Genomic DNA, 261,501 nt, shown 5'->3' with positions numbered 1-261,501 from the left:
TACTCACAAAGAACTACTATTAATTATAGTGCCACAGATATTCATAGTGCTAATGTATGTGACAAAGACAGGCTCTGAGTGCGGACTGTGGCCAAGGTGAGCTTAGCATAGGCTGAAAATGCAAAGGACAGTTTACTCATCTGTTAAGCAGTCACTCACCTTTAAAATGGATGTTTACCTACCTCCAAGGAGCATGGAGAAACGTAATTAAGTAATGTCTTAAAGGGCTTTGAGCAAAAACGCTGTATTTTCCCCTCTCTGTTAGAAGGCTCCTTTGGAGTATGTCTACACTGTAGCTGGGAGCCAGCATCGATAGACTCCCGTTAGCGGGGCTCAAGCCAGCACGCTAAAAATAGCAGTGTGGATGTTGCAGCTCAGACTCTCAAGCCTCGGGAATCAGACTAGACAAAGTGGTTTTATCATTCCTTCTAACCAAGGCAGTTCAGGGCCTACCTGCCCATAAGCCAAAGTCACCATTTTCTGATACCTTCCATCTACATTCCCCATCTTACTGTACTTCGGCTGCCTCATAAGTGACATCTGTCTTTGATTCCTGTGCATGAATTTGAAAGTGGCCAAACCGCCTCCTTCTGCGAAAGATACACACAAGTCAGACTGTCATCCTATCAGTTATCTGGAGTATATGCCATGGCAGATTTCCTTATACTGTCTCTTCCTCCTACATATGGGTTTCACATTTCCATTCTGATTCTCCACAGGGAATATTACTTCAAACACCTGCTAGAATGCATTGGCTTAGCTAAATAAGACCAAAGTCTCTCTATTCACTCATTCCAGCTTTGGTACCTGCCTTTCTTGAAAGAGAGCCATCAACTCTCCCATAGATCAGTCCCCACGCCACATCTCCATCATATCCATCCACTGGCTCCCTCTTCTCGATTATACCAAACATAAGCCACTTGTGTTCACTTCACAGCCCTTCACGACCTATCTCCACTGTACCCGCCATCCCTCATTTGCTAACAAAGTGTCAACTCCCACCTCTGATCAACCCATGATGCCAGTCTCCATCGCCCACTTGTTACATTTTCAAACAGGCACCTCCATGCTTTCTCCTGTGCTTTCCCTCACACTTGGCAGAAGCTCCCCATAAACATCCATAAAACTAATTCACTATCTTCCTGCAAAACTCTCATCTGTTGTTTAACCTACAAAAAACGTAATGGTTAGGCTGGTGGTACACTGAGACCACAATCAATCAAGCTGACCAATATTATCTCATTGCTTCCCTGTACTCCCCCATTGGTCTGTCTGTCTTAATCTGTTGTCTTATATTTAGATTGTAAGCTTTTTGGTGCACGGACTCTCTTTTCGTTCTGTGTTTACACAACTCCTAGAACAATGGAGTGCTGGTGCACTGGTAACACAAATAATAAACAAACAGTAACCAGGATCATTCAAAGGAGCCAGTTCCAAGCAAGACACATGGTAAACACCCTCTGGTCTGACAACAAGATTTGTTTTTCAGTATGCTCATTTTAGAATCCTCAAGATGCACCAGAGTTTTGTGCACATAATGACCTTGTGATTACTGGCTTCAGGTAACAATTCTCTCTCTTATTCAAGCAAGCCACTCACAGTATTTTAGACTGCCAGTTGGAGGACAATATTGCAAGGAGTCTGTAGCTGAAACAATGAATCTCGTGCTTGAGATTCTCTTGCTTTTTGTCACCATAATCTACTCCTTCATGGAGGTTTCTGTGAAGCTTTTTATTCCGGTGAAAAGAAAATTTGTCAGCAGAGAAATTGTTCCAATTACTGGAGCTGTGCATGGAATCAGGAGACTCAGCCTATGTATTTGCCAAGCATCAAAGCAGATTATTGTGTTCGTGTCCCATCCCACAGAACCAATAAGGCAACCTGCATATCTACCTTTACTACCCTTCTGCCCGCAGGCTGGAATCTTCTAAAGGAATCAGAATTACAGCTGGATGATATTTTTAGGATGAACAGTTTAAATGGAAAAAAAAATGCAGTCTCAATAGACCCAAAACGATGTGTGAAGTTGCCAAATAGCACTACTTGGAACAGAGTCTTCCCATATTGCCTAGCTTAGTTCATGCAGTCTGCATGAAAAACTGGAGAGTCATAACCAACCTCTTCCTCTTCTCTCAGCTTCTCTCAAAAGGTGTAAATAACTAGTTCTCTGCAGGATGAAGTGTGGAAGCAGAAATGCACCTTCTTCTTATGCTGCATATTTCATTAATGTACCCAACCCCAACCAAGTCTGATCCTCTTATTTCCTCTGTTTCCTCCTCTCTTTTATTATCAAAGCTAGTAAAAGTTGCATTTACGTAGTCATAAAATGGAACCTGCATTAGCTTGTGGCTAGAGCAACATACACTGAAATGAATGGGAGTCCATGACAGGGCCAGCTGGAGAGAAAATTTTTGATAGGAAGCCCATGTCAATTGCAAAAAAACCTTTGGGGTTTCAGGTTTATTTTTCAAAGGGTTTTGTGCAATCACAACACCGTTCCCACAAAACAAACAAACAAACAAACCTTTCTAGTTACATTCCTTGCCCATGGCTTAAACATCGCCATTTATAAACACAAAACAGCATAAGCAGCACAGCAGAGCTTTCTGTCCAGGCTTCTAGAGACCAATAAATGGTGGAGACTTAAAAGGGCAGTAGCTAAGCTTGACAAGAGTCAGGGTGACCTGAATCACCATGGAGGGAACTTATGAATATGAGAGAATTTGGGGCGTTACCAGAGAGGTTGTTGGGTGTTAGACTGACCGCCTGGAGGTAAGAGATTGTTCAGGGTGGGTTAGGAAACAAGGGAGAGTTGTTTAGGCTGGGTAAGATTGCTGGGCTATCACATCCCTGCTCCCCATTAGCCTCTTTCAGCTCAGCTACTTATGTGCTTGTGCCCACACAATTCAACTCCATCTCAGTCATGTCCCACCATACAACCCTTGTCCCCTCTGTTAGTTTCTGTTCTCATTCCATTCCCCACATTGGGCCCTCACTGCCCCAGCCACCCTTGTAGAACAAAACCAGGGTGTGGTTACAGAGATCAAAGGTCATTCCCCCCCTAGAAGCTGGGGCGCTCAGGCCAGCAGACAGATCAGGGAATGGCAGAATGCTGCGGACAGCAGGGCTCTGGCTACGGCATTATACCATGCGTAATTAAAAGTAGTGCAGTTGTTCAGGACAAGCACTCAGTGCCTGGACAGGAAAAACACAGCCATCTGCTCCGTTGTTGCATCCTCCTAGCTGCCTGCAAACTGGCTTGGGGAACAGAGAGCAATCTGAGCGGGGTAGAGCAGCTACCTTCAAGTTTGGCACCAGAGCAGCGCTGATGGTTGGGAGGACTTTCTGCAGAGGAAACCCTGCTCAATGACTGCTGGACACCGGAGACACCGGCAAGGCCTCAGGAGTGCATATGGGTTGCGGTAGGCTGCAGATATGAGTGTCATGCCCAATGCATGACACTTGCATGGCTAGAAGCTCCATAGTGGTTCAAAATTCAAAGGTTTGCATCTAAAGCATTCCTTGCTTTGTTGTGAACACTTTTTGTAGGAAACAGATGATGTCTGATTAGTTTAAGGTTTTGTTACAAGGTTGAAACCTCAGATAGGGTTCACCTAAAGATTTGCTAAGGGACAATTTATAGTTCAAGTGAGCCTGGACTAGCATCATTTTGCATTAAAAAACCACAGAAACCATCAGTGCCCCTTTCTCCTGGGTACCAAGCATTGTCCCAGCATATCCAAGGGTTGGCTCAATTAAGTTTACACTGCTGTAAGCAAGAAGAGAATCATGTCCCTCATCCTTTTCGTACATTGAACAGCTAAATATTGAACTATATGGTGCCATCAACATACTTTTCTGTTTAGAGTACAAGCAATTTTGTAACCTATAAGAGACCAATAGGAAAGCAGGATTTCAATTTCCATAATAGGTGTGTAATGCTCCCTTGCTCTCCAGTGGGGAGGTAGGCCACTCTCCCTCATTGTATTGGGTGGTCGTCCTTGGGCTCAGGTCGCACTGGCCGGGATGAGCTGGAGGCAGTCTATGGTTCTGGGCCTGTCTAACAGAGGCAAACAAACAATAGTCTGGGCCCTTGTCCCCACCTTTGGGCAGGGCAGCGCCCTGCGTAGTCTCTAGCTCACAGCCCCTTAACTGGGGCTGACAGCAATTAATAGTCTGGGGCCCTAGCCTTTGGGGCAGGGCCGAGCTGATAGCAGCCTATTGCCTTAGCCTCCAGGCCAAGGCAGCCAGCAAACATGCAGTCTCGTGGGTCAGATACGGATGAGCCCCCACACAGTCTAGGGGCTCGAGAAGGGTTGAGCAAGGATTAGAACGCCTAGTTCCAGCGTGGTCTGGACTTACTGCTCAACAATGGCCTTGTGGTCTCTTGCACGACTTCTCCTGGGTTCGTCAATATGCTATGCTGGACGAGTGTGGTCTGTCCTACCTGCGCCGTGAAGATTTTAGGGAATGCCTTCAACAGACTCTAGGCTTGCCTCAGTTGTGCCTCACTCTGGGGGTCCCCCAGCTGTGGTCCTTCCGAGTCGGTTGGGTCTGGGAGCTCGGGTCCGAGGCCTGGCTCCGGGTGGTATGGGGCAGTTAACAGTCCCTCACGCTCCCACCAGGCCTTTAACAAATTGACAAGGTAGACCGGTCGTTTTTTCTTCTGGTCAGGTTGGGGCCTTAGCCCTCGGGGCAGGGCCAAGCTGAGAGCAGGCTGTAGCCAAAGCCTCTGGGCCAAGGCAGCCAGCAAACACACAGAGTCTTTAGCTCTAGCCCTTGGGGCGGGTGTGACTTTCCCCTCTGGTGTTACCTGGATCGGTGATCTGCTCGGCCTCTCCAGTCCTTGACTCTGGGAGCCAGCCTTACCCTGCACTGCTGTGAGAACCCCCACTCCTGGGCTGTTGACACACAGCTAGGGTGACCAGATGTTGCGATTTTATAGGGACCGTCCCGATTTTTGGGTCTTTTTCTTATATAGGCTCCTATTACCCCCCACGCCCTGTCCTGATTTTTCACATTTTCTGTCTGGTCACCCTATGCACAGCCTCTGGCATATAAGCTGCTCCCAGCTACTTGCAAGTGAAGGACACTAGCCAATATCTCTGGTCCCAGAAACAGCCCTAAGAACCTCTGTCTTGCAGTGTACAGTTATGCCCACTGGACGCTGCAAGCTTATATAAGTTCGTCAATTTAACAAAGAAATTGATATGTATCAGGCTTGATATCCCAAGGGGAGCCTCTCACACACTGCAAACCAAATGCACTGCTTCAGGTAGAATAAACAAACAGATTTATTAGCTTTAAAGACAGATTTTAAGTGATTATAAGTCAAATCATAACAAGTCAGTTTTGGTCAAATGAAATAAAAGCAAAACACATTCTAAGCTGATCTTAACACTTTCAATGTCCTTAAAAACTTAGATGCTTCTCACCACAGGCTGGCTGGTTACTTTTCAGTCAGGCTCTCCCCTTTGATCAGAGTTTCAGTTGCTTGGTGGTGGTGGTGTCTGTAGATGTAGGTGGAATAGAGAGAGCATGGCAAAATGTCTCTCCCTTTTATCATGTCCTTTCTTTCCTCTTACCTTTGCCCCAACCCTCCGCCCTCCTGTATAGTCAGGTGAGCATTACCTCATCGCAGTCCCAAACTGCCCAAAGGAAGGGTGGTGACTCCCACAAGGGTCTAACGGATTCTTTTGTTGCTGCCTGAGCCAGTGTCCATTGTTCCTGTGAGGCTGGGCTGCGTTTGTCCCATCCATACCCTGATGAGGTATGAACTGCCTCTCTGCTCTTGGAGAGTTCTTGCATGGGCTTGCTTTAAGCCATGAGGATACATTTGCAGCCTCATAACTGTACACATGAAATTATAACCTTTAACCTTACTATAACATTACTGTAACAATAACATCACTATAACAACCATGCCCAGTGCATTATGAGCCTTCCGAAGACACCCAACATGACAAACTTTGCATTGGATACCACACAATCATTTTATAAAGATGAACATGGAGGTGTAGGGTGTTCCCCTGAGGTACAGAGCATCATAGCGGGGCAGAGCAGGGAGCAGGCTTTAGCCTCAGCTTGTAGGCTAAGGCGGCCAGCAAACATGCACAGTCTATAGCTCTAGCCCTTGGGGTGGGGCAGAGCAAGGAACAGGCTCTAGTCTTGGCTTGCAGGCTAAGGCGGCCAGCAAACATGCACAGTCAATAGCCCTAGCCCTTTGGCTCTGGGGGGTACGAGGCAATTAACAGCCCCTCATGCTCCCACCATGCCTTTAACAAGTTGACAAGCTAGACCGGTCATTTTTTCTTCTGGTTGGGTTGGGACACTTCATAGGTGACAGGCCTGACCTGGCGAATAATTTCATAAGGCCTCTGCCAGCGTGCGAGGAGCTACAATTCCTCGGAGGGTAGTAGAAGCAACACCCTTTTGCTGGGATCAAAGGTCCTTCCGCGGATACCCTTGTTATATGTTCACTCTTGGGCTTTCTAAGTACTCTGCAGGTTCGCTCTCTCCAGGTTTCCCACCATGGTTAACCGCTCTTGAAGCTGCAGGACATATTGGAGGAGGCACTGTGATGGCGATGGTGCCCATTCCCAATTTTCCCACATAAGGTCTAGCAGCCCCCTCGGCTACTGACCATGTAACAACTCAAATGGGGAGAATCTGGTTGATGACAGAGGGACCTTCCTGGATGGCCAGTAACATGGATGGGATAAGTTGGTCCTCCTGGCGAAGATTTTTTGGAGGGAACTTTTGCAACATTTCCTTCAGTGTCCAGTTAAAATGCTCCACAAGCCCGTCCACCAGGGGGGTGATACACAGAGGGGGTCTTCAGTTTTTTTATTCCCAAGAGGCTACAGATTTGGCAAAGGAGCTTCGCTGTAAAGTTAGTCCCTTGATCTGTCAGAACCTCCCAGGGAAGGCCCACCTGGGCAAAGATTTTCAAGAGTTCCGTAGCGATTGTTCAGGCTGTGATGTTTCGGAGGGGGGAACGCTTCTTGAAATCATATGGCATAATCTAGGATCACCAGGATGTACTGAAATCCCATGACACTCTTTGGGAGGGGCCCCACGAGGTCCACAGCGATCCTCTCAAATGGAGTGCCAACTGCTGGCAACGGAATGAGGGGCGCCCTTGGTACTCCCTTCGGGGCTGCTCATTGGCACTAAGGACAGGAGTCACAAAAGTCTTTCACCTCCCTGTGCACTCCGGGCCAGAAGAATTGGGCCAGAACTTGTGCTAGGGTTTTCTCATGGCCCAGGTGTCCAGCTGCTGGGTTGTCGGGGCAAGCCACAATACTGCACATCAGGGGCACCGGGGTACCACAAGCTAGGCTCGGGCTTCGTGTGTCCGAGGCTCACAGATGATCCAGTAAAGGCGGTCACCGGTGAATTCTGATGATGATGATGATGGGCGATCACTCATTATCAAGTATGATCATCTTCCATGGGAGTTATGGATCCTCAGGTGGCTAATAAGGCCAATCCTTGAACCACAAGTTCTATTACAATGAGGGCAGATGTTTTTAGGCTCAGCAGGAGGCTGTTGACCATGACTGGAAGCCAGTCTTTCCTTCCTCCTGCGCCTCTTGTGCTCTTTGGCTTGTCGAGAGCAAGTTCAAAATGCAGGGGACCATCACATAGGACTTCACTCCATTTTAAGCGATCCTGGGCAAGTGTCTCCCAAGTGTTATGGTCAATATTACACTTTTTTAGGTTGTCTTTCAGCAAGTCCCTTTAACCCTTCCATTGTCCACCCATGTTATGGTGCCCTTCTTTCAACTGAGAGAACATGACCTGTTCTGGGAGGCGATGGTCTGGCATCTGGACAATGTGACCAGTCCAGCAGAATTGCTGACGGATGATCATTGTCTCGATACTGGTGGTCTTTGCCTCTTCCAGAACACTAATATTGGTACACCTGTCTTCCCATTTGATCTTCAGAATCTTACGAAGGCAGCACTGATGGTGCCTCTCAAGGACTTTCAAGTGGTGTCTATATGTTGTCCAAGTTTTGGACCCACACAACAGTGTTGGGAGAATAACAGCTTGATAAACAAGAAGCTTGGTGTCTGTTCGAATGTCGTGATCTTGAAAAACACTGTGCTGCAAACAAGCAAAAGCTACACTGGCACAGCTCAGGCGATGTTGAATTTCTGCATCAATATCTGCCGTGGATGGAAGATGACTTCCAAGGTAGAGGAAATGATCGACATTCTCCAGTGCCACTCCATTGATTTTGATAGATGGGCATGTAATACCTCATTTGGAGAGGGCTGATAGAGCACTTTAGTCTTTTTGATATTAAGAGTGAAACCAAGACATGTGTAAGCATTGGCAAACACATTCAAGATAGTTTGAAGATCTTTCTCAGAGTGGGCAAAGATTGAGTTGTCATCAGCATACTGAAATTCCACAATAAATGTTGTGGAGATCTTACTCTTGGCTTTAAGTCTGCTAAGTCTGAACAGCTTTCCATTTATTCTGTAAATGATTTCAAGGCCAACTGTAAACTTCCTAGCAATTAGGTAAAGAATGACGGCAATAAAAACCGCAAACATGGTTGAAGCGATGATACAGCCCTGTTTGACTCCTGTTTGTACTTTGAAAGGTTCATTCTGGGAGGCAGTGCTGCTCAGAACAGTCGCTTTCATGTTATCATGAAGCAATTTTAGGACATTGATGTATTTATCAGGACATCCAATCTTAGAAAGTATAGTCCAGAGGGCACAGCGATTCACTGAATCAAAGCGTTTAATTAGTACAATAAAAGCCTTGTATAGTGGTCGGTTGTTGCTCCCGAAACTTTTGTTACAGCTGCCACGCAGTAAAGTTCATATCCACAGTTCCACAACAGGCTCAGAAATCATTCTGTGACCCCAGTAAAATTTCTTCTGACGGGGCAAAAGGCAGGTTGCAACGATCCGCGCCAGAACTTTGCCTGCAATGGCTAGGAGGGAGATACCGTGATAATTTCCACAATCCATTTTATCCCCTTTCTTGAAGAGGGTGACAATCAGGGCATCCCTCATTTCACTGGGTATCTCCTCCTTTATCCAGAATGTAAGGCTAAGCTGCCAAATTAGCTCCGGTCCACCGTCTTTAAAGGTTTCAGCAGGGATCCCATCTAGACCTGCTGCCTTGTTGTTCTTCATCTGCTTGGTGGCAGTGTACCTCATACAAATTGGGACGGTCTCCGAGCTCATCCCTAAATGGTCGTTGAGGGATTTGCTCAAAGACTTCATCTGCACCATAGAATTACAGTTAAGGAGATCTTCAAAATGTTCTTTCCATATCAAAAAGAGAATTGATGGCTTTGTTGTCCTTCAGAAGTGTGGTTCTGTCCTTAGAGCGAAGAGGATTCATACCATGGCAAATTGGCTGATAAACAGCCTTGGTGGCACTAAAGAAACCACATGTATTGTGGATCTCCACGAGATGTTGGAGTTCTTGTGCTTTCTCAGTCCACCATTTGTTCTCAAGTTCTCTGGTTTTATGTTGGCCTTCCGCCCTCGCCTTAGCATGAGCTTCTCTCTTTATATTATAATTTATGTCATTCAGCCAAGCACAAAATGCCATCCTCTTGTCATGGATGAGTTGCTCAATTTCAGCATCATTCTCATCAAACCAGTCCTGATGTTTTATGTTTTGGTAGCCTATGGTTTCCTCACAGGCATTGATGATTACTGCTTTCAACTGGCTCCAATGTTCCTCAATTTCTTCTGGAAACTCTGATGGGAGCTTTTCATCTAAGACTCCTTGGAACTGGTCATGCTTAATCGGATCCTTCAAAACTTGAACTTTCAACTTGCTCCTGACCTGCTTCTTTTGCAGCCTCCATTTGGGAGCGATCTTAATTTTCATCGTGGATCGAATAAGGCGATGATCAGTCCAACTGTCATCAGCACTTGTCATTGCTCTTGTGAGAAGTCTCACTATGATCTCAGGCATGAACTATGACGTAGTCGAGGAGATGCCAGTGCTTTGACTGTGGGCGTTTCCAAGATGTTTTGAACTTTTCCTTTTGTCGGAAAAGAGTGTTCGTAATAATAAGTTCATGTTCAGCACACTTGGTCAGGAGCAGAATTCCATTTGAATTGCTTTTGCCAACTCCGTCTTTCCCGATTGTTCCTTTCCACAGGTCCAAGTCTCGTCCAACACATGCATTGAAATCCCCCAGAAGGATGATCTTGTCTTCTGTAGGGGTCTCCGATAAAATGGTTTCCAACTGAGAATAAAAATCTTGCTTTACTTTCTCATCGGTATTCAGTGTTCGTGCATAGGCGCTCACAATAGTTGCCTGTTGATTTTTGGTGAGCCTCAATCAGAGTGTCATAAACCGCTCATTAATGCCAATGGTACCTCAGAGAGGCACCTTATGAGCTTGTTCTTTAGAGCAAAGCCCACTCCATGCAATCGGGGTTCATCTATAGATTTTCCCTTCCAGAAATAGGTGTATCCTCCTTTCTCCTCCCTCACCTGTCCTTCATCAGCTCTTCTAGTTTTGGACAAAGCAGAAATATCGATATTAAACCGACTCAATTCACAAGCAATAATGGCTGTACGTCACTCTGGTTGGTCGCTGTTTGAGTTGTCCATCAGAGTACATACGTTCCAAGTTCCAAAGCTGAAAAGTTTCTTACAATTTCGACCGCTGTGGTGGTGATCTTGCTGGACGCAGCTATTCAGCCAGGAAGAACAGAGGCAAGACTATTTTTAGGGTACCTTTTCTAACCCCATCCCCATGTGGGGTGAGCAGAGTAAATCCTATTAAGGACCACTCAGTCGTGGGTGCATCTGCCGAGATGCCCGACCCGCCTCAATCCTCGAGCAAGATGACTGTATCACACACTCGCTGCCTGTGTGTCGGTCTGTGACTAGGAACTTACGGATTTCACTGTCCTGTTCCTGTCGCCACTCGCCAATCACCACCGGACTTTTGACTTGTGCAAACGTTATTTTCCCAAAAACTGGAAGATGCCTGTATGGGACTTCTTTTAAAGTGGGGAGACTGGTGCACAACAGTCACCACACTATCCTTGACAGATAGAGGACCAATGGCACGGACACCATGACGATTGGAGATCCTCTATCTGCTGCAGCCTTCATCCACCTTCACAGCTGTTGTAACATTACACAACAGTTTCACCTCCATTGTGCAGTTATCCTCTGTCTGCTCTGCCATTAGGGACTACTTGGATCACACATTTGAATTCTAAATGCGGGTTCACTATTGCCCGGTGGGGTTCCATGATGGTCCCATTAATGCAAGCCAGCTGTTTGTAGGTCCGACTAAGTGAGGGATTCTTCCATTGGTCCCGGATGAAGTCAGCCTCCAAATTTGGGGTTTCTTCCTGAGTGGGTTGCCGGCGGTCAATCTCTTCCGCTGTGGGGTCAGGGTCGCTAGCCCTTCGGCCCTCAGAGATTCCATCAGCTTCCTCGACAGGTTCCCCCTTGAGGACTACTTCAGGTGGTGGGGCCCCTGCAGTTGTCACGCACAGGACCTCCACGAACCCCTTCCAATCACGGCCCACGATGATGGGGTATGCCAGCCTTAGTGCCAGGCCAGTCATCATGGTCCACATCTCCCCTCTCACAGTCAAGGCAACCTGGGCCTTGGGGTAGGGCTTCACATCCCCGTGGATGCACTGTAGTGGAATGACACCCAGCAGCAGGTCGGGAGACGGGGCAAGATTCTGGTGGACGAGAGTCTCCCCGCACTCCGAATCAATGAGAGTGGAGAGTTGGACTCTGTTCACATCAAGGGGGATTGTCAGTTTACCCGAGGGCTGATTACAGGCCCGAGCCTCCCTGGAACAGACCTGGCCAAAACTGCAGTCCGTCAAGGGACACTCACACTGAAGGTGCCCGAATTGGCCACAAGGTGTAACAAGGGCTGATTTCGGGATGTCGGGGATGATCTGTAGAGTTGGGCAGGGGTACTAGCACACCTGCCACCCGGGGCTTCCCCACACTGGCTACATCCTTAGGTAGTCCCCGCACTGTAGAGGGCGGCCATCGGGGCCTGCCAACCTCCCGTCCATCAGGGTGTTTTGGGCCGGTTCGGGGTTTGCTCCCTTGGCTCCAGGACTTCTCTTCCTGGGGTTGGACCATTATTGGGGTCATGGGCCGAGCCCCTGCCTCTGCCACCAAAAATGAGGGTGGGGCCACACCCTGCATAGTCTTTTACTCCCAGCCCCTCGGCTGGGGCTGACAGCTATTAACAGTCTGGGGCCCTAGCCAAAGCAACCAGCAAACACACAGAGTCTATAGCTCTAGCCCTTTGGGTGGGGCAGAGCAGGGATCAGGCTTTAGTCTTGGCTTGCAGACTAAGGCGGCCAGCAAACATGCACAGTCAGTAGCTCTAGCCCTGGGGGTGGGGCAGAGCAGGGAACAGGCTTTAGTCTCAGCTTGCAGGCTAAGCAAACATGCACAGTCAATAGCTCTTGCCCTTTGGCTCCAGGGTGTATGAGGCAATGAACAGCCCCTCACGCTCCCGCCATGCCTTTAACAAGGTGCCCAAATCGGCCGCAGGTGAAACAAGGGCCAATTTCAATGCGTCGGGGAGGGTCTGTAGAGCTGCGTAGGGGTACTGGCACACCTGTAACCTGGGGCTTCCCCACGACTCCTACATCCCCAGGTAGTCCCCATGCTCTAGGGGGCGGTCATTGGCGCTGCCAACCTCCCATCCACCAGGGTGTTTTGGGCCGGGTCGGGGTTCTTTCCTTTGGCTCTGGGTCTTCTCTTCCTGGGGTTGGACCATTATCGAGGTCACGGGCTGAGCCCCAGGCCCTACGATAGCCCCTGCCCCCAAAAAGTCCTCCAAAGGGCCACAGCTGTGCTCAGGATCACTGGCCTGTGGTGAAAGAACCAAGTTCTTCCTCACGCTGGAAGGATATGTATGAACTGCTCGAACACAACTTGTTTGACAACTTCGGTCCCCATACGCCATTTGAGCTGTAACCAGCACCAGCATGCATCCTTCAGCTGCTGGGCTACCGCCCTCAGTTGAGCCCCGGGAGGGCAGCTCTTCTCCTGGAGTCACTGCCCGAATGTCTCTGGTGTGATCTCAAGTGCATTGAGGATTGTGGCCTTCAACTGCCCATAGTCCTGGGCTTCCCTTACCGGGAGCCCCCCCATCAAGTACAGAGCCAATAGGGTGGCCCATTGCTCCAGGGGCCACTTAGCTGTGGAGGCGACCCTCTCAAATGTGATAAGGAGGGCTTCGGGCTCATCCTCGGGGCCCATTTTTCCCAAGCATACTGGCACCATGGGGTCAGCCAGGGCCGCTGCAACCCTGGGGTTGGAGCCCCTTGGGGTCAGCAGAAGTGCCACAAGCTGCTGCAAGCACTGTTGTTGCTGCTCACGGTTTTGGGCCCCCAGTTCTCAAATCAGTTACTGTTGCTGGTTCCTGAGCTGTTTCAGCAGTGGCTGCTGCTGTTGGCTCTCAGCGAGCCACTTAATCAATTTCTCGACCTCCATCCTTCCTAAACTGGAGGAGGGTGACGGGAGTCCATCTAACGCTGTCGTTGGCTCGTCCCCTTATCTCAGGGGAGGGGACGATATCCATGTTCTCCACCAACTGTAGTGCTCCCTCGCTCCCCAGTGGGGAGGGAGGCCACTCTGCCTCATTATATTGGGTGGTAGTCCTCGGCCTTGGGTTGCTAACTGCAGAGCCCTCCCTTCCTGCCCCATCCTGGTACTTACGGCAAGGGGGGTGGAGCAGGTTTGGCTCTGCCCACCAGGGGGCATGTAGAGCTCTCTTGCTCTCCAGTCCGGTGGGAGGGCACTCTGCCTGACTACCAGGTGTCATTGTAAATCTTCATAGAATATCAGGATTGGAAGGGACCTCAGGAGATCATCTCGTCCAACCCCCCTGCTCAAAGCAAGACCAATCCCCAATTTTTGCCCCAGATCCCTAAATGGCCCCCTCAAGGATTGAACTCACAACCCTGGGTTTAGCAGGCCAATGCTCAAACCACTGAGCTATCCCTCCCTCGAGTATTGTAAAATGCTGAGTATGTTTATGACTATTTCAAGTGCATCCAAGTTTTAAAATTGGTGTGTCAAAACTTCACAGAGTATTATTAATCAGTTGTATTAAAGTAATGCATAGAGACCACAACACAAACTGTGGTCCTATTGCACTAGGCTTTCTACATGGAGTAGGACAACCCTTTCCCAAAAGAACTAACAATTTAAATTGATGAGACAAAGTATGTAACATTAAACGAGGTAGGCAGCAGACTAGAAGACAGGAACTCTTGGCTTCACCAGTGACTTTCAGGAAATCACGGGTTAACCTCTTTGCGTCTCAGACTCCACCATCTGTAAAATGGGGATACAGCAGAAGCCTCCGATGAAGGCATTTCACTATATAATAGGGCAGGACCAACCTAACACGAGATCCCATTATTCTCACACCAGAAGTGGTGGCAGGGCATCAGAGCCAGCCTTTCGGATGGCCCTTGGAAACTATTTTTGCTGCCTTCACAGACGAAAGAGACTTCTGTCAACCATGATTGCGGAGCTGGCCTGTGAATTTGTAAGATGATTGTTTGAATACACCACAAATGTAACTGATTCGTAAATACAGTGCTTTGAGATGTTTAGGCCAACTCCAGTCTCCTCCAGCCAAAGTAGAGTCCAGCAGCTTTTTTCTTTGACCCTAGTCATTCACCTATACCAGTTTACTACTGTAATAGGTGAGGAAATGTGACTGAGTTGAGATGAGGACATTTGGGACTTTCAGTTCCCTTTACTACAGAGCAAATCCTCTCTCTACGACGCTGCCCAGGGACCTGGACATTGGGGAAAGGGAAAGAGCAGGGGTTTTGTGGGTTGCAGTGCTGCCTAAAACCAGGACTGGTGTACCTAAAGCCAGGGTGTAGGTGCCTAAGTCCCACTGGATCTGGCCCTAAGAGGCTTCCTTACGTGAATGCTTGGGGCCAGTTCTCCACATTCTGACCTGTTTGCATTCTGTACCCACCTAGCACCGGGGTAGATGACTGTACTAGTTGCAAAGTAGTGGAAAAATTAGGTTCTAAGCCAGGGGTGGCCAACCTGAACCTGAGAAGGAGCCAGAATTTACCAACATACATTGCCAAAGAGCCTCAGTAATACGTCAGCAGCCCCCCATCCATTCCCCAGCCCCCACCAATCAGCACCTATTCCCCCCTCACCCCGCAATCAGCTGTTTCATGTGTGCAGGAGGCTATGGGGGGGAGGAGCAAGGGCATGGCAGGCTCAGAGGAAAGGGTTTGGGGGAACGGGCTTGGGGGAAGGGGTGGAGTGGGGGCAGGGCTTGGGGCACAGCAGGGGGTTGAGCAGTGAGCACCCCCCAGCACATTGGAAAGTTAGCATCTGTAGCTCCAGCCCCATAATCAGTGCCTAGGTAAGGAGCTGCATATTAAGGTCTGAAGAGCCGCACGTGGCTCTGGAGCCACAGGTTGGCCACCCCTGTTTTAAGCTATTTGAAAAGAGCAAGAAGGAGCAGCTGCACCCTCACAAAGCAGAAAACATGCATCTCCTGGAGTTCTAAGCCACCTTCTTTATATCTATTGACCAACCAAACTCGTCTAAAACTCCTCAGGTAATAAGAGCAGATGAGATGAGACATGTTTAAGTTTGTATTGACATAAGAGGGCACTGCTGCTTCTTTTTCACGTGAGACTGGGTCTTAGATTAACATTTTTAAGCCCTCCAAATTCTTTGGCTTTATTTGACTGTACTTTATTTTTTCCTGTTTGTGTTTTCCCCCCTCCCATGCCTTAACTCTTAAGCCACTGTTTGTTTTTTTTTTAATTTAAGATGAATTCAATGTAGAAATGTTTCTAGCTTTTGTCATACACAGCCAATGTCTTTCGCTACTCTGCAAGTGCAACCTCTGGAGGCATCAGCACCGATGTCTTCGAACCTAAACATTGTTTTAAGTTCATAGGTTGGATTCACAGCAATGAACAAGAGACTCCATCCACCAACCACACCCACCTGGTCCAGTCAGTCATCCCACATCTCCCCTAAATTGGCGTGACTTTGTGTCCAGAGTGGAGAGACTGGGATTTATCATTAAATTCCAATCCAAAGTTAATTGAATTAGCACTTTCATGAGCCCAGTGCATCTCAAGGTGCTTTAAAATCAATACACAAAATACAAAGTGCAAGAAGGGCTCAGTAGCATGAGATTTACAGGGAACGTTTTTATCTTTTTATCCAGTTTATGTTACATTTAAGACTATTAACTCAGAATCAATAAATCTGGTGGGCAAAGATTTCCAGATTCAGGAAGCCCAAAAAGCAAAGGAATATGATTTTTAAGGTGTTTATCCTAATTTTTGAAACATCCAGTAAACGGATATTGGATGATCTCACGTAACAACTAAATGTTTCCTTGATAACAACTCAGATGAATTCACCAAAGTCCTTGTGTGTACCTCCCACAAGTCTTCAAAGCAGTTTTACTGTATACATTTAAAAAAAAATCAATGAAGTATTTCACTGAAAACCTGTCCTAGAAATGCATGTGGCTATAAAAGTTAATAAATAATTACTCCCTCATGACAACAGCACCATGGAGAGTTTGTGGCTTCCAGTTCTAATTCCACCAGCAACATTTGACACAAGTTGGAATAGAGAATGTGGCTTACTTCCCAGGAATACAATGAGGTTTGGGCTTCTAAGTCACTTAGATGCTTTTGAAATATTTACCCTCAGTATCGTAATGTAAATAATTAACTTATGTGTGGTCATGCCTTGGCTTCAAAGAGGTTTATCTACAGAAGAGGTACCATCCCTTGCGCAAGATATCTACTACAGTAAACATACAGGTTTCAGAGTAACAGCCGTGTTAGTCTGTATTTGCAAAGAGAAAAGGAGGACTTGTAGCACCTTAGAGACTAACCAGTTTATTTGAGCATGAGCTTTCGTGAGCTACAGCCCACTGAGCTGTAACTCATGAAAGCTTATGCTCAAATAAATTGGTTAGTCTCGGTGCTACAAGTCCTCCTTTTCTTTTTAGTAAACATGCAGTAAAACCTCGGAGTTACAAACACCTTGGGAATGGCGGTTGTCTGTAACTCTGAAATGTTCAGACCTCTGAACAAAACATTCTGGTTGTTCTTTCAAAAGTCTATAACTAAACATTGACTTAATACAGCCTTGAAACTTTACTATGCAGAAGAAAAAAATACTGCATCAGCAACTACATTGTTTCATGCCTCTAGCTTCCATCTTCCCAACGCCCTTTTCCCCAGATGGTGTTTGTCTTCTTCCTCCAAGCATCTCAACATTATATTGTAATCACCTCAGGGCAGGAACACTGCTATCTTTAATTTGTCACACATGTAGGTGGAGCAACAGAAATAGCTGTTGATAATGGCATAGGTGCAGCTAAAGGAGCATTATTTTTATGAGCTTTGACGTAGGCCTATCCTCCTCAGTGCTATTTTCACAAGCTAACACAGGTTTATCTACATGAGCTGCAAATCACACCCCTGCCTGTAGTGTTGACATACCTACCCCTCCCAGGTACACAATGTCCAAAGACAGAGGAACAACAACTCTTCCACCCTACCTGGACTTAGTTCCCTGCAGACTCATTACCCTACTCTCAGGCTCTGCAGAGTTCTGTCTCCCTATCTTACTGAGCCCTGTAGCTGTCTCCTTGAATGCCTAGCTTTGCCTGAGCTGCTGACTAACAGGGCTTCTTTCTTCCCTACCTGCTTTAGGAGTCTCTTTTTTGCACCAGCTATCCAGATACTTCAGGGACAGTCCCACACTACAAACTCCTTCCTACAGGCCTCACCACAGTTCCTTTTCCAGCAGGTAAATCTAAACCCACCCCAACCTTTCTTCTTCTTCTACATCTCCTTCCCCCTATTACCCTGCAATCCTTCCCTTATAGGAAGCCTGGCCTGGCTCTCCCCAGCTGGCTCTAATCCTTCATTGCCTCTCCACTCCAGGTGCCACAGAATGTGCTAACTGAGCTCTCTGGCTCCCCCTCCCGCTGTCACTGCCACTGTGGTGTTTATATACCCATCCCAGGTCCCCACTTGACTGAGGCTTCTAGGCACTACCCCAAACAGTAATCAATGTGCTCCGGCAGCAGCAGACCCCACGGTTCTACAAATTTGTTCTGCAAAATCAGGATCTCTTGAAAAATGGAGACCCCACGTCAGAGAAGTCCCAGAAACAGTGTCTAGATGCAATCAGTATCAGTGGCAATTTGTATTGCTGGAGACAGGCCAGTCCTCGCCTACAGACAGCCCCGCAACCTGAAGCAAATACTCACCAACAACCACATACCACACAACAGAACCACTAACCCAGGAACTTATCCTTGCAACAAAGCCCGTTGCCAACTGTGTCCACATATCTATTCAGGGGACACAATCACAGGGCCTAATAACATCAGCCACACTATCAGAGGCTCGTTCACCTGCACATCCACCAATGTGATATATGCCATCATGTGCCAGCAGTGCCCCTCTGCCATGTACATTGGTCAAACTGGACAGTCTCTACGTAAAAGAATAAATGGACACAAATCAGATGTCAAGAATTATAACATTCATAAACCAGTCGGAGAACACTTCAATCTCTCTGGTCACGCAATCACAGATATGAAGGTCGCTATCTTAAAACAAAAAAACTTCAAATCCAGACTCCAGCGAGAAACTGCTGAATTGGAATTCATTTGCAAATTGGATACTATTAATTTAGGCTTAAATAGAGACTGGGAGTGGCTAAGTCATTATGCAAGGTAGCCTGTGTCCTCTTGTTTTTTCCTACCTCCCCCCCCAGATGTTCTGGTTTAACTTGGATTTAAACTTGGAGAGTGGTCAGTTTGGATGAGCTATTACCAGCAGGAGAGTGAGTTTGTGTGTGTATGGGGGTGGGGGTGTGTGTGAGAAAACCTGGATTTGTGCAGGAAATAGCCCAACTTGATTGTCATGCACATTGTGTAAAGAGTTGTCACTTTGGATGGGCTATCACCAGCAGGAGAGTGAATTTGTGTGGGGGGGTGGAGGGTGAGAAAACCTGGATTTGTGCTGGAAATGGCCCACCTGATGATCACTTTAGATAAGCTATTACCAGCAGGACAGTGGGGTGGGAGGAGGTATTGTTTCATATTCTCTGTGTATATATAAAGTCTGCTGCAGTTTCCACGGTATGCATCTGATGAAGTGAGCTGTAGCTCACGAAAGCTTATGCTCAAATAAATTGGTTAGTCTCTAAGGTGCCACAAGTACTCCTTTTCTTTTTGCGAATACAGACTAACAGGGCTGTTACTCTGAAGCCTAGCTAATGTGGTTGATGGGTTTCATTCCACCTTGCATAACTTGTGTGTAACAAGACACTGGAGGCGTGGCAACATCCCAGCACTGCAGGCTCGCTGCCTGTGACTTTCTGCTGCGTTAGCAGGATTGTTCATGTTGTAATAGATAGAAGGGAATGGGGCTGGACTGTGGGAAATTAGTGATAAGCCTCAAAATGCGTAAAAAACAAACCAAAAGTAATGAAGACATTATTTTTAGGCAAGTAAAACAAACAGGGAGGCAGAGCCTGTAGGAGGTAGGAAGAGGAGGGGTCAATACATACATGCTCAGAGGATTTTGTGTGGAGAACTTAGTGTGAACATGACAGAAAAGGAAACCTGAATCCAGTTCCGGCCTCCCATACACAAATGCAGTAAGACTCTCTGGAGAGTTTGGTGCAGAGCTACTTCTAGCTACTGCTCTAACCAAGGGGCATAGCCATCTCCCATCACTCGACTCCAACAAGTGATTTTGGTAAGTATTTGTTTTAGTTTGTATTCAAGAATGGGCTGGGGAAAAGTCACTTCTCAGCAACAAGGAGACAGATAAGAGCATAGAAGTGGTGCTGGGTGGGGCAAGGAGAACTTGGCCTGTTTAAATTCCTACTGAATAGTCTTATGGAATATCCTGGACTGATTATATGATACAGTAAATAAGCAAAAAGAAAAGGAGGACTTGTGGCACCTTAGCGACTAACCAATTTATTTGAGCATAAGCTTTCATGAGCTACAGCTCACTTCATCGGAGTGAGCTGTAGCTCACGAAAGCTAATACTCAAATAAATTGGTTAGTCTCTAAGGTGCCACAAGTCCTCCTGTTCTTTTTGTGAATACAGACTAACACGGCTGCTACTCTGAAACCAGTAAATAAGCAGCCCTCTCTTTCTCACTGATCCCTTGCCCCACTGCTGCTGCTATTCGATGTGACACCTAAGGAGTGTATAGAACAAATGGGTAGTGGCAGGGGATGGACTAGGTGATCTAATAGTCTTTTCTCATTGCAGTATCTCTGAATGTAATGTATGTGGTGATAGGGGAAAGAGGGAGTTTCTGGTGGGGGGAGCATGAAGCAGATGGGGAATAGCTGTTCCAAACAATCCCCAGAAGGGAACAGGGCAGCACAGGGGTGAACTCCAGAGAGAGCCCTGCAAAGAAATAAGATAAATAGTATATGCAGGTACACTCACAAGCACAGAATTTAGTCTCAATCTGAAAATATAGCAATGGCAGCTAGCAGAAATCCCTGGCTCCAGAGGATGATTCTGCATTCTGGAATGATACAAGCAGCTGTCTGGTCCTTGATCACTCAGCAGGCCTGATATCTAGGAAACAGCACAGGACGGAGAGGCACTGGGCGAATGAGGTGTGGTTCCTCGCATCACAGAAGAAGTGGCTACAATCTCCTGCTCCACCTCTTCCTTAGAAAAAAGACTCACCCTCCTGCTGAGCAGGTACAAAAGGAAAGGAATTTAAATCATCAAAAACACAAATCTGAGCCAATTGAGTTGCTGAAAACTATGTACCTCAAAGTTACAGTTTGTCAGGCTGGTTTATAGGGCACTGTACTAAGAGTCAGGAGGCCTGGGTTCTATTCCCAGTTTGTTCTGTGGGTTTGAGTGGATCACCCCATCTCTCAATGCCTCATCTTTCCAATCTGTAAAATGAACCACCCTTATAAAATACATTGAGACCAAAAATGCAAAGTATATAGGAGCTAAGTATTCCTTAAGCATTCTTATGTTGATCTCATATCCAGGATCAGGGACCCATTGTGCTAGGCACTATGTGGCCATGCAGGAAGACAGTCCTAGACTGAAGAGCTTACAATTTAATAAAAGACAAGACCAAAGCAGGGAATGGGGGTGGGAGAACTCGGGTAACTGGGATAGGAACATGTGGTTGTGTAGAATAGTTATGTGCACCTCTGGATGGCCTTGGGTCTTTTTTAATTATAAGGTAAATGTAAGTAAATACATTGATACTGTAGCAGCAATCTGCCCAATATGCCCCGAAGTATGAGGCACCACACTAACAATGGCAATGGGGAGCAAAGTCTGGGAGGAGCTAGAAAGAATGATGAGCAGCAGCAGTTGTTCTAGGACAGATTCCCACCTGCCCCTTGATCCTGCTGGAAACGTACAGTGTGCGTAAATATTTCTACACACTTTACCCATCATAACTTCCATGACAGATAGTTGCCTCAAAACAAAACAAATGAATAGCCATGTTAACTAGAAATGCTTCTGATGCCTAGAGAGGGGAGTGGGCTTCAGAGTCCGAGCTCCAGCCCTATCTGCAACTTCAAAGGGCTGTCTAGACAGCTATTTATTTAGAGTGATAGCACAAGCCCCACTGGACCAAGTCTGTCAACCTAGGTTCTCGCTCACTCTGGAATGCCAATGTCTGCTGTGTAGACATACTCTTGGAGGTTGATTGTCCCTCGCCTTTGAACAGGTGATGGTGAGGGAATCAGATGAGAGTGAGTCACACCAAGAAGCTTTTCTGCATCCTGTACAAGAGCAGGGACAATTGCAGTCCGTGCCTTTGGTGGACTACAGTGACTGATTCCTTCATGTCCTGCCGCAGCATCCTTACTAGCCTACAGAACTTGCCAGCAGTGAAGATGGGAGCAGGCTGAATAGTGCTAAAACATAGTACAGGCTGTTCATTCCCATCACTTGCACCGGGGAGTGGGTGAAGGGCTGTACTTCCCAAGGAGCAGTCTCTCCTAGAGCTTTCCCTGCAGTCATGTGACTCCATACCGCAACATTGTAACATATACATTCTGGTCCCTAGAGAGCTCCTGTGCCAAAATCAAAGTTAAACAAGATACTTCAGTTGGACCTTAAAAGTTACTGTCTTCCTAAACATCTAGAGACCTTTTTTTTTTCCTTTTAAATGTAAATACCAGGCAGCTATTCACAACCAAAACCATTCTCAACCTTGCCCTTTCTTTGCAGATAAGTTATGAAGCTGTTGGTTCTTGGTGCAACAGGTCAATCTGGTCAGTTTCTGGTCTCACAAGCGCTACAGCAAGGCCATGAAGTGACAGCACTTGTGCGGAATGTCACCAAACTGACTATTCAACATAAAAATCTGAAGGTATTTCATTTTTTAAATACTAAGCAGATAATAGTTTTCTATATGAGGTCGTTTGCTGAAGTGACTAGTGATTCTGGGTACCTCAACGTGACACTTTAGAGGGGCCTGATTTTCAGAGGGTGGGCGCTCAGCACTTTCTAAAAATTGTGGTCATTTTAATGTGTCTCAAGTCAGGCAACCAATAATACAAGCAATGAGGACCACTATTTTTTTTTTTTTAATCTTGGCCTAAATATATTCTATATTTATCTACTGGTACTTATACTGCCTATGGATCCGATCCAAAGCCTGCTGAATTCAATTGAAGTCTCTCGATTGGACTCTGTAGGCTTTGGATCAGCTTTCTAGATAGCTATTGTAACTCAGGTTGAGCAAATGATTCTACAAAAACATGTCAGCCTGCCCAATGACATCTAAATTATTTGTGTGGCATGTGATCTCCGAAAACCAGATACAGCACCTGCAGGTTCCTGCCCTATTAGAAATTCCCACCTTACTTTCTGAACCAATATCTCTACAATCCCAGGAGATTTTATGTTATACCACGTTTCCTGCTCTTTTCTTCTTTAATTTTAACGATGAGCGCTCCAGCAGCAGTTTGGGTCTGGGAATTGAAAGGGTGGAATTGTCAAAGGCTCTGTTCCTGCAGAATGCTGATTTCAGTGGGATTTGAGAGCAGTCAGCAGTTCTCAAGAGATGCTTGCAGGAATGGGGTCTAACTGCCTCAGAGAACAGCTTCACCAGACACCTTGACTGGACTTCTTGTGACCTTGGAGAAGAGAGCATTGACTTTGGACCAGGCAAACAAAGAAGTGAACACGCCCTTGAAGACTGGGTCCTCTCTAGAGCCTGATCCTCTAGGTCAGTATCATTAGTCTGTCGAGCTGGAAGGCACTGAACTCCAGTGCCGTCCAGTGTATTAGGCAGTGGGCCAGGAGTTAGGGTCTCTCAATTCTATTCTCAGCTCTGCCACTGAGGTTCTGAGTAAACCTGGGCAAGTCCCTTCATCACGCTGTGCCTCAGGTGAAGGAAATGTTGATGGATATGGTGGGGAGAGAAGTATTGACAAGATTATGATATTATTACATCTTTTTAGGTGGTGGAAGCAAACATCTTTTCAGCAGAACTGTTGTCGGGACATTTTCAAGGTCAAGATGCTGTCATTTCCTGCTTGGGCTTCCCCTACAAGATCTTCTCAGCAATTTCAGGATACACAGATTCAATGGAAGCTATAGTGGCTGCCATGCGGCTAGCCACAGTGAACCATGTAATAACCATGACATCATGGTACACTTCCCGTGAGTACAGTAACCAGTGGATTGTTCAAGTGCATCTTTCTAGGCATTGCCTCCAGAGAGAATAAGGAAGCAGAGGGGGTTACTATTGTCTACCGGGTAAAGGGGATTTTAGTGTCTGAGATTCCTGAGAACCTTGAACTGAAAATTAAGAGTCTCAGTACTGAAGGAAAGAAGAGGCCCTGGAGGTTTTTCATCTTCCTCTGTAGCATGGGGCACAGGTCACTTACTGGAGGATTCTCTGCTACTTGAAGTCTTTAAATCACGATTTGAGGACTTCAATAGCTCAGACATAGGTGAGAGGTTTTTCGCAGGAGTGGGTGGGTGAAATTCTGTGGCCTGCGTTGTGCAGGAGGTCAGACTAGATGATCATAATGGTCCCTTCTGACCTTAGTATCTATGAACAAGCAGTTCTGTTGTTGTTGACCAGGGATAAAATTTTCAGAAGCCGTAATTGACCTAACCTTCTACATTGTCTTACAAGTCAATAGGACTGAGGCTCTTAAGTCACTTTATTATTTGTATTACTGTACTGCTTAGGAGCCCTAGTCACAGACCAGGAGTACATTGTGTTAAGTATTGTACACGCACAGATCAAAAAGACAGTCCCTTTCTCAAGGGGCTTACAATCTAAGTAAGGTGCCTTTGAAAATTGTTCCCCATATCCCTTCTTGTTGGATTTCTAAGCAGAACCCACTAAAATTCCCCAAAGTCCTGCATACCGCCTGGGATAGCTCCTTTAGAAGCTGTCTTGGCTTCATTTTTCCCAAAAACCTCATAGCCTATCCAGAATATTACAAGGATCATGATAAATTACATTGTATTTCGTGTGACTGGACGATATATCCTGTCTGGTGCATTTACAAATAGAGCTGAAAATTTGGTGAACCACTTTTACAGTATTACAGACCAGCCTCATTTGATAGAAGATGCTGATACAGTAGGTGTTATAGTGCCTAGGCCCAAGGTGTTTATCATGCTTATCTAGAATTCCTTCTTTTATTGGCTAGCTAAACACTGGAAAACACCCTTCTTTTGACTTTCATTAAAAAAGTGTTTTTTAAATCTGTAGGACAACAGACTGAGGTCTGCTGGAAATTCTCTCTAAGCTTCCTGGTTCCCTCCTGCAGTCTCTTTCTTTACAGACTTCCCTCACCTTATTAATGCGTACCTCTGCCCTTACTATAGTGAATCAAACTCCCAAAGATGGTAAAGGGGCCCTCTCTCAACTTTCCTATGCTTCACAAGGAACTCCTCTGGGTTTACCTTCCCTGTCTGGATCCGTTCTGTCCCAATACCTAGACTGATGCCATATCTCTTGAGGATGCATGAGGGCTGTGATAGCCAATATAGCCAAACTCATATTCAAGAATTCTGTGAAAAGAGTGAAAAGAATGTCTCTTTCCTTACAGCTGAGTCTGGACAGAATGCTCCACTCATGGTGCGTTTTCTCCTCCTGCCACTCATCAGAAGTGTGCTTACCAACATGAAACAAATGGAAGACTACTTAGAGAAGGAGTGCAGTGACCTCAGCTGGACTGTAGTGAGGCCACCAGGACTTCAAAATGTTCCAGCCCCAGGTAAAGGAACTATGGTAGCAGCATCAACTATGGGAAAGCTTTGATGACAGTATAACCAGTGAGTAATATTGATGGCCTTATGGGTGATGAAGATATCCACTCATTGCCTACTGTCCTTATTTTGAATAGATGTTAAGTACCTCCTGCAGCAGGTGCTGATTGGCCTTAATTTTGACTATGTTTTTATTTGTATTATGGTAGCACTTCAGAGCCCCAGTCATGGCCAAGACCCTATTGTGCAAGGTGCTGTTCAAACGCAGAACAAAAAGACACTCCCTGCCCCAAAGAGCTTTCCTTTGGAGTTGAGGCCACTCAGTATTTTGCAAGTTCTGTTAGTTAGGCTTGAGGAGCATTGGTAGAGCTATCTGGAAAAGAGTGCAGAGCGACATCTAGCTAGTACCGTTAATTACTTTCGGGTGGCCCGAAATATTTTAAACTGAAAGAGGGAAAAGAAAGTATTAAATGGATTTGAGAATAAATGTTTCCAGTGTAGGGGTATCAATTATATGTTACCTACATCATTTAGCCTATGTTTCCAGGGACTGCTATATCAAAGCTTTACTAACCAAGGACCTGATCCAGTGCCCATTGAAGTCAGTGGAAAAACTTCAAGGAGCATTGGACCAGGGTCAAGGATAATAAGTGGAAAAACACTGAATTGAAGGAACAGTATCAAAGAATAGACAGGCCCCAAATTTATCTTACCTGTTACTTACTTCATGCCATGCATGCAGGAAAATCAAGCCCTGTTGTGTTCAGTTTTCCATTCTAGTGTGAAGGTAGAGCTCTTGTTAATTTCATTTTGCCATGACTGCGGCAGATAAAGCACTAGACTAGAGCTGTGTGAAACCCAGGGTGTTCAGCAGAGTTCAGACAAATCTCTTTTAGACTTCATTTCATGTAAGGTAGTAGTAGTACCCTCTCTGTGTTTGTCTGAATTTGTGAACCCAACATTCCAAAGCAAAGCTCACCTCTAATTAACAATTTGGGGCTGATTTGACTCAGGCTTTGGCTACTCTTGCAAGTTAGAGCACATTAAATCAGCCCCGGGTGCCCTAATTCTTGAGGTGTCCACACTGGCAAGGCACTTAGAGCGCCTGGACTTTGCAGCTGGAGTGCTCCTGGTAATCCACCACCATGAAAAGCATAGAGCTTGCTGTGCCCCATCTGAAAACACCAGGGTTTCAGTGTGGATGACGTGTTGCATTACTGCATTGTGATTGGCCTCCGGAAACATTCCATAATCCCTTGACGTCAAGTGGCCACTCTGATCATTGTTTTGAATTCAGCTGCAGGCATGCAGATATCCCCTTTCAAAGCTCCCTTTCCTGCCAGCCAGCTGAGGAGGGGTGTGTGTGTGTGTGTGTGCGCGTGCGTGTGCTGACATCCGGGTTTCCCCCTGCCGCTGTCTGAACTTACAAGACAGCATGTGACACACTCTCTGCCCTCCCCCAACACATTGTCTCTCCCCCCACATACACCCTCCACCCCGCCATTTGAAAAGCATGCTGCAGTCACGTGCACACTGGGATAGCTACCAATACACTGCTCTCTGTGGCATTGCAAGAGCTGCTAATGTGGCCATGCCACTGCTTGCAGCTGACGGTGTGAACACACGGCAGCGCTTTCCCTGCTGCGGTCTCCAAGGGCTGGTTTAACTCCCAGCGCTCTACCTCTGCAAGTGTAGCCATGCCCTCATATGATCACTTTTCCCAGGGCTTTTCCCTATGCCCAGGTTTGTCCATACTCAAACCAGGGACCCAGGAAGATTGACAAACCTCAGTGAATGTTTTAGTCATTCTCACCTGAGTTTGTAAGTAACAGTTTTGCCTTGATTCATTTTTTGGTAAGAATGTGTTTGCACTGCTGTGTAAATCACATTTGTAAATTGTACTCACACATAAAAATCACACTCAGCCAGTCAGAATCATACAAGTGATAATGTTGTGTGTATAGTCACACTAGTGTCCATATATGTCACAATCACACTGAGGTATCTGAACACACAGTCTATCACTTACATGTCTAACTGCTCTGGTGTGTACTGTAGGCTTACGATTGTTTATGAATTTTTGCACACATAACTGGGCTTTAAAAAAAAACAAAAAACGGTCCTAAACGTCTTTCAGTATAGCAGTATAGCTCCTCAGGGCCCTACATTCTTCAGATCCTGTGAAGGATACAGACCCCAGATTAGCAAACCTTTGTGTTTTTAATTGAAAACCCTATTTATCATATTAATAAAACACCTGTAAACCCCAACCTTCAACACTTTTACACATTTTACACCCATGAGTAATCCTATTGCAGTCACTAGGATTAATCCCATGAGTAAAGTTCCACATGTACTTAAGTGTTTGCAGGATCAAGGGCTTAGATCCCAATCCTGTGGGTTACTGAGCTACTCCTAGGAGATGCTGAGCACCCTGGAGAGTGCTCAGCACCTTGTGGGAGTAGTTACCACCTTACAGGATCAGGCCTCCAGTTATTAACAGAACACATGTGGTTAATTTTATAAGACTAGCAGCAGCAGTTAATGCATAGAGAAAAACAGGATATTCGAGGACTGATAGCATATCAACAAGCAAAGCTGTTTTGCTGGGGATAATCCCAGTGGTTTATTTGATCATGGAGCAGTTTAATCTTTGTAAAGTGTACCTTCCAGAAATTCATGGAATTAACTGTTTTCCTGTGATCATTGTAAATGAGTTAGAAAAATAATGTCAGCCTTATTGGTGAGGCTTCATAGTAGCTTAATAAACTAACAAAAAGACCTTTGTTGCAAATGAGGGGCGGGAGGAAATAGATCTCACTGCGTTCTTGCAGTATAGTAAAATCCACAGCAAACTGTTATTAAGAATGAGTTATTTTAATTAAGTCCTCCCCACTGGTCCCCAGAGCTGGAGCTTGTCAACAGCTTGTTGATAAAAGTCACTAATAAACTGGTTAGTCTCTAAGGTGCCACCAGTACTCCTTTTCTTTTTGCGAATACAGACTAACACGGCTGCTACTCAGAAACCTATACACGGTAGTTCTATACAGGCCTTTTTGAGCACAATGGGAAACAAGAGGGGGATACAGCAAGGTATCTCACCATGTGGACTTTATTGCTGGGGTGCACCCACATTTTAAGTAAAGATTGTTATCAAAACAATGGAGTTTACTCTACCTAAACGTAAAATCTAATTTCACTTGAACCTGTCACAGAGCTGGGATCTTGGGCTAATCAGCACTAAAGGCAAAAGCTCTTGACCCTCTAGCTCAGGTCTGGGCAAACTACAGCCTGGGAGCTGCATCTGGCCCTTTAGACATTTTAATCTGGGCCTTGAGCTCCTGCTGGGGAGCGGAGTCTGGGGCTTGCCCCACTCCATGCGTGCTGTGGCTCCGTGCAGCTCCTGGAAACAGGAGCATGTCCCCACTTCTATGTGTAGGGGCAGCCAGGTGGCTCCACACACTGCCCCAGCCCCAAGCGCTGCCCCTGCAACTCCCATTGGCTGACAACCATGGCCAATGGGAGCTGCAGGGGCGGTGCCTGCGGACAGAGCAGCGTGCTGAGCCGCCTGGCCGCCACTCCGCTTAGGAGCTGGAGGAGGGACATGCTGCTGCTTCCGGGAGCTTCTACTTGGATCTGAGCTCATTTCTCCCAGGACCTCAGCCTCAACTTAAATTCCCCATTTAAAAATGAACATGTTTATGTTTATCCATCAAGCCAAATGCTATCAGGAAACAAATTTCCCTTGAGGAGAAGCTCTTTGTCCTGTCATAGCTATGACTCTCTCGGTCTGGGAGAGATGGAAAAACCAGATGGTAACTTTTTACACCATATCAGTTTATAAACCTGCTACAATTGATGCATCCAGAGAATGTCAACTGGCTTCAGTGTTGTGACTCTGGATTTACATTGGCATAGCTGTGAGCAGAATTTGGCTTCCATTTTTACAATAAAAACGAGACTGAAAAATAAATGAGTTGGAGTCTTAACCAAAACTCCCTTGCAGGATAGACACTTGTCAAAAACACTGTTTACCTGCTGTACGCTGTTTCTTAGCCAAAACCAGCTAATGCAGTCTCTCCGCAATGTTGAACAACGTTTTATAACTGGGAAATGTTGCCACTTCAACCTTCCTCGCTCCACCATAAAACAGTAACAGGACCCATTTTAAACATTTGTCTAACTTCCAAAGAGATTTTAATAGGCTTTTCTGGAGGGAGGTTAGGTAATGATGTGCTGCAGGCAAATGTGTGGAATAGTCTTTGATCCAAGGGTAAGGTGAGGCAGATCCTGCTTCAGGGTGGCTAATTACTTTATAAATAATATAGACTAGTTGTTATAGAATAGACCTCCAGACAAATAAATAAGATAGTGATATAGAGACTACTACTAATGTGGCAAATACTAAGGTAATGTTATTTAGAAGTTGTTGTTTTTCAGACTTTATTTTAAGAAATTTAAATGAGTACAAGTGCAGTAAGGAAGTAAACTGAAAATGAGCAAAATTCCCTCTTAATGTACTACAAGGATAAAAATGCTGTGTAGAAGCAAAAAATAGCTTGATAGTAACACACTAGACCAGGTGATTACTTACCACACTTGGTGCGTTCATTATTGCTATGTAATAGATCTCTTCAGCTGGTGGAAGTTGGTAGTGCTCCTGTGACTTCAATCAATGTTCACTAGCTGAGGATCTGTCCTCTTAGGTGGCTACCTGAAGGTTAAGCAGGAGTTGTAATAGGAAGAAAAGGAGAGCAAGAAGATAGAAAGGAAGACATAAATCGAGTGATGGAAGTCTTCGGGTGGAGGGAGGGAGGTGATGTCGCTAGACTTAGCCTATCACACATCTTGCAGAAGTCCTTGAAGTTATTTAGTTACCTAAAGCAGGGGATCTCAACCTTTTTCTTTCTGAGACCCCCTCAACAGGCTATAAAAACTCCACTGTCCATCTGGGCCACAACCAACTATTTTTCTGCATATAAAAGGCAGGGCCAGCATAAAGGGGTGGCAGGCAGGAAATTGCCTGGGGTCCCACGCCACTGGGGGCCTTGTGAAGCTAAGTTGCTCAAGCTTCGGCTTCAGCCCTGGATGGCAGGGATTGGAACCCCAGGCTTCAGCCCCATGTGGTGGGGCTTCGGCCTTCTGCCCTGGGCCACAGCATCTCTAATGTTGGCCCTGCTTGGTGGGCCTCCTGAAACCTGCTTGGGAGCCCCGAGCCTCTGGTTGAGAACCACTGACCTAAAGCAACTGGCAATACTTAAGAGTGGCCACTGTATTTCCTGATTTGTCAATGATACAGACTAGTAGTACCTTTCTATAGCTGTTGCTTAAAATTAACTTGATATTTCGTACTTACATTGGGGTTGGGCAGGTGAGAATCAATTGAAATGTAATGTTTTGACTCTGCAAGTCTGTTTTTTCCACCTACAGTTCATATCCATTTATATTTTTCTCCTACAGACAAAGAAATCCTGACTCATGAAGGCTATTTCGTTCCTGATCCAAATGGTTACCCGGTAACCAACTCAGTGGCAAGAGGGGATGTAGCTCGCTTCATGCTGTCTCTCCTCAACAGTAACGAATGGATAAAAAAAGGAGTGGCAATGTGTACCAACTAGAGGTTGTATTTTTCTTTGGCAGGATAACATAAGTACCAACCCCAGAGCAGCGGCAAAGAACGATCAAGCACTTATGACACAAGATAGACTTTTTGAAAAGAAAATTTTATTAAGGCAAAATTTCAATAAAATATTAAAATACGATATCATACATTACGTATTCAGGATCAAGTTAATATCCAAAGAACCTGGCTAAAGAAGTTACAGTTTGTTTGAATCTTCGCTTGTCTTGTCACAAAAGAATAATTTTCACTCAGTCCTCAGAGGTGATAAGCACCAGTAATTGCCTCGGAAGTCAGTGAGAGCTTTGGGTGTTCCACATCTCCATTAAATTCAGCCCTAAATGTTCTCTATAGTTATCAAATGCCTCAGCTTTACTTTACCATATAACTACTCACAAAAGACATTTACTGCTTCAGATACTCCATCACCACAAATGTTAGACCTGATTCTCTTCTCACTGTGGCTTGACAGCAGTGTAACTGCACTGGAATTGCTCGTGATTTACACTAGTGTAAGTGAGAGGAGAATCCAGCCCATAGTCACTTTTTGTACCTAGACTGTTAGCCTCCTAACTATGTTGTTTATTCTACTCTTCAGCTAAAAGACAGTGTCCTAGAATTTAGGAAATCTAAATATATGAACTGTATGCTACAAACTTCCTGTAGATTTAGGAGTTGAAGGTCATGTCAGTGATTCACATTAGCACACAACCATTTGTCAGGTCTGGTTAAATTGCTGCTTGGCGGTCTCCCTCAGCTCTTTTTAAGGGAAGCCATTCTAGGATATATATAATCAAGGCAGCATTGTATCTTCAAATATGGGGCAACAGATTTGATAAGTTCATACTGAAGCTTACAGGGTTTTTAAACCAGTTAATTGTACTTAATGACACTCTGTGCCTTGCTGTATTGTTTTTTTAAAGTTGAAAGTCTTTTTATATTATTACTTAAAATGTTGCAAATTTTACTAGTTGTCATCCTCCTATCTTTGATATTGTTAGAACCAGCACTGTCTTCAATGTCAAAATACCAGTGACTGGACTATGGATAAGAATTGCTATTCACAACTGAGTATACCCTGCCACCAGGGCAGATGTGCTTGATAACAATATGCCCAAACAACCGAGCATGGACGTGCTGCTGCCTCCTCAGCGCAGGTTCCGTAAACCTTTCTGTCCAGATTCCCAACCACCTTCTTTCTGAGTGCAAGCTCCCTTTTCCACCCTTCTCTCTGCAAGTTTCCCCCAATACCACCACCCAAACCTCCAGCCTTCATCCTCCTTCCACACCCAGTGCAAGTTGATAATTATCCTCATTACCTCCAATCACACTGGCCGTTATTGCTGGGAACCTTTGTCAACGGTAGACTCATCCTCAACTCTCTGGTCTATACTGCTGGCAGCTGTTCACTTCCTCTTTAAAGACCTGATCTTCTGGGTGCTTTGGAGTTGATGGTACTCAGTTTTTCTTTTCCCAGGAGCTGCACAGTATCTCAAAGGATCAAATCCTTAACAGGGCATCAGAGAATTTATACCTTTTTATAGGTTTCAGAGTAACAGCCGTGTTAGTCTGTCTTCGCAAAAAGAAAAGGAGTACTTGTGGCACCTTAGAGACTAACCAATTTATTTGAGCATGAGCTTTTGTGAGCTACAGCTCACTTCATCGGATGCATACTGTGGAAACTGCAGAAGACATTATATACACAGAGACCATAAAACAATACCTCCTCCCACCCCACTCTCCTGCTGGTAATAGCTTATCTAAAGTGATCATCAAGTTGGGCCATGAGCTGTAGCTCACGAAAGCTCATGCTCAAATACATTGGTTAGTCTCTAAGGTGCCACAAGTACTCCTTACCTTTTTATAGTCACTTTGGGTAACTGCACCTTCTGTGACAGTGTAAGGACAGCCATAAATGCTGTGAAAACCAAAAGAACATGAAGTCTATCTTACAAAAAAACATATGAGGTCATTCAAAGGAAAGTGTTTGGTTTACTTCAGTTTTTATCCAGATGTCTGGTTTTGAATTATTTCTGGTGCCTACTTTCCATGTAGTATTGTGAATATCAGTGTTTTTTCTTATTCCTATTTCAGTTAGCTATACATGGTCTCAAAGCACCCCAGCCAGCCTGGGCACAATTAAAAACAGCTTTGCAACATTCATCACTGATACAAATAGGTTTTTAAAGATGCACATTACAAAGATAAATGATGATAAATCCTATTTTAAAGTATAATAAGCTAATTATTTCTCTTACCAATAAAATACATCTCATTTATTTTGATGTCTCACTTCATTTTGAAATAGTTCACCTTCACAGGACAGAAATGTGGAAAAAGAAATAATCCATAGCTGTCTGGAAAAATTTAGGAATCATAGCTTTAATCTTGTGTTCCAGGCTCACCCTGGGAATTGGATCAAGGCCATACATACATAACATGCAGTATTACCGATGCTCTAATAACTAGAATTAAGAACACAAAGGCATTACTTTATTATCTGAGATAGTAGACTGCCAACTGCTTCCTGCCTGCTCCTTCTAGAACAGGGCAAGCAGCTGGCACTAACCACCGTCTCATTAGGGCATTGTGCGGAAAGGGTACTTAAATCGGAATCTATTAAACCACCACCATCTAATTGCAACCTCTAGTACAGAACCAAGCCGTTGCAATTCAATGATGATGATTCATGTGGGGTTCTGCTCCATTATCCTGCACGGGATCAATGTCAGCTTAACAAGCCTATAATTACCCAGGTTATCCCATTTATCCTTTTTAAAAATTGGCACAACATTAGCTTTCTTCCAGTTTTCTGGAACTTCCCCTGAGCTCCAAGACTTATTGAATACCAAACTTAACAGTCTGGGTCTTAAGTCTGCAGCATGTAACTGGAATAGAACATACAAATATTGAGCCAGGGTTTTTTTGGCTTGTTGGTAAATATGGGATTTTATTATTGTTTACTATTTTGCAATAAGTAATTATCATTATGATTCCAAAACCAGGAACTTGTATCAGGGTAGTTACCAAAGTAGATTTCTCTTTAGAAATGTCAGAGAACTTTTGCTCTGTTTGAGCCAGTCTGTAACTTCCTTCCCCTTCACATGCCATCTCAGCTAACAATTCAGATTTGCAAGTCAAGTCTGAATCAAGAGTTATCAAATCCTTGCCATGCCACTCCAGAGGCATAGAGTCTGACTACAGCTCAGAGGTCTGGACACACTCTAAATCCAGACAGACAAACAAACCCTGAAGAAGGAGGAACCTATGAGCAACAGCCTCTTCAAAATTCTAAAACCAAACCTGTGAATACTAGTATGATCACAGTGGACAGAAGTCAGGCACATTTGGGATGGGATAGGACAGACCTAAAAAAATATTTTGCAAGCCCACCCAAAACTGCTAAGGCTGTCTCCGCTTCCAACTAGAGTGAGGAAGAAAAAACTCTTTACAACTTTGGGAGAAAGGAAACATACTACAATATGTGCCAGCCTACCACTATAAGAAATGGCCAGTAAAGCCAAGACTTCTGTATTACTACTGTGAAATTGTCCTTTACACAGATACTTAACATGTATATCTGGACACTGCTGTCATGCCAATGAAGTTACTGAAATTGAACAAAAAGAAAAGGAGTACTTGTGGCACCTTAGAAAGCTTATGCTCAAATAAATTGGTTAGTCTCTAAGGTGCCACAAGTACTCCTTTTCTTTTTGCGAATACAGACTAACACGGCTGTTACTCTGAAATTGAACAATATTTTTGCATAAGAATCAGGAGACTGGTCTGTTCCTAGTGGAAAGACAATCTTTGAACTAATATAGACTAATTACAACAACCTTCCTCACGTGGTGCTTGACAAAAAAAACTGGAACTGGAGGAAAGGATTAGTCTCTTTCATGTAGAACTGTCAGTCCTTACCAACTCCTGTTTTTCTCCTCTGTCTGGCAAGACAAAGCAAACTACAGCCAGAGCAGCTGATGTCAGCAATGTTACGTGAGAGCCCCCAGTTTCCAGCAGCAGCAGCAGCAGCATACAACACACATGCTTTTGTATAGTCATCTTAAAACTGGGAGAGCAAAAATAATCTGTTTGCCTATTGTTTAATGGCAACAGAGTAAAGTGCACATTTCTGCTTTTCCTGTAAAGCATAAATTCTCAAACTTTTTAATTCAGCAGATTATTTCATACAAGGAAAAACCTGAGGGGCAACCACTTCCCCTCCTGACATTTCATTCTTCTACTGCTTGGTTCTCAAAGTGTTTTATTATCTGGACCATCCCCCAGACCACAATAAGAACCACTGCAATAAAGTAGCATGATCATTTTCTGTCCTTTACGATTTCCAAATAACCTCTAAAAGAGAAAAAAAAGAGGCAAAAACAGTCCTTCTACTGTGCTATTCTGTAACATAAAATATAAAGTCTGAATTAAATGAAGAAAAGCAAGGAAATCCAAAGGTAAGGCTAATGCTTTGTTACAAACTAATTTTTTTTTTTTTTTTTTTAACATTTAACTTTCAAAAACCTGGTGCCATATTTTTATAGGATCATAGCAACCAGGGAGGGAAAAGACTTTTGCTGTATAATCAAGTCTATTCACCTGCAATAGTTAGATACAGTATGAAGACTGAGAAGGTTATCCGATATTAAATGTATCATGGACATAATCGTCATTGAGGATTAGTGCCTTTAATGTAGATGATGAAATGTGGTTTCAAAAGAACCAGGCTGACTGTTTTAAAAACCTGGTCTATAAAAATGTACCCAGGTATGACTTAGGGTATGCACAGTACACTATTTTCCATTAAGTTTTGAATAATGTACTGAGGTATGGAATTCATATATATTGATGTGCAAGTGTGCATATACTTGGTGTGAGGCACATCATAGCACATCATAGTTAATTTCAATGATTATGTATTCAAACAGAGATGTCATGTAGTTATTTGAGTGAGCTATAAATCAAATTTCCTGTATTGGGAATTTCCTGTATTGCTTATGTGGCCTTCCTCTCCTCTGCTTTAGTAATATCATCTTTCTGACTCTCACTGGCTTCCTGTTTTTTCCCCTACATAAAATCAGAGCTTGGGGTTTTCACCATTAAGACCCTACATAATTTTTGCCCCATCTACATTTCTAGTCTCCTTTCCTCTCTCTCTTACCCCCATGTTCATGTCAATCCTTTTTTCTTACTGTTCCCTAAATCTTTCCTTGCCTCATGCCTTTTTTGTGCTGCCCCATTTGTTTCTTGTCCAGCAAGCACTTTCTTTTTCCTCCTTCGAATCCTGTTTTAAAATCCATTTCTTCCCTCAATTCTTCCTGTATTGGCCTCACCAGCAATGACTCCATTCATACCTGCAACTGATCTGTTGTCCTATGTCTATTTTGTCTATGACAGTTATAAACTGTTTTGGGGAGAGACCATGTCTTCTGTTTCTTGACAGAAGACACGACTTACATATATGTACAGTTTACATAAATATAAATAAAACAACAACAGTAGGAAAGATTCCTGTGGACTTTAATGGAAGTTGAATCAGGCCTTAGCAGCAATGAAGCCAAAATTTATACCCTCCTTCATCCCTTTCACATGCAAATATTTTGCACTGCATGTGGCTGCAGTTGTAAAGCTGCCTTGATGGCAAAGCACAATATTTTATTTTTAATTTAGAGTAATATTTTCTCAAGCTTTTCTGGGATTCATCGATCTAGATTCCTTGAAGATGGCTAAAAAATGAGGCAGGTGAACAGACTTTCGACAGATTGTTCCAGACACAGACATCTTGGAGCAATGAGTAATACCCTATTCCCATCCCCAACTTTGTTCCCAGAGCAAAGACAGAACAGCCATTCACAACTGCCGTGAGGGACAAAGGAGAGGCAGTTTCTTAAGTACCCCACGCCTGGATTATTAACATTACATGCATTATGAAATAATTTTAACAATGTTAATAATGAGGTTTGCAATGTAGATGATAGCATCAAATGAATATCTAATTATCAACTACACCTATAAGAAAGAGGTGTTTCAATCACACTTTTAACAGAGGATATGCACACTGGATATAGTTCACATTGCCTTTATTGTTAACTTATCCAACAATCAAACATATCAGCTTAAGCTTTCATCCCCATATTAGCTGTCCCTAAGGTTTCTCCCTGCAGGGCTGCTTCTGTCCCATCCTCTAATTCCCTCTGCACCAAAGACAAATACTCAAACCCCTATTGTACTCCTAAAGTGGAACTATTTGAACATGCCTGATCCAACTTCATAGTAACCCATCAAAACTATTAGAATGACCCCACAGAAGAGTTCACAGTCCCCATAGTGCAGGGGTGAGCAAAGGTTTTGGCCCCAGGGCCACATCGGGGTGCGAAACTGTATGGAGGGCCAGGTAGGGAAGGCTGTGCCCCCCAAACAGCCTGGCCCTGCTCCCTATCCACCCCCTCCCACTTCCCACCCCCCTCAAAACCTCCCACCCATCCAACCCCCCCTGCTCCTTGTCTCCTGACCACCCCCTCCCGGGACCCCCACCCCCATCCAACCCCCCCACCCCCTGTCCCCTGACTGCCCCGCCCCCTATCCACACCCCCGCCCCCTATCCAATTCCCCCTGTTCCCCATCCCCTGCCCCCCCCTCCAACCTCTGCCCTATCCAACCGCCCCCTGCTCCTTGTCCCCTGACTACCCCCCGCCCCATATCCAACCCCCTGGCCCAGGCCCCCTTACCATGCCGCTCAGAGCAGCATGTCTGGAGCCACGCCGCCCAGCCAGAGCCAGACATGCTGCCCTGCGTGAGCGCGCAGCCCTGCCACCCAGAGTGTGGCCCGCGTGGTGGCATCGCTGTGGGGGAGGTGGAACAGTGGGGGAGGGGCCAGGGGCTAGCCTCCCTGGCCAGGAGCTCAGAGGCCTGGCAGGACGGTCCCCCAGGCCAGATGTGGCCCTTGGGCCATAGTTTGCCCACCTCTGCCATAGTGGGTCCTAAACATCCACCATCCTACTACAATAGCAAAATAGGAAATCTGAGAAGTCCATTACCAGACATCATAAAGACTAAAGAACATCCAGGAGGAAGTTGTCACATGCACCCTGGAAAGACACCACAAAGTTTTCTTCGAAAGCATTGTTGTTTCAGAGGCTTAAACTAAATAGCCATAACAGAAAACTTATGCTCAAATAAATTGGTTAGTCTCTAAGGTGCCACAAGTACTCCTTTTCTTTTTGAGAAATTCAGTAGAATACGTTACAGTCTTCATCTGGTCTTTATGATTGCCACTGACCTTTGTTGGTTCCTACTGCAGTTCCAGTAGGTGTTCAGATACCTGAGTGATGAGAAAGGTGGAAATGTCTAGAGAGAAAGAGAGAAATAAACACAGGAATCAGTAACCCTTTAGTGGGGTATACTGGCCCTTTAAGCCCAGAAGGGGCAAGGTGACCCTGTGCCAGAAATACGGGCACAAATGAAAGCCGAGGACATGGCCAAAGCCAGAGCAAGAAGAGTGGAAGTAGCCCCAGGGAATTAGTGGTTGGCGGGTAAAACTCAGCCCACTGTCTTTTTAAGGGTTCAGGACCAGGAACCCTGTGGTGTAGGATAGGGCAAGGCTTCCCTCTTCCTCAATCAACCAGAACAAGCCCTCAGAAGGAGGGCAATATACACGCTGCCCCTTCCTTCTCCTTCAGGATGGGGAGATGCGAGGAGGAGGAGGAGGAGGAGGAAATCTATTTGTGTGGAGGAGGAGGAAATCTTTCTCCAAGGGAAAGGGGCTGAGTGTGAAATAGGGACCAGCTGGAAAGAAACTGGTTGAGGCCTGTCGCTGGTCGGAATGGCAACCCAGAGCCAGGAGAAAGGCTACGAACTCCCGGAAGAGGGAGAGAGGCTGTTTGTCTTCTAGTCTGTCTCTAGGAGGAGTGCTTGTGAATTCCTGAGCCAAGGGAGGAAACGGCTTTTATCCTGCTCCTGGGAGAGTCCTGCGGCCCGCTGACGCAAAGGGGGAAAGGCTGTGCAGGTGAGGGCAGGCAGAAGAACAGCGCTTCGCCGAGCTGGCCCGTGAGGACCTTTGAAGAGACGGAAAACCCCTGCCCGCCCCCCCCGTCGCCGGACCCCCGTCAGCGGTCAGGAGGAGCCCTACCCCGACGTTTCCCGGGGGCCCCGCAAAAAGCAAATTTTCCCCCGCCCCCGCCATGACGGCGGGTCGGCGCATGTGCAGGAGTCCCTGCCGCGTGCGTTTTGCGGCCCCCCCTCAACCATCCTGGCGCCTGGGAGGAACTGCACATGCGTAGCAGCCACCCCGCTCACGGTCCTGTACGCGCCAGAGAGCTTCCCGCACCCCGCCGCACGTCCCGGAGCTGGGATGCGCGCGCACAATCTTGCCCTCCCTCCCCCCCGCCCCTCCTTCTAGGGTGGTGGGGCGCGTGAGTCCGTGGCTGCCGGCTCTGGGCTGAGAGGGCGGCGGCGGGTAGCGCAGCGCAGCGCGCGAGAGGTAACGGCCGGGCGCAAACGCCCCATGTAGGTGCGCCCCTGGGCTCGCGAGCGGCGGGATACGGGGGCGGGGTGTTTTTTTGAGGGGGGGGGTCGTCTGCCGAGGGGACAAGGTGGGGGCGGGGGAGGTTAGGGAGGAACCTGCGGGGAGGCCGGCTGGGAGAGGCGGGTGGCTGGGGAGCGAGGCGGAGGGCAGGAGATGGGTGGCTGGGGGGATGCATCTTTGTAAAATTATTATTTCCTTATGCGGCTGCAGGTTATGCATTTGCGTACCGTGACCTAGCACCTTTGTGACATGGCAGACCCCCACATTTTGGCAGCAAGGGGGTACACACGTTATTTTCATGCATAACAACATTGGGCACTTTACAAGACGTCACATTTTTCACTTATCACTCAATTTGAATGTGCAAAGTATTGAACTAGTCAACTCATTTTTCATAAACATGAAACTTCCTCTTCCTCGAAAGCATCTAGCGATAATGCAAATACTCCAGTAATGTAACATGTTATGAATGCTCTAATTAGAGCTGTACTGCTGGCCTCAAATTGCTGCTGCCTCTTGGTTACAGGGCTAAATACTGTATTACCCCTGCTAGCACCCAACCAAGATCCAGGGTACAATTTTTTTAAGTACGGTAAAGGCACACACAGTCTGCCTTGAAGAGTTTACAATCCAATTAGGGTCTCAAGTATTAAACAAAAAATGGTCTCCTTTCCTCTCTCACTTGTGGGAATAAACAATAAGTTGTAGAAGCATTTTACTTGGTGGGTGTGGGGGGTATATTGTATATATGGGGGTGAGTATGTGTGTAATTTAGCGAGGAAAAGCTAAATCAGAAATAGTACAAACTTTTCTTTCTACATGCTGAAGTTAGTAGTCATTTTTATATGTTTGAGTATTGAATTCCACAGTCCCGGTCTGGTTCCTGTGAACACTGTCTACTGCTGTCCTGGTCAACGGTTTTTAATACAGTATAGCAGTTGTGACAGGTCATGGTTATGAAGAGAGACACAGTCTCATGTAGCTAGGGCCAATTGCATGATGGTCTTGGAATACGAAGACAAAGTTCTAATTGGATTCTGGATTTAACGTGGAGACAGTGCAGAGCATGCAGCATAGAGGTGACGTACCTATAGTGATTTGTATTAGTCAGCATTCTGTATTGGCAAAAGCTTTCTTGGAGGTATGTTGCATTCTTAGATCTGAATTGTAGTAACTGAGCATTAGTCATGATTGCATGGATCATCATGTCTAAATCTAACAGGATGGTGTGCAGTTTTCTAGCTCACTGAAGATTTAGAACAGGTCTAATCACTCAGAAGCATAACAGAATCCCTACGTTCCAAAACTAATGTATCCAGCCAGTCATTCAAATCACTACAAAATACCCCATCACATCAAAAATCTCAGCTCCCCCCAAAAGCCCAACTAATTTGAGGGTTATTTGTAATAATTCTTCACAGCAAGAAATAGGTCTGGAGTTGAATGGAACACTTCATTCTATGTTATCTCACTACCTCCCTTATTGACTTTATGTAGGTGTTTGAATATGGTAGAAAACATGATTGTTCATCTTCTTCCAGAATCCAAAAAGGTTCAAACATGAGTCTGTGGATTCAGTCTGAGAGGAAGAACTTAAGTTGTTTTAGATTATTTCCATTCACCACTGCAACCTCTTTGAGAGGCAAGATAATTTGATGATTGTTGGTATCAAATGCAGAGAGGTCCAAGAGGATGAGAATGGATGGCCTTATCTTGACAGTGGACTGGAAGAGGTTGTTGGATAGAGCAAAGAGTGCTCCTTCTGCACCATGCCTTGACAGAGAGATCCAGGAGGCATTGGTGAATCAGTTTTTGTTTTCTCAATTAGCTGGTGTGTGAAGGGAAGTTTAATACTGGATGCTCACCATTGTCAAGTGACAGTTTCTTTATTAATGGTCCAGCTATTGTGAATGTGTTTGTGTGTGCCATAGGTAGGGCCCTACCAAATTCACAGCCGTGAAAAATATATCATGGACTGTGAAATCTGGTCTTTTGTGTGCTTTTACTCTATACTATACAGATTTCATGTGGGAGACCAGCGTTTCTCAAATTGGGAGTCCTGCCCCAAAAGGGAGTTGCAGGGTGGGGTCACAAAGTTACTGTAGGGGGGGTTGTGGTATTGCCACCCTTACTTCGGCTGTCCAGTTCTGAAGGCAACACAGGAGAGTGGGGGCTGTTGGCCAGGCGTCCAGCTCTGAAGGCAGCACCCCGCCTGCAGCAGTGCAGAAGTAAGGGTGGCTGGCCAACAGGCTCCACTCTCCGGCCGCCCATCTCTCAAGGCACTGCAGAAGTAAGGGTGGCAATACCACAACCCCCCCTACAATAACCTTACGAACCCCTCCCCCCCCCGCCTCCTGTTAGGGGGCTTATTCCTTCACCCACTCACTTCCCTGGTCCTTCTCACATGAACAGAGCAACAATACCCGAAGTCCAAAGGTGCAAACAATTCGATGTTTATTGGGGTGAACTTCCAGCAAGCATGATTCCAGTTTCCTTCCTTAGTATCCTCCTTCCCAGCTCTGACACCACAGAGCCTTACACCTGTGTCCCTGTTCCCATTCCTGCCCTTAGCCAAACATGATTCCAATTTCCCCAGCCCCATTCCCTGTTCCCATTTCCCCCACCTGCATGCCCAACCTCCTACTTCCTGATTGACTGCAGACTATATAGTAAAACTTGAGTTCTGCTTAGCTATACCTTAACCAATCATTTTCCTGAAATTGAACTAACCAATCCTAACATTGTAACATGATTATGTAACCAATTATATCCCACCACCTTAATTAGTTTACACCCAGCAAAATTAATTATACAGCAGACAGAAACAATCACAGAACCAGACAGAGATTATACAGACAAACAATAGCAAAGTGGGAACTATAATGACAAAATAATACAGAAGTGAGGATTTCACATCCCAGCTATTGATAAGTGAGTTCTTGCCAGACAGGATGCTATCAAACTAAGTTTCCTTTTATATTTTCCAGGCACTTCCCTTTCTCTGGAGGTGACAGGCACTATCAGGACAGGATTGTATTCCTAACAGCCCAATAGCACCTTATTTCAATGTGACTAGTTTGGAATGTGAGGATGTGACCGTTCACTTCCCAGCTTATGGCTGCCTCTGTTGCTTAGCCAAATACCCCTACAATAACCTTACGAACTCCACCCCACCCCCCGCCTCTCAACTCCTTATTAGATCAGGATCCCTGCAATTACAACACAGTATGCATCCGATGAAGTGAGCTACAGCTCACGAAAGCTTATGCTCAAATAAATTGGTTAGTCTCTAAGGTGCCACAAGTACTCCTTTTCTTTTTGCGAATACAGACTAACACGGCTGTTACTCTGAAACCTGTAATTAAAACACTGTGAAGTTTCAGATTTAAATAGCTGAAATCATGAAATTTAAGATTTTAAAAATCCTATGACCATGAAATTGACCAAAATGGACCGTGAATCTGGTAGGGCCCTAGCTATAGGGTGGGAGGCAGGATTCCCTGAAAGAAGGCATTGTCAGCTCTCCTCCCCCTTTTGTAGGGACCTTAGATTATCTGAACCTTTACCAGACAGGAAAGCAGATGCTGGCAGCAGCCCCAATTGCTGTTTGTCCTTGGATTGCTATTTTGTGAATGGCTTGGATTTTTGGAAGGTGGGATTTTCTGAATCTGTGCTCAGTTTGACTTTCCTGGTGTCCATGAGACTGTCCTCAATATTTGTGATCTTTGAAGTACATGATTTATTTCAATCTATAGATATGAAAGACATGTCCACAGCTGTAGGGGCTCCGATTATGTATAATAAAAATCCAAACAGAATTAGCTACCCAGAAGCTTAGGTGAATACCAGTGCACTGTGGATTCTTACCGACTTCTTAGCTAATGAAATACTCTATCACAATCATACCCTCAGTTCTTCTCCAAAGCCCTAGCAAATAGAGGATAGAAGTAATTCCTCACAGCAAGAAAGATTCTGAGGTTGGGTGGAAGTTGTCTGTGTTTATGAAGAGGTTTTATGGCTGAAAGAGTTTTGCAGGTATGTCTTTGTAGCTCCTAGGCCAGGCTAAAGAAGCAGGTTCCTTTTTGTGCCTTCACAGTTGTGGCATAGGATTGTAAAAATTCCTTGTGGAAAAACAAGTCTGTCTGATCATGCTTTTCACCACAGATGTCCAGTTTTTCTTTCTTCCGTTCTTGCTTTTTCTGCCAGCAGTTGTCCAAGAACCAAGATATTTGTGTGTGCAATGGCCTGAGAGAAGGTGTTTGTCTGCAGCAGTCATCTGGGTTTCATTGTATAAAGAGATTAAATGTCCTTGGGTTGTGCCAAATATATGGAGACCTTTTTCTTTTACATTGTCTCATTAACCATAAGGCACAAAACAGTATTTCACGAATTGTTATAAACACAGCTTCCTTTGTATTGATTGAATCCTAGCTTGTTTTCATGTTGAGGAGTCTTAATCTGTACTGTGCAAGAAAGTAAAGTGCTTCTCTTCTGTATATTTATTGTTAAAAGATTTAGTTGATTAATTCAGTGAGACGCTGAATTATTTTTGTTTAACTGTATGGGTTTCTTTGTATAAATCCAGCCACAAAATTAAATGCTTCTGGGGCTGGTAGAATGACACTTCTTTTCTCATGATTAATTCACTTATTTCAAGCCCAGTATCAAGCAAAAAATAATTAAAATATACATTTCATGTTTTCTTTACGTATAAATACTCTGTCACTTGCTCTGTCCCCCTTCACACTCCCAATTAGCATGGTAATCCTAAGCAGTTTTGCGTGGGGCTTGTGTAAATCGGTTAACTGTTAATCTGATTTAGTAAAGAAGAGTTTTGAGGTTTACATTAACTTATTTTTGTATAAGGTATACTTCTGCTTCCTGACCTAGCTGTAATCAGAGGATGAATAGTGAACAGCTGCTTCTGCAGCCGATGCCAAGGCTGCTTCTTGGTTGCAGTCTGGACTAGAGAGCTGCATTCCCCTCCTCTTCCTTAATTTTCTCAGGGCATATCTACAGTACAAACTAAAATCGACCTGTGTTATGTTGACTTAGAGTCACCACAATAATTACTGCAGTAGTTCATGTCCATGCTGACCTCCTTCTGTCATTGGTGCGTGTCCTCACCAGGAGTGCTTCCACCAACTTAAGAGGGGCAGTATAAAAAGGTTGAGAGCCCATGCTCTCAGCTCTGCGCAATTCCCCTCCGGGAGCCCAGGCAGCAGCCCAGCTGGGGACCAGGAGCCCCAGTGACAGCTGGGCTCCAGCTGGAGCCTCTGCACCCTCCCCAGAGCAACAGCAGGAGCTGTGAGCAGTTTTCTTGTCAATTTCATGGCTCCATGCTGGAACCTTGACATTAGCTAGAATCATAGAATATCAGGGTTGGAAGGGACCTCAGGAGGTCATCTAGTCCAACCCCCTGCTCAAAGCAGGACCAATTCCCAATTTTTGCCCCAAATCCCTAAATGGCCCCCTCAAGGATTGAACTCACAACCCTGGGTTTAACAGGCCAGTGCTCAAACCACTGAGCTATCCCTCCCCCCCAAACAACAGCCTGTGTACTCAGTTTCTTTCAGCCCATGTTTGTAACCCACAGGGTCTACAGGGACACTACTTCACCCTATCTACACAGATATAAGCCCTACGCCTCTTGTGGAAGTTGAGTTATGTCAGTGTAGTAGGGCACTTACATCCGGGGGGTGGGAGGAGAGAAGCAAGGCTGTAGTGTGTACACTGACATAATTAGGTCTTATGCCTTATGTTGACCTAACTTTGTAGCATAGATCCAATACCAGTCTCTGTCCATCCTTTGGTTCAGCATACAATCCAAGCCATGTCTCCTTTTATTTTAAGTTTTCTTGCTAGATCAAGGGACAATAGTTGAATTGTTTATAATTAGTTAGCGCTGTTAATATTTACACTACGAAACTGTCCCGGGTGTGTGTTCCTACCTTTCCTGAGCATAATTTTTTGTCAGGCTGATTAATTTAAAGCTTATTAAGTGTTCCTGTTTAATTAAATGTGAAGTGGTTTGACTAGAATGGCTAGTTCAGTACCTGCTGAATACTGACTTTGAGGTATCTTTATTCTCTGAATTGGTGCAATTCTAAATGTAGGATAGTTGTTCTAAGACTGTACAGAGGTGAGTTTGGAGGAGGGGCAAGGTGGTGCACCTGAGGAGATCTGGCCATTATCCTGAATGTATTTATAAGCCTGATGTCACAAGGAAATAAGACAAAATTTCTTCTTGATAAGTATATTGGTGGGGATGGGGTAACTTTCTTTACTTGTCTTTGTCAGTTTGTTTTTTATTTGATTTTTCCACCCAGTCTAATGTTATGAATATATTGAGATAGGGTTAGAAAACTTTTAATGACGGAGATCTGAAAGTTCATTGCTATTTCTGTACTGTTAAAATGGCTCTCTCTTCTGTGAGGATTTTGAATGTCTCATGAGCAGACAGGTCCTCAATAGTTGTGCTGTAGCGAGGTGGTGCACATACTGGAATACTTGGTGTGTATTATGTTGACTTGACCACTTTTAAAGATGATTGAGTTGGTTTTGACTTTATCTGTAAAACACTTTGCATCTCCTCTTATGTGTCATTTTGCATGTAGTATATAATGCACAGCACATTCCATCTGCCAACCTAAACACTTGAGCTGACCCACTTAGTAAATGAAATGTGGAAACCAATATATTAATAAACGTGAATAACTTTAAAAAAAAATCTAATCTGTGCCTGAGACACTATACACCAGAGACGAATCTTGTCTGCGAAGACTATATACAATTTATTATAATATAATTAATTTGTAGACATAATTCTACTTCTAACTTCAAAATTAAGAAGCATAGAATCATTTTGCAGTTTAGAAAATTATACTGATTAAAATAGGCAAGCCCATTATGTCTTCAATGCCAAATATTTTGTGACTAGAATTTTGTTAAAATTCAATTCCATTCCATTCAGTATCCAATATCTATAAAATGAACACTTAGAGTTTGCAGTCAAACCCTTAAAGTCAGAAAATACTAGGTTAAGGTTTCACCTGGAACCTTAATTCTGTTCCTCTGTGCCTTATGCATTACAATCTAACTACATATTTCTAACACACCAAATCATAATTCTTTTTTCCCCTGGCACATGTAGCACTTTAGATTTCTTTTCCTCTTGTTTAGTTTTGCTAATTTCATTGTTTTAGTGGTCCAGCATCTCTCTATTGGCACTTTTTTTTTTAAAATATAACAGTTGCACTTTAAGTTTCTTCTCCTTTAGAAACTTCCAAAACTGTCTGCTTGTGGGAGATTCCCTCAGACATTTAGAATAGAAAATACAATTGAAGCCAGTGTTGTTTCTCAGAACAGAAGAAACTTGATAGTCTCTAATTAGCAAAAGACACATACACGTGTACAGTACCTAGATCTCTTTTAATGGTAACTTAATAAAGAAAAGTGTGTGTGTTGTGGTTTTAGCTTGTAATTTACCCCAGTAGATAATTTTTTTCTTTTTAAAGAAATTCTACATAGCAGGTACAAAACCAGGGCTTCTGTAACTAGAAGATAGTTGACTTTGTTACATTTGACTGAATTATTTCACTCAGGGAAAAGGAGAAGCTGTAGGGAAACAAGTCACTCTATAGTTAACTCATGCTATTAGATCAGTTTCTGATATCCACAGTGAAGCCTTGACAGAATCCCTTGACCTATCCTCCATTAAGTTATCTAGTTCTTTTTTGAACCCTGTTATAGTCTCGGCCTTCACAACATCCTCTGGCAAAGAGTTCCACAGGTTGACTGTGCAATGTGAAGAAATACTTCCTTTTGTTTATTTTAAACCTGCTACCTATTAATTTCATTTGGTGACCCCTAGTTCTTGTGTTATGAAAAGGAGTAAATAACATTTCCTTATTTACTTTTTCAACAGCAGTCTTGTGTTCATTGATACTCTGCGTCCAAACTGAAATGCTTCTGAACTGACAGTAAGCATTTTTTTTCAAGAACTAAATACATTCAGAAACAGAACTAGCAAGACCATTTTCAAGAGTACCAACTGATAACTCCCTATATTACAACTTCTACTGCACCACAAAGAGGAGAAATTCTAGGACACATCACTTATTTGCAAAAGCCTCAGCCATTTCAGAAGTGCCAGAACTGTCAGGTGCTCCCTATCAAGATTCCAAATTTTTCAGCTTTCCTGTGACAACTAAAACGCAGTAAGACTGTAACGGGCGCACTCACCTCTCGCGAGCGCTCCCCTTGGCTGAGTGCATGTGCCTGTACTCACTCACTCTCCCTGTGGTGTGTCTTTGGTGACTGAGCCCTCTGGCTGAGTCACATGCAGTCCATCTATGTGATGAAAGCAAAGCAAAACCCCTTTTAGGGTATAGGTCCAACAGGGGTCTCTCTCCGTAACATCTCCCACAAGTTGTCCTTGCTCTGGGATAGAGTTCCCAGGGTTTCCTCCCTGGTGACAAAGTCTTTGCCCTCTTAGGGCCTTTCTGGCCAGAGCTCTCCAGCTCGGTTGCTGTAGTTTAGTGCCCCCCTCTGAGGTGCCTCAATGTCCAGGCCACTTCCCCCAGAGGCTGATGGGAGTGGGGGTTGGGGGGACCCCGGCCCGCTCACTACTCTGGGTCCCAGTGCAGGGACCCCGTAGATAATAGCTTTCTGCTGTGTCCCTTTATCTAAGTCGCACTGCTGCTCTAATTCCCTGGGCTACTTCCCCAGGGTCCAGGGCTGTCTTCACACTTACCTCAGAGCCTTGTCCTGATGGAGTCCCCACAACCAGCTCAGGGCTCCTCCTCACTCTCCCCAGTTTCTGGCAGTACTACCTCGTCTGAGGTCCTGCAGCTCCCTCAGCCAGCCACACACCATCCATGCTCCTCCAGCTCTAGCAAGGAACTGGAACTTAAGCCCTGCAGCTCTTCTTATACTGACCTGCTGGGCCCTGATTGGTTGTGTCCCACACAACCACTCTAGGCAGCTTGGAGTACCCTCTTCACTGCCCTTTTGTGGGGCAGGGTGTGGCAGGGCCACAAGGCCTCCAGCAGGGGGCCTCAGAGTTTCTGATATTCCCCGTCACAAAGACTATCTGTGCTATGTAGGCAATCGTAATTTGGGGTGTATCATAACACGCTGATTTTTTTTTAATGCAAATTCTATCAGTATATATTTAATACTATTCAGTTTATTTAATTCAGTAAAAACTTCCATTTTCCATAAGAACCTCAACTTCAGTTTACCTGAAACAGCTGCAGAATTTTACTTGCTGCAGAATTCGGTGCTGTAATGTGGGCTTTATTGGTGCATGGGTTTCAGCCTTTCTTGTGGACAAGACAGAGCTAATCCTTGTAGTTCCAAAAATGGACGTTATTGTTTCAGATGGAGACTGAAAAGAGAGGAAGTTCCTAGTGGAATAATGCTGCATGTAGGGTGGATAGTTGTCCCTTAGGCTGTCATGGACAAAATTTGTTTCAGCTTTTGAAAAGATTTTGGAAAACCCTGGAGCATGAGTCCAGCCTGGATTTTTGAGTTGGAGCCAGGCAGATGACAAAAAAGGCTGACATAGCCAAGTTCTTCCCTCTTTAGGCTTAGCGACTTCTGTTTAAGTTGACATGTACGATGTAGCTGGAATACCAAAAAGAAGCTTGGTGAACATTGTAGTTCCAAACATTAACTGACCATGCCAACTGCCTCTAATTGTTCAAAAGATTTAATATATTAAAAAAAACTTAGCAAAATTGTACCATTTTAACAAACATTACTTATTGGTTCTCCATCTATTAGGTTAACCATAGGGGAATCACATAGTATCTGTGATGTCACAGTTAACTTAGAGCAAGTCAGACATTCTGAAATGTGAGTAGGTAGTTTTGTAAATAGTCATCTTAGGTTGTAAGACTAGCTGTTTATGTAAATAGTATGCACCAATACTAGCTTAGATCAAATCAGGGTTATAAATGGTGCTTCAGGCAGGGTGGAATGATTTAAAACAAGAAGATGTAAATCACAGATTTGCATCAATAGGAAAGACTTGACTAAGTCACTGACTTGACTTTTTTTGTTTTCCTCCCCAAAACAGTTCTCATTAGTAGCAGGGTCAAAACCTACTTTGTTCAAGCAAGGAGATGACTTAATTTAACATAGTACATCTATTTTTATGTCACGATAAAGTGTTTTGTAGACACAGTTTATCAATATATCTAAACTTTATTGCTATAGAATTAATTTGAGTATTGCTAGAAGAATCCTGTTAGAATCTATTTGTATTACATCAAAATAACACTAACATTACATACATGTCTGGGTGAACTAAATACTGTTTCCCGTAACAACTCTCTAACCTTCTTGGTATCATCTTAAACCATGAACACTCATCCTACTACTTGTGTCTACAGATCTGCCTGTCACCACTTCTGCAATATTGTCTATGTATGCCCAGGTGCTATTGCCTCAGTTTAATCTATGCTGAATTCTCATCCATGTTTTGGTCCTTTTGGTTATTGCAGTGTATCCTTTCAAATAACCTCCCTAAGTCCAAACGCTCAAAATTCCAGCATATGTAGAATGCTGCTGCCTGAAGCCTTCCATGGTTCAAAACATAACCACGTATTGCCCTATCATGAAGCAACTTTACTACCTCACCAGTCAACTTACAATCCATTTCAAATTCATTCTACACTTTTTTAATGCTTTCATGTTGTTCCATTGGCTGACGCCAGCTGACCTCCTGAACGTTATCTATTTTCCACCTAGTGGAAGTATAGTACTGCCTACTTGTAGTCTTGCCAATGTTGGTGGAAGAGTCTTCTCCTCTGTTCTAAACAAGGATATATCAGACTGTAGCTCATGCCAATCTCCTTTCACATTTCAGTTGAAAATAACCTTTATTCTTGTCTGTCTCAAAAGAATACCAGCTAGATTAAATCTAGTCAATTGTTAAAAAGCTTCAGTTATTTTAGATACCCAAGTTGCCCTGCCATATATGGCTTTACAGATTTATCCCTCTCATAGCTTCCCTGTTGCTGTGCCAGACCCACACAAACATGGGAAACTACCTATGCAGTGGAAATTGGGAAGGTGCCTAGAGCACTGGGTGGGTACCTATAGGTGTAATTTATTTTATTCTGATTTATTTAGTTTTTTAAACTGACTAGACACAATTGTTTCAAATGCACAAAGTAGAATATTTTACTTACTGGTATATATTTAAAATTACTGTAATTGGAGGGAAAAAAGTAGGTAAAAATTTCAGTCAGATTGACAAGTTTACTGTCCTATTAATTTTTCTGTCTCTCTAGATCTGTGGGTCAGATTGCTTCCACTAGTGGCAAGATTATGATTCCATGTTCCAGCTATTTTGTCCTCATATTTAGAAATTAAGATATTAACATATTGAAAGTTTTCTTGTTATTCCTGGTATAAAGCATGTTGTGCCCTTTCCTATTTGTTGGATATTTGTACTGTATACACTAGAAATTAGGGATGTTTGCCAACTTGTTTCCCGTATTCCATCAAGTTTTAAATTGCTCCAAGAATTAAGAGAGTAAACGTAGCTATCAGAGAGGAACATTGTAATAGCAAGATTCAGCATAGAAGTGAAAAGTGCTTTCAGTACCACTGAAATACACACTGGATAGCCTTATTACTGATGGCTACAGAAACAATTTTATATTTGTCTTCCTGTATGGTTACTCCCTTTTTAACTGTTACTTAAAAATACTACTTCCTTATTTCTTTTAATTTTGAGGATCTTTGACTCCCAGTGATTGTAGACGGTAGTAGCCTAACATTAACAATTCAACTGTCACATTGTTTAATAAATTCTGTGTACTCCCACAAATTTTATAAAAAGAAAACTCAAAGGAAGGCATCAATACTGTTATACACAGGAGCGTGCAGTTCCTATACAATATTTGGATGCTTAAGCAACTCTGCAGTAAAAAAGGGCAAACCACTGCAAAATGCTCTAAGGAAGTTCCCATTCCATTAAGTCATTTCTTCACAAATATTACACTCTGTACATCTAAATTCTTGATCTTTCAGAATGCTATAAGTAGAAGAGAAAAATTACTGATATCCTAAATATCCTGTGTGAATGTTGTTACTGTGCTGCATACTGTGTATTACCTGACATGCAGCAAAAAACTGGATTAAATTCCACCCCCCTCCACCCTCCCAGCAAGCCCAGACAAGCCCCAACTTCAAAGGGAACAGCATTTATGTATAAACCTGGATCATCTTGCTAGAGCCTATTAATGTGTTTTCTAAGTTAGCTCTGAGGTACAGTGGCAGCTGGTAATGAGGGACTTCACTCCAACGATAATATCCCTTCTCCTTTTTTTAAACAAAGCTGTGACAGATACCTTTCTTTTCCCCTTTCTCTGCAGCCCTGTAAGCCTGTGGGGGGAAAAGGTATATTAACTTGAGCTAAAATCTTAAGGGGCTTATTTACACACAAGTGCTGCAGCAGTGCCGCTGTAGGGCTTCAATGAAGACGCTACCCCATTGGGAGTGGTTCTCCCATTGGCACAGATAATCAACTTCCCTGAGAGGCGGCTGATGGGAAAATTCTCCTGTCAACCTAGTGCAGTCTACACTGGGGTTTAGGTCGGTTTAACATGGTGGATTTTTCACGCCCCTGAGCAATGTAGTTATACCAACCTAATTTCCTAGTGTAGACCAGGCTTTAATGTTTCATAGCAGACATGACAAGAACTTTGATTTTTGGACAGAATTTTCAAAACGTTTAAATGACTTGGGAGCCCAGCCCCACGTCCCTTCCGTAAATGGAACTTAGGAACCTAAGTCAAGTAGATGCTTCCGAAAATTTTAGCCCTCATCATTTCCCTTAACTGAGTTTTCATTCACAAATTGAAGTTGGCGCCTAATATTGCTGTTATATATTTTTTTAAAAAGTCAATTATTATCCTCATGTACATACTTGAGAATGACACAGAAGTTCAAAACACACACCTTCCCCCTACTCTAAACAAGCATTTTTTCATGATCCTGGATGAGATGTATTGACATCACATCTAAAATTTCTTTAGTTGTAGAGAACTACATAAACAATATTGGGCACCCTCTCTACTTAGAAGGTTTCAGTGTAGGTCTGAATGAAAAGGCAGTCATTCTTGATGAAGCAGGAACAAAGTTTTGTACAGCATTTTCATTTTAATGCCTCAAAGATCAAGAAAAATAATTTGGTACGCTGAGGTTGCTAGATAAGAGCATTAAAAATTACTTCTTTCCTTTTATTTTCCACTTCACAGCTTCTAGGTACAAACAAATTTCTAAAATACTTTCAAATTACAATTCTTTTTATTTATGAAAAATTGTTAAATACAGAATGTCTTTGATATTTTCATTACACTTAATTTTGACTAAACATACAAAACACATTTTCAGATTGAAATATCTTACTAGGTTTAAATAAAGTCAAATCAATTTTCCCTAGAGAAGAAATCCTACATTTTTTAAAGATACTATCTGCACAGGATTCTGACTTGTGGGTCTGGTGCTTCCTGTGTGATGGTATCTTGAAAGGAACAGAATTACTGGTAAGAACTCTGAAAGTGCACATTGGATATTAGACATGATGTACATTTGGAGAAGACTATCAAAAGAAAATGTCTAATCTGTTTTTGTTTTATCATTGCAAATAGGAAGATGGCGATTCTACCTGACTTTGGACGTTTGGCCTGAGTTCTGATGGAGCTGGATTTTTCTTGGTTTTTTTATGGGAAATGTTTGAATATTCATGCTGTGAAAGAAGAAAACATCCAATGGCTTCAGAATCTATGACCCCAGAATCAGCAAAACACTATCAAATAAAAGGGAAAAGGCAGCAGCAGCAACAGCAGCAGCAGGATAGATCTCTGAACAGTGATGGCGAAGAAATCTTCGTATTTGAAGCAAATGAAGCTTGGAAGGATTTTCATAGCTCTCTTCTTCACTTCTATGAAGCTGGGGAACTCTGTGATGTTACATTGAAGGTGACGGATAAAACGATTCACTCTCTTTTCCCATTACCCACATCTGTTATGTTAATAGTTTGTGAAGCATGCTCTAAAATGTGCTGCAGTTTTAATCATCTCTTGCAAATTATTACAATCCCCTGATTTTGGGGTATGGTTAAAGGCTGCTTGTGATTCTGTGAACACTACTGGCAGCTCAGGAAGTTCAGGCTGAGGTGCTGAAAATTAAAAAAAATCTTTTTCCAAGAATCCTAATATTCCTAATTCTCTGCTAAAGAACAAAACAAAACAAATGACTGGGGGGAGAAGTGGGAATTTACTATGCGGGTGTTAAGCAACATTATTTATTCACTAGCTGTTGTTGCATTGCATCCCTTATTCTTCATCTGTACATTATAGTGTAAGTTTTGTGATAAGGACCCCTTTTTATATAGCACCAAAACAGCATTAAGTGCTTTAGATAAATATTAAGCATGGAAGATTAAAAGAGATGGTGGGGTAGTTCCACTCCCCAGATAAGAGTCAATGCCCTAGTGAGAAGCTCATCCCCTATGCCACCCTCAGGTGCTCAGTTTTCTATCAGAATGGTGTTCCTGGATCCTATTTGGGGACTCCACATTTTCCATAAGCCTCTGCCTAATGGATATCTGATAGATTTTGAAACTCTCTCCTCCTATCCACTTAACTGATGGAAAAGAGAAGGTATAATTCATCCCCATCCAGAGCCTACTATGAAGAGATGCAGAGGAAAGACATTTCTGCTACTCTGTTCTACTCCCACACTCCATTTTGGGGGGAAAAGGGATCTGAGGCAGTCCTCTTCTTAATTAATATATTCATTGTCTATTGCCACTACTGGTAGGAAAGTTAAGCACAGCAGCAGAACAAAGAGACACAATTCTTGACAGTACTTGTGTTGAGCTCTCCAAAGAGTTTACAATCTAAGACATTCTCCTATCCTGAGGATGCTGCCATATGAACAAGTCATTGTTGGAAGGCAGGATATTGGCAGATACATACCAACCCTAACTCTCTCCCCATTTTTTATTCTGCTATCTGAACATCTCCTTCTGGAATAATCTCATTGTTCGTTTCCAGTTACCCATCCTCATGTCTCTCCCTCCTTTCCCCCTTTCTCCTTCTCTCTTCCCCACCCCCCTTAATCTGCATACTGTAAATGTTATTTTAAATGTCTTATGCTTACCTCATTATATGTTTGTTATCCAATTTTTTTGATAGCTTACACATCTACAAAAATGTGATTTGAATTATATTTTATTGCAGTGGATTGAGTCAATTAAAAAAAATCCAAACAATTAGCCTGTATCATTTAAGTGGGAGTTTCTTTTTTATCACAAGCTAGCTCACTTTAACTGATCTGCAGTGAAGTCATAATCATGTTGAATATCGGTCTGTTATGAAAATGATTTTGATATCACAAATTGAGCCATCTAGCTTCACTGCAGATTCAAGAAGGACTAAGGCTGTGAGGAAGTCTTGTTGAAATGCAAATAATTAGCCAACTTTGCTAGAACAGGTATTTAAAACAATCATACTACAAGTAATTGAAATCTGAAATACTGAATTTGGAAGCTTTTTTTGCCCCAAGATAAACTCCTTAAAAATATCATTTCTGTCAGAAAATTTTGTAGCTATTAAGGTTACAATTTTGTAGCTATTAAGGTCACTAACTGACCAAGGATTAAAGAAAAAGCTCTTAAATTTGTTTATTTTATGCATTTGGTAGCACTTCCTGTATAATGTTTCCCTCTGAATGGTGAAGGGGCCTGGCTTTTTCAGGCTCTTTAAGACGGTGTTACAATTAAGACCTGCAGCTGCAGTTACCCACCACTAGGCAGATGTGTGCACAGAGATGGAGGGGAAAGAAAGGCTGGGCCGTTATATTTAATGTTGTTTTCAGGCCTGCCCAAAAGACGAGCTGGAGGGAAGAAAAAAGCCTTTTTTCCTCCAAATTTAAGTTGCCAATGGCCCTTTAATGACATATACTCTGAGAGAATTATCTCACTTTAATCTTACAGTTCCACATATGTTTCTTCCATAATGAGATATTTCAAGAACAGAGGTAGACTTTTTCCTTTAAGGAAAATGTCCTTCGATTTCTCTTTAGCAGAAGGCCTGGGACAACATTGGGCAGAGGACCACTTACGATGTTTTTGAAGTTTGTGTTGTGCTGTGACTCACTGGTGCATGGTTCTTGCACTGATCATAAATGTATAACCCAGGAGTGACAGACTGAGTCAAAGAAATAAGGGAATAGAGGCTTTTATGTTTAGTACTATAGATTCTAACAAAATAAACAATTTCAATTGATGTGGCCATTCAGTAGAATCTGTAAATATGTAAATCCTGAATCCTCTGTTCAAGTCAGTGCATAATACTGAGAGAAATCAAATGTCAAATCTGCTAAAACAGTAACAATGCATTATTTCAGCTAATGAAATACTATACCAGCTGATCAAATATCACACTGGGCCATAGTTCAGAGGAGCAATTTCTTGACATCATAAATGGTCACTTCTGGAAACAGCTAGACACTCATTACAGCGATGGGAGGGATTCCCCCATTGTTGTAGTTAATCCATCACCCCAGTAGGTAATAGCTAGGTTGATGGACTTAGCACCATTGACTTAGCACTGTCTAAAGTGGGGGTTAGTTTGACATAGCTGTGTATCTCCGGGTATGTCTACACTGTAGTTAGACACCCGTGGCTGGCCTGTGCTAGCTGACTTGCGTTCCCAGGGCTCAGGGTGTGGGGCTGTTTAAGTGCAGTGTAGATGTCCAGGCTCTAGGACCCTGCAAAGTGGGAGGTAGAACATCTACACCACAGTTAAACAGCCCTGTGGGCACTGGCCAGCCATGAGTGTCTAATTGCAGTGGAGACATACTCTTAAGGGGTTGATTTTTCACATCCCTGAAGACATAGCTATGCCGATGTAAGTTCCTGATGTAGACCAGCCCTAATACAAAATCCCAGAAGGTATCCTTATCCATGGTTTGAAATCAGTTCAGCACCAAGTAGCCCAACTGTCCAGGGTAAAAAAATACCTATGCTGTCACTCCTCTGTTGTCTAAAAGAGTAAAACAGTTGGATGCTGTGTTTACTGCATTTATTTAACATTGTGTCAATCAACTTTCTATTTAATATGTTTAAAAAAATGTAACTCACTGTCTGTCTTCGTTATATGTACTTACCGTTAGAGGATTTTTTTAATCACTTGTCAAGGTTTTTTCAGAGAAGGTCACAAAAATGATACGGATATGGAACAGCTTCCACATGAGGAGAGATTAAAAAGACTGCAGTTCTTCAGTTTAGAAGAGAGATGACTAAGGGAGGATATAATAGACATCTATAAAACCATGAATGGTATGGAGAAAGTAAATAGGGAAATATTATTTGCCCCTTCAAATAATGCAAAACTAGAGATTACTTGATGAAATTAATAAGCAGCAAGTTTAAAATAAACATAAGGAAGGACTGCTTCACACAACGTACAGTCTACCTGTTGAACTTTTTGCCAGGGGATATTGTGAAAGCCAAAAGTATAACTGGATTAAAAAAAGAATTAAATAAATTCATGGAGGTTAGGTCCATCAGTGGCTATTGGCCAAGATGGTCAGAGGAGCAACCGATAGCTCCAGGTGTCCCTAAACTTCCAGCTGCCAGAAGCTGAGACTGCATGTCAGGGTCACTACGTAGATTGCCCTGATCAGTTCATTACCTCTGAAGCATCTGGCACTAGTCAATGTCAGAGGACAGGATACTGGGTTAGATGGACCATTGATCTGACCCAGTATGGCCCTCCGTATGTTCACTTCTGGCTTAACTCTGCCTTTTTTTTTTTTTTTTTGTATAATAGATTTCCTTTTTCCTTCCCCTCAAATACTGTCTTTTCTTCTCTAACCAAAATCTCTCTAAATATCATTTCTAACAACACTTCATTCTCTCCTGACCATCCTCACACCTTCACACATTTGCACATCCATGCACATGTAGAGCTTGGAAACTTATTGAACACCTAATAGAGGACTAAACCTACGAGCCAAAAGTTGCTAAGAAAAAGTGGGGAGAGAGAGACACTCAGGAGCTTGGGGGCAACAGGGTTAAGAGAAGGGTTCTGAAAATCTAAAAGTAATAGGTTTCTGTAGAAATTGCTCTAAAAACATAGAGAATGGAATTCTTTCTCTAGGCTTTTTGAACCATCCTATAGAATTTTATGGAATGGATATAAATCTGTATTCTATAGGATTTTTCTAAAAAGTAAAAACATAATTAAAATTTGAGAATTTCTGTAAGGATGCTGTACAAAGAACTTGCTTGCAGACTTCATGTTTCATACCAGCCTCTAGTTATTGGCTGTGATAAATTTGAAGCCCCTCTCCCAACACTCCACCTACTAGCTGGAGGGGAAAAAAAGCATTCACTGTTTTCCCTCTAACACCAGAATTCATACCTGTTTTCAGGCGTGGGATGCCAGCTGCTCTTCACCCAGCTTAGTAGGAATTGTGATGATGGGGTAGATGTCATCAGTACTGGGGAAGGGAAGGAAGAGGACTAAAAAACTTCTGTAAACAACTAATTGATGGGATTTGTCCACTGCTGGTTTTGATGGTTTGCCAGAGCCTTCTGATGACCATAGGATGTGCTAGACTTCATAAAGTTTCATTGTTCTAGATGTACATTCACTGCTTTGTTACTTCTAAAGTGGCTCTTGTTATAGGATCAAAATAGTACATATTGGATGTGTGTATTTGTGTCTGCATCAGAGGTTGTACTTGCTGACTAGACAGGAGTAAATGCTGAGATAGCCAGACTAGCTGGTAGTGAAACTCAGTCCCCTTAAAATGTATCTGTGTTGAGGATATCCACTAAGACTGTATAGATTGATAATGCTGTAAAACTCTGTAGTTGAGGGCTTTTCCTATCCCTTCCTATAAAATCTGGTGCTTAGGATGTACTATTAAAAAAATAGTTAAGATGGAATGGATAAAGATAAAGCAGTAGACAGTAGAATCTCAGACTTACGAACACCTCGGGAATGGATGTAGTTCATAACTCTGAAATGTTCATAACTCTGAAGAAAACTTTATGGTTCTTTCAAAAGTTCACAGCTGAACATTGACTTAATACAGGTTTCAGAGTAGCAGCCGTGTTAGTCTGTATTCGCAAAAAGAAAGGGAGTACTTGTACTTGTGGCACCTTAGAAACAGCACTATGCAGAAAAAATATGCTGCTTTCTCTCTATTTTTTTTTAGTAGTTTACGTTTATCACAGTACTGTACTGTATTTACTTTTTTGGGGGGGTCTCTGCTGCTTCCTAATTACATACTTTTGGTTCCAAATGAGGTGTGTAGTTGACTGGTTCTTCTTTAACCCTGGTGTTCATAGTTCTGAGGTTCTACTGTATATCCCTGTTCTGTTCATCTGCTAAGCCTTTTCAAACATTGAGGCAAAACTTTCCTCATGACACCTCCGGGCAGCTCCATATTTGAGTTTATAGGTGATGCTGGAAACAGCCCGTTTCCTCAGCACATGTAGAAATTTTTTTTGTGGTGCGGGTGGGGAGGGGTTGTAACCAGTAGTATTTACAGCTACTCTAGCTTGACATGAATCTTTAACTGTGGCTGTCCTAATTTTCTTCAGCCCTGTTTGTAGATTAATTAAAAAATAATACAAATATGCTCCCACGATTGTAATACAGAGAACTTGTCTCAAGATGAACACAGACCTCACTGATCAGTCACGGCATTATCCAAAACCTTGTTAATAGGTACAGGTTTAAAGCAAACAAAAGACAGTATTTCTTCACACAACGCACAGTCAACCTGTGGAACTCTTTGCCATAGGATTTTGTGAAGGCCAAGACTATAACAGGGTTCAAAAAAGAACTAGATAAATTCACGGAGGATAGGTCCATCAGTGGTTATTAACCAGGATGGGCAGGAATGGTGTCCCTAACCTCTGTTTGCCAGATGCAAAGAATGGGCAATGGGATGGATCACTTGATGATCACCAGTTCTGTTTGTTCCCTCTGCAGCACCTGGCATTGACCACTGATAGGATACTAGGCTAGATGGACCTTTGATCTGACTCGGTATGGCCACTCTTATGTAATCTCGTCCACCTTATATTTCTTGCTAGTAAACCTTTTTGGTTACATTAGATCTGGGTGGGCAAACTTTTTGGTCCTAGGGCCACACTGGGTACAGAAATTGTATGGAGGGCCAGGTAGGGAAGGCTGGGGGAGGCTATGCCTCCCCAAACAGCAAGGCGTGGCCTGGCCCCGCCCCCATTCCAGCCCCCCAGAACCCCCCCAGAGATTTTTTGTAAGTTTCTATATTAGTTCAAAAGTGCTTTATACCAGAGGCATTTTGCCATTTTAAATGGCCATTGTATTTGTGAAAGTCATTTGTAGAAACTTCTGTAACTTTGCTTTCAATTAAAGCAAAATATATGAAATCTACAATAATTTACAACAAAGTGGGCATTAGTTGGCTGATACACAAGAGAAAATATACAAAAACTATGTATAGGGCGTGCCTTTTTAGAAATGTAGAATCAGCATGTTGTGTTTTTTAAAAACATGCAAATACTCCATGAATGTTTGAATGCATTCTATAAATCCAAATAGAGCGTATTTTATGGATATTGATGTAATAACAGCTTCATATTTACCTGGCATATTTTCAGTAAATTTATATAATAATTTAATGTTGTCATTGATCTGACATGAGGTAGCATAAATCACAAGCTGTATTTCCTACAGGATGCTTCAAGTGTATTGGTAGTCTTTTAAAATATTGAATATGCAGCGTTCTGTGACAAAAGAACATATCCTTGCCAGTAATAAAGTATAAGCTTTAGACTTGGCCTGTTTTTGTGCCAGGATGTGGTACTGAACACAAATGTTGGGTCTAGAATTAATAATTTAATACAGTTCTGAGAAGGAAATCAGCTAAACAATGATCAGTGCTGAACTGAAGAGTAATACTTTAAAGACTGAATGATTTTGTGGAAATTAGTTTTAAATTGGCTTTTCTGATTACTAAATATAGTGTAAAAATAAGGAAATCAATGTGTTTAAGAAAGGAGGGATGTCAGTTGAGAGGCTGAACCATGAACACTGACTAGAAGATGGTTATTTTTGGTAAATCACATCTGACATCTGTGAAAGGCTGGTGTAGCTCTCAAATGTAGTATTAGTGGTACTCCACATACAGGGGCATAGATTGTTCATTTCCCTTATAGCACATTTTAGCCAATTTAAAAACCCATCTGTAGAATGAAATGTACATTATGGCTTGAGTTATAAGAGGGGAAACAGTACAGCACACTCTTTTTTTCACCCCAGTTCATTGATTTGAAAGGATGAAGAACCTTCATTCAAGAAAACGAACAGAACACCAATTTACAGTGCTGCAGTGTAACAGTTAAATACCATATCTTAAGTTTTCTTTAATTTGCACATGTGATGTCTCAATGAACCAAATGCTTGTGTTGAAACGAAGGTTTTGGTTTTCCAAACATGGAGAAACTTCTTTTAAAAATGAGCCATTCTAGTGGTGGCTTAACAGGAAGATACTATGCCTATAACATGGAAAAACAAATATTTAAGGAATTTGAGCTATACTATTTTGAGACTGTGGTAGCTTTATAAACTACTTTACCTTTTCTTTCTTCATCTGTGGTGTAACTGGGACTCCTTGAATGGAATTGTAGCTCTGCACGTCAGAATTGCTCAAATACTTACTTTGCTTGTTTCATATATTTAACTCTTTTATATAGAACTGTTTGTGCTTGCCAGTGCCTGAGGATACTGAGCACAGTATCACCTCCCTTCTCCCTACAGAAAAAACAGAGCAGATTTTTCTCCTCCTATCTTGGTAAACAACTTTTTAGTTATTGACTTGGCTGTACAATAGAACAGTAGAGTTTGTTATGCTGTCAGTGTAATTTTTATACATTGTGGCTCCCCTAGGGTTTGTGTTGATGATGGACCACTTCCTGTTCAAAAATAAATCCTCCTTTCAAAACATGTGGAACATTACTCAGCCCCAAACTGCAGAAACAGAATATAGAATAAAATTTCTATTGTCATCTAATATAGGAGTTCACAACCTTTTTCTTTCTGAGCCCTCCACCCCCCACATGCTATAAAGACTCCACAGCCCACCAGTGCTCCACGAGCTATTTTTCTGCAAATAAAAGCCAGGGCCAGCATTAGAAGGCAGCAAGCAGGGCAGTTGCCTGAGGACCCATGCCACAAGGGGCCCCACAAAGCTAGGTTTGTCAGTCTTCAGCTGCAGCCACAGATGGCAGAGCTCAGGTCCCCGGGCTTCAGCCCTGCACAGCATAGCTTTGGCTTTCTGCCCTGGGCCCCAGCAAGTCTAATATTGGCCCTGCTTGTGGCCCCCAGACCCCGGTGGAGAACTGCTGATCTAATATTCCATTTACTTGAGCTTAATTGCAAATTCAGCTGTCAGCAAAAAAGATCAGCCTTATGCAGCAGATTCAAACATGGCTGTGGATGGAGGTTTGTCAGGAAGAAGGCTCCTGCTGTGTCTGAGGTTGGCATGAAGAGGCAGCAGAGGCCTGGAGGGGACAGGCCCTTCCATTCCTGGGGACGGATCTTCCACTGATGTAAACTGTCATATTTCCATTGAAGTTAGAGGAGCTATGACAATTTGCACCAGTGAAGGATCTGCCCCCTGATATTTTTGGGAGGAGGAAGTAATCTATGCTCCGCTTCCCTGTACCCCCATCACACACCTGCTTCTGGAGAAGAGTTGATACCTGCCTCTTTCCTCAATCTTGTAGTATCCCATGGGAGAGGGACAAGAAAGTTACTACCATTGCCAGCCTACAGTCTGTATATCTAGTTTTCCTTAGTGTGGCTGCCACTGACCCATACTAGCAAAGACTGTTTATTTCATATGCACTTTAAATTTGTGTGTAAGCTAAGATAAACCAGTGATCTCCTCTTTAATCCCCAGGCTTCTATTTGAATTGTGTTTCGTAAGGAAATTCCAGTTCTGCTTTATCTTTTTAAAAGATCCTGTGTGGAGGGAGATTTATATAAGAGGAATAATAAATGTTACTGGGGACTTGAACTAGGGATTGGCTGTTGCCTTGTCCTGCTCTTGTGAGTTAAAAGGTCAGATGTCTAAACTGAAATCTGTCCTTTTGGTTTTTTATGCAGCTGGTTAAATGACAAAAATAAGCAACTAGAGGAATTCAGTTTTTTACCAAGTATGCACCACAACATTACATGACAGTCCAGGATTCCAATCTCAGCTATAATTTGTATAATTTCTTTTCTTTAAAGCCAAAACCCCCCCAAGTTTCCATTTAAACACTCTTTTTTTCTTTCCCTGACAGGTTGGTTCAAAGCTAATCTCCTGCCACAAGTTGGTTCTGGCTTGTGTTATCCCTTACTTCAGAGCTATGTTTCTTTCTGAAATGGCTGAGGCAAAACAGACATTGATTGAGATCAGGGACTTCGATGGAGATGCAATAGAAGATTTGGTGAAGTTTGTCTATTCCTCCCGACTTACATTGACTGTCGATAATGTCCAGCCTCTCTTATATGCAGCCTGCATTCTTCAGGTGGAGCTAGTAGCAAAAGCTTGCTGTGAATATATGAAACTACACTTTCATCCCTCAAACTGCCTGGCAGTGAGGGCCTTTGCAGAAAGTCACAACCGTATTGACTTGATGGACATGGCTGACCGATATGCTTGTGAACACTTTACTGAAGTGGTGGAATGTGAGGACTTTGTGAGTATGTCACCTCAGCACCTCCATAAACTCTTGTCTTCCAGTGATCTGAACATAGAGAATGAGAAGCAGGTTTATAGTGCTGCTATCAAGTGGCTTCTTGCTAATCCACAGCATCATACTTCATGGTTGGATGAAATACTTGCTCAGGTAGGGAAACGGTTGGGGTGTATGCATAGATTGGAGCATATTTTCCTGTACCATGCAGAGATGAAGCCATCTTTTTTGTTTACAGTAGAAAATCTATATAGTAGAAAAAAGAGCAAGAAAAACAAAGACAAACAAAAGATGCAAAGTATTTCTTTCCCTGTCAAAACTCATAATTGATTTAGTTTTGTGTTGAATAATCTTCAGTTTAATATTCAGCCTTTACTAAGCAAGACATTTTCTCCTGGTACAACAGTCTGTCACAGATTTATGTTGTCTTCTGCTTAGAATAGAACCAATTCTGATCTATGCTTGGATATCAGAAAACAAAATCACATTCTTGATCAGTTTCTGAAAGGAAAATTTTTACGGTAGTGTTTGAACTTCATGCTAATTAGAAACAATAGAAAACAGTATCTGTTCTGGAAGCGAAACCTTTAAAAATGTATAGATTGCCAAATGCATTAAGTATGTTCTCTATTTGACTATAGTAAATTCGGGGGTGGGGAGTGGGAGAGGGGATGATTTCTTTGGTGATAAGTATTTGTCCTGACACAAAGCTGAGACTTTCAGAAGTTATATTAAAACATTGTATGCTTCCTGCATTTGGAGACAAGACTTGAAAAAACCTACCTACACCTAGTCAGAAAACAGAAATCTGTTTGCCGAATTAAATGTCACCAGGGTGCCCAAATTCAAATCTGTCAACCTTCCACCGCAGTGCATTTATACTACCCCTCATCTCCACAGTCCAGCCCCTTCTGCTAGTTAGGCTAATAGTCTTGGATGTCCCCTGCTAATCTGGAACCAAAGATTTGGTCCATGTTTTGGCTAGTCTGTGTACTGCTATATTTCTAGTCCTTTCTGCTGCCTTGTCTGCTCTGTACTGCCTCTGGCATCTCTGCCATTTAGCTCTCAACATCCTTTAACCTATACTGTGAGGCGAGATGTACACTAGAAAAGGCTTGCTAGTATTGCTAGCAAATTCTCCTAGTATAGACCAATTTATACCAGTAAAAAAGTGCCATATCTTATAGTGGTTCCCCAAATGAAGTAAGCTATACTAGCAAAAGCACTCTTACGATGGTATAAATGTCAACATTTAGGGCTTTTGATGGCTTAGAAGTGTTGTAAAAACACCATATCCTTCTTTTACATTGGTATATCAGCAAAGGTATAGACATGGCCTCATTCACCTGGAGAAAGAAGGAAAGTATGCAGCAGTACTTGAGGCACTACCTGGTGTAACAACTATTATATTGACAGGTTTCAGAGTAACAGCCGTGTTAGTCTGTATTTGCAAAAAGAAAAGGAGTACTTGTGGCACCTTAGAGACTAACCAATTTATTTGAGCATGAGCTTTCGTGAGCTACAGCTCACTTCATCGGATGCATACCGTGGAAACTGCAGCAGACATTATATACACACAGAGATCATGAAACAATACCTCCTCCCACCCCACTGTCCTGCTGGTAATAGCTTATCTAAAGTGATCATCAAGTTGGGCCATTTCCAGCAGGAGAGTGAGTTTGTGTGTGTGGTTTTTGGAGGGGGGTGAGAGAACCTGGATTTGTGCAGGAAATGGCCCACCTTGATTATCATGCACATTGTGAAGAGAGTTGTCACTTTGGATGGGCTATTACCAGCAGGAGAGTGAGTTTGTGTGTGTGTGTGTGGGGTGGAGGGTGAGAAAACCTGGATTTGTGCTGGAAACGGCCCAACTTGATGATCACTTTAGATAAGCTATTACCAGCAGGACAGTGGGGTGGGAGGAGGTATTGTTTCATGATCTCTGTGTGTATATAATGTCTGCTGCAGTTTCCACGGTATGCATCCGATGAAGTGAGCTGTAGCTCACGAAAGCTCATGCTCAAATAAATTGGTTAGTCTCTAAGGTGCCACAAGTACTCCTTTTAACTATTATATTGCAAGCAGTTAAGGTGCCACTTAGCCCATTCACGCTGGAGCGAGCATGTGGATTTTTTTTTAAGCCCTGCCTAGAAGCAAACTACTTTTTTATATAAAGAATTTAATCAAGTGAGGGTACGTCTACACTTGGAGCAGCACAGAGTGGAGACGTTGCATGCCCAGCTAGCATGTGTATAAATAATAAACTGTGAGGCACAGCTTATGTGAATAGCGTAGAATGCCCTACACACCTGAATCCTGGGGTATATATCCTACAGGGCTCTCTACATGCCCAAGCAGAACCTCTCATATGTACACCGCTATTTTTAGCAGTGTAGTATCCTGCTGCCTCTCCCCTGCTAGGGCCTTTCTGTGCTGCTGGAGTCTTTGGGTATGTCTACATTGCAAAAAATAAAACCCTGCAGCAGCAAGTCTGAGCCTAGGTCAACTGACTCAGGCTCAGGAAGTGGAGCTAAAAATAGCACTGTAGACAGTTGAGCTCAGGCTGGAGCCTGGGATCTGAGATCCTCCTCCCTCAATGGATTTCAGAGTCCAGGCTCCATCCTGAACCCAAATGTTTATACTCCTATTTTTAGCCCTGTAGCACAAGCCCAATGAGCCCAAGTCAATTGACACAAGTTCTGAGACTTGCTGTTGCAGGTCTTTTTGCAGTGTAGACATATCCTTTCATTGCAGCGGGGAAAGGCTCCAGCAGCTTCACCTGCTTTGCGTAACTACAGACCATGAGTGTGGACACAGCCTGCTTTTCACTGCTGCACGTAGCTACATGTATACTGAAGCTGTAAACAAGGTCTGAAAGAAGTGTTCCTTTGTTCTCCCCAGAAAGAATAAAGTTATATATTAATGGACTTGTATTACTCCTTTCACTGAAGGGTGTGTTTTTAACTTAAAAGTTACACAATTATACTCCTGACTGGTGTATTGGTCATTGATGTTGAGCCCTGATCCAGAGTAGCTGAACTGTGTATATTTCCATCAGGTACGCCTGCCTTTGTTGCCCATTTGTTTCCTTATGGGCGTTGTGGCAAAAGAAGAGATCATCAAGCAGAATCTAAAATGTAGAGATTTACTGGATGAAGCAAGAAACTACCACCTTCACGTGAGCAGCAGGGCAGTGCCAGACTTCGAGTATTCCATCCGCACAACACCAAGGAATGAGACTGCTGGTAATTAAATGGGGATCTGATGTTCCCGTTCTGAGGAAGAGTGTAGGGGAATCTGCGTAGGGATAGGTAGTGCAGAGTAAATTGTTTATGATCTAATTAATGTTTCAAGAAGAAGTGAGTAGGTGCAGTGCATAGCTTTTAGCACCAATTTAATTAAATTAGCTTAAAATATTAGTTTAACTAGATCGAATGTAAATATTCTAGGCAAGGCTTGCAGAAAGCATATTAATGTGCTAGGAACTGTACAGGAAACCAAAGATACTCAAGCCCTACAAAGTTTACTTCCTGGGGAGAAAAACATATTGCTCCTTTTGAACAGTTAATTGACCACAAAGCAATAAGTTGCCTTTTACAAAGTGCTCTGAGTTATGCAGATTAGACTGCAAATTCTGATCTAGAAATCCAATTAGATGTAATAGAAGAAATATGGCTATCTCCCCAGTCAAATAACTAAAGTGACTAAAATCCCATTATGTTTTTGGAGTCCGATTAGCAGTCTCTGCAATAATGTTGACAGTCATTTTGCATGTTAAAATGCATGGTTCTTGCCAGCTGAAATGTCAGGTAATTGCCACAAATGAAGAAGTGTAGCTGTATTTAATTGGGTATGGGTCCTGCTTTTGAGCAGGGGGTTGGACTAGATGACCTCCTGAGGTCCCTTCCAACCCTGATATTCTATGATTCTATGATTGAATGTGACCCAAGAGGGAGGAGAAAAAAGTGCTTGTCTTCAGTTAATTTTGTATGCTAATCCATTCTCTAATCCATGGGTAAAAATATTGCCCATGTTTTGTTGGCTAATCATGCAGAGGCCAGTATTTACTCTTTATATCTTCTCCTTCAGGTGTACTATTTTGTGTTGGTGGTCGCGGTGGATCAGGTGACCCATTTCGCAGCATTGAATGCTACTCTATAAACAAAAACAACTGGTTCTTTGGTCCTGAAATGAACAGCAGGAGAAGACATGTGGGTGTAATCTCTGTGGGAGGTTAGTAACAACATAACCTTGTACGAATATTTTTTTTTCTTCTGCAGTAACTTAATTGTTCATACTAACAATAAGAAAAGCCTGTCCCATATCATAGCTAAATTACTTGACGTGTTTGTTTACTAAAGAGCTATTTTTCAGGTCTGAAAACATTCCTGTGTTGTTAAAACACCAATCTGAGAACACATTTGTTCTAGTGAGACTACTGCTCACTGTCCACAGCCTGTGGCTCATTACTTACAGTCATGTATAGTTTCATTTTTCTTTTTTCCTCAGAGAGGAATAGTGTGAGCACATAACTGTAAGCCAGTTTTTCTGAGTTCTGAAACTGACTTCCTTTCATTTGGGCAAATCATGTAGCCCATAATTTTCCAAGACTGCCATTAATTTTGGTAACTCAATTTTTGAGTGCTCAACTTGATACTTAGAGCCAAGAAGCCACAACGGTTGAGTTGCTCTTCCCCAATATGTTACGTTCCTGCAACAGAACCAGTGGAAAACAGCTTTTCAGATAGCATACGTTCCTTTGTGCCTCCAAATATTAAACTACTTTGTTTAAAAGAATTTGGTATTTTGTTTAGAGGCTGAAAAATTCAGCCAGCCTGTGGCATGTTGTTTTTAATATGAAAAGGGAAGATCTCAGATTAAGATGTTAATATGTCCTATAAAAACAGCTGTTAATGCAAATCTCTGTTTTAGAGACTGTACATTCTTATACTACAGATTCTTAACCTTCAAATCTTATTCTTGCAACTGAAAAGCGTGCTGCTACTTTGGAAATAACTTGTGCCTGTATATTTCCCACTGTTTGTGGTGATCTTGTGTGTCAGGGAACACTTGGGTTTCCAACCACCCATTAAATCAAAATGCTTCTCTGTTCTTCAGGTAAAGTCTATGCAGTAGGTGGGCATGATGGAAATGAACATTTAGGCAGCATGGAAATGTTTGATCCTGTCGCTAATAAGTGGATGATGAAAGCATCAATGAACACCAAGAGGTAAATCTCCCTTAAACAAAAAAGGAGCAAGTAATTCTTTTAGAAAATAATCCAGAAGTTATTGCAGTCTAGTTTTTGATCCACCCCTTTCTGCATACCATTTTTAAAAAAAAATTCTTAGGGTTTCAACAGACCATTCTTCGGTTTTTGGTCGTTCTGGGTTTACGAATGCAAGCTGGTTGCTCTTGTAGTCAGCTGCTGCCTATTTTCTTTTGCTTGGGCGGGGTTTGAAATTGACAAAAATCTTGTTTTGAAATTATTGCCAATCTTAATCCTTCGCCAGCTACAGAAAAAGATACACTTGCTCACTACTTGCAGGTACATTCTGTATTGTTTATGTCCTGTATAACAGTATACCAAGATTTCAGTGCAGGGTTGTGTTGTGGAGTATTCATAATGCTATTCCCGCCCCCAAAATCATTAATTTAAATGACACTTATTTGTATATTCCTACTGGACTAGTGTAACACTTTAAAGAGCAGACAGGCAAAAATAAAGTCTGCCTCAGTGTGTAATGAAATGAATCTCATATGCACATTAGAGCATTACTGGTGATGTAAAATGTATAATGTTCCTTTACATCAGCCTCCAGCTACTGTATTGTTTGTAAACTTAATAAAAAGCAGATTGGATTTTCCTAATTACTTAGTTGTAACATTGGATCAAAGGAAATATTATCAGACATAGTACCCAAAAAGCAGTTTGGAAATAAACTGCATATAAAGATAAAATATTTAGTTTTTTTTTTTTCAGATAACTTCCCCCTGCTAGTTGTGACTAGCTTCCTTTCACTTCCTCAGCATACTTTTGGTTTTCTGAGTTAACTGTGGATAAAAATAACTAAATGTTCTGGTGTAGGAATCTAATGACTAAGAGTGCATATTGCTTTTTGAGAGAGACATGCAGAAGCCACAAGTTTAATTAGATATAAAACTGCTATTTTACACTTATTTTGGTGAGAATTTTTTAAACTGCTTTAACTGAGGTTTCTGTTTTTCTTCTTACTGAATCTCTATTAAAAACCACCACCCTTACTTTTACTTTAAACCTCCATAACTTGAAGTCTAAGGAAAATATTTTTCTAAAAAAAAATTTAAGTCTTCTATCAGAAGCTTACACTTAATGGGTAGAGTGAAGTACTGGGGCATGACTGAGTCCTGAAACATTCGGCTACTGTGACTTAAACAGGAAAGCACAAAGCCACTTCGAAAGAACCAAGAATCTGGGTCATCAACTTGCTTCTCTGATACTGTTAGGGCTCAGATGAGCCCTTCAAGCTTTTGTGGCACTTCCTGTGAAGCACCGTAGTAAGAGGAGTGGTTATTGTACTGTGTCGTAGCCTCTGTGGTGTAACCTGAAGAAGCAGTTGCAAGATTGCAGGACCTTCTTTTGTGGGGGAAAAATAATCTTTTTCTTCCGTCTTGAGGTACTGTCAGTTCCCTGCAGTCAGAGGGCAGGGAATGGGGGCAGTCACGAAGGAGAGGAGGGGTTGGATGGGGTAGCAGGGGGCAGTCAGGGGTGGGAGTCCCGGAGGGGCCGTCAGGGAACAGGGGGGATTGGAGGGGGCAGGAGTCCCGGGGGGGGCGGGGGAGGAAGGGCACAGCAGTGTGGGAGGTCGGATAGGGGGCAGGGGCTGGGAGGCACAGCCTCCCCTAACTGTCCCTCCCTATAATTTCCAAAACCTGATGCGGCCCTCAGGCCAAAAAGTTTGCCTGCCCCTGTTTGAAATAGATCATTTTAGCTTTCATAGGTAACTGTTCTACATGCAACAATGTAGCTTTCAGACTAGTCATGATTCAAAAGCCAAGAAGGAAACTTTAACTAAAGAACTAAACTTCTGGATTTGATCTACTGCATAAGAAAGAAACTGAAAAAGAGTGAGGAATAGTGCTGAAACACTCTACAGCTACACCATAGCAACAGCTAACACATGATTCATGCAGTTACATGCTAACTAACTGCTAGCACGAACTCTTCTGTTCCTAGAATCCTATTGCTTTTTTTTGAACATTTGTTTTACATTGCAGTGGATTAAATCCTAAATAGTACCTTGTTCCAACATTGGTTTTTGGATTGTGTGATTAGATTGTAGCTGAAAGGGTAGCTGCCTACCATAAATTAAGACCAGCTAGCTTTTCAAGTTACGACAACACTAACTTACTTGTAGTGGGACTCTGGATGAGGGCAGGGCTTTGCTCTAGGGGATCCTGAGGCAGGTTTGGCGCCTTAGGGTAGGTACACCCTCTGAAAATGAAGTAGTCTACTTTATGAAGCTGCTACTGCACCAACAGTCAACTTGCTACAGTTATTGATCAAAGAAATTTTTAAGTTCCTTCATTTCCCTTTTGGTTTGCATTACACTTTATTTCCTGTTTCAGAGTAGCAGCCATGTTAGTCTGTATTCGCAAAACGAAAAGGAGTACCTGTGGCACCTTAGAGACTAACCAATTTATTTGAGCATAAGCTTTCGTGAGCTACAGCTCACTTCATCCACAGTATGCATCCGATGAAGTGAGCTGTAGCTCACGAAAGCTTATGCTCAAATAAATGTTAGCCTCTAGGGGTATGTCTACACTACGAAATTAGGTCGAATTTATAGAAGTCGGTTTTTTTGAAATCGGTTTTATATATTCGAGTGTGTGTGTCCCCACAGAAAATGCTCTAAGTGCATTAAGTGCATTAACTCGGCGGAGCGCTTCCACAGTACCGAGGCAAGCGTCGACTTCCGGAGCGTTGCACTGTGGGTAGCTATCCCACAGTTCCCGCAGTCTCCGCTGCCCATTGGAATTCTGGGTTGATATCCCAATGCCTGATGGGGCTAAAACATTGTCGCGGGTGGTTCTGGGTACATATCGTCAGGCCCCCGTTCCCACCCTCCCTCCCCCCGTGAAAGCAAGGGCAGACAATCATTTCGCGCCTTTTTTCTGTGCGGACGCCATACCAAGGCAAGCATGGAGGCCGCTGAGCTCATTTTGGCAATTAGGAGCACATCAACCACCACACGCATTATCCAGCAGTATATGCAGCACCAGAACATGGCAACGCGATACCGGGCGAGGAGGCGACATCAGCGCGGTCCCGTGAGTGATCAGGACATGGACACAGATTTCTCTGAAAGCATGGGCCCTGCCAATGCATGCATCATGGTGCTAATGGGGCAGGTTCATGCTGTGGAACACCGATTCTGGGCTCGGGAAACAAGCACAGACTGGTGGGACCGCATAGTGTTGCAGGTCTGGGACGATTCCCAGTGGCTGCGAAACTTTCGCATGCGTAAGGGCACTTTCATGGAACTTTGTGACTTGCTTTCCCCTGCCCTGAAGCGCATGAATACCAGGATGAGAGCAGCCCTCACAGTTGAGAAGCGAGTGGCGATAACCCTGTGGAAGCTTGCAACGCCAGACAGCTACCGGTCAGTTGGGAATCAATTTGGAGTGGGCAAATCTACTGTGGGGGCTGCTGTGATGCAAGTAGCTCACGCAATCAAAGATCTGCTGATATCAAGGGTAGTGACCCTGGGAAATGTGCAGGTCATAGTGGATGGCTTTGCTGCAATGGGATTCCCTAACTGTGGTGGGGCTATAGACGGAACCCATATCCCTATCTTGGCACCGGAGCACCAAGCCGCCGAGTACATAAACCGCAAGGGGTACTTTTCGATAGTGCTGCAAGCTCTGGTGGATCACAAGGGACGTTTCACCAACATCAACGTGGGATGGCCGGGAAAGGTACATGACGCTTGCATCTTCAGGAACTCTGGTCTGTTTCAAAAGCTGCAGGAAGGGACTTTATTCCCAGACCAGAAAATAACTGTTGGGGATGTTGAAATGCCTATATGTATCCTTGGGGACCCAGCCTACCCCTTAATGCCATGGCCCATGAAGCCGTACACAGGCAGCCTGGACAGTGGTCAGGAGCTGTTCAACTACAGGCTGAGCAAGTGCAGAATGGTGGTAGAATGTGCATTTGGATGTTTAAAGGCGCGCTGGCGCAGTTTACTGACTCGCTTAGACCTCAGCGAAACCAATATTCCCACTGTTATTACTGCTTGCTGTGTGCTCCACAATATCTGTGAGAGTAAGGGGGAGACGTTTATGGCGGGGTGGGAGGCTGAGGCAAATCGCCTAGCTGCTGGTTACGCGCAGCCAGACACCAGGGCGGTTAGAAGAGCACAGGAGGGCGCGGTACGCATCAGAGAAGCTTTGAAAACCAGTTTCATGACTGGCCAGGCTACGCTGTGAAAGTTCTGTTTGTTTCTCCTTGATGAAACCCCCCGCCCCTTGGTTCACTCTACTTCCCTGTAAGCTAACCACCCTCTCCTCCTCCCTTTAATCACCGCTTGCAGAGGCAATAAAGTCATTGCTGCTTCACAGTCATGCATTCGTTATTCATTCATCACACAAATAGGGAGATGACTACCAAGGTATCCCAGGAGGGGTGGTGGAGGAGGGAAGGAAAATGCCACACAGCACTTTAAGCACAGCACTTTAAAAGTTTACAACTTTAAAATTTATTGAATGACAGCCTTCTTTTTTTTGGGCAATCCTCTGTGGTGGAGTGGCTGGTTGGCCGGAGGCCCCCCCACCGCGTTCTTGGGCGTCTGGGTGTGGAGGCTATGGAACTTGGGGAGGAGGGCGGTTGGTTACAGAGGGGCAGCAGTGGCAGTCTGTGCTCCAGCTGCCTTTGCTGCAGCTCAACCATACACTGGAGCATTCTGGTTTGGTCCTGCAGCAGCCTCAGCATTGAATCCTGCCTCCTCTCATCACGCTGCCGCCACATTTGAGCTTCAGCCCTGTCTTCAGCCCGCCACTTACTCTCTTCAGCCCGCCACTTACTCTCTTCAGCCCGCCACCTCTCCTCCCGGTCATTTTGTGCTTTCCTGCACTCTGACATTATTTGCCTCCACGCATTCGTCTGTGCTCTGTCAGTGTGGGAGGACAGCATGAGCTCGGAGAACATTTCATCGCAAGTGCGTTTTTTTTTCTTTCTAAGCTTCACTAGCCTCTGGGAAGGAGAAGATCCTGTGATCATTGAAACACATGCAGCTGGTGGAGAAAAAAAAAGGGACAGCGGTATTTAAAAAGACACATTTTATAAAACAGTCGCTACACTCTTTCAGGGTAAACCTTGCTGTTAACATTACATACATAGCACATGTGCTTTCGTTACAAGGTCGCATTTTGCCTCCTCCCACCACGTGACTACCCCCTCAACCTTCCCCCCTCCCTGTGGCTAACAGCGGCGAACATTTCTGTTCAGCCACAGGCAAACAGCCCAGCAGGAATGGGCTATACTGAGTGTCCCTGAAGAAAAGCACCCTATTTCAACCAGGTGACCATGAATTATATCTCACTCTCCTGAGGATAACACAGAGAGATAAAGAACGGATTTTGGTTGAATGCCAGCAAACATACACTGCAATGGTTTGTTCTACAGTGATTCCCGAGTATGTGTTACTGGCCTGGAGTGATAAAGTGTCCTACCATGAAGGACGAAATAAGGCTGCCCTCCCCAGAAACCTTTTGCAAAGGCTTTAGGACTACATCTAGGAGAACCGCAAATGCCAGGGCAAAGTAATCCTTTCACATGCTTGCTTTTAAACCATGTATAGCATTTTAAAAGGTACACTCACCAGAGGTCCCTTCTCCGCCTGCTGGGTCCAGGAGGCAGCCTTGGGTGGGTTCGGGGGGTACTGGCTCCAGGTCTAGGGTGAGAAACAGTTCCTGGCTGTCGGGAAAACCGGTTTCTCCGCTTGCTTGCTGTGAGCTATCTACAACCTCCTCCTCATCATCATCTTCTTCGTCCCCAAAACCTGCTTCCGTATTGCCTCCATCTCCATTGAAGGAGTCAAACAACACGGCTGGGGTAGTGGTGGCTGAACCCCCTAAAATGGCATGCAGCTCATCATAGAAGCGGCATGTTTGGGGCTCTGACCCAGAGCGGCTGTTCGCCTCTCTGGTTTTCTGGTAGGCTTGCCTCAGCTCCTTCAGTTTCACGCGGCACTGCTTCGGGTCCCTGTTATGGCCTCTGTCCTTCATGCCCTGGGAGATTTTCACAAAGGTTTTGGCATTTCGAAAACTGGAACGGAGTTCTGATAGCACGGATTCCTCTCCCCAAACAGCGATCAGATCCCGTACCTCCCGTTCGGTCCATGCTGGAGCTCTTTTGCGATTCTGGGACTCCATCATGGTCACCTGTGCTGATGAGCTCTGCATGGTCACCTGCAGCTTGCCACGCTGGCCAAACAGGAAATGAGATTCAAAAGTTTGCGGTTCTTTTCCTGTCTACCTGGCCAGTGCATCTGAGTTGAGAGTGCTGTCCAGAGCGGTCAGAATGGAGCACTCTGGGATAGCTCCCGGAGGCCAATACCATCGAATTGTGTCCACAGTACCCCAAATTCGAGCTGGGAACGTCGATTTAAGCGCTAATCCACTTGTCAGGGGTGGAGTAAGGAAATCTATTTTAAGAGCCCTTTAAGTCGAAATAAAGGGCTTCACTGTGTGGACGGGTGCAGGTTTAAATCGATTTAACGTTGCTAAATTCGACCTAAAGTCCTAGTGTAGACCAGGGCTAGGGCAACACAAGTGCTCCTTTTCTTTTTACTTTATTTCCTGTATTTTGAAACAGTTGCCAGTCAGAGAAAATTGCACTTGGTCTAACTGGCTTTGCCTAGTACCTTCAAGGATATACTCAAGTGTTGATGATATGATTTTATTAGGAGAGGAATTGCTCTAGCCTCCCTTGGTGGACCCATTTATGCCATAGGAGGGTTAGATGACAACACTTGCTTCAGTGATGTGGAGAGATATGACATTGAATCTGATCGATGGAGTGGAGTAGCATCAATGAATACGCCCAGAGGAGGAGTTGGCTCAGTGGCCCTTGTGGTAAGTTAATGCTTCCTTCTGAGTCAGTATTGAAACAATGCCTTGGCTTGGTATGAGGAGGCACTGGTCTAATGAAGGGGAGTCTTTCAAAGAAGACTTAAAACTGAGGCACTGACCACTTATAACCTTAGAAATACTGTGCAGTTTCTGAAAAAGTTCAGGGTGTTAACATCAGTGTTCCAGCCAAACTCCAGTGTATGGATTTACATTGTCATAACATTCAAAGTACTGTAGTGATCCTGTGATCAGTAGGTTGGCACTCCCAAAACAACTCTTCAATTATGGCCAAAACGTGACATATTATGTAAAAGAGAAGAGAGAAGGTTATGGATATCATTTTAAGCGTCAGATTTATCATAGCTGCTGTGTTAAACATACTGTGCCTGATGCACCACTGACTTCCACCTTTGTTGCGTAATGGATGGAATAGTCTACCAAATAGGATTTCTTCATTCACTCAGCTGCAGGTAGCATTTTGCACCAACATAAATGACTACGCAAGGTGCAAAGCATTGGAAAAAGCAGGTCCACTACAATTTTGTAACAGTTCCAGAGCACTTCATACGTATATAAACACAAATAATTTCACTCACCGGTGAAATTTAGCCTGCAATATGGCATCTTTATTAACATTACATAACAGCTGAAGACAGGAAATAAATACTATTTCCAATTAAGACAGCAGATGGATTTAGGTAGGCAAAATGTAACATTAAATGAATGATACAATGTGACACTTGGTAGTAGTGCTAAAATGTAACTTTCTTTTTTCTACTGTTTTCAAAGTCCATGTATTATTTCAGATATTCCCTCTTTTTTCTTTTTTTTTTTTTTTTTTTAAAACAGTGCTAGCACAAATCAGTCACTGTGTTTGCCCATGGAAAAACAAATGTCTTCCAGGGGGTTGTGTACAGAAAAATTGTGGAGAGGTAAATTGTGAAATAAATTTACTTGGCTGTATTTTTAACTTCTTGGTCATGATTGTAGTACAAGCATTCTGCACGGTACAAATATGTGATCCTTGGGATTGACAGCCATTCCAGGATCAGTGCATATTCCTAAACAATCACTGCTCATTAAAAAAAAAAAAATCTCTGAAAAGGAACTGGGTGATGCAGTGTGATGTTGAATTTTACTACAAAAGTACTATTGACTTTTCATATGAAAGGCTAGTTCTATGCATGAAACGTCTCTGCTCAATCTTCTTTCAGAACTATGTGTATGCTGTTGGTGGCAATGATGGTGTAGCTTCTCTCTCCAGCGTAGAGAGATATAACCCCCATCTGGATAAGTGGATAGAAGTGAAAGAGATGGGTCAACGAAGAGCTGGCAATGGGGTTAGTGAACTCCATGGTTGCTTATACGTTGTAGGTAAGTAGGAGTGTTTCTTCCTAATTGATAGAAGAGACACTTTGTCCTATAAAAATGTGGATTGTGACTGAGAATGAAGCTGTTTCAACATAAAAAATGCTGTTATAATGTATAGAAAGTTAAAAATCTAAGTACTTTATAAACTTTTAAGCGCCTTCCAGGAGAATTAAAAAAAAAATACTCATGCATCTCGGTAAACCAAAAAAATGACCTGCTCTGTCCTGATTCTGGCTCTCTCTTATCCCTTGCCTTAAAATCAGGTCAGCACAGTCTGGAATGCTATTGCTATAAAGGAGAAGATTCTTTTGGCTGCTGACAAGATACCCGCTTTAAGGGCTGGCAGCTTTGGGGTGAAAGTCTGAATCTGTCATTCAGAGCATACTGTAATGCTTATTCCTCCCCATCCCCCACTAGTATTTATAAATAGGCAGGGGAGGGGGAAAGTGTCAGGATGGAGAACTGCGATATGAATAAGTTCCACGGGGGTTAAATTTATTCTACTACATTTAAGGTATTTGTGATTTATTTAGTTGGATCTGGGGCAGCTGGAGTCTGAGACTAGGTGGCCTTTGAACATTAAACAAATCTAAAAATTAACCCCTACTTAATTTTTTCAGTTCAGACACAGTGTTTGCTCTGAGCCCCTTGACAATTCATTAAAGCTAGTCAATGCTTCCCAGTGGTAGAGATGAGTGGTGCAATTAGCTGTGCATTTCACAATATACCATGGACAGTTACAGAACATGTGCTCACTTGGTTTTTTTGAAATTTAAAAGTGAAGCTTTCATGTAAGACACTAATGTGATCTTAATTAATACCAGATTCATTGCACAGTGATTTTTACCCCTACTGTTTAGAAAATATAGAAGTACATCATAGTATAATTTCCCCTTTAAAAATAGACCCTGAGACATGTACATGTATCTCACACCTTTTCATTTGTTCACTGTGTGCCTGAGTTCAATAGTTTCTTTAGATTTATAGACTTTTAAAAACTTTTCTTTACTGCTTCACATTGAGTTCTGTTTTCCAAACTAAACTATACCTAATTTGTTTGTTTAATTGTGCATACATACCATAGAATTGCAATATGAATCACAAGATCACCAACTAAATAAAATTTTACATAATCTTAACTGGCCCGAGTTTTAATCTAACTTTGTCAGTGAGATTTTAAAAAATGACCTTGCTAACAGATTCTTAATATCGCCTTCTCTTTAAAACACAGAATCCCTTTCCCCCAACCCCCACTTTTTTTTTTTTTTTTTGAAAGCCATACCTTTGTAGTGTTTACTATTTAGAAGTGAGGTAGGAAGTGGTAGAAAAGGGTATGTGGTGTAGTTTTAGAGTTGAAGTGGCACTTACAGAAGCAATACAACTGTGGAAGAAACACAGCAGAGTAGTTCAGCACTGATGTTCAGAGCTGCATATGGGGTACAACTTCATGAGTGCTTTTAGTTAGTTGACAGTATGCTTGGATCTAAAGCAGATTGCAGCACTTACTGACATTTATTTTCTGGCATGTTATGAAATGTTGACTAGCTTGAGTAGTCTGCAAAAGAGAGACAGCCAGAACATTCCTTAAGTAGAAAGGACACGCATGACTACAAGCCTGTATGCATGTAAATCTACAGTTGAAGAAACCAAAACGTCCAGAAGGTTCAGTAAGTCTTTATGGTATGGATTAATCGAAATAACATGGTGAAAGTTGTAGTGCATAGAGATGAGTCTCTGGCCTTAATGAATCCTTTAAGAGAATCTCTGGGTAATTACAGCAGGTCCTGTTGGGAGTCCCTTATAGTTTAGTTTCATTGCATATTGATATTTAACTCCTGATTATTTCCATTTGGTTATTAAGTACTTACATGCACTCTTTTCTTCCTTTGTCTCTAGAAAAGCCAATGTACTTGTTCACTGCTTGCTCATTTTCATTGTACATATTGGTATCCTTTATAGAATAGGAAATATTCTCATCAAGAGTAAGTTTAGCCCCATTTTATTCTGAGAATTACTATATGCATGTGCTGAGGAAACAAGCACAAGGACTCTCAACAATCTTTGGGGAGAAGAGTTAAAAACAAACAGCAAGAGGTGGTCTTGTGATCACTGTGCCACAGTGGCCAAAGTTTTCAAATGTAAGGGCCTAAAATTAAAGCACCGCAAGCAGTCTGTCTATTCAGAGGTGGTGAGCACCTGCCACTTCCTTTAACTTTTACACCTCTGAAAACTTAAGGCACACACTGCTACCTAAATATTGATTTTAGGTACTTAACTTCAGGCACCCATGTTTGAAAAATGTGGCCATTGTACAGCCAACCAGTTGAATATTATGCAGTCTGAATACTGGACTCCAGCATTAGTAAAATCTCCCTCCTAACAAACAGTAATGTAATGTCTTTCTTTGTAGGTGGCTTTGATGACAACTCTCCATTGAGCTCTGTTGAAAGGTTTGATCCTCGCAGTAACAAATGGGAGTATGTAGCAGAACTTACAACCCCCAGGGGTGGAGTTGGCATAGCAACACTAATGGGTAAAATTTTTGCAGTTGGTGGTCATAATGGCAATGCATACCTGAACACAGTGGAAGCCTTTGATCCAGAGATGAACAGGTAATTCTGAGTTAGATGAAGACAGGTGATGATGGCTTCATGTATACAGTGTAGAATCACTGTGGCCCTTAAACTAGGAAAGTTATTTGAATAATTTTTCTCCTTTATCTCAGTATGCTACTCCAGATAGTGGGTAGCAAGAAATAACGCAGGTTTTTAATATCTTGTAAAATAAGCTATCATGACTGAGCACGTGATTGTCCTCAACAGGTAACTGAGCAATTTTACTCAGTGACAGCTGAGGGATATTTAATGCAAATCCTAGACTTGTCGAATTACCTAAAAGTGTATTTTTAAAAGTGCTGTCTTGTATGGACTAAGTGCATACATCTAACAACAAATACTCAATCTAGTTACATTAATGGATATAAAGAATTCAGTTTTCTCTAGGAACATAATTCAAATCTAGGATTGAAGTTCTAATTATAATGTATTTAGTGATTTCACATTAGTCTCTACTAGAAAGGAGACTGATCTTAAACACCACAAATTGGCACTTTAGGCCCAGCCTTCAGTCTCTCCCATCGTGTTAGCAGTTGTGGCTTAAGCCATATGTCATTGAAAAGGTAACTCTTGTGCAGCCTTTCATTAGTCTCTGATTTGACCTATGACCTTAGTGATCATGTTAGACAAAACTATTACTTCAAAAAAGTTTGACATGGTTTTATGAAAATTTATGGCCATGGATGGCTCTGATCTTCATGGAGGCTGCTGTCTTCCATATAAAGAATCCCATCTGTTTATCACCTTGAATAAGTAGAAAGGGCACTAAACTGCTCTTGTTTTTTGGGGGTAAAATTAATATGTATTTAAGAATAAATACTTAATTTTTCTTGATATGCAGATGAATACACTTATTAATGTGCTCCCTCTATACCTTTGGCTTTTTTTCTCACTTACAAGTTCATACCTCCCATCTCCTCACTGAGGCATAGGAAGCTTCTCTCGTCAGAGTATGATAAATAAGATTAGTGTAAGGCAAAATTGGATTAATCCAATGAATTTATTAGCCTAGTTTCATTACTTCTCCATGCCTGAGAGACTTTATTTTCAATAAGGAGCTAGCTGGTAAGGAAATTACACCTAACTCTCTCTGGCCTCAAAATGTAGTTGGGTGCAGAAAAGAGGAAAATAATTTATAAGTACAACATTTCAAGAGTAAGGTGGATGCAATTCTTCAAAGTTATGAGTAAATGTAGATTTGTTTTAAATTAAGTGGTAAAACATTCAAACTAATGCTTTCCCCTTAAATTAATACAATGGAGGCCTCATTTCTCCTAGAGAGAACGTACCAACTTTAATTAAGATATTGGGGGTAGAGAACTTTTCAAGGGAAAAAAACTAACACCTCCCCTTGTCTTTCTTGCTTCACCATTTTCTCTAGGTGGGAGCTTGTTGGATCTGTTTCTCACTGCAGAGCTGGAGCAGGTGTAGCTGTGTGCTCTTGTCTTAGTAGTCAGATCCGTGATGTTGGTCAGGGATCCAACAATGTGGTTGATTGTATGTGAACTCAGATTCAAGCCCCGAGCAACTCTCCAGAATTTCAGAAGATCCTGATAAGACTCCAGGATGGAGGCAGACGACGACAACAGCGTTGCTCTGGGGTTTTTAATTATTATCCTACATGGTAGATAAATACTGAATGACTCTTATGTGTGGTAACTATGAAAAGCTGAGTCCTAATTTTCAAGTTTTCTGACGTTTATCTGATTCAGAAAAGTCTGGGTAAACATGAAATAAGGACCCTGTTTTTTATTTGAAAGTAGATAGCCCTTTATAACTTTCTGAAGGTACAAAAAATATTTGAGGGGCATTAATCTGGAGCATTTATAATTACATAAAATATACATAGGCTGTGGTTAAAGAGTTTCACTTTGAATTGTTGAGCCATAAAACTACTTCCCTCCCGCCCACTCTCCCAAAAAACAAGAAAACTTTGATTCTAGGATACACACTGGAGTGTGTTTTTAATATGTACATTCTGATAAATACAAGAGCCTTTTTAAAAAAAAAAGCCTAGTTCTGTAGCACTTTAGACAGGAATAAAGCATCTTAACCCTTTGGAGGTTATTTTTCCTATTGTATACCTGAGGCTCAAGATATAGAGGTTCATTACCTGACTAACAGGGGGCTGAGAAGCAGGCACTGAGCATCTCTGAAAATCAAATTAGTTGCTCTTGTTACAAAGCTGAGAATAAAATCCAGAGTTCTGGCCTGTTTATGTGGGATTTAGCCACTGGAACATGTCTCCTCTCTCATGCCTCCAGTTAACCCTATATTAAGAACCACCTTAAGAGTGAAAGCATGCGTGAGGCTTCTTGTATAACTGTCTTATTTTAATAGAAGTGATTTGTCTAGATAGGCACCGTTTACTGGTCCTTTCTTACAAATTACTGTATTCCTGAAAACAGGAATGCACAATGGGAAGAAATCCCTTTTTCTAAATGTTATTTTCAGCTGCTTACATGTTCAGTTTTAGTAATCCAGTGATACGGTGTGAGGTTAGCGTCACTTTCAGGAAGAGTACAGATGTGATGGTTTCAGACACAAACAGGCTTACTTATCTTGTGGATATTCTAGTCTGAGCCCCAGAATGAAACAAAACTTCAAATGAAGAATTGCATCTGTTGGAGTCTAAATTCTCTTTAAACAAAAGGAAGTTAGTAGCAACACAAGTGATACATCAAGGGATTAACAGTCTTTCCTAGTTGCAGTTTGTCTGTCAGATGCAGTGATAAATTCTAATTCAAAAATAGACCTAAACTGTGCTGTCATTAGACTGTTTCCCCACTGAAATACCAGGAACCTATATTTAAGCCATTAATCAGCTTTAGTTAGTGTATAATTGTATATAAATATTTATTTAAAATTTGTTTAACTTTAAATGTGTTTGAGAACCTCTTTCAGGCTTTTCAAGATTACCACCTCAACCATTATTTATAACATGGTTCCTGCTGGTAAAACTGAGATGTTCATAGGAATTTTTTACATCTTGTGTAGGTGCTTGCCTTTGTCTCAGTAGCATGAAGTGGTACCCTCATATTCAAACTGTCATCATTTTGTTGACTGATTTGCAGTTAAGGTTTAAGCAACTGCCTTTTGGGTAAGTCTGACCTTTTGATTTAACTTGACAGGACAGAATTGTTAAAACTTGAATTGCTTCAGTCTTAATGTTTAACAATTTTAAAGAGTGTTCTTCCATTGGGAGTTAATCTAGCTTCATTTTGGTGTGTAGCTTTATGTATTGGAATTGTATTTTTGATTATCCAGTGCTGACCATATAGTGGCCACCTCAGACATTAATCACTTATTTCCTCTTGGTTGATACTCTGCATCAAATTAAAATACTGATGAGGGAGGTATATGGATACTCATAGAATTTCTTAGAGGGCACCATAACCTCAGTTGACTTGGCAGAAAACCGAAGAAATGGCAACACTGCATTGTACAAAGACTTAATATACGTGTGGAGAGCCTAAAATTCAAGAGCAGCTTGAGCAAAAGATTTTCACAGTCCTGAATTTTCTTGACAAGTTCAACAGTTAACTTAGGATAACTGTACAGTGTTAGGTATTGAAACACTTGTAGAGACTATGACAACAGGGTGGGGTTGGAGCAAAGTATGAGAATGAAAATCCTATATTTCTTAAAGAAATATTTATGTGGATTATTCTGTATATTCCATGCCATACTAGGGAAGCTGTAGCTTTATCAGCAGTCCCAAAGCACTGCTTTAGTATTGCACTAATATGTTTTAAAACTGTTTTGTATTTCAAATTGATTGTAGTCTGGATATTCAGTGGACAAAATGCAGAATGGACTGGTGTAATTATACTGAAATATATGGAGGTTGCAATAAAATATATTTGTACTTCAAGCTATTACTCTATTTAATTCCTAGCATAACTGGAACTCCCCCTAGGGATAGATATTAACAGCTACACATATTTATCGAGTTGTTTAGAGCCCTTTTTCCTCCTTCTCAAGCCTGCAGCTTTGGGGCCACACCCTTTCTGGCTAAGGAGAGCTAAATGGAGTGCAGCCTGCACCACCCCTAAACAGTTAAGTATCTGTACAACATGAAGTAGTGTTCTCTGCACCTAAGGTGACATCACAGCATGGGAGGCCTGGAGAGGAAGGGTGGCTTTACAGGTCACAGTTGTCAATGACAGCCCTGTGGGCCTGTCCACATTACAGCAGCCTTGTGTATGGACTACAGCACTTCCACTGTGGCGTACAAACCCTAACATGCAGGGTAAGTGGAACCTCAGAAGGTAGCTTTATAGCTGTCATCTGCTGTGCTTGCCTTGCCCTACACCACAGCCCATACAGGGCTTGTAGAAACCCTTTACATCAATCCAGCCCTCTTACTTGATGTCAGGAGCTGGAGTATCCTGCAATGCTGTCCAGAGAGCTTCCTGCAGCACAATACAGCCACTTTGCTACCGGATCAACCAGCATTGGTGCTTTTCAATTTACATCCAACTCCACTTAGTTTCTGGCTTTTAATAAGCATTAAAACAGGCAGCTACTAGTACTGTTAGCAGCCCTTACTTATTTGCAGCTTCACTATTCTCAAAGTATGCAGATGTCTTTCCATTTTAAATGCATATTTGATTCTGCTTGCTGAAAGGAAGCAGGGAAATAAAGGCAGCTTTTAGTGGAAATAGAAATGATATGGGAACACATTTCTTACCAATTATTGCCCTGACTGGGGAAAATTGAATTCAAGTCAAATGTAGCTAAATTTAAAACAGTTAAGTGACAACTAAATCTGGTGGTTTGATAAGAGAACCCTTTATTCCTTATTCTAGCTCATCCATACTTGATTAAGGAAGACAGTTGGAACATTTCTATTTAATCTACCAGAGGTGAGGATAGCAGAAAACTCTAAACTAAACAGAGCGGAATTAGTCTGGAGCAAAGGATGCTCTCTCCCTGCCCCCAAGCTTTTAAAACAAAACTATTTTTATATAGTGATCATCTGCAGGTTAAAATAATTCTGGATGTTTCATATGAAGTGTCTCTTCCTTTTTAATTCTCACCAAGTCTCATTTCACAATGCTGAGTGAACAACCACAGCTCTGTCAGAGAAGCATTTTCTTTAAAGAAAACTGTTGCTGTGTATATCCACATTGTGGGCTTAAATTTCAAGGTGAGGCAGACTTGGTAAGGTAGGTGTCTTAGGCCTGGGATATTACACATGTGAGTGGTGGGGGGTTGGTGACATTTTCATTCTAGCAGAAGTCAGTGTACATGCAGTGACACCAGCCAAAAAAAAAAGCATTTTTGGTAGTACAGCCTCTTTTTTGGGGGGGGGGGGGGGGGGACGGACGACAACTGATGGAAATTATCCTAGGAAAAAGTATGTCTACAGTAGAAAGATATGCCAGTATAGGTATAGTGGCAAACTTTTTCTAGTATAGGCCTGGCCTTAAAAATACAGCAGTTGAAAATGTGATCGTGAAGTAATTGCCCTTTTTATAATTTTGGGGAGAACAAATATTTACTTGGGGCAATGAATGTGTGAGCTTAATGGAACAACTCATGTGCATGAAGGTATTCATGCATGTTTGCAGTAGCAGAGGGAGTGATGTAACTCAAATTTGGGAAATACTGTTCCACCTTTTTTGCTCTCACATGAGTAAGTTCAGAATCATGCTGCAAAACTGGCTTCTCAGACATCTAAACAAGGCAGAAGACAGTGCTGGCGGTTGCTTTATTGTGGTTTTTAAATCAGAAAGAAGATTGAGTAGCCTCTAGTGGCAGCAGTTGCCTATGACTATTAACTGACGTTATTTGGGGCCTCAGCTCTTTGCAAAAACAAATGCATGGAGAGAAAGTTGCCGGACTAACAAGAAAACAAAGTCAGTTTTAATTTAAGCAGAGAGTTACTATAAAAAGCTAAGAAGAGAAGCGCTTACTGTTGTAGAACCAAATTGCCCCCTCTTTCACAATGTGCTGTTTCCAGGCCCCAGACTTATCCATTCCCAAGAAATACTTATCTCCTGAATGCAAAAACGAGTCAGTTTTCAGATATCAGCCTGTTATAAGTGCCATGACACATGGAAACTACCAAGAGCAAAAAGCTAAACTGCAATTACTTTGCTGAAAAATCCTTTTCAAATCATCCACGTAGGATCAAAAGCTAGCTGAATATTTACCTTAGATAATTGACTATAATGCATATGCTTTTTAATGGATACAGACAAATATGAGTGCCCAGCATAACAGGAGCCTTGCTGAATGTTTTAACAAGGTGTACCAGGTAAGGGGGAAGAGAACATTTTAGTTGCATAAGTCATGGAGGGATCATAATAGACAAGTCAGAAACAAAGTCAGAGTTTTGCTCCTGTGTAGAGCAAAACATGTGGAAGTTGGAATCATAGGGCCAGATTCTCAACTGAAGTCAGTGGAGCTACACCAGTTCGTGCCATCTGAGGATCTAGCCCCACGGTCTATAGGAATACTTCTATCTTCCATGTTTACCTTTTCATAACTCAAATTATTGTACCTGTTTAAATATTACCTCGTGCTGCTTCCAGGAAACCCAGTGAATCAAATAAGATAGGGAACTCCTTTTAACTGCCCTCAGGAGAAAGAGCTCACCTTAACCAGTACACACCATCTACAAGAAGTAGTGAGGGAAAGCAGTGAAGCCAGAGCCATGAGTGGCGGAGAAATGACTTAACTGAGTGGTCCTGCATGAAGTCGAGCCAGCATCTAACGCTTCCTGCTCAGAGGACAGCATGACTTATCTGTGCTGAATGCAGAATTTATGCACAGGTTTTGGTCCTTTCGAGAGTCCAAAAGAGCTGTAGTCACAAATGGAAACAGATGCTGCATGGCCCTGCGTAGGCTTGGGGATAGATCCTGTAAATGGAACGGCACAGGTGGGACCCTACAGCCATGTGGAGCCCCACTGCTCTCAATGGGGCCCACTACAAGTCCAGTAGTGCACACACATGCAATAAATTACAGGAGTGGGCCTGGAGTCAGACATTCCCATTTTATAGTAAAACCACACTTCAGTGTAGTGTGGTTTTATTTATGAACACTTAGAAACACACTTTACAGTTGGCCAGCTAAATGGTATTCCACCAAGTCCTCCGTATGAATGCCCTGGTTGTGTTGAAACCCCCTTTAAGCTATTTCAGCTCAAATATTAACGTCGGTCTTAACTGCGGTGCAATGCCAGAACAGCCACTTTTGCAGGAACTGTTGCTCCTTTCATTTAGTTCTTCCCTGGCTGGAAGTTGATATGACGCAATAGTCCCACACAAGCTTGAATAACCTTAAGAAAATTGTCACAAAAATACCCACAACCACCTTGTAAAAGTCATTTCATATTGTAACTGGGTTGCTTACCTTACCAGTTGCTGCCTCAGTTTTCCTCAGAGTAGCAGGCAGTCTCCTCCTGGGGGATAAGTGAGTGGGGTTTAGCCATCTGGGCAAACCTCAGAATTCTTCCACTTTCGGTGACTAACAAAACAAAACAGCCCTTCTCCCGGTTAATAATGCAAGGTTGCTCTCCATGGGCTGAATGGTCTTCGCCCATCCCAAACCCAGCTTTTTATTTACCCTGTTGACTCAGGTGTAACTCCATAGTGTGATCAGCTCTTCCCCAGGATTCAGAAGTTATAAATCTGACTTCCCCAGACCCAGTAAATAGTTCTTTGCCCTCATCAAGCTTAATGGATCCTTACCTTGATGCTACAGGGTTGAAAGAATTGCTTCTTCCCTTGCTAGAAGCCCCCAAATAAAGACTTGCCTTACCACTGAGCCTCCAGCCCACACCAGTCTTATATTGCTTCAGGCCTGTTCCTTCTTGACTCACCGCTCCCACAAGCTCCCTTTAAGTCCTGTCTCCTCACAGGTTTTTTTCCACAGCCTTCCGTCAGGGCTCCCTGGACAAGAGCTCTTCTCTTGGATTCAGCACCTCCTGCAGCTCTCTCACTTGAGAGCTATAGAGAGCTCCTTTGGTAGTCACATGATGCTTCTCAATCACCTGATCTCTCCCAGGCTACATCTTCTGGGCTCCCTATAGACAACATTTCTCAGCAATCCATTGCTTTTAAGGGCTGAGCCCTCTTAGCCCCCATTCTTAAAGGCACACACATTTTCAGATTTCCCTCAATCCTCTTGGTCCTGTGAACGTACAAAACTAGTCAAGTTTAACCAGGTGAAGTTTTCCTTTTTGAATAAAACTTTTGAAGCAACTTCTGTTAGGGGTCCTGCAACCCTTTCTGAATATATGGAAGATTAAATTTCTGCTCCAAGATAGATTTGAAAATTAAATTCTTCACCTCTGCCAGTTCAGAGCACCTTAGTGACAACTATTCAGTTAGATTCTTGAGCATTTCAGTTTTTCTGTGAATTATTTAAGTCCCTATCCTTGAGAAGGGGGCCCTGATAGAGCTACAGCAACCCGTTTCCATTTTCTCCATTTGATCCTTTCATACTGGATTACAGTGAACCAATTTTTGATGCAAGACTCACTATAGAAAGTGAAAGAATCTGAGGTTCAAGGATTTGATTAGCTCTTAATCAAAAGAAATCCCTATGACAACGTACACTTTTATGTGTTTATGAAACACTGTTTGGACTAGCCAGCCTACTCACATACAAGGTACAAGAAGCAACAGCTCATAAGGTATTCAATGATATGGGATAGATGCATAGCTTTCAAAGCAGAGAGAGAAGTGAGCTGTAGCTCACAAAAGCTTATGCTCAAATAAATCGGTTAGTCTCTAAGGTGCCACAAGTCCTCCTTTTCTTTTTGCGAATACAGACTAACACGGCTGCTACTCTGAAACTAGTAACTATAGTTCCGCATCAAGATTTGCCTGACTAAATCCTCACTCTTGGGAAGCTGCTACCCCCAACATGCGAGCTCAGGATCTTCTATTCGGTGGGACTGTGGTAAGCAGTGATTGCAGACCTATCCTCAGTGGGCAACTGCTCCCCCCTTCAGTCCCTTATTACTGAGTCCACAGTTTATCTCATAGGACTCAGGCCTTGTTGTCAAAATGATCTGCTTTATATCTTGTGCCTCACATAGTTGTGAGTAACATGGCACCGACAACTGCATGTGTACCTTGCGGAGAGGCACAATCCTGACCAATGCTGCCTCTCTTTCAGCCTCAAGACCTAATGGACTGGAATTCTTACTTATGGAAGCAGTTCCTCTTGTCCTGTCGATTGATGCCAGTCTGGACCATCCTGCAGCGATGATAAGGGGGTCTTTGATACTGAAGTCTCATTTGCTTAATGTGCATGCCATACACCTGGTGAAGTGGGAGTTCCTCAGTTTCACAAGCTGGACAGCCGGGGTGGTACAGAGATCACCTCTGCACTTCATTGGGCTAAGAAAGCTGATGCCTGGACTCAGTGTTTAGCACTCTGTGCAGAGACTCCCTGCACAGAGTCTCCATCTGCCTGAGAAATGCAGGCCCCTGCTATGAGATCAGATATTTCTGAAAATGAGACAAATGCACTACAGAGCTGTAAAGCCATTTAATAGCTAGGAATGTATTTTATACGAACCCTTCCAGATTTACACTGAAGTGAAACCCTACAGAGAAAATGATGGGTAAAAAAATAATTTGAAACCCCCATAGTCTGTTTTCAATTAGCAGAGGACACCTTTCCGTGGAAACGGATAGAGCAAAGTGAAGACTTCAACAGTGACTTGTCTGCAGTAGAAACTCTTAGGGGTAGAAACTAAGTAATGCCAATGCTGTTTTAAAATAGTTCCCACAGATTTAAATTTCTAAAGATGGAATTAAAGATTTCAACTGTAAAGAAAAAAAATGTTATATACTCTTCTATAGATCCACAAAATAAGACTACCACTAACCCACTTTGCTATTATTTGGAAAGATATTTCAGGGCCCACTGTCATGCTGAGACACATAACAACCAGTAGAGGGGGCTGATAAGCCACAACTATAGTAGAACTTCAGCATTACAACCAACAGAGTTACAGACTGACCGGTCAACCACGCACCTCGTTTGGGGTGGGGGGGAGGGAGGGAAGAAAAGCAAATATAGCTTTTTACTGTTAATGAATTGCTAGCACAGAGAGGGGCTTTTAAAAAAGCCCCAACAAACCACAAGTATCATTATTGTTTAGAATAACTGGGGCTAAATTCTGACACCCTTACTTGAAGCCCTGACTTTTGCATAGCAGCTACTCGACACACAGTCCTATTAGATTTCAGAGTCAACTTGTGGACTCTTTGCAGAGTAAGGTACTGCATAAAGGGTCACAGAATCTGGCCATTGGCGAATTTTACAAACAGAGTTGAACTAAGTCTTGCTCAAGAAATGCTCATATAACTAAAATTCAGTTGATTGTTGAAACTCAGAAGCCTTGGTATTCAAAGATTTTGTGACTACACAGCTAAAATTACATGATATTGTTACTATTTCCTGATTGGATGACCTAACTTTTATAAATTATTATAAATTACTTCTGCTTCTACAAATTTTGTTTCTGAATTAAAGGAATCTCTGCTGTGAGCTTGAAATGTGCTATTTGGGAACAATTATATGAGTAGACAAATATTTGCAACAACGAACAACAAAGAGGAACAGGCCAAATCAAAATTCTGGTTTTAATCTGAGAAACTGTTTAAACAGGATTTTTTTTAATTACAGGTAAAACAAGTTTTGAAAAGTCTCAGCAAACCACCACCATTTCCATAAAATTGGTTTTTCATAATACTGGGCTTTAACTAGTCATCCAGTTGGTGATTCTAAGTAGCAAGTTCAGTATCTGGCAAAGAAAGTATAGGTATCAGCAATACAAACTTTCCCTGATCTGCTCTGTGATCTAGAAACATCACATTGGTAGGAAAGGGAGAGCAGTTTGGTTTTTCCTTGCCAGTCCGTTCTTTGCCCTCTGAGCTGCTAACAAGGAAGCCCATTGTGCTAGAGGTTGGAGTGAGGTGATCACTGTTCCATTAGTGAGTAAGATTAATTTCAAATAGGCCAGTCAGTCAGTCATCAGATAATAATTCAGTCAATTAACCTGTTCGGCTTGGATTAGAACCAACAACTTGTAACTCCCTGTTGAATGCAGCTTAGTTTTAAAAGTGATTTCAGTCTACATTATTTTTTGCGGATGCTTTCTTCTGACACTTGGCATACAATTTTGCAAACCTAAGTCCTTTATTCTAGATGCTCCATTTTAATTCTCTTCTGGCTGCTTTTGCCACATCTGTATTTGTTTTGTGTGTTCTCTTGGCTGGAACTGGAAAAAGATATAGCAACGCTAGCCAGGAGATTTAACTTTTATTTGTAGTGTTTTCTTGGCTCTCTCAACAAGTTCAGTGCTGCTGTCACTTCTTGACATTTTAAAGAGACTCTTATTGGCTTCCTGGGTCAGTTTCATCTTCAATCTGTCCTAATAGAAAAAAGTATGCAGACAGCCACAGAATTTCCACCACAAGGGAAGGACTTGGCCTGCCAAAAGGGAGAGCAGAAGCTGTCATGCTTCATCATTTTAAAAGTAACAAAAATAAAGTGGCTCTTTTTCCCCCTTCAACCTGTGTCCAGCAATTCGGTTTCATCTGAACTGGCTTAGACAAGTTCTAAAGATTTTCCACTGGAACTGTAACTTGATCTTTTAATTGTTGTGCAGAGCCTACATGAAGGGTTGCTGAAGCCAGTGTTCACATATGGCTAGAGGTCCCCTGGAGATAATAAAGCATGTGTGCTATGGACCAGGGAAGCAAGCAAACAAGCATGCATACTTGTGGCTGGATGTCCTGCTTTCTGAGGTGCCCCCTACTAATCTGACTACGTACCAGAAGAATTTCTCCAATGGGTATTAAATTAATGGTCCCCAAAATTAATGCTCTAAGCAGGAAACTATGCAGTTATAACTGTGCCTGGGTGTAGCAGAGAGACTTGCTTACGATTACATAGCCAGCAAGAAAATGTTTCCATGTCTTCATTTGCTTGATGGATGATGGGTCACTCGGGCCAAGAACCATAAGTAAATTGTCTCCCCTCCCACACACATTTTGCAAGAGTGAAAAAAATGGAACCGTGCACATCAGTGCACCTAAGCCAGCATGGGCCACTGGGATGTGCTGGTAAAGCCAGGCACTGTCCTGACACAACCTATGTCAGCGTGGTGACTGAACAGCAGCCAGCTGAATCAAACAGAGCAGATTACAGCCACCCAAGTCACTGCACTTAGGAGTTGACCAGAACGTCACTCCAGAAAGCTGGCTTTCCCCTTTGTCCCCTCCCACCATCACGTTCCGGAAGTGGTTGGCAAATCAGGGGCAGTGCAGGGCTGAATTTCCAGAAAGGAGAGGGAAAAGGAGGTATTGCCGCCCAAATAAACTTCCTTTCTTGTAGCTGTGATGGGGCACCACGGCAGCTACCACTGTTCTTCTGTAATGTCTGCTTCCATGTGTGCTTTCAGACTAAGACCTTCAGGGTAGGCTCCACTAACATATGCCAAAGCTCCCTCCATCACAGCCTGTAAGAAGTTAACCTCTTGAGTAAGGAGTTCACACGTAAAGGCCACGCCCCATTCCGGGCACACACTTGCCATGTTTGGTAATGTCTGTATCAGTGCTTTTAAGCCTCTAAACCCTTTGAGATGGGAACCCATTCTAAGTCTGTCACTGATGTTCCATTGTACAGCTTTGTGTACACATACAGTGCTACGTAAAGTAACTAAAGAGACAGGTCTCTCAGCTTTAGAGCCCCCTTGTCTCCAAAGTACCCACAGGCTGGCTGACCTTCAGGGAATGCTGCCATGCCTAGGTTTTCATGCAGGCATTTTTGAGCAGGGGGCAGCCCAAGGAGTATTGATGTTTAGTTTTTGGTTGTTGCTAATTTAGTTGAGACTGTTTTGCTAAAATAACTGCCAAACGTGCTTGGGTAAATGTAAACAGGTGCCTATTTTGCATCTTTTGCTATAAAAATAAATAGACAACAAACATAGCATTGGACCTATGAAGTCAGAGAGAGAGAGAGGCAGACAGACACAAAAACACACCTTGTGGGTAAGGATCCTTTGAGGCCCCGACTCAGCAAAACATTTAAGCTCCTGGGCCTAGATCCTCAAAGAAATGTAGATGCCTACCTCCCACATCCTTAACTTCCACTGAAAACAAGAGGGACCTAAGCATGTGCCTTAGCACTTTGCTGAAGTGAGGCCTAAGGGTCTAACCAAACTGAAATATCAAGGGGGAGGGTTAAAAGTAAACTGTAAATTAAGAAACAGCAATTTGATACCTGGTCTTGTTATTGGGCGAGATCAGATCACCCCAGTAAAACTCATCTCTCTGATTATTTTCATGAGTCCAATGCATGCAGCCAAAACGGGGGTCACACCGCACAATCCCATCAACAGGATACAATAATGCTTTGCTCTTAGTGCATGAAGTCTCCAGCCACAGAGCTCAGCCTCACAGTATCCCTATGAGGTAGGGACGTATCACCCCTGGGAACCTGGAGCACAAGAGGGTGAAAGTGACTTGCTCATGAAAGCCAATTATTTTTTCCCTAAACACATTTTATCTTTACATGTTCCACCCTGACATCTCTCTTGTCAAAATAATTTCAACACAAATAAATCAAAATTTGCTTTAATATGCATATATATAGACACGCAGCAATTCATCCTTGATACAGAGAACAACAAACAGAAGATCCGTGGCACACTTCTTTGGAGAAATCTTTCACATACTTTTTCTCTTAACAGATCAACTAAGTTTTTTTTCACAGATCTGGTTTTAGTCTCTTTAAAGGATTGTACAAGGCAGCTAAATCTTATTCACAGAAGCCCCAGAATGCAGTTTCATTGCTGGAAGTAGTTAAAATACATCAATTCCCCCTTCTGGTTTTCTTTACACATCCTCCCATAAGAGGCTTCATCTCGCAAGGTGCCGAACACCCTCTACTCCCAGTGAAGCCGACAGGAGTTGAAGGAGCTCAGCACCTTTCAGAATTGGGCTCCAAGACCATAGCTGTACCCCATTACACGTGAAGAACTGCTGATGAGAAGAGACGGTTAAGGACGATTCAACATGGTTATTTTTAAGACCAGTGTTCCCCATTCATAAACGAGACAATTTACTTTTAAAAACTAAACACGTGCGCTCACACTCGCACAAAACCAGACTGGGGTGATACCAACACTTGATTTACCCACTAAAACAATGGGGGAGAGGGAGGAGCCCCCTTGCTTGAGCACATCCAAAACACAATCACACAGCAACAATCTGGAAAGAAAAAGACTGTGTACTTGTCAACTGACCCGATGTACAGTAGTTTTTTATCAATATGCCATGATTCATTCTCCGCCTGGACCGTTGGCAACATTAATACTGCCCGTGCTATCGTCCTGTAACAAAAATCACTTAACTAAAGAAAACCACTATTCTTAAGACCTTCACCCCACTGCCTTCATTCTGAAAATTACATTTCACTGCTATAGCTTGGCTGCTGAGCATCAAGCTTTCTGAAAGAAAACTAGACCGTTCTCTATGTAATTCAAAATAGCTAGAAAAACTATTGAAAAAGCTCAGTTCAGGGAGTTTACTGTGATTTCTGTGGCAAGCAAAAGGTTTACAAACTTGATCATCATCTTAGAAATATTTTTTTATTATGATAGACCGTGCATGGAATCTAAACGTTGACAAGAACCAGACACTGCTCCGGTGGACAGACATGCACCTTCAATTTACAAACCAATAAATTTATAAAGAGACATCAGGCGGGTTGCCTTTTCATTTTTGTTTGCTTATTTAACAAGGTCAAACAACATTGCTGTTCTGTTCTGAGATGAAATACTGGCCCCAAAGAAAAAGTCAACCTCTGCTTTACTAAGTGGGAGAGGGAAAATAACCTGGTACTTTAACAAGACAGATCCATGCAAAACAGATGGCATTGTGGTACAGTTAGTATTCACACAGTTCGTAGCTTCAGAAAAGCAGATAAAAACAAATTCAGAAATGCTGTTGCTGGCCCAGGACTCCTGTTGATTTGTGGTGGTGACAGTGGTTACTAAAAGTGCAATGGATACAAAGCAAAGGTTGCCAAAAAGATAATGTAGTGTTTAGAGAAAGGTATGGGGCTCAGAGATTGCATTCAGACTTATTGCAGCTGTTTGGCTTCACAGCCAAAAAGTATTATTGGCCTCCAAAAAGGGAATGGGACAAGCAGAGTCAAAGAAGAGAAAAATACAAGTCTTTAAGATGAAGCAAATGCAAAATAGATTATACACCATTTCATAATTAGGTTTGGTCAATAAAAGGTCAATAAATACATCAAAGAACAAACATTTCTTTAAAATACCTTCATAATACATTACCAGGGAAACCCACCCTCATGAAAAGTCAGGCCAATTTGATTGGACCCACACTCTCTCTGCAAATAGACTTCTCTGCACTGTACATATTTATAGGCTTTGTCCAGTCTACACGTTTCATCTTTTGTTTTCAGTTTAGTACGATAATACTAAAGTGCAGGGGAGTTCTGGCACTACCATTTTATCCTCCGCTCTGTTTAGTGTAAGACTTCAAACTGGCGAGGGAAATAGAAATGGAGAACCTGGGAATAAGAAATCTCACCACAAGTTAATGAAATAGCATAGCATCCAATTCTCAGTTGGTGTAAATAGGTTCATTGATTTAATGGAGCTGTGCCTATGTACACCTGCGGAGGATCTGGTCCATTCAGTGGAAGGTTGTTTCTCAGAGACTGGTACCTAGTGCTGCCTTTCATGTTCCCATTTCTGGAGTATAAAAGGCTACAGGGAATCATAGTGATGAGCAAAAATTTGTTGTGCAAAGAATCAAAATTTCCCCACATTCATATTCAATATTCTTGGGGGGAAAAGCCTTGTAACAAAAATGTACAAGTGACTTCTCTTGCTTTTTACTTAAAGTCTCAAAATGGCTGTTTCCTACCTCATTTACTATAGGTGATTTCAAAGTTGATCTGTACCCTTCTTAATCTTATACATTTCCTTTCCTTCACCCCTCCGTCCCCACCTTTTTTGCTTTTCTCCAGTGGAGTTTGATCAATACTTTGGAAAACAATTCACTTTATGAAACAGGGAGTTGGAGTGGGGCCTTTTTTTGGAGGTCATTTGGATAACCAGGTTCTAAATCATCCATTTCATTTGGTTTAAGTGTCTCCAGGAAGGACAGATAAGAACATAGCTATTGCTGAAACAGCATCCTAGCCCCTCACCTAAATCAAACCAAACCTACACCATACATCCTAGGAGTGCCAAAACCAAAAGTAATTTTTCACAGGGTCTTTTCTTCGACTACAGAAGTCTAAATCAATCTTTGGGCCCAATTTTAATGCCATACTGCTTGAAACATTAGCTTCAATGAATTCACTCCCAATTACTAACATGAATGAGTGTAGAATCAGGCTCATTGTGCCTGTGTTGTGATGAAAGTAGCATAAGCTGAAATTTTAGCTTTATGGTCCTTTTTTGTCTTCCTACTTCAATATAAGTCTTGCCTTTGGGATTTTAAATGTGCAGTGAAAAAATGCATTTGCTTAAAAAAATCCTTTATATTTCTATATACAGTATTTGTAACAGCAACAGATCTCATGAATATTAAACGGGGTTCAGCAGCCACTACATATTACAAACTACATAAAAAAAGGGTCCACCGTTAGGAACTATTCTCTTAGGTGCAATGCACATTGCAAAAATGACCTGAATTATATCACAATATTGCATACAGATATGCAAAAATCATCCTTCCAAGGAAAAATTACATTCTCAACACAAAACAGAGAGGAAAACAAAACCCAGCACAAACAAGCATACTGCCACTCAAAAGAAACAAACTCCCTTTCTCACTGATTCTGGAGATAAAAGAAATTGAAAATGGAGGAAGCACTCAGAGTGAGTGATGAGAATCACAACTTTGGGCATTAGGAGACCAAATCTGAGGTGGTCAGAACTCTCCTCCCCACAGTGTTTTATAAATATATTACTACATTACAGCGTGGGTGAGGATTACAGTGTCCTTTACTCACTGAGTGAGCACTGCTTTCTCCCATATCACGCCTTGAAACCTGTTCATGGCATGTGCATAGCACACCACAAATCTGGTCTTCCATTATTGCTCTCTTAACTAGTTTGTTAGACTATTTTGAAAAAGGCCCATAGCTTTGCCTCTGACAAACCATTCACAAACCAGCCAATATTGGACATTAAAGACCAGACTGCTCAGAGATCTCATGAAATATCCTGCAGCTATTGCATTAGGACGCAGGGCTGATGTCTGCATGTTGTAATGCTCCCGTCTCACAGAACCTTTGGATTTCAACCACCTGTTCTTTATCCAACAGGAAAGGGCAATAAGTGTTAGATACAGGAGAACTTCAAACAGCATCTTCAAGTACAGCAAATTACGCTTAAATAAAAATAATTTAGAGACAAAACACTGCCATGCAGACTGAGAAGGCAGCTAGCGACTACCCCTACGACAGGCTGAGAACTTGCGGACTCTCACAGCAACTCAATGAACAGGTTACTTCATTTAATATTCATTTTATTTCCCCACTTGAATGAATCAATCAGTTTGGAAATTCCATCACACACAGGGCAGAAAAGGTTATTTACAAGATGGAGACACACCCCAAAATAAATTTAAATGTACAAATTTATACCTGGAACCAAGGACGGGGGAAGGGATGGGGACAAGAACAAAAACAGACAGACAGACAAAGGACTTTGCCTTTTTAAACAATATTGCAGTCAAACTCTGACTCTGTTACAGAAGAGCTCCATGTCTCCAGTGTGAATGGGGCTTTCGATCTATTAAATAATGGCATCTTAGATATAGAATATTTGACAATTTAAATACATTAATTACTTCTCAATAAATATTGCATGGGAAGGCTACTGCCTTGCAACTGCCGCCCCTTCACTCCTCACAGGACTCAATCTTATCTTCACTTTTTCTTTTTGCAATGGCAAATACTATTTCATTTTTTTCTTGCTCCTCCCTAAGAGCCTGGCCCAGGGCCAACTGAAATCAATGGTCATCTTTCCCGCTACTTAAATGGGCCTCAAACCTGGCTCTAGGCTGAAGACAGGTAGCAATTCTTCCTAATTAATAATATCTAGAGAGTCCCTTCAAAGGGGAAAAATAGAATATAGCTTCCCGATTTGTAGTTTGCTATAGTTGCTCCCTCCTGTCTACTCTCCATTTATGGAGCCTGTATTGACTATGGGCCTGATCTTACTCCCTCTGAAATAAATGGGAGGTTTGCTGCCAGGTTCACTGGGAGCAGGACTGGGCCCTACATATCAAATTTTACAAGAGGGTTTGGATCCTACATTATTTCTGATCATAAACTATCCTGTAAGGCAGCAGCTGTCAGCAGTGCCTCTGCATTAAGTGGATCTTCTCTTGACAAGGCCTTTGACCTTCTACTCTCTTTAGCTCACTTTCTTGTAGGAATAGCACTGTCCAACTACTAAAAGTGTTCACAGGTGGGCTTAGGCAGGTCCCATGGAATCTGGGGTCCATGATCAGAGGGCTTCCAGGTGGAGCAGTAAGTCAGAAGCAAAAGAACAAGCCTCAGCACAATGCACAACCGAAGTCCTGCTTCAGGTTGGGCTGGGCTATCTTGTTTAGGAGGGAGAGTGTGTTGGGATGGAAGTGGCTGGATGGAAGGAAGAGGCTGTCTGAAGGGTGGAGAGGGGGCTGCAGGAGGGATGTCACACTGAATCTCGTTCTTCATTTATCCTTAAATTTATCCCTAAGCATCTCCTCTGGCTCCTGCAGAGTCCCATACTGATTCCTAAGTCAGGGTGGTAATAACCCTTCCTTTCCCCTCCTCCTCACCTGTAACATTAAGGCAAGCTGCACTGCAAGACAAAAAGAAGAGGAGGATTTCAATCCATCAGTCTGGAACTCCAGCTTGTTAGTTATACTTGTATCAGAACGCAGGCTCCGAAGCGTGCAGAAGGGCCTGACTTTTCTATGCCCTTCCCAGGCTTCCTGAGAACAAAATTTATGTTCATGAACACCTTGGACTGTGTGTTTTTATTTGGATCAGTTATTCCTTCCAAAAGGAATGTACATGTGTATGTATTTTATTATATATAGACTGGGAGAGAAATACGGAACTTGCTCCCAATTAGGTTAGAAGGGCTTATCCCTGAAATGAACTACGGCTTTAACCAAGTGGTAAGACACGAGGAGGTTTCTGAAGGTTCCGTGCAGCCACAGGAGACGAGAGAACGGAATGTTCTTGTGCTTATTTCTCTTAATACAAGAGGTGGGGACTCGTTTTCTCATAAGGCTCTCCAAAGAGTCAGGCTTCCCTTCCGCTAGCTACACGGGAGCTTTCTTGGGCCTCACGTTGCAAGGGACTGTCCCAGTCTTATATGGGTCAGGAACATGGCTTTAAAAAGGAACAGCGTTTTGAAATTCAGACCTCTTGCTTATAATTTATTGAACCCTAAAACCCTCAACAGGCACCTCGGAAAAGGAGTATTGCTTCATTACAGCACATGTATAGATCTGTTTCTATACGGATACATGGTATGTGCAAATGCTTCCTTTTACAATGGGGAAAAGAGGCTAATTCATTGCAAAGGTTTTCCTTTCTGTAAAATCAATATGCACAATTCATTTGGGCATCAGCATTCCCAGCAGTCTAGCATAAGTCGAGTGCTGGTAGAGAGGACCGGAGAGCTAAGGCACACTGTTAGATATGAGGATGGCAGAAAGCTTTACACAATAGGAATTCTTTGCCATCTGACTGGATATAAAAATATTGTGAATGTAGTCTTCAGTGTTACTGTCATCTGCATAACTGTATCTTTAAAAACACAACTTATGGTAAAGAAGAGCTGCTTGCAAATCTAACAAGAATATCTGAATATTCTCATTTGTGTTCCTCTAAAGACAGATTTTGAGCTGCTGGGCAAAACCTATAGCTTTGCCATGAAATGGGAGTATCTCCCATATGAGGGTTACAAGACTTCAGTGCCAAGCCTGCTCTCAGATACTCATACATTGTGTGTGAATATCCAAGGACAAAATCTGACCCTTCTTTTCCAGGTATAGTGAAAGCAGATACCTCCTTATGCAGAAGCAATTCCTCCTGATTTAAAGATCTGCAACTCAGCATAATGTTTACACAATCACAATGAACCATTCTGACTGTCCCTTACCTTCCCTCCCCTTCATACTGAATCAGCAACAATCTGAGAGGATGCACAGTGACAACTCCCTGCCTTCCTTTCAGAGGAAAACAGCACAATCCTTACGTGCTCCTTACCTTCCCCACCCAACTGTGTTTGACGTACGGGGCCCAAACTAAAAAATACCACAACTGAAACAGTTTGAGAGTTAATGGTTTGCATTGTGTGTGTGTGTGTGTAGAATGGAGAAAAAAATATCAAAGCAATGGTGATCTACTAAGTGAACTTGCAGTGCTAAGCAGTGGTTGCAATCAGTTCCAAGAGTATCAGAAGAACAGTTGCTATATAAATGCAGTAGGGGATGGTTAGGAAGTGGGCAAGGCAGATTGCTTTGCTGTTTCTAGCTTAACATAATGCTGTTTGGTTCCGTTCAGATCTTGTCCTCCCCCTGACGTCCCAACTCCAAGGAATAAGAATATACATCATGGATTGCAGCTGTGGTATGCAAAAACACTTCTCTGAACTTTCCGATGGACATGTGACTGCTGTGGTTTTTGAGATGTTGCATAATAACTTTTGGAGGTGGACTTCCTTCTTGTCGGCACTTCTTCACATGTTATTTTTGCTGGTTATTCATTTATAGAAATGTTTATAGACCACCAACACACTGAACCTTTCAGACAGTACATTGCACTTTGTCCTTTTAAAGACAGGCATCATCAACCATGAGGCCTCCCTTCATCTCTTCAAGGTGGCCAAGTGCCACCCTAGAAACATAGTTTAAAATTTCTCCAGTGTAGTCAGATCCCTTCCATCTTGCTTTATTTTCCCTTCCAGGCGCTTTGTATCCAATGATTCAGCCAGACAGACTGCTTCTGAGGCTTCCAAAGTGCAAAAGAGTTCAAGGTATTAACCACCTTGAGCACCAGTTAAGGCGTATTTGTTTCCAGCCTCAGCCACTGTAAACCCTGCCTAGTGTAGTGTACCAGTTCAGTCATACTACTGTTCAGTGCCAGAGTGCACACCGCTGTACTGAGTTCGGCAAAGAATTCTAGAAAGATAGGAGGGAAAAAGAAAAGTGATTAGTCAGTTTTTACACAGGAGACACATCTGAAGGGAAAAGAAATGCAACAAGAGAAATAACAGGAAATATTTTATAATAAGAAAGTAACATGATTAAACATAAAAAGAACAGGAGTACATGTGGCATCTTAGAGACCAACAAATTTATTAGAGCATAAGCTTTCGTGAGCTACAGCCCACTTGACTGGATGCATAGAATGGAACATATAGGAAGACAATACACATACAGAGAAGGTGGAAGTTGCTTGTGCAACTTAAATCTGCTCCCTTGTACATATGCATTATGATACTGTCTTTCAGTTACATAATCATGTTATATTTTGCATAGGACTCCTGCCTTATTCAGTAAATGGGAAGTTATTCAGTATTTCCTTGTACCCTCTGTGTTCAATGTGTGGCCTCAGGCCTCATTTACCAGATACCATCCAAACTCTGCACTGAATAAAAAATTAATTTCTTCATAGCATTTCTATGGTGTTTTCGGTTTACTATCGGATTGCTTTATAAATATTATCAATGTATGTTTCCACACCCTCTGAAGTGAGGTGGTATTATCCCCATTTTACACATAGAGAACTGAGGCATACAGACTAAGGCCAAAATTGCAAAAAGTGTCCTCAAAGTTTGGGTCCAACTTGATATGCCTCGGGCTCAGGTTTTCAGAGCACTTAGCATTTTTATACACCTTAAGTTCAAAGCACCACTCTCACTGATTTAAACTGCAACCATGAGTGCTCGGCACTTCTGAAAATCTGGCCCCAGGTCTCTCACGCTGGACATCCAGAAAATGAGGAACACACAATGAGTGACCTATGAAAAGTTTGGTTTAAGTGATTCGACCAGCATCACCTAGGAACTCTGTGGCAGAGGCAAGGATAGAATCCAATTCTCCAGGGCAGCATTCAAATGCCTTAACCATTAAACCATCCTTTGTCCTTGTGCCTCATCTCCTGCCTTCTTCACCATACAGATAAAAAGCTTCATTCACTACAGAACCCTGATTCGTTTCCTGCGTACTGTCCATTCTGTGCACTAAATGAGGCCAGGGTCCTGTGAGATAATAGTATGGTATTACATAATTAAAGGCTATTGCAATGTATATGCACAAGGGACCTAAATTATGGTTGCAATTTAAAAAAAAAAAATTTTTAATGAAAAAAATTCCAACATGTGGAACCATGTTGACCCCCAATAAACATCATCAACAGGGTTCAGACCTTTACATGCATAGCACGGACCTCTATTTGAGTTAACAGAGTAACTGGTAGCAATAGCAGGCTGTTATCCCTTATGTGGGCCAATCACTAAATGGGGGTGAGACACACTTTGCCAGTGGGTTTCACACCTATTTGCTGATACACAGCAATGTAGAGACTCACAACTTCTGAGCTCAATTCTAGGTTCTGCAGGGGAGTGTATCTAGCGGTTATGAACCCTTACGCCCCTGTGCCCCTAGCTTGTCTCTGTCCCCCTCTGCTCCTACTCACTCTCTGGCTCCTGAAATGCCCTCACATCCTATTCTCTCCTTTTCCTGTGCCCATACCCCTGTTCCTCACCTCTCTGGATTCAAATCAGGCTCCCTCCTCCATCTCCGCACTGCCCAGGCACCAGCAAAGGAGACATTAATAACACAGGGAAGGACCGTTCCTGTGGCCCCCGGCAGTCAGAAGGAACAACTGCAGTGTAAGTCCAGCTCAGCCCTTTCAGTTGAGGGGATGGCACACGCGCAGTCGGGTCAGCAGGTAGGAGCTGTGCAGGTTTGAGCATGCTGAGTGCACATGGAATCTTCGGAGAATTTAGCTGCCAAACTCCGACGAGTCTCTGCTGAGCATGTGCAAATGGATTTCCCCCCCCCCAAGGCTTGTAAGTCAGCAAAATACAGGTGAATTTTCATAGTGACACACACCCCTGAGATCAGAACAAATTCCAAGCCTTTGCTCTATTGTTTACATGGCAGATCTTAATGGCTCAGTTCTGACACACTCCTATGGCATCATTATATCCTGAACAGACAACATGAATATTTATTGTCTTCCTTTACAGACATCAATTCCCTGGGAAATATTTACTCCATAGAACTATTTGTAATCTTTATTCCCCTTATGTTAAGAGACCACCATGAAATGAGTCCATGGCTCTTCTCTCATAATTATCTACCTTGAGTTATACACAGTGCCTACCTCGTGTCCTGGCTTATCACCAATAGAAATACACTGATTTTTACAGCGGAGGTCTTGTGAAGTTGCAGTCCATTAGATAGAAAAATTCTAATGCCGCGAAGCTTTTTCTAACACCATGTGCTGCCTGATTGAGCATTTTAACTTATATGTTAAGTCCTCCCAGTATTCTAACAAGACATATGGAACTTTTTACTTTTATTCCTTCTTCAAGTTTGCCTTTTGAACACATCCCTTTGCCTTCAGCAGCTTGAGTTTCTGTGAAAAAATTACCTCACAAGCCCCATGTTAATGGCTGACCATAATCTGAGCTTTTCTTCCTCTTTCACTATCTGTGCTGAGAGATGGCAAGGTCACACACTTAATCATGATAATGTCTGAGTAAAGAGTGTGACAGAGATTGGGGAATCCTCTTTGCAACTGCTTGGCATGCAAACAGGAGTGATGTCAGGAGGGGCCAATGCTCAAGGCCCCTTCAAACAAGTTCTTCTATGAGGAGAGGTCAGAGCCACTGTTTTTAGTGTAAAAAATAATGAAAACAGGAGCTAAGACAAAAAATAAATCAATAAAGCAGAAGTGGCTCTTCATGGACCACGAATCCATAAGCTGAAAAAGTGCATGAATCTGAAAAAGTTTTGCTCGTCACCTTTAAATGGTGAGCTTGACTTTTACCACTTAAAATAAAGTGAAAAAGAAATTTAAAGTGAATCAATCTTTCTAAGACAACCTTTTAATTAGAACAAACATCATACAGCAGAAGCAAACAGATTATACCAATAACCTGCTCACGTACCATAAACACCTTGGTTTGTTTTAATCCTGATTTTGTTTGGATTAAAAAGTGCCTCTTGAAGACAGAGTTTGCTGAGGTGTTAGGAATTTTTAAAAAGGGTCTGCAAACAAGCACAATATTAGAAGGAGAAGCCTAGGGAAATAAACCTTACCCTTATTCTTCCTGGCCAGAGCATCGGCCTGCTCCCAAATATCATAGGCATAGAGGATATAGGAAGTGATGTTGACATAGGAAAAGGTTATGCTTGGGATATTATGTAAGGTGTTGATTGAAGAACCAAGGCCTCCACTGACACAGGTGCTCGCGTTTGATCCTGGCTGGGAACTCACAGAGCTGGCGGGAGAGGGCATCGGGGAAAGAGGAGAAGGCGTGCCTGTGCTTCTGAGGAAGAAGACGACATCATGAAGCCTTAAGGCAACAGGTTAATGACTTGCCACAAAACACCCAGACTTCTCTTTTTCTGAGCCCCCCACCATCAGACAGAGTTCTGGTGTCATATACGCATGCTCAGCAAGAGCACTGTGAAGTACCAGGCTGAGGACTAAGGTGTGGCAAGGCACCACCAAAGGCAGGCAAGATAAATAGCACCAACTGCATTACTGTACTTAAAAAGTGAGGCCAAGGTTTTCAAAAGTGACTTGGGATTTTGGGTGCTCAATTTAAGACACCTTCAAGGCATCTGATTTTCAGAACGTGCTGAGCATCCACTCCGAGTCCCAAGTCGGGCACTCAATCTGTACTCACTTCTGAAAATCTTGGCCTAGTTATTTAAGTGTTTTGGCTAATGAATCCAATTCCATGAAGCCATAGTCTCCGCATTAAAGAGTTTAGGCTTTTTTATGGCTATTCAAAATTTGTGTCTCAATCCAAATCACTTTGCAGATCTGCATTTGTGTTTACGGAAGCTTGAGACAGAACAGATTTATTTGGTCAGCTAGTCCATCCTCCAGAGACTGTGCAAGGTATACTCTCCACTGCTTCGCCTAGTCCCGTTTTAAATTATCCAAATGATGGAGCTTCCATCACTTTCCTTGGGAGACTTTCAGTTTAATTAACCTCACTGTGCTAGGCCATGGTAGGAGTGATGGTGCTTTCAGAACCAATATTCTAATACATAAGCATTCTTTCAAAATATTTTCAGAGAGGTATGCATGGAATTGCATGCCTAGCTTGCACTCAAGACACTCAACTTCCACAACGGAGTATGCCCAAATGCCTGATTTGTTTACAAGCTGCCAACAGGATGCACACTTGGCCATGTGCGGGCACATATCCCTTATTTACACATGCAATTGCTTTAATGGCATGCCAGCCTGTTGAAAATCAGGTCGAGCATCAATTTGTAGAACACAGCTTTTATGTTTCTTTTGCTGCCACATCCAAAGTAACTCTGATGCAGACACACAAAGGTAGCAAAAAGCATCAATAATCAGCAAGAAATTTAAAAAAAAGTTTCTGTCAGGGGAATCAACTCACAAGGAAGTGTCAAAACACCAGCTAAAAGCTAATCTAAAATTCTACATGTACTACTGGGAGCAGTACAGCATCTGTATGCGGGGACAGGAGAGATGACAGGAGAAGTGGATACATTTACAAGTCCTAAGAGGAGGAAAATCCAACATCTGTCCTCTACATCTATTAACCCAGGACAAGGATTAGAACAATGGGACCTCTACAAACAACAGTTTCTAATACATTCTCTGTTTCCCTAATTCTTTGATAGGACAATAATGTGTATGACACAGAGTGGGTTTATATTGTCTGTAAAATAAAACAAACAAACAAACCTCTCTCTGTAAGTTGAGGTGAGGGAAAGAAATAAGAAGCAGATAAATATTTTAAGAATGTTATGCCAGCCCATAAAACAGGAAGCGATTCAATGCACTCAACCCCCTTGCAAAAAAGTCTGCAATTCAAATGTGTAGGCAAACTGCTTCTGTTAACACATTACGAGAAAGATTTTAATATGTATTTTAAATAATACCTTGCAACACATGGAGAAGGTGCTTGCGTGACTCTGGAAGAATTCTGTAGCAAAAAGGAAAATCTAGTTAGATTTGGGTTTCACACTGACCTATACTGAACACTTGCAGCTTCTTCCATCTTTCTAATTTGAAACCTATTCAATAATACAATCAAACCCTACCTTGAAGTGTTCATTGAGGGTTCGGGAATACTTTACTGCAGTGTCTTTTTTGTAACGAAACATTGCCATGTGCAGAATGGACTGGCAGCGCATGCTGTGAACAAAAACCAGGAATCAGTGTCAGAACATTCAACGCCACACCAGCAGCAATTCTTCTCGCCGAGCCTGAGGACATATACATCCATTTTACTGCAAATTAAAGAAAGTTTGTGCTTCCTTCCCCATATGTCCCAGATATGATCTTCTCTCAGTGGCTGTCAGAGAAAAATAGGAACAGTCAGGGAAGTAGATGCGCAACTCCTAACAGGTGTTATGGGCCTAATATACCCTGTGTCCAGAGCGGACTTCGGTATGTTCAAGTATGGCTTCAATTACACAGCTCAGAAACCTCGTCAGTCAAATCACATTCCACCCTCATCTTAAGCCTCTATGGACTCTTAAATTATCAGCATACCAAGTGAGATTTAGAACCTTAACCTGACACACATGGTTCCCTACTGATATGCCAGTTCATTTTAAAAGGAGATATTTTTAAGAATTCATTCTATTAAAATTTTTCTGCATAAACCTAACAATATCAGTTTAGCCCAACCCTCCACCCTTCAGAAAGAAAGGTCTTTCAATCTACCAGGTTTGAGAAGAGAATATAAAATGTCGCCACTGGAGGGGTGAGGGAGATAGCCACATACCACAAAACAGCAAAGATTTTTTCATGTGCAGATGCTGAGGTATCGGAAAAGGATTTTAATGTCATTATAAATCTGTAAGAAAACAAACACAAAAAAATTAATGACGTTCATCAACAGGGCTGGATTTCTCAATGACAAATACAGCACACCATTTATGGAAAGCTAGCATGGTCCACTGGCTCAGATAGTGGATCAGGAGACCTGAGTTCTATTTCCAGCTTTGCCTATAACTCACTGTGCGATCCTGAACAAGCCACTTTACTATCTCTCTGTAACTTAGTTTCCCTACATGTAAAACAGGAATGCTAATACTTACTCACTCATGTAAAGCACTAATTAAGGGACTGACACTGTAGTTGCACCATAGTTAGAAATCCCCTTAATTTTAGCAAGTGTTCTACACATGGAATAGCTTCAGGATTGGGCTATAGCACAGTTGTCCACCTTACTGAGCTTGGTTCCAAGTGGGCATCCTGAGGCTGATATACAGGAAAGCCAAAATGGGAACGGTAAATGCACAAGGGCAGTTTGGGGAGCAGGACAGAAGGATATAGTTTGTTGAAATTTTTCCATCTGAACATTTTAAACAAAAAAATGGCTTTTTAATCAAAATATTTTAATGGGAACTTTTCATATGGTCAAAAATGTCCATATTTTTAAGGAAAAAATACAAAGCTTTTCAGCAATATATTTTGGGTTTGGGTTTTTTTGGTTTTTTTGGGGGGAGGGGGGGTCAAAAACCACAAATATTTAAACAAGAAAATTAAAAAAAAAAATTGAATAAAAAAGTTCCCATGAAAAATTGGTCTTTTTCAACCAGCTATAGCGAAGGAAGTTAGATCATGTCTGGGAAACATTCACCAAACACTGACTGCGTACGGATTACATGATAGCCAATAGATTTCTGTCTGATTCATGCTTCCTTCAATTTGGGAGGTAATTTACATCCTTCATAAGCGGAGTTTACTGTAACTGCAAAATCCCCTCTTGCAAAACAACAGCAAACTAAAAAGGGAACTTGGCTAAAAGAGCCTCCTATAAATGGGCAGGAAAGTGTAGGCCCAAGAACCGATCCCTGCAGGACCCCACTAGAAACATACCCATTTGATGAGGAATCCCCACTGACAATTATATTTTGAGACATATCAGTTATCCAGCCTTTTAAATCCATTTAATGTGAGTCACGTTAATTTTATCTCTCTCTAGTTTCTTAATCAAAATGTCATGTAGCACCTAGTCAAATGCCTTACATTACATCAACACTATTATCTTTATCAACCAAACCTGTAATCTCATCAAAAAAAGATATCAAGTTAGTTTGACAATCTATTTCCGTAAACCTATGTTGATTAGCATTAATTATATTCCCTCCTTTAATTCTTTATTAATTGAGTCCAGTATCAACTGCTCCACTATCTTGCCCAGGATCAGAGAGATCAAAACTGAAATATGAGTGAAATTCAGAGGTATACTTAGATGGTAAGCTCTCTGGACAGTCTTTTAATTCAGTGTTCATGCAGTGCCTAGCATAACGGGGTCCTCGATCGTGACAGGGGCCCCTGCTACTAATGTAATACAAATAATAAATGGGAAAAACTTTTTTAAAATCCATGCTGTGTCACTGAAATGGCATTACACTTACTTAAGGAGATCTATGGTGTCTGTGAATATGGTGTATGCTGATTTTGGTGTTAGTGCATCAGATTCCATAGCAATTCCATACTCGATGAAGGAAAGGGCAGCCTCCAAGTACTGAAATGCCTTTGCAACCTTGTCTGTCTGTTGGAAAGAAGGTGCTCATGGTTAGCCAACAAGAAAAATTATGGTTCTTCATTCATTCTTTGCCATATCTGGTGACTTCTCTTTGCTTAGGTATGCACGGTTGGGAGGGAAGGAAGGAGGGGGAGAGAGAGAGGAGTCTGGCCTCAGAACATTACCCAAAGAGTTCCAACTCTGACCCCAGAAAAAGTGTCTGTGACATCTAAGAGGTGAGCTGCACCTGTGTTCTCTCCTACAAGTCTCCCCCGTGGGCTCTCTTTCCAACGACAGCCTCAACCTGCATTCTTCAGAGTGGAACTGTGCAGTTCACACCACTTAAGACTGGATCACCAGCTACAACAGCCCCCAGTCACACCATCCTGCCAGGGTTACAGGAAAAGCAGTGTCTTATACTCCCTTATATCACCTCTGGTGACTGACGGCACCACTACCTTCACCTCTCCCCGAGGTTTCACCCTAACACTCTTGGACTGGATCTCTGGGTGGCAGCCCCCCAATTTCCAACTCTCTTAATATGACAGGCCCAACTGCAATTGGTACCCGCAAGACACTCTTCTCTATATGCCCGTGACCAGCATCTGTTTAAAGTGACTCAAAACAGCTCCTTCCAAACAGGCGAATTGTCCATGTGCCCAAAGGTACAACAGCATGTAGGGAGAATGGGTTAAACCCACAAAAGGGCCCACATGTCTGGGACTTGCCTGTAACTCACCACCCCTCTCAAAGCTCAGGTGAGCCAGCTGTCTCAGGCACATCCTGCAGAGCCTCTGCCTTAGTTCCACAGCCATGGTGCATGTATTGCCTATGTCAGTCTCTCCCCCTAAGAAGCTGTGGCCTGCTCCCCCACTCTTCCTCTCAAGCCCAGAGCCTCTAAAACCCCTGGCCTAGTCTACACTGCCAAGTTGTCGACAAAACTTTTGTCTTTCACGGGTACTTAAACCACCCCCCCAAGACAAAAGTTTTGCTGCTTGCGCGGCTGGAAGTATTTTGTCAACAAAAGTGCCGACAAAGAGCGTTTACACACGCTGACACTTAGCTGCCTGGTGTAGACAAGCCCTTAGTGTTCTTTTGACATTAGTCTCTGGCCTTGGAAAAATGGGTATGTCACCCTAGACAGGGAGGTATTTTCCAGTGTTTGGTTCACCCATTGTTGTTTTAAGGACTCTTGGTATTCTCCTTTGAGGTACCTTATCTCTGTCATTGTTTTGTTTCCTGCTTGTTGTCTCCCACCCTGCAGCCTCCTTTGATTTAACTTTGTGCAGTCAGCCAGAACAATATCCAGCAGCTAAACTGAAACACATATAATAGTCATACAAAATAATACAGCTATCACACTTCTTCTCCAGTGTCTTTTTAGCAAGACCACCCTGGGAAAAGAGAAGAACAATTCTAAATGAGGGAGAGCCCAGAAAATGTAACACCACTACACCACTAGAATTTGATATGCCTATTTAAAGAGAACATGTGTCAAACATATATTCATATTTTAAGCAATAAATAGGTACTTTGCTTGCTATCAACACTATTATATAATCTTTTGGAACATCATAACCTCATTTTATTCTCAAATTATGTATTTGGAAAAATACCCTACAAAATAGGTTTTTCATATGGTTTGAAATTTGTCCTGCTATTGGAAGAAAATGCTGCCTTTATCTTTACTTGCAAGCACTTACGTCATGGCATTTTACAGAAAAGTAGTTCCGTGGATTTTCTTAATCTGCAAAAACGTCTAATCAGAACGAAATGTTGAAATCCAAATACCCAATTTCACATGAATTAATGTACCTGTATTTGCACATGCCGTTGTCATACCTGTCCTCTGTTGTGAAGGCACTTTTTGCAGCTATGTACACTTGTGATCAGCTTGGTCTGAGATAACTAACATCCCTGAAATGTATTTTATCCTAAATTACTGACATGCACTCTCAACTTTAACTTCATTTTAACAGATTTTTTTCCCCAAAGAATTGCCTTGGTTTCTTTTTCAATTAAAAATATCATACATGCACTGTAAGCAAGAAACCCAAAGAAAACGCTATTTTATTAAGTATTTTCTGTACTGGGCATAATCATTGGAGAAATAGGACTTATTTTTGCTACTCTGGAGCAGCACAAAGCAACTAGAGCATACTGGACGATTAAAATAGGTTTACAGCTGCTTTGCATCACGACTCCAGTTTCCTCCTATCTCCTGTCATCCTGTCACAGTTCCTATTCTAATGGGTCTCTTGGGGGCATCTCACTCAGGTCTCAGACATCACACCATCATCACTCTGAAGGCAGAATCATGAGATTCTTCCATTCTCAGACTGGGTCCTAGGTGCAGTTCCCTATGATCTACCTCAGCAGATCTAACTTCTGCCTAGACCCTGTGATTCTGCTCCCTTCAGAAGCAATGGTAGTGGTAACCAGGGACTAGGCAGCGTTCTCAATGCAAAGTATTATTTATTAGAACAAAAGTATTTCAGAAGGAAAAAAACACCTTATATAACAATAAACCAGTCTGTACACATACCGACTTTTCCCTAAGTCTTACCATCCCCTGGAACTGGGAAGGCCCGACTCCTTCAGAGAAACCCCTCTGCAGAATCTCTGTGTGTCAGCCTGTCTCCCTCAACAGCTTCTGACAATTGACCTCCTTTCTCCCGAGAAGGGCATTTCAACTGCTTAGACTTTTGATCTCCAGGCTCCCAGCTTTGGCAAAACAAGGCTTGCAACTTGTTGAAGACAGGGTACAGGATCCCTAAAGCTAACAGCATGCCCCATTCTCTCAAAGGTGTGCCTGGGTGTTCTTAACTGAGAAGCCATTGTGTTGTCTTCCAGCATAGATCCCACTGGATTTGAGCATTATAGGCACGTAATAAACATTTCACTACCCCAATATAAGTTATACAGTCTCTCTCAGTAACTAGGTTATGTATCAGTATTCTTAAATTTATTACATAGACCCGTGTCTGTCAGACCTCCAACTCCCTTCTCCTTCTTGCTTCGCTAGTGTTACCAACTCTTGCTGTTCCATTGTGAGATTCAAGATATTTGGAATGGTCTTGATACCCCAAGCTGTTGGAATCAAGAGATTTTGAGAATCTCAGCTTTTAGTTTTTAAAAGCAAATTTCTAGCCCTCATGATTACAGAGAAAAGCTTGAAAATGTGTAGCGAGCACACCCTAAATGCTCAGAAACTAGGAGGAAATAAAGAGAAACCAAAAATATGACATTTTACAAAATACGTTTAAGTCCATCATTGTTTCTAAGTGCTAGCCTCATGACTTTAGAGCGCTTGATGTTGGCAATAACGTACCTTACACCAGAAGCAGTGCTTTCAACACACACACACACAAAATGTGTGTCTGCGTCAAATATTTATTTCACCCTCTGTTACAGTGTGCAAGTATTTTCATGCATTTTACAGTACACCTTCAGCAGTGCATGGCACTTGCTAGAATATTCAGCAACTTTCCAGAATATGAAGGGAAACATGACATATAATATATAATTTTACTTGTTAAGAGACCATAGACCATACAACAGCAAATTTTAAGAGGACAGAGTAAAACTGAAAAGGGCAAGAGGATGTGTTATACTATGTCAGACTGCATGCGTAACCAACCAATACATGGATACTTAACCCAATATGTACTGTTTAGTATGTGTGTTTTCTTCTTAATCCACTACGTTTTACCAGTTCATTTCTTATTACCCCATCCTCCCTCCACCCCACTATTTAATTTTTAGGCGCAAAAGTTTTGTGGCTCGAATAAAATAATAAAAAGGCATAATTAATATACACACAAATCGAAATTGGTTCTGCGAAATTAAGGGACTAAGTGTCTGATCTTGCACCATTGAATTAAATGGAATTTTTTCCATTATTGTCAACAGGAGAAAAAAAAACAGGCCTTAAAAGCATTAGCTAGAGCCAGGGCAAAAACCATCTAGAGGATTTGGATTGTCAGTTTCCATTTAATTTAAATGGTGCAAAATACTCTAGGGATCTTAAAAAATAATGCTGAGATTTTTTAAAGTAGGAAGAAATTAGAATGAGGATAGAACCTAGGTAATTTTCACTTGTGGTCCATGTAGTGTTTTTTTATAAAGGATTTCCAGAGATGAAAGAAACTAGCTAGATCCCTCCAGTCTATCTATTTTAGCAAAAGCGTCTAAAAGTTACAAAACAAATAAATCCCTGAATTTTGATTTTACAGATACATTACAGAGGACAAATGCTCCTGTTACTTGATTATACCATCACAATGAACAAAACGTATGTTTAGTATGCATGTTATTAAACAAACCACACCTCTGAGAAATCCAGATAATCACAGTTAGAGTTCATTTCAATCTTGTTTACGAGAAGTATAATTATATTTTCAAACAGTAGACTGTCTTAAAACTGCTTGTTCAATCTGCTCTCTGACAGTTTTGGGAAGCAAACAGACCTGCTAACCTTGTACAGCGTGTATGGGGTGAACATGGTCATATCAACTTTGAGTACTGCAAAACAGAATTCATTTTCTACATCTGGTCAAAGGACCTAAATCTGGACATAGCTCTGCCTTTAGTGGATACAAGCCATGTTCACTAAAAAAAAAATGTGACAAGATCTTCATTTAACTGGGAATAATACAAACAAATCTTGTCCATACTCCCGTGTGTACTAGATCTGAACGTGACAGCTGGATTTAACACAGGATTAATCGATTTTGAACCCGCTGACCCTGTAAGATAGGATTTCCTGGCATGTGTCCCAAGAGCAGTAGGTTGTACCTTGACCAATAGATACAGAAGGCTAGGTGGGAAGGAAAGAACAAACACTGATATAAGCTCCTTTTATTTTGTGATCCGGGACATGTGCAAAAAGCCAACCTTCATAAGTAAGCAGGTTTATTTAGAAAACCTTTTAACACTTCCACCACACAAGGCCCAGACTTACCATTGTGTCAGCTTTGTGCTTCAGTCTTTTGGCCTCCTCTATGTGATACTCCATCGGATGTTGTCTGAATTAGGAGTGAGGGAGAGGAGAGAGAGAGACAAAACAAAAAGATAGAGTAAGTATCATTTTTAATGTCACATCACAAAGACGCTGTAACTGCTGTATGGGCTGCTACGCTGATTACTTAAAAAATTACAATCAGCACCAACTGAATACTGTCATGCTGTTTGGCAATGCTCAGAAGTCAAGTACCTGCTTATTAAAGAGCTTACAGTCTAAATCTAATAGACAGGATGGCCCGTATTCCATCAAAAGCTACATTAGAAGAATGTTCAGGTTCCGCTCCTGGGTACTCTAAAGTCAGAAAATTCTATTTTATGTTGCAAGGGCAAGTTTAACTCTGCCTTCCTGCGCATATGCATTAATTTAATTGCATTATCCTGTCTTGCTTCTCAAATATAATACAGCATACATATTCTTCTACAGTCTTTGGTTTACATGTGCAGCACTTCGTAGTACCATTCACTATTCTAGGTATGCCAGACAAACAGGGTCCATTAAACTCCTTTGGATGCAAGATACACAGTGAATGAGGCCGGGGCTCTTACAGAACCCTGCCTTATTCAGTGCACATTTTATAAAGCATGCTTCTGGCCACATACACCTACATGCATTAGACTAATGTATTTGCTGTACAAAGTGTGTACAGCTCACTGTGTACTCATAAAACTAACAGAGAAATAAGAAGGGCTCTGCACAGACTACTCTCAGCCTGAACTAAAAAGCACACGAATCGCACTGCTCAAGGGTAAAGTGCAATTTTCAAAGTCTCATAATTCAGCCAAATAAAAACAATGTTCACTGATGCACACAAAGGCACTTCTCAAGAAGGGTGATTTCCTTGCCAAATGATGTGTGATTTCTACACTGGCTGCCCTCCACACTAGAGCCGTAAGAAAATGGGAGCAAAAAAATATTTTTTTAAATAAAAAACAGGGCAAGTCTCTGCTGGGTTACCACACATGAAAGAAGTACATTTTAAGGAGAGATCTGAAGAGAGAGAGAGCATGTGGATACAAGGAAAGTAAGTCTAAACAGAAGGGGAAATATAAGAAGTGACAGAGAAGGGTACAACTCCAGGAGGCAGTGAGAACGGAGATCTAAGCAGGGGTATCACTATGCAGAGAGTCTTGAAATGGACAGGAAGAAGTTTATGTTTGGCACAAAGTTAAGGTACTCAAAGGACAATGAAGATGACACGATCAGTATGAAGGAAAGGAGGATATAAAGAAAAACCTTACTTTTCAAACTTGATTTGAGGTCTCCTTGGCTTGGAGGTACCATTTGGCAAAGAAGGCACCGGGAAAGGGTTTTTGCCATCTCCTGAAGGTCCCTGGGAAGTCATCATGCAGAGAAGAACTGGTCAAGGAATTTGTAATCAAAAGCAGTTTTAAAAGCTTTGGGTTTCCAAATTAAAAAAGAAAATGATTATTTAGTCTCAGAATATATTCTCTTTTCTCTCTCTCTCTCTCTCTCTTTTTTGTAGAGGAGGAGGAAACTTGCCTTCTTATATTACTGCTTGTAATCTTCAACACAACGTGAATTTTTCCTGAGGGGAAGAAATTAAGAAACAGGTTTCCCTTGCTACTGAAACTAGAGCTGTATTTAGCAGGACAATGACATAGTGAGCTAAGAGAGCACTAAGACTGATAACAACCCTGTTTTCTCAGTGAAGTCTGGTACAAATAAAATCTACCCCATGTTATCCACTCAGACCCATTGCTAGCTTAACCTTGGGGTATGAGGCAACAGTAGCTGATTTTAAGTTACTTGCTGAAATTCCAGAAAAGCAGAGTTACAAAACAGACATTTGAAGCTGGCTAGAGCAACTGCCCACACACCCTCTAAAAAACAAACAAATGAACAAAGCTCAGATTACATTTATCCATCCACATAAAAATGGCAATGTAACTGGGTTTTTTATAACCTGAAAACATCCAGTTCTAGCCACAAGGCTCACCAGCTCTACTGTAGAACAATTTTAGAAATAATACATAGTAGCACAAACCCAGGTCCTATTCAATAACAGGGGCCTGCTTTTTAAAGGGAGCTCAAGTAAAAAAAATTTTTTTTTTTAAACCGACTGATTTTGCATATGCAACTATTGTGCCTGCAAACGTGCCTGGTCAAAAACAAGGCCCTGACTGAAAATGTGGTCCTATCACCCAAGCACCATCTTTTACATTTGTTACTCCTCCTTATTATTTGCTTACTAGTAGGGTGAAGGCCGATGGGAAACTTTATGGAAAGCATCAAGTTAACTGCCTTTAACCGCACAGGTCACCGAGGGCCTGTTACAAAGTCCAGTGAAGCCAACAGAAAGACTCCGATTGACTTCACTGGGCTTTGGCTCAGGTCCCTGCTGCACAACAGAAGTTGCTGGATAACTTAAGTCTCGACCAGCAGATGTCCTGCCTCAAAGGCATTTTTTTCTGGAGCAGCAAAATCTTAGAAGGTAATATAAATAACTTAACTACTTAGGCCAAAGTAGTGCATTTTGTTAATGAGCAAGTAAAATTAGCAAACGCACTGAAAAAGCAAAGACGCTATAGCACAATCTCTGCTTTATTTTGTTATCTGGGGTTTTAACATACAAATCATTGCAAACAACAAACAAGTAGGCTACTTTGTAATAAACAATGATGTCTTAAGAAGAAAAGGAGGACTTGTGGCACCTTAGAGACTAACCGATTTATTTGAGCATAAGCTTTCGTGAGTAATCAGAAACCTCACACCCTAGTCTCTGCTTTTCTACCAGGGGAGAGCATGCTGATTTTTGGTCAGCAAGATTTTGCTAGACAGACTCACAGGAACCAAGAAAAAACAAAACAAAACAAAACACTGTCTAAAAACCCATAGCGTCACTCATTCACATGCCTTGTCCTTTAAAAACATGAAGGAAAAGAGAATAATGTTGCGGAAGGAAATTGTAGAACACTCACTGCTAGAATGAAAAGCTCTGCCATTAACAACTTACACCTAGTTTGTTGCTTTTAGAATGTTCAGAATGCTTCCCCTCCGCTCTCCTGTGCTTGGAGGATGAAGAATCCTTGTGGTTGCTCTTGCTCTTCGCAGTGCGGTTATTTGTGGCAGGCAGCTGGCTGCAGGTGCTGCTCTCACCCTTGTGTCTCTTTTGTGCCATCTTGGCTGGCTTCTGGGCAGGCTGCGCAGTAGACATTGGTGGCAGAGGTGGTGGTAGCAGGAGCTCTTTCTTCAGTGTCTCGCATGGAAATTTGGATACTCTGGAGATGGAAAATGAACTTACCATTTAGGGCGTTCATGGTATATAATACAGTGCTTTAAAAAAATAGTGAATTACATGGTGTAATGATTCTGTTTATTCAGCTGATGACTCTGGAAATGTGAGATGACGAATTAAAAAAGAATCCATTAAAAGCAAGAGGAAACTTTAGGGACTTTCTGGAGATTTAGAAAACTTGTCCTCAACTGTCAACAACATGCAGGAAAATCATATTTGAAGCAGCAATAAAGACAAAATTTCAGGTTTGTTATCAGAGGAAAATGTTACAGCTAAATGACTTGGGATTTAAGAAGAGCAAACATAAGAACTTACAAATGGCCATACTGAGTCAGACCAAAGGTCCACCTAGCCCAGCATCCTGTCTTCCGACAGCGGCCAATGCCAGGTGCCCCAGAGGGAATGAACAGAACAGGTAATCATCAAGTGATTCATCCTATCGCCCATTCCCAGCTTCTGGCAAAGAGAGGCTAGCGTCACCATCTCTGCCCATCCTGGCTAATAATCATTGATGGACCTATCCTCCATGAATTTATCTTGTTCTTCAGAATTCTATCCTGTTATAGTCTTGGCCTTCACAACACCCTGCAACATAGCCACCTTCCCATTTCTTCCTTCTTCGTGGATTTATGAGAGACTAGAATCTCTGAGAAAGGACATCGGGAATGGTGCAAGCTACCACAGCACGTTGTTTTTTCAAAGTGGCTTACCACAGCACTGGCCTTCTTCCTTATTTTGCAGAATGCATTCTCTGTCCCTAACATCAGATAGAGTTCCTCATTACCTCAGATCATATCCTTTCATTAAATTAAGCGGAAGTGAAGACTAGCCAGTTAAATTAGCTTGCACATAACTGCTGAAATAGAGACCACTGTTCAAGGGACAGGGACTTACCAGTTTTGCTCTGTAGTTAGAGAATGAGGTTACTACTAGTGCTAGTTTGGAACTTTTGGACAAAACATTTTTCCATTGCAAAATGAGGGGGGGGGGGGTTTGACTCTGTACCCTGATGGTCAGAGCACTCACCTAGAATGTGACACCCTGGTTGAAGTTCCTGCCCTGAATCAGGCATTAGGTCTGATTATAGGCCATTCTGAGGTGTTGTGTTTTTGTTTTTCATGAGGTTTCATTTTCATCCCAATGTGAATGGACACAAATATCAGAGACTTTTTGGAAAACAGAATTCTTATCTTTGGGCCAGCCCTAGTTACAATCAGTTTGCAGCGTCTCTCATCATCGCAGGCCAGATTTAAAACCAGTGAACTTTAGAAGCTGTGTACCTCATCTGTAAACCTCACTTAACTGGCCACTACCTTTGCAGCTTCTTTGGGTTGCCAAAATGGTATAAGGTATCTGGAGTGGAACAGGGAATCTGGCCCCATGATCTTTAATGACTGGAGTCCAAAAGAAAACACCAAAATAAATGAAAAACCAACCCATTCGACTATCTCCTTCAGGAGACGAGACAAGTTGTGGCCTTGTACCATGCCCTAAAGCAGAAGTCCTCAAACTGTGTGTCAAGGTTCCTTCCCCACTCTGAACTCTAGGGTACAGATGTGGGGACCTGCATGAAAAACCTCCTAAGCTTATCTTTACCAGCTTAGGTCAAAACTTCCCCAAGGTACAAAATATTCCACCCGTTGTCCTTGGACTGGCCGCTACCACCACCAAACTAATACTGGTTACTGGGGAAGAGCTGTTTGGACGTGTCCTTCCCCCCAAAATACTTCCCAAAACCTTGCACCCCACTTCCTGGACAAGGTTTGGTAAAAAGCCTCACCAATTTGCCTAGGTGACTACAGACCCAGACCCTTGGATCTTAAGAACAATGAACAATCCTCCCAACACTTGCACCCCCCCTTTCCTGGGAAATGTTGGATAAAAAGCCTCACCAATTTGCATAGGTGACCACAGACCCAAACCCTTGGATCTGAGAACAATGAAAAAGCATTCAGTTTTTTACAAGAAGACTTTTAATAAAAAATAGAAGTAAATAGAAATAAAGAAATCCCCCCTGTAAAATCAGGATGGTAGATATCTTACAGGGTAATTAGATTCAAAACATAGAGAACCCCTCTAGGCAAAACCTTAAGTTACAAAAAAGATACATAGACAGAAATAGTTATTCTATTCAGCACAATTCTTTTCTCAGCCATTTAAAGAAATCATAATCCAACACATACCTAGCTAGATTACTTACTAAAAGTTCTAAGACTCCATTCCTGGTCTATCCCCGGCAAAGACCAGCATACAGACAGACACAGACCCTTTGTTTCTCTCCCTCCTCCCAGCTTTTGAAAGTATCTTGTCTCCTCATTGGTCATTTTGGTCAGGTGCCAGCGAGGTTACCTTTAGCTTCTTAACCCTTTACAGGTGAGAGGAGCTTTCCCCTGGCCAGGAGGGATTTCAAAGGGTTTTACCCTTCCCTTTATATTTATGACACTGTGGCTTGAGACCCCAAAGTGAGTCATGATCCCGTTTTAATGGGGTCACCAGGGCTGGTGTTAGACTTACTGGGGCCCAGGGCCGAAGCCTGAGCCCCATCACCCAGGGCCCAATCCCTGGGTGGCAGGGCTCAGGTTGCAGGCCCCCAACCTGGGGCTGAAGCCCTTGGGCTTCAGTTTTGGGCCCCCCACCCTGGCTGGGATAGCAGGGCTCAGGTGGGCTCAAGTTTTTGATCCCCCCTCCTGGGGTTGTGTAGTAATTTTTGTTGTCAGCAGGGGGTCGTGGTGCAATGAAGCTTGAGAATCTCTGCCCTAAAGAAACTCCAGCTCTTGTTGGGCCCAAGGCAGAAGCACATTCCAGAACCGAAGGCCTTCCACTAATAATGCCCTGCTGCGAACACCCAGACATTTAAATGTAGGGACTGTCAGCGCAAAGACCTCACCCAATATCAATTGCCTTAGTGTTTTCCCTGCAGAGAAGCTGTCTGCTCAGATAGCTAGACCCAAGCCATGAAGACATTTATAGACTGAAGTCAATTACTTTTGGTTCAATTCAAAGTAATAGGACACCACTTCAGCTGGTGCAGATCTGGTTTTATAGGCCCCCTCCAGCTGATGCAGCCAAGCAGATGGGTAGCTGCAGGCTGTATTAGTTGTAGCCTACAAGTCATCTACACTCATGCAAAGTGCATTGCAACCATTGCATTGAGGCGTTACAAAGGCATGGATAACTTTGGCAAATCTAAGAGAAACGTTGCAGCTATACTGCCAGATGCTGAGGAAAGACGACATTTTTGGATACTAATGCCAGCTGGAACTCTGACAAGACACACCCCAGAATTGTGAATGTTTTGGATAAAAGATGGACCAACTGCCCTAATAATGGAAGTAGGAACAAATTCCAAACCAAAAAGCACATCTGTTCTCTGGATAAGGTTTTTGCTAGTCTACTCTCATCCAAGTCCCGATCTTGGCAATGCACTGAGAAAAGGAGGGACACTGCACTATCTGGGTGTGATTAAAGCCAGAAAGTTGCATGTCATCTGCGTACGGAAGACAGCACAGGCCACATCTTCCCATTCTCCTCAGCAGCCTCACATATGCAAAGGGTGACAGAACAGAGCCCTTCAGAACCCACAAGCCACTTAGAACACATGTTCAGTCATCCAACACCACCAACTGTGACCTCTCGGACGGGAAAGAGTAGGACTTCTCAAAATAGACACGGTCTACCCAGCTAGGTTCTGTAGGCAAGTTGCCAAAACCACATGGTTAGCAGTATCAAAGACGGCTGACAGACCTAATTGTATCAGCAGTAACACCCGATTTTTGTCCATCATTAGGTGATCACCACTAACAAGACAACTGTGGCCTCCATATCAGAACCAAGCCAAAAACCAGAGACATCAAGGAAATCCGAGGCTGCTAGATGACCAAGTTCTTTATCACAACCTTCACAATATTCTTCTAAGCAAGAAAAGTTAGACAAGGTAGCACAATTAGGTGAGCCACTTACGCCCTGATCCAAAAAAGCACTGAAGCACAAACTTAACTTTAAACATGTTCATAGTTCCATAGAAATCATGTGCTTAAAGTTAAGCGTGTGCTTAAGTGCTTTGCTTGACTGGAGTCTTAGAGTGCAAAGACAGTTCATAGCATGCCAGAAGCCTCTCCTCTAAGGACAGAGCTATTGGTCAATCAGGGGACTGGCAATCACAGCTTCTGGGTTCTCTGTCCTGCTGTACCTGCTAACTGTCATGTGTGATCTTGAGTAAGTTACTTCATTGCTTTCTGCCTCAGTAAAATGGGTTCCGTGCCATCCTACTTCACAGAGGGTTTATGTGCCTTAATTGTTTGTAAAGCACTGCAATCCTGATTTTAAAAAACTGCTCTGAGTAGGAGTATAAAGTCTGCATGCACAGCTTCCAAAAAATAAAAATGATTGCTGAGGCGGAAAGGTGATGGGAAGGAACCAGGAGAGCAAGGAAAAGAAACAAAACAGCCCGATATATCCCAAAGGGCTCAAATCCAGATTTTAAAGGTATGTGCATATGTTGTTGGCAGCAAGTTGTAAAGATAAATTTGCACCGTATTGTATTTCAGATAGCATATACAGCACATTAAGCAATACCATCCTCGCAGGGAGACAAGGGGAAGCCACTCCTCACCAAAACCTTTTTTTTAAAAAGAGCTCAAGTTCACGCTTTTTTCTGGCATCTTTATACTCACTTCATTTTACTGGCGTCTCTGTAACTTGAAGACAACGATTTGGTTTCTTTCTCCAACTTGATTTTCTTCTTATCAGTCTCTTTCTCCGCTTCTCCCTGTTGAAAGCAAATCACCACCACTTAGACTCTACATACACATGTAAAAGTGCAGGCCAACATAGCTAAATTTGATTTCCTAATGTTAAAAGAAAAATACTAAAAATCCCAACATGCAAATCCAGATCATAGCTGATTAATCTAAACTTCAGCTTCCTTGAAAAGAATTCCCAATGACATGAGATTGATTCTGGTGGATGGAGTGGAAATACTTCCTCCCCCCCCCGTGCCGCAAAAGAAAAAGGTAAAATATTTTCTGACTCATGCTTGTGACAGCAAGTATTTCTAAATTGGCTCTTGGTGTTTTGTTGCTAATGAATATGAATCATACAGAGCAATATAAAGCATATAAAAATTCCTTCCAGCTATGTCATCAATGGTAAGGGATTGTATTTTGTGATATGCCTCACTTGCCAAAAAGGGAAAATAAAGCACACGGAAGAGTTAAACCACACAGATTGTCCCAAGGTCATTTCAACAGGAATAAGATACAGGGAGAAACTGGGGGAAAAAAATGTTTGGAACAATTATCCATATGCTCTAAAAAAAAATACCAGCTTCTCAGGCAAAGAGATATACAGACAGAGCTGGTTAAATAAGATTTTAAAAATGTATTACAAGATCTGTGGTAATCATGTGTGTATATTTGTTGAATTATCAAGGGTGAAAAACTTAAAAACTATTTTAATATGGAAATACTGCAAAATTTGAATGAGTTAATCAATCTGCCCTGCCCACATAGCAGTTGGTACTAACCAAACGCATGTGAAGATTCTCTCTAAAAAGATGAGGGCATCACCTCATAAAGGGCTCAGTGCTGTGAGGTACCAATTGCCCTCAACTCTCATTGACTTCAAAAGGTATGCAATACCTCACAGGATTGGACATTTTATGAGTTGATGGCCCGTTTTTTTTTTGTTTGTTTTTAAAGAGCATCTCTTTAGATCACCAAGCTCCCAGTCTGTCAAACTCCTTAACTGAGAAACTGGGGTAGCGCACAGAGCCACCTGGCCGCACCTTGGAGCCGGAGTGGGGACATGTTTCCGGGCGCTGCTTGCAGTAAGCGCCACCCGGAGCCCTCAACCCTGAGCCTGCCCCACACCCCAATCCCCTGCCACAGCCCTGATCCCCCTCCCGCCCTCCGAACCCCTCATTCCCAGCCCCACCCCAGAGCCCTCACCTGCCTGTGCCCCAACAGCCTGCCCCATCTCTGATTCCCCTCCTGCCCTCTGAACCCATTGGTCCCAGCCCGGAGCACCTTCCTGCACCCAAAACCCCTCATCCCAGAGCTCTCACCCCCACCACTCTGAACTCCTCATTTCTGGCCTCACCACAGAGCCCACACCCCCAGCCGGAGCCCTCACCCCCTCCCACACCGCTACCCCCAATTTCATGAGCATTCATGGCCCGCCATACAATTTCCATACCCTGATGTGGCCCTCAGGCCAAAATGTTTGCCCACCTCTTCTGTAGAGGCTTGTGCAATTCCCCCAGCAAGCCAGTGAAAGTTAATTTTTCAACCTGGCCCCAATAAATCCAGCAAAAAATTGCAAAAGGCCAATTTTTTTTTTCTTTACATAAATTAATTAGTCTCCTCTCCCTGAAGGTGTTCTTGAGAGTCAAGTCACTCATCTCTCTGCTCTCCTGGGGACAGAGCAGAAGAGACAGACTTACCTTTCAAAACTGGAGTTCTCTCTCACTTCCCCACAGTACAGATTTCTGGGTTCTCAAGTTTTTCCACCATTCCTTAGCAAAATAGGGGAAAGTGCCCTGTGTTCGATGGCCCCTTCCTCTCAAAAAAGAGTAGCTAATTCTCTTCCCAACAGCATAAAAATACTGCTATTCTCCCTCCAGTTGAGAGCAAATAATCTGGTGTTTCCTGAATAGTTAGGAAGAGCTGGGAATAGGCCCTGATGTAGCCATGATGAGTATACTCACCATGTGAACTCACTGTGCACATTGTAATGTACTGACTGTGTATATATGACATTATCCTCTAGGAGCGGGCACTCAGAGGAGTTAAAGGACCTACTGCTACTTCAGCTGAAGGAGCCGTCCTTGAGCTCAAGTGACAGAAGCATTTCCTTTTGTACTGAAGGACTAGGTTTTCAGTCCCAGCTCTGCAGATTAACTGTGTATTTTATATATCAATTGTTTCTTTTATCCGCAGCACACAGATTCTTTCCAGTATTTCAGAGCAGGTTATAGAGCAGAAGTACCATACTAAGGGTTAACTTTCTCTGTGCTTTTTAGGCCCCTACAGCTGCGACTATAGTTGTCAGAGAACACTTCAATTCACTTAACAAAGAAAATAGGTCTCCTTTTGAACAGACCAGCCCAGAAGAAGTTGGGCCCGAGGCTGGGTCTACACTCAGATTTTGTACTGGTATAATCATTTCAGTTAGAGGTATGATTTCTTTCCCCCAAATAAATATACAACTACAAATCCTAATATGGATGCAGTTATACCAGTATAAAGATTTGGTATGGGTGTAGCTATTCCTTTCCTATACAGAAATAAGCCACAGCAGTATTAGCATCTTTATATCAGTATAACTGCATCCTTGGGTGGGGCTTTGCCAGGGGGAGGGTATTGTAGAGTAGAACCTCAGAGTTACGAACTGACCGATCAACCTTATTTGGAACCAGAAGTACGCAATCAGGCAGCAGGAGACCAAATAAAGCAAGTACAGTACAGTACTGTGTTAAACGGAAACTACTAAAAAAATAAAGGGAAAGATTTGACAAGATTTAAAAAAAAAAGATTTGACAAGGTAAGGAAACTGTGCTTGTTTCATTTAAATTAAGATGGTTAAAATCAGACTTTTTCTTCTGCATAGTAAAATTTCAAATCTGTATTAAGTCAATGTTCAGTTGTAAACTTTTAAAAGAACCACCATAACATTTTGTTCAGCTTTATGAACATTTCAGAGTTACTAACAACCTCCATTCCTGAAGTCTCTGTAACTCTGAGGTTCTACTATACTGCTTTATGCAACTTGTGTGTGCAAACAAGGCCTAAGACACCCATCTCTGCTGAAGTGGAAGAGTTCTCACTGAGGGCATCCCTACAAGCAGGAGACAGAGGTACTCTCCTGCAACTGATATTGAATGGGTTATACAGATGAATGCACAACAAGGGAAGCATTTCAAATACCATGCTCCTTGTAGCAAAAAAGGCACCGTAGCCTCCTCCACTTACAAGTGTTGCTTTGGCTAAATTCAATTAATTGAAAGAGGGAGAAATCTAGAGAAACATTAGCAAAACCAGAGATTACATATTCCTAGAGCTGGTTGAAATTTTTTAACTAGAAATATTTTATTTTCTGAAAAATGACCTTTTTTGACAACACAAGATTTTGCTAAAAGCTTTCTGAATATTTTGTGACTTTTTAAAAAACAAGAACATTCCTGAACAGTTATTGATATTAATAATTTGCTGAACTGGTTTTTAATAAATAAAAATATTTAATAACTGGTTTGATAATAACATTTTAATTTAAATTTGATTATTTGAGGGAGGGGATGAAAAACATGAAATGTTATTAAAATTTCTCCCTCACCTCCACATTCCTTGCCAATTGAATAACACTGCTACCATTGCAAGAATGCTCCTCTCCCTCTCACCTTTCTCTTTTTGAGAGACTTGTTAGGAGTTTCTGTGCTTTTCTTTTCCAAATCCTGCTTCCTCGCACTTGGGAGCTCTTTACCATCAAGTTTCTTCTGGCGACTCCCTTTCCCAGGTGGCTGTGGAATTCTTGAAAGGAGACACAGCTCAATTTTAACCACAAGAGCATGAGGGACTGGGAAATCCCTCAGGGGCGATAACAACGTCTTATCCCTGATAGGCAAGAGAAGTTTGTCTCTATGGAAGTCTTCTCTGACCACAATGGCAGGCTTTTTGCCACTAGTCCTGGTGGGGGTGGCGGGCTTCTGGATTTGAGCTACAGGGCTGAGAGGGAAATGTTCTGGGGCACCACCAACCACAATGTCTTTCACAGGCTTAGAGTCCAAAAATGCTTTTGTAATGGCTTGGTGTGAGCTCTTGTGCTTTTTCTTTTCCAAGGGCTCTTGCACTGTTGGTTTCAATTCTTTTTTATCTCTGGATTTTGGCCTCCCTTTCGTTTTTACTTTGGGCTTGTTTCTGGAAGACTGGTCTTTAATCCCATATGGACCAGGCTCACTTTCCACTTTAAGGTTTCCCCTGTGAGCCTCTTGCAGTGGGGCCTTGCTGGGCTTCTTGGTACCAACTGTGAGCCTCTGAGAGGGCTCCTCAGTGCGCGTGGGAGACTTCTGGCAGGTCCGTTTGCTAGGAAGATGTACCCCCTGGGGAGCCCTGGTTATTTTGCTTGAGTTTTTGGGGTGCAACTCATTTGATTCAGAACGTTCATGAGAGCTGCTGCTGCTGCTTTTCCCTTGACCCTTGCTCTCCTGATGACCAGGCCTATGGACAACTTCACTGGGATTCTCATTTGGTGCTGCTGGTTGGTTCACCTTGGTTAGCCAGTTGTCCAGCTGCCATTTATTTGACGTTGGTGGGTCAGGCTGTAAAGAAAAAAAGTTTTATGGGAGTTATCTCTATGGATTATTCTGATGCCTGACATATTAGATGCTATCAAAACCCATTAAATTTTACCCCTACTAGTAAAGATATAGGAAATATAAGAACTTAGAGAGGACACACTGAGAAGCTTTTGAACAACATCAAAACAAAAAGTCCTCTCTTTTTGCATAGGGATAATCTGACTATTCATATCAGACTCCTGATCTCAGACAAGCTTCACCTTTGTATCAGTAAGAGACCTTTCATTCTCCATAGAAGTTTGGCCTTGGGTTGCCCTGTGCCAGAAGCAAACATTGTTGGCTGATTACCCAGTGCTGCTGACCCAATGTGAGTTAGGATAGTGACTGTGAAATGTAACTCACTTGTATCTTTAAAGCACTCTTCAGCTACAATGAAAGTTATTTCCCACCCCTCTTAGGGCACCTAGAGCTATTTTGTATCTATGGATTGGAATTGAGGTTAGAGTGAAAGATAGTGGGGGGAAAAACTTTGATGTGGGAATGTATGTCAGAAACTGCAAATGAAGGGAATTATCGCTACAGGCCCACTCTAAACTCTTCTGCTGCCAAATGACCTTCAGGTGCATTCCAGCAGCTGGGAATCCACAGAGCACAGAGATGGCCCCAGCCATGTTCCTTTTTTTCCAGCCATGCCCTTACACCAGAGAATAGCAGTCCTGGAGGATTCCCCTAGACTAGGCAGTCCTCACTAGCCAGATTCCCTGGGTTTAAGTCTGATTTGTACTGGGGAATACGTCTTCACTGCAAACACACACAAAAAGGTGAGTTTTCAACTCAAGTTAGCTAACTTGCAGATTTATTATGAGTTAGTAGATAGTATTAACCCCCCAGGCTCTGCTGTAGTGTTTGACTCAACCTGCTAACTACAACTGCCTTGTCCTCACTAACATTTTAGCTTGCGTAAAGATTTTTTTTTTTTTTTTTGCAGTGAAGACTTCACTTGAGACTTGGATCCGTAAGTGTAAGAGTGTACCCAGATTGCTGGGTTCTGTTTGATTCTTTATACGCTTCCCTGCTACTGCCAGCTGTTATTTGTGGTTTGTGCTTTCCTACATGTTTTCATTGCCTAACACCACCTTACTCAAGGTGGTAAGAGACCATAAAATAAGAAAGCAACGACTCTCAACAGGTCTTTAAGCAATCGCTTTTGTCTGTGATGAAGTTTTCTATATGTATTCAGTAAGTGAAATGTACTAACAGCCTTGCTCTCAGTTTACTTCAGGAGCTGCTGAAAGGATGAACTATAGCAAGAAAAGGACATAACATTCAATGGAAATTATCTGGTTAGTTCTTCTCCTTTCCCATCACCTAGTAATCTCAAGACAAGACAGCTAGGTTTATATATAGGAACAAAAGCATAACACTTATTTCCTTCAAATAGCACCTGAATTTTATCTGAACTTTACTCAAATGAAATCTGCAATCACACAAATTGGTGTATGTTGGGAATGGGGTGGAGAAGTATTTGTTTTTCAAGATTCCCGTGTCTTCTGTGCCAATAAACCTCAGTTTTGCCCAAATAATCTCCCTATATGTGTGCTCCTACACTTGTAATAGGAGAAAAAATTAGATTACAGGGTGCAAGAGGGCTTGGAAGAACAGAAGAAAATGTAAATTGCTATACCCTGACTGATGCATAAAGTGCTGCTGAATCTGCATGTATGATCAGAAATGTAGCCATGGGATACCATTTTACACCATTCTGTTAATTTGGAAACATTTTGTAGGTTCCCTCTTTCCCCCACTACACCACTGACGGAGAGATACAGTGTTTCAATGACATGTTGCACATAGCACAGCAATGCGCCTAACGCTTAACAGGGACTTGGAAAATATATTTTCATTTTGGAAGCAATCTGAAAAATGCCTCTGGTCTTGATTATGAAACTATGAAGCATTATCTTGAGTTCTGTTAGCTAACTTTCCCAACTAGGTCAATAAGGCCTCCAAAGCACCAGTAGGGCAGAAAAGCAAGCCAAGCTCAACAGCAGTGAGTCCAGGCACATTCCAGTGGAGACTTCCCATAGGTCTGATAATTTCAAACGAAATCTAAGAGAGAGGTTTCACCTCATCAAACGCAGCTGCCATTCGATTTCAGAAGGAAATGCACTGTTCTAAGAAAGAACAACCTTGCTTTAAATAGCAAAAAACTGGTTTCACAATAAAACAGCTCTCAAATAAAGGATCCATAATAATTACATACACAAAGATGAGCCTGAAACACTGAAGTCAAACACTGACCCAAACTACTGGAAAGTTTGGATGCTGGAGGTTTGGGTCTGGCCCATTTCTAGGGGGAATACTGCAGGCCATACTTGAAATGGGGAAGAGAGCACCAATCATGCAAGGATTTTGAAACATTCTTTCCGAAGCCCAATTATCCTGTGACCAAGGCCTATTTGACTTTCAAAGCTTGTTAAACAGCAAGTGAGAAAGTTCACGGAAGTGGCGTGGGGATTAAAAGAACCTGCATATAGAAGAGGATGACATTTTATCCCAAGGCTGCTTCCCTGTAACTATTTTGGCATTAGGTGAGTGAGGAGTCAGAAGCGGTAAGCTTGGTTAAGCCTCGCTACCTCTCTTGCATTCACCACACAGTACCTCAGACGTAGAAGTTCTCGGTGGCTCGTTCGCTTCGCTGTCACTCGAACTGCTCTCACTCTCTGAATCTGAAGAGCTGTCTGAGTCACTGGTGCTCCCTGACTCCGCACCGCTGGAATGTGCTGATGCCGCACTCTCGGGCTGCGATTGTGAGGCACTGCAAGGCCATCAGGAGATAAAATTAGAAAGCAGCATGGGTGAAAGTTTTATATTTTCATTGACATGGCAACATTTGGAATTAAAACAACTTACATTTTGGCACTGGTGAGAAGGCAAAGAATTCATTACCATACCATAAAAGAAAGGTAATGACTCAAAATAAACCCTCCCCTGAGCCAGATGAACTTGTGAGCAAAGTTTCACCTGGTACTATAACAGGTTGGGAAGCTCTATTTATATGGCAAAAATAAAAATGGTCACTGAGATTTTTCAAGTCTAGGTTTTCGAAAGACCAATACTCAATGGGACTGACAGATGCCAGTTAAATAGCTAAAGAAGTATGAGAGAAAATTAGTTTTCCTGAAAAGGTTTTACACACACACACACACACACACACTCTTCACTGTATTTGCCTCCTTTGGTTTCCATTTCATCAGAAGCATTATTTAGTAAACTGCCATGCTAAAGTGGCATATTACCCCCAGAACACCCATCCCTTCAGAGCTCACTTCTGAAGTCTGCCTAAAACAGAAATGTACTAAGTTCAGTGGGAGTTGGGACTTACAAGCACAATGCATGTTTTGGAAAGGGGTTAAAAATAAAAATCACAGTATTAACCTAAGAAAACTCCCACGTCAACACCGATACATTTGCATGAGTTGCAGTCAGTTTTCTTGCTGATCCAGAGACTCATACTGACAGAAAGCTACATTTTAAGTGCTCTCCCAGAAGCAAATTGATTATCACTGCCCAAAATCGTCATGCCCTTCTGCAAGGCTGACTTTGCAGACCATTATTCTTTGCTTGAAGAATATAGTTAACAGGCCAAAAATGTGGTCTATATTTAAGCTGTCTCCATTTGGAAGGGTTCTGAGCTTTTTACTTTTTTTAAAAAAAATCATATGCCCATTCATTCCACCTTGAACACTGCTGCTGACTAGCTGCTTAAAAGATTGTATCAGCAATGCTCAGCTGTCATATCAGGAGGAGCTGAAGCAACTTGAAGTCTAGTTTACCCCTTTGCTGTACTTTGCATATGCAACTGTTTCTGGCTTCTTAGTGACTTAAAATCAGACATATACATTACTTGCCAATGTGGAATTGCCTATAATACCAGCTCAAGTAGGAACCTAAACACATTGGCCTAGGGGGGCAGGAAGAGTTAGAGGTGTAAACCCTTGACCTATTTATCCAGCCTCAAGACAAAAGGAAATTTTGCTTTCAGTTTAAAAAAAAAAAAATTAAGGCCAATTTTCAGACCTGTATCGATGTTAGACACACAAGTCCAAATTGAGGCATCTAAATAAGTAGACTGATTTTCAGTGGTGCTGAGCACCTCTCATCTCTCGCTGAGTCTATGACAGCTGCAGGTGCAAATTTTTGAAAAAAAGTCAAATCAATTAATTAGGTGCTTTAACATTAGGCCCTCGGGCCCAAGTTCTCAATCCTTACAGCTGCAAAGATGACCTTACAGGCATAGCCTCCTCTCCTCCTTCCCCCCCCATCACCTCCTCCCCAAACGCTGTATTAGCCTAAAACAGCAGTTTGCGAAGAGATTAGAAATGCCTCTATTCATCCCAGCTGAATGTTAATTCTGAAGCTCTTAATGATGAGTGTTGAGTTTCAAAAGCACAAATGGTAAAAAAAGAAAAAAATCAAATGAGAGTTAGGCAGATGACTCGTTTGTGCTTTTGGAAATCTCCCTAAAACCCCTCAAATAATATAAATGCATTACTGCATGTGTATTTATCATATGCAGTTACTGCAACTATGCACACAAACTGAGCAAAATGCACATGCAAGTGGCAAAGTAAGACAAATAGACAAATAGACAAATAGTGGAGGTCCTGAAAATGCCATCTTTGCCCCATTGAAAACAGTAAAAACTCTAATAACTAAAAGGTCTGTTATTTCATAAGGACCATGTTTCTACTCTTGACCTCAGTGCAAACCTCCTATTATTATCCACAGGAGATCCATTGGGGACTGAGGGTACCATTTGGCTCTAACAACTTTATAGCTTTGGTCCACTGACCAAAATGAAAAATTTAATTCAGTTCTTTCCATAGCTTGAGCTTGATTCACTTGTGTTATACATTGCATACATGCATATAGATACATATATCTATCTCAAAGAGCACACGAGGACAACACTCTACATTCTCATAACTTTCCGTATCAGATGAGTTTCTCCTCTGACTTGCATAATCACTTTAATTAGCTGTCTTTTGACCAATTACTTTTACACCACACTAGAGCAAAAACAGCAACCAGATTAATTTACATTTATTAAAGGTTTCGAATATTTCTTGACTTCAGTGAAAGCTATCAGAAGAGCGTGAGCAAACAGAAATGAACCTCGAAACATCAGCTAAACCTGGCTAAGCACCGCAACCAATGAATTAAACTTCCAGAATACGCTAGTCAATCAGTCAGTACTTTTCCCTTTGCCTTCTAACTCGCTCGCTCATTCATCTGTACAAAGTGCCACGGGCCAGGTCCTCAGCTGGGGCATGTCAGCAAAGCTGCTTGGTTTAATTCCATGGAGCTGCTCCACTTCACACCAACTGAGGATCTTCAAAAATCAAAATAACCTCCATCCTCCCCCATTCACTGCTGTGTACAAAGTATCAGGCACATTCTTCTTCCTGTTGCTCTAGTTAGTAGTTCTGGAACAAACAGTACCTTGGAGGAGCAGATGAGGGAGGTGGCTTTTCAGAGACCTAAGTATTTGAACAAAGAAAGAGGAGGGGAAGGTTAGGTTAAATAGTACAGATCACACCGATTTAAAGGGATTTCTGTGCGTGTAGTATAATATAAAATGTCATACTGACCCGATCATCATCACTGTCTTCACTATCGCTGAGCTGGAGGTCATCTCGTAGCATTCTGAAAGACCAAAAAAAAAAAAAAAAAAAAAAAAGAAGAAGAAGAAAGAGGGACATATAGATGGATATGCTTTAAAAAGGCAGACTCTAAGAACAAAACCTGACCCTTCCGAAGTCGCGTGTCTCGTTCTGATCCCATACTTCAAAAAAAATTGGGATTTTGTTCCAAGATTTAAAACATTCTAGTATTAAATGCCATTATTACCTAAATAGACTATAATACATTACCTAGCTCTTCCACCTTACACATCTCAAAGTATTTACAAGGGAGGTCAGTAGCATTGTACCCATATCACAGATGAGGAAATTGAGGCACAGAGGAGAAGTGACTTGTCCAAGGTCAGCCAGCAAGCCATTGGCAGAGCTAGGCAAGTGCTCTATCCACTAGGCCATGATGCTTCCTGACAGAATAGGAAAGTTTTTTTGCAGGCACTAGAAGCAATGTATGGGCATTCACATTGTTTTTCTTGGATTACGATTACTTCCATTATCACATAAGTTCTCTTTTTGCAACTGAAGCCTCTAACTCAAGAATGCCTAAACCAATGCCAAGTTCAAGCTGAAACCCCCCCCCACCGCAATCTTCTTCCTCCTTTACGTAACAGGATGTCATGCTCCTGCACATCACACTAGGAAACATAATATTTAGTGCAATAAAGAGAAATACTAACAAATTCTGCTCTGATGTCACTGGGAGCAGAGAATGTGCAACAGAATTTGGTCATAACTTATTCACAAATATGTAGATGACTATCAGAGTAGGACTCTTCCAGTTGTCTCAGAGCATTAGGAAGAAAACAGTGCCTTGAAAAGGGGCGGCAAAAAATAGCTTGAGTCCCACTGCGTTTTTTTTTCTTCTTTCTGATGTATGAAGGCAGCCTGAAAGTCTACTGACCAAAAAAATCCTCCTAACTCAAAAAACTAGAAATGCAAGTCTTAGATACCCAGAGAACTAGTGACATGATATTTCAAAAGAGAAGAGACTTAAAGCTAAGGGACTGAGAGGGAAAGGAATTTTTATTCAGACAGTTTAAAAAGCATCCTTTGTTTTAAATCCCTGTTCAAACTAATGCTGAATGATCATTTGGGAAAAATGATTGCTCTGTTAACACATCAACACCCCCAGCTCTTTAAGGTGTGAGAACTCAGAGTAAATTTCTCTGGGACCCCCAGGAAGTCCTCCAGCAAAACCAGGGAAATATAGACTTGACATTCCTGATATTTTTCAACCAAGTTTTGAAAAATCCTGTCAGGCCTTCATTTTAGTTTGTACAGAGCCTAGCACAATGTGATCCTGGTCCATGACAATGTCTCTCCTAGGTGCTACATTGATACAAATTATAAATTAGAATAAAAGGGGGCTACCAAGTCCAACTTCTAAAAAAAAATCTTTGTAGGTCACCTTTAAAGACTTTAAGCAGTTCGATATTAAGATGCTGTGAACACACTACAGTAAAGCTTAAATAAACTGAGCAATTTCTTCTTTTCAGATACCATCCCCCTCATTTAGACAAATAAGCAAGATGTAATCTTACATTTACAAAATGCCCTTCATACCAAAGCATTCAGGCAAGCACAGATACATACACACTTTCACAAATTATTTCTAAACCACTGAAATATGACCAACTGGGCTGTGGAACTTGGCTGCTGAAGTGGTGAATCCCAAATCCAAATGAAACTGCAGGAGAAATTGCCTTGTCAGCCAGATTAGATCTATTTTAACAGTGAAGCAGCAACTGGCAGTCATGGTGGAACAGTAAACCATGATTCCTCTCAGAGCGCATGAGGTTTTTCAAGCACCAAACTAAATTACCATAATTCTAACAGTAATGAGAAAAGCTACATCTTTCTCTTAAATGGGGAATTATGCATAGGGAATGAACAAGGAATAGACGCAAGTGATAGTTTTGAAGGTTTTGTTTATTTGTGTTGCTTGTTCTGCTTTTACAGTTTCCTTTAAAAAGGGTGCTAACAAATCACCCTTCTCCACTCTTTCGGCATAAAACACAAGCCCCTTCAGTTACACTACGGGAAAGTACAGTTAGTTTTCAGGAGTCAGGAAATAGGATTAAAGAAAACCCCTCCAAAACCATTTTTGCACTTCTGGAAGCTAAGCCACCTTTCTAGGACATCTCCCAGCCAAGTCAAGCAAGCTATCTGAGTACCTGAAAAGCTACTGTATTAAAGATTAAACTTCCTGCAATCCCTACAAAAAATACAGGACATACAGTAATGCAGGAGTTCCTGTGTCCCTGAGCATAGCTGTTGTCATTGAAATCAGCCACTTTTTAAGCCTTTGCTAATGAAAATAAATCGTAATGAAATCTGGCTGTTCAGCATTCATGTCGTACAACAAATACTACTCGTGAAGGAGGAGATCTGCCAAGCGATGTCAGTATAGCTGCAACCCCACAGGGATACATACAGGGAGTTCAGAGAACCTGGTTATTAATTATTTCTTTTATTTCCTGATTCCATAAAATATATATAGTTTGTAGAACCCTCCAAAGAAGAAAGAATAAGCAAAATCTATTCCATAACTCTACAGAAGGACAACTTTAGACACTTCCAACTAAATGCTAAAATTTTAGAAATTGAATAGTAGTGTCAGATGCCCAACATGTAGAAGCTTAGAAACCTTATTTTCAGAAAGTCCTGAGAACCCACGCTCTAAAAATCCAGCCCCTTTAAGGTGCCCGAAACTGAGAGACCCCAAATTACTAGCCTCTTTCAAAAAATCTCATTAAACTCTTAAATGAAGAAAGCCAACTGAATTACATACTGCAAGTCAAAAATTTCTTTACCTAAATTATTTCTACCACCTTTCATTATTAAAAGAATTTTAAAGAGCCAACTTGTTACTATTTATGTTGTTTGTTTACTTCTTGCATTTTACTGAGTTTGGACAGTTTCACTTTATATACATTCAGCTTTACATTAAGAGTCTCAAGCGTTGGGTTATAAACATCACAGCGAAATGTTTTCATTGCTTTTTTCTCCCCTCTGAAAGTTCTGAACTCCTGAAAACAAAGTGATACAAAGGACTGGCCATGCGAGCCTTAACCAAACCGCTGCAATGTTTGAATGACAGTGAGCCAAACAGAGGTTCTTTGTATCTCTGGATTGGGTAAGTACCCCATATGCTGTTGGTAGTAAAGTGTAATAAATCTTTACTAATTTCATTTTTAATGACACATTCTTTTGTTTGAACATGTTCTTGCAGCTGTTAAAGCAGAGTTAAAAAAAAATCTGCTTTAAAATGCATGTGTTCCTGTGGGATTCTCACATGACTCAGAGCTTACTGGAAGTTAAACTACTTCGGTCCATTGCTTTTTGCATATGCACTAAATTAACAAATATTTTTTCCCTCTTCTCACAAATTCATCCATCCTCACTGCAAAGCCTGTGCTCCAAACCAAGGTTCTGATCCTACTAACTTTACTCACTGAGTAATCCTCACTCAAGCAAACAGTCTCGTTGCAGCTAACTTGCATGAGTAAGAGTTTGCATGATCGACCCCTAAGCAAAGCTACAAGTCTGTTTTCCAGACAAAGACTAAGCTATTCAAGTATCTGAACAGTCTTTTCCCATTAACCTACATATTCTTGCTTTCTTGTTGGAGTCTAAAGCTGGAGTGTCCTTTTCTGAAATCAACGTATTGCTAAAAGGTGCTAGAATGACCATCTTGCAAAGTGAAGTCCTCTGATTAATTACAATACAGAAACAGCACAGGGTCAGCAGTAATGCAAGGATCTACATACACTATCCTGTCTTAAGTGACTTTTAACTTATGGGTGTTTAAATCTCCATGACTATTCAATCCTTCATCTTTCTGAAGAGACGGGCAACCAGAATGGCTGTTTTTTTCTAGAGGGCAATGCAGCCAACTGTTCTTTAGGAATTAGACAGACCTTTGGGGAATTAGTCATTAGAAGGTGATAACTACCACCTTGAGTAAACTCTGAGCCAGCCAGCCATCCAGCAAATGTTTCATACTCCATTACCAATTTCAAACCACAAGTTTCAGGCTGCCCAGATGTTTAAAAAAACCCAAAACCCTACTAGGAACTTCTTTAAAGTCTGGGCTACAGATGCATTTCCTTCCAAGGCAACAAGACGATGTAAGAGAAAGCACTAAGACTGTTAGGAAGTCCTCTTTAAATTGCATTATTTTAAGAAGTGCCTTCCACTTAAGCTATTAGTAAATGAAACTGGTTGGTTGGCTCAACAAATAATTCTTCAAATGAGTCATGCTTTCAAATAGATAAACAGATAGCCAGTTTCCTACATAACATTTCAACAAGTTGTTAAATAGCCTACTTAAAGAAAATAAACCCAGACTAATATTTTTAAGACTTTAATTAGCTCAGTGGTTGCCATATTTTTAAGTGCTGTCGCATTCTATTCTGTAGTGTGTAGAAACTGCAGCACATGTACACACTCATTCTCTCAGAAAACCTATTAAAAAAAAAAAGCTTTCTTAGGGAAGCAGTTCTAAAACTAATGTAGCATGCCAGAAAGGAACAGCTCCACTGAATGCACAAGCTGGTCTCTCTGCAGGCCTGGTTAGAGACACATTAGCGAGAATGAACTTGGCGTCTCCCCTTCTAAAAAGAAAGGCTACTTCCATTCGAATTAAGCCAGGTGCTAACTTAAGGGCCTTATTCAAGAATGAAAGCCATCTGGGAAATCCTTGTACGTTCTATATAGCTGAATGCTTAATTTGGGCACACAGACGCATAGGGATTTCAACCTCTAATTAACCAGCACAAATGCTGTTTGTTTTCAGTCAACTACACTTCCTAACGTGAGCTACTCTAAGCGGCTGCATTTTCAGACAGTCACATGTATTTCGAAGAGCAAAGGAAGAATGTGCCATTGTATAAATGAAAACAAAAATCAGAGATGCATCAGTTCAAGAAGGCGGTGTAATTAAGTCTCTGGGCAAATCATGGCTTCCACCATTAGATATGCAAATCTAAGTCACTTCTCCTTCACACTGACTGGCTATGCATTTTGGTCGATTACACTTACAGACATCGTGGATACATCAACATCTGAGCAAAAACTAATTCTCATGTCCTGATAAAGCAGTCACCATTAAAAGACACATTTAAAATTAGATATTGCTGGGTGGCATCTGAGAGAATCAGCTTCCCTTTATATCTAAAATAAAATAATTCTGGGGGTAATGGCTTGTATTGGACCCAATCCTTCCTTGTGTTACACTTTGAGTAGTCATTCACACTTGTGCCAAGTGCATGAAGAACACTACTCGCTCAGAATTTACCTTTCACTGATACTGGTGGGAGCATTTTATACTCACCTGTGCCCTCTGCACAGCTGTCAACATGCAAGACAGTGGAGAATGAGGCCCATTGACTTTTTGATGCTTTCTATTGTACATCAAGCAGCTATAATTTACTTTGTTCTGGTAGGCCTTGTCTATGCTAGGGAGTTTTATCAAGAAAGGCTCACCAGTGCTACCTCTGATTCAGCTGCATTGGTGAGAGCCCTGCCTTTCTTTAACTCACACACAGTGCTAGAAACACTGGAAGCCATCACAGCTTAGGCTCTGCCATGTCTCCCACTGATTCAATATAGCTGGGATTTTTGGTTTTTTTAAATGGAATTCCCTAGTGTCCTTAATGATGGGAGAGAAGCTACAGAACTACTAGGCAGAACCTCAGAGTTGCTGTGTTCTGGAAAACTGACCCTCTTCTAATGAGAATGGTCAGGAAAGCATCCTGCTGAACTGGTGTTGAAAATAGTTTAACGACTAGCGTAGAGGAGATTAAGCACCACTACTGCAAGCCTGGGTAAAACTTCTATCCCTGCCTACACTAGAGAAATTCTGCAAAACTCTCCTACAGATATAGCAGCAATGTTGGGAGCCCCACGGTAGACAGGGTGTTGGCTACTGCCAGTATTTTATGCACCGTATCAATTAGCTGTTCCAAACAGAATTAGAAAACAGAGTGTCTACACTAAGGCTCCCGATGTTACTATTACCAGTGGAAGAGAACTTTGAAGTATCTAGCTCAAACCACCATCACAGTGAAGCCTGAACAACACTCCCTGGGAACCTGAGTAGCACTTGAGTAGCTAGACTGTGTTGCCACAGCTTCACTGCTGTAGTTATTTGAGCTAGATAGATCAAAGCTAGCTCTGGTATATCTACCTGTGCTGCAGTCACACCTGTGATTCCAGCAGAGAGATACCCCGAGAGCTGCTGACACTGGTACTTTTATCTAAAGGAGAGGAAAGGGAAGAAGTCATTGAAGGTGTGTGTGGAGGGGAGGCGCGGGAATCGCTGGTGGGAAAGCAAAGGCAAAAGAGAGGGAAGAGAAGCTAGGTGGCCCAATCTATGGGATTCCAGCCAGAAACCCTTAATATGGCATGAAAGGACAACTAATGGGCCCAGATGGCAGTTGGGTATGTTTAGTAGATCTTACAGCACTCAGATACAAAATCCCTTCAGGCTCAGTTCAATTGAGCAGGAAAGCCAGAGCACAGGCCAGTTCTGCTTTTCCCCCATCCCTGTTCTGAACAATGTTAAAAATGCCTAATTTCATTGCTAGTGGTTAAAACAGAGTCCGGGTGGGGGAACCTCTCTCCAGTTTGTAACACTCAGGGCTAGTCTACACTGGCAACGTTAAAGCACCAGCACTTTAACATGGCTTGGGTGGTCACAGCAGAGCGCTGGGAGAGAGCTCCCCCAGCGCTCTAAAAAACCCACCTTCATGAGGGGGCATAGTGTTTTTTCACACCCCTGAGCAAGAAAGTTGAAGAGCTGTAAATTGCCAGTGCAGACAAGCCCTCAGAGAACAACATTCCTATTAGTAACATTATGTGGCTTTAAATACTGCAACAATTGCTAAACATAAAACGATTCAGCAATTACCCTGCTATGTGAATTGCCCTTGGGTAACTTAGCACTCTTTACTTGAAACTTAGTCTTATACAAGGCTCAGAATCTATCAATGCTGCCATCTGGTCTGGTTAACCTTACAGGACTAAATTTCATCACACAACAATACTTTGAAACAGTTAACCTAATTCCCTGGTTACTGTTTTCACCTGCTACTAATGCTACAAAGTCACTGTGTTACAATTATTAACCTTCTCTACACACATGAAAGAGAAAAATTAATCACTTACTAGCTGGCATTCCCTAACACCCACCAGCCCCCTAAACCTTTTCAAAATATAAACACTTAAATTCAGATTTTCAAAATGCTCAGCCATGGCCTAACATTGGAGTTTACTTCAATGGAAGCAGAGTTAGGCCAACACAGACCTTCTGAAAAACTTACACTAAATCAACCTTGTCCCAATATTCCTGTATTAAAATTAGCAGAGGAAGTATCATTGCAATTCCTGATACCACTAGGAGGATTTCAATGTTACATACAAAGGCCTTGACTCCTAATCCATACAGGTGGAACCCTCTGCCTTGAGGAACCACATTGATGTCCTTGGGGCCACACTGCACATCTGATTGGGACCACAGGGAGTAGAATGAAAGGATCGGTGTTTAATATAATCATATCTAGGCAAGGATTCCTAAACTTTTGAAAAATCTTATTCTCCAGTCTATAAACTAGTTCTTTATCAGTGGCACAATGTAACGCGTATGAAATCCAAACACCCACTTGGCTAAAAGCTCTGGAAGAATTAAGCAGTTCTAAAAACCAAAGCTAAACGGATATGTAAATTTAGGAGAGCAATATTTTAATGGAAGAAAAATGTACTCATAAAAGTTCTCCTATAAAACAGGAAAGGATTTAGTGGAGAAAATTCTTATTTCACACACAGAAATGAGGTCACAAAGTCACCCCTACTTTTCCTTTCAGCAAAAACCATTCATCAATAGTTTATGTGCGGTCATAGTAGTTTTCAATGTCAATAAGACTATAACAGTTAAACCAAGTTATACCCAGTAAAAATGTTTTGTGGACTAGAAAATCTCTCTCATTCAGAACAAATTATAAATTTACTGATCTTAGAAAACACAACTAACAAAGAGAACAGAGGCAAAGCAAATAAGTAGCCAAGCAAAGCAAATAAGTAGCCAATAAGAAACCCTCATACTATGCAGCTGGCTAACAGACACTACACTATTTTGCTACAAACACTAAATTTTTAATGTTTGGCTTAAGCACAAGCTTACACCCTAATTTTCAGAAGCAGAAATAAAGACTCTCTCGTTATTTGAAGGATTAAAAGAATGATTCACCTTTAAAACAAACAGGAAACCAGCAATAAAGTCATTCATGAAACTTTTCTTTTGGATAACTGGAAAGAATAATCCAAGAGACCAATATTATCTTTATAATCATAGAAATATCATTATTGGTCTTTTAATAATTTTAATCTATAGTTTCCCAAAATCCAACAGCACACTAAGTGCTATAAAAATCTGAATTTGAGACTGAGGAGTAAGTGCTTGACTAGTAAATCAGAACTGCAAGTACTTCTGTCTAAGAGAAAGAATGGTACTGGGTACTTTACTAATCTTCATAGACTTTAAACTATATACATGAAAGGAAACAGAAGCACATTTGCATTTAAGACAAGAACTTCATGTGCTATTTGTAGTTCAAACAGTGTGAAGTATGGCTAGATATTAAGCAGTGATAGAGACAGAGCAAAAAACTTCAAAGCATATCATCAGTAATATTGAAAAAACCCAATTCATTAAGGGCCTGATCTAATGCGCACTGAAGTCTAATGTAGTCTTTCCATTGACTTCAATGTGTGTTGGATCAGACCCTACATTTATTGAAAGAGGATTGCTAAAACTTCCATCTCCACAAAAATCCAGTAAACCAGGGTTTAAAACAGGTAACGCCCACCATAATTCCATAACTGCAGCTCACTGAACATATCACCAAGAAGTGAATCTGGTTACTTACGATGTTCCTTGCTGTGAATTAGGCAATGCTTTTGAAGGTGCATCATACTGCTCTGTAAAACCAAAGAAACACAGTGGGTGTTGTACACCTCATTTGTGCCATATTTTATTGCACTGACTTTTTATTTGTGTTTTTAAATAACTTGATCTTTGGGTCAGGAATTTTCACAGACATATGATGCTGATCCAGCATATCACCCTGGCTATTGACCACTCAAGACACACAAAATAAAGATCAAGGCCCCAGTTCAACAAAGCCCTCCAGCATATGCTTAAATTTGAGTATGTGCTTAAGTTCATCCCTTCTAAATCACTTAAATCCTTTTGAAAATCTCTCCCCTATGTAACACACTCACTCTCCACCCCCTCCCCCCCGCCCTGCACCCTGTATGGATGCTCCCTTTATAATATCAAGTCTGATTTGGATTTTTTTTTCTTTTTACTTACTCTGATTCTGTATTACAGATCCAACAAGCTGGGATTCCTAGAAAGAAAGAAAGAATGAATAAAAGCTAAAAATTAAAATGTTTATAAAAAGTTGAGAGAGACACAAGGTGGGTGAGGTAATATATTTTATAGGAACAGCTTCTGTTGGTGAGAGAGACAAGCTTTCAAGCTTACACACAGCTCTTCTTCAGTTCTTTCAGAGAACTAGACCTAATATAGTATTAATTATAATAGCTGTCTGTTTTCAGTTATCTGCATTTTGTTTCTGGAGGCATAGGCCCGATTTTGTAGAGGTGTTGAGCACTCATTCACCGCTCTCAAGAACTTAAAATAGACTTGTGGATATTCAGCACTTCTGAAAAACCAGGCCCAACAGTTTCAACTGAGTTACCCGTTATATGAAAATCTGTTTTGTTGAAGTCTGACATTCTGTCTTTGCGATGATGCAGAACCCTAAGATGTACTGAGATCATTTATCATGGACATCGTGAGACGTACTAGTAATGTCAACAGTACATATATTATTAGTAAGCCGTATTAATTTTTGAATCATGAAATAAAGTGAAAAGAAGATTTGGTAAACATTTAGGAGGATACTTTTAAAGTGATCATAAAGAGTAGTAATTGTTTATGCTATAAACACAGATGAGACCTTGCAAATCTTTGTGAAAGTATGAATTATTTTTGAAGACCAAGATCCTGACAAATATACATTAGGGTTTTTCTTTTCCTGATTATTCATCCAAAGTTTTTCTATTGCTCAAGATGTGTTGTATAATGGACAACGAGACTTCAGTGTAAAATAAAAAAGGTAGGAGAGGATTACAGCTGGACACATACAAGAAGTTTGTAGCCTAAATAAACCTAATTACTCAGAAGCAAAAGCTAACCTAATTTTGATCCAAAAAGATGGGTTTAAAATAAGGTAGAGTGACTTTATATTTAAAATCCATCCTGCTTTCATTTCATATCTGCGTTTTCTAAATAAAAACAAAATCTAACAGCCAACTGCTGTACTGAAAGAGATGACCTCAGGTGAAAACGTATCCCAGTCGAAAGCTTATTCTTAGGTCATGTCTGCACAATGGGCACTATCGCTACAGCATTGTAACCCCAGACTGCAGACGCAAAGAAACCCAACAAAAGGAGTTTTTCCATCACTGTAGAAACTCCACCTCCCCAAATGAAGGTACCTAGGTCAACAGAAGCATTCTTCTATTGACCTAGTTACATCTACACTGGGGTAGATGGATTTTTCACACCCCCGAGCATCACCGTTATGTCAACCTAAGTTTTAAACGTAGACCAGACCTTACACATTAAAAAGTACGTGGGGAGGAGGGGAGATTGTTCGTTTTTTACCTTTATTGGAAAAGGAAATTTTGAAGGCTCAGCTGTGCTAGGCGTATGGATAGCTGTCAAGGGAGGTGGCCATGAGTGGGTCATTTCCTAGAAAAGAATTAAAAGAAAAAGGATAGATATTAAATGTTTTGGTTTTTTTAAACTACTGATACCCAGGAGAAGTTCTACACCGTTCCTATTAATACACTGAAAAGTCCCTGATGGGCCTGCTTATAGCTAGAAAATTATTTAGAGAACATTTCCTGTGAAATTTACATTCTGGTCATTCTCAATACAAAGCTATGGCCCCTAACTTGCAAACACTTACACGTGGGAGCAGTCCCACTGAAGTCTGTAGAGTTAAGTATATGTCTAAGTGTTTGCAGGATTGGGGCCTAATACATTCCAGCTATTAGAAGTAATAAAGGCAGATGCAAATAAAAACTTAATGCAAGCTCTTTGGCTTTCAAAGTGCAGGACTTGCCTATTATGAAAGTCATCACAGTCACTGATGGAGACACAATGGATAAATAACTGATGCCATTTTAGAAGGCTTTTCATAATACCAGGGGGTCAACCAGCGAACTCTGGCTGCAACTAATCTTCTCTTACTATCTGCTTTTAAGCAACCCACTCAGATTTGGAGCTGAAACTGCCTCCATTGGCACCATTAAAAACTGAGCATTCACTGCTCCGGGTACCTGTGGTATGACTTAATCCTTCAGAAGCCGGTTATCCTGAGATTAATACATTTTAATGCCAGAATGGAGAACTATGATCACCTGTCTGATCTCCTGCATAACATGGGCCATAGAATTTCACCCAATAATTACTGTAATGGGCCCAACAACTTGTGGGTGAACAAGCACCTCCCTTTTAGACAGGGGTAGTCAATAGGTGGACCGTGGGCAAAATCTAGACCACCAGACACTTTTTAATGAACCGCCAAATCTGTTTATTTACTTATCATCATCATCGCAATGTGAAAACACACATCACAGTGTGTTTCTCTAGAGTCTGGACCTTGACTATACCTTGACCAAGAAATCTGGACCTTGAAAAAAAAAAATTAAACTGACTACCCCTGCTTTTAGGAATAAAGGCAGTCTCAATTTAAAGACTGAGCGACGGAGCTATTCAAAACGCTTTAAAAACTGGCCAGTTTCAAGGATTTTCCTGTCACCACTGGGGACCAGTATAACTGACAGGCAAGCTGAACCCAGGAGGATTGGGTCCAGACTCAAGGAGGGAAACAATCCTGATGCAATTCTAGCTCTTCAGAAATCCCTCTTCCCTTCTCACCTGCATTCCAGATATTCCCCTCCTCCCACCATTGCTAGGTGCCATCTTCTGGTGCTTGTTCCTAGCCTGAGAAGCAGCAGGGTACAGAAGCAACTGGAATTGGTAGGGCGTAAGGTAGAGAATGAATAATGCCTCTTGTGGCACTCAGGCCTTGTCTAACCTAGGATTTTAAAAGTGTGTTGTTAGAAAACATTAGCTACTGTTCTAACTTATGTGTCTGAAAAAGTCTAGTGTAGACAAGGCTCTGCCTTTAACACATGCTCAGCTCGCTGAGTTGCAGCCTCATCTAGACAAGGCCTCAGGGAACATTGGGGTTCAAGAAATTAGAAGACCCTGGTTACATCCAGAAAAAATGGCACTTACTTAGCTCCTGTCCCTTAGCTCTTAGAACCTTCTCCACCAGTGCTACTCAAAGTGGTGGTCCGCAGACCAGAGGCATCGACTGCCGGTCTGCGCGCACATTGGAAAAAAAATGCCAGTCCCCCACACCAGATAGCTTGAGAAGCACTGCTCTAGACAGTACTCATTCCAAGGTCTAAACATAAATCCATAGGACTGGTCATTTCCTCCTTCTCATCCCAGTAGTATTTCTTATCTCATGTTCCAACAGACACTTTTGCGTTTAACGAACAAGAATTTCCCTTATTCCCCAGTCCATATTCTCCTCTTTACTCAGCCTTAAGCTCATCGTTCTGAATTGGTGTCATCACAATTGTTCCTCACGGAAAAAGAGTATAAAGCCAGGCACTGACTTCACTGGAGGCAGAAATGACCGAATGAAATTAGCATGGCAGAAAGATCACTGCGAACGGAAACATCTGCAGTTTGACAAAGAGTTTACACAAATTAACAGGTAAATTATTTGTGCATAAGTGTTCCTCTTTGTACCACAGTCTGACGCAATCTTCTCTACCAGGAGCAACATGGTAGAGAAACATCTCTAGCTTCCCAACCAAATCACATTTCAAAGAAGGATTTTAATGTGCAGAAGAGATTTACATTTAAAAAGTCCACATTGTTATATTTGACTCTACAAACATCCATTAAGGTGGTCAAGTGAGATTTCTACGCATGAGCTGCGGGCGGAGTATTTTATAGACCTTATCATCATCTTTATGAGCCTCTTATCACAGCTACTCTAAGTAAATGTGTGATCAAATCATCATTACCTTAGTCCTCTTTCTCTCTTCACTCCTATTGTTACATAGAATCACCAGAGTGGAAGGGACCTGTCAAAAGCTCATCTAGTCCAGTCCCCTGCACTCATGGCAGGACTAAGTATTATCTAGACCATTCCTGACAGGTGTTTGTCTAACCTGCTCTTAAAAATCTCCAATGATGGAGACTCCACAACCTCCCAAGGCAATTTATTCCACCCTGACAGTTTATTCCACCCAATTTATTAACCACCCTGACAGTTAGGAAGTTTTTCCTAATGTCCAACCTAAACCGCCCTTGCTGCAATTTTAGCGCATTGCTTCTTATCCTATCCTCAGAGGTTTGTTGCATTCACTTGCTGCAACTTGTTTCAAAATTAGATTACAAGCTCTTTGGGGCATGGACCACGTCTCCATATATTTGTGCAATGCCTAACACTTTGGGTTCCTAATCATGATTGGTTCCTTTGGGCACTACAGTATTAATACTAATCAGAATCTGTTATCACACAGGAAAGCAGTGTATTTCCTAAAATGTGAGGGGAAAGGGTAGCACTTACGCAATGGTAACAAATATTGCACCTGGTAGTAAGTTTTTGTAGGATCATGTCTCAAAATGAAACAGTGCCCTCATTACATATTCTGGTTATGACTGACAGGTCAGAATATTGACTTTTTGAAGCAACATTGAGGGAAACGAGTGGTAGAAATATGCATCCCTGATGAGATACAGAGCATTGGACCAGGGTTTAAAATCCTTGAAGTGCCTTTTCAAAATTAACTTGACTAGCTTCTGAAACAAATACATTTTCACACAATAGGCAGGAAGATGCTACCACTTAAGCCACCTACTGTTTGTATTTTCTACCACTTCTTATGAAATAGACCATCATCTTATGTGATAACCCTACTAGAAGTTCGTTGAACCAAATGCAGGAATGCCAGGCTTCTGGACTAGCTTTGCAAGAGCAGACCCTTAACTACCATGAATGTCAACTGGCTGAATGGCAGCGTTCTGCATTGATCTGCAGAGGTGAGATCTCCAGTCTCTAAGGCCTTGTGTACACTGTCACTTTACAGTACTGAAACTTTCTTGCTCAGGAGTGTGACAAAACACAACAACCCTTGAGCACTGCAAGTTTCGGCGTTGTAACGTGGCAGCGTAGACAGTACACCAGCACTGGCTGCTCCTTCCCGTGTGCTCTCTCCCAACGCTGGGGCCGTGACTACACAGGCCGGAGCAGCGCTTTAACATTGCTAGTGAAGACATACCCTTCGTTTCATTCTCTCAGCCAGCAGGAACTGAAAGCACTGATGAGTTCAACATCTCTGGGAAAAGCAGGCTTTGCATTCAAAAACAGCAACCATCTAATTAAGATGCAGATTGGGTTGGTTCCATAGTATTTATTCTATGTTGCTTGTAAGCCATCTTCTGTATTTTATCAGAGGCATTACTTTTAGATTCTGTAGGATGCACAACGAAACAATCCTGGTAGTTGCATTGTGGTCTGACACAAAAGAAGCACAATACAATTTCTCCCAATTTTGCCTTTTAATAGGAAAGTGAAAAGAGACTCACTACACAAGTATCTGTCTTTAAGCAACTGAAGAGTTGCAGTGGTGCGCTCACCTTCAAAATTTCTTCAACGCAATGGACTTCATTGGGGAAGGTTTGCTAAAATGTGAGAGAGAGAGAGAGACTTCCATTAATTCACGTGAACACTTCATCTGAAATCAAAGATGAACAAAGGCATTTACTGATCAGATACTATAAATTTTGTGGAAGCTAGTAAATAAAACGTTGATTAAACTAAAGATGTGCCCCCAAAATAGAGGTTATTAATACTAGGAGTGCTCTTACAAAGCTGGGGCTTTCAGGTCCTTGCTGAAGGGAACGAGGATTGGGGTGGGGCGAAGAAAGGTGAGGCTTCTATCCATAAACAGAAGCATCTGTTGGATCCTATCATGTGCTCATTCAACCTCAGCTGTGTTTCCGGCTCACGTTCATGTCTTCACTTCTGAGCGTTAGCTTTGCATTAACCTTTTTTTTGTGATAAACTACATACAGAGAAGAAAACCAAGCTCATTTATTGGAGACACTTGACTTACTTGACCAACAAGGTGTCCCTCTCCCCCCAGCTTCATGACCTGCTTCGTTACCTTTACCAAACCAAGTGCACCCAGACCTGCCAGGTAGTGTCAGAAAATAGCTAGAAGAAACACCAGACTGAGAAGTAGAGACAGAGCTGGGTTAATGCACAGACAACACAGGTCAATGCCGAAAGCCCCAGCTCCTTGAGTCATGTGATTACATCAGACTCTGAGCTTTCATGTAAAAGACAGTTTCTAGCTCCTATAGTTGTGATGAAAAGCGTGACAATATTACCCAAGTGTAACTGATGTAGTGACGTCTGCCACAGTCTGCAGACAGCCTGAAACAGCCGCTCTGGGGCGAGAAGGAGATGCGGGATGGGCAGCCCCATGCATCTCAAGGTGTGTTAACTCCAAGTTCCACTGCTCTGGGGTGGGGGTCCTCTCAAAACCACTCCAGCAGAGGACGCTGTGTGTGGCAGGAGGAGAGTGCAGTGGACCTGGCCCACCCAAGGAGCCAGGTCCCAGAAGCTGAGGTAAGTAGCATGGGTGCCCCTGCCTCTCTGGAGGTGAGGGGGACTCCTGCTACTTCTGTGGGAAGGAAGGCCCCATGCTGTTGCCTCTGCACACCTCAAGGAGTGGTGAGTGCCTCCTGCCACTACAACGAAGTGGGGAAGAGGGTTACAGCAGAAGGGCAGAGCCTCAGGCTCTGTGCCTAAAACCATGGACTGCCCACAGGTGTGAATGGAGATCTGGGGCAGAGTCACTAACATTTGCCAATGATATAGCACAGAGCAGACGTTATAGCTTGTGCAGAGAAATTAGTTTGTTTTAAATATCCCGTTGGATATACACAGAGCACAATGAGTAACAAAACCACCTAGTAGTATCCACAACACTCAGGCCAGATCTACACTATAAACTTACATCAGTAGAACTACCTTATTCAGGGGGTCTGAAAAATCCACCCCCCTGAGCAACGAACGCAGTTATACTGATCTAACTCCCAGCGTAGACAGCGCTACGTTGATGGGCGAGCTTTTCCCGGCGAGATAGCTACCGCTTCTCACGGAGGTGGATTAACCGCGCTGATGGGAGAAGCTGTCCCGTCCGCGTAGTAACGTCTTCACTGAAGCGCTGCAGAGGCACCACTGCACTGGGGCAGCATTTTAAGCGTAGACCTGCCCTAAATGTGGATGCAGCCAGGGAGGCAAGAGGAAGACAATACCTCAGACCTCTCAAGCACACAGATATAGAAGGTACCAACTCAGCCAGCTGATGCACAGTGGCATATGGTTATGGTCTACTGCACAAGGGGATGCTCAGTGGCAAAAAATTAATAGGAGGCCCTCTCATTCCAGCACCAAGAACAGCAAAGACTGAAAAATGACAGGACAGAACACTGCTTCAAAGTATCCACCTGACGTCTGGCCAGGGAGAACAAGCCTTTCTGATTTGTGTGTGTGTTTCTCATTGACTATTTTCTATCCTAGTAGCAAAAGGCATCTTTTATACATACCGCCTCATACCTGACTAGCATCAGCCTTAGCCCAAAAATAAATAAATAAATGAAATCAGGAAATAATTTAATAAGCTCCATTTGTCGAGCAGCTGCAATCACCAACTTGTGGTTAAAACCAACTTTTTATCCTTCATTGAGAGCATGGGGATCAAACCAAAACATCTCACTGTCAATGTAATTATGGAAGGGAGGAGGCTAGGGAGAAGGATTCTCTAGCATTAACTAAATGAGGTCAGAAAGCTGCAGCTCTTGACCAGACCTCCACAGTTACCTGCAATAAAAACAGCAAAGCTGGCAAACAAGGGTCCTCAGTGCTGTCACTAGTAGGTCACTCTAACCTGCCACAGGTGTTTTCCATGTGCCTCACTGTTCACATGTGGAAGAGGCAAGAGCAGACACATTCCTTTTCCTAGCATGCTAAACAAATGAGTATATTTCCTCCTCATCCCTGTAAAAGCTAGCAATATGTCTACACTCATGTACTGGAAATTCTACCTTTTCTCCGCAAAACGAATGTCATGGGTTTGATTCTGATCTTTCTTACACCAAAAGTCACTCCTCTGGGTTAAATGAGTTACCCAGATGAGACATCACTGAGATCTGAGTGTGTGTGTGTGTTCGTTCATTCGTTCAAGAGACAAAAAAAGAAGCAAAAAACTCTTGCATTACTGTGGTGGAGATATAAACATATCACAGCTCACATTGCACAAAGGAGCTCTTCCCTTCTTTTTAATGTCAGCAATTGTAACCTGTAGTCCAACAGTCTAACTAAGGTTTGGTCTACTCTAGCAACCTAGGTCGGTATAACTACGTGGCACGGGGGGTGTAGAAAATGCACACCCTTGAGCGATGCAGTGACACCGACATAACTCCCTGTGCAGACACTGCTATGTCGACAGGACAGCTTCTCCCGAAAACATACCTACCACCTCTCAGGGAGGTGGAGTACCTATGTGGATGGGAGAACCCCTCCTGCCAGTACAGGTAGCATCTTTGCCTCCGCTGCAGCATTTTAAGTGAGGACAAGCCCTTAGGTCCCAGTGTCGCAACTGGCCAACGCCCCACGAGCTCTAAAAACATGCATGTCCTCACACTGAAATGCAACAGTCTCACCTGAGAAAAAGACTCTTCTGAAAACATTCTGGTACAGCAGGGGGGTCTCACGTTTCATTGCGCCGTGACCCCCTTCTGACAACAAAAATTACTACACGACCCCAAGAGGGGGGACTGAAGCCTGAGCCTGCCCGAGCCCCAGGTGGGGAGGCAAAGCCAAAGCCCGGGCCCCACTGCCCCAGGCGGGGGATGGCCCACAGCCGAAAACCAACGGCTTCAGCCCCAGGCAGGGGCCTGTAATCTGAGCTCTGCTGCTCAGGGCTTCAGCCCTCTGGCTTTGGCTTTGGCCCCAGGTGGTGGAGCTCAGGCTCCAACCCTGGACACGAGCAAGTCTAAGCCAGCCCTGGCGACCGCATTAAAATGGGATTGCGACCCACAGTTTGAGAACTGCTGCTGTACAGCATGCAGCACCTGAGAGGACTAGTTACAGAAGGGATTAAAAAGGTTCTCGAAATAGTGGATAGACAAGGAATTAGGTCCACAGCCTGGCTCAAGTATCAAAGTCCCTTGGCCTTTATAATATAGTAACTGAAAATCAAGTTCACTTTTCTGATACAGGATCTCACTGTATTTAGGGGTTATTTGGTGGCAAAAGTGGAACACTGTTAACTGAGGCAGGAGGAAACCAACCAGGGTCAGTTCTCTTCTCTCCCTGTCTGTGAGTTCACGCCCCTTGACTCACTCAGTGCAGACCTGCTGAAGTGGAGTTTCTGAGCTTGGTTCAGTTTTCTATACCGCAACTCCTTACTGTGAAATCATCAGGAGGATTCAGTGTGATTCTGTACGCTCATGACTGCCGGCTGACTGTACAGCACGGTGCTCACAGGCTAGCAAGAGACAGGAGATACCTTCTCCCGGTACAGTAAAGAACACGCAGCTGAAATACCCATAGCCCCGAAAAAACACTTCAGCACTGGGCAGTGACAGCACAGCACTGTTTTCTCTACTATACTTTATTGCAAGGGGATCTTACTTGTGTCTTCTAAGATATGTCACATTTGACTACAGCCATGACCGTAAGAAGCACAAGCAATTCTGGGGATATCGATCTGCTTTTACTCTTACGCTAACAGATCAATTCAAATGTAAAATATCTACAGTAATGAGGAACTAGATCCCACTACAGGAGAATCTCCCTTCCCTATCACCAACCCCCCCTCTCCGTAAAGAGAAAAGTCAAACCTGTGTTCCTGAGAAATTTTTAGGTTAATATTTGTACTCTGATATGTTGCCCTGTGACAGAAAAAACTGAAGGACACATCACCACCAATAAATGTGCAGGTGGCAAAGAGAACTGTTGCCAATGAATGGACTGGCACCATCTGAATCAGATACACATCAAAATGTTTACTTTACAGGGTTCAGTCACAAACTGTCCCAAGTAAAAATGGATATTTATTTCCAGTGCCAAAAAAAAATTTATGACAGAGCCACTTGAAGTTACAATTTGGTTTTGAGAACCAGATTCTCCCCTGGTGCTGTGGGTCAGCACCAGGATTTCTGCATTATTTTCATGCTGATCCTCTGTGGGGTGTAAGGGGTCAGCTAGCTAAACGACCATGTGGGAGCGTCTTAATACCTCCTACACAGCGCAGAACCGATCTCTCCGAATCAGCCTCGGCAGGGTCTGAACAGAAGATGAATTTGTGGGCCCACGAAGGGGCAGCGGATCTGCACTTATTAGGACCCAGGGACCCCAGTGTCCTGTACAACCAGCACAGAGGGGCTACAAATGCTATTTCAGCCCAGAAGCAATGGAATTGCAATGTCAAGGGGCTGTCAGGCCATGGGTTGGGGGCTGGGGGTGGGGAGGGAGAAGAGAGGTGCACGTGTGTGAGAGTTTCATTTTTTCTGGGTGTTCTCCTGCACCCATCACTGTGGTAACTGAACAGCCATGAGTTCCCCTCCCTAACCTTTTCACACCCCAGCCATATAGAACTTGAATTTCTGGGCTTTATGTAGGTGGAGAGAATATTACTCAGAATGAAGAATGTAAATCTCTGCTTTGTTTCAACATGTTTTCTAACATTAAACCACCTTTATTACCCAGAAGCAAGCATGTTCCTTGCCAGTTCTGTAGAGAGGAGAGGAGTTGGGGGAAAAAAATAATTGTTGTCCAAAGAAGAGAGTTAAAAAATCCCAAACCCTGAAGTACAACAAAGAAAAAAAATCATAAAGCAGCTCTATTGAACAATTGTGGGTTCAGAACATTAAATAGGATATGTTGTTTTCTATCCCTTTGCGCAGTTTTACAGCCTTTAGAGAGAATACTGTAAACATTTACTCTAAGGAAAACTAGATTTAACACCATGCATATTTTCTGGCTGACACTGCCATTTGTACACACTCCAGCTAGGATTTCTTCATGACACGTTCATACTAAATTTCATTTAGGGAATGATGCAGACTCCACAGAGAACCATATTACCACCCCCACCCCTACCCATCTTAGTTACATGCACGAAACCATAGACATGGTGCCTACTGGCAGAGTACATTTAAAAGCATCCAGAAAGCATGTGTGTGATGCTGGCAGACCAAGTCATCAGCTCATGATGAGAAGGAGTTCCCCAGAGTTATTCTGGGTAGCCCTGAGAGACGTTAGGGAAACTGGCAGATTACTACATCTCTGCTACCATTTGCGACTACAGACTGTGACTCACCTGTACATATATTTTATCTGCTTTAACATCTCAATAACTCTCGTTTCCTTTTCTTAGCTAATAAACCTTTATTTAGTTTACCATAGAATTGGCTACCAGTGTTGTCTTTAGTGTAAGACCTAGAGTACCAATTGATCTGGGTAAGTGACTGATGTCTGGGGACTGGAAGCAACCTGAATGTGATGTGATCTTTGGTGTAAGGGACCATTTAATCACTAAGTCCAGTTTGTCTGGGTGACAAGATAGAATGTAGCATCTAAGGCAGCAGTTCTCAAACTTTTGTGCTGGTGACCCCTTTCACTTAGCAAGCCTCTGCGTGCAACTCCCCTTAGAAATTAAAAACTCTTTTTTATATATTTAACATTATAAATGCTGGAGGCAAAGCGGGGTTTGGGGTGGAGGCTGCCCCCCCCATGAAATAACCTTGCAACTCTCTGAGCGGTCCTGACCCCCAGTTTGAGAACCCCTGATCTAAGGGGACTGTATGTGACTGCATGGTAAGACTGCTATAGTGATCCAGGAGTTCACATCTGGTACCTGCTGGGTGAAATCTAATGATAGAACACACCACCAGTTTGAGGTATCTTCCCTGTTTTCTGATCGTCTGCTCTGAGGTAACGGTTCTCAGTTGTGAGCCACTCCAGACAACGTGACAATATTCATTTTCCATGAAACAAGGAGGGAAAAAAAGATACTACAGACTCGCATCGTAAGATTTAAAAATGTGCATCTATGAAAGTGGTATCTGCAGTTACAGTAATTAGAATACTATTACAAGGACTAATAGTTCTCATGCTTCATGGGGGCATAAGTTAACCTTTAGGAGTAGGGACAAGAAAAAAATAATTATTGCACCACTATCTAGGTGCAGTATGGGCATTTTGCTTTTCTCTAAAGCACAAGGTGCTGGCTAATGGCAGAACCTGAATGATGGACTACATGGACTAATAAAATGCTCCTGTACAGCAGTCCCTTTATTCAGTACTCTATTTGATGGTGGTTGTGGGTGCTTTTAGGGAAGTGTTTCTCTCTTCACGGGCAGAGAGAAATAACAAATACTGGAAAGGATTTGGCTTTGTGTGTTAAAAGCCAAACAAAATAATGCTACTGATGGGCTTAATCCAATGTACTTCAGCACACGAGTAATCGAAATCAATAGTAGCACTCACACACTTAAAAATGCTGAAATGCTTTGCTGGATCAGAAACAATGCTCAGTGGTTTGCACGATCAAGCCCAATATACCTTCAAGCATTTCCCCGTATGTAGAGTTAAAAAACCATCACAGACAAACAGGGAAGCAGAAGACAGATGTTTAATAGTCTTCCTCTAAAACAGACTTCACCAATCCAGGGCAGGAATACGTGTTGGGGGAGAGAGGGAGTTCCTAATTTAAGAAAGTATGTTAAAATAAATTCTGCACAGTCCTACTTGACAGAGGACAGTGATTATGTGGCAAAGGCCGCAGATTCAACTTGGTAACCAAGTCCATGTGCCTTAAATGACCATAAAGGTTGCTGGTGTCTCACACCTTGCACAACTCTGCTGGGCATTTTGAAGAGGGTCGGGAGGAGGCCAGAATGAGAAGGATCGAGGTACTGATAGTCAGCTATGGTACAGTGCTATCTGGTGCACAAATGACGTGCTGTATCTGATCAAAAGTTCATCTGGCAACCAGTAACGGTTCAGTAACCAGCACAGGGAGTAATGAAGAGGAAGATACAACTTCAGTTCATCTGGCCTGAGGAGACCCTTTTGTATTGACCTACCACAGCTGGAAGGTCATGGCAATAGGAATAGTGCTGCTGCTTTGGAGGCTGGTGGGGGAGAGAGAAAGACTTAACAGCATGACAACCCAAAGTCTGTCATACTATTCAATAAATGGAAGAGATGTCTGAGGTCCCATTCTCTCACATTCACTCAGAATTCCAAGAGCTTTTTAAACTGTTACTTTTTAAACTGTAACAAAATGCAACCAAAATTTTCCAAGCTTCGGAACCTAAAGTTGGGCACCACAATCCATATTTCGGGTCAAAAAAAAAAAAAAAGAAAAAGAAAAAGAAAAAAAAAAAGAAAAAAAAAAGTGGCCTGGTTTTGAGGGATTGGGGAATTCTTAATCCAAACCCCTCTGGTGTACATTTAAATGTTACATTTCTTATGTAACAGAAAGCACCACAATATTCTACAATTATGGTCCAAAACAGTATGATTACACTATTGTGAACTGTACTGGACCATTGCCGTGGAATACTGTTGTATTTTAATTCTTCCCATTAAAGCAGGTGTAGGCATAAAACAGGAAAAAAGAAAAATACATACTTTGCCAGGAGATACGAAATATATTTTAGAAAGATTAAATTTATATTGTGAGAAGTCTCCAGATCCAGGAAAGAAAGTATTACAATACTCAATCTGGAATTAAACTAATAAAATGAAATATATTCAGAAGGTGCAATGGCTAATACATAACTGGTGCCAAATTAGGAGGTATTCATTGTAAGCTTAATTTCTAATACTAATAATTTTTTTCATAGCTAGAAGATCTCTTACTATTAAATCATTAGCAGACAACTGGAAAATGTCTACACTTTTGTGAGATATGACACAAACTGTGACATACACCTTGTCCTCCTCCATCTCCTGCACACCCTAAAACAAGACAGTTGCTACATTTAAAAAAAAAAAAGCCATATGCTTCACATATATGAAGAGGTTCCTTTTCTCCCCCTCTCCACGCACCCATACATCTTTTAACTGGATTCCTTGCAAGGTGTGCAACATACACAGTAGTTTAGAGCATTTGCTGTCAACAAAATTGTTCTCAAGACAAAACTGGCCGTACATGACTTCACCAATCACAGGGTGTCGTTGATTAAGCAAATGAGCACTTTTAAAGTTGGCAGCAAGAACGGCATACCGATTGTGCAGAGATCTGTAAAGCAGATTCAGATGCGGATACTAACTGGAATGGAAGTGAACTGCCTTTCACGAAAGCATTAAGGTGTTACGGACCTTTCTGTTCATTCCTGCAGCACTACTTTCCACACCGCTGCTTATCTGCACGCCTACTACTGTCACATTCTGTTTAGAACTTCCTTGGTGATATCCTGTACAGAACAGACAGCCAGTTTCTCGATATTGATCGTACAGGGTAGAGCTGAATATTGGCTTGAGTAGTTGCAGAATTGTAGATTTTTTTTAATAAGAATTTGATATTTGAGCAAATATTCTGACATTTTTCAATCAAAAGGACATTCGGATGTGTATGTGTATAGCTTCTAAAAAGAAAATATATCAATGTAAGAACTAAGAATACTATAAGTAAGAACTATACCATGTTTAACTTCAGATGGACTTTTAACGTGAAGAGAGCATCCTGAAAAGTTCAAGGAATGCAAGCAGGCACTAGAGATTGAGCCTTCAACCCATGCATTCTAGCCCATTGGCTGCACTGCTAATTTTGTTTGGTTACTGGTTATGACCTTTGTCACTAAAGAACTATTAAGGCGCAAGGTAATCTATACGCACTAGAAGGTAGTGTTATTTTAAAAAAGTCAGATTAATCTCAGCTGTTTTCTATTGAATAAATTGGTGCTTTTTTAAAACACAAAACAAAAACAAAAAGGTTAAGTGCCCTGGCTTTTGCCACTTGAATGTTATGAAGCCCAATTGTAAATACAACAACAAAACTGTGTTTACAGGCAGGACTTATTTGAAAACCACAAAACAAAGGAAAATTAAGCTCAAGGCTGCTGCACTGTCCTCAATTCACCTGTATGTGTCTAGTTACTACAGCAAAGGCTTCAGAGCTGGGGAAGACCTTGCATATTATAGGAGTTTTATTATCTGCATACAGCAAGGCAAGCTGAGGACAGCACGGCATCCTATCCTCAACTACAGTCTATTACCTGTATTCTGGGGGATTTAAACTCTTTCCTCTTAACATTACTAGAATGTATTTTTTCTGCATTTTGTTAAAATAAACTAGTCCACAATTGAATCCAGAAATATACTGGGGTAAAACAAGATACATTCTAGGAACCCCGTTACTCTTGTTACTGGATGTGGTAATGTTCTGCAATGTATAGTAGAAGATTGTTAAAACATCTAACAGGAGTTGGCCTGGTTAGGCCCAAATTTTATATTCTGATTGATAGAGAGAGAGGCACTCTTATGGTGATGGGCACCAGTAATAAGAACCTGAACAGATGCTTTCTAAAAGGTTAAGATGTTTTTTTCTTTTTTATGAAATAGATCATGGATGTCTTTGGCCCACACAGGGCTAAAATATGGCTCATGGCCACCCTCTCTTTTCAGGGGTAAGACTAAGTTACTTTAGGTTTTTACTGCTGCTAAACTCAAACAGTGAGTAATTTCTATGCTTCCATTATGGATGATGTATGTAAAAGCGAACAGGAAGGTCACGTAAATTTATTTCTGGCAACAATAATTTATGTACATTTATAACCAAAGTACACACTGTCCTATCGGCAGGCTGTCAACATGGATGGCCTTTGTTGGCATATTTGAAAGAGGCTTAAATGTTGCTGCAGATAAAGAATGTTAATTTAACAGATCTATTTTTTCATCCAAATCAAATCTCTTTCATAGTGGAGCTTTTGGGGCACTGGAAATTTATTATTTTATCAAGAGTTCATGGAAAAAAGGTCTTCCAGGTCTGGTCTCCAAGAATTTGTTTTATGCACAAAACATTTTCCTTTAACAATTCATGAAGCAGCATCCGTCTAATGCTAGGTGATTTTCTTCCTATGCAAAGTTCTGTTATTAATCTCAACAGTGCAGATTTGCTACCAATACAAAACAAGACCAATAGATAGAGAATAACTAATAACAATGTGATCATGTCAGATGTCCCCAGATTCACATGCGTTTTGTCTAGCATGTTCTTACCCAATATTACACATGACCGTTTACTGAACCCTAAGCAGCCTTGTCTGTCAACCCAAGGAGAGTCACATAAATGCAATCCCATTTGCAACAGTTCACCAGTGACCTTTTGAATGAATCAAAAGAAGTAAGGGACTTTCCTGCAGTCGGGAAAGGGAGTAAAAAAGAGTGAGGAGGAGGAGCACTGAAGTTTGGAGAATCGGACAGGAACTCTACGGGGAACAGAAGGCTCGACCACTACTGTCAGCTTATCTTCTGCATGCTTCAGTCCCTACTGAGGATATGAACTTGCATGAAAGCCCAGAGGAACCTGGGGAAAGCTCTAGAGACCAGATACCAGAAACCAACAGCACTGTGTATATAGGGACACTCAGTAATGTTAAGGAGAGTCAACTAAAGGAGTGAAGTCAATGTGCATAAATGAAAGCATGTTTAAACCCTGGTGTGGATGCTTTTATTCAGGAGTCTAGTGGCCTTAGATCACAGTAGCTCCTCTGAAGCGGTTAAGTTATAGCAAACTAAAACTTTACTACTGAATGAGATTATCCACACAGGGATTTAATGCACTTTCATTTATGCACATTGACGTTACACCTTTAGTTGATTTGCCTTATCTTTCCTGCATGTCCCCATACAGACAAACCCCAAAAGAGGAGCAGCGGTCATAAAAAGTACATCTTCCTGCAGAGTTAGTCCAGGCTCTTACCCGAGTGTTGCCTATTCCAGATACTACCTCCAAAACAATGATCAAAGATTGTGGTGCTTTAAATCCAGGCTAGCTGGCATGGTTGCGTGTATAGGTTTGTGCCCAGGTTCTCCTTTAACCAGATTGGTAACCCTCCCACTTTGTCCTCCAATACCTTTCCACAATTCCTCCTAGGCCATATTTTTGTCTCCTCTACCTACTCCCTTCTCCTGCAAAGGCACTGCTGCTGCTCCTGTATTTCCAGCTAGGCCATGGGTTTACTGCATTGTTTGAATGAAAAAGAAAAAAAAAAAAAAAAGACTGAAAGCAAAAGAAGGTGATGACTCAAACACGCTGTGCATGAGGTGCTGGTGAAAGTGATTGCCCACAACAGCCCCCTGGAGCATAAAACCACATTTCTGTTTCCTGCCACAGGTTTCACCAGCACCTCCCCCTTCTAACAGGCACAAATAGATATTCTGTTTGATGTGTTATTTAAGGCACCACTAATCATTTTGGCACCACTAATCATTTTGGATAAACATAGTTTCAGCTGGCTGGGGAAGCCAGACAACTCTGGAAAGCTTACGCTCCAGGTTTCTCTACCCAGGAGCGCAGCAGCAGAAGCGAAGGCAGTCTCTGGTTTTAGGGACGGATCTTACTTCTTCTGAAGTCAATGGCAAAGCTTTCTGTGACCTCAGTGGTCCAGAATCATACTCTTACAGGGGCCGCAGATTAGGAGCACAAGCTTTGAAGCCAGCTGGCACCTCTTCACAGCGCTACAGGGTTCCAGAATCCACAGCACACTGAAGAGTACAGTATAACCCTGGGGCACCTTACACAGTTTGATTAACCAAAGCTCAGATTGTGCAGCTTCAGTCCTCAGCTTGCATCCAAGCCATGCACCCACCCGTCCGAGACAGTGTCCTGCAGAGATTTTTAAATGGCCATTTGAAAAGGAATAGCATTTTTCAATGCTTACTCTTGTGTAAAGTATTCTTACACCATCTAACACAGGGCCATTTCCTGGGGATTTGGGAGCAAATTAGAGTTTAATCTTAATGGACATGCACTCTTAACTTGAAATCTAATCAATTGTTAAAAATGAGTTAAATACAGATATGATACGTACTCTTGATCATCCCCATAAACTTGAGGTTTTACCATCATATTTTCCTGTTTTTAAAATGCCTCTCCCACCTGTTCTTGTGTGAACGATCCCCACGAACCCCTGGAGAACTGACCACTACACAGGGGAAACAGTAACTTACTAAACACAAAGATCTGTCAAATGCACAAAATAAGCAAACGGGTGGAAAAAAAGATGACATTTCCCTCTGTAGTATCTTTCAGTTACAGAAATCTTGTGTTTCTTGTAACAATACCAGGTTAAACAATATTCAAAAATAAGTGATTTTTTAAATAATGAAATAGGATTTGACCCAAAGCCAACTTAAGTCAATGGGAGTCTTTCTATAGACTTTGGATCAGGACCCTAGGGAATCAGGCTCAGACCTTGGAAAGACTTGCTTAACTTTAAGGAGGTGAACATTCCCATTGACTTCACAAGGACCAGGCTTCAATGGGACTACTTAAAGTTAAACACATGTGTAAGGCTTTACTTTTTAATTCTCTCTTCAACTATGTGATTTTTGCATTAACCCCAAACACACACTTACTTGATTTAATTGATTTTAAGGTAAGACAGGACTGGTATGATCATTTAGTCTGACCGTTGAGGAAGCCATTTACTTAAGTTTCAAACTCTGCAGTAACTGACAGCATCCCTAATAAATGGCTTGGGAAAATCGTAAGATTTTGAAGGCCATTTTTTATTAAATATGTTGTTTTATTAGGGTTAACTCCCACTGAAACCAACAATCCACAGATCTTTATCTGACAACAGGACCCTTTATACCAGATGATTGATTCATTATAGGAAATTCAGGAACCCATCATCAGTGAAGCTTAAATTTGTAAGAAAGGAGACTGAATTTTCTCAGGAAGTAGCCCAAGACTATGGAATTAACACCGAACTCACTGCTTTCAGAGCCAAGAATAAAACTCACTTTGACTTATAGCTTTTCCCCAACACACAAAAAGGAAGATAGAAGAAAGGGGAGGGGAGTGAGAAGAGGAGGCAGCACAAAAAAAGCAAAACCAAAACACAAAACCAATTAAAAAAAAATCAACTCACTACCTTTGTGGAAAGAGGAAACGAAACCATATGTAGGACTCAGGCTCTGACAAAGGCTTTGTGAGGTGCTCAGAGATCACAGTGGTGATTTCAGCGTAAACAACTGGAAAGACGCTTTCTGGGGGCAAAATAATTTCTCCACCACAGAGACTGACCTGATTTCCGAGCATGCTGGTGCAAGAGTAAGAATTAAAAAAAATCTGTTTGTCACTGTACATGGTATTAGTTTCACTTTTGCGTTTCTAGAGAGTTGGAAAATAAAAAGGTTTCACATTCTGGTTTACAGGCACTAAGCGCAATGCTGAGGCATCGAAGTAACAACACTGTAGAAAATGTTTAAACTTTTTTTCTCCCCATTAAAAAAGCTGACACCGAAATTTCAACGAAACATCAAAAACACATTATTTATAAAGTCATTTCTCTAAAAAATGAACACAAAAGAATAATTTTTGGCCCTAAACTATGAGCCTGACCAGCTCCATCAAAGTCCACATGAATTTTCTTTAAATATTTTATTTTTTTTTTAATTAAAAAAAACATTGTAACTATTCTATGGAAGGTTTACCTATTACTTCCTCTGCTCTCAAATACTACAGTGCAGTGTTCATTTGATGTTATTCCACTGATTAGCAACCGTACAATGCTAAAAGTTATCTTGTTCCTATTCAGTCTTATAGATGAGCTAATTGTAAACTCAGCAGTCCATCCCCACAAGAGAAGACAGAGCAATTCCCTGCTGCCACAGCAGTCATCGTGGGCTTGAAAGCAAATCAAACTATTTCCATGGAGTTCTACTCTTGCTTTCTTAAGCTGACATGAGATGACCCCGACAATTGAAGCATTTTACATCTAAATGTTCAGTAAACAATGGTTGCACTGTAGTGTTTATGCATGAATGCCCAGAGGAAATCAAACATTCGTTAAAGATTTTACACGCTTTTCTAGCCCTGAGATGGATTATTTTGCTCAATCTAAAAATAAACTGATTCTTTTAAAAAACAAAAGCTGATTAATATTCAAGTGAATCCTATGTCTCTAATTGGTCTTCACCCAATTATAACTGAAATCCAAATAAAATAGATTAATATGAAAATTAAGTGTATGACAACCTGTACTAAATACCGTACATCTGAGAATTCCAGACAAGAATTCTTATTTCACAAATTAAGTTGCGGGTGGTGGTTTTGTTGGTTTGTTTTATTGTTTATTTTGTTTTAATAAGAAGTCTTGGTACTAAAATATCCCTTCGCTCTATGGATGCACATCCCCAACTTTCTATCCTAAGGAAGAAGTTTTCTTCTCTTAGAGTCAAGCCGAAAGAGTCTTGTAATAATTAAAAAAAACAGATTATAACCACTTTTTAGATGTCACATTCTATGATCAAAACACTGTACAATCACATTAGCTACTTAATCCCCAATGCTTCCTGCCCTTCCCTTATAAATATGTCAGTGTTGCTCCTGACACAGACCACAGATTTCAAGCCATGATTTCACAGAGCAGAAAAACCTTATTCACCTGTGTACCACTTCATCTCTCCTATGTTTAAGGCACTTCTTTGCAGTGACTCAAGTTAACTTTCCTCCCCTCCTCCCAAAAATCGCTGCTCCCAAAAACTTTTCAACTCCATGCAGAACAGCCCCCATGACCTAAAAGGACTATGAGAAGGAACCTCTGGATTCTTACATTCAGAAACCTTCACATTCCTCAGTGAAAATGGGACAGAAGTTGGGAAGAATAAAAAAGGGTTAAAAAAATTCCTCAGATTGAGGTAACAGGAATCTTCACTACCCCTTTATGACAGACCAACTTTTCATTTGACGTAGGCGTTGTCAGACCCAACGCTGTTTCCAAGAAAGCAGCGAACTCAGGCCTTGGCTACACTTGTGAGTTACAGCGAAATAAAGGAGCCCCGGGCACACTCGCTCACTATCCGTCCACACTGGCAAGGCACATAGAGTGCTCTGACTCCGCGGCTACAGTGTTGCTGGTATTCCATCTCAGCGAGTGGAATAACGTTTGCTGCAGCCCCACTGGAGCGCCGCGGCGCCAGTGTGGACGAGGTGTTGCATTACTGCCCTCTGATCAGCCTCCGGAAACATCCCATAATCTCTTTAAGTCAAGTGGCCACTCTGGTCATTGTTTTGAACTCGCTGTAGGACTGCAGATATGCCCTTTGAAAACTCCGTTTCTGACAGCCAGCTGCTTATCTGCTCCGAGACAAAGCAACCATTACTGTGGAATGCTGTGTGCGCACGTGTGTGCACGAGAGAAAGAGAGAGAAAGGCTGGGGGGCAGGGAGGTCTGCTGCTGTCTGAACTTACAAGACAGAATGCTGACACGCTTTCAGCCCCCCAAAACTCACTCTCTCCCCCCACATACACACAACACACTCCCTGTCACACTCCACCCCACATTTGAAAAGCACGTTGCTGCCACTTGCGTGCTGGGTTAGCTACCACAATGCATTGCTCCCTATGGCCGTTGCAAGAGCTGCTAATGTGGCCACGCCAGTGCACTTGTAGCTGTCAGTGTGGACAGACTGCAGCCCTTTCCCTACTGCTCTCTATGATGGCGGGTTTAACTCAAAGTGCTCTACATTTGCAAGTGTAGCCATGCCCTAAGACCACTAGTTTCAGTACTGAAACTTCTGCTTTCCTTCTAGACTCTCTCATATCGGTCGTTCCACTGCGAGAATGCTTCAAAGCACATCAAGGCCTCATCTAAAATAGAAAAAGTATGCCAGTGTTGTTATACAGGTGTAGCTATACCAGCCAACCTTCTCGCTATAGACGCAGCTTACACTGGGCAAAAGTGTGCTTTTGTTGATATAATTTATGCCAGTTCCCTGAATAAAAGCCTCATTATAAGAAAAAAATTCACATCCGTAGCCGACATTACTATATCAAAAATTTTAAGTGGAGACCCTGCCATAAGGGCTGTTGCACCTTAATGAATTTCGAAGGAATGATTCTGTGGCTTGATACGTTATATACATCACTTGGTCCTCCCAAATAGGATTTAACATATGGGTCTTTAACATGAATGGCTCTTTCAAAATGCACCCATATTTTACTTTAATTGGACAAATCAAGTATAACATTAAATTACCTAAAAAAAATTTTATTAGTGTAAAAATAGTATAATTGTAAATATAAATCCACAGGTCAGAAAATTCAAATTACGGAGTAAACATTTTCAACAATTTAAGAACTTCTGTTTTCAAAAGTGACTTAGGCCCAGATTTTTAAAGATATAAGCATTGCTCTGCTCAGGGTTGCAAAACTTAAGAGTGACCTAGATGGCTAAATCAGATTTTCAGAAGTGACTCAGGCACTTGGGAGCCTAACTCTCATTGAAAGTTAATGGTAATTAGGCTCTTCAGTGACAAAAGTCACTTCTGAAAATAGGGGCTTTAGCTGTCAGAGGGCTTGTCTTCACTGCAGCAGTAGCTCAAGGTACAACCTGAGTACTTCTTCACCCAACTCTTGTGGCACAAAATCTCTAGCTTAAGTGAACTGGTGCTTTAAACTTGAGCTAGCTGTATGAAATGCTTTTGAAAATGCTACTTAGGTACTTTTGAAACTTCATCATGCAGTAAGGGAAAGATGTAAAATAATAGCAGGGCTACAGGCCAATAGGTTCCTATTTTTCTACAGTTCCCAGAAGATGAAATGATCCTGATTGGATGGCGAGGTGATTTGGTTCCTTCCTTGTAGGAACAATAACTTTGCTAAAATAATGCCACATGACTGCATGATGTATAAGGGCCCTACCAAATTCACGGCTGTGAAAAACGCGTCACAGACCGTGAAATCTGGTCTCCCCTGTGAAATCTGTATACTATAGGGTAAAGGTACACAAAAGACCAGATTTCACAGGGGAAAACCAGCATTTCTCAAACTGGGGGTCCTGACCCAAAACAGATTGGGGAGGGTGGTGGTGAGGGGGTAGGGTTTGCAATGTTAATGTAGCGCTGCCTTCAGAGCTGGGTGGCCGGAGAGCAGTAGCTGCTGGTGGCCAGGCACCCAGCTCTGAAGGCAGCGCCCTGCCAGCAGCAGCACAGAAGTAAGGGTGGCAATACCATACCATGCCACCCTCACTCCTGCCCTGCTGCTACGGCCTTCAGAGCTGGGCGGCCAGAGAGTGGCGGCTGCTGGCCAAGGGTCCAGCTCTGAAGGCAACACCACAGAAGTAAGGGTGGCAATAACACCCCATGCCACCCTCACTCCTGCCCTGCTGCTGGCGGCGGTGCTGCCTTCAGAGCTGGGCTCCCGACCAGCAGCCGCTGCTCTCCGGCTAGCTAGCTGTAAAGGCAGCACCGCCGCCAGCAGCAGAGCAGAAGTGAGGGTGGCAATACTGTGACCCCACCACAATAACCTTGCAAACCCCCCCCACCACCACCTTTTGGGTCAGGACCCCAAGTTACAACACAGGGAAATTTCAAATTTAAATATCTGAAATCATGAAATTTACAATTTAAAAAAATCTTACGACTGTGAAATTGACCAAAATGAACCGTGAATTTGGTAGGGCCCTATGAATAATTAAAACCCAGCAATGGGGCCAAAAGGTGTTTTTTATGGTACAGGACTCTTGTCTTGTTTAGTGTGTGGGCATCTGACAACCTCTACCTAATAAGAAACTTTTCCATGTGTTATCCACAACTGCTTTCTTCATGGTTTCTTTTACCTTTTTCTGAAGCAGCTGGTACTCTGTTGGAGACAGGATACTGGACTAGGTGAACCATATGTCTGATCCATGGCACTTCCTATGTTTTCTATGTTACTGTTTTTAAGGGACATTTCATGGTTTTCCTCATACCTACTGCTCACATGACAAAGACACTCGAGTGAGAAATTGCCACACCCCAGATAAAAATATCCTATCTAATTTATTCTTTACATTTTAAGGAATCTAGAGAGAGATATGAAAACTTGAAGGCTTTTTATGAACCAGGTTCAGAAAAAGCTAGTCATAGGAATATAATAAACCATTAATCCATTCTTTGTCTGAAAGGACATCAAGTCTCTGTACTGGATTTATTTCAGAGATAATCCCAGAGCAGTCTGCTGCATGGTAGGCAATAAACATTTCCCACTGTTGGGAAAGGAAAAAAAAAAAATGAAAGACTGCAAACTGGAGGTATATATACTCTGAGGAAATATAAAAGGAAGGCTGTGAAACACACAAGGGATCATTGCTCCTATGCCAAACACAGTGAACATAAATACAATTCACCTTCAGTTTCTTTGTTAATATTTTGTTTCCATAAATAAGAAATTTTTGCTAAAATTAACACCACCCTGTCATACAGAAAAATGGAGGGGAAACTAATCCTGCTTTGTAGTAAGGAAAGCCATGTAAGCAAGGAAACAAGGAAGACCTCTAGCATTGAGGCAGCACAGATGATATCCTTCCAATACTTCCAGACAGAAGATACGTATTGCAAAACCCAGCCCCAACAGAGTAGGCCAGATACGTTATGGCAGATTCAGTAAACGTTCAATCGCAGAGTTTTTCTTTTCAAAAATACTCATTTATTTAAGTCAAAGGTGTTGAACCCTTCACTTTCATCTGAATAGAAGTCAACATTTATAATTTAAAGACTCTCCATAGCTCATAGCTTTAAGCATTTTTTCTTTGATATAAATATAATGAGCTGACAAGCTGAATATTCAAAATGAGCGGCCCACATATTTTTAAAGGGAGAAAGACTGGTTGGCTATGAATTTGACTCAACATGATATCCTCCTACTGTCACCTCACTCTCTAGCTTTACCTCTATTTGTAAAATCTATGTCGTCTGCATAAACCACTGTTAGCTAGAACACAGCCCATAAGGAGCACTGTAACAAACCAGTATCTTGTGCAATGGAGGAAAACAAATCTTAACATAAGAAGTGATTTTGACTGCAAGATTCCCAACTAGTACTAATGCAGGGTTCAGGTTTAGAAGTCAACCACTCTAAAGTCAGGAAATTCTAACGATTAACATTTCCCCACAATCTTAAAGCCCCATTCCGCACATTCTGTACTTTATTATACAGATTGTAAAACAAGCAGCTAACACATCAAGGTTTGTATTTAACGAGGAATAGAGAGTATTTAATCTGTACAACATCTCAGGCATAGCATTACAAGGGAAGCCCTAACTTTGAATTTTCTGACTTTTCAGTGCTTTATTTGCAAACTTCAAAGCTGCATTAAAACAAGTGTTTGCATTTAGGTCCTTATTTCAGTGAACACTTAAGAACATGCATAAATGCTTTGTTGAACTGGGACCTTAATTTCCCTGAGGTTTTAAAAGCAATTTTATTTTTTAGTTATTTTGGAAAAGAATAAGTGCTGCTAAATCACCACAGTTCATCCTAAATGTAAGCAACTCGGGGGGAGGGGGAAGGGGGGAGGAAATGTAATGTGCGTCTTTGACAATTTTAAGTGAGCGTACCTTTAGAAATAATGAATTGATTTATATTTTTTTCCTTCTTTCTCAATAAAGGTTACTAAAAATAAACCAAAGTAGAAGTTTGTAGCTCTGCATTATGTAGCAAAAATTTCAGTGGGAAAATATGGAGAAAAAATGGTTTTCTACATCCGTAAACAGCAAAAAAAACCAGCTGAGTCAGCTTTGCATGCACAAAATGTTACAAATATCTGAGTGGAGGGCAAGCAAAGATGATGTTGTACCAAACGAACTTGCTGTGCAATGTTCTCCGCATTACACATTTGATCAAAATGAGGTAGCAGAGACTTCTGAAATTAAGTAGCACTTCCCCCTACAAACTTTTTCCCCCAGCTTAGTCCAGCACAATATTCCTCGAAATATATTGTGATACTAATTTCAATTTATAATAACACCTCCTCCATTTTCATTGTGCTGCAGGTTTTAGTATGACTCAATTACCAACACTGTAAAAACGAGGAGTCAAGGAGCCACCGGACTCCTCATTGTTTTTGTGGATATAGACTAACACGGCTACCCCGCTGATACTTGGCAACATTGTAAAAGTTGTCAGAGTTGGGAGCAGTTTGGGCAGCTACATGGGTGGTGACAGCGGGGTTCTTTGGAACACAGGAAAGCAAGTCTGCTTTGTTTTCTGACAACGAGGAGATAGTTAAGGTTTCCGGGATCTGAAAAATGCTGTGACTCTTCCCCCCCTGAGCAAGGGCAAAAGCAATTTTAAACCCAGGCCAAGGAAGGAGATTTGGATTCCTTGTTTCATACCCTGACAGTTATTACTTTTTCCACTCCATACTCTCCCACTGTTTGCCATTCCATAGCAATGCTGGCATGTAACATGCTACTATGTTCATGAGTTAACACTCTATTGGGACCAACAGGTCAGTTTTCACTTTTCTCAGAGCAATCTTTTCCAGCCGTCTTCCTTTATCTACCCACCTTTCACATATTGAAGGTTTTCTTTGCAACCACAAGGGCTAGAGACATGGTAATATGAAATTAAAGCTCTTAGATTCTGGAGCACAATGGCAAATTCCAAGAGAAGTAACACCCTTCCTTCAGATTGGAAGAAAGGTCACATGGTTAAGATACTGGCCTGGGATCATTCCCAGATCTACTAAAGACTTTATGTGGGTCCTTGGTCAAGTTATTTAATCTCTCTTTGCCTCAGTTCTCCATCTCCAACAACAGACATAATGCTTCCTGTCCCCCATTTTTGTCTGGTCTATTTAGACTGTAAGCTCTTTGCAGCAGTGACCCCCTCATACTGTGTATAGTGCCTAGCACAATGAAGGCCAGATCTCAGATAGGACTTACAGGCACTACCATTATGCAAGCAAATCAATAATTATGTGACACCTGACACAGCTACACAATTGCATTAGACACAGGGCCCAGGCTATGAGCAATGAACAATGGGAAGTGAACAGAAGCTGTATCTTAAACTTCAGCTGTAGTGATCATCATTAGTGAGAACTACGACAATTACATTTATCCTCTAGTTAAGCAAAACGCACATCTGAATAATTCGACTTTAAACCACCTAAACTGGAGATTATATTGGCATTGCTGAATAACACTCCATGCCAGGGTGGAGTATCATTACCTACAATCATTACAGCTGGCAAATCATGTAAAAATTAGCTCCTAAACTGAGAATTATTGATCTACCTTCTCTTATCAGCCAAAGCAAACGTAAGATTTTTCCTCAATCTCTGAGGGGCGGGGAGGAGAGACATGACACCACCTCATTGTAAGAGTAAGAGAAAGAAAAAATATTGTTAAATGAAACACCTAGGTACTATTGTGCCCAGTCTGTTTTCTTTGTGCTTAGCTGTATGCAAAGGAACACAGGTATGACTTCGTTCAAAGTCTCTAGCCTCTCTGAACTGCTTAAACCACTAGAAAAATTCACCACTGCATTTTGTTTGGGGTGCAATATGTTCCCAGTACCAAAAATCATGTCATGATGTACTGCCAAGGTCACGCTTCGCAGCACTTCCTACACCTGTATGCATGCAAAAGAGCACCCAAGTCCCCAATGACGGTTATAAAGATTTGTACTAGTTTCGCAGTAATACGAAGCACTGTTAATACAGCTAATGAAAGAAAAATATTGGTGCGCCAGAAATAAAGGGTAAAGGTTGTAAAAGGAAGAAAACCCTTCCAACATAGTAATTACAATACCCAGTTCCTAAAAAATGATTGTCATTCACAAATATCCAGTATTATTATAGAAATGAGCAAGCCAGAAAGCAGTGGTTACAAAAGAGAACATCCGGAGCTGTTAGTACTTGAATTTCACCGGTGACTTAAATGTAACGCTGTGTAATTTAAAAGGTATGGAATAATTAAATAATAAAAAATGTTATTTGACTTGTCTAAGAGAAATAAGATGAATAACCAAATGGAAAAATAAATGAGTGAACAGAATGAAGTGATTCTAGGCAAGAATCTTTCCTATTGTGAATGCAAGTGTTCTGCACATTATTTCTCTGGGTATGTCCAAGTGACAAAACTATAGGGCAGCAGCAACCAGTGTAATGGGAAGCACAGTATTTGCTACAATACATTAGTTCACTGGACCTCCAACTCTGGAAATGGCCAACCTGTGAGACTCCAGAGGAGGACAAACCACCACGGTGCATCTGGCCAAACGTACAATGGGGTAACGTAGGAGGAAAAAATTCCTTTCCGACCCCTTGCAATGATCAGCTGATACATTGGAATAGGAGAATCTACCTATAATTTAGCATGTATCACTATAAATATTATTACGAACACAGTCTTAATTTAGAATCTGCTTGTGGCATTTGACTGTGGCCTTTTGCAGAGTCTTGAACCCCACAGGCAAACTACATGAATCAGCTCAATGGTATGGGTATTTTACAACAGCAGTACACACATCCTGTCTTTCCCTCTTCACCACCTTAACATCCAGACAACTTTCACCAAAACCCAGGGCAGCAACCATGTTTCCAGCGGCTTATGGCAGCAATGGTTTCCCTGTGCCTTGCCTTATACTATGGAGAACATCATCAGAATCAGGATCACAGTCGATGTTTTAAACGAGAAAACCAAAAATTCCACAAAACAGTTACTACCTGCAGCACTATCTTTACATAGCGTGTATTTATAGCATCTTTGATCCACAAAGTGTCACCAGAAATGTGGCTAACTGGCAGTCATTTACCACAAAAAACAGAATATAAAGCCTGTTAAGCATTTATCTTTTAATACATGAGGGTTGTTTTGTTTTTTTGTTGTTTTTTTTTTTTAAAAAATCCACACCCCCCACAACCAGAAGTTCCATGAGTGCAGATGACAGTTCAATAAAAGTTATCCAGGGAAAGTGCGATTTTGATGTACAAACAGAAAAAAATTTCAATATTCAAACATTTTGCAGTTTTCCTGAAAATATGGAGCTGGATTTAGATACCAGACGTACCTTCTGCCACACAGTTACAAGCCTTGTCATACTCAACCTCTTAAGAAACATCTCCAATGGAATCCAAGACAATTAAAGAAAAGAAACAGGCACCACCTGCCAATTATCTATCAAGTGTGTGCAAGGGAGGGGTAAGGGGAGGGGCACAGCTATACCTATGCCATTAAAGCTTGTCTTGTTTACAAGCTCTTTTGTCCTTTGATAGCTCCAGAAGTTCACTTGAATCCCTTTTTCAATGAAAAAGCCTTTAAATCAAAGGCTGTAAAAAGCCCCTAACAAACCACAAGTCCTTCACTTGTCTATTTATAGACAAACGAAAAATAAATTGCAGCCAAGGCCTCCCACACTGCTATCTGCCCTGGTTCCTCCTCCCCTCCCCCCCACCCCCCAGCCCTCCACCGCCTAGTAAACACCTTAAGTTGCTCTAGAAGAGGCAGCTTAACACCAAATCATGTTTGTGTGCTGCACTTACCTCTGTGAACATGTCTTACTGCCTTCCTACATGACAGGAGAGATTTCCTGTTTTCATACATTCCCTTGTCAACCCTAATCAGTGTCAATAGGTTAGTGTCTTTTGTGCTGGCCGCTGCAGTGGTAACCCTGACAGGAAAGAACTTTTAATCTCTTCCCTTGCACTGAGCCATGAGAAGCCGAGAGCGCTCCCAGGCATAACTCCCTTGGCTCCTCTCCTAAAAACGCTCTCTCAAGTGCATGGTTGCTTAGCAATATTTGCCTTTCCCCTGTACATTTGAAATTGGCAACATCTGTCCCTTTGCACAAGTCAAAACTGCCAAAGGACCGTGTGGAGAGTTTTCAAACCTACGAACCAAGCTGGTTGAAGATGTATCATGTAAGACTTTATGGCTGCTCTGGTATTTTGTTATTATTTTATTTCCATCATGTATAAAACTTGTGGCTCTGTCTGGAGAAAAGGTACAGAGGAAAAAACCGTCATGTCCAGTGGGAATCACCTGCTAAATCACATAACAAGTAGCTTTTTGTGTTTACATATTTATACCTGCATGCTTTGGCTCCAGTCTTTTTTTTTAAATGATAATTCACTATTTCATATTATTTAGAAGGGTCTGATTTAAATTTGAGGGGTGAGGGGGTGGTTTTTTTGTTTTTTTTATTAACCAGATGGAGCCAGACTAATGAAATGTAGTTAACAGGACGGAATGCTGGCAAGAGGATGCCATTCCATGTGAAGTATGTACAGGAAATACTTGAAAAGAAACAAAAAACAACAACAACTAAAAGGATCTTTTTTGCAAAGTGTTTTTTTTTTTTAATCCACCACCAACCCCCTGTTCCGACACTCTCACACGAATTAATGGTATGATCCTACAAATCCTGTGGTAAGCAGTCTCAGTGACATCCAGGGGACCACACATGATAGTAAGCATAGCACCTGATAATAAGGTCTTGGAAGAATTTGGCCCTAAGTTTCTTTTTAACAAAAATTAGACAAACAATTAGTCCATATTATAATACATGCCAAGATGTTGTTTTTAAAATGAGCCATGTGTTAGCTACAAGAGTACCAGAAGTTTAGTATCAGAGAGAGGAACTAAATCATATATACACAACATATAACATAATAGTTGTAACTTTTTTCTTTTTAAAAAAATAGTTTCATTCCAGTTTTAGACAATATAATGCCACAATATAAAACCCTGTAATAAAAATTCAATCTCCGTTAATGGATGTTTATAATGGAAGTGCTGATGCATGGTTAGCAAATACTGTGTTGTAAAAATCTAACAGTTATTCTTTTATCAATGGAAAAATTACTTTTTGGGAGGGAATAGTAGTTTCTGTTACTTGGGAATGAACATGATGGACCATCTCATAAGTCTGAGCTTGCTGTTCCCCTGCCAGTTGACAGTCACCCAATTGCATGGCCCACCTTGCAAAGTTGACATTTTCAACTGCCCCCTACTGGTTTGTTTTTAAAAAAAATCAGTTATGTATTTAAAAATAAATAAACCCTGATTTATAATTTCAACTGAGTATATTTACCCTTTTTTCAGCTTTACTTTAGATTAACATGGTGTAAGATACCACAGGCTTTGGGACTCAGATGGAGAATGAATCCTACAGAAACTTTTCAGAAAACCAAAGTAGATTAATACAAGTAGCTTGATCAATTAAGTTAGTGTTGCACAAAGGCAGAAAGTTTTCTCCCTCCCTTGCTGTCCTGAAGGAGTAGCCTTAGCTTTCTTTCAAACTAGCAATATTTCAAAAACCTGATCCATATAAAAATTTGTAAATATTTTTGCCAGAAGGAAAAAAAAGTCTCATTTTGAAATACCAGCTTTTTGCATAACAAACATACAGCTTCTTTGCCAAAAGTAATCTGGCAGTGGTCTGTCCAATACTGAGCTACAGCTCACTTCATCGGATGCATCCGATGAAGTGAGCTGTAGCTCATGGAAGCTTATGCTCAAATAAGTTGGTTAGTCTCTAAAGTGCCACAAGTATTCCTTTTCTTCTCGCAAATACAGACTAACACGGCTGTTATTCTGAAACCTGTCCAATACTGAGTACCACATGGATGTTCGGGAGCGGGGCGGTAAATTTTGATAACTGGGTTACAAATTTGCAAAAAAGGACCCATGTCTTCCTTGCAGTTAAAAGGCCCAGAATGAGAGGCTTAGAGGTGAGGTGTAGACAAGCAGTTGGGGGCAACATTCACCTCCTCCTCCTCTGAGAGATGTCTGTTTTTACTTTTGAAACTGGGATATGCTGTCATGTTGCTGGGTATTGTTTTGAGCTCATTAACATGCATATCGTCTGTCACCTTTTGCTGCTTTCAGTGTTTGCTTTGAAGTTGCCTTGTTGGAACTCTTGGCTGTCATCTGTTTCTGGCCTTGCTCAGGCTTTCCTGCTGGTTTCTGTATTACACTTTTTCTTCTTCATATTAGTCATATTCCGCATTAGCAGTAATTACATGAGCAATCTGAAATGCTTTTAGTTAGATATTGTAATGTTTCTGCTTCAAACCAGGCTGTATAAAAATAACTGATCAAAACAGTTCTTATATTTCATCTCACTGTTTTCTTATTTGTGAGTACACATCACCAAGGATATAACCGGACACCGTTAACTTAGGCTTGAATAAAGACTGGGAGTGGATGTGTCATTACACAAAGTAAAACTATTTCCCCATGTTTATATCTCTTCCCCTCCCACCCCCCCAATACTGTTCCTCACACATTCTTGTCAACTGCTGGAAATGGCCTACCTTGATTATCACTACAAAAGGTTTTTTTCCTCTCCTACTGGTAACAGCTCACCTTACCTGATCACTCTTGTTACAGTGTGTATGGTAACACTCGTCGTTTCAAGTTCTCTGTATATATAAAACCTCCCCACTGTATTTTCCATTGCATGCATCCAATGAAGTGAGCTGTAGCTCATGAAAGCTTATGCTCAAATAAATTGGTTAGTCTCTAAGGTGCCATAAGTACTGCTTTTCTTTTTGCGGATACAGACTAACACGGCTGCTACTCAAACTTTTCATGTACTGTTTTTCTACACTGAAAAGGTCTGTCTGAACTTCTTTGAAGTACGTACGTGGCCTTTTATTTCTGTTTGGTGAATATTCCTCACACCAGCCACCATCACTGGATACAGACATGAAAAGTAACACAACCTGAAGACAATGTCCTACATTCTCCACTGTTTGGAGAGAAGTCACCTACTACGGGCCTGGCCCAACAAAGAAAGTAACAGAACGCCACTAGCCGTCACCTACAGCCCCCAACTGAAACCTCTCCAGAGCATCATCAAGGATCTACAACCTATTCTGAAGGACAATCCCTCACTCTCACAGACCTTGGGAGACAGGCCAGTCCTCGCTTACAGACAGCCCCCCAACCTGAAGCAAATACTCACCAGCAACCACACACCACACAACAGAACCACTAACCCAGGAATCTATTCTTGCAACAAACCCTGGTGCCAACTAACTCTGTCCGCACATCTATTCAAGGAACACCATCATTGGACCTAACCACATCAGCCACACCATCAGGGGCTCGTTCATCTACACATCTACCAATATGATATATGCCATCATGTGCCAGCAATGCCCCTCTGCCATGTACTTTGGCCAAACTGGACAGTCTCTACACAAAAGAATAAATGGACACAAATCAGACATCAAAAATTGTAACATTCAAAAACCAGTCAGAGAGCACTTCAAATCTCTCTGGACACTCAACAACAGACTTAAAAGTGGCAATTCTTCAACCAAAAAAACTTCAAAAACAGACTTCAATGAGAAACTGCAGAATTGGAATTAATTTGCAAACTGGACACCATCAAATTTGGCCTGAATGAAGATTGGGAGTGAATGGATCACTACAAATAGTATTTTTTCCTCTACTGATACTCACAACTTCTTGTCAACTGTTGGAAATGGGCAACATCCACCTCGATTGCATTGGCCTCATTAGCACTACAAAAGTAATCAACTGTTGAGAATAGGCCACTTCCACCTTAATTGAATTGGCCTCGTTAGCACTGACCCCCCCACTTAGTAAGGCAACTCCCATCTTTTCATATATACATATATATATGCACACACACATATACATATACTGCTTACTGGATTTTTCACTCCATGCATCTGATGAAGTGGGTTTTAGGTCACGAAAGCTTATGCCCAAATAAATTTGTTCATCTCTAAGGTGCCACAAGGACTCCTCATTGTTTTTGCTGATACAGACTAACACAGTTACCACTCTGAAACCTGCTTGAAGAGAGTTTCCCATGTCCCATACAAATCGTTCACGGGATTTTTAGGTAGTCACCAACATTATTAGTAACTGCACTCAATTTTCTGCAACGAAAGCCACTGCAGTTTATGACAAAGAAAAAAGTACATTATGCACATTTGTTTTTCAAAATTCTATAATGTAATTTAAACTGCAATACTAAATCAACGTGAAGGGTGAAAATTTCCATCAGACTTCCACTTCCAAAACATTTTGGAAATATGTTTTCGTATTTATTGTAAAGCCCCAAAACAACCCATCATCTTCAAGTTTTTGAAAAGCTCTTTATTTTGGCTTGAAACTGATCATGCTTCATCTTAGGTAAGAGGGAGATTTATAAAGAAAGCTTCAATTTAATTGACAAACCATTCTGTCAGTTATTACGCTTCAGAACAATTGCTGGGTTTTTTTGTTGTTGTTGTCCTCCCCAATTTGGAAAAAAAAAGCAGTGTAAGCTTTCTCATCTACTCAATTAAAAATAAATGGCTTGTCGTAAAAGAAGGTCAGTCTGGTCCAGTGCACATATTTGGACAGGATCACTTTGACAAAGTTTAGTTCCCAAATTAAAATGTTATTCAAGGTCAAGTAGTTAATGCTAGAACCTCCTCCGGTCCCCCTGCTGGGATTATAACTTTCTTTAAGTAGCTTGGCCAACGGTCACGGAAGTTACCACTCCAGAGGCATGCCAAAGGAGGTTATCTACTGCAAGGCTTAGCAGCATCACTAGAGTTTATAGCCACTGCTGGAATAGCCAGAGACCTCACAGAAATTAAAGCTTAAGAAGTTGTGTGATTACATGAGAATCTTAGGGTATGCTGGGGAAGCACTTTAATGTGGCTGTATAGTCGCGGCTCCAGCGCGGAGAGAGAGCTCTCCCAGTGCTGTAATAAAACCACCTCCACGAGGGGAGTAGTTCCCAGCACTGTAGCATTGTCTACACTGCATCGCTCCGGGGTGTGTTCTTTCACACCCCTGAGCAAAGAACGTTTCAGCGCTGCAAGCGGCAGTATAGACAAGGCCTTAGCTTTCATTTTAAAATTAAAGTTTCTAGCCCTCAGAGTTGTGGAGAAAAATCTAGAAAACGTGACCTGTCAGAATGCAAATAAAAAAAATCCAATTTTTATTATATTCCAAAATCGTATGATTTTTAGAGCACTCATATGTTTTGGGCAGCCAGCTCTGGATTTTGGAGTGTTTGGGGGCTGGCAGCACTGAAGTCCTGATATGGTAGTTAGCGTTTGGTAATAATCTCTTTGTCTCTAGTTACTTCTACAAGATAGCTCTCTGTGATATCCAAGCACCTTCCTGGTGTTTCTAGAGATGTATTATAAAACAAGTCTAATCTATTACCCTTCCTGTATCTGATTGTCAGTGTTTGTGACGTTGGAACATATAGTGTATGCCTTTTATATGGTTATAGGTCTTTAAATATTACAATTTATATTGCTGCATTTTGGGTGTTTGGGGGGATACATTTAACAAAGCAAAGCCCAAGAGAGATTATTCAGCTATGCAGCCTAAATTATCTTTTTTTTTTTTTTTAATTTCTTCAGGTCAGTTCCTGTTATAGTCCCTTGTACCATGTTAAATAATTAATCTTCTCCTCCCTTCTTGGTTTTTTCAGCCCTCAAATACTTACAATCTTTTTCGTATTCCCTATCCATAAACTGGATTCAGGATAAACGTTTACTAGATGCACAGGTTGCATCTACACCAGCTACACAATTCCCTCTTGACCCCAACTGGTGTTGAACTCAACTGCCCTGCTAGCAAGGGTATGGTCACATGAATTGAACACCTATTGTGCAGTCGACCCCTCCACAGCAGGACAATCAAGTTCAACACAAGTTGAGGAGTTTCAGAGTAGCAGCCGTGTTAGTCTGTTGAGGAGCATGAGGGACCTTATCCAACCCTCAGTGTCGAACAGTTAAAATCCTAGCATAGATACAGTGCCATAGTGTGGAAATAATACTTTCCTGCTCCACATTATTATGCCTCTCCTGTATGTGACCCAAAATTGCAGCAGCTCTTTTGTCACAATGCTGCATTGCAACATTTGGAGAGGTTACTGCCTCTTCATCAGTTATGACTGCACCCAGCTTCCTCATGCAAGCTGGAAGTCAGTTCAAACTGGTTTTGGGTTACAGGTCCTTAAAAAAAAATATTACCCAGATTTGACTTATAGCTAATATTTCTGTCTTCCTCTTGTTCAAAAATTACTTACTACCCCTGCAAATTTTCCATACCATTAAGTCACCTTACTATTTTTGAAGAACACACATTACAATTATGCAAACTGAACAATTTTTATTGTGCACAGTTGTGGGGCCACTCCTGCTCAGATCGATACCTGTGAGAGCTTTTTGCCATTGACTTCAGCGGAAGCAGGCCCGAGCACCAGTGAGCAGTTACTCTCTAGTGGCTGACTACAGCTTAGAATGAACAGAAAGTTTCGCCTGTAGCTAAGTGCTTACAGATATCTGCCACAGTGCAACAGGGAAGTGCTCTTTGTTTCTGGACCTGGAGGACAGGGTTCTAATTGTATCTCTGCAGACATGTTATATATTAAGGAGAGGAGACTGCCTCTTCATACTTTAGGTTCCAGCCTGGGTTCCATTAAAAAGGCTGATTCTAAAAACTCAAAAGAAAAAATTCTCATGCTTTCACATAATTTACGGCTTGGGTTTTGTAAGTGATGTGGTAGATAGAGACACTCACTGTTAGAGCAACTTTAACTCATTTTAAAAGAAAGATTTTTGGTTTTGGAATCCATTTTATTTACTATATACTGCCACAATAGGGGCTTGATTCTTCCACTCTCCCAAGATGAATAAAATCAATAATTTGAGGGAGGGGGCGGGGGAAATCTTTTTTTTTTTAAATTGAAATTAAATACAGGGTGGTTTTTTTTGTTTTTTTTTTAAACCAAACATTTAAAATTAAATTTGAAATAAAGACAATTTACGTTAAGGCCTAAACTTACTATAATTTATTAAAACGTTTAAATTAAATAAAAAATGTTAAGCAATACATATTTGCGGCCAAATTTTAAAGGCAGTCAAACCACTGAACTGGTGGAAGTCATGGCTAAGCACCTGGGACCAGAGTTTGATGAAGTGCTCAATTAACTTTTGATGGCAACTGCCTCTTCTGCCAGTGCACAGAGAATATTTTCTTCATTTCAATTTATTCAACTAGTTCAGTTCAAGGAATAGTTCATTGAAAGTTAAGAAACCACTTGAGAACTGAAAAAGCAGGAAACCTTGCTTTCCTCTTCCACTCTAAGAATCAAAGCGAAGTGTGAATGGACAAGATCTACCAGTTCTAAAATCCTGAAGAACATGGTGACTAGAAACAAGCAGTTCAATTCACTAACCACAAATACTTCCCGTGTTTAATAAATCAGTTTTAAATCCAAAATATGTTTTGATAAACTTTCTTATGTATATACCACATTTCAGGTAGTTTTATTTAACTAATAAAAAAAATTTCACAATGCAGTTTTTGTGCATTTTTAATTGAATTTGAATTTCCATCCAAACAGAGCTGGACACAAATCACAAGAAAGAAACTAATCATCTTGTAAATAAGAAATGAATCTTTCACCATTTTCTTATAGTAAATATTAAGAATCTGAAAAAATGTAAATTAAGCGATATAATTGCTTAAATAAATTAGTACAGATATAGCATACCCACCCGGTTAGCAAAAAAGCAGCCAATTTACTGTAAAGGCTATATTTAATTGTAAATCAACATGTTTTGATGGCTACTACCTAATAAGAATTAAACTCTATGTAGGAAAATAAAAAGTAAAAATGAAAAACAAGATTTGAATCCAAGTTTCCTGCTTGCTGATTTAGAATCAATCCGCTCTGCACTGTCCTGCACCTTGTTCAGAGCATATTCTGATTTCTTAGTACATAACACCTACTTAGGGCTCTCTGATTACACGAGGTGCAAAGCAGTGGACATTCAGGGCAACAAATCTTTGCCTGTGCTAGTGCCTTCCGAGCACGCACTTCGCACTGGATACCTGAGTTTAGGATTCTCTCTTTAGACACTCCAACTCAAGACTTTCTTCTACATGTTTAGTCACTACCACTGAATATGTGATGATTGATTTTTGAATAGGAACCCAGTGGAAAGTTTGCAGAGGTGAATATGACTAATGACTAATTTTCTGGTCTGAATAACGCCAACCTGAGTAATCCCAGCAGAAGCCATTTTGTTCACGTTGTGCCTGCTGCTAGCACAGGGTTATCAGGAAAAGTAAACAACATATATATGTTTTGGAAGCATGGCGCAAAAAGACAGCCCTGACAAGACTCCATTACAGCAGAGACACAGAGAGCCCCCCTTACATTCAGAAAACTCAGCCTGGAAAAAGCAAAAGTAAAACAAAACCCTAGAGAGCAAAAGTGATATATTTTGCCAATCACTTTCTCCTTTACAGTCGCTTAAGATTCATAGTCTCTCTCACAACCCAGCTTCACTGCTGCTTGGGTCTGCAATAATGTCGATCCCATTTAATGACAGGTTTCAGAGTAACAGCCGTGTTAGTCTGTATTCGCAAAAAGAAAAGGAGTACTTGTGGCACCTTAGAGACTAACCAATTTATTTGAGCATGAGCTTGGCACCTTAGAGACTAACCAATTTATTTGAGCATGAGCTTTCGTGAGCTACAGTTCACTTCATCGGATGCCGATGAAGTGAACTGTAGCTCACGAAAGCTCATGCTCAAATAAATTGGTTAGTCTCTAAGGTGCCACAAGTACTCCTTTTCTTTTTGCGAATACAGACTGCAGTTTCCACGGTATGCATCCGATGAAGTGAGCTGTAGCTCACGAAAGCTCATGCTCAAATAAATTGGTTAGTCTCTAAGGTGCCACAAGTACTCCTTTTCTTTTTGCGAATCCCATTTAAGACATTGCCGTCTGTTACTTTGGAAATTACTGTGATGGTGGTTCATGTTAGGCACTGGCTTCCTTGCAGGAATAAAAAGTGAAGGTAAGATGGGCTATGAGGGATAGTGACCTTAGTCAACCAAAAATTATGATCTAAACAGAGAAAGTGAAATACTTGTAGGTGGCAAATACATTTCAGTTTCATTTATGATCTATTTTTAAGAGTTCTTATGGTACAGTACGTAAGTGCCTCTTTAAAAAGGAAAAGGTAAATTTGAAAGGGGAGAATTGGGGGTGGGGGGAAGGGTTGTGCAGTTTGTACTCACATACACTGTGGATTAACTCACTCTACAGAGAAGCTGCTTGTCTAATTCAAACTCAAAGGCTTAACTTGTCAGTGTTGCCATGAGCAGAAGCTGTCAACAATTAATTCGCAGCTGCAGGTGACATGCAGGCCTTGGAAATTCAATTAGCTGAGAGCCATTTGGTAGAGGCAACCTCTCACATGATTGTGAGAGACCATGAGGGAAAACTGGATTTGGACTGTGACTGTCAAGCATAATTGGGGCTGAACAATTGTTAAAAACCATAAAAATGTGCCGCAAATGGGCAGCAGACAGGAGGGGGAATAAATGAAATTCCACCAGGTCACATCCAATCAGTACTTCAACATTGTGTGAAACAGAAGAAGCGGAGAGACCCAGCAGCTCCTAGATTTTCATTTCATTTCCCGTTCTCTGCTTCACTAAAAACTAGGACATTTACGGTAGCTCTCCTGAAAAGGATAACTAACCTCTGTTTCCTGTCAAAAGCTTTTAACCTTACGCCACAGCATTTCAGGTAGAAGTTTTGTTTAAAAAGACCCAATGGCTGTACTACCTTGCTTTTAGCGACATGGCTGTGCAGTGTAGCTGCTGTTCGTCAGCGGGAGAGAGCTCTCCCGCCAACAAAAAACTTCCAGCCCTCACGAGCGCCAGCGGCTTCGTCGGCAGGAGAGCGCTCCTGCCAACAAAGCGCTATTCACACCGGTGCTTTACATCGGTTAAACTTTTGTCGTTCGGGGGGGGAGGGGGAGGAGGGGGAGAGGTGTTTTTAACACCTCTAAACGACAAAAGTTTTGCCGACAAAGTGCCAGCGTCGACATACCCTAACTCCAACAATTAAAGGGTATATCTAGAGAGCTTCTAAGGAATGCCATCCCACTGTTTGTTTCCACTGCTCGAGTCTCTAGGCCTAACTAGTGAAAGGATATGGTTCCTTTTATGAAGGCCAAAATCATTCTAAAATTAAGTTGTAATAAGTAGGCTGGAACAACAAGATGTCTTCATGATCTAAAAGTCATGCTTCTTTTACTAGGCTGAACAGAACCATTGTCCCAAATGCACACATCCGCCAAAGCTTTTCAGAGGTTACAAATTGAAGACAGCTATGCTATTTGATGGTCTGAGTCATTCAGCATATTCAGAAGCGACGTGTTTGAGTATGTTATCAGATTATGAAATATGGCTAGAAACATAAATGGAGATGAGGTCTTGTTCTTACGGAGCCAATTACTGGAATACATTCTAGTCCTCTTTCATTGTGCCTACATGTTGCTATCACCCCAGTGTTACTTCCGAGCTAGCATATACAATAGTGCTGCTCTCTGGCAGACCCGCTGTCGGAATGTGTATTTGGACTAGCAGAGTCTCTTTTTCTCCTCAGGTGCCCAGAGGAAGCCGAAAAGGAAGCAGAGTTTCATCTAACGTATAATGTCATTGGGCCACCCCGTCTCAGACATGAGACATGTAAGAGGCTAGAAAGTAAAAGAAAGACTGGAGACAAAACTAAGAGAAAAGTAAACGAAGTAGAAAGGGACACGAAAAAAACCAACAACAACGAAGGTTGGGAGGAGAAGAGATGTGCCATTTGAGAGAAATATAGGGAAAATAAGCACCTCCAAAATTCATGGCTACGTAAAGTGCCAACATTTAAAAACTGCTAGCAACCCACTGCTCCCCTAAAACCATGATGTGAAGAAAATGAAATTATGATAATACTCTGCTTTACTTTTCACCCTGCAGCAAGAAATTTGGTTAGATGAAACATGAAACCCTGACCATTTTGCATTGCTTATTTTAAGACCAGATTTGCAGGATGGGAAATTCATTGCTTAAAAGAAAACAAGCAATCTTGGACCTGAGTGTCTTTTCACTACTGCTCATTAGTATCTATCAGTTTCCTCTAATTTTCCCCACAAGAAATGGGCTTAGATCACACCATATACTCAACAAAACACCCTGTAACATCCCTTTCCATCAAAGCCAGGCCCCAATCATCCTTTTCCCCTCTTGCTACAACATGGCAAAATGCCATTTGAAAAATAACACTTCAGTTCTCTTTTGTCAAACTGCCCTTCAGACAATACTGTGGGATAATTACACTGTGGAGCATGTGTTAGGACACTCTCAGAGCTGACAGCTACCTACAGCAAAGCTATCAAACATCCACCAGACACCCAAAACCACCCAGCTCATCTTTCATGGGCTCTGGGTCAGGGAGGAAATATGCAAATCTTCCCAGCAGAGGATCATTGTCATGAAAAATAGTTTTACAAAGATATTATAAAACATATTGAACAGGACACACACAGGAGTTTCTTCTCATTTAGAAACCCCTGTTGCCAATGACAACTTCAAATACAACTTCATCCACAGCACCTTCAAGAAACCCAAGACTTTTGTGGCTCAGGCAAAGGAGCCAAAACATACATGACATATCAACCACACTTTCATACAGTCAGCAAAAACAGATTCAGGGAACCAGGAATGAGACAACCTTTTCTGTGCAAGGCAAGAGTTAGAAAGACAAAGAGGAAAAAAAGAAAATCAAAATTCCCTCCTCCCTGTTTTTCAACTTCTGATTAAAAAAATTAAAATATAACATTGCCACTCCTTTGTTCTGAGCTTCCTTTCATGGGAAGTATACAAAATCCTCAGTTGTTTCCTCATAAACCCTGTTGCCTGGGGCAAAGTACTTAGTATTGCAGCAACCTTAACTTATGAATTATTCTGTTTTGCAGGCATTTAGCCCATTATCAACATTGCTGTATCTTATATGGTTGAAATGCATCATTCTGGAAAAGAGTTACTGGTTAAAAAGAGCAAGAAGGCCGCGTGAATGAAAACAGGCCAGTTTAAATATTGAGTCTAACTAAGAAAAGATGAGGAAGGGAGTGTTTGCATCAGAAGAGAACCACAAAAAGGGTTAGAAAAAAAAAGAAGAGGCAAGCAGACATTACATTAATGTAATGGTTTACATTAATCCATCCCTGGTAACGTATGGCTGAGATTTTCAAAACTGGCTTAGAGGAACTGTGTATTCTAATCACTTAGATGGCTTTGGAAACTTCAGCTTACACTTTAGTTAATAACACACTGATAGTCAAATAGCTGGCTAGTCAGTTTTCTTTTCTGCAGTGGAGGACGTAAACAACTCTTTCCCCTCCCCTCCAGCACCCACCTGGGACTCAGGCCATCTCCAATGTAGTGACTCAAGAAATGTGGTCATCACCTCATCTCCTGGGAGCATGATTTTTCACCGGCCTTTACCACAGAAAGTAACTGCAGCAGCATCACACCCAAACCTGAGGTTTAAGGAGCTGAAAACCTCCTCCAAAACAGCGAATACAGTTTAAGCTTTGTTGCTGAGGGATGTGAATTAGCCACCCCCCTTAGCGACATAACTTATGGCAATTTTAGCACCGGTGTGAACAGCGCCATGTCAGCGGGAGAGCTTCTCACGGCGACATAGCCACTGCTGCTCAGGGGGTACTAGAGTAATTAGCAGACAGGAGAGCTCTCTCCTGTCAGCTTAGAGCATTGGTGCAGCTGTAAGTTCTCTCAAGTGGCCATAGCCTAAGGGGTGTATAAAAGCTATGTGCCATATTTTCCCCACCCAGCCACATGGTGCTCTCAAACCTCAGATCTCACACCACATCACAAAAAGCGAGTAACAATCAACCCTTCCAGCAGCCCCTTTCCCTCCAGCCTCTGCTTCCTTAAGTGTTCAGTTTAACAGGTTTCAGAGTAACAGCCGTGTTAGTCTGTATTCGCAAAAAGAAAAGGAGTACTTGTGGCACCTTAGAGACTAACCAATTTATTTGAGCACTGAATGCATCCGATGAAGTGAGCTGTAGCTCACGAAAGCTTATCTCAAATAAACTGGTTAGTCTCTAAGGTGCCACAAGTCCTCCTCCTCTTTTTGTTCAGTTTAAGGCATTCTATTGGCAGCTCCTGCTCAGAAAAACAGCAGCAATTTCACTCACCTCAATGGGCTCAGAAGGTATTTTCAATTTGGATAGTTTGGCCTTGGCATTTGCTTTTAAATCTGCTATTTTCCCATAGGGTTGTCCAGGGTATTCCTCTGGAAGTGGCTTGAGCTCCGGTGACTCATTTGGCGCCTGATCTTGGCCATCCATTGGTCTGACGTATGCAGTAGGTTTCTGCTGCATTACACTGTTTTTTGGCGGCAAGGCTGGAGGAAATGTCTGAGAAGATGGTTGGGCCAGATTAATGGCTGAACTGTCCCGGATTTCGTTATCATGCAATCCTGCCACAAAGTCCTGAGGTGATTTAATTGGATGGTAAGTCTGCCCGTGACTTTTGTTGTGACTCTGTGACCTGGAATGGATATGCTGACTGGAATGTAGAGGTGACAGGGGTGCCACTGGAGAAGACAAAGAGGACAGTAAGGGAGAAAGCTCTGAGAGGGTGTCTTGCAGTTCATCAGCACCATCTTCATCAACACGTCTATCATTTTTCTTTTGGCGACCACCGGGATGGCTTTCTTGACCACTGCGTCCATGTTCTGGGCCTTGGCTCTGACCACTGGACAAGCTGTGGCTTTTGGTGTGCAAACTTGCAGCTGGTTCCATTCTTGCTTGTGTCTTTGGGTAGCGGATGGAGTTACTAGCAGAGGGGGGAGCCAAACCAGGGGGTCCCATGGCCTGGTGGCGGGTGCTGTGCTGGAATGAGGTTGGTAATGTACTGCTGGTCTTCTCAGGAAAGAATGGGCGATCAGGCTTTCCCTGATGGATGAGAGGAACAATGCTCTTGGGTATCCCTATGAGATTCTGATGGGACTTGGTGCTGATTAGCTCCTTCACCTCTTCGTAATTGCCCAGCATGTTCTGAATTCGACTGGACAATTCATCTTCTTTGTTAGTCTGAAACAGGAAAGTAGAGAGGTGAAAATACAAGAGTTAGAAAAAGATAACCAAGATCCAGTTTCAAGAAAGGCATATTAATAAGTGGCTTACTTTCAGAAGAAACCGCTTTATCACAATTTTAGGGTACAGTTATACATGCTTTACTTTCCCTAGGTAGCACTTACTCATGTCTGCAGTCTCCCTGCTGTGAAAGAAGCTGCTTGAACGAGTGTTAATCAAACGTGAGTAAAGGGTGCAACCAGGACTTTAGCAGTTCCCCACATCACCAACCAACTACCTTGTTTCCTGTTGTACTTAGTGATGAATGGGTAGTCCTAATGAGTCACAAGTACTCACTGGCTGGCTCATGGAGACCATGAGGTCTCAAACTGGCCCTCCCCACTACATCATCAGCAGAGCTTCCCAACTTAGCACTTTAGTAACATGCAAAGCGAAACACCTGGAGGTTGCATGTGCCTATTTCAGGGGTTGCAATGCTTATTGACAAGGTTCTGCTGTACATGTAGACATGTTGCAGTGCACACGAAGGTCACATCTCCTTCCGCCTCCCTCTCTGCAACATGATACATTATCAATACCTTGTAAGGTTCTGCAAAGAGGGGGGTATTTTCCGGGTATGTCTCTCTCTCCTGAAGAGCTTCCTGATTCCGTCTCTCTCTCTCTCTGATCCGGAGCAAATTTCTATCCTCATTGTACAAGCTTTCGGAGAGAGAAGGAAAAAAGTTTCGTTAGCATTTTACTTCCATCTAGCACTGTCGAAACAAGGGTCTGCGCTGGACAAAAGCCATTTCCTCAGCTAACACCACACTTCCAACAAGCCAACTGAGTTTAAAATCAGAAAATCTATTGGACAATTGGACCGATCTATCAGTCAGATAAGGCAGTCAGCACATGGTGTGGAAAGAGCTCACACAGCAGATGTGTCAGTGTGTAGGCTATGCTGAAGAGTTTTATTCCTGACATCATACACCAAGGCGAGCAAATGGATTAATAACTTTATAAAGATGCTCAACTAGAGGAGATGTCAGCAAGGTTTCTGATCGCAGAGCTGTCATTCAAATTCAGAGGCAGCGGTCTACATGACAATTGCCATTTTGCCCCCTTCATAGCAATAATTCTCCAAACCTGATTTGTTAAAATCCCAAACCTCCATTTATAAGCCCCTGGTTTTAAGGGATTATATTTCTTCTAGGCTGAACACTGCATATATCACCCTCTTGAAGAGGTGTAAATTTTAAATTAAATGCTTTATTTTCAATGAAATTTTTTTCCAAGCTGTTTATTTGGGAGGTCACGTAATCTGATGAAAGTATTCAAGCAAGAGGAGGGTTTAAGAATCAAGGGAACACTGACTAGAGCCACTCACAAACAGACAGAGAACAGAAGTCAGAGAACAGAAGTCCCTTGACCTCTTTGTGCCTACTTCAATTCAGCTACAGAACTGTGACACATCCACAAAAGGAAGACTTTGTAGAAAACCAGATGCAGTAATTGAGCTGCCCTTGACAAATGTTACTGGAAAATAAAAGAATCCATTGCTCTAATATGTATGTACGTTTTGTGAGAGAAAGTCTGTGTGAGTTCCACCCTTCCTTTCTCATGGCCTACTGCACACGCACAGTGATTACATTCCTCTTGACATGATAGGCCACAATGGTGTCCCAATATTAAAATATCAATGACAACTCTCCCCCGAATCCCTCGCATTGAAAAGTTTTAGACATACCCAAAAGAAAGGCAGAGGCCTGTCTTGGCACAGGAGTCAGTTCACTCAGGGTGGATTTCGGATATTTTCTCAATTCTGTGCTAGTCCATGACACATTTTATCATACAAATGTGATGATAAAACACTGTTTGATTGTAAAGATCATATTTTGCTCTAACAGTTCACCCAGCAGTCTGTCCACTGCTGGCAGGGTATCTGAGACTGTTCAACTTTTGGGATATGATGCTATCCAATGGCAAACTTCCAGATAAATGAGTACAGCCAGTACGTACTTATGACATTATGGAAAATTAATGTGCCATATGCAATTTATGTTAGCTATATGCAAATTTTAAAAATAATTTTCATCTTTATTATTCCTTATTTTTTTCCAAATGTAGCAAAGCATGAATTCCCAATGAGTAGCACTATACACATATGCCAGATTTGAAAGGCGCACGGTCGATTACAGGAAAAAAAAACCCTCTTTACGAAACATGTTCATGTACTATTGTTACAGGTAAGATGTAGCTGAAATAGTAAGGTTTTTTCAGTTTGTTTACTTTGTGTACTTAACAGCACTGTGTGTGTCGTGAGGTTCACTTATTCCTGTGTACAGTCAGTTAGCTAGTCAGTTTCTCCAAGTGATTTTGTTGTTGTTTTGGAAGGGGAGGGAGAAAGGAAGAGAGTTCACACAGCAAATAAGGTGGAGGGGTTTTGTTGGGGTGTTTCCCCGCCCCCCATCTTTTGTTTTTTAAATAGAAACGTGTGATTGTAAAAGTCACAAATACTGACACAGGGAATCTGTGCCAGATTTAGTACCTGAAACTAGTTTTGCCTCCTTTTTTTAAAAAAAAAATGTAATAGATTAAAGTTGACAATGAACCTTGAAGTTTTAAGGATGCTGCCATTTGAATGATCTGGAAAGGGTTTTTTTAAAAACATGGAACAGCATTTTCCCCACATTCTAGTAAGCAAAAATGGTTGAATACATTTCCTTTGAAAACTTTGCAAGAGTCACTTCACGATTGAGAACAAACATGGAAAAGGTCAGGCCAAAAGGTTTTTTTTTCGGAAAAAGTTAATAGCACGAACATCAGATCTTAGAATGGATGGGCCCTCCCACTCTTCACTACAGAGTCTCTTTCACAACACTGTGCATCTGTATAATATGAGCAATGTCCTCTATTGGGGGCACCATATAATTCCTTGGCAGGAAAACAGAAACCAATATATCTTTTTGATCTCCGATTTAGGGTGACCAGGTGTCTGGAACACCCAGTCGAAAAGGGATCCTGCCAGGCCAACCCTCAACATAGGAGGTAGGAGCGGGAGAAGGGACATGCCACTGCTTCCATCTCCCAGGCCCCAACCCCCCACCCCAGCCCTGATCCCCCTCCTGCCCTCCAAATCCCGCAGTCCCAGCCCGGAGCACCCTCCTACACCCCAAACCCCTCATCCAAAGCCCTACCCCAAAGTCTACACCCCCAGCCAGAGCCCTCACACCCCCTGCATCCCAACCCCAGCCCAGAGGCCCCTACCGCATTCTGAACTCCTTATTTCTGGCTGCAACCCCAGCTGGAGCCCTCACCCCCTCCTGCACCCCAGCTCCCTGAGCGAGCCCGGTTAAAATGAGTGAGTGAGTGAGTGAGAGAGGGTGGGGAGAGCGAGCGACAGAGGGAGTGGGGATGGCATGAGCAGGGGCGGGGTCTTGGATAAGGGGCAGGGCATGGGTGGGGCCTCAGAGGAGGGGCAGGGCAAGGGTGCTCGGTCTTGAGCAAGTAGAAAGTTTGCAATCCTACTCTGGTTACGCTATTCAAAAAACAGGAGCTTAAAGCTCCTAAACCCATACTCAGGCCCCATAATAAGTGGCCTTGTTTTAAAAAACACTGAGCATCCTGTATTTCCCGTTCAAGTCAGGATTAATGCTGGGCACTCAGTATTTTTAAAACCAGACCACCTACCCAGGTGTCTAAATATAGATTTAGGAGCCTAACTTTAGATGCCTATTTTTTTAAAAAAGAGTCTTTGCCTACAATCCTAAAGTAGAGAGGGTGCATGTATGTTTTTAGACTAAAGTTTAACCTCTCAATCCCATCTTTCTCCTCTGCTGACCACAATATTGTTAACTACCATGACACCATACTGCATGCTGGTAATAAACTCTGGAGGAGGCTAGACAGCCTGGGGGAGCTGAAAACATTTTCTGTCACCTAGCCAGCCAAGCTATAAAACATCATGTGTAAGACAACTTGAGAACATACTGTTCTTTTTTTCATTTTAAGTGAGGAAACAGGGAGAAATATTTTCCAGCTAGAGAAAGTTATCTACATTTTGAACTTCAATTTCGATTACATGCTCTCTCTTCAGAGAGATATGCTCTAGAAATTATTTTGTGGAAGTTCTGTGGCCTGTGATATACTGGAGGTCAGACTAGATTATCATAATGCCTTCTGGACTTCGAATCTATAAGCGTAAATTGCAGTCACATCCTGAAGTGTTATTTACTTTTGTCCCAACTTCCATCATTACAAAGAGATGTAGGTAAAACTAAGGGTGTGGAACTTCTCTCATCTCACGCCAATATCACGTTTCCAAAGTACTTCCCTCACAGTTCCCGTAAGTATAAACTCACTTTCCCAGTCACATTGTGCAAGAACTGATAGAAGACCCTTCATCATTCATTGGGCATTTGAGGAATGAGCATGAAATAGAAAATTCATCAGCTTCCTCACTTGAGACCAGATTTAGCTTCTTTGACTTTAAGTGGGGAAAACACTTCAAAAAGACCAAGATTTCCCCTCCCACTTTGCTGTGATCTTTATGCACTGACACACAGACTGCCATTGTAGATGTACTGAATTCTGAGCATTTAAAAAAAAATTAACACCATAATGATTGTTTTATTTTACAATTATGGCTGAACTATGAAGGCAATGACAGCACAGGCTAGAGCAGAGGTTCTCAAACTGGGAGTGAGGACCCCTCAGGGGGTCACAAGGTTATTACATGGGGGGGTCGCGAGCTGTCAACCTCCACCCCAACTTTCCAGCATTTATAACGTGTTAAATATATTAAAGTGTTTTTAATGAATAAGGGGGGTTGCATTCAGAGGCTTGCTGCGCGAAAGGGGTCACCAGTACAAAAGTCTGGTAACTCCTGGGCTAGAGCAAAGTGTACGCAGGTGTTGTGCAAGCTTCCCCTACAAAAGAAGTTTGCCAATGTTAGAGATACTGCAACATTTTTCCAGCTCCAGACCTACGGCTCTCCTGAGAGCGGCCACTGAGCTGGTACAACTTTATGTAGAAGGAATAGATCATGCCAAGCAAATACCGTTTAAAATATTAATCTAAACAACATGAGACAATCTGCCAAATCTTGATTTTTAAGGATAACAGATATTTACTTGCTTGCTTGTTTCCAAGAGAATAAAGTACAAAAATACAGAGGCAAAACCCAAAACCATTTAAAGAATGCTGTCAACATTATTAGATTTAGAATAAACCACCCATTCCTCACACAAACCCCTCCCTAACATTTTAAAAAAAACCTCAGTTACTCTTATTTTAAAGGGGGAACCATTTGAAAAATAAAAAGGTATTATGCACCATTATTCAGGATGAGAACAAGCCTTTACTCAAAATGGAGCACGTGTAAGATATGCATTTGAAACATTTTGGGATATTTAGTTAATAAAAATAATTGCAAGAAGTAAGATAGTTTTAAAGACACATATATTGCCCTCTATCAACACATATACAGACAGGAATAGGATGGATATGAAACGTTAGGGAAGGATGGTGTTTTGTAAGATTTCTGATGATGTTTTACGGGATCCTCCATTTCTCTCCCAACCAACTCCTTCAACTAGTATATGCCAGCAATTAACACACTAACTGCTGGTAATCCATATTTTAATGCATGAAAATGTGTCTAACAAGACATGAAGATTTAAGATGTGTATTCTTTATTGGACTAGCATATTGCAGGTGCTCTTCTGAAGGAGAAAGAACTCCTTTATTAAGTCTCTCTCTCTCTCTCTCTCATTATCTGCAGTAATTTGTTCTTTACTTCAAATGATACTGAGGGTTTTCCCCCAAAAAATATGGTTTCTGACTCAAGGATCTATCAACCCTTGGTTAACGAGAAGCTGGCATGATAGATGTAGCAATTTTCTGCAATATCGCTGACAAACCTTACTGAATTAAATTGAAGTATCTTTGGAGTCTATTGTATTAAATGCAAATATATTATTATGGGCCTGGACTCTATGTAACCTATTGTGGGAAGATGTGATCTAAACCCTGGAAGGTGTTATGAATTCCAAAGGACTGTATTGAACAATGTGCCGGATAAGAATGCACTTTTGGGACAAACAGTATCAAGTGGTTTGCCTGGGGAATGTCTAGGGGGAGGTGAAAGCAAATTCCCTACCTCTGATTATGCAAAAACTGGCCTTCTGAAGCTACGCCCTGAGGAGAGAACCACTGGCTATTGATTACCTGTTCCTCGAGTCTCAAGATCAAAGGCCCAAGCTGTATAAAGGAAAGACTGAACTATGAACAGGTGGGATAGTTCTGAGCTAAGACGGTTATGAACTTGTGACCACAGAAAAACCCCTTTTTGTGGGGTATGAATGATTGACTCCTACCAGAGCCCTTGTTGGAATAGGGGGTGATCTCTGGTAAGCTTATCATCATGTGTGTAGATTCCTTTATTATTTTAATATGTTTTCTCTGTAATGCTTTCACCTTAAGAATAAATCCACTTCTTAGAAAGAGCTATGTGGTAACCTGAAGCTGCCAAGAGAAAGCAAAGCGCAGATGCTGACCTATTTCAGTGGTCTGGGTTGCTGGCAATATCACAGTATGGCAGGGCACGATGCAGCCTGGAAAATCCCCAGTCAGGAGAGAGAGAGACACAGGTCTCTACCCAAGACAGGCAACAGCTGAGGAGCGGGAAGCCTAGAGTGGGTGCCCTTGAGGGACCACAGAGGAAAAACACAGGTGCAACTGCCCTGAATTGTGAGAGCTGGCATCTTGCCATCTCTCCAGGCGGCTTTGACAGTTATCTGTAAAGACCCAAATAACTCCTTGCTTGCTTAGTTTTTAAAAGTAAACTAAACTCTGTCTTTTCAGTCTCTTTGCATTAGTTATGTTCTCAACTGCATGGTGTAGATAAATGTCCTTTAAAATGTCTGCCTGTAATGTTTTGGATGGCTTCAGTTAACATCCTGGGTATTTTTTCCAAATGCAAAATGAGCCAGTTTTCCTTTAGGGAAAAAACGTGGTGAGACAACCTGATCACATTTTCATGGATTGCATCTTTGTGCAAACAGAGACGTCATGTACTGTCAGTGCAAACCTGGGTGGGCCTGGCTGGGGAGGACAACAGGCACATGTTATGGCTAGAGAGCCAGCAGGTTGTTCTGATTATTCTGCTATAAAAGAGACGTCTGAACACATGCTTACACACACACACACACAACATCTTTAGCAATAAACTAAAGTTGAAGAGCATTAGTTATAATCTATGAACATTTAAAATTGTGATTTTATTGATATGAAAACCACTACCAGCCTGTAAATCTCTCCCTACTTGACTCAGCTGTGAAGGAAATAAAAATATATATTCTGCTTAAGATCACTGATCATTTAAAATTAAGAAATGAGGTCTAAGAAAAACGTGGAGCTTGTTTTTGTTGAATGATCATAGATCACACTTCTGTTGCTTCCCACAAACTGAACCAAAGAAAAGCAATAACATGTTATGATGGTGCATGCAGCTCTTCTGATGCGTTACGTATATGTAATTTTATCAAATCACTTATGTTTCAGAGCACTAGACACTGGCTGATTCACTTCTTTGTTACTAGGAGCTTGACAAAAAGCCCAATGACATCACTAGAAATATGTTTATCCGCTTCAGTGGGCTTTGGATCAGGCCCTAAGTGAGAATTCTTCAGACTTGCATTGTAGATAAGATCTTAGGTACATGTAGATCCAGGTGGGCAAACTACGGCTCGCAGGTCACATCCAGCCCGCCAGTCAATTTAATCCGGCCCTTGGGGTCCCACCAGGGAGCAGGGTTTGGGGCTTGCCCCACTCCCACACGCCAGCCGGAGAGCAGGGTCAGAGACCACTCCGCACGCACACGTGTGCCACAGCTCCAGGAAGCAGCGGCATGTCCCCACTCTGGGTCCTCCTATGCAGCTCCCAGCCAATGCGGGGCTGCGCCTACGGACAGGGCAGGGCGCAGAGCCGCCTGGCCATTCCTCCACATAGGAGACCGAGGGGGGTCGGGGGGGTGGGGAGGAAAGAACATGCTGCTGCTTCCAGAGTTGCTTGAGATAAGCTCTGCCCGAAGCCTGCAACCCTCAGCCCCTCCCACACCCCAACCCCATTCCCTATCCCACCTTCCAAACCCCTCGATCCCAGCCCAGAGCTCCCTCCTACACCCCAAACCCCTCATCCCCAGCCCCACCCCAGAGCTGCACCTCCAGCCGGAAGGGCTCCTCTCCTTCCCCCCACAGCCCAACCCCCTGCCCCAGGCCAGAGCCCCCTCCCGCACCCTGAATTCCTCATTTCTGGCCCCACCCCAGAGCCTGCATTCCCAACCAGAGCCCTCACCCCCTCCCACACCTCAATCCCAATTCCATGGGCATTCATGGCCTGCCATACAATTTCCATACCCAGATGTGGCCCTCAAACCAAAAAGTTTGCCCACCCCAATGTAGAGGAACCTCAAGCAGACCACAGGAGAATCCTGGCTTGTATACTGTACAGCAATTCAGAGGGTCTGTGTTCTGATACATGTGCATTAAACATGAGTCTTTCAAAAATGTCTCAAATGAAATTAAGAGCATTTTGTAAATAAACATAAAGCCAAATAATGTACATTTCATCTCTACCACAGCCACCTTTTATTGGTAATATCATAAAATAAAGTAAAAATAAAAACATTAAAAAGCACACACCAAGACAAAAAAGTTTTCAAAAGGGATGTTGAAAATTCATAAGACTGACATTAAGATTGGGGGGGGGGGAGTTAGAGTTATTTTCATTTCCCCTCTTAAAATATAATCTACAGTCACCAGTGAGTTGTCAGTATTTAGCATTTAAAAATTTCAGACCTAGAATGTGATATTGTGCGATTAACAAATTACATACTTAGAAATTAATGGTTTAAAAAAAGAGCAGAAAGCAGAAACAATGAAAAGCTAACGAAATTCAGCATACAATTTATGATACTGTAAATTGCGTTCTACTAAATATGTAGTGTGACATCCAAGTGGATTTGGCATATATTTCTGTCATTCCCAGAAGGGAAAATAGAATTCCATATTCCAATAAAGTTGCTTTCCTCATACATTCAGGAGGTATTTAAATGAAGAAAAAACCTCCACTTTCTGCCTCCATTCACACTTGTTATAACCTCCTAATTAAAAAGAGCATCAATTCCTTCCCATCTGCATACTGATACTGAGTGTAAAACAGCATCTTAAATTCTGCTTGTTGTAAAAAATCCACCTGTAATGTGTCTAAAGACCTTTTCTGTCTCTGAACCTTCTCTGCCGCCCACCCATGAATCAAAAGAAAAAAGAAAACAAAAAGTCAAACACAAAAATACAGTGAGGAAGAAAGGAAAAAAAACCAAACTAAGTTTTTGTGATGACACCAGTTCCAGCAGAACACAAACATGTCTGCTCTGGAATAGTCTGGCTGATGCAAGTATTCTCACATGTACTTGTCTACCAGGATCTGCTAAATGAGGTTTCAGAGTAGCAGCCGTGTTAGTCTGTATTTGCAAAAAGAAAAAGAGTACTTGTGGCACTCTAGAGACTAGCAAACTTATTTGAGCATAAGCTTTCGTGAGCTACAGCTCAGCTCACGAAAGCTTATGCTCAAATAAATTTGTTAGTCTCTAAGGTGCCACAAGTCCTCCTTTTCTTTTTAAATGAGGTTAGTCATGCATTATTACTAAATGCCATTTAATGCTGTCATGGAAACTATTGGCCCAGACTATTGACTAGGGACAGCTGACTACCCACTTTTTCCTGTGGACTCTGATTTGCTTTTTACTGAACCTGATCTACTCTCTTACTCACTTTTTAAACCAATCCAACCCTCATTCAGGGTTAACAGAGGCGTATTTTCCTCTCATTTAAGTGCACAAAAGGAAATACATTTTTAAAAGAGAAGAGGCTCGGTGAGTTGTATCCATTAGCTTCAAGTTTGGAATTTTCCAACTACATGGCCAATTAGAAGTAAGGTCTCCTCTATTCACAAACTAGAGGCAAAAACTAAGATTGATTATAATTAACACCCTTATCTATTTCTGTGCACATCTGTGGACATTATTTCAGACTAAGAACACCCTATTTCAAATTAAATTAAGTCTCTGTTGTACCAAATTCTGATAAAATCGAAAAAGCGAGCACACTCTAAATCCAAAATAAGAGCATTCACACTGATTTACACAGAAATAATTAAAGGTGTGAATTAAAACAACATAGTTATTTTGATTCCAGTTCATATGTAGAGAAATAGTTAGGTCAAAATTTTCAAGAATGATTATTGGAGCTCAATTTGAGACCTTTTTAAAAGGTGCTTGATTTTCATAAAGCACCAAGGACCTAGCCTTTGATAATCAAATCCTTCAAAAAAAGATATTTTGATTAGGGCACCTGAAAATTACTAATCAGTTTTGAAAATGTTGGCATTAAGACTGCATTGCAACCCCGGGTCTGCAAGACATGGGCTTGTAGACTCTGTTTTCTGAGCTTGCACTTGAGCGTCCACGCTGCGTTGTAAACCTAGGCTTACAATTGCTGCACCCCAGTCTAACAGCATGCATCCAATGAAGTAGGCTGTAGCCCACGAAAGCTTATGTTCAAATAAATTTGTTAGCCTCTAAGGTGCCACAAGGATGCCTTGTTCTTTTAGCCATGCTAATGTGTCCATACGGCACTGTGCAGACCTTCTGACTCAAGTCTGCAGCTTGAGCTGTGCCCATAGTGTAAAATGACAGCACTTGGACCGAAGTCACAGCTCAACTCAGGCCCTAAGACCTGGGTCCTGAGTGCTTACTGATCCGAGTCAAACTGACTTGCATGTGAACAGAGGGAGGGCTTGGGCTCCAACTTAAGTCAGAGCCTGGGCTTCATGTGCAGTGTGGATATACCCAGAGAGACCATAAATTCTACTACCGTGAGGCAACACTGGGAGCTGGTGACCCCACATACATTCCTAATTCTAGACAGAGGGACATACCTGACACAGACAGTCACACAACATCTAGAGCCTTATATCCATTGCAATACAGACTACATCTGATGAAGCGAGCTGTAGCTCACGAAAGCTTACACTCAAATAAATTTGTTAGTCTCTAAGGTGCCACAAGTACTCCTTTTCTTTTTGCGGATACAGACTAACATGGCTGCTACTCAAACTTCTTGGGCTATTCTCTCCTTCCTCCCTCCCCCCCAATACCCCGGGTGGGAGGGAGGATTAGGCCCCAGAAGCTTTCAAAGAGATCAAGCCACTTTACAGGGAAGCCTACCCCTGAAGCATGCACCTACTTAAGATAGCCAGTCTTTTTCTGTGCTCTGGAGAAGGTGTGTCTAGCTTAGGCATTTCAAAAGCATCTACCACCTTGTTATCTAAGTAGAGCTGGCCGGAAACTAGAATTCCCCTTATACAGTAAAGTCCGAAATTTCAAAAGAATTCCAGAAGGAAAAGAAACTGAAATTTCAAGTTTTTCGTACACAAAGGGAATTCCAAAATTTTGTTTTGAAAAGACAAAAAGACATTTTATTTAAAAAAACTTTTTTGAAATGTTTCCAAGGTTCCCTGACCCATCCAGCATCCCGGCATCTCAGACAATCATCACAGAAACCATCAGCATTGCCTCTGGATCAAAGTTAGTCCAAGGAAGGAAGAACCCCAAGGAGATGAAAGCCACACGTGATTTGGACATGGGGGAAGGAAGACATAGGCCTCCTACCTTCCCCCTCTCCCCAGCGGCATGTAGCTTCCAGGGTCCAGTGTGTGTGTTTAAACATGGGATAGTCCTGGGTCCCTGGGTACAGACTGTAGGGCTGATCTCAACAGTGAAGAGGATGCATCTCCAACTAGTGGCTTGTCATGACTGAAGGGTTGGGAGAGGGAAATGGAAACTGTCATGAACTGCTAAACTCAGGTGCATTTTTCAGGGTGGAAGAGGAATGATGATGGAATTTACTTGTAGTATTAACGTGCGTGTTTGGAGCTGGATCCAGTTTACAGAATTTACCTGTTGCCTTTTTTAATAAATTTCTGTTGGTGAATGTATTGTACATAATGGGGGAGAGATGGAACCCCGCTTGTAGTGGGCATAGTGCTGGGGTAATCCTTAACTGTTTACAATCATGCCACACACAAATCTTTCAGGGCAGGGCAACGGCGGAGATGAGGGGAACTTTGCAACTTTCGATTCCCCCACACCCTTCCTTCCAGTCCCCTAGAGCTAAGACATGACCCTGTAATTGATCACATGGACTGCTCAGGAGCAAAGCATAGCACTCTCCTCTTCCACCCAGCAGTTGAGCGCACTTCCAGCTCCTGCCACCATGAAGAACAAGGAAACCAGGACCAGGAACCTGAAAGTCTCTCATCGCATTGTCCTCTAGGCATTTCTGTTATGAGTCATCTGGGTACCAACAAGTGGCTAATTATTCATTTGTACCATTGGTGATCTTCCAGAAAACACCATCTTGGCCACTATGGATGTAGAAGCCCTCTACACCAACATTCCACACAAAGATGGACTACAAGCCATCAGGAACAGTATCCCCGATAATGTCACGGCAAACCTGGTGGCTGACCTGTGTGACTTTGTCCTCACCCATAAATATTTCACATTTGGGGACAATGTATACCTTCAAATCAGCGGCACTGCTATGGGTTCCCGCATGGCCCCACAGTATGCCAACATTTTTATGGCTGACTTAGAACAACGCTTCCTAAGCTCTTGTCTCCTAATGCCCCTACTCTACTTGCGCTACATTGATGACATCATCATCTAGACCCATGGAAAAGAAGCCCTTGAGGAATTCCACCATGATTTCAACAATTTCCATCCCACCATAAACCTCAGACTAGACCAATCCACACAAGCGGTCCATTTCCTGGACACTACTGTGCTAAAAAGCAATGGTCACATAAACACCACCTTCTACTGGAAACCTACTGAACGCTATACTTACCTACTTGCCTCCAACTTCCATCCAGGACACACCACATGATCCATCGTCTACAGCCAAGCTCTACGATACAACCGCATTTGCTCCAACCCCTCAGACAGAGACAAACGCCTACAAGGTCTCTAACAAGCATTCTTAAATCTACTATACCCACCTGCTAAAGTGAAAAAAGAGATTGACAGAGCCAGAAGACTACCCAGAAATCACCTATTACAGGACAGGCCCAACAAAAAAAATAACAGAACGTCACTATCTGTCACCTTCAGCCCCCAACTAAAACCTCTCCAGCACAACATCAAAGATCTACAACCTATCCTGAAAAATGATCCTTCACTCTCACAGATCTTGGGAGACAGACCAGTCCTCGCTTCCAGACAGCCCCCGAACCTGAAGCAAATACTCACCAGCAACCACATACCACACAACAAAAACACTAACCCAGGAACCTATCCTTGCAACAAAGCCCGTTGCCAACTGTGCCAACATATCTGTTCAGGGGACATCATCATAGGGCCTAATCACATCAGCCACACTATTAGAGGCTCATTCACCTGCACATCTACCAATGTGATATATGCCATCATGTGCCAGCAATGCCCCTCTGCCATGTACACTGACCAAACCAGACAGTCTCTACGCAAAAGAATAAATGGACACAAATCTGACATCAGGAATCATAACCTTCAAAAACCGGTAGGAGAACACTTCAACCTCTCTGGCCACTCAGTAAAAGACTTAAGGGTGGCAATTGTGCAACAGAAAAGCTTCAAAAACAGACTCCAAAGAGAAACTGCTGAGCTTGAATTAATATGCAAACTAGATCCATTAACTTGGGTTTGAATAGAGACTGGGAGTGGCTGGGTCATTACACATATTGAATCTATTTCCCTATGTTAAGTATCCTCACACCTTCTTGTCAACTGTCTAAATGGGCCATCTTGATTATCACTACAAAAAAGTTTTTTTTTCTCCTGCTGATCATAGCTTATCTTAATTAATTATCCTCTTACAGTTTGTATGGCAAATTCCACCTTCTCTGTATGTATGTATATCTATCTTCTTACTATATGTTCCATTCAATGCATCCAATGAAGTGGGCTGTAGCTCACAAAAGCTTATGCTCTAATAAATTGTTAGTCTCTAAGGTGCCACAAGTACTCCTGTTTTTTTTACGGATACAGACTAACACGGCTGCTATTCTGTAAACAGACAATACAGGAGCCAGAGCTCCCGAGGAGCTTGGAGCCTGGGAGTGCCAATTCCAGGACAGTCTGCAGGAGCCTAGGTTGCCAAGGAGCTGAGACTGAGCTCACCATGTCTCAGTTTCCGCATCTGTAAAATGGGGAAACTGATTTGAGAATGACCTCCTTCGTCAAGTACTTTGAGACCTACTGATGAAAAGGGCTAGGTATTAATAATTCATAATTATTTATTATTATTAAAGACATAAAACCATCACTTCACTCCAGCCTTGTGTACGCTAAGCTTTTCCACCCATAATTTCACAGTTGCCACTAATTCAGGCTTAAAAGTTTGCCACTTGAACTGTACCAGTATACTTAAGCAGCAAACCCCGCCTCCACTAAGGTAAAGGCACTTATTCCTCAGCATAGCTTATTTCAGTTCAGGAACCAAAATAAGCTGTAATCAGTGTAAGGCATCTTGATACTGGTATAACTGTGTCTACACGAGGGCTTTTACCTGCACTGCTTGGCTGGCAAAAAACAAAAAACAAAAACCCATAGCACTTACAGACCTAGTTACGCAGGTAAAATGTAAGTGGAATCCTTACCTTTGTTTTCATGAGTGGAAGCACTAGTGCAGACAAGGGACCGGCTGCTCTTGGTCCTTTAAGCATAGTGTTTTATATTACTACCCTGAAGAAGCTTTGATGATGGGGTGCTTTTAACACTGGCGGTTGCCTACAAGTCTTACTCCACTAGCCTTCCTTCTGTTTCCACCATTGGTGGAGCTGAACTATTGGTGGCAATGGTGGTAAATTTGGGGCAAAAAGCCTCATGTAGACACCCTAACTTATATCACCCACGTTTCCATTTAAAACTGAGCTTAAGCATGTATCACTTGCGGAGTCATTCTCAGTTAATATTATAATCCTCAGAGCACCATTTCAAAGGTTCATACTTGACTATTTAAACCGTAACAGTAACAGCTGAGAGCATCCCAGATTTATAAAAACAACAGGGAGTGGAGAGAAGTTACATCCGCACCTCTCTCCTGTGCATTCTGAACAAGGAAAAAGGAGACAACCACAAAAAACAATCTTTCCCACTTTTAACTGCGTTCAGGATCTGCTGCCGGCTGCTAAAAGAAATTACTCCAGCAGCAGGGAAGGGGATGGAGAAAGGCTACAAGAAAACACACAAACACAAAACACATAAACGGGCAGTTTCCCTTCAGCACACGCAGCAACTCTTCCTCCAAAAGATTAGGAGGGAACGTTTCCTTTCAGTACAACTGCAGGAAATCACAAACTTATTGAAGCTTTTTTTCCTCATTAAAGATTACTTTTTTTTTCCCATGAGAAGCTGATTACTAATGTTTCTCAAGATCACGACATGCTTATTTTTAATTGAAGTCACAGTATGTTACAAAAAGAGAGCACATAAGAAGTGCACAGGACACATTAATCAGACATGACCCCCAACTCCACTCCCATGGAAGTCTTGACGCACAAATTCCCATTCATGTCTACAGGAACAGGATCAGAGCCATCGGTTTTTTTTGTTTGTTTGTTTGTTTAAAAAGCAGTTTTATTTATCATCCCACCATTAAAAAAATTAAGCTTGGTAAAATGTGCCACAGGAAGTTACCACTAAACACATACCATATACAGTGTGGGACTCAACAAAGCAAACTGCTTGGGTTATGCAGTGTGAAAGTGATGGCAAGCCAAGGATTTGAAAACAAGACACTTAACAGACACTCAGGTTTCAGAGTAACAGCCCTGTTAGTCTGTATTCGCAAAAAGAAAAGGAGTACTTGTGGCACCTTAGAGACTAACCAATTTACTTGAGCATAAGCTTTTGTGAGCTACAGCTCATTTCATCGGATGCATACTGTGGAAAGTACAGAAGATCTTTTTACACACACAAACCATGAAAAAATGGGTGTTTACCACTACAAAAGGTTTTCTCTCCCCCCACCCCACTCTCCTGCTGGTAATAGCTTATCTACAGTGATCACTCTCCTTACAATGTGTATGATAATCAAGGTGGGCCATTTCCAGCACAAATCCAGGGTTTAACAAGAACATGGGGGGGTTGGGGGGGAAGGGTAGGAAAAAACAAGAGGAAATAGGTTACCTTGCATAATGACTTAGCCACTCCCAGTCTCTATTCAAGCCTAAGTTAATAGTATCCAATTTGCAAATGAATTCCAATTCAACAGTCTCTCGCTGGAGTCTGGTTTTGAAGTTTCTCTGTTGTAATATCGCAACTTTCATGTCTGTAATCGCATGACCAGAGAGATTGAAGTGTTCTCCGACTGGTTTATGAATGTTATAATTCTTGACATCTGATTTGTGTCCATTTATTCTTTTACGTAGAGACTGTCCAGTTTGACCAATGTACATGGCAGAAGGGCATTGCTGGCACATGATGGCATATATCACATTGGTGGATGTGCAGGTGAACGAGCCTCTGATAATGTGGCTGATGTTATTAGGCCCTGTGATGGTGTCCCCTGAATAGATATGTGGGCACAGTTGGGGACGGGCTTTGTTGCAAGGTTAGGTTCCTGGGTTAGTGGTTCTTTTGTGTGGTATGTGGTTGCTGGTGAGTATTTGCTTCAGGTTGGGGGGCTGTCTGTAGGCAAGGACTGGCCTGTCTCCCAAGATTTGTGAGAGTGTTGGGTCATCCTTCAGGATAGGTTGCAGATCCTTAATAATGCGTTGGAGGGGTTTTAGTTGGGGGCTGAAGTTGCCGGCTAGTGGCGTTCTGTTATTTTCTTTGTTAGGTCTGTCCTGTAGTAGGTGACTTGTGGGAACTCTTCTGGCTTCTATCAATCTGTTTCTTCACTTCCGGAGGTGGGTACTGTAGTTGTAAGAATGCTTGATAGAGATCTTGTAGGTGTTTGTCTCTGTCTGAGGGGTTGGAGCAAATGCGGTTGTATCGCAGAGCTTGGCTGTAGACGATGGATCGTGTGGTGTGGTCAGGGTGAAAGCTGGAGGCATGTAGGTAGGAATAGCGATCAGTAGGTTTCTGGTATAGGGTGGTGTTTATGTGACCATCGTTTATTAGCACTGTAGTGTCCAGGAAGTTGATCTCTTGTGTGGACTGGACCAGGATAAGGTTCATGATGCGATGGAAATTGTTGAAATCATGGTGGAATTCCTCAAGGGCTTCTTTTCCATGGGTCCAGATGATGAAGATGTCATCAATATAGCGCAAGTAGAGTACGGGCGTTAGGGGACGCATTTGCTCCTACCCCTCAGACAGAGACAAACACCTACAAGATCTCTATCAAGCATTCTTACAACTACAATACCCACCTGCGGAAGTGAAGAAACAGATTGATAGAAGCCAGAAGAGTTCCCACAAGTCACCTACTACAGGACAGACCTAACAAAGAAAATAACAGAACGCCACTAGCCGGCAACTTCAGCCCCCAACTAAAACCCCTCCAACGCATTATTAAGGATCTACAACCTATCCTAAAGGATGACCCAACACTCTCACAAATCTTGGGAGACAGGCCAGTCCTTGCCTACAGACAGCCCCCCAACCTGAAGCAAATACTCACCAGCAACCACATACCACACAACAGAACCACTAACCCAGGAACCTATCCTTGCAACAAAGCCTGTCCCCAACTGTGCCCACATATCTATTCAGGGGACACCATCACAGGGCCTAATAACATCAGCCACACTATCAGAGGCTCGTTCACCTGCACATCCACCAATGTGATATATGCCATCATGTGCCAGCAATGCCCCTCTGCCATGTACATTGGTCAAACTGGACAGTCTCTACGTAAAAGAATAAATGGACACAAATCAGATGTCAAGAATTATAACATTCATAAACCAGTCGGAGAACACTTCAATCTCTCTGGTCACACGATTACAGACATGAAAGTTGCAATATTACAACAGAGAAACTTCAAAACCAGACTCCAGCGAGAGACTGTTGAATTGGAATTCATTTGCAAATTGGATACTATTAACTTAGGCTTGAATAGAGACTGGGAGTGGCTAAGTCATTATGCAAGGTAACTTATTTTCCCTTTTTTCCTACCCTCCCCCCCACGTTCTTGTTAAACCCTGGATTTGTGCTGGAAATGGCCCACCTTGATTATCATACACATTGTAAGGAGAGTGATCACTTTGGATGGGCTATTACCAGCAGGAGAGTGAGTTTGTGTGTGGGGGGGTGGAGGGTGAGAAAACCTGGATTTGTGCTGGAAATGGCCCAACTTGATGATCACTTTAGATAAGCTATTACCAGCAGGAGAGTGGGGTGGGAGGAGGTATTGTTTCATGGTCTCTGTGTATATAATGTCTTCTGCAGTTTCCACAGTATGCATCCGATGAAGTGAGCTGTAGCTCACGAAAGCTTATGCTCAAATAAATTGCTTAGTCTCTAAGGTGCCACAAGTACATCAACAGGTTTTCTCCACTCCTTCCCCCCCACACCCACCTACCCCTCCCTTTTCTTTCTTTTTTAATTATTAAAGACACCATAACCAAATCTAGACCTGTTGGATATTTTTACTTTTATTTCACTCCTTCAGGCCTTGCCAACATAGAGATTGGTTTTATGGTCCCTTCTGACTTGAAATAATCATAGAATCATAGACTTTAAATTGATATTTTGAACAGCTCCAAATCATTACTGATATTTCATTTCTGCAATGGGTATTTTGTACTGCTAGCAAATTATTTTTGTTAGGAGAATGTTTTCAATTTAAGGAACTGTGTTATCAATAATATTTTCCAAATTTTGATTTTTTGACTGCAAAAAAAAGGCTGATTTTTCTCCCATTTTTAAACAGCTCTACTATTTGTAGTACAGCAGCTCTTAGAAACCCCACCCCGATCAAGGCCCTGCTGTTGGGCAGTACCTCCGTGGTGCATGGAAGAATCCCTTTATAAACATTTATGGACTATAGCATCATATAACACAGTATCCAATACTGTTGCATAAGTCTCCTCACTAACAGAAAGCATGTGAAAAATTAACTGAGAAACATTTAGCCAATTTCAAATATACATTTCCTCAGGCTATGGTGTGATAAAATGACAGGTTTCAGAGTAGCAGCCGTGTTAGTCTGTATTCGCAAAAAGAAAAGGAGGACTTGTGGCACCTTAGAGACTAACCAATTTATTTGAGCATGAGCTTGAAGTGAGCTGTAGCTCACTTCATCGGATGCATACGAAGTGAGCTGTAGCTCACGAAAGCTCATGCTCTAATAAACTGGTTAGTCTCTAAGGTGCCACAAGTACTCCTTTTCTTTTTGGTGTGATAAAAGAACATCGGGGGTTGGTGCAGGCAGCAGAGAGTAGCCATTTTTATAAGTAAAAAATTAGTTTGATTTGAAATCAGTTCTAATGCCAAATTAAATATCTACCCACCTTACTACTTTTTAGACTACATTTTGGAGGGGGGAGGGGGTGGAAAGAGAAAAACGTATCACATTAACGTCCTGATGCTATCCCTGCACTTAAAATACGTTTATTACTGAATACTGGAGAGGTTTCAGTTTCCTTTTAGCACATGCTACTTTTTGTTTGTTATGGGCTTGATCCTGGGAGGGGCTGAGCGCCCTCAACACCCACTGACTTCAAATCGCAGTTGAGGACACTCAGGTCCTTATATAATTTGACCAGCACCCCCAGCAGGATTGGACCATATACCCTAGTGACCAGGCAGACAAGCTTCTAAAAAGCTACCCCATCGTGCTTTATCAACAAGCAGAACATTGAACAAAAACCTCCATTCACAATTAAAGAAACCCCCATACACAACCCAGCCGCCCCACCCTCTAGCCAGTGCCCTTGGCAATGTGAAGCATAAGGAGGAGATGTGATTATGAAAATCTAGAAAGTCCGTTACGGTAGATGCATAAAATCTAAGCACCATATACAAGCGAATTGCCCCACATCCTGAGGACGCTGACTGTAGTGTGGACTCATTTAAAAACATACATGCACAGATGCATTTTAAGAACATTTAGAACCTGGATTAGCCTGGATGTTTGTTAGTGGTAGGGCACAAGTGCCAAAATCCAAGAGCTTGCACTCAGAGCCATCTCTGAATAACAATTTTATACAAATATGGCTCAGAGCATTAAAAGAAGCTTTAGCAATTTTTCATGTGTGTCTGTACTTGTCAGCTTAATTCTGTGCCTGCAATAACAGTACTTCTGCAATTATGTTACTGCTGTAAAGCTAAAAAAACCCCAAACAAACCAAAAAAGAGACACCTTTTCATTTATGATGCTATAGAAAACAAGACCCCAAAGAAATCTAAGAGTTCATTGTCTCTTCAACAATAGAACAGAGTCTGGGAAGGTGTTAATTAATAATTATGCAAGGAATGGGAATGCTGCCGTTCCCTGTGCAAAAGGAAATGCTCTCAGGAGGGCTTCTAAGAAGGCGTGGATATGTGAAGTGTAATTAAAGGAAAACAGACTAAGTTTTACTTCCTTCTGCATGTGAACAAGGATGAATTTAGGGTTGGGTTTGATAGGGATGGGACTAGGACAGGAGCAAACATGAAACAATGGCAAAATCATCAAGTGTATATATTCACACACACACACCCATGTCTCTTGAGGACAAACAACCCTGGGGATGCAACAGAACCAGTGTCATTCAACTGCACAGCAGGGGATTCCTCATCCCATGCATGACTCGTAGCACAGCTTCATACAGGCTCCATGCCCAAGTGCACGTAAGCACTTTGAGGTGGGGAGAGGAAAGAAAAGTGGATCTGCAACTCAGCAGTATGCCATTTGTTCTGCATCTATAGAAGGGCTCAAGCAAAGGAGAGGCTATTCAAACTTGAGACTGCAGTATCCACAGAAAAGCTCCTCTACGGCTCCACAGCCAAGTACACAGAAGACAGAGAATTGGTGAAGGAGTATTCCTTCTTGGGCTCCCCACTGCCTCCTTGCAGACCTCTGTGCATAGAGCAGCTACGATTGGTTGGCTGCAGTCTGAATTTCAGTTTCTGTGGTTTAAATGTTAATGAATTTTATATGAAAGAGGAACTTGAGCCTCTTGTCACTTTGCCAACTTTGATCCCAATAAAATTAACCAGTATCTACCCTAGTCTCTGAGGGGAAATGATGGGGGTCATGCTGCTGTGCTGAAAGAGGTGACAAAGAGCATTCGGAAGCAGCTCCGCTGAAGTAATTGAACTTTCCCAAGTATGACAATTTCTACCAAAGTGCAACTACTTGTAGAATTGGAGGACTTGTGGCACCTTAGAGACTAACCAATTTATCTGAGCATAAGCTTTCGTGAGCGACAGCTCACTTCATTAGATGCATTCCATCATTAGGCAGTTGAGCTAATATTTTTCAACTCAAGTGCCTGAAGTTGCATTACACACACTGAATCTAAAAACCTGGACTGAACCCAACTGGTATTTTAACCAAGATCATCTCTGGTGAGACATTGCAACCTTGCTTCATCTGTGAAGAACCTTTCCAGAGAAGCAGAATTCCCTGCTGAGTTACTTCTGCTCTAGCACTGAGGGGATACTGAATCAGCACTGACCACCCCAAGACTTGTCCATACAAAGACCTAAAAAGCTGATCCAGGAAAGGCAAAGACAGAGAGACATTTACCCTTCAAATACATTGACATCACTCTCTCCTAGACCAAAGGCTGTCAGATGTAAACAGGAGGCCTTGACATTATCAACAAACATTATGGGTGGAACCCCTTCCACCACTATGTAAACTTTGAAAATGCTTGTAAATTAGGCTCTTCAGAAAAGAGTCTCTAATCAAAGCAAAACACAGACTAGAGATTTCACAATACATAAATGGCAAGTTTGCCAACCCTTTGCCTCTCACTTCACCCTACATCCCTCATCTGAGTGCCTAGTTCACACTTCTCCCACATACTCCTGATGTCTCCTTTCAAATGGTCCCTCTTCCACGGAAACCCCTTTCTGAAGTCATTCACCAGACCACCACCTACTCTTCCAAGTCTCTTCTCAAAACCTACTCCTGCGGTCAAGTTTGTAAGCTAGTTATGGATACATTGAGCTTTTTTTTTTAAACTCTGTAACCTTCAGGACATGCCATTCATCACCCAAGTGACTGCAGGATCATAGTTTCACTCTCCCTGTATTTGTCTCTCTCCTCTTCTTGCATTAACTTAGGGCCCAATTCTGGAAAAACAGTTTAAAGCATCACTTCACTCAAAAGATTTTTGAGAGTGAACAGAAGTCTGGTTAGGGGCAACACTCGAGTTATACTTTGTCCTAACTCTGCAGTGAAGACCAGCCTTAGTTAGGCATGTGTGCGCAACCACTAAATATAGCTTCACCCTTACATTTTTAACTGCTGTAAGCAAACTGGAACCACATTCCCTTTACAATAACTCACATTGCCCCTAATATTTTTCTGTCCTAGACACTGTTTTTTTTTTTTGCACTATTGTAGTACACCACATGAGAACCAAAGTGGGGTATTTCTTTTTAAGGAGGTGCTGAAAAAAGAGAGGGGTTGTTAGGAACTATGAAATTGTCCTTTAACTTGTCAGTAAAAAAAATTCAGGGTTGAAAGAATTTTGAAAACTATTGGATCATTCTTGATCTAATAAATACTTTTCACTATTTGTGTTAACTGAACTCATGTAAGGAACCCCATTTTACAGAAATGAGATAAAGGAATAAAAGGTATACAGCGCAGAAACTGCTCCAGTATTTCTTATTTTAATGAAGGTTTTACTAACAGTCAGCAATCCCTCTCACAGGACATCTAAATTTAAAAAAAAAAAAACAGGTCACAGTTTCAGATGAGTTACCTAGTAATGATCATAATTAGCTGTCCCTGTTAAAACACGACTTGCTCTGTCTACATTGGGCACAAAGTCTTGTTTAAATCATGTCAATTAGAATTAAAGAGACAACCTCACCAGCACAAGATATTCACGTATATTTTTGCCAGGAGATCAAAAGTATATGAGCTCTGAAGATCCCCCCAAAAAACTGTTAGAATTTGAAGAGTAGTTTGTTTATATAGCTACTCAACATGTTCCACTATATTCCCGTACAAGATCGGTATATGCATGCCCATGTACGCATTCACGGTGGTCCTAACACACAAGATTATTCTTAATGGAATGCAAAAATTATTCTTCTTTTCTACAAACCCACTTCCAAAGAGAAAGGACCTCCATTGTGAACTTCCAAAGGAATAGAATTAGGGTGACCAGACAGCAAGTATGAAAAATCAGGACACGGGGTGGGAGGTAATAGAAAGAGACCCAAAAATTGGGATTTATCCCTATAAAATTGGAACATCTGGTCATCCTAAATAGAATGTGGATGAAAAATACAGCTAGAAATTTTGCTAACCCATCAGCCCTTCCACTACAAATAGTCTGAAACAGTTTCCATTAGACATTTTGCCATGCAGGCAACCTGAAGAAAGCTGCAAGTCAGCAAGCAACAGGAAATAGGATCAGAAAAAAGAGAAGCATGCAGTGAGGGTGGCGATGGAGAATTAAGAACCTATCTATCAGTAAGCAAGCAAAACAGCCTTAGTGCCAATGACAACACTCACCATTTTATGATGAATCTCGTTATATTTGAGATTTTCCTCAAAGCCTCACCACCTCAAGCCATACAATTACAGGACAATCTCAAATTTCATTGGGAAAAAATATTTTTAGGTCCCATGGTTACAGAGGAAAAATTTGAAAGCCTACACACTAGTGATCAAAAATAGGAAGGCAAATAAAAGGAACTGAAACCTTATTATTTTTTAAAATGATGATTGTTAAGCCAATCTCATGATTCTTGAATGCTTAAGGTTGGGAACCCTGACAAAGAAATTGTAAACAAATTAAAACAATCTTTTACGCTCTACTTTCATTCCTCTTTCCTCAACCAACAAGAAAAGGAGGAAAGAAGGCAGGGGCTTCAGTGGAAACATGCTCTTTACATTAGCATAAAAATCTTTCAGAGTTGTAGCCGTGTTAGTCTGTATCAGCAAAAACAACGAGGAGTACTTGTGGCACCTTAGAGACTGACAAATTTATTTGGGCATAAGCTTTCATGGTCTAGAACCCACTTCATCAGATGCATGGATTTTGGGTTCTAGCCCACGAAAGCTTATGGCCAAATAAATTTGTCAGTCTCTAAGGTGCCACAAGTACTCCTTGTTGTTATAAAAATATTTATTAGTTTCATGGCTGAGTATCTAAAGAATCTGCCACCTCAAAAGTACAACTTATTCCCTCTGTGAAAAAGCAACTCCAGCATTCAAATCTAAATATTGCAACATGAAATACACTCAAGACAACTTTGAGAGGAAGTGACCCCTGGGGTCGGGTTCATTTCAAGCCCAATGAGAGCAAATGAGCATGAGTAAATGCACGAGTACATAACATTGTGGTATTATATCACCGGTGTTGACAGAGTACACAGGTTGCTGAAAAATAGCTAACACCAGCATACCATTGCCTTACAGTACAACCTGATTTTGTGAACTGCTCACTGCGGCTAGGAAAACTGGTAATTGTCTTCTAGCAACAACCATGTTTAAGTGAGAATCATACTAACAGTGTCAATGCAAGTGTGGATAGACCCATATTGAAGAATGCCACCATATAAAGTACACTAGATGACTAGAACACTCCAGAGGCAATCTGATCTGAGTTTTCAGAGTAACAGCCGTGTTAGTCTGTATTCGCAAAAAGAAAAGGAGGACTTGTGGCACCTTAGAGACTAACCAATTTATTTGGGGGGGGGGGGTGAGAAAACCTGGATTTGTGCTGGAAATGGCCCACCTTGATTATCATACACATTGTAAGGAGAGTGATCACTTTAGATAAGCTATTACCAGCAGGAGAGTAGGGTGGGAGGAGGTATTGTTTCAGGTCTCTGTGTATATAATGTCTTCTGCAGTTTCCACAGTATGCATCCGATGAAGTGAGCTGTAGCTCACAAAAGCTTATGCTCAAATAAATTGCTTAGTCTCTAAGGTGCCACAAATACTCCTTTTCTTTTTTCTGATCTGAAGAACACTCAGTATTGCATTTGTTTCCCCCTGACATCACATAAACCACGCTATAGCAGAAAAACTGAACACCTACTATTAATCCAATTACATAACTGCATTCATTCCACCTCCCCAATTTGACACCTGATAAAAATTCCCTTCCTCCAAAGGAGGTATCACATTGCCAGTATTTGCAGGTAGGTGGGAAGAGCAAAGTGAGGAGGAAGGGGGGGAGAGGAGGATTCCTTCACTCCCCTTGTCTCCACAGCTTTACATTTACTGATATTGAATGAGAGCAGCTATGATATAAAGCTACACCTGCCCAAGCCAATCTCCGAGACAGTACATTTAAAACGAAAAAAGGACTAGAAGGGTTAGCAAACTGCCCCCCAAAAAATCACCGCCAGGTGTGGGGAGGGGGGCATGTAAGAGTTGAGACAAGAGTGTCAAAGAACCACAAACACAGTTTCACCAACTGCAGTGGATACCATGTCCCAACCCCAGTGCGACACTCTAGTGTGCTTATATCAACTGGCTCAAGCACATCACTGTCTGCCACATCTCTACAGTATTGCCTGGTCATTATTTCTGTTTGTTATTCACAGACAGATATAGCGGCTACTATTTGGTATTCAACTGCGTAGACTACACTGAAAGTTCTTTGGGGCAAGGGACAGTCTCATGACCCCATTGTTCTAGGCAGAGAACACATGCGTACTGAACCCGGACTGGGGCCTTTGGCACAGCCTTGCTATAATTAACACCGGTTATTTTAATATTAATATTTCTAATTGTAGACAAATCCAGACATTTGCAGCAGCAAGATTATGTTTAAAAAGAGGGTTAAAAAATTGCTCTCCCCTGTACTTTAAAGCATTTTTACAAGAAATGCTACCTGGTGTCCTTCACAAAGCCAAATTCTCTCACTTCCATCTCTTTCACAGTCGTGTAACCCCAGTGACAAACACCTGATTTGCACCACTGAGGATAAAAATAATGTCCATATTTTGCAACTGAGTAATAATCTGGGTTTTTCCATGAGGAGCAGAAACTTTTTATGTACATTTGTTGCAAATACACTCTTTTCCGCAACACAGTCTACTCAGTGCTCAGATAGCTGGAGCCAAAAGTAAAGGAATCAGGCTTTTGGAGATGCAACTCCAGGGAGCTACAACAAGAGATTGCATCTGTTGCATTACACCAAGATCTAATAGTTGTCTTGTTTCAGATGACATTTCCGGGCCCATGTTTCAAACAAGTTCGGTGTTTGAAAAGATTGAGTGGGTAATTGCATGTAACAATGGCTAATTACTGAAGACAGTTGAAAAAAGGAGGTCTGCAGAAAACATTTTCCATTTAAATTTTTCCAACCTGCCATACTGTTATATTCAATTGCTTACACAATTTCTTCACTTGCATTCATACACACATTAAATATGCATTTGGGGTACCTAATTTGTTTAAAAGCCTGGTCCTTGATCTTATCTGTTGTAGAAAATGAAAATGTGACTACTCTGATATATCTGCTCTTTCAGACCAAGCCTCCCTACATTATAGTATCTGTATAGCACAGAAATGCTGTATCTCATGAGGCTCTCTCTCAGGAAGTACAATTTTACAAACAAAAGGAAGGGAATGCAGCTGGATAATACAATAAAATAAGGAAAGTAAGTATACAAGTAGCTTTGGAGGCATCAGATACATTTCAGAAAGAAACAATGTTTAATTTATAAACTATTCATTGAAAAGCATTTCAGAGTGGTAAAGGAGGCATTTTATATAATCTATTAGTTTTAGTCTCCCAATTCTCTCAGTGTGCATAAAAGTTTACCACAGGTACAAGAAGTTATTGCTGCAGTCAATTTTCTACCTTAAAATACAATAAAATTACTTAAGCCGACAATCATTATGTTTACTAATTCTGTAGAATAATCGCATCTCTGCATAGCATTAAAAACAGGAACTCTACTATTGTTCTCTACTGTACCAAAGAAGAATTCTAATATAGAGAGATAATAAAACCAAAAGCTGAAAATATTTACTGAGCAGCTGTTTTTTGTCTCTATTAAAAATCTCTTCCTCCTCCCCCGCTAACACCTCTAACCACATAATTAACATCCCCTTAGACCTGTCTGAGTAAGTCATTGTTTTTCTGTAGGAGACTCTTTTCACTTGACCTGTTCTGAGCTCTGGTAAGCCTGTCAGCTGGATTGTCACACAGCCCACAGGTGTCATATCACATTCACACACACACACGTTGTCCTCCTTTTACTCCCTGCTTCTGATAATACCTCTACACCCCACACCCTTTCATATCAACACATGCACAGTCTCTCCCTCTCACACACACAAACATGCACAAAACACAGTCTTATTTTACTACAAATGTATATTTTACATTATGAACACATCCATGTTCCAGTATCAATCTTGTTCAGATTCTGTCTCCCAAACACTGGGAAGGAAACACACCACGTTCTTTGTAACATATAAGCCCATTTAAAATAACTGGTTATGTTAAACAAAACACTTGGCAACATTTGAAAGACTGATTTTCCAAACTAAGGTTGTGCATCACATATGAGACCCAACCCTTTAACCCTCACTCATGTGAATGTTTCAGAGTAACAGCCGTGTTAGTCTGTATTCGCAAAAAGAGAAGGAGTACTTGTGGCACCTTAGAGACTAACCAATTTATTTGAGCATGAGCTTCGTGAGCTACAGCTCACTTCATCGGTGAATAATCCTCACCCACTCAATACGCCCCACTGTTCTCAAACAAAAAGAAAAGGAGTACTTGTGGCACCTTAGAGACTAACCAATTTATTTGAGCATACGAGCTTATGCTCAAATAAATTGGTTAGTCTCTAAGGTGCCACAAGTACTCCTTTTCTTTTTGCAGATACAGACTAACACGGCTGCTACTCTGAAACCTGTTCTCAAACAGAAGTACTCATAGGAGTAACAATTACTCCTACTAGTCAAGATTACAGTAGTGCCCCCCCATCATGCACAATATTGTGCACAGATTATTTAATTTGTATGGGTGAATTTACTGCTCACAAAAGCGAACAGATTAACAATACTTGTTGGGCTGGGTATTTCGGAACATTCCTATACATCTTTGTCCATACACATCAGTTCAAACCTCATGCCTTTGCTAGACCAATGTGGGCCACGTGGATTGTTGAGACCTACACCATCTGTAGCCACAAAAAGGCCCAAATTGAAAAAGAGCGGCAGCTTCAATTCTGGATTTTATTGCTTCTGTTCATTTAAATCTAATCACAAAAATCAAATTCATTGCTGTTTGTGGTCTAATTGGCTCTCATGCAAAAAGCAAAACAAAAAACCTTTGAATTCTGAGTGTTTAACACAACAGACAAAGCCATTTTCTTTGATGTTAATACACTGTTTAAGTCAAAGTATGTACATGACAATTTTACCACGACAGATGTACGGACACATAAAACCACTAATATGTTAATTAATGTAAAAATGCACTGTGTTTAAAAAAGATCACAGAGTTTAACCTATCAACCTATATGATTGAGTCCAGTATTGGCAACTTTATATTAATGTGTCAGTCTGTGATATTAGGCAAATGAACACAGGCCACTTTTCAAACATTGGTCCAATAACTAACTTCAAATTAAATAATTTTCAATGTAGACTAAAGGCCTAAAAGGCTTTTTAAAATTAGCTATGGACAAACCACATAGTGAACTAGTTGTCCTTTTCCCTGTGTTTTCCAGTTGTGTAACAGAGCATACCGCTTTAACAGGCTGGGCAAGTCCTTAATTTAGTCCTTGCTCTACAGATAAGTAGAAGCAGAAAAAGATTAAATATGTTTGCACAAGAAACCTGTTTATATGGTGAAAACCATATTTAGAAGGTCTTTTCTAGTTAAAGATTATTTGGACATAATGTACAGATCTTCACCAGATTGCAATGACTCCATGTATATTTCTCTCTCTTTTTGCAAGCATATAGAACCTTCTACTAATTTTCCTGTGCTTTGAAACATTTGAGGTTTAGTAAAGGGAGCACTAAAAATCACTTGGGGCACAGCTTTCTGTGCTGGAGTTCTATTCTAGAATTGTCTCATCAGTCTGATATCTGTATGAAGAAACATCTAACTGTCAGATAATCTCCACTCAAGAGCACTTTGCGAGTGTTCAGATTATTCTATAGCAATAATCCATGACACGGTCCATAGGTTCTGGTGCATGCCTCTGGTGTATTGTGAAGCACAAGGCCCACTAACGCATAACCAGAGTGGCTTATGATTATATTATTTAAGGATAGTTCATTTCTTTTACCATTTTTATTTTTAAATTTAAAGGGGGGTTATTCAATCTATCAAACATCAACCATTATGAAAGGCCATTACTTGAAAAAGAGAGAAATTAGTAGCAAAAAATGTTATAAAATACACGTCTCTACTATTTTCAATATATTTGATCAGTTTAGCTTTTACGTTGGAAAGCAAGTTAAAAGTGGTGCAAAGGAATTGCACCACCCTCTGCAAGGTGCTTGGCTCAGCACTAGAGCAACATGGCGATTGAAACTCTCCTCTGGACAGAACAGTGGCTACTGCTCTGAGGAGAACTTTAGAAATTGAGGCCTTCACTCCACAGTACTGTGCTCAGAGTGTGTGACGCCCCAAAGAAAAACGAAAGGGCCTGAGCACTAATGGGGCTTCACTTGGGGAACTTACTTGTCTGTTCTCTAGCAACACAAGGAAGCAATGGAGAAAGTTAGAAAAAGAAGGGGGAGGGAGGGAAGGCTATTACTCCATTGCCATGTATGCCCAAGGGGACTAAGAAGGCAATTCCCTAAATGTTTACCTTGCCTTTCTAGGCAAAGTGCATGAGGCACAGATTTTTAATAACCCTGGGATGTTCAAGAGGGGGTACCCAAAGGTGCATTGCGCTCACAAAAAGCCACAGATATTAATTGGGTCTCTGCCTGAACTCTAATTCTGGGCATCCTTGTTTATTCCCTCCTTTCTCAGATTTTGTAATCTAGGTAAGATTTCAATACGGCGAGACATTGCTCCAGCGATTGCCTCAATAAGAACTATTGTGCCTTTCGAAAGTTTAAGGCAAGGTGAAAATCCCAGTGGGAATGCCTTTGAATAGACCCTCTCTGTTATTTTCTACATGCTGTATTTTGCACAACCTATCAGAAAGCAAAGGCACTATGTCCACAGGAAGCAGAAAGAGAAAGCACAAGGGACACTGCATTTTACCAGCTTGAAGCTCCTGGGGTGCAGAAATTACCATTCTTGCCAAGAATTGGTACAGTAATTGACCATTTTAATATGTCTATATTCAGGTTGCCCCATGGTCAATACTTTACCAGCGTTGAAGAAGAGGAGTGCACTTACAAATATATTTCTACTAATAATTACTATCTATTATTTGTATCATGGTAGCATTTGGGAGCCCCAACTGAGATCAGAGTCCCATTGTGCTACATTCTCCATGAAGACATAGTGAGGGGCAGCCCCCACCTTGGAGAGATTACAGTATAAGCAGACTTCTGGACTTTGTTTTTACAGCCTGATCTCATGTTAGGACCTGTAATAACTGCAGTTCTTAACGTGTAAAGTATTGGTGTAGTCTCTTTCTGTTCGCTTAAGAGAATGCAATGTACACATGCTAGATAGCCATTTAATAGCACTGTGATTAAGAGTTTATTATGTTTTGTGTTTCCGTTGGGTTTTACCTTTCCATTAAAGCACTTAGTGAAATGACTCAGACATTTGTGTTCTGTAGTTGATCCATGAATACAGCCTCACAACACCATTCACAAACAGCAAATTTTTACCAAGCAGCAGCCAATTGAAAACTGCTCACGAGGAAGGGGGGTGAACTAAATGAAGGTCTATTGGTGGGCTTAAAGTTCTGGAAGATGAAAGAGGGCATAAAAGAGGAGTTTACTAGAGTTACAGCTACCCAAATGAACCTAATGGAAGTCAACACCACACTCTATAGAGATCTTAGGTGGGAGGTTCCTATAGACCAAAGGAAGCCTTCATCCATCTGGAAGGAGGAGCATGTCTTTAGCAGATCAAAAAATGATAACTTCCCCCCTTCAAAAAACCCTCCCAAGACCCCTTTTCCATTTGCCACTACTTGCAAAAAAAACCAAAAACAATCTTGCATTTTTGACCATCGGACTTAATTTCCTGTTTTCACTTTCATAAAAGATTGGTTTTCAAACAAAGCGGGGAAAAAATTGACAAGCTAATCATGGCTTAGTTTTTCTTTTCTACATGCCTCATTTGCTTCTCAGGCAACAGTCATCTGAAGACTTTGATTTCCCTCCTCCTTTTATAGCCTAGCTATAAAAAATTGGTTCTCTTTCCCAATCTCCTCTCCTCACTCTTTTCCATTTCTTGTCAAGGTACACCTCTAGTCTCTTATCCTCCTTTTCCATCCTTCCCCTGTGACATCTGGAATTCAATGGTGAAGCCTCTCTTAACCCCGTGTTTCAGATATCCTAATCAGTTACAAGTTGTCCAATATATTTAGATTTAAACACACAGAACTGAGAATCATAACTGATGTCCTAGCACAGTGGAAACAGTACATCGAGCAAAGAGGAAGACACTTTGCTTTGAACCTCAGCCAGAAGCCAGAGCAGTGAAGAGCTGAGAAAGCTGCAGCTCTGACAGCTGGAGATTGGAGAAGGATTGAATAAATCCAAGATAAATTTTAACTCTGCTAAATTATGTTTATCCCATCCAGCAGTAGAGATGGTCAATGTCACACTGGCTTCCCCCCACTCCCGCCTCAAAGCTGGCAGGCCACTAGTACCAGCTAAACAGCCAACTCTGTTTATTGTATTTTTTTTTATTTTATTAGCTTCATTACTATTTACATCACTCTTTTAAAGTTTTAAACTTTCTAGGAGTTGGTATCTCTCCAAAACCATTTGCAACTGGCTGCAACACCCATTGAAAGAAGGGCTTCTGTCTAGTGTAGCTACAACTCCCATGGAAGGGCACATCTACCAGGCTTGCAACAAAGGCTGGAAAACTGTTACACGACAATAGCACTGGGGATAAGGTAAGAGGTGCAGCAGGCTTATGCAATATTTCATCTATTAAACAGGGAGCAAGGAGGGTTTCTGCGGGCCACTCCCCGTTTCACTTTCTGCTTGGAACCAGAGAGGTTCTGCTCCCTCAGAAAGATGCATCTGCCCTTGCCATAGCAATCATGAAGCGTCCAGTGGAGCCATCCCCAATGTTCTGACACAGCCCAGTCCTCAAAAAAAAAAAAAACCCACACACTTGTTTCAGTGCCCCTCCTGAATGGGGATGCTTTCCTGAATTGGGGCCTACAAGTTTAAAGCCAATGGAAACGAGATAACCAAAATAAAATCGAAAAGTGATCTGTGTTTCTCCATCACCCCTCAAGCGCATTTCAATGCCATGCAGCATGCACAGTATAAACCTCTCACTATACGCTAAGTTTAAGGGACAGATCAACGGGAGTTGAGTGCATGCACCAAGGCCTAGAATTTGGCCTTTAATCAGATTTACATAGAAGAAAACACTGCACACCATGAAATCCAGAGCAGAGGCTGAAAGGACATCCTCCACTACCCCCTGCTGTGCCCTGGCACATTCTATCAGACTCTGGTCTGCAGTTCCAGCAGAGGGAAGTGTTACTAACCATTTCAGTTCTCTCCTCTATTTTCTTAGTTTCAGTCAAGACTTTACCATTTATCATGGGGATCTATTCATTAAGCTTTAACAAAAGCACAATAATGAAAGGGAAAAAAAGAAAAAATCTCAAGGACTTTCTAAGAAAATACATTACTTGTTTAAGGCCTTTTAAAAAACATCTTATTGACCCAATTCACTGGTACTGTTCTCTTGCAGCCATCATAATCTGTTTTACAAATACATGTTCAGGGATTTTTTTTAAACAAATCATTATTTGCTTGGCATAAACAGCAGTCCTTAGAGCTGTTACGCTCATGTTAATACAGTTTATTGTGCCAATATTCTCTATAAAATTCTCCTTTATTAATCTAAGGGGAGGCGGGAGGGAATTCTAGGTCCAGTTTTTAAGAAGCCATTTTAAAAAGGGATATCAACTTGAAATCTAGTCAATTAGGGGCTTCACTGCTAAAAATGCTGTGTTTTTTTTAATCTCAGGAACATAAGTCTAAGATGAAAAACAGAATAGGAACTATACCTGTCCATGAGTACCTCTGCCACTTTCCCATCTCAAACACTTTTGATCTACTGTGTAGCTGAGTGAAAGACTTAACAACCTGGAAACTTACCAATTTGGATAGACTTGAAAAAGACTAAATCCAAGTGGTGTCAAAAGCCCAAAGTCAAAGAACTGAAATAAAATAAAAAGGAGCAAAAAACAGACACCGGGGGAAAATTTTTCTCTCTAATCCCCTTTTATTTATAGTAACCTTAGGTGCCACTTGTAAAAATACCAGATAAAAAAAATCATTGTGATAAACGTAAGTTAGTGTCTATCTTTTTTGTTAGCTTTTTTTTTTAAATAAAGGATTTAAAATTTTTTAGCCCAGTGAAAAGTATTATTGCCCAGTTAAAATCCCCAGAAGATAGGTGTTGACAATGGAAATGGTGAAAGATACAAAGATCCTGATCCTACAAGATACACCACACAGGCAGACCCCTGCATCTCCGGCTCCACAGAGGTACAGAATCACAACCTAAGATGCCTGCACTGAGGCACTAGCAATAATGTATGCTGCATACACAGGACTGAACACAGGCTAAACATTCACCTGAATTATAAAGTCAATACAGTTCATGGTTTAATGCATTATAATTATAGGACAGAGTTTCAGTACTTGGCCTCCTGGCCAATTAAAATAGCCATTGTGATAAATTCTCTAGCAAGTAACTCAAAATAGTGAGCACAACATAAAAAAAATGCAAGTAAGAGGCGGTCAAAATGGACATGGAGAAGGTTTTTTCCCCAGTTATCAAATTCACTTCCCATTATCCAGTGCTTGAATAATTCTTTTTAAAAAAAGTCACAGAAAAGAGGTTCTGGTTGTGAAATGTACAGCAAGGAACGTGTAGCAGACCAGGCTCTGTGAAAAAAGAAAAGCAATACATTTCCTGCATATAAATTAAGCCCATCAGTGTAAAGACTATGAAAAGGGGATATAATTAGAGAAATATAACAACTACTGTGGGTTATTTTATTCAGTTTATTTAATTAGCTTGAGCATAAATCACTCTTTTCACTTCATTAAGATGAATCAAACTGATTCACGTGCTTAGGAAACATTAGATGTGGTCTAAGAGCCAACTTTCAGTTTAATTTCTGCTCATTAATTCACACTCTTGTCTTTCTATTTTTTACTCATTGAGGTCTTGATTCCACAAAGCCATAGGCAACTGCATGACTTTAAGCAGGTGAGTAATTCCATTGTGTTAAACTGAATAGATTCATTTATATGCTTAAATTAGGCACATGAATAGGTCTTCACAGAACTGAGGCCTGACTGAAGATCTGAGAGCCATTTTCAGAAACAACAGAAAAGCTGGAAATTGTTGAAGAGGTCATGGTTACTTTCCTCACCCCACCCCCTCACCCACACACTGCTCCAAGCTGGCCTATAAATTAGGTCCCTGATCCAGCAGAGATGTGCATGGGACTATTTACAGGGGATAAACTTCAAGAGATGACTAAGTCTCTGCAGGATGGGAGCTCTTAAGTTTGACATTATTGCACACAGACTCTTGCAGCCTCACTATTATTCATAATCATACCACGAAGGATTCACTTTTTGTGGTCAGTTGAGCTTCCATAAACCCAATAACCTTCTTTTAGTTCTGATTGCTACTCGTTTAACTAACAGGCTATAAATGAACTAAACACCAAAACATTTTTCCTCTTTGAAAGGCCTAAGAACTGAAAATTTGTTTTGCACACACCCCTAGAGTTTAGAAGAGGTAATGTTTCAGAAATGACTTGCCATAGGCAACATTTCACCCCAACACTTGCTCTTAATTAACACTTTTATTAGTGTTACAGGAAGAAGTAATGTTAATATTCTTCCTTTCCTTCGTCTCTCTTGCTTGTTGAATGTGTCTTGACTAGGGCTGTCAATTAATTGCAGTTAACTCATGCACTTTTACCAATAGAATACCGATTGAAATTTATTAAATATTTTGGATGTTTTTTGACATTTTCAATATTGATTTCAATTACAACATAGAACAGAAAGTGTGCAGTGCTCACTTTATATTTTTATTACAAATATTTGCACTGTAAAAATGATAAGAGTATTTTTCAGTTGATCTCATACAAGTGCACTCTCTTTATCATGAAAGTGTAACTTACAAACGCAGATTTTTTTTGGTTACATAACTGCACTCAAAAACAAAACAGTGTAAAACTTTAGAGCCTACAAGTCCACTGAGTCCTACTTCTTATTCTGCCAATCGCTAAGACAAACAAGTTTGTTTACATTGATGGGAGATACTGCTGCCTGCTTCTTATTTACATTGTAACCTGAAAGTGAGAAAAGGCGTTCTCATGGCACTTTTGTAGCCGGCATTACAAGGTATTTATGTGCCAAATATGCTCAACATTCATATGCTCCTTCATGCTTTGGCCACCATTCCAGAGGACATGCTTCCATGCTGATGGTGCTCGTTAAAAAAATAATGCATCAATTAAATTTGTGACTGAATTCCTTGGAGGAGAATTGTATGTCTCCTGCTCCGTTTTACCAGCATTCTGCCATATATTTCATGTTATAGCAGTCTTGGATGATGATCCAGCACATGTTCGTTTTAGAACACTTTCACAGCAGATTTGACAAAACACAAAGAAGGTACCAATGTGAGATTTCTAAAGATAGCTACAGCACTCGACCCAAGGTTTAAGAATCTGAAGTGCCTTACAAAATCTGAGGGGGACGAGGTGTAGAGCATGCTTTCAGAAGTCTTAAAAGAGCAACACTCCCATGTGGAAACTACAAAACCTGAACCAAAATATCTTGCAACGCCAGTTACAACAGTGCCAGGAGAATGCCTGTTCTCGCTTTCAGGTGACATTGTATACAAGAAGCAGGCAGCAGTATCTCCTGCAAATTGTAACCAACCTTCTTTGTCTGAGTGACTGGCTGACCAAGAAGTCGGACTGAGTGGACTTGTAGGCTCTAAAGTTTTACATTGTTTTATTGATTAGGGGTCTGGAACACATGACTTATGAGGAGAGGCTGAGGGAACTGGGATTGTTTAGTCTGCAGAAGAGAAGAATGAGGGGGATTTGATAGCTGCTTTCAACTACCTGAGAGGTGGTTCCAGAGAAGATGGTTCTAGACTATTCTCAGTGGTAGAAGAGGACAGGACAAGGAGTAATGGTCTCAAGTTGCAGTGGGGGAGGTTTAGGTTGGATATTAGGAAAAACTTTTTCACTAGGAGGGTGGTGAAATACTGGAATGCGTTACCTAGGGAGGTGGTAGAATCTCCTTCCTTAGAAGTTTTTAAGGTCAGGCTTGACAAAGCCCTGGCTGGGACGATTTAATTGGGGATTGGTCCTGCTTTGAGCAGGGGGTTGGACTAGATGACCTCCTGAGGTCCCTTCCAACCCTGATATTCTATGATTCTATTTCTGAATGTAGTTTTCTTTGTACATAATTCTACATTTGTAAATTCAACTTTCATGATAAAGAGATTGCACTACAGTACGTGTATGAGGTGAATTGAAAAACAATTTTTTTTCGTTTTTTACACTGCAAATATTTGTAATCAAAAATAAATATAAAGTGAGCACCGTACACTTTGCATTCTGTGTTGTAACTGAAATTTATATATTTGAAAATGTAGTAAACATCCAAAAATATTTAAACTAAATGGTATTCTATTGTTGTTTAATCACGCAATTAATTGCGATTAATTTATTTAATCTCTTGACAGCCAGAGTCTTGACTATACTACACTTCTAATGTGTAAGGATTCTACATTTTCATTGTAGGCAGGGAATTTTAACTAGCTGCTTCCTCAGGCACAACGGTGTTTGTCTCTAACACTTGAGCTCTTCAGTGGGATTAAGATGCAAAATTCTCTGCCACTGGCTTCTTTCATTTTATTCTGCAAGTACAGTTGTTCCACAACTATTCCTATATATGGGGCATGCTTCACAAAACTGTGTTTGATTAACTGGTGCTGTTCTCATTACAACTAAGTAGAAAACAAAAAAGTTACTAAACAGAAGCTTTTTAGATAAACCTCATTACTTGCTCAAGATTACTGTTGAATAGTAAAATATGAAATTGCTATAGTTTTTTTGCATGAGTCAGTTTTGGGCAGTTTATCTGTCTATTTTTAAAGCCTCACTGTGTGAGTCAACTGAATGTCATGAAACATTTAATGGAAAACAAACATGTCTCTGATCATCATATCTATTATTGATTAGTGTCTCTCTAACAAAACATTAGAATTTAAAAAAAGGTGACTTCCTCTCTAGGGTTTTAGATAGTTACATAAAACTTTCTTACTGTTTCCAAATAGACATAAGAGCCTCAAGGGTCTAATCCCTTTCCTTTTAACTCTTTAGAGGAGTCAAAATTTTTAATCACTGCATGTTTCATGCATTTAAAAACTTTAAATATAATTTTATGTTTATGTAAATACTTCAGAATGATACAAAAGTTCTAATCAAGAAAAAAAACTGATTAAAAAACCCCAAAACACAACAAACAGAAACACAACTCAAATTCCCTTTCTTCACGGCCCTCCACTAAAAATCGCTGCGTTTTCACAACTTTGTAGTCCATATACAACTGAAATAAAAGTAGTTGAAAGCTAACAAAATACAGATTCTCTGAAGCCAACTGAAAAGCTAAACAGGCAGGCATTATGTGGTAATTTCAGCAGTCTAACTCGTATAGAATAGGATTGTTGAGTAGAACAGACACCTTCATGAAGCTCTGTCAACCAAAAGAGACAGAAAAAAGAAAAAAATAGTAGTTCTGGTACTCTACCTGCCCTTGAGCTCCATGCGAGTTTTTGTGATTTTACAATCTATATATTATTTTGTTTCTGCTTGTTGCTGTGTGAAAGTCCTCCAGAAACAAGGGAAAACACCGAATGGAAAAGCAAAACAAGGTATAAAAAGTCCTTTCAAATTCACACAAAGCAAACATTTAAAAATAAGGGAAATAATATAACTTTTTTTTCAATCTTACCTTAAATTTACAGTAATCTTTGGGGTTACCTTTAACATTTGACAAAATGATTTTTTTACACTGATAGTGTTCCCGGTCTTCCTGCAAAACTGTAATCCTGGGTATCATCTAAAACTGGGAGTTCCAATGAAAACTTGGGGGAAATATGAAGGAAAGAGGACAAGACGACAAAAACAAGGAAAACTTGATCTCATAAGAACGGCCCTACTGGGTCAGATAGAAGAAAAAGGTCCATCTAGCCCAGTATCCTGTATTCCAACAGTGGCCAATGCCAGTTGCTCCAGAGGGTATGAATGGGTTTGATTTTTTCCACACTCCTGATATAGCTATGCCAGCAAAACTTAGGTTACTCTTCTACAAGTGACTCTTTCAGACTGACTGCTATATTCAAAATTATTTCTAAACAGAAAACTAGTGTTATTCTGACATCAAAATCCTTTTAACCACTAAAACATGAGATGGTAGGGATTGATATCATACTTGTAAACGCAGTGCCCTGAGCATCTCAGTTAGGGGGGAGGAAACGGGTATTTTGTAATTAATATTATGCATGTATAATATGCACACACATCCCAGCTGCTAAGACAACTGCAACATGAAAGAGATATTCATACTGTGATAAATTAACACATCATCTGCTGCTTATTGCTCTCACTCCATACAATATTCCAAGCAAAAAAAATAATTACTAAAATTAAGAACTCTACTATATGACTTTTTTAAAATGAGGACTTCTGGTTACAAACTCAAAGAGTTCTTCCTGGTTGTGTGTGTTTTTTAATAAAAAGCAAATTGACGCCAGAATGCAGAAACAAGACTTTTTTTTTATAGCTCTGAGAATTGACTCTTTTGTTGTCACTCAAGTTAAATATTAACGTATTGGTTGGAGAAAGGGAAAAATTAAAGCAGGAACATGATTTCCATATAACCTGATATTTAATGCTGCAGAAACAACAAAAACATAAACCTAATCTTGTGAATTGTTAAGTTCGTGTTTTAGTAAATGATTCTGTTTATTTAGTGCAACTAAAAAGGACCAAGCTCAAAACTACATTTAAACATCACCTAGATCTAAACCAGCCCAGAGCACAAACATACTTGCATGAATCATCTGATAAAAGCCTGCCTATCTGAACTCTAAGAGCAATATCAGTTTGACCATGATTAGTTCAATGAATTCGTATTAGAAGGCACTACAAAGATGTACTGTAGACAGAATGAAAACGCTGCCTCTTGACTGGTAAAGTGCCTCCCCAACCTCACATCCCTGCTGCAGTACTCCTCACTTCCTCCCTCCCCATCTTGCCTGCCAAGAGCTGTTAAATAGTCGAGTGCACCTGGACTGCAGTATAAGGCAGTGAAATAAAAAAATGTCAGCATCTGCACTGCATAACAAGATACCCGCTTCTTAAACGCTCTCTGTATCGAGAAATGCCCTGAAGGAAGAATAAAAAAAGAAAGCTGTGTGCAAAAACCATCAAAACTGGAAGGGTGGAGGGAGGAGCCCGATCCTGAAGAGACTTACACACATGCTTTAACCTTGTGCAGCCAAGTAGCCCCACTGAGTTCCATGACACTATTCACATGCTCAAAGTTAAGCATGGGTGTAAATCTTTCCGAGACTGGAGTCCAATACTGGGTGCATCGCCTTCAGTGGATCTACTTCTTCCTGTCAAAGCCCTTCCCGATCTAGCTGCATCCTATCCACTGTAGGCCTGGTCTACACTAGGGGGGGTGGATTAACCTAAGATACGCAACTTTAGCTACGAGAATAGCATAGCTGAAGTCAACGTATCTTAGGTTGACTTACCTCACGTCCTCACAGCACGGGGTCAACTGCCGCCACTCCCCTGTCGACTTCGCTTCTGCCTCTCGCTGTGGTGGAGTGCAGGAGTCAACGGCAGAGCAATCAGGGATCGATTTATCGCATCTACACTAGACACAATAAATTGATCCCCAATAGCTCAATCACTACCTGCCGATCCAGCGGGTAGTGCTGACGTACCCTAGTAACTTATCTCACAGTTGACATCCACCATCATTCAGCCCAACTCTAGTCTTCACTGCTGAATTTCCCCTTTTCTTCCTCATGTTTAAATCATCATGGAAGGAAAACTGATTATACCTGCCCAAATTTAAAAGTATGGCATAAAAGGGGCCTTCTGCAGTAATTATATAAACATAACCTACAAAAAAACTGTATATATACTCATTTTTTAAAAATGTTAACGTCTAAACAGAATGGATTTTTCTGTGGAGAGATTTCCTATACAACATTTTGTTTAACTAATATCTGAAAGGGTATAAAGTGAGAAGCAGCATCAGCATCTATTATAGGCTTATCTCTGGAGCAACCTCAAGTGGAAAGTGCAAGTTCCAGAGAGTGTGTAAAGAGAATTGTGGAATGAAGGCAAGATAGATAGATGGCATGAGTGTGTGTGGCAAGGATAAAGCTAGCAGGGAATGAAATGCTCACATTTGCGTCAAACAAGCAAGTTATGAAAGCATGTTTCAGACCTGGCCTTTAGAAGGCTGTAAAAATGCACAGGAACAAAACAAAAGCAGAAACCAGCTAAGCAGCATTCTCACCAGAATAGAAATAAACACCACATACAAATAAAACGTGGCCACCTTGTAAAGAAGTTTTTCAACTGAAATTATTAGAAATAATCATGTTTCATCTCCCTTAAGAGTGCAGTTGATTTGGCTTGGTTTTAGGAGATAGAGTGCAGAGAGATTCCCAGGTCATTGTGTCTGTTTGCTCCCTGCATGGCTGACTCAATAGAAACAACATCCTGAGATACAACAGAAAAGACAGACCTGTGGGATACCCAACGTTCATGCCTACCGATTCTTCTTTTTTATGACCGTGCCATAATATTCAGTACTTACGAAGACTGAGAAATTGTTTTTACCAGTTTTCAAACATAGACTCGGTTTTGCAAATAATGATCTTGTTTGCAGTGGCGCTTCCCACCACCATGTAGGAATTATGCCGTTCACCCCTGATCCCCCCATGAAGACACACACACACACACCACTTAGGGAGACGAACTGTTTCGCACTTCATAACTTGGTATTTTGGGAATATGGCTGTGCAAGACAAAAAGAAGAATGAATACAGAGTCCTTAGCAATTTATAGTTTCAACAAGCTGTTACATATAGGGCTTGAAATGTTTACAAGACACCTATCGGCCTGAGAAAGGAGATCTAGTTTTTCAAAAGGTTTTGAAAGCCTCAACTTTCAGGCGGCCAACCTGAGCATCTTTTAAACAAAAAATAAAACTCAGAACCACACAGACCCAAGATGCCTCTAGCTGGAGATCCAAAAGCTGAGGCACCTAAAATTTTAAGCCACTTTCGAATATTTGGACCTAAATCTACTAGCCAGAAGCCCATATAAGTTATGAGGAGCCCAGAAATTTAGGTGAAGAGGCAGCATCCTAGTGACAGCCCCAGTACAAGTGCTGGTAAGGAGCAGCAGAATGGTGGGATTCTTACCAGAGTATTATCCGTAGACCATACTTGGGGTCAGTAGCGCAGCTGGGGGGAAGTGGAGCAGCGGCTGCTCCCCCACCGAGCAGAAGTGGTGCCTTTTTAATTCTTTGGCCTTTTAAATTTTTACTCCCCCGGTGGTACTCCGGGTCTTCGGCGGTGGGACAGGTGGCGCTCTGGGTCTTCAGCAGCACTTCGGCGTCGGGTCCTTCACTCCCTCTGGTCTTCGGCGGCATTGCCGTGGTGGTGGGGGGCCCTTCAGTGCCGAAGACCAGAGCAAGTGAAGGACCCGACGCTGAAGTGCTGCTGAAGACACGGCCCGCCGCCGAAGACCCAGAGCACCACCGGGTGAGTACTAGCAGGTGGTCCCTTTTTTCCATCTCTGCGCCCCCTGTTTTTCCCACCTGGCTACGCCACTGATTGGGGTCTTGCTGTATCGCTCACATCCGTCTCTGGCTACTAGGTGTCTGATGAATTTTTCAGCTTTACTAAGCAGAAGAAGAGTGAACCTGACCTGGTCCTAATTAATTTTGTTCCTGGTCACAGACTTCTGAACAACAGCCATGAAACTGACAAGAGACTTGTCAGTTTTACTCTGCCCACACTTAAAGGATGAGCAACAAAGGCATTGAAGCATCTAGGCTAGAAACTAGAAAAATAAAAAAGTTGGTTATATAGAAATCAATAACTTAGTTTACTCTCATTCTTCAGGGAAAGTTACTGGCGGGCAATTCCCCTGCCCCGCTTAAATGTTAACGCCTAAACAGAATGAATTTTCCTGTAGAGAGATTTCCGATGCAACACTTAGTACTGTATACACACATTTACTCATTACAGTGATCGTCGTTAAAAAGTTCAGCATCCCCAAGAGTTAACACACTACATTTACCTCTCAAGAAATAGACTAGGAAATAACTGGAGCACCTCTTGGCACATGCTGACTTTTAACTGATGAGCATTGTCCTAATGCTCACAACAACCAGTAGATTTCTGACTAAGAAACAGTGAGAAGTTCAGTGAGCTGCCCAAGGCCACATAACAAGCCAGCGCACAGCTGGGATTAGAATTTAGGAGTTCTCTGGTTTCCAGTCCCATTTCTCTGTTCAACATCCTCCAAAATATGAAATCACTTGATTGCTGCACATATGGCCATGTGATATATTTAATTTCTTCAACTTGTACACATGGGCAATAATAGCTTAAATGAAAAACAGGTCACTTACTGAAGCACAAACTAAGAAAACCCACTCGTGATGTCAAGCCCTTCACTGCACCGTTACCACTCACATCTCCCATGAAATCTTCTCACCAAGGTAAAAGAAAAGAAAATCCAGGGTAATAGATACTGGTAAATCCAGGTAAAGTAATACTGACTGTGGTTCACGGTCACCCCTCCACACCAAAGAAAAAGCAGTCCGTGGCCTTCATTAACTCCCTCTCCTATTTAGAAAATAATCTGTCTTCTGTCCTTAAATGCCATCTATCTAACTTAGGAAAGCCTTCAGCGATTGTCTCCCTCAAAACTAGCCTGTTTGAGAGCTCTCTCTTACCCCAGTGCAGCACACCAGAACTTAAACACAGGAAAAGGAAAGAGGAGGGTTATCAAAGGACCTTTTCCATGCAGAAGAGCACAAAATGTCTGCTTTGAGGACAGACATCACTCTTATCCAATATCACTCAAACAGAAATAATATCACAACCACAATGCCATCAAGTAAAATGACATGCCTAACTCCTGCTGCCAAAACACAAGGCACACTACTCCACAAAGCAAGTTCTAGCCATGATCCCCCTACACCCACCCAAGAGATGTCCATAATCACACACTACCACTTTTCTTCATGGTGTGTTGAGGTTACCTCCTTATAAGCTGTGTTGAAATGGCTTGATATAGCTTTATGGCAGGGAGCCTTGGAGCTCAGTACATAAGAAGAAAATTTGCACAACTCTGACATGGCAGACTTGGGAAGAGCCCAGTTCACTCATCTCATAGTACCCACCCTAAGACAATACCAGATACCCTAGAGTTCACCATTTGAGTACTAACGCAGCCCTGTTCCTTCAGCACGCCACATTAACTCTGGAAACCCAATGCCTCTCTTATAGGGCACCAGATATCCGTCAACAACTCCAATCCTGTCCTTATTCAGTCAGTCTGGTGGGGATGGGGGTTAGGCACAGATTTATTTCCCATATTACCTCTTATTTATTTCCCATATAATCACCCAAGAAAATTACAGTGTGACCACTGGGACTTCAAGCATGTCCTTGAACTTGGAATTAAACCATGCTTTAAGGCCAGCTAGAGGCCTTAAGTTTTATGCTAGATCCTCTCTCAGCACGTTGGAATATTAAAGCAACGAACTGATAATGCAGACCTGTAAGGCATATTGGTCAGTGATCGCAGAGAGGAAAAAAACGTGGAAAGGAAGGCATCTGTATATTAGCGAAGTAATGCACTTTCTGAAGGATAGAACCCCGCCTTGTACAGAGACAGACCGACATGTTTAGCTACCAAAATAGTTCAACTCCTCATAAGGAACTGCCACCTCCATTCCCACCTCCCAAAGCCTCAGTGTTTTCCCCACCATAAAGTTGACAATTTCATCAGTTCCTGGTCTCAAATTGGGGGGGGGGGAAAAAAAAAGAGTACAGCAGTCAGAAATGTTGCCAGTACCAAACTTCAATTTAGATATGCCACCACGGGCAGCCGGGCCCGGGAGGAGGGGGGAAGGAAGAGAGCTGTGCTGGGACTATCCCACTGTAAAAGTTTCTCACTTAGGTATTTCTAATATGCCCATTGCTGCAGTCTATATGCTAGAAGGCAGGTAAAAGATACACTGAGTTGTGAGGTTTCCTCATAAAACCATTTTAGCATGTTAAGAAAAAGCAACACCCAAAACACCGACTTCCAAAATCTACGGTAAACACCACTCATTTTCTCCCAACCACAAAATGTAAAATGGGTGCTCTGAGAGCTCCCTTTTTAAATAAACATACAAAAAAGCATTCCTACCCAAGGCTGGGAGGTCTGCCGGGGTTTCTTTCAACAGCATTCAAGTGACAGCAACTAGAGTTAATTATTCTTTTTCACACTCTCCCCTTCACAACCCCACAGCACATTCCCAGCCTTTGCCTACTCAGCAGATTCACATACAAAAACCTGCTACCATTTTAGTCTGATAATTTTTCAGATCGAGGAAAGAAATCAAGCGCAACCATAATATAGATCCAGCTCAGCCACCTTTTACGTACTCTCACCCTAACTATAAGCTACCACAAGTGCCTTTTTTTGCACTTGGTAAGATACAGTTAAAGAAAAAGCGAGTGCACAAAGAAGATAATGAAGAAAGTGATAAACTTGCTGCTTTGAAAAGGAGGTTTGATAAGGAGTTATTAACTCAACGTATTTCATGAAATTTTCCATTCACAAGTTTATCCTGAAAAGAGATACTACGTTTAACCTTAAAATGCAGGATTGTCATCCAGACACATTTTACCATAATCTGATTTTTAAACTGACTAGCAAGCTGTAACAGAGGAAAATGCAACTCAGTAGGACAACTGGGGGACATTAAAAAACCCCTACAGTGGAAAAAGTTTATTTATTTCCTTACCTTGATTGGGCAGCCATAGTGAAGTTTATAATGGCAAATGTCTTCTGTCCATGAGCCCCTTCCCCCAACTTCCCTCCCTACCCCCCAGCCAAAAATTTATTTGCCATTTGCTGATACTTTTGCTCCGTTTCCTGGTTTCTGTAAATTTACCCACTCCAAAATGTCACTGAACTCCCTACTCCCAAAGACACAGGTTCCTGAGTTAAGTCTCTCTAGTTCAGTATTGGATTACACTAATTTTGATAGACATCCGGGCATTCAGGGCCTCTTTTGGCTTGCTGCATTCCAAATCTACAGGGAGTTTAACCAGCTCCCGAATTTTCAGCTTCCCAGATTCAGCAATTCCGGTTTAAAAGTTTAACACTTCCTAAAAAGCTCATCAGCATTACTGTAACACAACAGTGTAAAATGTTGTTCTTATTCAGAAAAGACGACTTTTTTCCAGCTCTACTCCCAGATGCCTAAACAGCCCAGAGCAACCCCTTTTCAATAAAGTTTTCATGGTACAATCCACCTCCTTAAATGGACATGTTATTCTGTCAAGGCAAGAAAACTGAAGGATTGGATAAGAAGAGAACAAGCCCGGGTCACTAGCCTATCACGGATGAAACACCCATTTGTTTTCTTTGCCAGAGACTCCACCTGCATGCTCATAAATGGGTCGGTGCCAGATCCCCAACTTACTTACAAACACAACAGCAAGAACACAGGGTTCCCTGCTGCTTAGCACTCTAGACATAATGAGTGTGTTTCATGGGATGAGGAAGAAGATGGCAGAGCAAAGGTATATTTACTAAAGAGGAGGAGGAGGGAAAGGTACTGTATAACATGAATTCCTCACTGCCACTTAAGTTTTTTTGAAAGCTAGCAACAAGAGAAAGGCTTTATTCTGAGCATGATATTGTTCAGTCAACTTTTTAAAGCAAAAATATAACCAGTCCGGAGAGACATTGTTAATGTAAGTTATTTAAAAACTGGATACATAATATAAGTTGCAGGTGCCAATACATGGGATCCCAGAATTAGAGAAAAATCATTTTCTCTTTTGTATTAAGACAAAATATAGATTTTTCTTTTGGGCCTCAGTGTTGCATAGAGCACAATGCTGTACTGGAGACCTTGAGGCGTGTACTCGTTCATAAAAAAGCAGCACTTGCCCTTTGCTCTGGGTGCTTCTTGACATGTTTTAAAACAATTATAAAAATAGTCTACTCCAGTAATTCCTTCAACCAATAATTAACACATAATCCAGCAGTCACAAATATATTTAAGATCCTTACAATCTCCTACAGCAGAGCGTGCATACACAAACACTCCTCTCTAACATAACAAAACTATTGGTATTTATGTATTTCCAATATTAAACAACAACAAAAATAAAGAGCGCTTTGAAAGACTGAGCTGCTACTGAGAAAGTTTTATTTATACAGCATCTTAGAAAAACAGGAAATTCACCATTTGTAACAAAAACTATATATAAAAATATTTAGAACAGGACATAATTGGAAATGGATGACTTAAAACATTATAGCAGAAATACCAGCAATAGCTATTGTTAAAGGACACTTAGTAGTTTCCATTCTACCCCATTCTCGGTTGCATATAAAACTTTCAGGCAGAAATAATTTTCTACTCCTGGTTAAAAGTGAAATAATTTTTTTGGAAAGTCAGAGCCAAAAAAAAATATATATATATATATATTGCACATTGCAGAAGAGGTAGATGATATACATTATACATAAATAAGGGCCTAAATGTTAAAAAGTGAGCAGTGACTTCTGGGTGCCCAACTTGCAACACTTTAACAAGGTCTGTGCTGAACATTAAAAATTGACAGACAATGGTTTTGGCTGTATATCACTGTCACTAGTCAGTTGGGTCAAGTATTGCAACTTTTACACAAAACAAATAACTACAGCTAAAACAGCTTGTCACAGTTCAGGGCATCTGCACCTGCATCTTCCCCCTTATGGTCCACTAAGGGCACCTACTCAGGTTCCCAGCTCCTAAGCCATGATCTGTCTTGGGCTGAGACCCGCACCTCTCCCCCTGCTGACCGGGGGTTTTCCAGGCAGCACAGTTCCTTGCCTACACTGTAATATTCCCAGCAAGTCAGGATGCTAACAGGCCAATGTCTGCCCTTTGCTTTCTCTCTGAAGGCTCTGATCCGGGTAATGGCCCACAGTCATAACTTACCACACAGCTCTTTCTAAGCAAGCACATTTATTCTTAAGGCAAATAAATTCCAGAGAAAATGTATAAAAAAGAATAAAAGAACCTACATACATGCTAAAAAGTTTGCCACAGAGGTCACCCCACCTCCAATTCTGGGTTCTGGTAAGTGTCAGTTCTTCCAAACCTTACCTAAGGATTGCACCCCTCCTTGGACAGAAGGTCCTGACTGTTTCTTGGATCAGAAAGAAAGCTCTGAGTCAGTTTAAACTCAGGCTATTTAACCAAAAGTCCTTTCTTTGTCTCTCAGTCTCTGGAGAATCCAGTTTGAACAAGCATATGGCAGTCTACTCAGGTGGTGGTACTTTTCTGGAGTATTGCAACCTGAACGTATTAGCCTAATCACTCCACAGGAGCCTTAGTTCTGGGGGAGCTGTGGTTACCCTCCCCCATGGAATTACGTACTATACAAAACCTTAATGCAGAAAGATCTCTCTCCGAGATACCGCAAGAAATTGCCACACAACCAAGAAGAAAGTTGACAACTGGTTACGAAATTAGCCTTCATTGAAGAGCTGCATTTAAGTTTTTCTGGGGAAGACTTAGTTTTGGTTTGACCAAAGTCTTGCCCTTTGTGCATAGGCCCAGTACACACATTTACAGAGGGGATTTGTGTGGGATTTTGTTTTTAAACTAAGCTTGTAAGAGGTATGGTTAAGAATGCTGTGTTGTATATTCAAGTATGGCTAACTTGCTTGACACTCCTGAGGGAATTCTGTACTAAAAAATAAAGATTCTGCAAGTTTTGTTAATAAATAAATGTAGGGGCTTCAGTATGGCAGAGGGGAGCACAGATCACTGGTTGCATGGAGAAGGGAGGTCATCCTGCAGTCTCCCCAACCGCAGGACACAGACTTGGCAGCGAGGCTGCACCTGCCCCTCCCCACTGAAGCACCAGGTGTGGACAGGCAGGCTCCGCCCAGCAGGCTCCAAATGTGGAAACACTTAGTGTGGGAGGATCCAGGTGCGGGGTGAGAGGACTGTGTGGGGGGCAATCTGGGTGCAGGCAGCTCAGTGTGGGGTTCCAGGTGCAGGGGCAATGGGAGTCTGAAAGCAGGGTCCAGATGAAGATGGTTGAGGCTCAGCAGGGAGGGTCCAGATGCAGTGGGTGGGGCTCGGTAGACAGGGGTCCGCATGCGGGGGGGTGAGAGGGCTGGGTGCAGGTGGAGGGGGGAGGACTTGGTAGTCGTCCAGAGGCAGGGGGTGGGGTTTGGCAGGGTAGGGGTTCGGTGGGGCAGATGCACAAGGGTTGGGTTGACATTGGAGCAGCTCCCCATACAGTGATTCCTACCCCGACAGCTGAGGAATGATGGGGGCAGGAAGTGGGGTGGGCTGCAGAGCTGGGGAGGTGTCTGGGGGTAAGTCTAACCTGGCCCTGGCTGCTTCATGCAGGGGAAGTGCACTCTTCCCCCTAGCAGCTGAGCCTGGAACAGGGTAGGAGCTACTGGCCAGAGCATGGGGCTGGGGAGAGCTGGGTGAAGGGGGGCTCCAGATGCAGGGAGTGAGGCTTGGCAGAAGGGTCTGGGTATGGATGCACGGGGGTTGGGTGGATCTGACTGAGCACTGGCGGGGGAGTCCCCAGCCCCGTCCCTCCTCCCTGCAGCGATTTACCTCTCTGTTTCTTCCCCAGCTTCAGAGCCATGAAGGCCAACAACTAATGTGATGGTTAGGCACATGTTTCACCATACTTAGTCATTTACAGCACTTTATTTGCTCAAAGCATTGTAGACACATTAACTACTTAACCCCACACAATTCCCCAGTGAGGTAAGTAGTATTAGGCTACATCTACACTACAGACCTTACAGCAGTACAGCTGCACTGCTATAATGTCTCCTGTGTAACTGGTCTATGCTAGCGGGAGAGAAATCTCCCGTCAGCAGAACTAAACCACCCCCAGTGAGTGGCGGAAGCTATTTTGGCAGGAGAGGAGTAGGGAAACTAAGGCTATGTCTACACTGGAGCATTTGTCGGTGAAACTTCCGTTGGTCGGGGGTGTGGGGGGGGTTTCACACCCCGACTGACAAAAGTGCTAGTACAGACATAGCCTTAGTTTTCCTATTTCTAAAATGGGGATGTGGTAGAAAGGCAAGGTACATTGCCCAAGGCCACATAATAAGTCAGTTAAGCAGAGCCAGCGTCAGGTCTCCGGACCCCGGTGCAGAATCCTCCACATTGCCTTATTCAACTTCAAGACTTTCCAAATGCACCCAGCCTTGGCCGTCAATACAATTATTTCCATTAGGACAACAAAAGAAACCCCACATCCACGTTCAACTTTACCCATCGCTCCTCCCCCACCAATTCATCCGTCTCCCTTGAGAAAAGATGTGGAGGACAAAAAAATTTGGAATTTGAGAACAGAAATTGCTTAACCAGTGAAACGAACTTTTGTTTTTAAATATAACCCAAAAATGCTGATAATCAAACACACCATTATCGTAATTTAGAACGCAGTAATGCCAAAAGTATGGTAGGGTTTTTCCAAAGATATGCTCTGCCCTCAGGGCTTACAGTTACAGATAACACCTGAGATCTTCAACAGGAAAAGAAATTGGGGGTGGAAATCTATCATTTTCAGTTTACTTGCACATTTGAAAGCTGTGTGTGTACGTTCAGTTTCATCTCTTTGCATGCATCTTTTTTGCAGAGAAAAGAATTTTTTTTAAAAGGAAATGTGATAGGCTGGGGTAGGTGTAGATTTCAAGTTGGTGGTTTACGTTTAATGATTTAGGATCTTTTGTATTTATTTTTATAGCATTTCAGTTCACGTTTAGGATTGTCACAATATCATTAAATAAAAATGAACTGTTAGTATCAGTCAAAATTTACCAACCAGCTGGATTTTTCGACACTGCAGCCTGCAAATCTTTTGTTACAAAAATTTGAAAATTGTCTTGGGCTTTCTCTCCCATGCTAAAAAACCCAAATAATTTTCCAGTAGCCTAGTTGTAAGATACAGCCCTCAAATAATTATGAAATAGGACTTCTAATTGCAAGCAAAGGATTTCTGCTAATACCCATAGAAGCTATGCAAACCTTTGTTTTCTGGCTAATTAAAGGCTATAGGGAATCCTTTATTGCACTCTTTTGTAGTGGCTTCCATCCAAGGATTACTAAAAGCTTTACTCCTGAATTAAGCCCCACTACCTGCTTGGAAGTTAGTGAAGTATCCCCATTTTACAAATGGGTAAAACTGTGGCACAAAGCTGTTAAGCAAGTAGACTAACGTCTGTCACACCACTATTTTGTGGCAGTGTTGGGATTAGAACGTGCCAGTTTACAACTCCAACTACTTTAAACACAAAACCATCCTTCTCCTCAAGGAAACAAACAGTGGCTCAACATGACTTCTAAGACAAGCAGGAACAACCCAGCCAGCTTTAATTAAAAGCCAGATCTCCTACTTAAACAAAGGACCAGAGACCATTTATTTTCCAGTACATACGTGGGGGTGTGTACCAAACATTTGGGGGGAGGGGGAGGGAGGGGAGATTTTGAGAGAATACCACTAAATTATGTGATCAGCTTCCTTTCCTTCGGATCTATTTCAAATCTTCTCAAGAGAGGCCCAGGACTGGAAGAACATGGGTGATTCAGGTCTGATTGAACGAATACGGGCAAAGCCATATAGGTCATTCTTCACAATACCCGGCTACTCTGCCCCTAGTCGAAACCAGCTCTATTATTTCCCCTTGTTTAACGAGCACTCACATTGACTCAAATATATATTTTTTAAAATTCTAGGCAAACCTGTAGGCTGACAAGCAGCACCGTTCTCCATAGACATGTGGCATCATAAAGAATTAAGATATAATTTTCTTCCAATCTTAAGTACTGTATGTGCCTTTTCTGCATATTGATATGCATACACTAACATTCTTTGATATCAAGGCATTTAAAGTTCTGTACAATGAAACATGCTATGTTGAGTTGTACTTATAGATTTGAAGGACAGCAACGCTGCATACTATATAAAATGCTTAAATATTTGAAAAGGAATTTATATTTTTGTAACTTGAATCAGGCATTGTATTTCATAGAATCATAGGGTTAGAAGGGACTGCAAGGGTCATATAGTCTAACCCCCTGCCAAGATGGTCATCTAGTCTAACCCTCTCTAGCAATCGATGGCCAAAATGTTAATATAACAAACGGACATATTGTGATCAATTTTAAACACTGTTAAATCCTTTTTATTTATCAGTTAATTTCAAGAACACTCATCAGCAATTAAAAAAAATACTACCAGATTTCTTTTATACTTCACTGAATTCTTCTCCTGGAAAGAAAATATAAATAAACGTCTGACATACTGATGTAATTAGGTAAAGAAAATTTGTTGTTTATGTTTTCATTCTCCAGGCCACATGAGCACTTCCATGTTGGAAGCAATTTGCATAATGGAAACAGAGCAGGGAAGAGACCAGTGGGAATCACCCTCTTTCCTGGCTATAAACATCCAATAACTTCCAACCAAGCAATGCACATTTCCTCTTAAAAATTATTTATTCTTTACCATCCCTGCACATAAAAGCTTACGGTCTGAAAAGTCAAGTGCCATACAAAAGGTGAGGGGAGAAGAATACATATACCGTAGGTGGGGCTGGTGACCAGTCACTTCCCATTATAAAAAGAAAAGGAGTACTTGTGGCACCTTAGAGACTAACCAATTTATTTGAGCATGAGCTTTCGTGAGCTACAGCTCACTTCATCAGATGTTTACCGTGGAAACTGCAGCAGACTTTATATACACACAGAAATCATGAAACAATACCTCTTCCCACCCCACTGTCCTGCTGGTAATAGCTTATCTAAAGTGATCACTTTAGATAAGCTATTACCAGCAGGACAGTGGGGTGGGAAGAGGTATTGTTTCATGATTTCTGTGTGTATATAAAGTCTGCTGCAGTTTCCACGGTAAACATCTGATGAAGTGAGCTGTAGCTCACGAAAGCTCATGCTCAAATAAATTGGTTAGTCTCTAAGGTGCCACAAGTACTCCTTTTCTTTTTGCGAATACAGACTAACACGGCTGTTCCTCTGAAACTTCCCATTATAAGACTCTTTTCAATTGCTTATAAAACTTGATCAAACTTTAGCTATGTCCCATGTTTACCTCAGGCTTATTTTTTAAAAGTTTTTCAGCCCAAACAGTTCAGACATTCTTGGGAACAAACGTAGGAAAAAATAAGTTCTACCCATGTTAAAAATTCTGGTGACCTCTTTGTGAAGGTCTACTGCACCCATGCTCTGGAGCAAGACATTAAAATTTGGCAGGGGGGGTTGGCCTTTGTGTCACGGATATGTCTTTTGCCATCCCTATGAAAATCCACCCAAATTTGGCCAAGTTATATGCCTTGGAAAAATTGCCATCTGCTCAGTAGAGTCTTGCTGGATTTTTAGTAGCTAGGTTCTCTTTCATAGCTAAGTAGATTCTGTCTGCACTAGGCATGCTTTAGCCCATGACTGAGCTTTGGGCTGCTATGGGCTGTGCTAGGTTAAGGCACTGAAACCAAAAGCCAGGAGGCTCTCTCTCTTCTACTCTTGGCCCAGGCAGGAGGAAGCTTCCTGCTTCAAATGCAGAGGAGACAAGAACCAGACCTGGGAGACTGTGACTCAAGAATTTCTTGATGCCAACTGGCAAAACGGAGAGCGGGGAGGGGGCTACTGGAATCTCATGAGTTTGGTGTGTATATTCTAGTTCACCAAAGAATGGCATGCGGTCTCAAAAAGAAGCAGGTGTCACACTGGACATCAATATCATTGTGAAATGTACATACAGATATCGAGTAAGGAGTTACATACATATTCTGAATATATGTTCTTAAGAGTCTTTGTATCAAGGTGCTGATCACCAGCAAAGGTGAAAAGCAGGTTTTGTGTCAGACAGATGTTTATTCATCTGTTTACATGTAAATTGTCTCCTTCACAATGGACTTATCACAAGTCTGAGCTGAATGCAAATGAAGGATCCTCAGAATTTCACATGCAACCTAACAGGAAGAGAAAAACAGCAGGGGAGAGAACCTTATCTGGAAGTGCACTTCAAAGGGTTGGGAGGCAGACAAGACACCCAGGCACTCTTCACGGAGGAAGTAAAAGCACAGTGGTTTTGCTTCATGAAAAAAGCAACTCAGCGGGCTTGGCTAAAAACACTGGGGAGAACTTCGGTGAGATGAAACTTCTTTAGACGGGAGGTTAACCTGTTAAGTTTAGTATCTAGAAAGCATGTTATGATTTTGTTTTGTATGTAACCATTTGTTTCCAATATTCTTTCTTACTATCACTTAAGTGACCTCTCGAGGTCCCTTCCAGTCCTACGATTCTATGAAATCTCTATTATTATTTAATAATAAACTTATCCTTGTTTCACTATAAATATAGCTCAGTGCTGTGGCGTTAAGCTAAGTGCTGATCGTGAGCTGAATCTTACAAGCCGGTGTTTTCTGTTCCTTTGGGAACAGTGGGCCTGGTAATTCTGTGAGTGTCCGGTGGATAAGGGGCTGGACACTTCAGGGAAGGCTCTGAGGACTCGGGGGGGGGGGGGGGGGGGTTGATGTGTGCCTGAGAGTAAACCCTAGGGAGGCCTACAGGGACTGCTTGTGCTGCCAGAGGCTGTTTTCAGGGAGTTGATCCACAGCAAGCACAGACGAGGGTGCCCCACACTAAGAGCAATTGGTGAAGTTCCTCGCAACCCTGGGGAGCATCACAGGACAGGGGAGGGTGTATTAAAACAAGGGCCCTGGAGAGGGGGAAACTAGGACTGGGGAGCCAGAAACAGACACCTGACAGCAGCGCGTATGCCAAAGACTAAGAACCAAAAAGGAGGAAGGAAGGGGGTGGGAGAAGACAAACCTGACAAGGAGACAAGGTGCAAGGGGAGAACCACGAGTATCTGGTTGAAGAGACTGGGACAAGGAGCTGTGGGATCAGAGGAAAGTAACTAGATGATGAGCCCAAGGAGGGAGACTGGAAGCCACTGGGGACAGAGAAGATAAGTGTGAGGAGGGGGACAGAGAAACAAACTGGGCAAGAAGCAGGGGAAAGGAGAACTGGGACTGACAGGGCAAGGAGACTGGGAGGAGAAGATTGAAAGGGATGCAGCAGAAGACGTCAAGCTAAGGAGGGAGGAGGAATGGGTACAACAGCCCGAGTCCACCAGAGGACATTCCCCTCCAGAGTCTAGAATGGAACCAATGATTTCTGAGTTTGTCATTCCTCTACCGTCGGCAAGTATGTGAGAAACCCACTGACAAACAGTCTCTCTCATCCCCCTCTGGTGCTGGGCCACACAGAGGATGACAACCTACTACTGCTATCAGTTACTCCAACGGCACAAGTGACAGATGTCTGTGTGGTAGATCTTAAGATTCCAACTCTGATGAAGACCCATGTTGGTGTCAATATAAAGCCATATAATTTGATTTCTGTTTTTGCTTTCTCCTTATAAAAAGCTAGGAAATTATGCATAAAAAATTATGTTAAAAGAACACTATTCAGTACACAAGTCAAGCACTCAAAAGTTAGGAAATGCCCCAATGAAGGTTGGCTGTGCAACCTTAATTTAGCCTCTTTGTGTGTTTGCATTATGATACAGCCTTTAATTACATGATTATGCACTATTTTTCCACAGGATGTCTGCCTCATTCAGTGCACAAGATGGACCTGCTATACGGATGAATCACAGCTGTTTAGGAAAGGAGGCTATTATCTGTAAGACACCTGCCTAATTTTTGCATAAGTTGGAAGGTGTGTGATGAACAAGGCAGGGAATGGCAGGAAAAAAAAAAAAAACTAGTGTCGTGTTGAACACTGCCCTTGAAAACTGGGTTCTATCCCTGCCTCTGCTACAGAAATCCTGTGAGATGCTGGGCAAGTCCCTTAAACTCAACTTTTTACAAGTGGTCCCTATTTGTGTTCTCCACTCTTTCTGGGTGCCTGATTTGACACACTAGGGTCTGATTTGCAAGAGTGCTGAACACTTACAGATGGAAAAGAAGTCAATAGGATCAGTGCTTTGAACATATAAACTGCTATACAATGCTAAGTACTCTGAAAAATCAGATCCTAGTTGTCTCAAAATTGAGACATGGCATCCAAAATTAGTAGAAACTTTTGACCTTCATCTCTCTGCCTCTGCTCTTCATCTGTAAAATAAGGATAATAGCACCACTCCTTCACCTCACAGGCGTATTGTGAAAATGAGTTACTGTTTGTGAAGTACTCAGATAGTATAACAATGAGCCGCACAGAAGAGCCCATGAAACAATTATTAATTCTGTCTTCAGAGCAGGGTTTGAATCACACGCAGTAAATAAGGCATGGGGCCACACACTGAACAATGAGGAGAACACAAAATATTGAACAGTTGCTCATTAAGTGAGCACCATCCACCCTGTGCACTGAATGAGGCAGTGTTCTGTGGAAATGATATATGATCACATAGTTAAGAGACTGCGTCAGAGTGGATACAAATAATTTTTTAATTGAAATCAGATTTAAATATGTTTTTAAAATTTTATTTAAATGATTGTTTCTTTTTTAAAAATAAGCCTGTTTAAATTTAAATCTGAATTTAATACAAAATATTTTAAGCCCAAAATATAAAACTGTATTTAATATTTAATTATATAATTATAATTTAGTTGTAAACATGCATGTTTTTATATAAGAAGTTTATGTATGCAAAACATTTCAGGTTCTTTTATTTAAGACAAATGATTTTTATATGCTGTTGTGTATTTAATTAAATTCCAGTTACCATCAGGAAGACCAAAGCACAACTGGAGTTGCAGCCAGCAAGGGATGTGAAGGGTAACAAGAAGGGTTTCTACAGGTATGTGAGCAACAAGTATGTAAGCAACAAGAAGGAGGTCAGGAAAAGTGTGGGACTCTTACTGAACGGGGAGGCAACCTACTGACAGACTATGTGGAAAAAGCTGAAGTCCTCAATGCTTTTTTTGCCTGGGTCTTCACTGACTTATAAGGAGAGGCTGAGGGAACTGGTCTTATTTAGTCTGCAGAAGAGAAGAGTGAGGGGGAATTTGATAGCTGCTTTCAACTACCTGAAGGGGGGTTCCAAAGAGGATGGATGTAGGCTGTTCTCAGTGGTGGAGGATGACAGAACAAGGAGCAATGGTCTCAAGTTGCAATGGGGGAGGTCTAGGTTGGATATTAGGAAAAACTATTTCACTAGGAGGGTGGTGAAGCACTGGAATGGGTTACCTAGAGAGGTCGTAGAATCTCCATCCTTAGAGGTTTTTAACGGCTTGACAAAGCCCTGGCTGGGATGATTTAGTTGGGGTTGGTCCTGCTTTGAGCAGGGGGTTGGACTAGATGGCCTCCTGAGGTCTCTTCCAACCCATCTTCTATGATCCTGAAGTGGCTTGACTCAAATCATGAGCAAAAAGTTAATTAGCTAGTAAAGAAGAAATACGTCATTCACCATTTCCTAACATACTAAAAGTGTACAATTAATACAAATCTGAAATTATTATCCTATATAATTGCTTAAATAAATGTATATAGGTAGCAAAAAGATCTACCAAATTGTGTAAAGGTGCTATTTAGTTGTCCAACTGAGACAGACTCTTGGTCAGAGACTTCTACACCCTTCAGGGACTAATGCACAGCACCCGGCATTTGCAGTGACGCTCAAGCAGTGTCTTCAAAACAGGAAGGTTTATTGATACTCAGTTGGAATGTAGCACCGGAAGTCCTTCGGTTAGCATAGAGACAAAGGTTAAATCGTTCATTCTGGTCAAACCAGAGCAATTCACCAGCCAAGCTGGAGCGAACTTTTCATTTTCAGGGTCTGAGTTTCTCTCCCCTTTCTTCGTCAGTTCCCAGGTGAGACCTCCCGCTTCTTCCAGAGTCCACATTTATTCCCCCACTTTAAACCTCCCAGTCCCCTTCATTCTCGAGCTGGGGTCTCTGTTCAGCTTCTCTGCTGAGAGGTGGGGAAATCTTCCCCCTCTCTGGGTTGTTGGCAATGTTTCAATGTCCTTCCACCAGCTTCTGAGATTTTTCCACTGATACGGGTCCACCTTGGCCAGTCCTTTATTAATGACCCATTTCATCCCCACAGACAGCTAGGTGAGACAAACCTATGTCTTCTTAGCCTGCCGTAAGACCAAACAATCCTTTTCCTCCCTACCAGGTAGCCAAGCAAAGTATAGGGGAAACTGAGGCATACATATACATCACAAAAAATATTATGAAAAATTCCCACATTGTCACAGACACATGGAAGAGGCATAGAGGGTACTGCAGCACCCAGGCATGTGTGGGAGGCCCCAGAGACAGGAGACGCACCCCCTTCCCGAAGACCGAGTGCAAGGTAAAAGTATTGTCCACTTTGCATGGGGCAGGGGAGTGCTGGGGAACTAGATCAGAGCTGGGGTGAGGACTTGGAGCAGAACTGGGTGGAGCTGGGGAGCTGGAGCAGAGCTAGGAAAATGGTGGGGCTGGATTGGAGATGTGTGGGAGAATCGTGAAAGGGGGCCCTAACTTATTCTTGCACCAGGGCCCTTTACACCTTGTTACACCACTGGTCAGATTATTTAAATTTAAAAGCATCCACTCATTAAGGAAAGAAGAGAGAAAGAGACTCCAACCCATGTCCCTAGTTAGATGAAGGAGTGTCATCCATTTTATTAAATACTCATGAGATAAAGTGCATAGGTAACCTTTTGATAACACATTCACAGTAAGAGAATATTTGTTTATACACAGAAAAAGTAGGTCAAAAACATGTACTTACCAATTTTTCCAAACATTGCATTATACTTAAGGATTAATAATGTAATGGGTTAAAAAAAAAAAACCACACACACCACCATATACCCACACCCTCACTCTCACTTCTAAAGAGTCAGTGCTGTCTTAATTAAAAGGTCTTTTCCCAGCTCTGTTTACAAGTATTGCCACCGTTTACCACCACTGGCGATTCCTTTTCACTCTGAGGTGAAAAGGGTCAGACACATTATGTTTGTGTTTCCAAGTAGCTGAAGCAGACATGCAGTAGCCTTTTTTATTTGCCAAGGGGTTCTTGGCACCAGGTCAGCGAATGACCTTTTCAAAGGAATGAGTGAGCCTTCCATATGCATCCAATATTATGCCAAGCTGCACTCCTCAAAACCACCAATAATTTCTCAGCAAAATGGGGTCTCACCCTGTATTTCCCTCAGTGGCATCGCCAAGCAACCCATCACACTGCCTCCTGCTTTCACTCAGAGGCAGATTCTTTCTTAACTAAATTAATATTTTTCTGATGCTGAAGCACAAACCCCACACAATTAGAATCCAAAGTACTGTCTGTGGCTTGCTGCTCCTGTGTGCCCAGTCAGGGGACATGAAATTCAGGACTTAAGCAGTGATCCCGACATGCTGAAATGAAGGCCCATTTTATCATTTTACATCTTCTCTTTACAGTAGATTCAGCCCTTTAATCACAATACTGGGATCCTTCCAAAGTCCTCTCAGTGCTTCTCCTTTCAAACAACAAAGAGACAATTACACACTACTAAGTTGCTAGGTAAGGTCATATTCCCCACGCCGCAGGTTTTACAGCTAGAAGGAGGCACACGCCTTTACGTTGCTATTGTAAGCGTGGGAAGGAGGGTAGGAAGCCACAGCACCTTACACTAGATAGCATCCCAGGTACAGAAAATAAGGGCTTGTCTACACTGGCACTTTACAGCCTGCCACTTTCTCGCTCAGGGTATGGAAAAACACCCCCCCGAGCGCTGCAAGTTCCAGCACTGTAAAGTGCCAGTGGAGAGAGAGCCCCATTCCCCTCGTGGAGTGGGGTGTTTTTATGGCGCTGGGATGGCTCTCTCCCAGCGCTGTCTCGTGCCGTGACTACACAGCCGCGGCAAAGCGTTGCTGCGGCAGCACTGTAACGTTGCTAGTGAAGACATGCCCTCAGTCTGTAAATCCCACAGTCCTGCTTCCTCACGGTAGAGCTGCAAAGCCAGCAACGCACTGAAACCCAAGAGTGCAAGGAGACATGAAAAGCCAGTTTAACTAGGTAAATAAGGCTGTGGATTAGAGCGACAAGGTGGGTGAGGTAATATCTTTCATTGGATCGACTTCTATTGGAGAGAGAAAAGTTTTTGAGCTTTCAACGAGTTATTCAGAGCTGGGAAACAGGAGGGATGTAGGTCTGTAGTGTGCCCAGCCTCAAAATGTCACAATGAAAAATACCAGGTGAAACAGATTGTTTATCTTAAGTAGTTAACATATATTTTAAGCCACCTTTCAATGTGAAGCGACCCCTCCCGTCACGGGGGTGGGGTGGGGTGGAGTAAGAGGGGACAGCCGGGGGGGGGGGGGGCAGGGAGTTGTTAGTGCGTTATAGATTGCTGTAATAAACCATAAATGCCGTGTCTCTATTCAGTCCATTATTTTTAGCATCTAGCAAAATTATGAATTTAAGCTCCCAGGCTTGTCTTTTGAAAGTATTGTGTGGGTTTCCTTGAAGATGAGGAGGGATAGGGCAGATACAGAGTGATCATTTTGTGAAAAGTGTTCACCCATAGGTGATATGGTGTTTTTGTCTTTTATCATTTTCCTGTGGAAGTTCATTCATTCCTCCACAAACTCTGAAACATTAAAAACCTCCCTCAAAACACCATCCTTACCACCATGGATGTCACTTCCCTATAAGGCATGGGTGGCCAAAGCCCTGGCTTGTGAGCCACATGTGGCTCTTTTACAGTTAAAGTGTGTCTCATAGAGACCCCCATGCCCTGCTCCCCATTCTCTGCCTACCAGACTGGGTGGGGGAAAACTCGGGGCTTCTCCCGGCAGCTGGGTGGTGGGGCTTCAGCCCCGTGTGGTGTGCATGCCAGGGCTTGGGGCTCCTGTGGGGCTGAAGCTCTGAGGATCCCCTTGCTGTGGGGCTGAAGTTCCAAGCGCCAGCAGGTGCTCCCGGCTCTCGAACTTCTGAAGATTATCATATGCGGCTCAGAGGGTCTGTAAGTTTGGCCACCCCTTCTGTACACCAACATCCCTCACAATGACAGCATAGCTGCCTGCCTCAAATATTTACAAGACAATGGACCACCCGCAGATATCCACCCCAAATACATCGCCAAACTCATCCATTTCATCCTCACATATAACAAATTTTACATTCAACAACAAAGACTTTGTCCAAACCATGGGAGCAGCCATGGGTAGTAGGATGGCTCCCAATAAGACAATCTCTTCATGGGCCACAGTGAAGAATTTCTGGACAAATGCACCACAAAACCAATGATATACCTGAGATACATCTGTGGTCTTTTCATCCTCTGCACAGATGACAAACTTTAACCACCACCACCCGTTGTCCATTAAACTCTCTCTCAAACACTCCCATACTAGTACCAACTGCCTGGACCCCATGATCAGCTACAAGAATGAAAGTCTACAGACAGCCATGTATAAGAGAAATTTACGGCCCACCACAGCAACCTTCATAGACCCAGTAACCACCCAAATACACCAAGAAATCTGTATCTACAGCCAGGCACTCAGATACCACAGAATGTGTTCAGATGAGATACACCTTAACACACTCAAAACTGCCTTCAAAAAACAATGACACTCTACTTCTCTAGTGGATCGCATTATGAGAGAACCTGCTTCAATACAGAAATAAAACCCCCTCCGACCACACACCCTAAATTGTCACCTACCAGCCCAAACTGGAACCCAAAAAGAGTATCAAACAACCACAACCCATACGCAATGGGGACCCAGTCCTCAAAAAAAAAAAATCTTTCCTGATCCCCCTCTTCCTTCAAACAACCCCCACAATCTCTCCAAACTCATTATCAGAAGCAAGCTCTGCCAGAACAGATGCAAAACCTGCAAACACATCTCCATTTGAACAATGATCAACACGTCCCCACAACACACCTTTCAAGATCCCGGGGTCCTACACATCCCTGTTCCAACATGTGGCATATCTCAACCAGTGCACCAAATGCCCTGACAACAACTATGTGGGTGAAACCAGACAATCACTATGCTCTCCAGTGAACTCACTAAGGAAAATGATAAAAAGACAGAAACACCCTGTCACCTATGCATGTACACTTTTCACAAAGCGATCACTCTATATCTCACCTAGCCAAACTCATTCCCAAAGGAAACCTGCAGAATACTTTCAAAAGATGAGCCTGGGTGTTTAAGTTCATAACTTTGCTCAACACTAAGCATCATGGACTGAATAGAGACATAAGAACATAAGAGTGGCCAAACTGGGTCAGACCTAAGGTCCATCCAGCCCAGTGTCCTGTCTACCAACAGTGGCCAATGCCAGGCGCCCCAGAGGGAATGAACCTAACAGGTAATGATCAAGTGAGCTCTCTCCTGCCATCCATCTCCACCCTCTGACAAATAGAGGCTAGAGACATCATTTCTTACCCATCCTGGCTAACAGCCATTAATGGACTTAGCCTCCATGGATTTATCCAGTTCTCTGTTAAACCCTGTTATAGTCCTAGCCTTCACAACCTCCTCAGGCAAGGAGTTCCACAGGTTGACTGTGCGCTGAGTGAAGAAGAACTTCCTTTTATTTGTTTTAAACCTGCTACCCATTAATTTCATTTGGTGGCCCCTAGTTCCTATATTATGGGAACAAGTAAATAACTTTTCCTTATTCACTTTCTCCACACCACTCATGATTTTATATACCTCTATCATATCCTCCCTTAGTCTCCTTTTTTCCAAGCTGAAAAGTCCTCGCCTCTTTAATCTCTCCTCATATGGGACCCGTTCCAAACCCCTATTGTTTTAGTTCCCCTTTTCTGAACCTTTTCTCATGCCAGTTTTTTCTTTTTTGAGATGAGGGGACCACACCTGTACGCAATATTCAAGATGTGGGCGCACCATGGATTTATATAAAGGCAATAACATATTCTCCGTCTTATTCTGGAATGGTCCCTTGAAATGTGTGTTAAATACTTATGCTAAACAATCTGTTGCAACTTCTAATTAACTGTGACACACTGATTTCCCAAACCTGAAGAAGAGCTCTGTGAAGTTCTAAAGCTGGTCTCTCTTCCACCAACGGAAGTTGGTCCAATAAAAGATATTACCTCTCCCACCTTGTCTCTCTCTCTCTCTCTAATATCCTGGAACCAACATGGCTACAACGAAGGCTGTGGATTGTGAGTGATAGCAATACTGCTGGCCAATGGTGGGAAGGAAGTTGGGTGAGGTGGAGAAGATATGTATGGCCCTGATTCAGCAAAGCACTTTGGAATGGGTTTAGCTTTAAGCACATACTTAAAAGTTCCACCACTTGGCTGAACTGGGGCCTATGACAACAACATCTCTGCCATAGCGCATGTCTGTCAGCTAATCCACGAGTAGCACTGTATAAATGTTAATCAGATGTCCTTGCCTGCCCCGCACAGGTGGAGGACAACTCTAGACCTGGTAGTGGAAAACAGGGACATTGAGAATCGTCCTGAAAGGGGAAAATATAAGTGAAGTACTATTTTGACTGTAGTAACAGAGTTTATGAATGCACACAGTTGTTTAAAAGTGTTCTGCAGATGTTAAAAATAAAAGATATTCCTGAGCAAGAGGGACGTGGAGGGGTATAGCCAATCACTGGTTCAATATTTCAATGAAAAGAAACAGCTTTTAAAAAAAGACCCATACCCGCCCATGAACCAGACTATCTCGCAGGCTGCACCCCACTGGCTCTTTGCAGCCATCATCAGGAATTCCTATCACATTGCTTGGTGTTACCTCACTGTCATTCATAGGGTCCTAATACTTTAAAGATGTTCCACAAGCAATATATGCACTTTCCTAAATGGTTACAATTAACTTAGAGAGGTTTAGATACCTTGTTGGCTTTGGCACCAGAGCTGTAAGAAACCACACTGTGAAGAGTGTTAAATGTCCTGATTTTTCCAATTGAATCAAGAGAACAACCATGTGCAGAACACAATGTATCCTGCAGACTCAACAGCGGTCAGATTCATTTTGCTGTGATATCTGACCCCATGATGAGGCAGAGATGTATGCAGGATAGTGATCGAATAAATCCCCATAATTTTTTTTATTTGTCCATGCTGTTATACATTGTATCCAGACATGGATATCTGAATACAAAGAGGACGTTTCTTGCATATCTATGCCATTTTAATGAAAAAAATTAATAAAGCTAGATTAATTTTAGATAAGAGGTTAGGGGAGGGCTTAGTAATTAGGGAGCTGGCCTGGATTCAATTTCCTGGTCCACCACCAGCTTCCTGTGTCACTTTGGGCTGCGTGCCTGAGCTTGCCATCTGTAAAATGGGGATATCAGCACTTCTCTACCTCACAGAGGGGTTGGGAGGATAAATGTATGAAAGGTGATCAGATACTACCGTGATGGGGGCCATCTAAATACCTTAGACAAATGGATACATTTTGTTTGCTAAAGTGATCCTAAACACATCTTCCCCCTGCCTCCTGCTCCTCCAAGGGATAAGCTCAGCACCTGCAGGATTCAGTCCTCAGGTCAGAACAGCCCTTGAGCTCTCCCTCCATATGCATGAGTGACACAGGGTAAAAGCAATGCATTTTAATGGCACAATCAACCTCATGCAGATAATTGTTTGAAAAAGGGTGCATCAAGTTCTCTCAGTTACCCTGGAGAAGGGATCAAACCACTGTATGTGTTTTACGATAGGGCCCCACCCCACTTACCAAACCTGCAGAACTTGTGGCCACTGTTCTTTGGTGCTGCTGGATAAGTCTTTCCCCTCACTGAGAGTGGGTGTCAAATTCTTTATTTTACATTGCACTTATATGGCAGAAAGTTACAGTAATCTCTGGCTTTTACAAAGAACAGCAGATTGTTTTGTTTTAAATCGGTTTCCCCCCTCACAACCAGTCTCAAAATGAATGAAGAGAGGTTAAATCTGAACCTATCTGAAAATTAGTTTAAAAAGTAAAAGAGAAGAGTGTGCCCAGTGTTACATTGGGTTAATTCCTACCCATTGGTGCTGCTTGGTGTGTCCGTGGACGCCATTACGACACTTCAGTGTAGATCAGCTCATCTGGAAGAGAAAAGGAGACATGAATACACAAGTTAAAAATATCCAGGTATTTTCCCTTTTGTAAGACACAGCACATGATATTCAGCCTGATCCTAGGTGCCACCTAAGCTTTGCTTAAGCAATAATATGGACCAATGGGATCACTTTTCTCCCATACAGTTGCTCCCAGTAGATGGTCATATAGGGCAGGACAGGAGGCTGGGTGTGTAATCTCCAGAAAAAGGCTCTCTTTCTAGTACCATCCTGCCTGAAATCTCTTGTTAATTTGAAGCAGAAATTATCCAGGGAGGAAACAGACATTTACATTTGTGTGTGTATTTCTGCCTTTCAGCTTTGGCTGTCAGAGGTGTCTGATCCATCAGACAGCTCCTTTGATAGCCTGTTTTCTAAAGCCATGCTGTAACTGAGCAAAATGCAGGTACCCCTACAAAAATAATGCTCTCTGATCATCATCTATGAATGAAGACAAAAAGCAAAACCAAAACACATGCATGGCATTTTTCAGCAGCTCTCCCCCTCAAACCTGCAGGGCAGTCTGAGCTATCATCCTGAATGACATGTATTAGCAAGGCAAATACTCTACAGAATAGATGGTTTGCCTGAGGCAGCAAATCATTAGCAGTATTGCCAAGCCCAAAATGTTCAAAAATCATGAGTCAGGCTCACCAAAAAATCATGATATTGGCTTTAAAACCATGATATTATGTAAAAATATTAGATTTGGGGTTCTTTTTATTTGACATCTGCTTTTGAAGCCTTTAGGGCACACTCGGGTCACATTTTGGAGCTTTCTCCACAGCTACACAGGTAGAAATTTACTTTTTCTGTAAGAATGAAAGCTGAAATGGTCATATACCCACTTGTCTCCATGAGCTGCGGCTTTAAGGAAAACAATAATTATGAGACTCATGACAAAATCAGGAGAGTTGGCTACACTGCATTAGGACGATAGCTATGCATTAGTAAAATTTTGACACTTTGCTCAGTGATTTACACTACGCAGAGAAAGAAAAGTTCTCTGCCTCAAGAAGTTTACAATCTAAGAACCTGATAATGAACACAGAGCTTAGTCCTGTAAGTTGTCCCATTGGTCTGAACTCCACTAGTTTGAACTGTTGGCTTCAAAGGGACTTCTCACAGTGGTAAGGTTTCAGAGTAGCAGCCGTGTTAGTCTGTATCCGCAAAAAGAAAAGGAGGACTTGTGGCACCTTAGAGATACTCCTTAGAGATCACCTGCAGAATTAGGTCCTAAATGTCTAGGAGCAACACAAAACATTCAGTAGTTGTTTGCGCTGCGTGGCACTGTGAGCAGATATTTGCCAAACAGAAATCCCTAGAACTAGCACCTAGTTTGCCATTATCCGATGTCACTACTCATGCTGGGCTCTTAAGCATTTCAAGGCCCAGAGACATCTACATTGGAGTCACATGAGCACTTGCTTGAAGCATACAATGCTGTATTTTCCAGCTGGGGGTGTGACCCATGGAAGCACCAGACTGGTCCAGGGAGATAGACATAGGAAAAGAGCATCTGGGTGGTGAGGGGAGGGAGAGAAGCTGCATAACCCTTGATACCCCCACACCTTTACTGCAAATATGTCCTATAAATGCGGCTAAAGCAAAGGGAAGCTCTTTGAAAGTTACCATGGTCTCCTCTCCCCCAGCTGTGGTACCTAACTGCACTAGATTACAGGCTCAAGCAGTAGCTTACCAGCCTGAACTTCTCTTTGTTCCCAGGACACTCAAGTTCAACCTCAAAAGCATGCACACCACAGCCACATAGGGCGAAGGAACAAAATGATACCAATGGACTCTCCACTCAGTATCACGTAACCCTCTGGTGAATGGAAGAAACAAAAAAATATACAGCAAAATAGAATAAAATAAAAGGTACAGTAAAAAGGAAAGAAAGAAAGAGCAGCGAGGAGAACAGGGAAGATAGACAGAAAAGAGAACACAGATACCAAGTCCCATCACAGTTACAATGAGGGAGAGATGTGCATTGAAATGGGTGGCTGTAACAAAAGACTGCTATTCACAGCCAATTGGGTTTCAGGTACCAGGTATCACTCCACCCTCTTGCGCACTATAAAAATGAGGTCAATTTAAAAAAAAAATTAGTTGGATCTGCCATCTCCAAAGTCTTCCCTGTGCTCAAGTCCATGCAAATGCATGGAGCCTATTTTATTACAAAGCTTGTGGCAACTACCACAATAATCACCTTGATTCCTCCCTCAGATCTACTCCAGTTTCTCAGGGCAGGTCTATGCTTAAAATGCTGCACTGGGGCAGCTGCACCAGGGCAGCTGCACCGCCGCTGTCGTGCTTAAATGAAGATGTTCCCGCGCCGATGGGAGACCTCCCGTCGGGGTAGTTAATCCACCTCTGCAAGAAGCAGTAGCTATGTCGACAGGTGAAGCTCTCTCGCCAACATATGCTGCCTACACCAGGGCTTAGGTTGGTATAACTATGCCATTCACACCCCGTAAGCAACTTAGTTATACTGATGCAAGTGTGTAGCGTAGACCTGGCCCCAGTGGAATAGGTTCCACAAACGTTTAACAACAGTAATTGGTTTAGAAGAAGTTTCAGGTGGCTTTTTCACAAATGGCTTTCATTAAGAGCTGAGAAGTGCTCCACAACAAACTGATTTTGAATAAGACCAAAGTGAAATGAAGGATAGAAAATAGGGTCTGGATTAGTGTAAGTACAAAACCCACAACAACCCAGGGGTACCAGGAGAAGGGAGAGAAAAACACACGTTGGAAATAAATTCTGGCAGGAAAACAAGCACTGAAATGGTTAACACTCAGACCAGACCCTTTATCTGCAGCATCCCACCTTACTGAGAGCATAACACAGATTTATGGCCCAAGGACAGGCTGCAGGAGCATTATGCGAAACAGTGGGAGCTCAGCTCAGCCAACTGAAATTAAAAGAAGTGGATGAGTTGGTAACTGGATAAAGAGGCTGACCTCTAGGTCATCAGTTTCATTCCAGGCCAGTCCACTACCATTAGAAAGTTTTTCAGTCTTCAGTGCACTATATCAAGCAAGTTTGGTGGGCTCAGATTAACCTATGACAGCATCTGTCAGATCACTGCCACCAAAACAAAACTTTCAGTTGAAAAGACTCAGGACTAAATATGCATGGAGACGACACTATCAAAACACGGCATGCATCCTATGAAGTGAGCTGTAGCTCATGAAAGCTCATGCTCAAATAAATTGGTTAGTCTCTAAGGTGCCACAAGTACTCCTTTTCTTTTATCAAAACATTGTTACATATAGACAGTAGGATGCAACCAAGGGATTCCACTTTGAGCATAACAATGTAGGAGAGCAGCAGCCTCTCTTAAAGGTTTTGTTCCATTTATATTTGAGAATTTAAAGAGATCTAACATTTCCCACACTTCTCTGGGCTTTCCCATCTCTAGTCCCTGTGTAGCCTCAGAACCCCATCCTACCAAGTGCTCAACTCCTCCCACAAAGTGCTGAGCTCCATCGCCTCATGTCGCAGTCATTAGGTATGGAAGGAACAGAGCTCCACTCAGAAGGTGCAAAGCAACTGTACCCTGGCTTTGCATCCTTGGCTATCCAGAGCTCAGTTATCCAAAGCTCCCCACATCAGAAACAGGACTATGATCCCAACATCTGTTACTTTTGCTGAACATTCAAGTATCAAATCTTTACTATATGAACATATTAACATCGCCCATGACACTTGGATAATAGAGGCTGGTAAAGTATATAATAGATTTTACTTGATTATAGCAGAGGAATTAATAGTGCTCAAATACTATGTAATAATGAAGAATGGATGGAACCCTTTGTGGTACATGCTCCCAGTCAGAGTTTAAGACATACCTGTGACATTCTATGATCAGTAATCTTGTTTTAAGAAAAGAAACCGAGATGACACAGTTGTAGAAAAGGCAGCTCAGCCTGACAGACAGTCAAGTTGGGTTTAAAATAAACTAATGTAGGTAAACAACCCAGGAAGGGTACTAAGTGGGTAAACTACTACTCAAATGGTCCTAACATTGGCTGCACATGATCAAAAAGGAGTCTGCCCCTCAGGAGAGGCTTGGGCCTCAAGAGGTACAGTACTATAGAGGAACACCAATTCATCACAGATTGACTGGGAAGCATGGGGAGAGAAGAATGCACTGCCACTACTTAGGTTATATCTGCTCTATGGATATAGGGCACATTAATCTCGGAGATAAAATTCTCATTCCATTGAAGCCAATGGGAGTTTTGCCACTGACTTGATCACACAACCAGGGGTGTTAATCCAGCACTGCAATCATTTAAGAGAGTTATTAACATATATCACATTTTAGTAAGCCACCACTAGCTGCAATTGTCACCTGTTTCTGCCTCTCTGGCCTCAGTTTGCATTTGAAAGATATTTGTTTCTAAATAGAAGCTTTCCCCTCCAAAGTCAATTAATATACTAAAGAATTCTAGCTAAAATTCCTGGTTTTGTTCTCAAAGTGAGCACACAACATACAAGTAATTTTTTCCCTTACAGATCTTTAACAGTTTCCTCCTTCACCAGTTCTGAATGATGTCTGTGACTTCCCCCTCCTACTACGTTTCAGAAACTCTAAGACGCCAGAGGTTTCCTCTAGAGCCAGAGTCAGGAAGTGAACTCTCTTTCAGATGGCTTACTGAAATGCTTTTTCTAAACATATTTTCAAAATAAAATCCAATCGTTTGTGAATAAATGTTCCTCAACTCTTCAAACTTTTTTTGAAGAACAAAAACAAACATAATTGGGAACCATCCAAATTATAAATATTTATGTATGTTTATTCTTCTTCTTACAAGCCACTAAGTTGCTACTCAATAATACTGTCACTAATAGCCATACAATACCTAGCACTCATGACATAGAGCTCCAACACTGATCTTTTATAAATCCCATGGAGAAAGGCAAAACAGCATGGGTTACATGTTTTAATTGTTAGGGAGACTTTTACTGTGGAATGGGAGGGGAAAGATGATAAACCGCTATTTGGAAGAGACTTAAATTTTGACTGTTTGCTTTGTAACTCTACACTTAGCACCTACAGACTACAACTTTCAAACACCTAGAAAGGAGAGAGAGAGTTTGAAAGTGGTTAAAACAGTTTATAACTTTTATAATACAAGTTTCTAACAGAGTTAGAAAGAGCTAAGTTCAAACTCTGATGTTGGGAGACAGGAAGGTAGTGTTGAACACAACTGCAAAGTGGCATACACTAAGCATTTTTGCCAACAAATTTCCCATCACTGATACCACCAGTTCTACTCCACCCCTGGAGAGTATAAATGTAGACAACACTCCAAGCAGCTGCTGCTATTTTAGCCATCATGTCATTTAACCCTGCAGAGTTGCTGGGGAATTTATAGATTCATAGATTCATAGATATTTAGGTCAGAAGGGACCATTATGATCATCTAGTCTGACCTCCTGCACAATGCAGGCCACAGAATTTCACCCACCACTCCTAAAAAAGACCTCACACCTATATCTGTGCTATTGAAGTCCTCAAATTGTAGTTTGAAGACCTCAAGGAGCAGAGAAAATTTAGTCAGGACTGAAAATTTCTCCTGCAATGAGGCAGATTGGGAAATTCATTTCCCATATACATAGATACACCCTTTTAACATTTCTGTCTTGTATAACTTTATCTTACTGTAAGAAGTATGTCTTTTTCATACTATTTTGAACAGCAATGCAAACTTTTAACATAGTTTTTTAAGCAGTTGTATGTATGCGCATACACACAACTCTTATGAATGACCACTTCGGTTATTTCCTGGAGCTGTCAGGCACTCAGATACTACAGTAGTAGAAGACAAATACCTAAACAAGTTTTCAGAGGATATCATTAACCCATCAAACCTAATTTTTTAAGTGACTTATCAACATCTTAAAAGCGTCATACAAAGAAGTGGATGTATATAGAGAAACTACTGTCCATCTCAAAAAGAAGCTGTAAATAAATCTCTAGCGGCAGGATTCTATGGAAGGACGTGTAGGTCATGGATCCTGGCACACTGGCAGGGAAGTCCTCAACCCTAGTTTACCAGGCTCCTGTGGCCAATATCATAATATGTCCTATATAAAGTATTTAAGGACAACAGGAAGCCCGAACACAATTGGGAGCTTTCCTACAAACCACAACTTTTTGAATGTGTAAGATGCATCTAAGCGGTTTAAAAAACACAGATGACCCAGGCACCTGAAACAGCTGCATTAGGGCAGTTTTGATGTGACATTGTTGAAACAGATGTTACGCTATCTCTCGTCCACTTCCACTTAAAAATACTTTTAGCAAATCAATGCACAATTCAGAGGCTTCAGTGTAACTTTGTGTTCCCAGCTGCTGTTAGACTGGTGTAGAATTCATTGGTGGGGAAGAGGAAGGTGGGGCTCTCTCATTGTGGGAGACACCATATAAACACACGGTAGTAAACAGTCCCTGTCCCCAAAGGGCATAGGAGAGCTACAGGTTGGGGAAAAGAAGTAGAGCACCCAAGCAGAATTATGATTTGTAAATGTTATGTTAGTGTCGCTTTTTTTTTTTTATAAAGACATTTCATTTCTGTACTGGAGTTTTCAAAAACTTATAGGAGTTGTATGGTTTGAGGCAGATAAAGGCTGCACCCTATAATCCAGAAACTAACCATCTGGTAGAATTCAGAGTAACAGCCGTGTTAGTCTGTATTCGCAAAAAGAAAAGGAGTACTACTGGCACCTTAGAGACTAACCAATTTATTTGAGCATGAGCTTTCATGAGCTACAGCTCCCTTCATTGGATGCATTCAGTGGAAAATACAGTGACGAGATTTATATACACACAGAACATAAAAACAATGGGTGTTATCATACACACTGTAAGGAGAGTGATCACTTAAGATAAGCTATTACCAGCAGAAAAGCGAGGGGGGGGGGGGAAATGGTAGAACGTTTCAATGGGACATTGAAGTCTATGCTGAGGACATATGCTACCCAATGAGAGAATGACTGGAATGTATTTGTTGTTCACATAGAGGACTGTCCCCTAAGAGTCTACAGGGCTTGCTTCCTTTGATCTCCTTTATGGGAAAGAGGTGCAGGGACCCCTAGATTTAATACAAGGCCCTTGGAAGGGTAGTACAGAAGAGCCTGTAAGGTAGCATGCCACTTGTTTTAAAGAGAATTTAAAGGCTATGATGGACATAACGCATCAGAACCCTGGAAGGTTGGTACAACAGGCATGTTGGAGAAAGGTCTTTTGATGTAGGTGACTTGGTATTAGGTTTGAATCTAGTTAGGAAAAACAAAAGTTCAAGATTTGTGGACGGGACCTTTTGAGGCAACAGAGTGAAGGAGGCAAACAGTTCATGTCAATAGACTGAAAACTTACCACAAGAGAGAGACGGGGGGTGAATATGATTTATTGTGAGGATGAGGCAACATTTACTGCCCCTTTAATTGATTTGGTCCTGAAGAGTGGGGAAGAGACTCCACTGGAGAGCACTGAAATTTGGGAGGGTGAACCCAACCCAGAAGTAGGATACGTTGGCCCTCTTGAAATAACACAGGCAGGTATTTTCCAACCAGCCAGGTTTAACGAACAAAATAATGCATTCCATGAAACTACAAGGTCCTGCCCTGCTCCTAGCAGAGGACACTGTGCTAAAGATGAAATACAAAAGACAAATTCAGGAGAAAGTGGAGAGCATGCTAGACATGGGAGCAATCACTAAATCAAAAAGCCCCTGGGCATCTCCTACCGTGATTGTACCTAAAAGGGATAAAACCCTGAGATTGTGTGTGGATTTTAGAAGGGTAAATGCTATCACCCAACCTAATCCTTACCCTACACCCCAGATAGAGGACCTTCTGGATCTACTGGGCAGTGCAAAATTTATAATACTCTGGATTTGACTCATGGATACTGGCAAATTCCCTTAGATGCTGATGTCCAGGAAAAGTCAGCTTTCATAATGGAATGTGGCCTGAGTTTAAGATTATGTCTTTTGGATTAATTAAACTTCTGAAAGGTAGCCCCACATTGTCAATGAGGTGCTGCAGGGTTTACAGACCTTTGTCAAGGCCTATGTAGACAACTTGGCTGTTTTTAGTGACTCCTTGAAATCTAGATTACCTGAACCTTGTGGGAATTGTATTGCAGGGGCCTAGAGAAGCCAGCCTCACTGTCCAGGTGTCAAAATGCAAGATGGGGGCCACAGAGGTACCTTATCTAGGACACAGGGTGGGCAGTAAGTTTGTTCGTCCTGACCCTTTAAAAGTAGAAGCCATTTGGAACTGGCCTGTCCCACAAACCAAGGAGCAGGTCCAATCCTTTATCCATCTGGCCAATTAACACCAGAAGATTGTAAAGGAGTTCAGTGACATTGTGACTCCCATAACAGACCTTGCGAAAAAGGGGAAGCCACACCAGGTGAATATGGACTGAGGCCTGTGAGAAAGGCTTCAAGGACATAAAAGAGGCTTTGTCTAAAGAGTCAGTTTTTAGTCAGCTCTGATTTCAGCAACTCCTTTGTGATGTGCTCTGATGCTTCTAATACTGGGTTAGGCGCACTGCTAACGCAGACTGGGGTGGGGGACAAGCAGCACTCCATTGCCTTCTTAAGTAAAAAACTGACCTCTACTGAAAAGAGCTATGCTGACACAGAGAAGGAATGTTATGCCATTGTTTGGGCTATCACGCAACTTAAGCCTCATCTGTATAACAGAACATTTAAGTGCTATTGGACCACTCCCCACTAACATAGCTGTGCGGAGCCAGAGGGACCAATTCGAGACTATTACACTAGAGCCTAGCTCTATAGGAATAGGACATGGAAACAGTCCATATCAAGGTAAAAAAAAAAAAATGCAGTAGCAGATGCCTTGTCAGGAGCAGGGAGACCCTGATGCATATTCAGGAGCACCTTCTGACACCATTTTTGCATTGGGGGTGATGCCAGCATACCAGGTGCCAGCTCAGGCCAAGGTCCCCATGCTTCAACTGAACACTGACAAATGCATAGCTGAAATCAGTCTGGCTCACCTGTGAGTTAGTATTGTTACATTAGTATAGGCATTCAAATTATATATTGACTTTATGGAATGCCTATAGGTTGCTGCATGCATTAATCTCACTTATAACATCTGTACACCATATTAGAAGGTAAAATTTGAGTGCACTGTAAGTGACCGGACAGGAGAGAGACATTAACTAGCGTCAAGTGCTGATCTCCAACAAAAGGTGTCACATCCTGGCCAACAAGGAAGGCCCATCAACACCAGACAGATGAGAGTAGAATACTAAAAAGAGGACTAAAGACTTTGTTGTTTACTCTTCCTGCCCCCATGAAGAAGAGTCTTGCAAGGGAATTCCTCCCATCAGCTGAGCTTTTAGCTCACAGCAGAAGAGGGTGGGGGAGAGAGAAGAGCAAGGAGGAACTGTATCTTTATGCTGCTTTGACTGTAAGGAACAAGGATTACTAGGCTTAAGCAAAAGATCCCCAGTATTTAGCCTGGGTTAGCCTTAAAGGATATATAGAGCTTGCTTGCTATAGAAGCTTCTATTACTTTTTGAAATTTCAGACTGGAGCTCATCTTCAGCTTAACCTATTGTTATTCAAGAGCAGAATTTGGTTCCTCTATTAGTAATGCTATTTAAATAAAATGAGGTCTTCCGTGGTGGTTCCTCTATTAGTAATGCTATTTAAATAAAATGAGGTCTTCCATTGCTTTGAAGAGCCACAGGATTAGAGCAGTTCACATACATATTCCTCTTTCTGGTTTGTCTTTAAATTATAAAAAATATAATTTTAAATGTGAGCCATTGCATTATGTTAAAGGTAGATGGATGCTTTAGGGGTTACCTACTGAGGCCATGTCTAGACTAGCGAGCTTACAGCGACACAGCTGTACCAAGGCAGCTGCGCCACTGTAAGATCACTCGGGTACCCGTGCCACACTGACATAATAAAATCACCGCAATGAGCAGTGATAGCTCTGCCAGCAGGAGACGCTCCCCTGCCGACACAGCACTATGCACACGAACACTTACACCGGTCAAACACTATGTCACTCAGGGAGTGGTTTTTTCATCCCCCGAGCGACATAAATGGTAGTGTAGACATGGCTTTAAGACATTTCAATGGGTGAGTGTCTCAGAGTGGAGCAGTTTGCAGGACTGGGGAAAGGACATGCCAGAGTAGAGCTGGAAGCTTGCCCCTTGGGTTGAAAGAGTGACCTCTGGTGGACCAACTTATTCTCAGGTTTCAGAATTGCTCACTGTTGACTTTTTGTTTACCTATAGTTAATGTTTTCATTATAATGTTTCCCCATGTTTCCATTATAAACCAACAACAATATAAACGATCAGTTCAACAAATAAACTAATAAACACCAGTAATTATCTCATCATTAAAATTATCAGAGTGCATATGATTGTCATATGAGCAAGCCCTTTGTAAGTCTTACCAACCATACTAAATACAGATGACTTTTGAGCAAAACAGTAGTCTACTCCATCCAGTATAAGGGGAATAAATTAGATACTTAGCCCAGTGCTGCATTTTATGTGGAAACACAAAAGAGAAAAAAAATCACAGTTTGAAGAAAGAAAAAAAAGAGAGACAATTGCTGGAAAATGACTCACCACCCAGAAGCCAAGAGCTGAAATTATACAGATTTTTATAACCCTGTAGAGTTGAATTGCAAAACCCAATACTTGGTGGCTGTTAAGCTGTCTTTAAGAACGAATACAACATTTTACACAAATGGGAGTGATAAATCCCGTGCAAAGCTAATTAAGACAATGAAGTTTTGCAGTTAACGTCAACAGACCCTTCTCACACCCCCATCAGGAGTTCAGTCCCTCCCCCAAACTCCGGACAATTTTTTTTAAAGTCACAAGATCATTAAATACAGCGACTGGCAGCTGCTTGCTTTCACACTCACGCTCTTGCTGCATTTGTTTATAAAGCAAAGTAAAGCCCCCCCCCGCCATGGGAAAGTGTGAGCGCCGATCCCTGAAGGCTGGAAAACCCAACGCAGGAAACAAGGGAGAAAAGTTTCCCAACAACCTACCCTGGTAACTGCCCGCTTCCTTCTCTCCCCCTGAACTGCTGCAAACGCCCCCTCTATCCCTTCAGGGCGGGGGGAGCAGGAGAGTTCTAGGGGGGCTCTCCCGCTCCAACATCCCTCCTACATCCATCCTCACCTCTGCCAAATCGATGCAAGCTCCCTCAGGGGAAGGGCTGGGGCAGGGGCTTCTCCTGAGCGCTCCCTTCCTTGCAGGGGGAGGGGAGAACGAAGATGCTGCTTCGCCCCTCTCCTCCCTGACCTGTTGCAGCAGCAGACAGCCCGATTAGGCTCCCCCCGCCCCTGCCTCCAGCTGCTGCAGCCTGCGCGCGCGTCGGGCAGCAGGAGGGAGGTGTCCGGGCGGTGGAACGCGTAGGGAGGCGCGCGCGCCACAAGCTGGGTAGGATGGGGGTGGGGGGGAGCGCCCAAGCCCCGCCTCCTTCGCTCGGGACACGCCCCCTTGAGCCGAGCGCGCGCGCAGGAATCCTCCCCCCGAAAGGCCGAGCGCGCAGCGGCTGCAGCAACCTGAGCAGCTGCTCAGGCTGCCCAGCCCTGCAGTCCCTGCAGAGGGGCGGGGCCTGGCTCCCTTGCCTGGCTGGGGGGGGGGAGAGAGCTGCGTCCCCAGCCCCTGCTGCAGAGCAGTGACCCAGGGCAGGCCCTTGAGAGCGAGGCACACCTAAAGGGGGGTTCCCCGGGCACTAAATGGTCCAGCCCATAGGGGCACTGGGGCATGGCATGGCCCACCCAGTAGGATGTGGGGCGTGCTGCATATGCCCAGTCCTTTGGGACGGGAGAAGGTTGCATGGCCCAGACCATGAGGGTGCTGTGACCCAGCCTTTGGGACACATGGTTGCTGGGGATGGATCTGACTCTTTGCAAGCCCAGAGCCCATTCCTCACCCTTCCCTGAGTCAGCTCAAGAATTGTTGCCACCAGTGTGACTTGCATGCCCAGTTACCGGTGGGTCTCAAGCCTCATCTTGAAGTCATAGGCATGGGAACTAGGGGTGCTGGGGGGTGATGCTACTGCAGCACCCCTGAGGTCCCAGCTGCTGGCCCCATGTGCCTAGGGCTTTGCTCCTGGCCTCAGCTGGGGGGG

At 42.0% G+C, this 261,501-nt stretch overlaps 4 protein-coding genes across 17 annotated transcripts; 2 read left to right on the top strand and 2 right to left on the bottom strand.

Moving 5' to 3' along the window:
- Positions 1 to 19,444: 19,444 nt before the first annotated feature.
- On the top strand, positions 19,445 to 31,020 carry LOC140910209 (flavin reductase (NADPH)-like). Its single transcript, XM_073340628.1, has 5 exons — positions 19,445 to 19,796; positions 22,282 to 22,423; positions 23,520 to 23,721; positions 25,131 to 25,298; positions 30,751 to 31,020. The coding sequence occupies exons 2-5, from the start codon at positions 22,289 to 22,291 to the stop codon at positions 30,906 to 30,908; spliced, it is 663 nt and encodes a 220-aa protein (XP_073196729.1). The 5' UTR covers positions 19,445 to 19,796; positions 22,282 to 22,288; the 3' UTR covers positions 30,909 to 31,020.
- A 7,715-nt stretch (positions 31,021 to 38,735) lies between these two features.
- Positions 38,736 to 83,196, top strand: KLHL8 (kelch like family member 8). 6 transcript variants are annotated; one of them, XM_073340623.1, is made up of 11 exons: positions 39,177 to 39,392; positions 47,365 to 47,419; positions 53,108 to 53,437; positions 62,818 to 63,366; positions 66,272 to 66,458; positions 67,303 to 67,446; positions 68,332 to 68,443; positions 75,162 to 75,330; positions 76,542 to 76,701; positions 79,109 to 79,310; positions 80,695 to 83,196. In XM_073340623.1, the coding sequence occupies exons 3-11, from the start codon at positions 53,189 to 53,191 to the stop codon at positions 80,816 to 80,818; spliced, it is 1,896 nt and encodes a 631-aa protein (XP_073196724.1). In that variant the 5' UTR covers positions 39,177 to 39,392; positions 47,365 to 47,419; positions 53,108 to 53,188; the 3' UTR covers positions 80,819 to 83,196. The 6 variants fall into 6 exon arrangements, with proteins under 6 accessions (XP_073196725.1, XP_073196724.1, XP_073196721.1 ...); XM_073340624.1 differs by lacking the exons at positions 39,177 to 39,392; positions 47,365 to 47,419 and adding an exon at positions 38,736 to 38,918; XM_073340620.1 differs by lacking the exon at positions 47,365 to 47,419.
- On the bottom strand, positions 72,799 to 74,749 carry LOC140910208 (uncharacterized). The gene is made up of 2 exons (XM_073340626.1): positions 74,076 to 74,749; positions 72,799 to 73,488 (listed from the first exon to the last, which is right to left on the bottom strand). The coding sequence occupies exons 1-2, from the start codon at positions 74,656 to 74,658 to the stop codon at positions 72,947 to 72,949; spliced, it is 1,125 nt and encodes a 374-aa protein (XP_073196727.1). The 5' UTR covers positions 74,659 to 74,749; the 3' UTR covers positions 72,799 to 72,946.
- A 9,714-nt stretch (positions 83,197 to 92,910) lies between the features above and the next one.
- On the bottom strand, positions 92,911 to 260,734 carry AFF1 (ALF transcription elongation factor 1). 9 transcript variants are annotated; one of them, XM_073340610.1, is made up of 22 exons: positions 260,544 to 260,734; positions 249,260 to 249,322; positions 185,130 to 185,250; positions 183,649 to 184,548; positions 146,143 to 146,238; positions 142,126 to 142,212; positions 140,764 to 140,800; positions 140,318 to 140,369; positions 131,343 to 131,397; positions 131,194 to 131,231; positions 128,350 to 128,506; positions 124,792 to 125,709; positions 121,070 to 121,164; positions 116,115 to 116,379; positions 114,379 to 114,470; positions 113,078 to 113,141; positions 108,005 to 108,141; positions 106,363 to 106,434; positions 105,674 to 105,767; positions 105,512 to 105,555; positions 103,679 to 103,908; positions 92,911 to 100,525 (listed from the first exon to the last, which is right to left on the bottom strand). In XM_073340610.1, exons 2-22 carry the CDS (start codon positions 249,292 to 249,294, stop codon positions 100,404 to 100,406), a joined length of 3,711 nt encoding a protein of 1,236 aa, XP_073196711.1. In that variant the 5' UTR covers positions 249,295 to 249,322; positions 260,544 to 260,734; the 3' UTR covers positions 92,911 to 100,403. The 9 variants fall into 9 exon arrangements, with proteins under 9 accessions (XP_073196711.1, XP_073196712.1, XP_073196714.1 ...); XM_073340611.1 differs by having other exon boundaries at positions 103,679 to 103,905; XM_073340613.1 differs by having other exon boundaries at positions 146,194 to 146,238.
- Positions 260,735 to 261,501: the final 767 nt, after the last annotated feature.

Source organism: Lepidochelys kempii, chromosome 4 (assembly GCF_965140265.1).
Source record: "Lepidochelys kempii isolate rLepKem1 chromosome 4, rLepKem1.hap2, whole genome shotgun sequence".
Taxonomy (NCBI): domain Eukaryota; kingdom Metazoa; phylum Chordata; order Testudines; family Cheloniidae; genus Lepidochelys; species Lepidochelys kempii.
This window is presented reverse-complemented; position numbering and strand designations above follow the sequence as displayed.

Coding starts and splice junctions, on each gene's coding strand:
- LOC140910209 (XM_073340628.1), top strand. CDS start 22,289: ATGAAGCTGTTGGTTCTTGGTGCAACAGGTCAATCTGGTCAGTTTCTG. Junction 22,424..23,519: donor TTCAACATAAAAATCTGAAG/GTATTTCATTTT, acceptor ACATCTTTTTAG/GTGGTGGAAGCAAACATCTT. Junction 23,722..25,130: donor GACATCATGGTACACTTCCC/GTGAGTACAGTA, acceptor CTTTCCTTACAG/CTGAGTCTGGACAGAATGCT.
- KLHL8 (XM_073340624.1), top strand. CDS start 53,189: ATGTTTGAATATTCATGCTGTGAAAGAAGAAAACATCCAATGGCTTCA. Junction 66,459..67,302: donor ACCAAGGAATGAGACTGCTG/GTAATTAAATGG, acceptor CTTCTCCTTCAG/GTGTACTATTTTGTGTTGGT. Junction 75,331..76,541: donor TTGGCTCAGTGGCCCTTGTG/GTAAGTTAATGC, acceptor ATCTTCTTTCAG/AACTATGTGTATGCTGTTGG.
- LOC140910208 (XM_073340626.1), bottom strand. CDS start 74,658: ATGCAGAGCTCATCAGCACAGGTGACCATGATGGAGTCCCAGAATCGC. Junction 73,489..74,075: donor AGGCGGAGAAGGGACCTCTG/GTGAGTGTACCT, acceptor TTTCTCCACCAG/CTGCATGTGTTTCAATGATC.
- AFF1 (XM_073340610.1), bottom strand. CDS start 249,294: ATGGCGTCCACGGACACACCAAGCAGCACCAATGG. Junction 106,435..108,004: donor GACACCATAGATCTCCTTAA/GTAAGTGTAATG, acceptor GTTTTCTTACAG/ATTTATAATGACATTAAAAT. Junction 100,526..103,678: donor TCTGGCCAGGAAGAATAAGG/GTAAGGTTTATT, acceptor CTATCTTTCTAG/AATTCTTTGCCGAACTCAGT.